Below are 288,358 nucleotides of genomic sequence, written 5' to 3'. Positions count from 1 at the left end.
CAATATAGCAATAAAGAGAGACAATCCCTGCCCACACCGGGCTTACAGTCTAGAAAGGGGTGGGGGTGGGGCTGGGGGTGGGGTTACTTTCCCAAGCGCTTCATTCAGTGCTGTGGGGCTCACAGTCTTAACCCCCATTTTACAGATGAGGGTAACTGAAGCCCAGAGAGGTGAAGTGGCTTGCCCAAGGTCACACAGCAGACAAGTGGCGGTGCCAGGATTAGAACCCAGTCCTCTGACTCCAATCAATCAATCAATCAATCGTATTTATTGAGCGCTTACTGTGTGCAGAGCACTGTACTAAGCGCTTGGGAAGTACAAGTCGGCAACACATAGAGACAGTCCCTACCCAACAGTGGGCTCACAGTCTAGAAGGGGGAGACAGAGAACAAAACCAAACATACTAACAAAATAAAATAAATAGAATAGATGTGCACAAGATAAATAAATAGAGTAATAAATCTGTACAAACATATATACATATATACAGGTGCTGTGGGGAAGGGAAGGAGGTAAGATGGGGGGATGGAGAGGGGGATGAGGGGGAGAGGAAGGAAGGGGCTCAGTCTGGGAAGGTCTCCTGGAGGAGGTGAGCTCTCAGTAGGGCCTTGACTCCATGTTCTTTCCTCTAAATCCTCTTCTGGGCTTTAGCACCTCAGCGCAAGACACAGCCCAACAGCCTAAGGAAATGATGTCGGCCGGATTTTTGCAAGAAATCGAGATTTCCAGGCAACTGGGACCATCTGGGTCTCCCCTAACCTGCCACGGGGCCCTCCTTCCCAGACTGAGCCCCTTCCTTCCTCTCCCCCTCGTCCCCCTCTCCATCCCCCCCATCGTACCTCCTTCCCTTCCCCACAGCACCTGTATATATGTATATATGTTTGTACATATTTTTTACTCTATTTATTTATTTTATTTGTACATATCTATTCTATTTATTTTATTTTGTTAGTATGTTTGGTTTTGTTCTCTGTCTCCCCCTTTTAGACTGTGAGCCCACTGTTGGGTAGGGACTGTCTCTATATGTTGCCAATTTGTACTTCCCAAGTGCTTAGTACAGTGCTCTGCACATAGTAAGCGCTCAATAAATACGATTGATGATGATGATGATGATGAGGGGGGTGGCCGCGATTCCTCCACCATCCCTTCTTTCAGTCATTCAATCTGGCACTAAATCCTGCCGGGCCCAGCCTTCACGTTGCTGTGAAATGAGGATTAAAGACGGTGGGCCCCCGGTGGGACAAGCTGATCGCCTTGTAACCTCCCCAGCGCTTGGAACAGTGCTTTGCACATGGTAAGCGCTTAATAAATGCCATTATTATTATTATTATTATTATTATTATTATTATTATTATTATCTCACAGGAGGAGGCAGACTTCAAGCCCATCAGGCCTGCAAGAGGCAGTGTGGCCGAGCCGTAAGGGGTGTGAGAATCTAATCCCGGCTCTGGCAGTTGCCCGCTGTCCGACGCGGGGCAAGTCACCGAACCTCTCGAGGGCTCTGTTTCCTCATCTGTGCAATCATCATCATCATCAATCGTATTTATTGAGCGCTTACTGTGTGCAGAGCACTGGACTAAGCGCTTGGGAAGTACAAGTTGGCAACATATAGAGACGGTCCCTACCCAACAGTGGGCTCACAGTCTAAATGGGGATGCAATACCTGGCCTCCCTCACGCTTAAACTGTGAGCCCTGTGTGGGCCGGAGCTGACAATCTTGTATCTACCCCAGCGCCTACTATTTATTTTATTTTGTTAGTATTTATTTTATTTTGTTAGTATGTTTGGTTTTGTTCTCTGTCTCCCCCTTCTAGACTGTGAGCCCGCTGTTGGGTAGGGACTGTCTCTATGTGTTGCCGACTTGGACTTCCCAAGCACTTAGTACAGTGCTCTGCACACAGTAAGCGCTCAATAAATATGATTGATTGATTGACTGATAGTACAGCACTTGGCACGTAGGAAGTGCTTCACAAATGCAGGCTTGGGAGTCAGAGGTCGAGGGCTCGAATCCCGCTCCGCCACTTGTCAGCCGTGTGACTTTGGGCAAGTCACTTAACTTCTCTGGGCCTCAGTTACCTCATCTGTAAAATGGGGATTAAGACTGTGAGTCCCACGTGGGACAACCTGATCAGCTTGTAACTCCCCCCAGCGCTTAGAACAGTGCTTTGCACATAGTAAGCGCTTAATAAATGCCATCATCATCATCATTGCTAAAATCCGTCCTTTCCTCTCCATCCAAACTGCTACTACGTTGATCATGATGATGATGATGGCATTTATTAAGCACTTACTATGTGTCAAGCACTGTTCTAAGCGCTGGGGAGGTTATAAGGTGATAAGGTTGTCCCACGGGGGGCTCGCAGTCTTAATCCCCATTTTACAGATGAAGTCACTGAGGCACAGAGCCATTAAGTGACTTGCCCAATGTCACACAGCTGACAATTGGTGGAGCCGGGATTTGAACCCATGATCTCTGACTCCAAAGCCCAGGCTCTTTCCACTGAGCCACGCTGCTTCTTGTTAATCCAAGCACTTCTCCCATCCCTCTTGGATTACTCCATCAGCCTCCTCGCTGACCTCCCAGCCTCCTGCCTCTCGCCCCTCCAGTCATTCATTCATTCATTCAATCGTATTTATTGAGAGCTTACTGTGTGCAGAGCACTGTACTAAGCGTTTGGGAAGTACAAGTTGGCACCATATAGGGACGGTCCCTTCCCAACAATGGGCTCACAGTCTAGGGGGGGAGACGGACAGCGAAACAAAACATGGGGACAGGTGTCAAGTCATCAGAATAAATAAAGTTCACACTTTGCTCTGCTGCCCGCATCATTTTTCTACAAAAACGTTCCGACCCTGTTTCCCGGCTCCTCAAGGAGCTCCAGGGGTGGCCCATCCACCTCCGCATCAAACACAAACTCGTCGCCATTGGCTTTAAAGAGTGGCCCATCACCTTGCATCCCTTACCTTTTCAATTCAATTCAATTCAATCGTATTTACTGAGCGCTTACTGTGTGCAGAGCACTGTACTAAGCGCTTGGGAAGGACAAGTTGGCAACATATGGGTTAGAGGGGTGTCGGAAGACGTATTCCCGACCAGAAAGATGGGAATAAGGGAGGACGACCATCATATGGCTCCTTTCTGTGTCATCCTGTTGACTTTATCAGAGACAGATTACTACTAGTGCACCTCCCAAGCACTTAGTACAGTGCGCTGAACACAGCAGGCATTCAATAAATGCCATTACCACTACTACCCAGTAATTGGATTCACGGATTTTCTTCCTCCAGGAGGCCTTCCCAGACTGAGCCCCTTCCCTCCTCTCCCCCTCGTCCCCCTCTCCATCCCCCCATCTTACCTCCTTCCCTTCCCCACAGCACCTGTATATATGTATATATGGTTGTACATATTTATTACTCTATTTATTTATTTATTTATCTATTTTACTTATACATTTCTATCCTATTTATTTTATTTTGTTGGTATGTTTGGTTCTGTTCTCTGTCTCCCCCTTTTAGACTGTGAGCCCACTGTTGGGTAGGGACTGTCTCTATGTGTTGCCAATTTGTACTTCCCAAGCGCTTAGTACAGTGCTCTGCACATAGTAAGCGCTCAATAAATACGATTGATTGATTGATTGATTGATTTCTTGGAAAGAAAAGACAACAGAGAGACAAGAAAATCTACGGTAGTCTATGACTGGTCCAGCCTCCCTGCTTCCCCCCCAGAATGAAGGCAAGAACCCCGACAGGCGCGAGAGAGAAGCAGCGTGGCTCCGTGGATAGAGCATGAGCTTTGGAGTCAGAGGTCACGGGTTCAAATCCAGGCTCTGCCAATTAGCTGTGTGACTTTGGGCAAGTCACTTCGCTTCTCTGTGCCAGCCTGAAATAATAATAATAAAAATAATAACAACAACAAAGCCCGCTGTTGGGTAGGGACCGTCTCTATATATTGCCAACTTGTACTTCCCAAGCGCTTAGTGCAGTGCTCTGCACACAGTAAGTGCTCAATAAATACGATTGAATGAATGAATGAATGAAACAACAACAACAATAATAGTAATAATCATGGTATGCGTTGCCGACTTGGACTTCCCAAGCGCTTGGTACAGTGCTCTGCACACAGTAAGCGCTCAATAAATACGATTGATTGATTGATATACAGGTATATATATATATGCGTTGCCGACTTGGACTTCCCAAGCGCTTGGTACAGTGCTCTGCACACAGTAAGCGCTCAATAAATACGATTGATTGATTGATATACAGGTATATATATATATATATATATATATATACCCAACCCCACAGCACTTATGAACATATCTTTAAATTACACATTATAAATTGTGTGTTTGTGTGTTCATATTAGTGTCTGTCTCCCCCTCTAGGCCGTAAGCTCCCTGAGGGCAGGGAATGTGTCTGCTTATCATTCTGTTGTACTCTCCCAAGCGCTTAGTTGAGTGCTCTGCACACACAAAGTGCTCTAGAAATAGAAATACTAATTATCTGGGAGGAGGTCACATAATAATAATAATGATGATGGCATTTGATAAGTGCTTACTATGTGCCCAGCACTGTTCTAAGCACTGGGGTAGATACAATAATAATAATAATAATGGCATTTATTAAGCACTTACTATGTGCAAAGCACTGTTCTAAGCGCTGAGAAGGTTGCAAGGTGATCAGGTTGTCCCACGGGGGCTCACAGTCTTAATCCCCATTTTACAGATGAGGGAACTGAGGCCCAGAGAAGTGAAGTGACTTGCCCAAAGTCAAACAGCTGACAGTTAGCGGAGCCGGGACTTGAACCCATGACCTCTGACTCCAAAGCCCAGGCTTTTTCCACTGAGCCACACTGCTTCTCTAAGGGAATCAGGTTGTTCTACATGGAGCTCGTGGTCTTCATCCCCATTTTACAGATGAGGTAACTGAGGCACAGGGAAGTGAGGTGACTTGCCCAAGGCCACACAGCAGACAAGTGGTGAAGCCAGGATTAGAACCCATGACCTGCTGCCTCCAAAGCCTGGGCTCTGTCCACTGCGCCATGCTGCTTCCTGGGGTAGATACAAGATAATCAGGTTGGACGCAGTCCCTGTCCCATTTAGGACTCACTAAATGCCATTATTATTACTAAAGGTGAGGGGTTAGGATTTAATCCCCATTTTACAAATGTGGAAACTGAGGCACCGAGCAGTGACTTACCCAAGGTCGCCCGACCGACAAGTGGTGCAGCCAGGACTAGAACCCAGGTCACTCGATTTCCAAAGCTCAGCTCTTTCCCCTGGAACCGACAGCAGGGCTAAATCCTATTTTTACCACTTCATATAATTAGGAAATTTTAAAAATACCAAAGGCCTTTGCCAATATTTTTCATCTTCTGAAGCCCGAGGTCCCATTGCTGCAGTGCACCTGATAGTCTGGATCTAAAAGCAGCTTTTTAATTTTTAAAAAATTAATTCAACACAAAACAGATGCCCCCCATTAAAGCGGAGAGTCGGCAAAATCTACTAGATAAATGTCCAATTCAGGGGACATTTCCTTTTTGTTACAATCGTACCTTCGTTTTATACAGCTCGAGGCGTGATGAATAGATTCTTGAAATATCTTCATGAGGTTTTCTCCTCACTCCATCCATCTTCAAGAAAATTATTCACACTTACCAGTTCCCTTTGGCACCAGAGTATTAGCAAGCAGCGTGGCTCAGCGGAAAGAGCCCGGGCTTTAGAGTCAGAGGTCATGGGTTCAAATCCCGGCTCTGCCAATTGTCAGCTGTGTGACTTTGGGCAAGTCACTTAACTGCTCCGTGCCTCAGTTACCCCATCTGTAAAATGGGGATTAAGACTGTAAGCCCCCCCCATGGGACAACCTGATCACCTTGTAACCTCCCCAGCGCTTAGAACAGTGCTCTGCACATAGTAAGCGCTTCATAAATGCCATCAATATTATTATATCAGATATCGGCAAACGACAAAGGAATGTAACGGACACAGGAAACAGGTTGTCGCTAGTTTTTTAGGCGGTAGGATTGAGCTCCCAAAATGAACGCGTGAAAATGCATCGTTCAAATTGTATCCAATTATTGCTGCGGCGGTTATTACCATAATTACCCCTTTCCTCGGAAGAGTTTAGACACCAGGGCTATTAAGAGCCCAAAACAGTATGGAAGAGAATACCATCTTTTCTTCTATTCTGGCAGAGTTGTCTGGAGACAACTGCAGAAAATCAAAGCATGATGCTAAATGCAAAACCAGATTATTTTTATACGGCAACTGACAACCCTATTCTGAATTATTTGTCAGGGAGAGGGTTATTTGCATACCATTCAAAATATCAAATACAAAGTATAAGGAGCAGACAACCTTGGTAACGAAAAAGCCCTGCTTGCATTAAATAAATGAAGCACAATAAAGTGGGGGTGAATTGTATTATGATTCCTAAATGGGGTAGAAGCTGTTTAATAATAATAATAATGATGATGGTGTTAAGCACCTACTATGTGCAAAGCACTGTTCTAAGCGCTGGGGTAGATACAAGGTAATCAGGTTGTTCCACGTGGGGCTCGCAGTCTTCATCCCCATTTTCCAGATGAGGTAACTGAGGCCCAGAGAAGTTACGTGGCTTGCCCAAGGTCACACAGCAGACAAGTGGCGGAGTCGGGATTAGAACCCACATCCTCTGACTTCCAAATTCAGGCTCTTGCAGTGCCACACTGCTTCTCTGATGGTACATGGTAGATGGACTGAGATTGTAAATGTTACCTTCCCCACAGCACCTGTATATATGTTCGTACGTATTTATTTATTTTACTTGTACATCATCATCAATCGTATTTATTGAGCGCTTACTGTGTGCAGAGCACTGTACTAAGCGCTTGGGAAGTACAAGTTGGCAACATATAGAGACGGTCCCTACCCAACAGTGGGCTCATATTTATTCTATTTATTTTATTCTGTTAATAAGTTTTGTTTTGTTCTCTGTCTCCCCCTTCTAGACCGTGAGCCCACTGTTGGGTAGGGACCATCTCTATATGTTGCCAACTTGTACTTCCTAAGCGCTTAGTACAGTGCTCTGCACACTGTAAGTGCTCAATAAATACGATTGAATGAATGAATGAATGAATTAATGAAGCCTTTTCTGATTCATGAAGTTGTTTCATGTTCTCTAGACTGTAAGCTTATTGTAGGCAGGGAATGTGTTTACCAACTCTGCTATATGGTGATAATAATAACTATGGTATTTGTTATGTGCTTACTCTGTGCCAGGCACTGTGCTAAGTGCTGGGGTGGATACACAGTCCCTGTCCCATGTGGGGCTCGCAGTGTCAATCCCCGTTTTCCAGATGAGGGAACTGAGGCCCAGAGAAGTGACTTGCCCAAGGTCACACAGCAGACAATAATAATAATAATGATGGCATTTATTAAGCACTGTTCTAAGCACTGGGGAGGTTCCAAGGAGATCAGGTTGTCCCATGGAGAGCTCAGTCTTAATCCCCATTTTACAGATGAGGGAACTGAGGCACGGAGAAGTTAAGTGACTTGCCCAAAGTCACACAGCTGACAATTGGCAGAGCTGGGATTCGAACCCATGACCTCTGCCTCCAAAGCCTGGGCTCTTTCCACTGAGCCATGCTGCTTCAGAGTCGGAATCAGACCTCAAGACCTGATTTCCGGGCCTGTGCTCTATCCCCTACGCCATGCCGTACTCTTCCAGATACTTAGTACACCACTCTGAACGTAGTAAGCACTCAATTAATGCCATTGATTGATGAATTGTTCTCTCCCAAGTGTTTAATAGTATGCTATATAGTAAATGCTCCATAAATACCAACGACCGTAAGGCTGTAATCTCATTGTGGGCAGGGACTGTCCATTATATTGTATTCTCTCGAGCGCTTAGCACAGTGCGCTCCACAAAGTGCTTAATAAATACGACTGATTGATGATAAATTGAGCATTATTAATAGAGTGATTGATGTAGAGGATTTAATTATTTGGGAGAGGTTACATAAAATTCTGAAGCCTTTTGACCAAAGAAAGTTTGGGTGTTTTGTTTGATCCATGGCTAGGAATCTTCCTGGGAGAGTCCAATCAATCAATCAATTGTATTTATTGAGCGCTTACTATGTGCACAGCACTGTACTAAGCGCTTGGGAAGTACAAATTGGCAACATATAGAGACAGTCCCTACCCAACAGTGGGCTCACAGTCTAAAAGAGGGCTTGGAGTACAAGGCGAGCCGGACAACGACATTTCCATCAAGTCATCGGTACCTCCATCTTCCGTTTTTGCGACTGGAGACATTATTGCATTTTGGGGAAATGAATTAACGCCACATCCCCCCTTCGCCAAGCATGCGGCTTCAGCTGTCTGTGGGTAGGCTAGGAATGCCCCGGCACATTCGGTGCTCAAACGTGGTCTCTTTTCATCAATCGCATTTATTGAGCGCTTACTGTGTGCAGAGCACTGTACTAAGCTTTTCGGTAGGTGGGGTCGGAATGGATCGTGTTCTCTCTCTCCAGTTGATCTGCTGACAGAGGTGCCGTCTATAACCACCTCAAAAGAATCTCTTACCATGTTTGGTTGGTTGGTGACCTGGACGCCCTTGAACCCGGACAGTTGTTTGCTTCTTCTAGACCATAAGCTCGCTGCGGGCAGGGAACGTGTCTATTACAGAGAAGCAGCCTGGCGCCAGCAAGTCCCGAGTTCTAATCCTGCCTCGGCCACTTGTCTGCTATGTGGCCTTCGGCAAGTCACTTCACTCAGTTACCTCACCTATAAAATGGGGATTGAGACTGTGAGCCCCATGTGGGACTCAAATTGTGCGATTTGCTTGCATCCATCCCAGTGCTTAGTTCATAGTAAGCATTTAAATACCATAATAATAATGATATTTTGTTGTACTCTCCCAAGCACTTAGTACAGTGTTCTGAACACAGTAAGCGCTCAATTTGATTGCTTCTAAAATACTACATCAGCAACTATAAAGTCCAATCCACACCCTCTAGACTGTACGCTTCTTGTGGACAGGGAATGTGTCTACCAATAAACAGTGTACTCTCCCAATCACTTAGCAGAGTGCTCTGCACACTGAAAATGCTCAATAAATACTGTAGTTTCTATTAATGACTGTCTCCCCCGCTAGACGGTAGGGAACGTGCCTACCAACTCGGTTATACTGTACTCTCTTCAAGCATTTAATACAGTGCCCTGCACACAGTATGCACTTCAATACCATTGATTGATTTAGGGAACGCTTGGATTACCTAATTGTAGCTGAACCCCTTAACTTCCACAGAAGGAGAAGCCTGGGACATCAAAATGCAAATTAATTTGCACAGCAGGTTTGAAAGACCGGACTCCCAAGTTATTACTTATATTTATTGTGCACATTCTCTGTGCAGAACACTGTACTATGCATTTTAGGACAGTACTTTAGACTGGAAGCTCCTTGTGGGCAGGGAGCCTGTCTACCAACGCATTACGGTGTACTCTCCTAAGTGCTTAGTACAGTGCAACGCACATAATAAGGGCCCAATGATTACCACTAACACACAGCCCCTGTATATATGTTTGTACATATTTATCACTCTATTTTATTTGTGCATATTTATTCTATTTATTTTATTTCGTTAATATGTTTTGTTTTGTCATCTGTCTCCTTCTAGACTGTGAGCCCGCTGTTGGGTAGGGACTGTCTCTATATGTTGCCAACTTGTACTTCCCAAGTGCTTAGTACAGTGCTCTGCACACAGTAAGCGCTCAATAAATACGATTGAATGAATGAATGATCCCTTGCCCAGAAGGAGGCAACAATTTTGGACAAGATCTGCAATCCACAAAAGAGTCAACCTGGCATCTTTAGTTTTCGTTTTATGAGAGAATTTGTGTGTGTGTGGCAATAAAAGTTAAAGGATTTCACTATGAAAGAGGGACAGGCCGCAAAACAATCATGGAAAAACCCTTTTATTAATGTTTGGATGTGTTTTGTATAATATTAATAGTTGTACTACTACTACTAGGAATAATGATGGTATTTGTTAAGTGCTTACTATGTGCCAAGCACTATTCTATATGTCGAGGTAGATACACGCTAATCAGGTTGTCCCACATGGGGCTCAATCTTAATCCCCATTTTCCAGATGAGGTAACTGAGGCACAGAGAAGTGAAGCAACTTGCCCAAAGTCACACAGCTGATAAGTGGCAGAGCCGGGATTAGAATCCATGTCCTCTGACTCCCAAGCACATGCTCTTTCCACTAACCCACGCTGCTTCTCCGACTATGACATGCAAAATTATTTCAACAAAAAAAAATATCACTAGAGATCTTAAAATGTCTTCAATCTATCCCAGCACAGGGTAGTGCTTAGCACAGAGTAAGCACTTAATGCCATCATCACAGATCATATAGATTTGGGACAATTGCCACCAGGTCAGTATCCTAATTTAGGAACTTACAGTTTGAAAGGTAGATTAGATCTTTAAATATTAGATTTAGTAGGTCATGGGTATTTCCAGTGACTTACGTAATGAGGCTAAATTTGGAACTGTCTGTTTAGACCAGAGGACGCGGGTAAGAAAGTGAGCGCGGAATGCGTCTACCAACTCTTCTGCGCTTAGTACAGTGCTCTGATAATGATCAATAGTAAGCGCTCAATAAATACGATTGATGATCAATGGTATTTATTGAGCACTTATTACACACAGAGCACTGTACTATGCAAAGGGGGGAGTGCTAGGAAGGGATGGGATCTCCTCTAGACCGTAAGTTCGTCCCGTAGACGGTAAACTGCTTGTGGGCAGGGCATGTCACTGTTTATTTCTGCATTGTACTTTCCCAAGCTCTTAGTACAGTGCTCTGCATACAGCAAGCGCTCAATAAATATGACTGTGTATCAGAGGTAGCTATGAAGATTATTTATTCTATTCCCTCAAGGAGGCCCAAAAACATCTGGTCACATGAACAAGACCGAGGTAGTGGTACCTTTTTGATTTCTCTGGTTGTGGGAAAGCAATCAAGACCTCGGGGAAGACAGCAAAAGCAGGTCTTGAGTGACAGAACTTGCCTAGCCCCCACTTTTCTCGAAGTAGTGTAGCTACAACAGGTCACAACAACTTTATTATTCATTATTGTTTTACAGCACAGTACAGATCTGACCGATCAAAACCAGAAGGAATCTGTCACCGAATCATTTCCCGGAAGCCAACCGGCCATCTTAAACACAAGCAATGCCTCAATATTGTGTTCTTTTTGGACAGGAATAAAGTCTAAACAGACAATACCACCTCTCGGAGGGATTACACGTTTCTCACAAGTTGATAAAAAGCTTAGGGTTTCTATTTTTCCGCCTTTGAGAACAGTGCAGCCAGCAAACATACTCACCGGACACGGCTGATTCATCATCTTTATTTCAAAATAGTATTACAAAAATGTAAAAATCCAGCTAAACCAGAAATACCGAGGCTTCCGCCGCCGCTTGGCCTTCACGATACCGATCATTCCTATGATCTTTTTTAAGCTATCTTAGAGTGACCCCCACCCCCGCCCACCCACCCACTTCCAGTCTGATTAGAGGTGCAGGTAAGTATGTCCCGAATGGCTTGGAATAAATACACCGAAAGAGAGGCAGAAGCTGAAAAGGAGAGGTGCATGCAACAGGTTTTTTTTTTTTTACCAGAAAACAAAGTCTTGGAAACCGAGAGGAGCGAAGAGGGCGGGCTGCCGCCGGCGGGATCATCCGCTTCTTCCCTTCAGTCGTCTTTGTCCAGGGCCCCGTGCTTCAGGATGCGGGTGAACTCGATGTAGTTGAAGTTGCCCTTCTTGTCGATGGGTGCTTCCCGGTACAGTTCGTCCACCTCTTCGTCCGTGAAGCGGTCTCCCATCGTGGTCAGCAGCTCCCTCAGGTAATCCTCCTGAATGCTGCCTGCAAGGCAAGGACGGCGACAGTCGGGAGTCACCGCTCGCGCGTGTCCGGCCGCGGTGACGGTCCCTACCGGCCTCGTTATCCCGGGCAGATGCGTTCCCTTGGAACCGGAATGCCGTTATAGGTCGATTCCTTCATTCAGTCGTATTTCTTGGGCGCTTACTACGTGCAAAGCACTGTAGTAATAATAATAGTATTTGTTAAGTGCTTACTATGTGGCAGGCACTGTTCTAAGCACTGGGGTAGATGCAGGGTCATTGGGTTGCCCCACGCGGGGCTCCCAGTCTTAATCCCCACTTTCCAGTTGAGGTAACAGACACAGAGAAGTGAAGCAGCGTGGCTCCGTGGAAAGAGCCCGGGCTTTGGAGTCAGAGGTCATGGGTTCGAATCCCGGCTCTGCCACATGTCTGCTGTGTGACCTTGGGCAGGTCACTTAACTTCTCTGAGCCTCAGTTCCCTCACCTGTAAAATGGGGATTAAGACTGTGAGCCCCACGTGGGACAACTTGATCACCTTGTATCCCCCCCAGCGCTTAGAACAGTGCTGTGCACATAGTAAGCGCTTAACAAATGCCATCATCATCATCAAGTGACTTGCCCGAAGTCACCCAGCTAAGTGGCGGAGCCAGAATTCGTACCCACGACCTCTGACTCCCACGTGGCTCAGTGGAAAGAGCACGGGCTTTGGAGTCAGTGGTCGTGGGTTCGAATCCAGGCTCCGCCAATTGCCAGCTGTGTGACCTTGGGCAAGTCACTTTGCTTCTCTGGGCCTCAGTTACCTCATCTGTAAAATGGGGGTTGACTCTGAGCCCCCCTGTGGGACAACCTGATCACCTTGTATCCCCCCCCCCAGAATTTAGAACAGTGCTTTGCACATAGTAAGCACTTAATAAATGCCATCATTATTATTATTATTAAGCCTGTGCTCTATCCACTAAGCCACGCTGTTTCCCTAATGTTCCCTACTGTACTATTTGCTTGAAAGAGTACAATCGAATGATAAACAGGCACATTCTGCACTATGGCTTAGTGGACGGAGCACAGGCCTGTGATTCAGGAGGTCATGGGTTCTAATCCCAGCTCTGCCATTTGTCTGTCGTGTGGCCTCGGGCGAGTCACTTCCCTTCTCTGGGCCTCAGTAACCTCATCTGGAAAATGGGGATTAAGACTGTGAGCTCCGGGTGTCCGACCTAATGAACTTTTATCTACCCCGGAGCTCGGAACAGTCTCCTCTAGACTATCAGCTCGTTGTAAACCGGGAATGTGTCTGTTTATTGTTGTACTGTACTCTCCCCAGCACTTAGTACAGCGCTCTGCACTCAGTAAGTCCTCAATAAATACACAATGAATGAATGACACATAGCATGCACTTAAACACTATTAAAATGAAAATTGAAACATCACTCATAACTAGCTTTTTCAATGGAGCAGTGTTAGAATGGGGGGGTGGGTTCAATTTCAAAAAAATTGAAGCATCAGTCAAAACTAGCTTTTTCAATGGAACAGTGTTAGAATCAATCGTATTTACTGAGCGCTTACTGTGTGCAGAGCACTGTACTAAGCGCTTGGGAAGTACAAGCTGGCAACATATACAGTCCCTACCCTACAGTGGGTTCACGGTCTAGAAGAAATGGGGCGGGGGGTCCTGAATTCCAGCTCCGCACCGTTTTTACTCAAGTCAATCAGAACGGCATGTTCGACGACAGAGGAATAGTGACTACGGTTCCTGCGTTTGGCAGTCAGCGAAGCTCCGTGAGTAGCAGTAAGAGAGCTGTGTGGGCATCCTCCCTCCTCCTTGTTAAACTTTCACAATGCCTCGGCCTCGTGGCCGGTTGCGTCCCCTTCCTACTTGTAACTCCCATCAGGGCCCTCCCTCCTCCACAGGCCCCTGGCAACCTCTTCCCCGACCCCGTGGTCAGCATCACTCAACTCAGAGTTTCAGCTGCAGCCTCCCCAGCCAAAACCAGGACAGGCACAGATTCTACTGAAATCTGAGTCAGAGGATGTGGGTTCTGATCCCCGACTCCACCGCTTGTCCGCTGTGTGACCTTGGGCAAGCGACTTAACTTCTCTGTGCCCCAGTTCCCTCATCTGTGCAACGGGGATTAAGACTGTGAGCCCCACGTGGGACAGCCTGTTTACCTTGTATCTACCCCAGAGCTTAGAACAGTAATTGGCACATAATAAGCACTTGACGAATATCATCATTATTATTACTACAAAATTAGTCAACATGTTCTCAACATGCTCACAACGTAATGGGAGAAGCACCACGGTCTAGAAAATACCGCTTAGAAAATAGTAAGTGCTTAACAAATACTATCATTATTTATTATTACTGGGGGTAGGCAATGAGGTGACAGAATTGGAACCCACTAGAAATGATTTTGGGAGAAAAGAAGGAGAAAATTCAAAGAAGAGAAGGGGCAGAACTATCCCACCGCCAAGCAGGGGGTGACCCATCCATCTTGCCATCCATGAAGATCATTTTTTTTTTTACGGTATTAGTTAACTGCTTACTATGTGCCAAGCATGGTACTACGCTCTGGGGTAGATACAAAATCCTCAGAGTCTACTTCTCATGGGGGGGTTCCCAGTCTTAACCCCAATTTTACAAATGAGGGAACTGAGGCTCAGAGAAGTGACCTGCCAAAGGCCACACAGCAGACAAGTGGCAGTGTTGGGAGCAGAACCCATGTCCGTGCTCTATCCACTAGCGCAGGTGGGCCGACTGTGAGCCCACCGTTGGGTAGGGACCGCCTCTATGTGTTGCCAACTTGTACTTCCCAAGCGCTTAGTACAGTGCTCTGCACACAGTAAGCGCTCAATAAATACGATTGATTGATTGGTAGAGGCAGACCCTTTGTGAGAAAGCCGAAATGCAACATTCGTTCATGAAAGTAAGAAGCCCTATGGCCTTCGCTCCAAGTCCCAGGTCTGGAATCTGCCTCCCACACTGTCCTCGGCGATTTACAAAATGGGGGAGGGGCCCGCTGGCGTCTGCGGTGGAAACCAAGGGCTCCGAGATCTTCTGTTCCGTGACGACAGGTGACACCCGCTGTCCCTAACAGTTGTCCCGCAGGGCATTCATTCCACTGGCTACGGGAGGGGTGAGGGCGGGCCGGGCTAAAACAGGCCAAGCTGGCCGCTGGCCGGGGGACATACCTTTCCCTTACGGACCATCGGACGGCTCATCCACAATGTGGGCAAGAGATTCTCTGCCCGCTCATGGAATGAGGGCCACCTGTCTTGGCCGGGCAGGGGGGCTCCCCTGACGCTATTATAACCTGATCCCATGATCTCTCCTCCCCCTCGTCCAATTTCAGGTCAGGACACACCTCCCTCCTCCAGGATTTGACAACTCCAGAGAACTCCCGGCTTGAGCCTTCCACAGGGCGACTTCATCTTACAAAAGGGGCTCTGTAAACCCCAGGGATCTAACGTAACCTAGGCCGGGCCTGAGGCTTTATAATGAAAGCTATCCTGGAGGAAGCGCTTACCTGTTGCTTCCTCATCAAAGCAGGCAAAAGCATTCCTGATGACGTCCTCTGGATCCGTGCCATTCAACTTCTCGCCGAACATGGTGAGGAACATTGTGAAGTTTATCGGGCCCGGCGCCTCGTTCATCATGGCGTCCAGATACTCATCGGTGGGATTCTTCCCTGAAAGAAAAGTTTTGGCATTTTTACTTCCCACATTAGAATGAACACTTCCTCCCTCCCCCAGAATACTAGTCAGTGTTCACGTGTTTGTTCTTTCACTCAGTGGCTCTTACTGAATGCTTACAGTGCGCAGAGCACCATACTCAGCAATCCCAACAGGCTCGGTGGACGTGTTCCTTACCCACAAGGAGCTTACAATCTAAGAGACAAACATGAATATAAATCAAAGATAAGTACTGAAGGACTGTGAGGTTGAGGGTGGGATGAAGAGCAAGGGCTCAAGGGAAACAGCCAAGTTCGTAGGCGACGCTGAAGGGAGAGGGAGTCGGGGAAAAGAGGGTTTAATTGGAGAAGGCCCTTGAAGGAGGTGGGATCTTAATAAGGCTTTGAAGGAGGGGAGTTTTGGTCTGTCATATCTGGAGGGGGAGGGAAATCCAGGCCAGAGGGAGGATGTGGGTAGGCTGGTATTAGAGGAGTCGAATGTGCAGGCTGGGTTGAAGTAGGATATCTAGGAGATGATTGCGGGCCCTCAGACCGATGGTAAGGAGTTTCTGTTGGAGGAGGAGGTGGACGAGTGACCACTTGCAGGTCTTGAAGAGTGGGGGAGATGTGGACTGAACTTTTTTCAGAAAAACGATCTGGGCGGGAGAGTCAATTACGAACCGGAGTGGGGAGAAACAGGAGGCAGGGAGTCAGATGCAGTGCACAAGGCAGGACATGACTTGCTCAAAGTAGCAGTTCAAACAGACAGAGGAAAGGGCGGACTTTAGTGATTCTGTGAAGGTAGATCCGGCGGGATTTGGTGACAAGGAATATATGGGAGGGATGAGAGAGATGAGTCGAGGATAGTGCCAAGGTCACAGGCTTGGGAGAGGAGGATAGTGTTGGTGTCCACAGCAATGAGAAAGACGGGGGAGGATGGGGTTTGGGTGGGTGGGAAGATAAAGAGTTCTGCTTTGGACACGTTAAGATGGAGGTGTCAGAGGCACATTCAGGTAGCGACGTCCTGAAGGGCAGGAGGGAATGCGGGACCGAACAGGGAAATTTGGGAACCATTCACCTAGAGATGGTAGTTCAAGCCACGGGTTCGGGGGACTCCTACTGTTAGAAGGTGGGAAGCAGAATCTCAGAATGAGATACCAAAAATCTAAAGCCTACAATTTTCAAGGCAGCCACTTCATCTAACATATACTGTTAAAAAATATATGGGAAATCCTGAGCCTGTTGAAACAAAATGGTATATAAATCCAAGGAATAAGTACTGTTTTACGTAGTCAAGAATTAGTGTTGACTGGGTGCTCTGGGTAAAGAACACTGTACTAAGTGTTTGGGACAAAACTGAATTAATACACATGATCCCACTTCTCAAACAGCTTATGATCTAGGCAAGGGAGATAAAAACTAAAATAAGTTACAGGTAGGAAGTAAGAGGGTGTAAGTACATATTATAGCACGGGCTTGGTCATGGGTTCAAATTCCGGCTCCACCAACTGTCAGCTGTATGACTTTGGACAAGTCACTTAACTTCTCTGTGCCTCAGTTACCTCATCTGTAAAATGGGGATTAAGACTGTGAGGCCCCCAAGGGACAACCTCATCACCTTGTAATCTCCCCAGCGCTTAGAACAGTGTTTTGCACATAGTAAGCGCTTAACAAATTTCATTATTATTATTATTATTATTTGCTAAGGGGGCTGTGATGCTAAAATGAAGCTGAAGTGCGGGGGGTGGATTTACCGGGGAGAGACTAATAGATAGCAATAATAGGGGTCTTTGTTAAGTGTTTACTGTACTAAGCGCTGGGGCAGACATAAGGCCATCATATTGGCCATAGTCCCATCCCACAAAGGGCTCACAGTCGTCCTCCTCATTTTACAGATGAAGAAACTGAGGCAGAGAGAAGTGAAGTAGCATGTCCAAGAGCATACAGCAGACAAGTGGCTGAGCCAGAATTAGAACCCAGGACCTCCTGACTCCCGGGCCCCTGGCCCATCATCCGGTAGGCCACACGGTACCCCAGACAAGAAATCAAGTGGGCAAGACCACCCTGAGATATGATTTCAGAAGGGCTTTGAAGAAGGGGAGAGCAGCGACTTGCCAGGTGGGAAAGGGGAGAGGAGGAGAATGAAAAGATTCCTGTGAGCACTCATTACCGAGGGAAGCCAGCATGTCGTGCAGATCTTCCTTGTCGATGAAGCCGTCCCTGTTCTGGTCAATCATGTTGAAGGCCTCCTTGAACTCCTGAATCTGGGACTGGTCGAACATGGCGAAGACATTGGAGGTGGCGCGCTGAGGCCGCTTCTTCGTCGTCTTCGTCTTGGCCCTTTTGCTCGACATGGTGGCGGTTGGATCCTGCAGGGGAAAAGAAGCAAAATGACTCAAGTGTATAACAACTCGTGGCAGCTGTATGTCGCCAACAATAAATAAAAAAGGCCATCATGAACATGTCAATTTACTCAAGTGGGTAACGCTGAATACTGAATTAGACTACTGAATTCTAAAAAGCGGACCAAATCATAACATTAATCACATCGTACAGAAATTTCGATACACAAAGCTAGACTGATTCTTTCCCAGTGAAAATAGAAACGAGAAATCTTTCTTCTCTCACCCAACATACAAATGACCACAATAGTTTGCGTGCTGATGCTGAGAAAGGCAGACTACGTGATTCCAAGCACCTCACGTTTCCAAATCAAACAAGACCACTTCTAGTGTAGGATGGCAGCTCAGTGGATTACTACAATAATCACCCATTTTACCAACACAGAAAACCAAGATCTCAGTTACTGATACAACACCGTACGATGGGGTCTTGAAATGTGGGTAGAGCGGTTCTGGGTGTAAGTTGATTGTGTGTTGCATAAGAGGGGAAAGCACTCCTTCCTTCCTCATTTCTCTCCCTGTATTCTGCACATATCTTTAAATTATGTCTTATAAATGATTTATTCATATTAATGTCTGCCTCCCCTTCTAGACCTTTAAGGTGGTTGTGAGCAGGGAACCCGTTGACCCAACTCTATTATACAGTACTCTTCCTAGGCACTTCATATGGTGCTCTGCACTCAGTAAGCGCTCAATAAATGCCACCAATGGGTTAACTGCTCCTCATCCTGGATTTCCAATTCTTAGCTGCCCTTTGGCCCAACAGGGAACTGCTGCTTCCTCTTCACTCCCGCACAAAGACACACAAATGGGCGGAGACGTGTCAGTAGACAGACCGATTTAAGAGGTGTGGGGTAGTGGAGATCATTCTTTACACGTATCGGACCACTACCGTATCACGCATTGGAAATATTGTAGCGTGGCTCAGTGGAAAGAGCCCAGGCTTTGGAGTCGGAGGTCACGGGTTCAAATCCCAGCTCTGCCAATTGTCAGCTGTGTGACTTTAACTTAACTTCTCTGTGCCTCACTTACCTCATCTGTAAAATGGGGATTACGACTGTGAGCCCCCGTGGGACAGCCTGATCACCCTGTAACCTCCCTAGTGCTTAGAACAGTGCTTTGCACATAGTAAGCATTTAATAAATACCATCATTATTATTATTAAATAATACCAAGACAGAAATATACAATTTGCCTGCATCGATATTCCTTGTCCTTTCTAACCTTGAAAATGAAAATACCCGGAGACCCTCAAAGATTCCATCTTAGCAGCAACCACTTTGAAACCACTTGCTAAGGTGAAAAAAAAGGAAATCATCTCGAACTCTAATGGAGTCCGTGCCGAAATCGATTCCCACGAACACTAATTCAGCCTGATGAAAACTCAGCAGCCGAGTAAACTTTAAATCTTTCGCAGTTCAAGACGCTGAATAAATCTGCCTTTGAAAAGGCGGTAGTTTTCTACAACGCTAAAGGCCCCAAGCGACAGCTCCTATAATAAACACCCCCGCACGATAAAGCACGTTACTGAACCGTACCATGTTTCAGAGTGGCGATCCGGTTGGAGAGCTCTGCAAAACCTCCAGTTAGCAAGAAAGCCACCCTGCCCCGAGTTATATGCTTCCCAACAGATCTACAAATAGGCTCCCTGATTTCACTCCCTGACCAATACAATAATTTTAAAGCTTACGTTCCACAGACCGCATTCGGTTCTGACGTGGAAAAACGCTATGCGCCGCCCTAAGAATAGATCGGTGGACTGCTTGGAATGACTGACCACCCAGGGCTCTGGGCTACAAAATACCATTCGGAAATGAACCCAATGAAAATCGAGTCCGTCTTCAAGGGAGTGCATCTTCCCCCACCTTTCCTGACCTTTGCATTTTAGCTCGGGTTCAGAAGATCGCTGAAATGATTAGCCATAATTATAATAATAAACTATACTATACAGTAATAATGATAATAATTGTCAGAAGCAGCACGGCGAAGTGGATAGGGCACGGGCCCGGGAGTAGGAAGGCCATGGGTTCTAATCCCAGCTCCGCCACTTGTCTGCTGTGACACCTTGGGCAAGTCACTTCACTTCTCTGGGCCTCCATTGCCTCACCTGCAAAATGGGGATTGATACTGTGGGTGCCACTTGAGACGGGGACTGCGTCCAACCTGATTTGCTTGTACAGTGCATGGCACATAGTAAGCGCTTAACCAACATCATTATTATTAATTAGCATAAGCAACCTCTTGACTTTTCCTTATTAACGCTGACTCCGATTCTACCTCCTCATTAAAGGATCACAGGTGTCACGGTCAGTCCACTGGCTGGATTAAATTTATTTAGAAAAGAAACCACATGGCAAATATTTTCCTTATTTTAATGGAAGTGATCAAGATGAGGACTGGATGGCTCAAGAAATTGCCAACACAAAGCACCTAGATTTTCTTTCAACTGCTCAAAATTGGGCACCACATCCTGTCTGAAAACTGAGAATTACAGCACAATTGTCTAAGACCCTACTGATATTTATACACACTCTACATTTGCCCTAAAACCCTGGCACACAGCCACAAAGTATTAAGCATATCTCAAACTACAAGTCACGCTAGTTTCCTCGGCTAACATTTCCTGAACTAAACTCGGGAGTTAAGACGCCGCAGTTGCGTGTATTATCTGTGATCAACTGTATGCTCTCTTCTGACTACCCTATTTGTAAATATTTTCTTCTCTGTCTCCCCCATTAGAGCGCAAGCTCCCTGTAAGGAATGTCTCTCAAGGCTTCTGTTGTACATTCCCAAGGGCATCGCACCCATAAATGCTCAATAAAATACCTTATTTATAAGGCAGTAATTCATGCTACGATAGCACAGTGCCACTCACCCTACTAATAATTCCAAGTTCTGATACTTCTTAGCATTACGGCTGATGAGACTCACAAAGGAAGTATTACGTTTTTACATTAAGGACCAAACAGTCGGAAAAAGCAGTGGGATAATCTCCTTGCCCCAGACTCCTCTTCCTGGATCCTCTGGCTTTTAAATCAGTCATTTTTAATGTCTTTCTTCTGGCAGGTTTGGATTATCGCCAAGTCCAGCCACCTCTTCCTGTGGGTTTTTTTTGCTGAATTTCCCTTTTCCGGTTTCTCCATCCTGTCCCCCGGCCTTAATCACTCCTCGCCTAGACTACTGACGGAGGAACTTCCTGGCTGGGCGGTCTCCCGGTTATTCCCGGACCGCTTCCCTACTTGTGGGAAGCAGGGTGGCCTGTCGGGTAGAGCCGGGCCCTGGCAGTCGGACGGACCTGGGTTCTAATCCCAGCTCCGCTGCTCGTCTGCTGTAGGACCTCGGGCAAGTCACTTCACTTCTCTGGACCTCAGTTACCTCATCTGAAAAATGGGGATCGAGACTGTGAGCCCCATTTGGGGCACGGACCGTGTCCAACCCAAAGTGTTGCCTGGCACATAATAAGCGCTTAATAAATACCACAATTATCATTACTATTCTCAAGTATACCACGAGAATACCAAGAGAAGCAGCGTGGCTCAGTGGAAAAGAGCCCGGCCTTTGGAGTCAGAGGTCATGGGTTCAAACCCCGGCTCCGCCAATTGTCAGCTGTGTGACTATGGGCAAGTCACTTGACTTCTCTGTGCCTCAGTTACCTCATCTGTAAAATGGGGATTAAGACTGTGAGCCCCACGTGGGACACCTGATCACCTTGTAACCTTCCCAGCGCTTAGAACAGTGCTTTGCACATAGTAAGCTCTTAATAAATGCCATGATTATTATTATTATTATTATTATTATTATTATGACCGAAACCCAACCCCAGTCAAGGCTCAGCTTCTTTGGATAATCTTTCTTTGGTCATTCCCAATAGAGTCACCCCATTTTTTTTCCCACCCTCTTAAACCTTTCCTTTTGCCGAGCATTTCCCAACGCATCCAAGGTAAATTTCAGTAACTTGTGCCTCAGAGAGCTGGCTTTGGGGCTCCTTTCTGACCCAAGCAGCATAGCGGAGAGGATAAAGCCAGGGTTTGGGAGTCAGAAGGTCATGGGTTCTCATCCTGGCTTTGTCGCGTGACCTGGGGCAAGCCACTTCACTTCTCTGGGCCTCAGTTACCTCATCTGAAAAATGGGGATTGAGACTGTAAGCCCTACGTGGGACAGGGACTGTGTCCAACCCGATTTGTTTGTATCCACCACAGTGCCTACTATAGTGCCAGGCATTTAGTAAGCACTCAACAAACACCATTATTATTATTGATGATGCCACAATTCCTCCTTTTTGCTTCAGAAGCCACTGAGTTCACACTCCATGTCTCTGGGCCCCCTGAGCGTGGGTGTGGACTTTGGTGTGGATTTTATTGGTCTAGGCCCTGGGCTACACCATGCACCGTGAAGGAGCGTGGCCTCATGGAAAGAACCCAGGCTTGGGAGTCAGAAGGTCAAGGGTTCTAATCCCAGCTCAGCCACTTGTCTGCTGTGTGACCCTGGGTGAGTCACTTCACTTCTCTGGGCCTCAGGTCCCTCATATCTGCAAAATGGGGATTAAGACCGTGGAACAATCTGATCACCTTGTATGCTCCCCAGCGCTTAGAACAGTGCTTTACACATAGTATGCACTTAACAAATGCCATTACTATTATTATTATGGTGAGCACTCAATAAATATGATTGATTAATTCATAAGCAGGAATTTTAACCCAGTCTGAAGTACTTTAAAGTAGCTGTTTCCCCAAATTTTCAAAAACGAATCACCTGAAATAAGAATGTGAAGAATCGAAGTTTTGCTTATTAATCTCTTTAAAGGGCAAAAAATGGCTAAGGAAAGGTATTTCCATGGGATAATCAACAGCCTGAGGTATCAGGACTGAATCTAATCCTAGCTCTGACACCTAAGAAACATACTTGAGAAGCAGCATGACATAGAAGACAGAACACCAGCCTCAGAGTCAGAAAGTCATGGGTTCGAATCCCAGCTCCGCCTCTTGCCTGCTGTGTGAGCTTGGGCAAGTCACTTTACTTCTCTGTCCCTCAGTTACCTCATCTGGAAAATGGGGATTGAAACCGTGAGCCCCAAGTGGGGCAGGGACTGTTTCCAACCCGCTTTGCTTGTATCAACCCCAGTGCTTAGTACAGTGCCTGGCACATAGTAAGTGCCTAAGAATACCATAATTATTATTATTCTACTTCACATGCCTCAGTGTCTTTGTAAGTGTTATAATATCGCAGTTCTAAGAAATAAAAGTACTGCACTGCTCAAAGTACTGCAAAACAATTAAATGCCATTCTTTTCTAGCTAATAATTTACCACCTGGGGCATTTTCAAGCAGTACAGTGTAGCGGACAGAGCCTGGGCATCAGAAGGCTGCGAGTTCTAATCCTGCCTCCGCCACTTGTCTGCTGTGTGACCTTGGGCCAGTCACTTCACTTCTCTGTAGCTCAGATCCCTCATCTGTAAAAGGGGGATTGAGACTGTGAGCCCCATGTGGGACAGGGTAATAATTAATAAATTCATTCATTCAATCGTGTTTATTGAACGCTTACTGTGTGCAGAGCACTGTACTAGGAGCTTGGAGAGTACAATTCAGCAACGAAGAGAGACAATCCCTGCCCACAACGGGCTCACAGACTAGAAGGTGGGGGACATTCATTCATTCATTCAATCGTATTTATTGAGCGTTTACTGTGTGCAGAGCACTGTACTAAGCGCTTGGGAAGTACAAGTTGGCAACATATAGAGACAGTCCCTACCCAACAGTGGGCTCACAGTCTAGAAGGGGGAGACAGAGAACAAAACAAAACATATTAACAGAATAAAATAGAATACGTACAAGTAAAATAAATACAGTAATAAATACGTACGAACACATATACATATATACAGGTGCTATGGGGAAGGGAAGGAGGTAAGGCAGGGGAATCAAAATTATGGTATTTGTTAAGCACTTAATATGTGTTGGGCACTGTACTAAGCGCTGGGGTGGATACAAGCAAATCAGGTTGGACACAGTGCCCTGTCCCTTGTGGGGCTCACAGTCTCAATCCCCATTTTATAGATCATCATCGTCAATCGTATTTATTGAGCGCTTACTATGTGCAGAGCACTGTACTAAGCGCTTGGGAAGTACAAATTGGCAACATCTAGAGACAGTCCCTACCCAACAGTGGGCTCACAGTCTAAAAGGGGGAGACAGAGAACAAAACCAAACATACTAACAAAATAAAATAGAATAGATATGTACAAATAAAATAAATAAATAAATAGAGCAATAAATATGTACAAACATATATACATATATACAGGTGCTGTGGGGAAGGGAAGGAGGTAAGATGGGGGGATGGAGAGGGGGGCGAGGGGGAGAGGAAGGAAGGGGCTCAGTCTGGGGTATAGATGAGGTAACTGAGGCCCGGAGAAGTAAAGAGGCATCAATAATCCAACTGAATCCAACCGGACTTGGTTGTATCCACCCAGGTACTTAGTACTCATTCAATCGTGTTTATTGAGCGCTTCCTGAGTGCAGAGCACTGTACTAGGCGCTTGGAAAGTACAATTTGGCAACAGATACGGTTCCTACAGTGACAGGCACACACTGAGCGCTTAACAAATCCCACAGCGATTATAATAATAATAATAATGATGGCATTTATTAAGCGCTTACTATGTGCAACGCACTGTTCTAAGCGCTGGGGAGGTTACAAGGTGATCAGATTGTCCCACGGGGGGGCTCACAGTCTTCATCCCCATTTTACAGATGAGGTAACTGAGGCCCAGAGAAGTTAAGTCACTTGCCCAGAGTCACACGGCTGACAAGTGGCGGAGCCAGGATTTGAACCCATGACCTCTGACTCCAAAGCCCATGCTCCTTTCCACTGAGCCACGCTGCCTCTCATGTTTCGGAGGTCAGGCCTGAAAATCTGCTGTCCCAACGGCGTCAGTTGGGGGTGAACAACGACACGGGGCTCCCCGAGGCCACGACGCTGCCGCAGAACCACCAAGTTTGGGCAACACCCAAAGCGCTCCCTTCCTTCCTTCCTTCTTTCCTACCACCGCCCCTCTTACTTTTCTCACTCATTCAATCGTATTTATGGAGCCCTTACTGTGTGCAGAGCACTGTACTAAGCGCTTGGGAAGGACAAAAAAATCTATTTTTCCTTTTCCCCTGTGATTCCTAGTGAAGTTTTCCGGGAAAGCCCCACCACCCCCCCCCCCCCGGGCCTGTTCCGCCCCTGCTGACAGACCACCAAGAAAACCCACCCCACTTTTTATGGAGCTAGTTTAAGCGCTTATTATCAATCAATCAATCATATTTATTGAGTGCTTACTGTGTGCAGAGCACTGTACTAAGCGCTTGGGAAGTACAAGTTGGCAACATATGGGGACGGTCCCTACCCAACAGTGGGCTCTAATCCCGCCTCCGCCACTTGTCTGCTGTGTGACTGTGGGCAAGTCACTTCACTTCTCTGTGCCTCAGTTACCTCATCTATAGAATGGGGATTAAGACTGTGAGCCCCACGTGGGATGACCTGATTTCCTTTTACCTCCCCCAGTGCTTAGAACAGTGCTTGGCACATAGTAAGTGCTTGACAAATGCTATCATCATCGCCTTGTGCCAGGCACTGTACTAAACGCGGGGCTGGATACAAGCTGGATCGGGTTGGACACAGTCCCTGCCCGTATGGGGCTCACCTCAATCCCCATTTTCCAGAGGAGGAAACTGAGGCCCAGAGAAGTGACTCGCCCAAGGTCACCCAGCAGACAAGGGGCGGTGTCGCGATTAGAACCCAGCTCCTTCTGACTCCCAAGCCTGTGCTCTATCCCCTTGAGAAGCAGCATGGCCTAGTGGCTTGGGAGTTGGGGGGGCGTGGGTTCGAATCCGGCCTTCTCCCTTTGTCCGCCGTGTGACCTTGGAGAAGTCACTTCTCCGGGCCTCAGGTCTGGAAAATGGGGGTGAAGACTGGGCGCCCCGGGTGGGCCGATGGACTGCGCCCAACCCCATCGGCTTGACTCCACCGCAGCGTTTAGAACAGTGCTCGGCACATAGTAAGCGCTGAACAGATACCGTAATGATAACAATAATATTGGCATCTGTTAACCACTTACGTGGCTCAGTGGAAAGAGCCCGGGCTTGGGAGTCAGAGGTTGTGGGTTCTAATCCCGCCTCCGCCACTTGTCAGCTGGGTGACCATGGGCAAGTCACCTCACTTCTCTGTGCCTCAGTTATCTCACCTGTAAAATGGGGATGAAGACTGTGAGCCCCCCGTGGGACAATCTGATTACCTTGTATCTCCCCCAGCACTTAAAACAGTGCTTGGCGCATAGTAAGCGCTTAACAAATACCACCATTATTATTACTATGCACCAAGCACTGTTCTAAGCACTGTGGGAGATACAAAAATGATCATTCATTCATTCATTCAATGAGAAGCAGCGTGACTCAGTGGAAAGACCACAGGCTTTGGAGTCATCATCATCAATCGTATTTATTGAGCAGAGCACTGAACTAAGCGCTTGGGAAGTACAAATTGGCAACATATAGAGACAGAGACAGAGTCAGAGTTCATGGGTTCAAATCCCTGCTCCGCCAACTGTCAGCTGTGTGACTTTGGGCAAGTCAATCAATCAATCAATCAATCGTATTTACTGAGCGCTTACTGTATGCAGAGCACTGTACTAAGCGCTTGGGAAGTACAAGGTGGCAACATATAGAGCCGGTCCCTACCCAACAGTGGGCTCAGAGTCTAGAAGGGGGAGAGAGAGAACAAAACAAAACATAACAAAATAAAATAGGATATGTACAAGTAAAATAAATAGAGTAATAAATACTTACAAATATATACATATATACAGGTGCTGTGGGGAAGGGAAGGAGGTAAGGCAGGGGGATGGAGAGGGGGAGTCACTTCACTTCTCTGGGCCTCAGTTCCCTCAGCTGTAAAATGGGGATTAAGACTGTGAGCCCCCAGTGGGACAACCTGTGATCACCTTGCAACCTCCCCAGCGCTTAGAACAGTGCTTTGCACACAGTAAGCACTTAATAAATACCATTATTATTATTACTATTATCAGCTGCGTGACTTTGGGGAAGTCACTTCACTTCTCTGGGCCACAGTTCCCTCAACTGTAAAATGAGGATTAAGACTGTGAGCCCCTCGTGGGACAAACTGATCACCTTGTAACCTCCCCAGTGCTTAGAACAGTGCTTTGCACATAGTAAGCCCTTAATAAATGCCATTATTATTATTATTATTACTATCAGCTGGGTGACTTTGGGCAAGTCACTTCACTAGGCCTCAGTTCCCTCATCTGTAAAATGGGGATTAAGACTGTGAGCCCTCCGTGGGACAACCTGATCACCTTGTAACCTCCCTAGCGTTTAGAACAGTGCCTTGCACATAGTAAGTGCTTAATAAATGCCATTATTATTATTATCAGCTAGGTGACTTTGGGCAAGACACTTCTTTCATTCACATTTATTGATCACTTACTGTGTGCAGAGCACTGTACTAAGCACTTGGGAAGTACAAATTGGCTGGGCCTCAGTTCCCTCATCTGTAAAATGGGGGTTGAGACTGTGAGCCCCCAGTGGGACAACCTGATCACCTTGTAACCTCCCTAGCGTTTAGAACAGTGCTTTGCACACAGTAAGCACTTAACAAATGCCACTATTATTAACAGCTAGGTGATTTTGAACAAGTCACTTCATTCACTCATGCATTCAATCGTATTTATTGAGCGCTTACTGTCTGCAGAGCACTGTACTAAGCGCTTGGGAAGTTGGCTGGGCCTCAGTTCCCTCATCTGTAAAATGGGGATGAAGCCTGTGAGCCCCCCGTGGGCCAACCGGCTCACCTTGTAACCTCCACAGCGTTTAGAACAGTGCTTTGCACATAGTAAGCGCTTAGCAAATGCCATTATTATCAACAGCTAGGTGACTTTGGGCAAGTCACTTCATTCACTCATGCATTCAATTGTATTTATTGAGCGCTTACTGTCTGCAGAGCACTGTACTAAGCGCTTGGGAAGTGCAAGTTGGCTGGGCCTCAGTTCCCTCATCTGTAAAATGGGGGTTGAGACTGTGAGCCCCCAGTGGGACAACCTGATCACCTTGTAACCTCCCTAGCGTTTAGAACAGTGCTTTGCACACAGTAAGCGCTTAACAAATGCCACTATTATTAACAGCTAGGTGACTTTGGGCAAGTCACTTCATTCACTCATTCATTCAATCGTATTTATTGAGCGCTCACTGTCTGCAGAGCGCTGTACTAAGCGCTTGGGAAGTGCGAGTTGGCTGGGCCCCCGTTCCCTCATCTGTAAAATGGGGATGAAGCCTGTGAGCCCCCCGTGGGCCAACCGGCTCACCTTGTAACCTCCACAGCGTTTAGAACAGTGCTTTGCACATAGTAAGCGCTTAGCAAATGCCATTATTATCAACAGCTAGGTGACTTTGGGCAAGTCACTTCATTCACTCATGCATTCAATTGTATTTATTGAGCGCTTACTGTCTGCAGAGCACTGTACTAAGCGCTTGGGAAGTGCAAGTTGGCTGGGCCTCAGTTCCCTCATCTGTAAAATGGGGGTTGAGACTGTGAGCCCCCAGTGGGACAACCTGATCACCTTGTAACCTCCCTAGCGTTTAGAACAGTGCTTTGCACACAGTAAACGCTTAACAAATGCCACTATTATTAACAGCTAGGTGACTTTGGGCAAGTCACTTCATTCACTCATTCATTCAATCGTATTTATTGAGCGCTCACTGTCTGCAGAGCGCTGTACTAAGCGCTTGGGAAGTGCGAGTTGGCTGGGCCCCAGTTCCCTCATCTCTAAAATGGGGATGAAGCCTGTGAGCCCCCCGTGGGCCAACCGGCTCACCTTGTAACCTCCCCAGCGTTTAGAACAGTGCTTTGCACATAGTAAGCGCTTAGCAAATGCCATTATTATCAACAGCTAGGTGACTTTGGGCAAGTCACTTCATTCACTCATGCATTCAATCGTATTTATTGAGCGCCTACTGTCTGCAGAGCGCTGTACTAAGCGCTTGGGCAGTGCAAGTTAGCTGGGCCTCAGTTTCCTCGTCTGTAAAATGGGGATTAAGACTGTGAACCCCCAGCGGGACAACCTGATCACCTTGTAACCTCCCTACCGTTTAGAACAGTGCTTTGCACATAGTAAGCGCTTAACAAATGCCACTATTATTAACAGCTAGGTGACTTTGGGCAAGCCACTTCATTCACTCATTCATTCAATCGTATTTATTGAGCGCTGTCTGCAGAGCACTGTGCTAAGCGCTTGGGAAGTTGGCTGGGCCCCAGTTCCCTCATCTGTAAAATGGGCATGAAGCCTGTGAGCCCCCCGTGGGCCAACCGGCTCACCTTGTAACCTCCACAGCGTTTAGAACAGTGCTTTGCACATAGTAAGCGCTGAACAAACGCCATTAATATTAACAGCTAGGTGACTTTGGACAAATCACTTCATTCACTCATGCATTCAATCGTATTTATTGAGCGCTTACTGTCTGCAGAGCACTGTACTAAGCGCTTGGGAAGTTGGCTGGGCCTCAGTTCCCTCATCTGTAAAATGGGGATTAAGACTGTGAGCCCCCAGTGGGACAACCTGATCACCTTGTAACCTCCCTAGCATTTAGAACAGTGCTTTGCACATAGTAAGCGCTTAACAAATGCCACTATTATTAACACCTAGGTGACTTTGGGCAAGCCACTTCATTCACTCATTCATTCAATCGTATTTACTGAGCGCTGTCTGCAGAGCACTGTACTAAGCGCTTGGGAAGTTGGCTGGGCCTCAGTTCCCTCATCTGTAAAATGGGGATTAAGCCTGTGAGCCCCCCGTGGGCCAACCTGCTCACCTTGTAACCTCCACAGCGTTTAGAACAGTGCTTTGCACATAGTGAGCGCTGAACAAAAGCCATTATTATTAACAGCTAGGTGACTTTGGGCAAGTCACTTCATTCATTCAATCGCATTTATTGAGCGCTCACTGTCTGCAGAGCGCTGTACTAAGCGCTTGGGAAGTTGGCTGGGCCTCAGTTCCCTCATCTGTAAAATGGGGATGAAGCCTGTGAGCCCCCCGTGGGCCAACCGGCTCACCTTGTAACCTCCACAGCGTTTAGCACAGTGCTTTGCGCAGAGTAGGCGCTTAATAAGCTTGTGTTTCCCAAGCGCTTAGTACAGTGCTCGGCAAATACGAGTGAATGAATGAATAAATGCCATTATTATGATTACTACCATTACTACGCACCAAGCACTGTTCTAAGCGCTGGGGGGAGAAATAAAAATATTCATTCAATCGTACTTATTGAGCGCCTACTGGGTGCACAACACTGGTCTAAGCGCTTAGTCATCCCTAGGCCCCTCAAGGGCGGGCCTCGCCTACCGCGGTTGTACTGGACTCCCCCGAGCGTCTAGTACAGCGCACAGGCTTTTAGACTGTGAGCCCACTGTGGGGTAAGGACTATCTCTATATGTTGCCAATTTGTACTTCCCAAGCGCTTAGCACAGTGCTCTGCACATAGCAAGCGCTCAATAAATACGATTGATTGATTGGGGGGCACTGTACTGAACGCTGAGGAGGCGTCCTGTACAGAGTCACTCACCGGCGGCCGCGGAGACGTGAGAGACGACACGCGTGAGGCGAACAACTATGCGCACGGCCCAGTGGCGCGAGACTTCCGGTCTCACCCCCCCCACCGGAAGTCCTTCTCACCAACGGCCGCCCTGGACGCGCCCACTCTCCACGAACGGGGGGGGAAAGGGACTGCGACTGACCCTTGTCAGAAAAATAGGCGGACCCAAACCGGGATTTCCAGTTACACCTACCTTTATTAATTTTAACAATTACGTAGCTGTTTAATTATCTTCTCTGTGCCGTCCTTTTCTTTCATTCTAGTGGACGCGTCCCAGGCCGCCCCCCCTTCGACGTCCGCATGATGGTACAGTCCAAGGCGGGGGCGCATTCCTGAGGGCGGGGCGGGGCCCGCTGAGGCGCTAATGGCCTTGTAAGGAAGAACGGGCGCCGGGAGGGGCACGTGACCCGCTTCTCTGGCCACGCCCCCCAAGCGCCATTACGTCATCCCCCCAGGGGCGCATGCGCGGGCTCTTCTGAGGCCTCAATCAATCCATCATATCTATTGAGCGCTTACTGTGTGCAGAGCACTGTACTAAGCGCTTGGGAAGGACAAGTTGGCAACATCTAGAGACGGTCCCTACCCAACAGTGGGCTCACAGTCTAGAATCAATCGATCAATCGTATTTATTGAGCGCTTACTGTGTGCAGAGCTCTGTACTAAGCGCTTGGGAAGTCCAAGTTGGCAACATCTAGAGACGGTCCCTACCCAACAGTGGGCTCACAGTCTAGAAACAATCAATCAATCAAGCGTATTTATTGAGCGCTTACTATGTGCAGAGCACTGTACTAAGCGCTTGGGAAGGACAAGTTGGCAACATATAGAGACAGTCCCTACCCAAGAGTGGGCTCAGTCTAGAAGGGGGAGACAGAGAACAAAACCAAACATACTCACAAAATGAAATAAATAGAATAGATATGTACAAGTAAGATAATTAAATAAATAGAGTAATAAATATGTAATAACAATAATAATAATGATGGTATTTATTAAGCGCTTACTATGTGCAAAGCACTGTTCTAAGCACTGGGGAGGTGACAAGGTGATCAGGCTGTCCCCCGGGGTCTCACGGTTTTAATCCCCATTTTACAGATGTTGGAACTGAGGCCCAGAGAAGTGAAGTGACAATAATAATAATGATTGCATTTATTAAGCGCTTACTATGTGCAAAGCACTGTTCTAAGTGCCGGGGAGGTGACAAGGTGATCAGGTTGTCCCCCAGGGGGCTCATGGTTTTAGTCCCCATTTTACAGATGAGGGAACTGAAGCCCAGAGAACTGAAGTGACTTAACAATAATAATGATAATGATGGCATTTATTAAGTGCTTACTATGTGCAAAGCACTGTTCTAAGCGCTGGGGAGGTGACAAGGTGATCAGGTTGTTCCACGGGGGCTTACAGTCTTAATCCCCATTATACAGATGAGGGAACTGAGGCACAGAGAAGTGAAGTGACTTGCCCAAAGTCACACAGCTGACAGTTGGCGGAGTCGGAATTTGAACCCATGACCTCTGACTCCAAAGCCCTTGCTCTTGCCACTGAGCCATGCTGCTTCTCTAATTCTGGTGTTTGTTAAGTGCTTGCTATACTAATAATAATGATGACATTTATTAAGTGCTTACTATGTGGAAAGCACTGTTCTAAGCGCTGGGGAGGTTACAAGGTGATCAGGTTGTCCTATGGGGGCTCACAGTCTTAATCCTCATTATACAGTTGAGGGAACTGAAGCACAGAGAATAATAATACTAATAATAATGATGGTATTAAGCGCTTACTACATGCAAAGCACTGTTCTAAGCGCTGGGGAGGTTGCAAGGTGATCAGGTTGTCCCACTGGGGGCTCACAGTCTTAATCCCCATTTTACAGCTGAGGGAACTGAGGCCCAGAGAAGTGAAGTGACTCCCCCTCTCCATCCCCCTGCCTTACCTCCTTCCCTTCCCCACAGCACCTGTATATATGTATACATTTGTACATATTTATTACTCTATTTATTTTACTTGTACATATCCTATTTTATTTTGTTATGTTTTGTTTTGTTCTCTCTCTCCCCCTTCTAGACTGTGAGCCCACTGTTGGGTAGGGACCGGCTCTATATGTTGCTTGTTTTTCAATCAATCAATCAATCGTATTTATTGAGCGCTTACTGTGTGCAGAGCACTGTACTAAGCGCTTGGGAAGTACAAGTTGGCAACATATAGAGACAGTCCCTACCCAACAGTGGGCTCACTTGTATTTGAAGATTTGTATGTAACAATAATAATAGTGATGGTATTTGCTATGTGCCAAGCACTTTACTAAGCGCTGGGGGGGATACAAGGTAATCAGGTTGTCCCACATGGGGCTCACAGTCTTAATCCCCATTTTACAGATGAGGTAACTGAGGCCCGGAGAAGTTAAGTGACTTGCCCAAAGTCTTCCAGCTGACAAGTGGCAGAGTCAGGATAAGAACTCATGACCTCTGACTCTCAAGCCCGTTCTCTTTCCACTGAACCATGCTGCTTCATCGGGTGGTTTCCCTCAGTCAATCAATAATAATAATGGTATTTGATGATGATGATGGTATTTGTTAAGCGCTTACTATGTGCCAGGCACTGTTCTAAGCGTCATCATCATCATCATCAATCGTATTTATTGAGCGCTTACTGTGTGCAGAGCACTGTACTAAGGGCTTGGGAAGTACAAGTACAAGTATATGTTGCCAATTTGTACTTCCCAAGCGCTTAGTACAGTGCTCTGCACATAGTAAGCGCTCAATAAATACGATTGATGATGATGATGATACAAGTCGGCAACATATAGAGACAGTCCCTACCCAGCAGTGGGCTCACAGTCTAAAAGGGGGAGACAGAGAACAAAACCAAACATGCTAACAAAATAAAATAAATAGAATAGATATGTACAAGTAAAATAAATAAATAAATAGAGTAATAAATATGTAGAAAACATATATACAGGTGCTGTGGGGAAGGGAAGGAGGTAAGATGGGGGGATGGAGAGGGGGACGAGGGGGAGAGGAAGGAAGGGGCTCAGTCTGGGATTGCACTGGGATTGCTACAAGGTTTTCAGGCGGGCTCGCAGTCTTAATCTCCATTGAGGTGCCAGAGGCACAGGGAAGTGAAGCGACTTGCCCAAAGTCACACAGCTGACAGGTGGCAGAGGCGGGATTAGAACCCACGTCCTCTGACTTCCAAGCCCGGGCTCTTTCCACTGAGCCATGCAACTCCTCTGCCAAGCACTGTTCTAAGCGCTGGGGGAGAGACAAGGTAAATCAGGTTGCCCCACGTGGGGCTCACAGTCTTCATCCCCATTTTACAGATGAGGTAACAGAGGCGCGGAGAAGTGAAGTGACTTGCCCAAGGTCACATAGCAGACAAATCGGGATTAGAACCCAGGTTCATTCATTCATTCATTCAATCGTATTTATTGAACGCTTACTGTGTGCAGAGCACTGTACTAAGCGCTTGGGAAGTACAAGTTGGCAACATCTATTAATCCCCATTTTACAGATGAGGGAACTGCGGCCCAGAGAAGTTAAGCGACTTGCCCAGAGTCACACAGCTGACAATTGGCAGAGACGGGATTTGAACCCGTGACCTCTGACTCCAAAGCCCGGGCTCTTTCCACTGAGCCATGCTGCTTCCCGGCCGGCTAGGTTAAGAGTGTGAACCCCATGTGGGACAGGGACTATGTTGTAACTCAATGAAAAGAGCCCAGGGTTGGGAGTCAGAGGTCACGGGTTCAAATCCAGCCTCCGCCAGTTGTCCGCTGTGTGACTTTGGGCAAGTCACAACTTCTCTGGGCCTCAGTTACTCTATTTTACTTATTACTCTATTTATTTTACTTATTACTCTATTTTACTATTACTCTGTTACTTGTACAGATTTACTGTTGTATTTATTTTATTTTGTTAATATATTTTGTTTTGTTGTCTGTCTCCCCCTCCTAGACTGTGAACACGTTGTTGGGTAGGGACCGTCTCTATATGTTGCCAACTTGTACTTCCCAAGCGCTTAGTCCAGTGCTCTGCACACAGTAAGCACTCAATAAATACGATTGAATGAATGAATGAATGAATGAATGAATAGAGAGACGGTCCGGGCTCTATCCACTAGGCCATGCTGCTTCTCAATGATAATAATAATAATAATAATAATAATAATAATAATAATAATGACATTTATTAAGCGCTTACTATGTGCAAAGCACTGTTCTAAGCGCTGGGGAGGTTACAAGTTGATCAGGTTTTCCCACGGGGGACTCACAGTCTTCATCCCCATTTTACAGATGAGGTAACTGAGGCACAGAGAAGTTAAGTGACTTGCCCAAAGTCACACAGCAGACATGTGGCGGAGCCGGGATTCGAACCCCTGACCAGAGAGAATGATCTACTCCTTCTCATCATTCTGCACTCCTCCAAACAATTCCCCTCTCCCACCTCAACAGAGACAATCTGGGATCGTCTCAGAAAGAGGAAATAATAATTATTAATGCTTTTAGTAAAGAATCATAGAAATGCCGGATGTGTGTTATGGGCAAGGAACCGTGTAAGGTCCCGAGGGATAATACCAGGTGAAAAAAGCCAGCGGGAGCATGCGACCTAATCCGCTGAAATTGAATTTTTATGTTTCAGTTGAAGACAGGGCTGTCCTTTAGCGTAATGAGGAACACGACAAAAATGAGCAAACCACAGCTTCTGTCTCAGGGGCCGTGGGTGAGGTAACACCTGTTTTTCAGATCTTGTGCAGTAAACTGAGGAAATACCTCACTACAGTGAGGGGTGGAGAAAGCAGGAAGCATTATTGGTGAATGTTGGGTGGGGATAATAATAATAATAATAATAATGATAGTATTTGTTAAGCACTTACTATGTTTATGTTCACCAATATCCATAGGATAGGTTCACCCCGCTGGGTCAAAAGGTCGATAATAGTAATAATTGTGGTATTTGTTAAGCACTTACTATGTGCTTGGCAATGCACTAAGGGCTGGGGTGGCTACCAGCACATCGGGTTGGACACGGTCCCTGTCCCACTTGGGGTTCACAGTCTCAACCCCCATTTTATAGACGTGGTAACTGAGGTCCAGAGAAGTGAAGTGACTTGCCCGAGCTCACACAGCAGGCAAGGGGCCAAGAGTGTTCTGGTGGCAAATTTATTTTAGGACTCCCTCACGGCACAGGGCGGTGACAGACTTTCCGAACATCTCCAAAAGCAGAGTTCATAACAGCTGTTCTTTTTGCTCTTCCCTCAGCCCAGGCTGACTACAGGCATTTGGAATAGATACAAGCTAATCAGGTGGAACAATTCCCTATCAGTCAGTTAATGGTATTTATTGAGCGTTTTACAGTGTGCAGAGCACTATACTACCCGAGAGAATACAACAGAATTGGTAGAGACGTTCCTTGCCCACAGGGAGCTCATATTCTAGAAGGGGAGGCAGATATTAATATAAATAAAACAAATTACAGATATTCATTCATTCATTCATTCAATCGCATTTATTGAGCGCTTACTGTGTCCGGAGCACTGTACTAAGCGCTTGGGAAGTACAAGTCGGCAACATATAGGTACAGTCTCTAACCAACAACGGGCTCACAGTCTAGAAGGGGGAGACAGACAACGAAACATTTACAGGAGCGCTCAGTAAATAGGACGATTTGACGGATTTATGAAAGCGTTCAGTAAATAGGCTGATTTTAGGGATTTACGAGACCGCTCAGTAAATGGGCTGATTTTAAAAAGTTACGAAAGTGCTCAGTCATTACGGTTTTAGGGATTTCCGAGCGCTCAGTAAGTAGGACGATTCGACAGATTGATATGGACATAAGTGCTGTAATCTCCATTTTGCAGATGAGGGAACTGAGGTACAGAGAAGCTAAGTGATTTGCCCAAGGTCACACAACAGAAGAGTGGCGGAGCCAGGATTATTATTATTATTAACATTACTATTATTGTGACTTTTTATGATTGGTTAAGCGCTTACTATGTGTCAGGCACTGTACTAAGCACTGGGGTATATTTAAGTACTCAGGTCGGACACAGTCCATGTTCCATAAGGGATTTGCAGTATTAATCCCCATTCTACAGGCGAGGAAGCAGAGACACAGAGAAGTTAAGTGTCTTGCCCAAAGTTACAAAGCAGTACAGTGGCAGAGCTGGGGTTAGAACTCAGATCCTTCTGACTCCCAAGCTTGTGCTCTATCCACTAGACTATGCTGCTTCTCTTTCTCTTCCTCCCATTCTTATAAATCAGTTAATCAATCAGTGGTATTTATTGAATGCCTCCATGCGAATAGCAGCATTGGAAGCATACGGAAGAGTACAATACTACAGAGTTAGTAGCAGACGTGTCCCCTGCCCAAAAGGACCTTACAGTTTAGAGGCGCTTACAATATATTTCTCCCATTTCTACTACTCCTACTTCTATTTCTATGACTGTTATCATTGTGATACTACTGCTATCATTATATTAGGCCCTGCTGAGAGCTCACCTCTTCCAGGAGGCCTTCCCAGACTGAGCCCCTTCCTTCCTCTCCCCCTCGTCCCCCTCTCCATCCCCCCATCTTACCTCCTTCCCTTCCCCACAGCACCTGTATATATGTATATATGTTTGTACATATTTTTTACTCTATTCATTTATTTATTTATTTTATTTGTACATATCTACTCTATTTTATTTTGTTAGTATGTCTGGTTTTGTTCTCTGTCTCCCCCTTTTAGACTGTGAGCCCACTGTTGGGCAGGGACTGTCTCTATATGTTGCCAATTTGTACTTCCCAAGTGCTTAGTACAGTGCTCTGCACATAGTAAGTGTTCAATAAATACGATTGATGATGATGTTGATGATGATCTTATTATCTTCCTCCCTTCAAGGCCCTACTGAGAGCTCACCTCCTTCAGGAGGCCTTCCCAGACTGAGCCCCTCCTTCCTCTCCCCCTCGTCCCCCTCTCCATCCCCGCCGCCTTACCTCCTTCCCTTCCCCACAGCACCTGTATATATGTATATATGTTTGTACGGATTTGTTACACTATTTATTTATTCATTTTACTTGTACATAGTCATTCTATTTATTTTATTCTGTTAATATAAATAATAATATATTTATTCTGTAAAATAATATATATTTTATTCTGTTAATATATTTTATTCTGTTAACCCTTCTAGACTGTGAGCCCACTGTTGGGTAGGGACCGTCTCTATATGCTGCCAGCTTGGACTTCCCAAGGGCTTAGTACAGTGCTCTGCACACAGTAAGCGCTCAATAAATACGATTGAATGAATGAATGAAAGGATTAGCTTTCCTGGTTCAGTAAGAACAGGCCTGTTCACCTCAGTTGCGTTGGGAAAGAAGGCAATCTTCATGGCAATGAATCAACTAATCATATTTACCGCTATCGCCACTTAACTCCATCCCGTAGTCTGGCCTCTGGCCTGGAACGCTCTTCTTCCTTATAATAATAATAATAATGGCATTTATTAAGCGCTTACTATGTGCAAAGCACTGTTCTAAGCGCTGGGGAGGTTACAAAGTGATCAGGTTGTCCCACGGGGGGCTCACAGTCTTAATCCCCATTTTACAGATGAGGTAACTGAGGCCCAGAGAAGTTAAGTGACTTGCCCAAAGTCACACAGCTGACAAGTGGCAGAGTGGGATTCGAACCTATGACCTCTGACTCCAAAGCCCGGGGTCTTTCCACTGAGCTACGCTGCTTCTCGTGCTGGGGGGGATACAAAGTGATCAGGTTGTCCCACGTAGGGCTCACAGTCTTAATCCCCATTTTACAGATGAGGTAACTGAGGCTCAGAGAAGTTACGTGACTTGCCCAAGGTCACACAACAGACATGTGGCGGAGCCAGAATTCGAACCCATGACCTCTGACTCCAAAGCCCGGGCTTATATCTGGCAGACTTTCACTCTCCCCGCCTGCAAAGCCTTATTAAGGTCGCATCTCCTTCAAGAGGTCTTCCGGGATTAAGTTTTCTTTTCCCCGGCTTCCTCTCCCTTCTGTGTCATCTACGCCCTCGGATCTGTGACTTTTGGGCATTTGGTATTCACCCCACCCTCAACTCCCAGCACTTATGTATACTGCTATGAATTTTGTATAAAATACAAATTATTATTTATATTGAAGCCTGCTTCCCCCTCTAGACTGTAAACTTCACCTCAGTTGCATTGGGAAAGAAGGCAATCTTCATGGCAATGAATCAACTAATCATATTTACCGCTCTCGCCACCTAACTCCATCCCCTAGTCCGGGCTCTGGCCTGGAACGCTCTTCTTCCTCATATCATCATCAATCGTATTTATTGAGCGCTTACTGTGTGCAGAGCACTGTACTAAGCGCTTGCTAAGGGCTAAGCTCATATCCGACAGACTTTCACTCTCCCCATCTGCAAAGCCTTATTAAGGTCGCATCTCCTTCAAGAGGTCTTCCTTTTAGACTGTGAGCCCACTGTTGGGTAGGGACTGTCTCTATATGTTGCCAATTTGTACTTCCCAAGCGCTTAGTACAGTGCTCTGCACATAGTAAGCGCTCAATAAATACGATTGATGATGATGATATCCAACAGACTTTCACTCTCCCCATCTGCAAAGCCTTATTAAGGTCACATCTCCTTCAAGAGGTCTTCCTTTTAGACTGTGAGCCCACTGTTGGGTAGGGACTGTCTCTATATGTTGCCAACTTGTACTTCCCAAGCGCTTAGTACAGTGCTCTGCACACAGTAAGCGCTCAATAAATACGATTGATTGATTGATTGATTGATAAGTTCTCTTTTCCCCGGCTTCCTCTCCCTTCTGTGTCATCTACGCCCTCGGATCTGTGACTTTTGGGCATTTGGCATTCAACCCCCCCCCCCCCCCAACTCCCAGCACTTACGTATACTGCTATGAATTTTGTATAAAATATAAATTATTATTTATATTGAAGCCTGTTTCCCCCTCTAGACTGTAAACTCATTACGGGCAGGGAATATGCCTACCAACTCTGTTGAATCGTACTCTCTCAAGGACAGTACAGTGCTCTGCACATAGTAAGCACTCAATAACGTGGCCTAGTGGATAGGGCACGTGCCTGGGAATCAGAAGGACCTGGGTTCTAATCCTGGGTCTGCTGTGTGACTTTGGGCAAGCCGCTTAACTTCTCTGGGCCTCAGTTACCTCATCTGTAAAATGGAGATTAAAACCGTGAGCCTCCCACGGGACAACCTGATTACCTTCTGTCTACCCCAGCACTTAGAACAGTGCTCGGCACATAGAAAGCGCTTAACAAATACCATCGTTATTATTAATTTTTATAAATAAAATCTAGTGATTGATATTGAGCACTTAATGTGTGCAGAGCACTATACTAAGTGCTTGGGAGAGTACAATATAACAGATTTTGTAGACTTGCTCCTTGCCCACAAGGAGCGTGCGTACCATAGTGAATACAGCCCGGGACTGGGAGTCAGAAGGTCATGGGTTCTAATCCTGCTCCACCACCTGTCTGCTGTGTGACCTTGAGCAAATCACTCTATTTCTCTGTGCCTCAGTTACCTCATCTGTAAAATGGAGATTGTGAGCCCCATTTGGTATAGGGACTGTTTCCAACCCAATTTGCTTTTATCTACCCCAGTGCTTAGTACAGTGCCTTGCACGTAGTAAGTGCTTAACAAATGCTATAATAATTATTATTAGAGGAAGAGACAGACACTAAAATAAATTATGGATATGTATTTAAGTGCTGTGGGGCTGAGGTTGGGGTGAATTAAGGGTATAAATCCAAGTACTCTTGGATATTGAGAGAAGCAGCGTGGCTAAGTGGGAAGAGCCTGGCCTTTGGAGTCAGAAGTCATGAGTTCTAATCCCAGCTCCGCCACCTGTCAGCTATGTGACTTTGGGCCAGTCAACTTCTCTGTGCCTCAGTTTCCTCCTCTGTAAAATGGGGATTAAAACAGTAACACCCACATGGGACAACCTGATGACCTTGTATCTCCCTCAGTGCTTAGAACAGTGCTTGGCACATAGTAAGCGCTTAACAAATACCATTATTATTATTATTAAGTACGTAGGTGATGCAGAAAGGAAAGGGAGTAGGGGAAATGAAAGCTTAGTCAGGGAAAGTCTATTGGAGGAGATGGGATTTTAATAAGGCTTTGATGGTGGAGAAAGTGATCCTCTGTCAGATGTGAAGAGGGATTTGTGTGCAGGGAATTTGTCTGCCAACTCTGTTGTACTGAACTCTCTCAAGTACTTACTACAGTGCTCTGCACCTTTTAGACTGTGAGCCCACTGTTGGGTAGGGACTGTCTCTATATGTTGCCAATTTGTACTTCCCAAGCGCTTAGTACATTGCTCTGCACACAGTAAGCGCTCAATAAATACGATTGATGATGATGCTCAATGTTCATTCATCCATTCAGTCATACGTATTGAGAATTTACTGCGTGAAGAGCACTGTACTAAGCGCTTGGGAAAGTATAATGGAGATGCAGCATGGCCTAGTGGATAGAGTTACTTACTATCTGTTGCACATAGCAACAGAGGAGCGGAGGGTGCGGGCTGGGCCGGAGAAGGAGAGAAGGGAGATGAGGTAGGAGGGGGCGAGGGGATGGACAGCCTTGAAGCCAAGAGTGAGGAGTTTTTGCTTGATTTGTAGGTTGACAGGCAACCACTGGAGATTTTTGAGGAGGGGAGTGACAGGCCCAGAGCATTTCTGTACAAAGATAATCCTGGCAGCAGAGTGAAGGATAGACTGAAGTGGGGAGAGACAGGACGATGGGAGAGCAGAGTGGAGGCTGATGCGGTAATATAATAATAATAATGAGAATAATACTAATAATAGTATTTGTTAAGTGCTATGTATCAAGCACTGTTCTAAGGGCTGGCGTAGATACAAACTAATTAGGTTGGACACAGTCCCTGCCCACATGGGGCTCACAGTCTTAATCCCCATTTGACAGATAAGGTAACTGAGGCCCAGAGAAGTGAAGTGACTTGCCCAAGGTCACCCAGCAGACACGTGACAGATCCGGGATTAGAACCCAGGTCCTTCTGATTCCCAGGCCCATGCTCTAGGCCATTCTGCCTGCGGCTGGGAGTCAGGACACCTATTGTGGGACCTTGGGCAAATCACTTAATCTCAGTTTCCTCATCTGTAAAATGGGGATAAAATATCTGCTCTCCCTTCACCTTAGACCGTGAGCCCTGTGTGGGACAGGGATTAGGTCCAATCTGACTACCACCATGCTTGGCATCTAATAAATGCTTAACGTTTTCATCATTATTATTATCATTCCAGTAGACAATCCCTAACTGATCTCCCATGTTCTTGGTCAGAACTCCATATTACCCACTGTAGCGCACAGGGATATATATAGCTCATTGTTTTTATTTGTGATTTCTTTGGCTCACTCGTGCTTATCCTCTGGATCTATTTTCCCATCTTTAACCTATTATATATATGGCAATAAGTGTCTGACCAGGCCTTCCTTTCCTCTTCTCCCCCTCCCTCTGCGTCACCTTGACTCACTCCCTTTATTCATTCGTTCATTCAATTGTATTTACTGAGTGCAGAGCACTGTACTAAGCACTTGGGAAGTACAAGTTGGCAACATATAGAGACGACCCCTACCCAACAGTGGGCTTACAGTCTATTCATCCCCCACACCCAGCCCCACAGCATTTATGTACATATCTGTCATTTTATTTATTTATCTTAACGTCTGTCTCTCCCTCTAGACGGTAAGCATGTTAAAGGCAGGGAATGTGTCCGCTATACAATAATAATGGTATTTGTTAAGCGCTTACTATGTGCAGAGCACTGTTCTAAGCACTGGAGAGGTTACAAGGGGAGCAGGTTGTCCCACAGGAGGTTCACAGTTTTAATCCCCATTTTACAGATGAGGTAACAGCCACAGAGAAGTGAAGTGACTTGCCCAAAGTCACCCAGCTGACAGTTGGCAGAGCTGGGATTTGAACCCATGCCTTCTGACTCCAAAGCCCGTGCTCTATCCACTGAGCCACGCTGCTTCTATTGTTATATTGTTCTATATTGTTACAGTGTGCTCTCCCAAGCAGTGAGAACAATGCTCTGCACACAGTAAGTGTTCAGTCAATATGGATGACTGAGTGATTTATTTCCCCGGTAGACTGTAAGCTCCTCAAGGACAGGGAGTCTGTGCTTTTTTTTTTTTTTTTTTTTTGTATCTGTCCCAAGCTCCTTCTTCAGTGCTTGGCATAGAACAAGCACTTAATACATAAAGGGAGCAAGTCAGGGTGACGCAGAACGGAGTGGGAGAAGAGGAAAGGAGGGCTTAGTCAGGGAAGGCCTCTGGGAGGAGATGGGCCTTCGATAAGGCTTTGAAGGTGGAGAATGGCAGGATCTGTCGAGTATGAAGAAGGGGAGTGCTCCGGGACAGAGGCAGGACACGGACGAGAGGTCCGTGGTGAGATAGACGAGGTTGAGGAACGGTGAGAAGGCTGGCATTAGAGGAGCACGGTGTTTGGGCTGGGTTGCGATAAATATAAAACACGACGCAAAGATTAGCCACGATAAAAAAAACAACAGCAGGAGGAGCTCCTTCCTTTGTTTCACATGAGTCGAAGCAGGAGAATTATGTTGTCCAAAGGTGCATAAATTGAATAATCTTACAATATTTTAAACAATCCGTTCCGTATCCGATTTAGGTCGATTTACGTAGCGTACAATAAAAGCTCGAGCAAGCCGTCTTCGTGATCCGAAATTCATTTTGGGATAAACCGGTACATTGAAAATCTTGGTTTAACAGTATTAGTTTGAAAAGGATTTACGAGTTTAGCAATATTTAATATAATAATAGTGGCATTTATTAAGCACTTACTATGTGCAAAGCACTGTTTTAAGCACTGGGAAGGTAACAAGGTGATCAGGTTGTCCCACGGGGGGCTCACAGTCTTCATCCCCATTTTCCAGGTGAGGTAACTGAGGTCCAGAGAAGTTAAGTGACTTGCCCAAAGTCACCCAGCTGACAGTTGGCGGAGCTGGGATTTGAACCCATGACCTCTGACTCCAAAGCCCGGGCTCTTTCCACTGAGATAGATACTAATAAACAGTATCAATGGTGACGCAGTTGACTGAGAAATCATGTAAAGAGCCAGGCAGCTGGGTCTTTTAAAATAATTTGATCAGTCCTTTGAAATCTTATGTCATCTATACATTTTTTATTTGTTTGGGGAATAATTTCATTCTTTAAGACTATGTAAAAGGCTGGAAATTTGTATTATGCAAAAACCTCTAGAAAGATAATAACAGTATATTATCACAGAATATCTCTACGTGGATGTCCCACTGACACTCAAAAAGTCAGAATCAGAACTTCTCATCTTCCCCCACAAACTCTGTCCTTCCGTTGACTTTCCCATCGCTGTAGGCACTTGGATTTATACCCTTTATTCACCCCCACTTCAGCCCCAGAGCACTCATGTCCATATCCGTAACTCATTTATTTATATTACTGTCTGTCTCCGCCTCTAGACCGTAAGCTCGTCGTGGGCAGGGAATGTATCTACTAATCTGGTTTTACCGTATTCTCCTAAGCACTCAGTACAGTGCTCTGGACGCAGTAAGCACCATCCTCCCTTTCTCATGAGCCCATAACCTCGGTGTTATCCTTGACTCGTGATGATGATGATGGTATTTATTTATTCATTCATTCATTCATTCATTCATTCATTCAATTGTATTTATTGAGCGCTTACTGTGTGCAGAGCACTGTATTAAGCACTTGGGAAGTACAAGTTGGCAACATATAGAGACGGTCCCTACCCAACAGTGGGCTCACAGTCTAGAAGATGCATGGTAAGCAGGTTGTCTCACGTGGAGCTCACAGTCTTAATTCCCATTTTACAGATGAGGTAACTGAGGCCCAGAGAAGTTAAGCGACTTGCCCAAAGTCACATTGCTGACAAGTGGCGGAGCCGTGACTAGAACCCGTGACCTCTGACTCCCAAGACCATGCTCAATCCACTAAGCCACGCTGCTTCTATCTCTCTCATTCCACCCACATATTCAGTCTGTCACCAAATCCTGTCGGTTTTTTCTTCGCACCGTCGCTAAAACTACCCTCTCTTCTCCATCCAAACTGCTACCACGTTAATAGTAATAATAATAATGATGATGATGATGGCATTTGTCAAGCACTTACTATGTGCAAAGCACTGTTCTAAGCACTTGGGAGGATACAAGATGATCAGGTTGTCCCACATGGGGCTCACCGTCTTAATTCCCATTTTACAGATGAGGGAACTGAGGCCCAGAGAAGTGAAGTGACTTGCCCAAAGTCACACAGCTGACAATTGGCAGAGCCGGGATTTGAACCCATGGCCTCTGACTCCCAAGCCCAGGCTCTTTCCACTGAGCCACGCTGCTTCTATCTCTCATTCCACCCACATATTCAGTCTGTCACCAAATCCTGTCGGTTCTTTCTTCACAATGTCGCTAAAACTACCCTTTCTTCTCCATCAATCAATCAATCAATCAGTCAATCAATCAATCAGTCATATTTATTGAGCGCTTACTGTGTGCAGAGCACTGTACTAAGCGCTTGAGAAGTACAAGTTGGCAACATATAGAGACAGTCCCTACCCAACAGTGGGCTCACAGTCTAGAAGGGGGAGACAGAGAACAAAACCAAACATATTAACAAAATAAAATAAATAGAATAGATATGTACAAGTAAAATAAATAAATAAATAGAGTAATAAATACGTAGAAACATATATAGATATATACAGGTGCTGTGGGGAAGGGAGGGAGGTAAGGTGGGGGGGTTTTGCTCCCACGCTAATCCAAGCACTTCTCCTCTCCCACCTTGATTACTGTATCAGCCTCCTTGCTGACCTCCCGGCCTCCTCTTTCTCCCCACTCTAGTTCATACTTCACCCTTGTGAGAAGCAGCGTGGCTCAGTGGCAAGAGCACGGGCTTTGGAGTCAGAGGTCATGGGTTCGAATCCCAACTCTGCCACATGTCTGCTGTGTGACCTTGGGCAAGTCACTTGAATTCTCAGAACCTCAGTTCCCCTATCTGTAAAATAGGGATGAAGACTGTGAGCCCCACGTGGGACACCTTGATCACCTTGTATCCCCCCCAGCGCTTAGAACAGTGCTTTGCACATAGTAAGCGCTTAACAAATACCATCATCATCATCATCATCACCCTTGGCTTGGATCGTTTTTCTACAAAAACGTTCAGTCCCTGTTTCCCTGCTCCTCAAAAACCTCCAGTGGTTGCCCACGCAGCGAAGAAGCCACACGGAGAAGCAGCGTGGCTCAGTGGAAAGAGCCCGGGCTTTGGAGTCAGAGGTCATGAGTTCAAACCTCAGCTCCGCCAACTGTCAGCTGTGTGACTATGGGCAAGTCACTTAACTTCTCTGGGTTCCTCAGTTACCTCATCTGTAAAATGGGGATGAAGACTCTGAGCCCCCCATGGGACAACCTGATCACCTTGTAACCTCCCCAGTGCTTAGAACAGTGTTTTGCCCATAGTAAGCGCTTGATAAATGCCATCATTATTATTATGACTATGGGCAAGTCACTTAACTTCTCTGTGTTCCTCAGTTCCCTCATCTGTAAAATGGGGATGAAGACTCTGAGCCCCCCGTGGGACAACCTGATCACCTTGTAACCTCCCCAGTGCTTAGAACAGTGTTTTGCCCATAGTAAGTGCTTGATAAATGCCATCATTATTATTATGACTATGGGCAAGTCACTTAACTTCTCTGTGTTCCTCAGTTACCTCATCTGTAAAATGGGGATGAAGACTCTGAGCCCCCCGTGGGACAACCTGATCACCTTGTAACCTCCCCAGCACTTAGAACAGTGTTTTGCCCATAGTAAGCGCTTAATAAATGCCATCATTATTATTATTATTATTATCCATCTCCACATCAAACAGAAACTCCTTACTGTCAGCTATAAGGCACTCAAACAGCTCACCCCCTCCTACATTATGTCACTGATTTCCTACTAAAGTCCAGCCCACACACTTTGCTCCTCTAGCACAAGTTCATTCACTGTACCTTGATCTCATCTATCTTTTTTGCTTTTTATGGTATTTGTTTAGTGTTTAGTGCTTTCAATGCAGGCATAGGTACAGGTTAATTAGGTCAGACCCAATCCCTGTCCTGCCTGGGGCTCACAGTCTAAGTAGGAGTGAGTATGATTTAATCCCCATTTTACAGATGAGAAGCCTGAGGCACATAGCAGTGTGGCTCAGTGGAACGAGCACGGGCTTTGGAGTCAGAGGTCATGGGTTCGAATCCTGGCTCTGCCACATGTCTGCTGTGTGACCTTGGGCAAGTCACTTCTCTGAGCCTCAGTTCCCTCATCTGTAAAATGGGGATTAAGACCCCTGTGGGACAACCTGATTACCTTGTAACCTCCCCAATCAATCAGTCGTACAATAAATCCCATTACAAAAAAAATGACTTGTCCAAGTTCACATAGCAGACAAGTGGCAGAGCTGGGATTGGAATCCAGCTCCTCTGAGGTCTGTGCTCTTTCCGCTAGGCCACACCGATGATGATGGCATTTGTTAAGCACTTACTATGTGCCAAACACTGTTCTACATTCTGGGGTAGATACAAGGTAATCAGGTTGTCCCTCGTGGGGCTCACAGTCTTAATCCCCATTTTACAGATGAGGGAACTGAGGTACAGAGAAATGAAGTGGCTTGCCCAAGGTCACACAGCAGACGAGTGACAGAACCGGGATTAGAACCCACTACCTCTGACTCCCAAGCCTGTGCTCTTTCCACTAGGCCATGCTGCTTCTATTTCAGTGCCATCCCCTTTCCTATATTCATTCATTCTTTCAATCATATTTATTGAGCGCTTACTGGGTGCAGAGCACTGTACTAAGCACTTGGGAAGTACATGTTGGCAACATATAGAGACGGTCCCTACCCAACAGCGGGCTCACGGTCTAGAAGGGGGAGGCAGACAACAAAACAAAACATGTGGACAAGTGTCAAGTCATCAGAACAAATAGAATTCACGCTATCCATTCAATCGTATTTATTGAGCGCTTACTGTCTGCAGAGCACTGTACTAAGCGCTTGGAAAGTACAAGTTGGCAACATATAGAGACGGTCCCTACCCAACAGTGGGCTCACAGTCTAGAAGCTATATGCTATATGCTCTTGGACCTGAAATTCCCTTCCCCTCGACATATGACAGACCACCAATTTCTCCACCTTCAAAGCCTTATTAAATCCCATCTTCTCCGAGAGCTCTTCCCGAATTAAGCCTTCTTTTCCCTGGTTCCTTCAGCCTCCTGCATCACCTATGCACTTGGATCTGTGCTCTTATGCCGTCGAGTTGTCTCCGACCCATAGCGACGCCACGGACACATTCATGCATTAATTCATTCAATCGTATTTATTTAGCGCTTACTGTGTGCAGAGCACTGTACTAAGCGCTTGGGAAGTCCAAGTTGGCAACATATAGAGACGGTCCCTACCCAACAACGGGCTCACAGTCTAGAAGGGGGAGACAGACAACAAAACCAAATGTATTAATAAAATAAAATAAATAGAATAAATATGTACAAGTAAAATAGAGTAATAAATATGTACAAACATATACATACTCATTCATTCAATTGCATTTATTGAATACGATTGAATTGAATTTATTGAGCACTTACTGTATGCAGAGCACTGTACTAAGCGCTTGGGAAGTCCAAGGTGGCAACATATAGAGACGGTCCCTACCCAACAGCGGGCTCACAGTTTAGAAGGAGGAGACAGACAACAAAACAAAGCATATAAACTAAATAAAATAAATAGAATAAATATGTACAAGTAAAATGAATAGAGTAATAAATATGTACAAACATATACATACTAATTCATTCAATCGTATTTATTGAATATGATTGAAATGAATTTATTGAGCACTACTGTGTGCAGAGCACTGTACTAAGCGCTTGGGAAGTCCAAGTTGGCAACATATAGAGACGGTCCCTACCCAACAGCGGGCTCATAGTCTAGAAGGGGGAGACAGACAACAAAATAAAACATCTAAACCAAATAAAATAAATAGAATAAATATGTACAAGTAAAATAAATAAATAGAGTAATAAATATGTACAAACATATACATATTCGTTCATTCAATCATATTTATTGAGCGCTTACTGTGTGCAGAGCCCTGTACTAAGCGCTTGGGAAGTCCAAGTTGGCACACCCCACCTCCATCTGCCATCGTTCTGGCAGTGGATCTGCAGAGTTTTCTGGGTTGAAATCCAGAAGTGGTTGACCATTGCGTTCTTCCACACAGTCAACTCGAGTCTACACCCTTGACTCTCTCCCGTGCAACTGCTGCCCAGCATGGGAGAGTTTTGACTTGTAGCAGATTGCCTGCCACTCGCCAGCCACTGGCCAAGCTAGGAATGGAATGGGTAATAATAATAATAATAATAATAATAATAATAATAATAATAATGGCATTTATTAAGTGCTTACTATGTGCAAAGCACTGTTCTAAACACTTGGGAGGTTACAAGGTGATCAGGTTGTTCCACGGGGCACTCACAGTCTTAACCCCCATTTTATAGATGAGGCCACTGAGGCCCAGAGAAGTTAAGTGACTTGCCCAAAGTCACACAGCTGACAATTGGCGGAGCCGGGATTTGAACCCATGACCTCCGACTCCAAAGCCCGGGCTCTTTCCATTGGGCCACGCTGGGTAGGCCTCTGCTTGACTCTCCCTCCGTAGCCCAGACTGGTAGAGGACTGGAAACTCTCCAGGTGTCATTCTGAGAAGGGCTGTACTCTTTAGGCAGTTGATATTCACCCCACCCTCAGCCCCACATCACTTGTGCACATATCAATCAATCAATCATATTTATTGAATGCTTACTGTGTGCAGATCACTGTACTAAGCGCTTGGGAAGTACAAGTTGGCAACATATAGAGACGGTCCCTACCCAACAACGGGCTCACAGTCTAGAAGGGGGAGACAGAGAACAAAACCAAACATATTAACAAAATAAAATAAATAGAATAGATAAGTACAAGTAAAATAAATAAATAAATAGAGTAATAAATATGTACAAACATATATACATATGTACAGGTGCTGTGGGGAGGGGAAGGAGGTAAGATGGGGAGTGGAGGGGGGAGGAGGGGGAGAAGAAGGAGGGGGCTCAGTCTGGGAAGGCCTCCTGAAGGAGGTGAGCTCTCAGTAGGGCTTTGAAGGGAGGAAGAGAGCTAGCTTGGCGGATGTCGGGATGGAGGGCATTACAGGCCAAGGGGAGGACGTGGGCCGGGGGTCGACGGCAGGACAGGCGAGAACGAGGCACGGTGAGGAGATTAGCGGCGGAGGAGTGGAGGGTGCTGGCTGGGCTGGAGAAGGAGAAAAGGGAGGTGAGGTAGGAGGGAGTGAGGTGATGGACAGCCTTGAAGCCAAGGGTGAGGAGTTTCTGCCTGATTCGCAGGTTGATTGGTAGCCACTGGACATATCCCTAATTTATTTATATTTTTAAAAATTCATTTATTCTTTTCTTTTTTAATTATATTTAAGCACTACTATATGCCAGGCACCGTACTAATTGCTAATTATCAAACAAAAACTCCGCACCACTGGCTTTAAAGCTCTCCATCCCCTCGCCCCCTCCTACCTCACCTCGCTTCTCTCCTTCTCCAATCCAGCCCACACACTCCGCTTCTCTGGTGTGGCTAACCTTCTCACTGGGCCTCCATCTCACTTGTCTTGCAGCCGACCCCTGGCCCACATCCTCCCTCTGGCCTGGAACGCCCTCCCTCCTCACATCCACCAAACAATGACTCTTCCCCCATTTCCAAGCCCATCTCCTCCAAGAGGCCTTCCCAGACTAATCCCCACTTTTCCTCACCTCCCACTCCCTTTCGCATCACTCTGACTCCCTCCCTTTGCTCTTTCCCCCCACCCTGCCCCACAGCATTTATGTATAGATCTGTCATTTTATTTATATTGATGTCTGTTTACGCGTATTGATGCCTGTCTCCCCCATTCTAGCCTGTGAGCTTGTTGTATTCGGGGATTGTCTCTCTTTATTGCTGTATTGTACTTTCCCAAACACTTAGTTCAGTGCTCTGCACACAGTAAGCGCTCTCTAGATACTATTGAGTGAATGAATGAATTGTTGGTGTAGATACAAGATAATCAGGTTGGACACAGTTCCTGTCCCACATGGGGCTGGCAGTCTTAGTCCACATTCAACCCATGAGATAACGGAAGCACAGAGGAAGTGAAATGACTTGCCCAAGGTCACACAGCAGGCTAGTGGGAGAGCCTGATTTTATTTAATAATAATGATGGCATTTGTTAAGTGCTTACTATGCACCAAGCACTGTTCTAAGCACTGGGGAAGATACAAGGTGATCAGGTTGCCCCTCGTGGGGCTCACAGTCTTAATCCCCATTTTCCAGATGAGGTAACTGAGGCACAGAGATGTTAAGTGACTTGCCCAAGGTCACACAGCTGACAATTGGTGGAACCAGGATCAGAATACAGGGCCTCTGTCTCCCAGGCCTGTGCTCTTTCCATTAAACCACACTGCTTCTTATTTCTTTATTTATTTGTATTGTGTACTTTCCACCCAATAAGTTTTCAATAAATATGACTGATTGATTTTATTTAATAATAATGATGGCATTTGTTAAGTGCTTACTATGTACCAAGCACTGTTCTAAGCACTGGGGAAGATACAAGGTGATCAGGTTGTCCCTCGTGGGGCTCACAGTATTAATCCCCATTTTCCAGATGAGGTAACTGAGGTCCAGAGACGTTAAGTGACTTGCCCAAGGTCACACGGCTGACAATTAGCGGAGCCGGGATTTGTACCCATGACCTCTGACTCCCAAGCCTGTGCTCTTTCCATTGAGCCATGCTGCTTTTCTACAGAATACTGTTTATCTGAATTTAGATTGGGTAACTAAGAAGTTATTTTAATGAAACATGTAATGATTAAAGTCGTAAGGCGCTTCATTACATTTTAAAACTGTAGTTTATCATTTTCCCCTCTCAGGGTCACACCTGGAGAGTTTGAGGTATTCTACCTGTCTCAGGTACGGGAGGGAGAGTGAAGCAGAGGCATATCCATTCCATTCAAAGCGAGTGCAAGGCAATCAGATACAGGTCAAAACTCCCCTGTGCTGGGCAGCAGCGGCACAGGAGAGAGTCGAGGGTGGAGACTCAAGTTTGCTGTGCGGAAGGAGGCAATGGTAAACCACTTCCAGATTTTTCCCAAGAAAATTCTCTGGATCCACTACCAAAATGATGGCAGATGGAGGTGGGGCATTCCGGGAGAGATGTGTCCGCGGCGTCGTTATGGGTCAGAACGACATGACCAGCATAAGACAAGAAAAGCTTATCATTTAAAGGCCAAGGTACTTCCTGAATGAATTCATTATTCTATTAATCAAGCACTTACTATGCTGTAAGCTGGTCAGTTCTTGGTCCCCTTCTGTTCTAGATCTACTCTCACTCCCTTGGTGAACTCATTCGCTCCCGTGGCTTCAACTATCATCTCTATGCTGATGACACCCAAATCTACATCTCTGCCCCTGCTCTCTCTCCCTCCCTTCAGGCTTGGATCTCCTCCTGCCTTCAGGACATCTCCATCTGGATGTCTGCCCGCCATCTAAAACTCAATATGTTCAAGAATGAATTCCTTATCTTCCCTCCCAAACCCAGCCCTCTCCCTGACTTTCCCATCACTGTAGACGGCACTACCATCCTTCCCGTCTCACAAGCCCGCAACCTTGGTGTCATCCTCGACTCCGCTCTCTCATTCACCCCTCACATCCAAGCCGTCACCAAAACCTGCCGGTCTCAGCTCCGCAACATTGCCAAGATCCGCCCTTTCCTCTCCATCCAAACCGCTACCCTGCTCGTTCAAGCTCTCATCCTATCCCGTCTGGACTACTGCATCAGCCTTCTCTCTGATCTCCCATCCTCGTGTCTCTCCCCACTTCAATCCATACTTCACGCCGCTGCCCGGATTGTCTTTGTCCAGAAACACTCTGGGCATGTTACTCCCCTCCTCAAAAATCTCCAGTGGCTACCAATCAATCTGTGCATCAGGCAGAAACTCCTCACCCTGGGCTTCAAGGCTGTCCATCCCCTCGCCCCCTCCTACCTCACCTCCCTTCCCTCCTTCTCCAGCCCAGCCCGCACCCTCCACTCCTCCGCCGCTAATCTCCTCACCGTTAGGCCTCATTCTCGCCTGTCCCGCCGTCGACCCCCGGCCCACGTCCTCCCCCGGGCCTGGAATGCCCTCCCTCTGCCCATCCGCCAAGCTAGCTCTCTTCCTCCCTTCAAGGCCCTACTGAGAGCTCAGCTCCTCCAGGAGGCCTTCCCAGACTGAGCCCCCTCCTTCCTCTCCCCCTCGTCCCCGTCTCCATCCCCCGCATCTTACCTCCTTCCCTTCCCCACAGCACCTGTATATATGTATATATGGTTGTACATATTTATTACTCTATTTATTTATTTATTTTACTTGTACATATCTATTCTATTTATTTTATTTTGTTAATATGTTTGGTTTTGTTCTCTGTCTCCCCCTTCTAGACTGTGAGCCCACTGTTGGGTAGGGACTGTCTCTATATGTTGCCAACTTGTACTTCCCAAGGGCTTAGTACAGTGCTCTGCACACAGTAAGCACTCAGTAAATACGATTGATTGATTGATTGATTGATCTCCCCTCCCCACCACCTTCTGCTCCCCACAGCACTTGTTTATCTTTGTACATATTTATTACTCTATTTTATTAATGATATTTATATATCAATCAATCAATCAATTGTATTTATTGAGCGCTTACTGTGTGCAGAGCACTGTACTAAGTGCTTGGGAAGTACAAGTTGGCAACATACAGAGACAGTCCCTACCCAACAGTGGGCTCACAGTCTAGAAGAGTGGGCTCACAGTTTATATATCTATAATTCTATTTATTTCAATGGTATTGACACCTACCTACTTGGTCTGTTTTGCTGTCTGTCTCCTCCTTCTAGACTGTGAGCCCACTGTTGGGTAGGGACTGTTTCTATATGTTGCCAAATTGTCCTTTCCAAGAACTTAGTACAGTGCTCTGCACATAGTACACACTCAATAAATATGGTTGAATGAATGAATAATAATGATGGCATTTATCAAGCGCTTACTTTGTGTAAAGCACTGTTCTAAGCGCTGGGTAGATTACAAGGTGATCAGGTTGTCCCACGGGGGGCTCACAGTCTTAATCCCCATTTTCCAGATGAGGTAACTGAGGCCCAGAGAAGTTAAGTGACTTGCCCAAAGTCACCCAGCTGACAATTGGCGGAGCCGGGGTTTGAACCCATGACCTCTGACTCCAAAGCCCGGGCTCTTTCCACTGAGCCACGCTGCTGTACTAAGCACTGAGGAGGATACAAGGTAATCAATCAATCAATCAATCGTATTTATTGAGCACTTACTGTGTGCAGAGCACTGTACTAAGCGCTTGGGAAGTACAAGTTGGAAACACATAGAGACGGTTCCTACCCAAAAGTGGCTCACAATCGGGTTGGACACGGTCCCTGTCCCATATAGGGCTCACAATCAGGTTGGACACGGTCCCTGTCCCACATAGGGCTCACAATCTCACTCCCCATTTTCCCGATAAGGGAACTGAGGCACAAACTAAGGCCCAAGGTCATGCAGCAGACAAGTGGTAGAGGTGGGATTAGAACCCATGACCTTTTGACTCCCGGGCTTGGGCTCGATCCACTATTCTGTGCTGATGTGATTTTAGGAGGGCTCCAAAGGTGTAGCTTGGACATTGACTAGCTAGTGGAAGGCAATCTGCTTCAAGTCAAAACTCCCCCATGCTGGGCCTCGGCCACATGGGAGAGAGTCAAGGGTGGAGACTAGAACTGACTGCGCGGAAGGAGGCAATGGGAAACCAATTCCATATTTTTCCCAAGAAAACTCTGTGGATCCACCACCAGAATGATTGCAGATGGAGAGCGGGGCATTCAGGGAGAGATGCATCCGTGGCATTACCATGGGTTGCAGACGATTCGACCGCATAATAATAATAATAATGATGATGGCATTTGTTAAGTGCTTACGATGTTAGCACTGTTCTAAATGCTGGACTGTGGGGCTGGGATGGGGGGATGAATAAAGGGAGCAAGTCGAGGAGACAGAGAAGGGAGTGGGAGAAGAGGAAGGGAAGGCTTAGTCAGTACATACTCTGTCAATTTAAAAATTTGAGCTCTTCATTTTCCGACAAAATGTCAACTGGTTGAACTTTGCTTTCAAACAGCTCTCTCTGGGAATTTTTTTTTTTCATTTTGGGCAAATAAAACAAATGAAAACAATCTTGGTGTTTCAATATTAAGGTTCAGTTGCTCCTGCCAATGCAGCATTTGACTTTTATTTTTTGGGCCAGGTGTGCTTTTTTCTTGATTCAGGGCAGAGCGAGCAGAGTAGTAACCCGAGATACCTTCGAGCTGTTCCCCTTGTCATTCTTTCTGTGAGGATTTTGATTTCCCTTAGCTACTTACTCCTCTGCTATAAATCTGTGTTAAACTCCACCTGACAGTCTATAAATGATATCACCAGGTGCTTTAATCCATTTTACACTCACATGGGGGCAAAGTTCATTTCTCTACTACTGTCTACAGAGGACCCTTAAAATATCCTTATTGCCAGTTTGGGTGCAGGATATATCCATGCCATTTCCTACAAAAGCTACTCCAGCATTTGCGGCTAACATTTTTGCAGGAATTCCCAGGCCTTCCCTGAACATGTGAGCCTTCCAAGATTTTTGTATTAGCTATTTAGGTAGCTTCTGGGAATTACATTATTGGAAACTAACACCCGATTATCATCCTTTTGCATTTTGAGAAGGTTTACACGTTCACAGGGGGATCAAATTTTACCGCAGAATGAAATCAGCGTGGCTTAGTGGAAAGAGCATGGGCTTTGGAGTCAGAGGTCAGGGGTTCTAATTCCGACTCCGCCACTTGTCAGCTGTGTGACTTTGGGCAAGTCACTTCACTTCTCTGTGCCTCAGTTTTCTTATCTGTAAAATGGGGATGAAGACTGTGAGCCCCCATGGGACAACCTGATTACCTTGTAATCTCCCCAGTGCTTAGAACGGTGCTTTGCACATAGTAAGCACTTAATAAATGCCATTATTATTAGTGTTGGTAGACATAATCTCTGCCCAAAAGGCGCTAACAATAAAAATGATAATAATAATAATAACAATAGTAATAATGCTATTTGTTCAGCTTTTACTACGTGGGGCAGATAACAAGGTCCCATATGGGTGTAACAATCTTAGTGGGAGAGAGAATAGGCCCTGTATCTTCATTTTGCAGATGAGGGAACTGAAGCACCACGAAGTGAAGTGACTTGCCCAAGCTCACCCAAAAGGTATGTGGCAGCACCGGGATTAAATAAGAGGGGAGATGGTCATGCCAATCAATTACAGGTAGATTTGGGGCTGCGTGTTGGGGGAATATCAAGTGCTTAAGGGGTACAGGGTCAACTGCGAAGGCTCCGCCAATTGTCAGCTGTGTGACTTTGGGCAAGTCACTTAACTTCTCTGTGCCTCAGTTCCCTCATCTGGAAAATGAGGATGAAGATTGTGAGCCCCATGTGGGACAACCTGATCACCTTGTAACCTCCCTAGTGCTTAGAACAGTGCTTTGCACATAGTAAGCGCTTAATTAATGCTATCATTATTAACTACAAAGTCGGCACAGAAGGGAAGGAGAATAGGGCAAGAGAGGGGCTAGTCAGGGAAGGCCTCTTGGAGGAGATGTGATTTTAGTAGAGCTTTAAATATGGGGAGAGGGGTAGACAGCTGGATTACTGCACACAGTCAGCGCTCAATAGATATGATTGAATGAATGAATGAATGTAGAGGCTAAGAATTCCTGTCAGAGGGAAGATATGGGCAAAGGTTCGGCGGTAAGAAAGATTAAATTGAGGTACAGTGAGTAGGTGGGTGTTAGAGGAGTGAAGTTTTTTAGACTCTGAACCCTCTCTTTTAGACTGTGAGCCCTCTGTTGGGTAGGGACTGTCTCTATATGTTGCCTACTTGTACTTCCCAAGCGCTTAGTACACTGCTCTCAATAAATACGATTGATGATGATGAAGTGAGCCGGCTGGGTTGGAGTAGGAGAGCAGCGGGTGAGATAGGAGGGGGCAAGGGAATTGATTGCTTTAAAGCCGACGGTGAGGAGTTTCTGTTTGATGCGGAGGTGGATGGGCAAACTGCTGGAGGTTTTTGACTGTCCTGTGACCTTGGGCAAATCACTTAACTTCTCTGGGTCTCAGTTTCCTCATCTGTGAAATAGGGAGTTAAATACCAGCGCTTAGAAAGTAATTGACACATAGTAAGCACTTAACAAATCTCATCGTTATTATTATTATTATTATTATTATTATTATTATTATTACCTGTTCTCCTTCCTCCCTCCTTAGACTGTTACTTCCAAGTGGAACAGGGACTGTGTCTGAACTAATTATCTTATATCTACCCTAGCACTTAATACAGAATAAGCGCTTCACAACTACCACGATTACTGTTATTGTTCTTTATTATTATTATTATTATCAAAGAAGGGGGAGTCAGGAGGCAGCTGTAGCCATTTCTCTCACTGGTCTCCCTGAATCCAGTCTCTCTCCCATGCAGTTCGTGTTTCACTCTGCTGCCTGGATCATTTTTCAAAAAATTTGTTCTGAGAATGTCTCTCCACCCTTCAAATGCCTCCAAGCATTGTCCATACATCTCCTTATCAAACAGGCCTTCTCTATCTGCCTTCTTGGCCATGGAAGTGTAGCCTAGTGGATAGAGCATGGGCCTGTGCATCTCAAGGAACTGGGTTCTAATACCAGCTCCGCTACTTATCTGCTGTGTGACCTCAGACAATTGACTTCACTTCTCTGGGCCTCAATTACCTCATCTGAAAAATGGAGATTTAAGACTGTGAGACCCATGTAAGTCCTCTAGATTGTAAGTTCGTTGTGGGTGGGGAATTTGTCTGCTATACTGTTATACTGTGCTCTCCAAAGAGCTTAGTACAGTGCTCTGAACACAGTAAGCGCTCAGTAAATACGACTGACTGACATAGGCTGTATCAGACTTGATTAGCTTTTATCAACCCCAGCCATTAGAACGGTGCCTGGCACCCAGTAGGTGCTTAACAAATACCATCATCAATCAATCAATGCATAAATAATAATAATAATAATGGTGTATGTTAAGCACTTTCTGTGTGGCAGGCGCTTAACAAATACCATTCATTCAATCGTATTTATTGAGCGCTTACTGTGTGCAGAGCACTGTACTAAGCGCTTGCATCAGTCAATCAATCCATAAATAATAATAATGATAATGATGTTTGTTAAGCACTTATTGTGTGGCAGGCACTGCATTAAGCGCTGTGGTGGTTACAAGCAAACCGGGTTGGACACCATCTCCGCCCCATGTGGGGCTCACAATCTCAATCCCCGTTTTACAGATGAGGGAACTGAGGCCCAGAGAAGTGAAGTGACTTGTCCAAGGTCACACAGCAGACAAGTGGGGCCTGGATGGTGGCTGGGATAGTCCCCTGACTTCAGGCATAACTTTTTCCCTAGCTCCACTACATGAACAAAAACTCCTTATCATTGACTTCAAGGCAGTTGGTCCGCTCTCTCCCTCCTAATTTACCTCACCGATATCCCACTACAACTTAGACCTCATACTTCCCTCAGCTAACAATAATAATTATTGTATTTGTTAAGCACTTACTAGGTGCCTGGAACTCTATTAAGTGCTGGGGTGGATACAAGCAAATCTGGTTAGACACAGTCCCTGTCCCTCGTAGGGCTCACAGTCTCAATTCCCCTTTTCGTAGATGAGGTAATTGAGGCAAAGAGAATAATAATAATAACAGTAGTATTAATAATGGCATTTGTTAAACACTTACTATGTGCCAAAGCACTGTTCTAAGTGCTGGGGTAAATACAAGGTAATCAGGTTGTCTCAAGTGGGGCTCACAGTCTTAATCCCCATTTTACAGAGGAGGGAATTGAGGCGCAGAGAAGTGAAATGACTCGCCTAAGGTCACAAGGCAGACAAGCGGAGGAGCAGGGATTAGAACCCACATCCGCTGACTCCCAAGCTTGAGTTTTTGCCACTGCGCCATGCTCCTTCTCTGTTATTTTATAAGCTCCTTGACGGCAGTAACCTTGTCTACCAACTCTGTTTTTATTGTACTTTCTCAGTTACTTAGAACAGTGCTCTGCACGCCGTAAGAGCTCAATAAATCCCATCGATTGGTTTATTTAGCACCAAAAGGATGAAGAGCCATCCAGTTTTCAGACCCCAAACGATATGTACTTTTTTTTTCAAATGGTATATGTTAAACGATTACTATGGGCCAGGCACTGCGCTAAGGAGCTTGGACACTTTAAGCCCACTGTGGGCAGGGATTGTCTCTCTTTATTGCTGAATTGTACTAGTACAGTGCTCTGCATGCAGTAAGCCCTCAATAAATCCAATTAAGTGAATGAATATTAGTCAGGTTGGACACAGTCCTTGTCTCACATGGGGCTCACAGCTTTAATCTCCATTTTACAGATGAGGTAACTGAGGCCCATGGAAGTCAAATGACTTGTCCAAGGTCACCCAGCAGATGAGTGACGGAGCTCGGTTTAGAACCCAGGTCCTTCTGAATACCAGGCCCAAGCTCTATCCACTTCTCTGTTGCAGAATCTAAAGCTGAAGAAAGGAAGATCTTCCCGCCAATAGAATTGAGACTACTTTGTATCTTTCAGAATAAAAATGAAGGTATGTTGCTTTCTAGAGTGGCGTGATTTATCTAGATTCCCTCTGTTGACTGTTGGCTTGTTATGGGAAGGGAACATATCCATTAATCCTGTTGTATTGGACTCTCCCAATTGCTTGGTACAGTGCTCTGCACATAGCAAGCACTCAACAAATACCATTGATTGATTGACTGATCTAAAATCAAAATATTCCACGGGAGACTCGGGCTTGGCTTTGGAAATATGCTTTGAATAAGCGAGACAAAAATACGGCCACTTGTTCCCAACCTAGAAAATGTAGTATTTCCACGGTTTATGATTCTCTTTTCATGGGCTTGCGTTCAACGCTCATTTTTTATTTTTGAAGTTTATTGTATTTGGGGGCATTACAAAAAACTCAACGAATCCTGCCTCTTGACCCATGACTCCATTTTGAGAGTCCGATGACAGGAATGTCAGTTTCCAGCTGTGACGGCGTTTCCTCTTATTTTCAGAACCGTGGGGGGCAAGGGGCTACGAAAGAGCGTCCTGGAGCAAAATAAAGATTTTTTTGCTCTGGTTTGCTGCGGGTCTTCAGTCGCATTACTGAACCGGCTGTTGCCATCTAAGAGTGCATGGGTGTCTCTGGCTTCCCTGCTATACCCTCCCACCCCCTCCACTCAAACTTTGCTGCTATATTTATCTGCCTTCTTGGCCATAAAAGGCCTGGATGGCAGCTAGGACATTCCCCTGAGTCCAGGCATTATTTTTGCCCTGGCCCCTGCCTCCCTCTCTCTTCTCACTGGATTGAATTTAGCCGGACTTCTCTTTCTCTCTCTCTCTCAGTACCTCAGCCTCCCCCGAGCTTTTTCGACCACCGTTTCGGGCCCAGAAGTTGCCGGTAAGTGTGCCCCGGAGAAGGGAAAACCCACTTCGGTCATTTGTGTGCTCGCCAGGGTCAGATCGGTTGTGGCGCCTCTCGGTTGTGTGCTCTTGGCATTGTGATATGGGCAGGGAGGGGGGGTGTCCAGCTGGGAAACAGGAAGGTGAATCTACGGGGAAAAATCAGAGCGCTGCAAAGGCATGACTTTTGTCATTTTATAGCAAGGCCCTTGATTTCTGGAGCTTCAGGAAGGAACAGATAATCCCTCAGTAATGATAATAATGAAAAATATGGTATTGGTTAAGTGCTTACTATGTGTCAGGCACTGTAATAATAATAATAATGGCATTTATTAAGCGCTTACTATGTGCAAAGCACTGTTCTAAGCGCTGAGCACTGTTCTAAGTGCTGGAGTGGATACAAGCAAATCGGGTTGGACACAGTCCCTGTCCCACCCAGGGCTCACAGTCTTAATCCCCATTTTTCAGGGGAGGGAACTGAGGCCCAGAGAATCAATCAATCAATCAATTGCATTTATTGAGCGCTTACTGTGTGCAGAGCACTGTACTAAGCGCTTGGGAAGTACAAGTTGGCAACATATAGAGACAGTCGTCACACAACGGACAAGTGGCGGAGCCGAGATTAGAACCCTTGACCTTCTGACTCCTAAATCCGTGCTCTATCCACTAGGCCATGCTGCTTCTCAAGAATAGATACTGAATATTGAATAGATTCAATAGACAGAGAAGTAGCGTGGCTCAGGGGAAAGAGGCCGGGCTTTGGAGTCCGAGGTCATGGGTTCAAATCCCTGCTCCGCCAATTGTCAGCTGGGTGACTTTGGGCAAGTCACTTAACTTCTCTGGGCCTCAGTTCCCTCATCTGTAAAATGGGGATTAAGACTGTGAGCCCCACATGGGACACCCTGATCACTTTGTAACCTCCCCGGTGCTTAGAACAGTGCTTTGCACACAGTAAGCGCTTAATAAATGCCATCATTGTTATTATTATTATTGTTATTTGGTAGTGTGAAAGAGACCTAAATGCACCGTCCAGTTTTGCAAGGTGGAGTTGGTAATGATTTGGTAACTGTGAGTCCAGAGGAAGGGTGGTGAAGGAGCCTGGCACAGACCCTGGTGGGGGTAAAGAAGCAGATTCAATAGATTCAATAGACAGAGAAGCAGCGTGGCTCAGTGGAAAGAGCCCGGGCTTTGGAGTCAGAGGTCATGGGTTCAAATCCCGGCTCTGCCAATTGTCAGCTGGGTGACTTTGGGCAAGTCACTTAACTTCTCTGGGCCTCGGTTCCTTCATCTGTAAAATGGGGATGAAGATTGTGAGCCCCACATGGGACAACCTGACCACTTTGTAACCTCCCCAGTGCTTAGAACAGTGCTTTGCACACAGTAAGCACTTAATAAATGCCATCATTGTTATTATTATTATTATTTGGTAGTGTGAAAGAGACCTAAATGCACCATCCAGTTTTGCAAGGTGGAGTTGGTAATGATTTGGTAACTGTGAGTCCAGAGGAAGGGTGGTGAAGGAGCCTGGCACGGACCTTCGTGGGGGTAAAGAAGCAGATTCAATAGATTCAATAGACAGAGAAGCAGCGTGGCTCAGTGGAAAGAGCCCGGGCTTTGGAGTCAGAGGTCATGGGTTCAAATCCCAGCTCTGCCAATTGTCAGCTGGGTGACTTTGGGCAAGTCACTTAACTTCTCTGTGCCTCAGTTCCTCCATCTGTAAAATGGGGATGAAGATTGTGAGCCCCACATGGGACAAACTGATCACTTTGTAACCTCCCCAGTGCTTATAACAGTGCTTTGCACATAGTAAGTGCTTAATAAATGCCATCATTGTAATTATTATTATTATTCAGTAGTGGGAAAGAGACCTAAACGCACTGTCCAGCTTTGCAAGGCGGAGTTGGTAATGATTTGGTAACTGTGAGTCCAGAGGAAAGGTGGTGAAGAAGCCTGGCACGGACCCTGGTGGGGGTAAAGAAGCAGATTCAATAGATTCAGTAGACAGAGAAGTAGTGTGTCTCAGTGGAAAGAGCCCGGGCTTTGGAGTCAGAGATCATGGGTTCAAATCCCAGCCCCACTAATTGTCAGCTGGGTGACTTTGGGCAAGTCACTTCACTTCTCTGGGCCTCAGTTCCCTCATCTGCAAAATGGGGATTATGACTGTTAGCCCCACATGGGACAACCTGATCACTTTGTAACCTCTCCAGTGCTTAGAACAGTGCTTTGCACACAGTAAGCACTTAATAAATGCCATCATTGTTATTATTATTATTATTCAGTAGTGTGAAAGAGACCTAAATGCACCGTCCAGTTTTGCAAGGTGGAGTTGGTAATGATTTGGTAACTGTGAGTCCAGAGGAAGGGTGGTGAAGGAGCCTGGCACGGACCCTGGTGGGGGTAAAGAAGCAGATTCAATAGATTCAATAGACAGAGAAGCAGCGTGACTCAGTGGAAAGAGCCTGGGCTTTGAAGCCAGAGGTCATGGGTTCAAATCCCGGCTCTGCCAATTGTCAGTTGGGTGACTTTGGGCAAGTCACTTAACTTCTCTGTGCCTCAGTTCCTTCATCTGTAAAATGGGGATGAAGATTGTGAGCCCCACATGGGACAACCTGATCACTTTGTAACCTCCCCAGCACTTAGAACAGTGCTTTGCACACAGTAAGCGCTTAATAAATGCCATCGTTGTTATTATTATTATTATTATTTGGTAGTGTGAAAGAGACCTAAGCGTACCGTCCAGTTTTACAAGGTGGAGTTGGTAATGATTTGGTAACTGTGAGTCCAGAGGAAGGGTGGTGAAGGAGCCTGGCACGGACCCTGGTGGGGGTAAAGAAGCAGATTCAATAGATTCCATAGACAGAGAAGCAGCGTGACTCAGTGGAAAGAGCCCGGGCTTTGAAGCCAGAGGTCATGGGTTCAAATCCCGGCTCTGCCAATTGTCAGCTGGGTGACTTTGGGCAAGTCACTTAACTTCTCTGTGCCTCAGTTCCTTCATCTGTAAAATGGGGATGAAGATTGTGAGCCCCACATGGGACAACTTGACCACTTTGTAACCTCCCCAGTGCTTAGAACAGTGCTTTGCACACAGTAAGTGCTTAATAAATGCCATCAATGTTATTATTATTATTATTATTATTCGGTAGTGGGAAAGAGACCTAAATGCACTGTCCAGTTTTGCAAGGAGGAGTTGGTAATGATTTGGTAACTGTGAGTCCAGAGGAAGGGTGGTGAAGGAGCCTGGCACGGACCCTGGTGGAGGTAAAGAAGCAGATTCAATAGATTCAATAGAAAGAGAAGCAGCATGACAGTGGAAAGAGCCTGGGCTTTGGAGTCAGAGGTCATGGGTTCAAATCCCGGTTCTGCCAATTGTCAGCTGGGTGACTTTGGGCAAGTCACTTCACTTCTCTGTGCCTCAGTTCTCTCATCTGTAAAATGGGGATTAAGACTGTGAGCCCCCCGTGGGACAACCTGATCACCTTGTAACCTCCGCAGCGCTTAGAACAGTGCTTTGCACATAGTAAGCGCTTAATAAATGCCGTCATTATTATTATTATTAAAGAGGGAGGTGGGGGTGATGACTGGCTGGGCTCTGCTTCAAGGGGGACGCAGATCAGCTGCCCTGCTCAGCCCCTTCCCTTTAATAATAATAGTAATAGTAAGAATAATAATTAGTGAATCAGCATTCCCCTCTCAGGGTGGCACCTGGAGAGTTTCCAGTGCTCAACTAGTCTTGACTACGGGAAGGAGAGGCAAGCAGAGGCACATCCATTCCGTCTCTAGCATGGGCAGTGGCTAGCGAGTGGCAGGCAATCTGATACTGGTCAAAACTCCCCTGTGCTGGGCAACAGCGGCCTGGAAGAGAGTCTAGGGGGGAGACTCGAGTTGACTGCATGGAAGGAAGCAATGGTCAACCCCTTCCAGATTTTTACCAAGAAAACTCTCTGGATCCACTACCAGAACAATTGCAGATGGAGAGCGGGATGCTCTGGAAGAGATAATAATAATAATAGTGATGATGGTATCTGTTAAGCTCTTACTATGTGCCAAGCACTGTTCTAAGTGCTGGGGGAAATACAAGGTGATCAGGTTGTCCCACGTGGGGCTCACAGTCTTCATCCCCGTTTTACAGACGAGGGAACTGAAGCACAGAGAAGTGAAGTGATTTGCCCGAAGTCACACAGCTGACAAGAGGCAGAGCCGGGATTTGAACCCATGACCTCTGACTCCCGTGCTCTTTCCACTGAGCCGCGCTGCTTCTCCCACATCTTCTCCAGAGATGTGTCCCTGGTGTCATTGTGGGTCAGAGACAACTCGACAGCAAGACAAGATTCAGCATGGCCTAGTGGAGAGAGAAGCAGTGTGGCTCAGCGTGTGCTGCAGTGTGCAGCAGAGTGCTTTAAAGCCACTGGTGAGGAGTTTCTGTTTGATGAGAAGGTGGATGGGCACCCACTGGAGTTTCTTGAGGAGTGCCAATTTGCACTTCCCAAGCGCTTAGTACAGTGCTCTGCACATAGTAAGCGCTCAATAAATACGATTGATTGATTGATTGATTGAGTGGGGAAACAAGGCCTGAACGTTTTTGTAGAAAAATGAACCAGGCAGCAGATCGAAGTGTGGACTGCAGTGGGGAGAGACAGGAGGCACGGAGGGCAGCAAAGAGGCTGATACTGTAATCAAAGTGGAATAATAATAATAATAATAATTTTGGTATTAGACTGTGAGCCCACTGTTGGGTTGGGACTATCTCTATGTGTTGCCAATTTGTACTTCCCAAGCGCTTAGCACAGTGCTCTGCACATAGTAAGTGCTCAATAAATATGATTGATTGATTGATTGATTGGTATTTGTTAAGCACTTACTATATGCCAAGTGCTGTTCTAAGCACTGGGGGAGATACAAGGTAATCAGGTCATCCCACATAATAATAATAATAATAATAATGGCATTTATTAAGTGCTTTCTATGTGCAAAGCACTGTTCTAAGTGCTGGGGAGGTTACAAGGTGATCAGGCTGTCCCCCGGGGGGCTCACAGGATTAAAGACTTGATCCCCACTTTACAGATGAGGTAACTGAGGCACAGAGAAGTTTAGTGACTTGCCCAAAGTCACACAGCTGGCAGAGCCGGGATTAGAATCCACGACCTCTGACTCCCAAACCCGGGTTCTTTCCACTGAGCCATGGTAGGATAGGATAAGCGATTGGATTAATGTAATAACATGGTATCATGTCCCAGAAATGCTTGAGACATGGAAGCCCCTCTTCCTTCCACATGCATTGAGTCCAGCTTCCCCTTGCTAGGTATGACCATACTCCATACAGAGACTATATAATAATAATAATAATAATAATAATAATAATAATAATGGCATTTGTTAAGTGCTTACTATGTGCCAAGCACTGTTCTAATCAATCAATCAATTGTATTTATTGAGCACTTACTGTGTGCAGAGCACTGTACTAAGCGCTTGGGAAGTACAAGTTGGCAACATATAGAGACAGTCCCTACCCAACAGTGTGCTCACAGTCTAAAAGGGGGAGACAGAGAACAAAACCAAACATACTAACAAAATAAAATAAATAGAATAGATAGGTTCAAGTAAAATAAATAAATAAATGGAGGAATAAATATGTACAGATATATATACATATATACAGGTGCTGTGGGGAAGGGAAGGAGGTAAGATGGGGGGGATGGACAGGGGGACGAGGGGGATACAAAGTTATCAAGTGTCCCACATGGGGCTCACAGTCTTCAATCCCATTTTACAGATGAAGTAACTGAGGCACAGAGAAGTTAAGTGACTTGCCCAAAGTCACCCAGCTGACAAGTGGCGGAATCAGGATTAATTTTAGAAGGAATTAAATCGAATCTATGAATCAATTAAATGAAATCTCCATCAATTTTAGAAGAAAATACTACTCTTAAAAAAGTAATGTTGGCGGCCATTGGTTTCTCATCCGTTTGCTGGATTTTTTCAGAGACCGATCGCCCCCCCAGACGCCACCCGCGGAAGAGTTAGGCGGACCCTAGCATGGCTTTGCCTTTCTACCAGAAATACTACGAGCATCACGACCGGGGATATCACAACCAAGATCTTCAGTCCACCCTGAGCCAGTATCGGCAGGAAAAGAAGGATTCAGCCATCTACACTCATGGCTCCTCGGCCTACAGCCATGCAGCGGCGACCTACCGTCAGGGCTCCTCGGCCTACGCCCTTGGCTCTTCGGCTGATTATCTGGCATCTGAAGATTATAGTAAGGCGTCTTCGGCCTACGGGCGTGGATCGACAGGCTACCGTCTTGGGTAGGTCAAAAGGGATCCTTCCATTCTTGAGAAATTCATGGTTGGGTAGGTCAAAATGGATCGCTCCGTCCTTCATCATCATCATCAATCGTATTTATTGAGCGCTTACTGCGTGCGGAGCATGGTACTAAGCACTTGGGAAGTACAAGTTGGCAACATATAGAGACAGTCCCTACCCAACAGTGGGCTCACAGTCTAGAAGGGGGAGACGGAGAACAAAACCAAACGTACTAACAAAATAAAATAAATAGAATAGATATGTACAAGTAAAATAAATAAATAGAGTAGCAAATATGTACAAACATATATACATATATGCAGGTGCTGTGGGGAAGGGAAGGAGGTAAGATGGGGGGGTGGAGAGGGGGACGAGGGGGAGAGGATGGGGCTCAGTCTGGGAAGGCCTCCTGGAGGAGGTGAGCTCTCAGTAGGGCCGTTAATCCTTGGGAAATTAACGGGGAAAGAAACACTATGGGAATAGATGTCCTGAAGTTATTGTTTGGGGTCTTCTTGTAGAAGAAGTGGTACTACTACTAGTAGTATAGTAATGGTAGTAGTGGTAGTTGTTAAGCTCTTACTGGGTGCCACACATTATAATCATCATCATCATCATCATCATCATCATCATCATCAATCGTGTTTATTGAGCGCTTACTCTGTGCAGAGCACTGTACTAAGCGCTTGGGAAGTACAAATTGGCAACACATAGAGACAGTCCCTACCCAACAGTGGGCTCACAGTCTAAAAGGGGGATAATGATGGCATTTGTTAAGCGCTTACTATGTGCAGAGCACCGTTCTAAGCGCTGAGGGGGGAACGCAGGGTGATCAAGTTGTTCCACCTGGGGCTCACAGCCTTATTCCCCATTTTACAGATGAGGTAACTGAGGCTCAGAGAAGTGAAATGACTTGCCCAGGGTCACACGGCAGACATGTGGTGGAGTTGGGATATTAAGCAATGGGAGCAAGTGGTAGGAATGAAACGTGAATCCCGACATTTAAAGAGCTCACAAATGAGGGTGGCCCCGGAGAGCGTCTTGGCCAAACTGGAAGTAACGGAGGCACTTTAGGGGAAGCAGCATGACATAGTGGGTAGAGCCCGGGACTGGGAGGCAGAAGGTCATGGGTTCTAATTCTGGCTCTGCCACTTGTCGGCCGTGTGACCTTGGGGAAGGCACTTCACTTCTCTGGGCCTCAGTTACCTCACCTGTGAAATGGGGATTGAGACAGTGAGCCCCAAGTGGGACAGGGACTGTATCCAACCTGATATGTTTGTATCCACCAAGCGCTTAGAACAATGCCTGGCACAAAGCAAGTGCTTAATAAATACTATCATTATTATTATTATTATTAGATTTATTCCCCTTGCTGAGGGTACCGAGCTAAGGTATGACCATACTCCATACAGAGACTATATAATAATAATAATAATGATAATGAGGGCATTTGTTAAGTGCTTACTATGTGCCAAGCACTGTTCTAAGCGCTGGAGGGTGGATACAAAGCTATCAAGTGTCCCACATGGGGCTCACAGTCTTCAATCCCATTTTACAGATGAAGTAACTGAGGCACAGAGAAGTTAAGTGACTTGCCCAAAGTCACCCAGCTGACAAGTGGCGGAATCAGGATTAATTTGAGAAGAAATTATTAATTGTTAAAAACAAATTAAAAACAAATTAATTGTTTTATTTGTACATATCTATTCTATTTTTTTTTATTTTGTTAGTATGTTTGGTTTTGTTCTCTGTCTCCCCCTTTTAGACTGTGAGCCCACTGTTGGGTAGGGACTGTCTCTATATGTAGCCAATTTGTACTTCCCAAGTGCTTAGTACAGTGCTCTGTACATAGTAAGCGCTCAATAAATATGATTGATGATGATGATGATGAATTAAATCAGGATATGCCATGGAATGAAATGAGGTCACAGAGAAACTTTTGTGAAAATCCACAAAATCTAGAGTAGGTCACCAGGAGGAAGGGGCAGGGGAAACCCTGAGCCATGATCCAGGGTCATTGCGTTCCTCTCCCAGGTTCCTCTAAACAATTAAATATAGTGATGATAATAATATTAATAATTGCGGTATTTGTCAAGTGCCTACTATGTGCCAGGCACTGTACTAAGCACTGAAGTGAATACAAGCAAATCGATTGGACACAGTCCCTGTCCTACATGGGGACACAGCCTTAATCCTCATTGGAGAATAATAATAATTATGGTACTTTTTAAGCACTTACTAAGTTCCAATCACTGTTCTAAGTGCTGGGTAGATACAACCTAATCAGGGTGGACACAGTCCCTGTCCCATATGGGGTTCACACTCTTAATCCCGGCTCCACCAGTCGTCAGCTGTGTGACTTTGGGCACGTCACTCAACTTCTCTGTTCATTCATTCATTCAATCATATTTATTGAGCGCTTACTGTGTGCGGAGCACTGGACTCCGCACTTGGGAAGTACAAGTTGGCAACATCTAGAGACGGTGCCTACCCAACAGCGGGCTCGCAGTCTAGAAGGGGGAGACAGACAACAAAACAAAGCATATTAACAAAATAAAATAAATAGAATATGTACAAGTAAAATGAATAGAGTAATAAATAAGTACAAACATATATATATATATATATATATATATATATATATATACAGGTATACATATAAATATATAGTACAAGTATAAATGTAAATAGAGTAATAAAGTACATATATACATATATACAGGTATACATATAAATATATAGTACAAGTATAAATGTAGAGTAATAAATAAGTACAAACATATATACATATATGCAGTATACATATAAATATATAGTACAAGTATAAATGTATATAGAGTAATAAATAAGTACAAACATATATACATATATACAGGTAACATATAAATATATAGTACAAGTATAAATGTAAATAGAGTAATAAATAAGTACAAACATATATACATATATACAAGTATGCATATAAATATATAGTACCAGTATAAATGTAAATAGAGTAATACATAAGTACAAACATATATACATATAAACAGGTATAAATATAAATATATAGTACAAGTATAAATGTAAATAGAGTAATAAATATGTACAAACATATATACATATATACAGGCATACATATAAATATATAGTGCAAGTATAAATGTAAATAGAGTAATAAATAAGTACAAACATATATACATATATACAGGTATACATATAAATATATAGTACCAGTATAAATGTAAATAGAGTAATACATAAGTACAAACATATATACATATATACAGGTATACATATAAATATATAGTACAAGTATAAATGTAAATAGAGTAATACATATGTACAAACATATCTACATATATACAAAATAAAATAAATAGAATAAATATGTACAAGTAAAATAGAGTAATAAATATATACAAACATATATACATATATACAGGTATACATATAAATATATAGTACAGGTATAAGTGTAATTCATTCTGTGCCTCAGTTACCTCATCTGTAAAATGAGGATTGACTGTGAGCCCCTGTGGGACAACCTGATCACCTTGTAATAATAATAATAAAAATAATGGCATTTATTACAGCGTGGCTCAGTGGAAAGAGCCTGGGCTTTGGAGTCAGAGGTCATGGGTTCAAATCCCAACTCCACCAACTGTCAGCTGTGTGACTTTGGGCCAGTCACTTCACTTCTCGGTGCTTCAGTTCCCTCATCTGTAAAATGGGGATTAAAACTTTGAGCCCCACGTGGGACAACCTGATCACCTTGTAACCTCTCCAGCATTTAGAACAGTGCTTTGCACATAGTAAGTGCTTAATAATAATAATAATAATAATAATATTGTTATTTATTAAGCGCTTACTATGTGCAAAGCACTGTTCTAAATGCTGGAGAGGTTACAAGGTGATCAGGTTGTCCCACGTGGGGCTCAGTCTTAATCCCCATTTTACAGATGAGGTAACGGAGGCACAGAAGAGTTAAGTGACTTGCCCAAGGTCACACAGCTGAAAATTGGTGGAGCCGGGATTTGAACCCATGACCTCTGACTCCAAAACCCCTGCTCTTTCCACTGAGCCACGCTGCTTCTCTGTAAATAAATAAATAATTATGGTATTCGTTAAGCACTTACTATATGCCAGGCACTGTACTAAGGGCTGGGGTTGATACTAGCAAATTGAGTTGGACACAGTCTACAGTTCCGCGTGGAGCTCACAATCTCGATCCCCATTTTACGGATGAGGTAACTGAGGCACAGAGAAGTAAAGTGAGTTTCCACATGGCAGACAAAGTGGCAGAGTCAGAATTAGAACCCATGACCTTCTGCTGTATCCACTAAGCCATGCTGCTCCTCCTAAATTGAGTGACTTGTCCAAGGTCACACAGCAGTCATGTAGTGGAGCCTTGATTAGAACCCAGGTCTTCTGACTCCAGGCTCATGCTCTTTCCCCTAGGCCATGTTGCTTCTACCCTTTAATAATAATAATAGTAATGATGGCATTTATTAAGCGCTTACTATGTGCAAAGCACTGTTCTAAGCGCTGGGGAGGTTACAAGGTGATCACGTTGTCCCACAGGGGGCTCACAGTCTTAATCCCCATTTTATAGATGAGGTAACTGAGGCACAGAGAAGTTAAGTGACTTGCCCAAAATCACACAGCTGACAATTGGCGGAGCCGGGATTTGAACCCATAATAATAATAATAATAATGATAGCATTTATTAAGCGCTTACTATGTGCAAAGCACTGCTCTAAGCACTGGGGAGGTTACAAGGTGATCAGTTTGTCCCACGTGTGGCTCAGTCTTAATCCCCATTTTACAGATGAGGTATCTGAGGCCCAGAGAAGTGAAGTGACTTGCCCAAAATCACACAGCTGACAATTGGCGGAGCCGGGATTTGAACCCATAATAATAATAATAATAATAATAGCATTTATTAAGCACTTACTATGTGCAAAGCACTGTTCTAAGCGCTGGGGAGGTTACAAGGTGATCAGTTTGTCCCACGTGTGGCTCAGTCTTAATCCCCATTTTACAGATGAGGTATCTGAGGCCCAGAGAAGTGAAGTGACTTGCCCAAAGTCACACAGCTGGCTATTGGCAGAGCCGGGATTTGAACCCATGACCTCTGACTCCAAAGCCTGGGCTCTTTCCACTGAGTCATGCTGCTTTAATGATTCATGAACCCTCTTCCTTACAAGTTGGAACACATTTCCCAGCGCTTAGAACCGTGCTTTGCACACAGTAAGCGCTTAATAAATGCCATTATTATTATTATTATTACTATTTCCCTATCAATTTTTGCTATGAAATGCAGTACTACACCCAAGCCCCTTCCCTACATAAATTTTCACCCCAACTGTAAACTGGGAATCAAGAAGCAGCATGGCCTAGTGGAAAGAGTCCAGGCCTGGCAGTGAGAGGATCTGGGTTCTAATCCCTGCACCGCCCCTTGTCTGCTGAGTGACCACGGACAAGTTCATTCATTCATCCATTCAATCGTATTTATTGAGCGCTTACTGCGTGCAGAGCACTGTACTAAGCGCTTGGGATGTACAAGTTGGCAACGTATAGAGACGGGCCCTACCCAACAACGGGCTCACAGTCTAGAAGGGGGAGACAGACAGCAAGACAAAACATGCGGACAGGTGTCAAGTCATCAGAATAAACAGAAATAAAGCTAGAGGCACATCATTAACAAAATAAATAAAATAGTAAATATGTACAAGTAAAATAAATAGAGTAATAAATCTGTACAAGCATATATACAGGTGCTGTGGGGAGGGGAGGGAGGTAGGGCCGGTGGGGGATGGGGAGGAGGAGAGGAAAAAGAGGGCTCAGTCTGGGAAGGCCTCCTGGAGGAGGTGAGCTCCCTCTGGGCCTCAGTTCCCTCATCTGTAAAATGGGGATTAATGAAGACTTTGAGCCCTACAAGGGACCTGGACTGTGTCCAACCTGATTACCTTGTCCCTATCCCAGGGCTTAGTGCAGTGCCTATTGTGTAGTGTAATAATAATAATAATGATGGCATTTATTAAGTGCTTACTATGTGCAAAGCAAATAATAATAATGATGGCATTTATTAAGCGCTTACTATGCGCAAAGCAAATAATAATAATGATGGCATTTATTAAGTGCTTACTATGTGCAAAGCAAATAATAATAATGATGGCATTTATTAAGCGCTTACTATGCGCAAAGCAAATAATAATAATGATGGCATTTATTAAGTGCTTACTATGCGCAAAGCACTGTTCTAAGCGCTGGGGAGGATGCAAGGTGATCGGGTTGTCCCACGGGGGGTTCACAGTCTTCACCCCCATTTTACGGATGAGGTAGCTGAGGCCCAGAGAGGCGAAGTGACTTGCCCAAAGTCACACAGCTGACAATTGGCGGAGTTGGGATTTGAACCCCATGACCTCTGACTCCAAAGCACAGGCTTTTTCCACTGAGCCACGCTGCTTCCCCAAGCGCTTAGCACAGTGCTCTGCACACAGTAAGAGCTTAATACATGCCACGGAGTGATTCTTAGGCCTGACTTCCTGTGAGAATGGGTTCCGCATGTTTATCATGGAGAAGAGTAGTAATATTACGATAATAATTGTACTTGTTAATCAATCAACCAATCAATCATATTTATTGAGCGCTTACTGTGTACAGAGCACTGTATTAAGCACTTGTGAAGTATAAGCTGGCAACATATAGAGACAGTCCCTACCCAACAGTGGGCTCACAGTCTAGAAGGGGGAGACAGAGAACAAAACCAAACATACTAACAAAATAAAATAAATGGAATAGATAGGTACAAGTAAAATAAGCCCTTACTATGTACTAAACACTGTTCTACGTTCTGGGGTAGATACAAGTTAATTCCCAGACTGAGCCCCCTTCTTCCTCTCCCCCTTCTCCCCCTCTCCATCCCCCCAGTCTTACCTCCTTCCCCTCCCCACAGCACCTGTATATATGTTTGTGCATATTTATTGCCCTATTTATTTTACTTGTACATATTTATTCTGTTTATTTTATTTTGTTAATATGTTTTGTTTTGTTGTCTGTCTCCCCCTTCTAGACTGTGAGCCCGCTGTTGGGTAGGGACCGTCTCTATATGTTGCCGACTTGGACTTCCCAAGCACTTAGTACAGTGCTCTGCACACAGTAACCGCTCAATAAATACGATTGAATGAATGAATGAATGGAACAGAGTGAGCACTTAGCAAATACCGTTTGGTTTTTTTTTGTCAGTGGCCATATAGGACAATCAAGAAAGGGCCAGCTTTGTTGGAAGAGAAGCTCTGAAAGGAGGCAAAAATGAGAGGAGTGCAGACAACAACCATGGCAGAACAACAATGATTAGCTTTGTGTTTGCACGACGAGGCTGGGACTGTGAGACTCTTACTGTCCATTTTTAGTCTCCCCGCTCATTTGTGGATGAAATTTTCAGTCAGAGGTGTCTTTTTTGAGTTCATTCATTCACTCAATCATATTTACTGAGCGCTTACTGTGTACAGAGCACTGTATTAAGCGCTTGGGAGAGTACAATATAACAATAAACAGACACGTTCCCTAACTATTGCTCTCTGAGCTCTTCCACCCTCCCAGCCCCGCAGCACTTATGTACATATCTGTCACTTCTTTATCTGTATTGCTGTCCGTCTCTCTACCTCTAGACTGAAGCTCATCATGGGCAGGGAATGTGGCTGCTTACTGTTGGATTGTACTCTCCCAAGCGCTTAGTAATTCAATCAATCAATCAATCATATTTATTGAGCACTTACTGTGTGCAGAGCACTGTACAAAGCACTTGGGAAGTACAAGCTGGCAACATATAGAGACGGTCCCTACCCAACAGTGGGCTCACAGTCTAGAAGGGGGAGACAGAGAACAAAATCAAACATACTAACAAAATAAAATAAATAGAATAGATAGGTACAAGTAAAATAAATAAATAAATAGAGTAATAAATATGTACAAACATATATACATATATACAGGTGCTGTGGGGAAGGGAAGGACACAGTATGTGTGCCAATTTGTACTTCCCAAGCGCTTAGTACAGTGCTCTGCACATAGTAAGCGCTCAATAAATACGATTGATTGATTGACACAGTAAGTGCTCAATAAATATGATGAAAGGAATGAATGAGCTTACAGTCTAGAGTTTGAAACACACCCATGCTTAATCCTCGTGAAATTTTAACATCTATCACTGTTGGGTAGGGACTGTCTGTATATGTTGCCGACTTGTACTTCCCAAGTGCTTAGTACAGTGCTCTGCACACAGTAAGTGCTCAATAAATACGATCGATGATTAAGTACTTACTATGTGCAAAGCACTGTTGTAAGCGCTGGGGAGGTTACAAGGTGATCAGGTTGTCCCATGGGGGGCTCACAGTCTTAATCCCCATTTTACAGATGAGGGAACTGAAGCCCAGAGAAGTGAAGTGACTTGCCCAAAGTCACACAGCTGACAAGTGGCGGAGCCAGGATTTGAATCCATGACCTCTGACTCCAAAGCCCGGGCTCTTTCCACATTGCCATGCTGCTTCTCTAATTGTGCTTGTGTGCTGAGCACTGTACTAAGGGTTTGGGAGAGTCCTCTATAACAGAGTTGGTAGACACATTCCCTGCCCACAGCAAGCTTGTAGTCTAGAAGGGGAGGCAGATATTAATATAAATAAATGAATTATGGGGATATGTAGAGAAGCAGCGTGGCTCAGTGGAAAGAGCCCGGGCTTTGGAGCCAGAGGTCATGGGTTCAAAGCCCGGCACCGCCACTTGTCAGCTGTATGACTTTGGGCAAGTCACTTCACTTCTCTGGGCCTCAGTTCCCTCATCTGTAAAACGGGGATGAACACTGTGAGCCCCCCGTGGGACAACCTGATCACCTTGTAATCTCCCCAGTGCTTACAACAGTGCTTGGCACATAGCGCTTAATAAATGCCATTATTATTATTATTATTATTATTATTATTATTATGTACAAAAGTGCTTTGGGGCTGAGGGGAGAGGTGAATAAAAAGTGCAAATTCCAAGTTCAAGGGCGACCCAGAAGGGAGTGGGAGAAGAAGAAATGAGGGCTTAATGGGGGGGAGGCCTCCTGGCTTTGAGCAATTAGGCTTTGAACGGGGGGAGAGTCATCGTATGTCAGATTTGAGGAGGTAGGACGTTCCAGGCCAGAGGCAGGGTGTGGGTGAGAGGTCGGCGGAGAGATAGACGAGATAGTAGAGTCAATCGCATTTATTGAGCGCTTACTGTGTGGCAAGCACTGTACTAAGCATTGGAGAAAGTACAATATAACAATAAACGGACACGATCCCTGCTCAGAAGGAGCTTACGGTCTAGAGATAGACGATATGTCAAGCACTGTTCAGACCCCTGGGGTATATTCAGGTGAGTCAGGTTGGACACAATCCCTGCCCCACATGGGGCTCACAGTCTAAGTAGGAGGAAGAATAGGCACTGAATACAGATGAGGCAACTGAGGCACAGCAAAGTTAAATCATCATCATCAATTGTATTTATTGAGCGCTTACTGTGTGCAGAGAACTGTACTAAGTGCTTGGGAAGTACAAATTGGCAACATATAGAGACAGTCCCTGCCCAACAGTGGGCTCACAGCCTAAAAGGGGGAGACAGAGAACAAAACCAAACATACTAACAAAATGAAATAAATATTTTATTTTAATTTAAATATTTAAATATTTTATTTAAATGACTTGCCCAAGGTCACCCAGCAGGCAGCTGGTGGTCAATGGCTAATTGACCAGTACAACCGGTCAGTGTAACGTGAAAACTAGCCAACTCTGAGATGAAAAATCTAGGCTGGAGAAAGAATCAATCTAGGTGAGTAGAGAAGGCTGTCAATGTTGAAGCATATCTATGCCTTTCTTGCTGAACTGCCGGCATTACAGGCTATATCCAGCGTGGTCGTTGGGTTATTTTCGTCGGCGAGTTGCTATGAGTGCTCCCGATAGGCTCGGCAGCAAAGCTGGAATGTTCCATTTGGAGCACACCTGGAACGCGTAATTGGGAGCTACTTGAATTCCAGAGGAAATGGGCTCAGGATCATTTTGCATCCTCATTTTTCAGGGGACACGACCCGCCCCTCCGATCTTCACAGCTCGCTCTCCTTAGCCCACCAGTGTGAAAGCCCAACTCCATTAGAGCAAAGAAGTTCCTTTCTCAGTTTGATTCCAATCTGTGAGTCGACAATACCACCTTTTGAGAGAAGGTGGAAAGAATTAGCCACTCTGCCGTTTCGAAAGCTCCCATGGATTAGGAAAGCAGCTGCTTTGTAACGGAGGAGAATGACGCTATTTTTAACCACTTTCCTGGCCTGGCCTGGGTCAGAGACTACATGGTTTTTCCGCAGCATGTGGCCGTTTATCATTAACATGAAAGCCAGATTCTTTTACATTCAGCATCTTTCGGATCAGCAATTTGGGGCAAACTCACATTTCCCTTTATTTAGTTAAAAAATCCATCCCCTAGCCTCCGCCGATTGTGAGTAGGGCCTGGATTTTCCAATTTCTATTACTTATTTCAGTTAAGAGATTTCAATCCTATTTGCTGCTTTAAGGTGTGCTCTCTGCGAGTGCAATTAGGCTTTATTCATTCATTCAGTCGTATTTATTGAGCACTTACTGTGTGCAGAGCACTGTACTAAGTGCTTGGGAAGTCCAAGTTGGCAACATCTAGAGACGGTCCCTACCCAACAGTGGGCTCACAGTCTAGAAGGGGGAGACAGATAACAAAACAAAACATATTAACAAAATAAAATAAATAGAATATGTACAAGTAAAATAAATAAATAAATAGAGTAATAAATACATACAAACATATATACAGGTGCTGTGGGGAAGGGAAGGAGGAAGGAGGGGGCTCAGTCTGGGAAGGCTTTATTGATCCCTACAGCTATTTTATTCAAAAGAAAGCGCTCCATAAGTAGCCTTCCATAAATAATCTTTGGAATGTAACGATCACTCAGTAATCTTTCCTGGTTTTAAAGCCCTCCATCAACTGGCCCCTCTACTTGACCTCTCTAATCTTCTACTCCAGCCCAGCCCGCACACTCTGCTCTTCCAGCGCCTGTTTACTCACTGTGTCCCGATCTCGGCTATGTCACCACTGCCGATCCATTTTCCACGTCCTCCCCCCAGCCTGGAAATCAATCAATCAATCAATCAATCAATCAATCGTATTTATTGAGCACTTACTGTGCGCAGAGCACTGTACTAAGCGCTTGGGAAGTACAAGTTGGCAACATATAGAGACAGTCCCTACTCAACAGTGGGCAACTCCTACCCCCTCCATTTATGCTGGACCACCACTCTCTCCACCTTCAAAGCATTATTAAGGTCCCATCTTCTCCAAGAGGCCTTCGCCAATTAAGTCCTCTTTTCCCTAGCTCGCTCTCTGTTAATGATGGCATTTACTAAGCGCTTACTATGTGCAAAGCACTGTTCTAAGCGCTGGGGAGGTTACAAGGTGATCAGGTTGTCCCACGTGGGGCTCACAGTCTTATTCCCCATTTTACAGATGAGGTCACTGAGGCACAGAGAAGTTAAGTGACTTGCCCAAAGTCACACACGTGACAATTGGTGAAGGCAGGATTCGAACCCATGACCTCTGACTCCAAATCCCGTGCTCTTTCCACTGAGTCACGCTGCTTCTCTGTTCTGCATCTTCAATAATAGTAATAATAATTATGGAATTTGTTAAGTGCTTACTATGTGAACTTACACTGTTCTAAGCACTGGGGGAGATACAAGGTCATTAGGTTTGTCCCACATGAGGCTCAGAGTCTTAATCCCCATTTCTTAATCCCCATTCTATAGATGAGGTAACTGAGACACACAGAGAAGTTAAGTGACTTGCCCAAAGTCACACAGCTGACAATGATAATAATAATAATAATAATAATAATAATAATAATAATAATAATGGCATTCATTAAGCACTTACTGTGTGCAAAGCACTGTTCTAAGCACTGGGGAGGTTACAAGGTGATCAGGTTGTCCCACGGGGGGCTCATAGTCTTAATCCCCATTTTACAGATGAGGTTACGGAGGCCCAGAGAAGTTAAGTGACTTGCCCAAGGTCACACAGCTGACAAGTGATGGAGCCGGGATTTGAACCCATGACTTCTGACTCCAAAGCCCAGGCTCTTTCCACTGAGCCACGCTGCTTCCCAGCCATGCTGCTTCCCAGAGAAGTTAAGTGAGTTGCCCAAAGTCACACAGCTGACAAGTTGTAGAGCCGGGATTAGAACCCACGACTTCTCACTCCCAAACCCGGGCTCTTGCCATTAAGCCATGCTGCTTCTCCATGCACCTTTTGACCATTTGGTGTTCGCTCCACTCCCACCCCACAGCACTTATGAATAGACCTTTCAATTATATATTATAAATTACTTATTTATTCATATTGATGTCCATCTCCCCAGATCATTACGGACAGGGAGGATGTCTGCTAACACTGTTGTATTCTCTCAAGTGCTTAGTACAGTGTTCTGCACACTATTACTCTATTTAATACTCTATCATCATCATCAATTGTATTTATTGCGCGCTTACTGTGTGCAGAGCTCTGTACTAAGCGCTTGGGAAGTACATGTTGGTAACATATAGAGACAGTCCCTACCCAGCAGTGGGCTCACAGTCTAAAAGGGGGAGACAGAGAACAAAACCAAACATACTAACAAAATAAAATAAATAGAATAGATATGTACATCAGTATTATTTATTTATTATTTATTTATTATAAATATTTACTTATTTATTATTACTCTATTTATTTATTTATTACTCTATTTATTTATTCATTTTACTTGTACAAATCTATTCTATTTATTTCATTTTGTTAATATGTTTTGTTTTGTTCTCTGTCTCCCCCTTCTAGACTGTGAGCCCACTGTTGGGTAGGGACCGGCTCTATATGTTGCCAACTTGTACTTCCCAAGCGCTTAGTACAGTGCTCTGCACACAGTAAGCACTCAATATATATGATTGATTGATTGATTGATTGCGCATAGTAAGAGATCAGTGAATGCAATTGACTGATTGATTGATTGACTGGGAGAGCACAGTAGAGTTAGTGGACAAGATCCTTGTCCTCTAGGGATTTTACAACCTACTGGGGGAAAATCCTAAAATAAATCACAAGTAGGAGGAAGCAACAGTGTGAAGACAGCGTGGCTTAGTGGAAAGAGCACAGGCTTGGGAGTCACAGGTCATGGGTTCTAGTCCCTGCTCTGCCATTTATCAGCTGTGTGACTTTGGGCAAGTCACTTCACTGCTCTGTGCCTCAGTTATCTCATCTGTAAAATGGGGATTAAGACTGTGAGCCCCATGTGGGACAACCTGATCACCTTGTATTTACCCCAGTGTTTAGAACAGTGTTGGGCATATAGTAAGTGCTTAACAAATACCACTGTTATTGTTATTACTTAAGTGCCACTAGGTGTTATTGATGATGATGATGCCTAGTAGCGGGTTTGGGAGTCAGAGGTCATGGGTTCTAATCCCGGCTCCGCCACTTGTCTACTGTGTGACCTTGGGCAAGTCACTTCACTTCTCAGTGCCTCAGTTACCTCACCTGTAAAATGGGGATTGAGGCTGTGAGTCCCATGAGGAGCAAACTTATTACCTTATATCTACCCCAGCACTTAAAACAGTGCTTGGCACATAGTAAACACTTAACAAACACTATAATTATTATTAAGATGATGATGATGGTATTCACTAAGAGCTTACTATGTGCCAGGCACTGTACCAAGCACTGGGGTGGATACAAGATTGTATCCTCCAAGAGGCCTTCCCAGGCTGAGCCCCCTCCTTCAATCAATCAATCAATCATATTTATTGAGCGCTTACTGTGTGCAGAGCACTGTACTAAGCGCTCCCCCCACCCTACCTCCTTCCCCTCCCCACAGCACCTGTCTATATGTTTGTACAGAATTATTACTCTATTTATTTTACTTGTACATATTTACTATTCTAATTGTTTTTTTAATGATGTGCATCTAGCTTTATTTCTATTTATTCTGATGACTTGACACCTGTCCACGTTTTGTTTTGTTGTCTGTCTCCCGCTTCTAGACTGTGAGCCCCTTGTTGGGTAGGGACTGTCTCTATATGTTGCCAACTTGTACATCCCAAGCGCTTAGTATAGTGCTCTGCACACAGTAAGCGCTCAATAAACACGATTGAATGAATGAATGAATGAAATCCTGTGTCTGGTTGGAAGCAGTCCCTGTTCCACATTGGGCTCGCTGTCTAAGTGGGATAGAAAACAGGCATGGAATCCCCATTTTACAGATGAGGAAACTGAGACCCAGAGAAATGACATGTCCAACGACACACAGCAGGAAAATAGCAGATCTGTGAACCAGAACGCATGTTCTATGATTCTCAGGTCCAGGCTTTTTCCACTAGACCACGCTTCTTTCCTAATGTTTCTGTTATATCGTTGAATTAAACTCTTCCAAGCGCTGAATAAAGTGCTCTGTACACAGTAAGTGCTAAATAAATATGACGGACTGACTGTGAGGTTGTGAGGAGGGAGTAGCAATGTGCTTAGGGTAACGCAGAAGTGCCAAGGTGGCAATAGGGGAGGACCTAGGGTGGGAAGAATAATCAGGGAAAGGGTTCTGGAGTTGATGCAGTAAGTGGGTCACTGGGAAAAGGAGCACCCCTTTCAGAAAACTTCAAAAAAATTATTTTTCTATACTCAAACCCAAGCCTCCATTTTTCTTACTTGTCTTTTTGATAATTTCAATCAATCAATCAATCAATCGTATTTATTAAGCGCTTACTGTGGGCAGAGCACTGTACTAAGTGCTTGGGAAGTACAAGTTGGCAACATATAGAGACGGTCCCTACCCAACAGTGGGCTCACAGTCTAGAAGGCTCACAGTCTAGCAGATTTGAGGAAAGAGGGTTGTCCAGGCTAGAGGCAGAACATGGGCAAGGAGTTAGTGGCCAAATAGGTGAGATGGAGGCACAGTGAGAAAGTTGGCATTAGAGAAGAGAAATGCACGGGTTGGGTTATAGTAATAATAATAATGGCATTTATTAAGCACTTACTATGTGCAAAGCACTGTTCTAAGTGCTGGGGGTTGTCCCACGGGGGGTTCACAGTCTTCATCCCCATTTTACAGATGAGGTAACTGAGGCACAGAGAAGTGAAGTGACTTGCCCAAAGTCACACAGCTGACAACTGGCGGAACCGGGATTTGAACCCATGACCACTGACTCCAAAGCCCGGGCTCTTTCCACTGAGCCATGCTGCTTCTCTAGGAGAATAGCGAGGTGAGGTAGGAGGGGGCAAAGTGATTGACTGTTTTAAAGCCAACGGTGAAGAGTTTTTGTTCGATGTGGAGGTGGGTGGGCAAACACTGAGGTTTCTTGAGGAGTGGGGAAATGTCCTGAGCACTTTGGTAGAAAAATGATACGGGCATTATGACCGGCCTCAGGTTCCAATTGTTGAGTCAGGTGATGATCTGCATTGCCTTTAAACTATTTCAGCGGTCACTAACAGAGTGTTTGAAACGCTATCTATCAGTTTCCTTTTGGCAGTGATTATTTGCCAGCCCTTGACAACCAATTTATATCCTTGTCCGCTCCCGTGAACTCCTTGTGGGGCTGATATGTCGGCTGAATGCAGGTACCGAGAGATTCAACAGGCTGGACTGTAGCCCGATCACCTGGTCACAAGGGGCAGAAAGCAAATTGTTGGGCTGCTTTACACCTGACAACTTTGTTCTTATTTATTTTTTTGGGGAATTTGTTCAGCACTTACTGCTTGCCCGGCATTGTACTAAGTGCTGGGGTAGAAACAAACTAGTCAGGTTGGACGCAGGATATGTCCCTGACGTGTGAACGAAGAGGGGAAGAAAGTCGGGCAAGGTTTACAGTAGCCGTATGAACTCAAAGGACATAATAATAATCAATCAATCAATCATATTTATTGAGTGCTTACTGTGTGCAGAGCACTGTACTAAGCACTTGGGAAGTACAAGTTGGCAACATATAGAGACGGTCCCTACCCAACCGTGGGCTCACAGTCTAGAAGGGGGAGACAGAGAACAAAACCAAACATATTAATGAAATAAAGTAAATAGAATAGATATGTACAAGTAAAATAAATAAATGAATAGAGTAATAAATATGTACAAACAGATATACATATATACAGGTGCTGTGGGGAAGGGAAGGAGGTAAGATGGGGGAATGGAGAGAGGGACAAGGGGGAGAGGGAGTATTTATTAAGCGCTTACTATGTGCAATGCACTATTCTAAGTGCTGGATAGGCTACAAGGTGATCAGATTGTCCCACAGGGGGTTCACAGTCTTAATCCCCATTTTACAGATGAGGTCACTGAGGCCCAGAGAAGTTAAGTGACTTGCCCAAAGTCACACAGCTGACAATTGGAAGAGCCAGGATTTGAACCCATGACCTCTGACTCCAAAGCCCATGCTCTTTCCACTGAGCCTCGCTGCTTCTCAACATCTATTGCCTACTGGTTAGAGCACAGGGCTGGGAGTCAGAGGCACCTGGGTTCTAATCCAGGCTCTGCCACCTTCATTCATTCATTCATTCATTCAATCGCATTTATTGAGCGCTTACTGTGTGCAGAGCACTGTACTAAGCGCTTGGGAAGTACAAGTCGGCAACAACTGGAAGACCAAGCAGCAGGCAGTTGGACCCTCGAAGGCTCAGCTGTGGACCCATTTTCAGATGCATGGGACCCCATAAAAGACTAAACCCAGGACCCTAAATTCCGTAATTCCTAATCATTTATTACTCTCCCAAGCACTTACTACAGTGCTCTCTCTGATGTGTGACCTTGGATAAGTCACCTCACTTCTTTGAGCCTCAGTTACCTCATCTGTAAAATGTAAACTGTGGACATGGCTTGTGTCCTACTTGATTAGCTTGTATCTATGCCAGCACTTAGTACAGTGCCTGGCACGTATTAAATGCTTAATAAATGTCATTAAAAAATCCCTGTCCCCTAGCTTTAATCAATCAATCAATCAATCAATCATATTTATTGAGCGCTTACTGTGTGCAGAGCACTGTACTAAGCGCTTGGGAAGTACAAGTTGGCAACATATAGAGACGGTCCCTACCCAACAGTGGGTTCACAGTCTAAAAGGGGGAGACAGAGAACAAAACCAAACATATTAACAAAATAAAATAAAATAAATAGAATAGAATAGCTTTAAGAAATACTCAGCATGGCCCCCAGTGTAACGAGCTGGAGAAATGAATGAAATTTAAAAAAAGGAAGAGCTTTTCATTTTCCTGGATTATAAGATTCTTTCCAGCATGTAAGCTACTTGCTTACATATATTAGAAGCAGCATGGCTCAGTGGAAAGAGCACGGGCTTTGGAGTCAGAGGTCATGGGTTCAAATCCCGGCTCTGCCAACTGTCAGGTGTGTGACTTTGGGCAAGTCACTTAACTTCTCTGTGCCTCAGTTACCTCATCTGTAAAATGGAGATAAAGACTGTAAGTCTTTTGTGGGACAACCTGATCACCTTGTAACCTCCCCGGTGCTTAGAACAGTGCTTTGCACATAGTAAGCGCTTAACAAATGTCATCATTATTATTATTACTTGAGGGCAGGGAATGTGTATCTTGCTTCCATTGTACGCTCCCAAATGCTTAGAACAATACTTAGCACTAGTAAATACCATTGATGGATAGCTTGGAAATCAGATTGAGCCGAAAATTGTGGAGAAATTGTGGTCTTGCCACTTGCCACTTTATGTGGGATGTTGAGAAGAAAATTGTATCAAAATCCTCTACCTACAAGAGTATATTGTTGAGTGGGGCTGGATTGCCAAAAATGTGTGCCACTGGGTGACAAAAAAAACCCCCCAAAACCCACAATCACAGGATTTCTTTTAAGGCCTCTGGGCTGTCAAAACGATGAATAGGCATAGTAGTCTGAAGAACTGAGTTCTGAGCCCAGCTCTGCTATTTGCCAGCTCTGTGGCCTTGGGAGAGTCACTTCCCTTCTCTGCGCCTCAGTTTCCTCATCTGTAAAATGGGAAGTCGCTACCTCTTCTCCCTCTCCTCTCGACTGAGAGCCCCATGTGGGACTGGACTGTGTGCAACCCGATTATTTTGTATCTACCCCAGCACTTAGTACAGTGCTGGGCCCATAGTAAGAGCGTAACAAATATAATAATAATAATAATAATAGCAATGGTGTTCGTTAAGCACTTAATCTATGGCAGGCAGTAGACTAAGAGCTGGGATAAAGACAAGGTAATTGAGTTGGACACAGTTCCTGTCCCACATAGGGGTCACAGTCTTAGTCCCCATTTTCCAGAAGAGGTAACCAAGGCTCAGAGAAGTGAAGTGAATCGCTCAAGGTCACACAGCGGACAAGTGGCAGAGCCGGAATTAGAACCCAAATCCTTCCAACTCCCAGCCCCCTGCTCCCTCCCTTAAGCCACACTGTTTCTCAACAATAATAATAATAATCGTAATAATAATGGTATCACTTGCCAAGTAAATAACGTCAGAGAAAAAGCTAGTGAAGGCAGAAAAGTTAACTTTATTTCCATTTAAAAAAACCTCTCCAGTCCTATGTAGGTGTATGAAAGCTGAACTCTTTAATCAATCAATCAATCAATCAATTGTATTTATTGAGCACTTACTGTGTGCAGAACACTGTACTAAGCACTTGGGAAGTACAAGTTGGCAACATATAGATACAGTCCCTACCCAACAGTGGGCTCACAGTCTAAAAGGGGGAGACAGAGAACAAAACCAAACAAACTAACAAAATAAAATAAATAGAATAGATATGTACAAGCAAAAGAAATAAATAAATAAATAGAGTAATAAATATGTACAAACATATATACATATATACAGGTGCTGTGGGGAAGGGAAGGAGGTAAGATGCGGGGGATGGAGAGGGGGACGAGGGGGAGACTTTAGACTCTGTTTCTCCCAACCCATTATCCTCTACTCCCACCTTTCTATATTGGGCTTTTGCAAGAAAGAAGTAAGCTAACTGAAGTCGACTTGTACTTCCCAAGCGCTTAGTACAGTGCTCTGCACACAGTAAGTGCTCAATAAATATGACTGATTGATTGATTGACTGATAGTACTACTCTTACTATAGTGTTCTGCACACAGTAAGTGCTCGATAAATACCAATGATTGAATAGGAATAGTTAGGGAAAGAATATATGTGTATATATACATATACATATGTATATATGTATATATTGATCAATCAATCAATCGCATTTATTGAGCACTTACTGTGTGCAGAGCACTGTACTAAGCACTTGGGAAGTACAAGTTGACAACATCTAGAGACAGTCCCTACCCAACAGTGGGTTCACAGTCTAAAAGGGGGAGACAGAGAACAAAACCAAACATACCAACAAAATAAAATAAATAGAATAGATATGTAGAAGCAAAATAAATAAATAAATAAATGGAATAATAAATATGTACAAACATATATACATATATACAGGTGCTGTGGGGAAGGGAAGGAGGCTAAATGTGGGGATGGAGAGGGGGACGTGGGGTGTCCCCCTCAACTAATCTATGGTATTTATTGAGCACTTACTGTGTTGACAGCATTGTGCTGATTGGGAGAGTAAGATTACAACAGAGTCGGTAGACATGTGCTGAATTCCTTCTCAAACATCCAGCCCATAAATTTCAGTTTACAGTGTCAAGAGAACAGTTCATCTCCTTTTTTAAAGTATAGGTGTCTCATCTGTATTCCTGGGTGAAATGTTTTTCCCAGTTTAGAATCTATGTGAAAACAGAAGACGTTTTAAACCTCAAAAAGCTGTTTGAAGAGACACAATAAAAAACTGAAATGATAAATTCCAGTCTCTTAAAGGTACCAGTGGCTCTATAATAATAAATAAATAAATAATCATGGTATTTGTTAAGCTTTTACTACATGCTGAGCACTGATCTAAGCACTGGGGTAGATACTAGGTCTTCAGGTTATCCCACGTGGGGCTCATCGTCTTAATCCCCATTTTACAGATAAGATCACTGAGACACAGAGAAGTTAAGTGACTTGCCCAGGGTCACACAGCAGACAAGTGGCGGAGCCGGGATTAGAACCCATGACCTCTGACTCCCAAGCCTGTGCTCTTCCCACTAAGCTACACCGCTTCTCGTTGATGACATTGCTAAACTCATTAGAATTCATGAAGGTCTGAGGAGGCTTTGGTTCTCTGAGTTCATAAGCAGCATGGCTCAGTGGAAAGAGCCCGGGCTTTGGAGTCAGAGGCCATGGGTTCAAATCCTGCCTCCTCCAATTATCAGTTGTGGGCCTTTGGGCAAGTCACTTCACTTCTTCAGGCCTCAGTTCCCTCATCTGTAAAATGGGGATTAAGACTGTGAGCCCTCTGTGGGACAACCTGATTACCTGGTACCCCCCAGTGCTTAGAACAGTGCTTTGCACATAGTAAATGCTTAATAAATGCCATCACTATTATTATTATTGTATTGTAATGTAGCCACGTGACTCTTTTTCCATAAAACAATCAGTTCTCCTTTAATGCCCTTTTATTCCTTTTTTCCCTCCTTAACAGCCATCTTCAAGTGTTCATTCTCCAATGGCTACTTCTCCATTGCTTTCCAACATGTTTATGTCTCCCCTGTTCTTAACCCCACAGCTCCTTCCCTCCTACCTTTCCTCTCCAAACTCCTCAAGCAAGGCGTCTACACCCGCTGTCTCAAGCTCCCCTCCTCCGCTTCTCTCCTTAACCCACTCCAATCTGGCTTCCACCCCCTTCTCTCCTCCGAAATTCCCCTCTCAATGGCTTCCACCCCCTTCTCTCCTCCGAAATTCCCCTCTCAAAGGTCACCAATGATCTCCTTCTTGCCTAATCCAATGGTTTCTACTCCATCCTAATCCCCCTCGACCTCTCAGTTGCCTCTGAAGCTGTCAACACCCCCTTATCCTGGAACCCTTATCCAACTTTGAATTCACTAGTTCTCCTCTATCTCTCTGGCCATTTAATCACATTCTCTTATATTGACATTTGTCTCCCTCTCTAGACTGAAAGCTCACTGTGGGCAGGGAACGTGTCTACCAACTCTGTTGTTTTGTACTCTCCAAGTGCTTAAGCACAGTGTTCTGAATACAGTAAGTGCTCAATAAATATGATTGATTAGGCACTTGATATTCATCCCATCCTAAGCCCCACGGCACTTTTGTCCATATCAGTAATTTATTGCGATGTCTGTCTCCCCCTCTAGACTGTAAACTGCTTTTGGGCAGGGAATGTGCCTAACAACTTCTGTTGTATTTTACTCTCCCAAGTGTTTAGTACAGTCCTTTGCATGCAGTAAGTGCTCAATAAGTATTGCAAATTGTCAGTGTCTTAAAATATCTGGTGCTTTAATGTTAGCACTCTAGCTCACTTGTCCCTTTTTTTGTGACACTAACCTGGGGGAGATTTTTTAAATTTTCAAATTATTGACCTTCCTCTTCAGAATTTTGAAATCCCCCTGGTTTTGGGGGAAAAAGTCCACAGAGTTGGTGATGATAATAATGTGTATTAAGCACTGATTGGTCAAGTGCTGGAGTAGTTGCAAGATAATCAGATCAGGAACAGTTCCCGTCCCATGTGGACCTCATCATCTAAGAAGGAGGGAGAACAGGCATTTTAACCCCATTTGACAGATGAGGAAATGGTCAGCAGAGAAGTTAAATGACCAGGCATTAACGTGTAGTGTACGTTAACATGTAGTGTAGTAGACGTGTAGTGGTAGAACCATGTATTCTGGCTTCCAACCTCCTTTTCTTCTCACTAAGCCAAATTCCTTCCCAATTCCATTTGGTGTTGATAAACGATCTGGTTGCATGGAATTCTGAGGTTGAGAATTCTGGAGTTTCTCATGTCATAGTGACCCAACAAAAGGCAGTTTATAAATTTTAATGTGTTTATAATTATTTAGAGTCAGGCACTTTTGAAGCTCGGCAGTGATTTAGTATTTGAATTTTTCTAAATACTGTAATGGCAACATAATGTAATTTATATAGTCTCTTGCTACCCCTCTTTACTGCAATATGAAATGAGTTATTGCCAGAAGAAATTATTCTACATTTTTTATCAGGTTACACATTGTTAAATGGGATTTAAGCATTCAAATTCATCTGCCATGATATCACGCATCCAGAACCTGGTAATGGAATGATTATAATCTGCGTTTCTCACAGTGCTGCCAGCACATTTCAATGTTGGCTTACCAGGATGAGAAAATGAGAAGGAATACAAAAGAACTAATGTCTGGAGTTTATTTGGGGGAGTCAATCGATCAATCGTATTATCGAGCACTTACTATGTGCAGAGTACTGTACTAAGCTCTTGGAAGAGTACAATACAACAGAGATGGTAAACACTCTCCCTGCCTAGGATGAGTTTACAGTCTAGAAAGACGGGAAAGAGAAGAGATTATTATGATGTCCCTGTGTTAGAAGAAAGGGGAAGAGAAAATGAAAGGAAAAAAAATGGAATGAAAATGAGAGAATGCAAATTAGACGTACAGGGGATTAGAAAGGAAATGATGAAGAATGAAGGTGGTCTGGAGAAGTGCTTAGCATTGCACTACACACCCCTCTAGGCGGTAAGCTCATTGTGGACAGGGAACGTGTCTACCAGCTCAGTTATATTGGACTCTCCCAAGCACTTAGTATGGTGTTCTGCACACAATAAGTGTTCAATAAATACTATTGACTGATTGATTGACTGAGGACACATATACTCAGAAGAGGATCCAGGGTTGTGAAAATCCAATTTGTGTAGTTGACGCAAAGTGGGGAGTTTCCTGCTATGGCTTCCTGTCTTCCCCACGGGCATGGGCACATTTCGCATAAATATGGTTGCCTTTTCCTTCTTTGAGTTTCTGGCCTTTCAGAATGGCCTTTGGCATTTCCAGTCAATTCATCCATTCATTCAATCTTATTTATTGAGCGTTTACTATGTGCAAAGCACTGTACTAAGCACTTGGAAGGATACAATACAAGAACAGACACATTTCCTGCCCACAACGACCTCAATTGGACAAGATGGTCAACCGCTAAAATCAATTAATCGATGAAAGGAATATAGTGAGTGCTTACTGTGTGCAGAGCACTGTATTAGGAACCTGGGAGTGTCCAATACAATAGAGTTAGCAGATACATAGCCCTCTGAACTGTAAGCTCATGTGGGCAGGGAACGTGTCTGTTATATTCATTCATTCATTCATTCATTCATTCATTCATTCAATCGTATTTATTTAGCGCTTACTGTGTTCCGAGCACTGTACTAAGCGCTTGGAAAGTACAAGATAGTAATTTTTAAAGACGGTCCCTACCCGACAACGGGCTCACAGTCTAGAAGGGGGAGACAGACAACAAAGGAAAACAATCATTCATTCATTCATTCAATCATATTTATTGAGCGCATATATTGTTACACTATACTCTCCCAAGCACTTAGTACAGTGCTCTGCACGCAGTAAGCGCTCAATAGATATGATACACTAACTGACTCCTCACAACAAGCTTTCCAGGAAACTGGGAAGCCCCCTGGACTTATTTAGCAGAGGCAAGCTTTTCATGGACGGGATTGTTCGTTATTTTATCCACACTCTCACTAATAATAATAATAATAACATACTAATAATATTGGTATCCGTTCAGCACTTTCTATATGCCAAGCAGAGCAATTTGTTGCCAATTTGTACTTCCCAAGTGCTTAGTACAGTGCTCTGCACACAGTAAGTGCTCAATAAATACGATTGATGATGACTAAGTGCTGGGTTAGATACAGGTTAATCAGGCCAGACGCAGTCTCTGTCCCACATGGGGTCCCAGTCTAAGCGAGAGGGAGAAAGGGGATTTTCCATTTTACAGAGGAAGAAACTGAGGTACAGTGATGTTAATAATAATAACAATAATAATAATAATAATAATGGCATTTATTAAGCACTTACTATGTGCAAAGTACTGTTCTAAGTGCTGGGGAGGTTACAAGGTGATCAGGTTGTCCCACGGGGGGCTCACAGTCTTAATCCCCATTTTACAGATGAGGTAACTGAGGCACAGAGAAGTTAAGTGACTTGCCCAAAGTCACTCAGCTGACAATTGGTGGAGCCGGGATTTGAACGCATGACCTCTGACTCCAAAGCCCGGGCTCTTTCCACTGAGCCACGCTGCTTCTCTTAAGTGACATGCCGAGGGTCTCATGGTAGGCAACTGAATAAAGTTCTCCTTAAGTAGCATTAAGGTAATGGTAAATGACTTCCGTGTCTACACCAAGAAAATTCTGTGGCTACACAGCGCTTAAAACAGTGCCAGCGCTTAGAACAGTGCTTGGTACATAGTAAGTGCTTAATAATAATAATGGCATTTATTAAGCACTTACTATGTGCAAAGCACTGTTCTAAGTGCTGGGGTGGTTACAAGGTGATCAGGTTGTCCCAAGGGGGCTCACAGTCTTAATCCCCATTTCACAGATGAGGTAACTGAGGCCCAGAGAAGTTAAATGGCTTGTCCGAAGTCACACAGATGACAAGTGGAGGAGGTGGGATTTGAACCCATGACCTCTGACTCCAAAGCCCGTGCTCTTTCCATTGAGCCACGCTGCTTCTCTCTGCTTAACAAATACTATCATTATTATACCAAAACGACTTTATGACAGAACATGGGACGTTTTCGCTATGGGTCGAAAACGACTCGAAGGCATTTGAAGAAGACAAGCATTAACTTTAAAGCCAAAGGACAGTGCACGTACACATCCAGCGCTTAGAACAGTGCTTGGCACATAGTAAGCGCTTAACAAATACCATAATCATTATTATTATTATTGTTATTATTATTCCTTCTATGTCTAAAATAGTGATAAATAATAATACCTGGGAGTCAGAAGAACTGGTTTCTAATTCTGATCCCTCCACTTGTCTGCTGGGAGACCTTGGGTAAGTCACTTAATCAATCGTATTTATTGAGTGCTTACTGTGTCCTAAGCACCCTACTGTTTGGGAGAGTATAATATAGCAGAGTTGGTGGGCATATTCCCTGCCCTCCACGAGGTTACATTCTAGAAGGAGTTATTCATTCACTCATTCAATTATATTTATTGAGCACTGTACTAAGCACTTGGGAAGTACAAGTTGGCAACATTTAGAGACGGTCCCTTCCCAACAATGGGCTCACAATCTAGAAGGGGGAGACAGACAACAAAACAAAACATGTGGACAGGTGTCAAGTTGTCAGAACAAATAGAATTAAAGCTAAATGTACATCATTAACAAAATAAATAGAATAGTAAATAATAATAATAATTATAATGGCATTTTTAAGCAGTTACTATGTGCAAAGCACTGTTCTAAGCGCTGGGGAGTTTACAAGGTGATCAGGTTGTCCCACGGGGGGCTCACAGTCTTAATCCCCATTTTACAGACGAGGTAACTGAGGCCCAGAGAAGTTAAGTGACTTGTCCAGAGTCACACAGCTGACAAGTGGTGGAGGTGGGATTTGAACCGATGACCTCTGAATCCAAAGCCCGGGCTCTTTCCACTGAGCCAAGCTGCTTCCCATAGTAAATATGTACAAGTAAAATAAATTGAGGAATAAATCTGTACAAACATATATACACGTGCTGTGGGGAGGGGAAGGAGGTAGGGTGGGGGGATGGGGCATTCAATTAACTCCTCTGTGCCTCAGTTTCCTCATCTGCAAAATGGGGATTCAACACCTGTTTTCCCTCTTAGTTAGATTGTGAGTCCCATGTGGGACCTGATGATCATGTTTCTACTCCAGTGCTTAGAACAGTGCTAGGAACATAGAAAGTGCTTAACAAATACCATTATATATATAAAAAAAGCACTTAATGTATACCACCACATCCTATGTGTTAAGCCCTGGGGTAGATAAGAATACAATCAAATACCGTCCCTGCCACCCATGAGGCTCAAAGTCTAAAATGGAGAGAAAGCAAGTATTCCCCAATTTCAGATGAGGAAACTGGAGCTCCAGACAGGTTAAGTGACTTGCCCAAGGTCATACAGAAGGCAAGTGGCAGAGCTGAGATAACAACTTGGATCTCTTCCTGTGCTCTTTCCACTAGTCCACACTGTTTCTCCGAAAAATCAACAACAAGAATGTCTTTTGTGCGGCAGCCTTGAGAGCCATGGAAGAATTGAAGTGATTACCTAGGAGTTGGTTTCCTCCCAATCTTTCTTCCAGGACTTCCATGTTTGCTTTTAATCAATCAGTCAATCATATTTATTGGGTATTTACTGTATTCAGAGCACTGTACTAAGAACTTGGGAGAGTACAATATAACAATAATTGTGGTATTAGTTAAGCACTTACTGTGTCAAACACTGTACTAAGCTCTGGGGTAGACACAAGATCATCAGGTCCCACATGGGGTGTATAGTCTAAGTATGAAGGAGAACAGGTATTAAATCCCCGTTTTGTCGATGAGGGAACTGAGGCACAGAGAAATTAATGACTTTCCCAAGGTTACCCAGCAGAGAAGTGGTTTATTACTCTATTTATTTATTTATTTATTTTACTTGTACATATCTATTCTATTTATTTTATTTTGTTAGTATGTTTGGTTTTGTTCTCTGTCTTCCCCTTATAGACTGTGAGCCCACTGTTGGGTAGGGACTGTCTCTATATGTTGCCAATTTGTACTTCCCAAGCGCTTAGTACAGTGCCCTGCACCTAGTAAGTGCTTAATAAATACGATTGATGATGATGATGATGATGGAGCCAGGATTAGAACCCAGGCCCGTGCTCTCTCCACTAGGCCATGCTTCTTCTCTATATTACAAAGGTGGTAGGAGAGTCCCTTGCCCACAAGGAGCTTACAGTCTATAGGGGAAGGCAGACATTACTATAAACAAATAAAGTATGGCTAGGTACGTAAGTGCTGGGGGGTCAGAGCCCCTGATTCCCCAGCCTGGTTGAATATATTTCCCAGACCTTTATTCGATTTGGATCCAAAATCGAACAGTTCTTTATGTTGGATCCTGTGAGTTTCTTCCTGAGGGAATCCTGGCTGGGTTTGAGTGTTTGGTTCATGTTTGGGTCTAATACAGAGGGGTTTATTTCAGACTTAGGGATTCCAGTTTAACGCTAGAAGATACATCGTACAAATTGAGTCCCAAAGCGAAGAGGGTCAAATCAAGCCTCATCTCTGGAGAGGAGAAAGAAAAGCAAGCAACTGACTTAATGGCCCCTCTCTTCACTGGGCGGTGAGTGTTCATCTTTTTCCTCTTTTTTGTTCTGCTGGGGGTAATAATAATTACGGTATTTGTTAAGCTCTTACTATGTGCCAAGCACCGGTAAGGTGGTGGGGATGTTGTCAAGGGGCTTTTTTCAACACCTCCCACTTTCCTCAACTCATTCGGATTTTCCTGGCCTTCCATGTATCTCATGCCATGATTACCAGCTGCTCTGGCAGTAGCATCTTTATAACCAAAAGGAAAAGAATAAAACCCCTGAAAAATCATTTCAAAGGAACCAGTAGTGGAGGTAAGGGTGAGGAATTTCAAAAGTTTAGCAGGTCTCCCCAGAAGGTAGTGAGACTCTCGGTTGGCTGGACGACTCTTCTACCGAGCATGAGTTACTGAGAGTGCTTTGGTTCTCCACTACAAATGTGCCTGGAGCAGTTGACTTAATAATAATAATGATAATAATAATTATGATGGTACTTGTTGAGCTCTTACTATGTGCCAAACACTGTTCTCAACACTGGGGTGGATACAGGGTAATTGGGTTGGACACTGTCCCTGTCTCACATAGGGCTCACATTCTTAATTCCCATTTTAGAGATGAGGAAATCGAGACCCAGAGAAGTGAAGTGATTTTTCTAAGGCCTCACAACAGACAAGTGGTGGAGCTGGGATTTGAACCCAGGACTTCTGACTCCCGAGCCGGGTTCTATCCACTACTCCATGATGCTTCTCAAAGCTTTGGGATACTCTCTGGTGGTGGTGGAAATAAAGTGGTTTTTTTAAATCAAACCTTCTGTGTTCTTAGCAGTAGTAATAGTTTCTACTCAATGCCAACTGTGTGCAGAGCACTCTGCTAAGCGCTGAGAATGAATACACTGATAGGAGGAAATCAGACAAAGTCCTGTCCTCTTCGGAAGCTCCCAGGTGAAAAACTTTAGCTCATTGTCTTTGGGGCTATTGATTGGAAATCTACCCTGGGATTTCCACTTTACTTACAAACTTTCCTATTGTCAAAGTTCTGTTGCTCTCTATTTTGGATTTTGGCAACGTGGAGGTCCTGTCTTGCAGAAAAATTAGAGAGGAAGACATATTAAAGGGTGCAGGTGAACTGGAAAGGTCAGAATCCCCACAACTACTTAGAACCACTCTACGTTTGGGAATCTGGAAAAACAACTTTAGGGCTGGCACTGTTTGAATAAGGGATAAAGACATTTGGCAAATATGTGAAGGAATTCAAGGCATTCTCTTGCTTTTGATAATGGGGAAAGTAAAAAAACCCCAAAGATTACTTATATTTCTTATATATAATAGAATATATATTTTTTATGTATTTCTATATATATTTCTTATATATTTGTATATATTTCTTATATGTAGGGAATTTCTTATATTCCTCCTGAAAAGATAGCAATAATAATTGTGGTAATTGCTCATTCATTCAGGTGTATTTTTTGAAGGCTTACTGTGTGCAGAACACTGTACTAAGGGCTTGGGAAAGTACAACAATGAAAAGCGACATTCTCTTCCCACAGTAAGCGTACAGTATAAGCAGGAGAGGCAGTCATGAATACAAGTAAATAAAATGACAGATATGGACATAAGTGATTTGGGGCTAGGATGGGGGAATCAATCAATCAATCGTATTTATTGAGCACTTACTCAACACTTGGGAAGTACAAGTTGGCAACATATAGAGACAGTCCCTACCCAACAGTGGGCTCACAGTCTGAAAGGGGAAGAGCAAAGGGAGCAAGACAGGGCGATGCAGAAGGGAATGAGAGATGAGGAAAAGTGGGGTTTAGTCTGGGAAGGCCTCTTGGAGGAGGTGAGACTTCAATAAGGCTTTGAAGTGGGGGAGAATAATTGTCAGATTTGAGGAGGCAGGGCATTCCAGGCCAGAGGCAGGACGCGGGCCAGGGGTCAGTGGCGAGACAGGCGAGATGGAGGCCCAGGGAGAAGGTTCGCATTAGAGGAGCAAATGTGTGGTCTGGTTGTAGAAGAAGAGAAGCGAAGTGAGGTAGGAGCAGGCAAAGTGATAGAGTGCTTTAAAGCCAATGGAGACTAGTTTTTGTTTGATGTAGAGGTGGATGGGCAATCACTCGAGTTTTTTAAGGAGAAGGGTGATGTGTCCAGAATGTTTTTGTACAAAAACGATCTGGGCAGCAGAGTGAAGCAATAGTAATAATTATGGTATTTGTTAAGCACTTACTATTCTAAGGGCTGGGGTAGATGCAGGGTAATCAGGTTGTCCCACACGGGGCTCACGCTTTTAATCCCCATTTTACAGATGAGGTAACCGAAGCACAGAGAAGTTAAGTGAATTGCCCAAAGTCACACAACAGATAAGTGGCGGAGCCGGGATGAGAATCCACGTCCTCTGACTCCCAAGCTCATGCTCTTTTCACTAAGCCACGATGCTTCTCATGGACTGGATTGTGGAGAGGAAGGAGGCTGGGAGGTCAGCAAGGAGGCTGATGCAGTAATCTAGGAGGGACAGGATAAGTGATTGTATTAATGTGGTTGTGATTTGGATGGAGAAGAAAGGGCAGGTTTTAGTGATGTTGCTGTTGTGAAGGAAGGACCGACAGGATTTAGTGATGGATTGAATACGTGGGTTGGATAAGAGAGAGGAGTTAATGATAACACCAAGGTTACGGGCTTATGAGAAAGGAAGGATGGTGATGCCCTTCTAGACTGTGAGCCCATTGTTGGGTAGGGATCGTCTCCATATGTTGCCAACTTGTACTTCCCAAGCCCTTAGTACAGTGCTCTGCATGCAGTAAGTGCTCAATAAATATCATTGAATGAATGAATGATGATGATGTCTACAGTGATGGGAAAGTCAGGGGGAGGACAAGCGTTGGGTGGGAAGATAAGGAACTCTGTTTTGTACATGTCAAGCTTGAGATGATGGGAGGACTTTCAAGTAGAGGTGTCTGGAAGGCAGGAAGAGACGGAAGCCTGGAGAGAGGGAGACAGATCAGGGCTGGAGATGTAGATTTGGGTGTCATCTGCATAGAAGTGATAGTTGAAGCCATGGGAGTAAATGAGTTCTCCAAGGGAGCGGGTGCAGATGGAGAATAGAAGGGGACCCAGAATTGAACCTTGAGGGACCCCCACAGTTACGGGGTGGGAGGTAGAGGAGGAGCCTACGAAGGAGACTGAGAATGAACGGCCAGAGAGATCAGAGGAGAACCAAGAGAAGACAAGAGTCGGTGAAACCAAGGTTAGATAACGTTTCCACGAGATGGGGGTGGTCCATAGTGTCAAAGGCAGCCGAGAGGTCGAGGAGGATTAGGATGGAGTAGAAGCTGTTAGATTTGTCAAGAAGGGGATCATTAGTGACCTCGGAGAGGGAGGTTTCTTTGGTGTGAAAGGGATGGAAGCCAGATTGGAGGGGCTCAAGGAGAGAATTGGAGGAGAGGAACTTGAGACAGCAGGTGTAGACAACTCGTTTGAGGAGTTTAGAGCGGAATGGTAGGAGGGAGATGGGGAGATAGCTGGAGGGAGCCAGAGGGTCCAGGGAGGGGTTTTTTAAGATAAGGAAGACATGGGCAAGTTTGAAAGCAGTGGGAAAAAAACCACTGGAGAGCAAATGGTTGAAGACGGCCATTAGGGAGGGGAGAAGGAAAGAGGAGAGAGTTTTGATAAGGTGAGAAGGAATGGGGTTGGGTGCTCAGGTGAAGAGGGTGGCTTTTGAGAGGAGATAGAGAAGCTCCTTTCGAGCTACTGCTGGGAAGGATGGGAGAGTTGAAGAGGGGGCCGGAAGGGGCAATTTTAGGGAGCTCACACCTGACGGTGTCAATTTTCTTAATAAAATAGGTGGGCAGCTCATTGGGGGCAAGTGAAGGGGGACGTCGGGGGACAGGGGGCCTGAGGAAAGAGTTAAATGTCTGGAACAGCTTGCGAGGGTGATGGGCATAGGGGTCACTAAAGGTAGAGAAATAGTTTTGCCAGACAGTGCCGAGGGCAGAGTTAAAGCATGCAAAGATAAACTTAGAGTGGATAAAGTTGGCCTGATATTTAGATATTTGTTAAGTATTTGTTAGATATTTGTTAAGTCCTAACTATGTGCCAAACATTGTTCTAAGCACTGGGGTAGATGTAGGGCAATCAGGTTGGACACAGTCCCTGTCCCACAGGGAGCTCACAGTCTTAATTCCCATTTTACAGAAGAGGGAACTGAGGCAGAGAGAAATTAAGGGAAGTTAGAGAAGCAGCATGGCTCAATGGAAAAAGCACGGGCTTGGGTTCCAATCCCGGCTCTGCCAATTGTCAGCTGTGTAACCTTGGGCAAGTCACTTAACTTCTGTGGGCCTCAGTTCCCTCATCTGTAAAATGGGGATGAAGACTGTGAGCCCCACGTGGGACAATCTGATCACCTTGTATCCTCCTCATCGCTTAGAATAGTGCTTGGCACATAGTAAGCGCTTAACAAATGCCATCATCATTATTATTATTATTGAATGACTTATCCAAGGTCACACAGCAGGCGGGTGTCAGAACTGGAATTAGAATTCATGTCCTCTGATTCCCAGGCCCGTGCTCCTTCTGCTAGACTATGCGGCTTCCTAAGGTCTGGGCTTAGATGGGAACAATAAGTGATGGTATTTATTAGTAATAATAATAATGATCGTATTTGTTAAGCACTTCGTATGTGCAAAGCACTGTTCTAAGTGCTGGGGGGGGATACAATGGAATCGGTGGTCATGGGTTCAAATCCCAACTCCGCCAATTGTCAGCTGTGTGACTTTGGGCAAGTCACTTCACTTCTCTGGGCCTCAGTTGCCTCATCTGTGAAATGGGGATTGACTGTGAGCCTTCCATGGGACAACCTGATCACTCTGTGGCCTCCCCAGCACTTGGAGCAGTGCTTTGCACATGGTAAGTGCTTAATAAATGCCATCATTATTATTATAATTAATTCAGCAACAGATAGGGACGGGCCCTACCCAACAGCGGGCTCACAGTCTAGAAGGGGGAGACAGACGACAAGACAAAACAAGGAGACAGGTGTCAATATCACCAGAATAGATAAATAGAATTATAGCTATGTACACATCATTAATAAAATAAATGGAGTAATAAATATGTACAAATATACACAAGTGCTGTGGAGTGGTTTGGTACCCCACTCTCCTTCTCTTCTACTCTCCCTACTTCCATAACCCTCCTAAAATCTCATCTTCCTTGTCTGAGTCCTCACTTCCTCTCCCCGCCTTTCCTATGCAGTTCGCTATACATGTCTTAAACAGTCTCACACCAGCCTCACAGCATTTATGCACATATCCTTATATTTTACTATTTCTCCTCTCCGTAATTTATTTCAATGTCTCTCTCCCTCTGTAGACTCTGCGTGCCTTGTCTACTCTGTTGCATTATACTTTTCCAAGTGCTTAGTATAGTGCTCTGCACACAGTAGGCGCTGTTTTGGGGCAGGGATCATCTCTATTTGTTGCTAAATTGTACTTTCCAAGCGCTTAGTACAGTGCTCTGCATATAGTAAGCGCTCAATAAATACGATTAAATGAATGAGGTCGTCCCATGTGGGCCTCACAGTCTTAATCCCCATTTTACAGATGAGGTAACCGAGGCACAGAGAAGTGAAGTGACTTGCCCAAAGTCACACAGCTGACAATTGGCGGAGCTGGGATTTGAACTCCTGACCTCTGACTCCAAAGCCCGTGCTCTTTCCACTGAACCACACTGCTTCTCATTATTAAGTGCTTACTTTGTGTCAAATACAGAGTTAAACACTGGAGTCAGTAGACGATATTCAGATCGGACACTGTCCCTGTGCCAAATGGGCCAGATGGGGAATGAATGATTATTAATTTCATTTTATTTTATGTAAGCAAATTATAGTCAAATAGCCAATAAATTATGTTTGGCACACACACCTCTTATCCCTTTTGCCCTCTCCTAGGAGTTTATCTCATCTCCAGTGTCTTCAGAACAAAGATTAAAACCACAAGGCAAGTAGGGAAATATGCTTTGCATTTTCTCTGAGGCTGATGTCCACTGGCATCAGGAAGCTTATAGGACTGAAAACTTTGGAGCGAGCTGGTGCTTTTTTTCCCTCAAATTACCCCTTCCCCTATTGTATGCACAGCCTCAAGAAATCTGGCAAGGAGCTGGTCAGGAATAACTCCTTGGGAAAGACGGATATGTAGTCTGGAGACCAGATTCGTGGGTTTCCTTCTTTGTTCTCAGCTCAGCCACTGATCAAAGTCTTCACTTTCTCTTAGCAAATCAGCATTAAGAAAAGTTCCCAAAGGCATCAACGGACCCCATCTTTTTTACGGTATTTGTTAACTGCTTTCTACGTGCAGGGCACCGTACTAAGCACTGGGATAGATAAAAGCTAATCAAGTTGGACACAGTCCATGTCCCCCACGGGGCTCACAGTCTCAATCCCCATTTTGCAGATGAAGGAAATGAGACCCGTAGAAGTGGAATGATTCTCCCAAGTTCACACAACCCATGAGTGGTGGGGGAGGGATTAGAGCCCAGATCCTTCTGACTCCCGAGCCCGTGCTCTATCCACTAGGCCATGCTGCTTCTTAAAAGCCCCCATGCCAAAGCTTTCTATGTATTTGTCAAAGAATTGCCCACTGCTGAAAAAATCCTTTCGGAAAAGCCCTTTTCCTATGGCTGGCAGTTCAAAATGCCACTGCAGTTATTTCAGCAGGCCAGTTTTAACTTGCAGAGGGTGGGGCTGGGCTGGATTGCTTTATGAGTTAGAGCACCAGAACTATTTGAAGTGCTCAGGAGAGGACATTTCATCAGTTATATTTATAGTTTTGTCATCTCACTGGCACGGCCTCCACGCATGTGTGCCCGGATTGTAGAAGAGGTATGTTCTCTCCCCGCTAAGAACTTACCCTTGTTTGAAGGAGATGAACCCTGATACAGTGGGCATAGGCTTGTTCTCAATTTCCCTTAAATTGTCCTGTGAAGTCATCATCATCATCATCATAACTGTGGTATTTGTTAAGAGCTTCCTAGGTGCCAGGCACTGCACTAAATACAAGATAATCAGGTTGATCACAATCCCTGTCCCACAAAGAGCTCCCAGTCTCAAACCCCGTTTTACAGATGAGGTCACTGGAGAACAGAGAAGTGAAGATTTGCCCAAATTCACACAGCAGACTGTGTGTCTCTGAACCCCAGAGAAGTTAAATGACTTGCTCAAGGTCACACAGAGGACATATGGCAGAGTCGGGATTAGAACCCAGGTCTTTCTGACACTCAGGCCCTTACTCTCTCCACTAGACCACACTGCTGCTTCTCAAGGGCTTCCTAGCCACCATTAGTATGTGTAAGCCAAAGATAATCAAGAGGATTAAACTTCCCTTCTTCCCTTGTACTGGCTAGAGTATGGGCCTGAGAGTCAGAAGGTTATGGGTTCTAATCTCTGCTCCACCACTTAACAATAATAATAATAATGATAATGGCATTTATTAAGTGCTTACTATGTGCAAAGCACTGTTCTAAGCGCTGGGGAGGTTACAAGGTGATCAGGTTGTCCCACGGGGGGCTCCCAGTCTTCATCCCCATTTTACAGATGAGGTAACTGAGGCCCAGAGAAGTCACTTGACTTGTCTGGGCCTCAGTACTCTTGTCTGCAAAATGGGGATTGAGACAGTGACCCCCAAGTGGGACAAGGACTGTGTCCAACCCGATTTGCTTGTATCTATCCCAGCGCTCAGTGCAGTACCCAGCACATAGTAATCACTTAACAAATGCCATAATTATTATTATTATTAGCTCTCTAAATCATGCCAGTTCCAAGGTGTGATGACATTTCCATGATCCCAGTCAGGGAGAGGGGAACTTGGAAGACTACAATGGAAATTGTCATCTAATAGTAGGTCTCTGCTCAAACTCATTTTGGTTCCCAGCATGAGTGAAACGTATTGGATCCAAGTTTATATCATTACTACATCTCTCCGGCTGAGAGTGGTCTAGAGGATGAAGCTCGTGCCTGGGAGTCAGAGGACCTGGGTTCTAATCTCAGCTCTGCCATATGTCTTCTGTGTGACCTTGAGCAAGTCATTTTACTTCTCTGGGGTTCAGTTACTTTGTCAGTAAAATGGGCAATAAGACTTCGAGCTCTCTGTGGGACAGAGATTGTGTCCAACCATATTATCAATCAATCAATCAATCATATTTATTGAGCACTTACTGTGTGCAGAGCACTGTACTAAGTGCTTGGGAAGTACAAGTTATCTTATACAAGTCTAAGATTATCTTGTATCTACCCCAGTGCTTAGGACAGTGCCTGACACATAGTAAGTACTTTACAAATACCATCTTTAGAAAAACGACTTCTTTCTATGTACTAGTGCTTGGGGAGGAAATTGAAGGGGAAAATGAAATAAATTGCCATTTTAATTTTCTCAGAAACAAAGTTGACAGCTCTTGCCTGTCTGAAGTTCAGAATTTACCCAACGTTCCTGGAGGATGAACAGATAATAATACTAGTAATAGTAATAATAATGATATGCACTGTCCTAAGTGCTGGGCTAGAAAAAAGACAATCATGTTCCACATGGGTCTAACAGTCTAAGTGGGAAAGAGAACAGGAATTGAACCCCCATTTGGCAGATGAGGGGACTGAAGCACAGAGAAGTTAAATGACTGACCCAAGGTCACACAGTGGGTAAGTGGTGGAGCCGGGACAAGGACCCAGGGCCTCCAGTCCTGTGCTCCCTCCACTAGGACATGCTGTGTCCAGATTTCAATGTGAGCCCGTTGTTGGGTAGGGACCGTCTCTACATGTTGCCAAATTATACTTTCCAAGTGCTTAATACAGTGCTCTGCATACAGTAAGCGCTCAATAAATATGATTGAATGAATGAATGAATGAGTAAGGAACCATGTCCACTGAATGTCCTCCTCAGATGGGGATGATGGTTCTCCCAGCGGGGTAAGAATTAACAATATCAATCATGATCACTCTGAAGAGATTCTAAATTCTGATCCCCCGAAACTTCAGTGTAACCAAGGCCAACTGTGTCCTGCATTGGTGAAATACCTACAGATTTTGCAGTAAAGAGACAAAATAATAGAGAGTGTAGTTTCTTTGAATCTTTTGAAGAACCGATCATTTTTGCCCTCAATCGTACATAAAACACAGCTTTGATTGACCTTGATTTTTCCTTTTCTTCACCTTCCTCTCCATCATAAACGGAGGCATTCTTACAGGATCCTAGTTGCCATCATGGCTGACACTGCTTAAAGTAAATACATAATTGAAGTGCCGTGCGGATAAATCTTCAATTTCAAGTTTTATCATTTGCACCAGCCAGGGAAGTATGCCAACACAACTGAAGAAGTATTAAAACTGACAATACGGGTATCTTTTACCATCTCAGAAATATATCCTGAACTTTCTAATGGCTTTAGAGTGAATTCTTTACGATCCATGCATCTGCTTTGACTATTTTCCAGTTCATTCGAAGGATGCTACCTTATCAAGCAGCCGTGTATTTGGAAGGGGGATGCTCGCTCATAAATTGTTGTTTGGTAGAACAACTCCAGCATTACGACCAGTGTAACTGGACTTTATTCTTTCTTCTAGTCAAGTAAACACCAGTGGAATTGCAGATTCAGAGGAAGAAAAGATCAAAGAAGCTGCTGCCTATATTGCCAAAAGGAACCTCTTCGCTACTACTGAAGGAACCACGGCAACCAAACAGTCGTCTTTGGCAACCAAACAGTCCTCTTTGGCAACCAAACAGTCGTCTTTGGCAACCAAACAGTCTTCTTTGGCTTCTGAGCAGGAAGAGATTTTTGAAAAGAAGTCAAGGAAAGTAGCGATTCGAGAAAAGGCTGAACGCATATCGCTGAGAAAAACAGTAAGAAAAGGCCGATCGGTGGATATGCATGCGACAGATACTGGATATAATGCCTGCCTCAGGGGAAGGGTGCATGTTAATAATAATAATAATGATGATGATGGTATTTGTAAAATGCTTACTATGTGCCAAGCACTGTTCTAAGCACTGGGGGAGATACAAGGTAATCAGGTTGTCCCAAGTGGGGCTCACAGTCTTAACCCCCATTTTACAGATGAGGTAACTGAAGCACGGAGAAGTGAAGTATTCAATGTATCTTTTAAGCACTTACTATGTGCCAGACACTGTACTAAGCACCAGGGTGGATACAAGCAGTTTGGGTTGGACACAGTCCCTGTCCCACGGGGGGCTCACAATCTCAATCCCCATTTTACAGATGAGGTAACCGAGGCTCAGAGAAGTAAAGTGACTTGCTCAAGGTCACACAACAGACAAGTGGCAGGGCCAGGATCAGAGCCAGTGACCTTCTGATTCCCAGGCCTGTGCTCTATCCATTAGGCCACGCTGCTTCGTAGCCTCTAGACTGTAAGCTCATTGTGGGCAGGGAATGTGTCTGTTTATTGGTGTATTGTCTTCTCCCCAGTGCTCAGTACAGTGCTCAGTATATGGTAAGCACTCAGTAAATATGATTGAATGAATGAATAAGTCCTGTGGGGTTGGGTGGGGAAGACCCAGGTGTTTAGGAGGTAGGGTTGGTGGTGGCGAGAGGTAATCAATCAATCAATCAATCAATCATATTTACTGAGCCAGGAAGACTTCCTGAAGGAGATGGGATTTCAGTAGGGCTTTGAGGATGGGGAGAGTGCCAATCTGTCTGAACTAATATAATAATAATAATGATGGTATCTGTTAAGCGCTTACTATGTGCCAAATGCTGTACTAATTGCTGGGGTGGATACAAGCAAATCGGGTTGCACACAGTCCCTGTCCCACTTGGGGCTCACAGTCTCAATCCCCATTTTATGGATGAGGTAATTGAGGCACAGAGAAGTGAAGTAATAATAATACTGTTAATGATGGTATTTGTTAAGCGCTTACTATGTGCCAAGCCCTGTTCCTAAGCGCTGGGGTCATCAGGTTGTCCCAAGTGGGGCTCACAGTCTTAGTCCCCATTTTACAGATGAGGTAACTGAGGCAGAGAAAAATGAAGTAGTAATAGCGATAATAATTACCTAAGCGCTGAGGTAGATGCAAGGTCATCAGGTTGTCCCACATGTTGCTCACAATCTTAGTCCCCATTTTACAGATGAGGTAACTGAGGCACAGAAAAATGAAATAATAATAGCAATAATAATAATGATGGTATTTGTTAAGCACTTACTATGTGCCAAGCACTGTTCTAAGCGCTGAGGTAGGTACAAGGTCATCTGGTTGTCCCACATGTTGCTCACAATCTTAGTCCCCATTTTACAGATGAGGTAACTGAGGCAGAGAAAAATGAAGTAATAATAGCAATAGCAATAATGATGGTATTTGTTAAGCACTTACTATGTGCCAAGCACTGTTCTAAGCGCTGAGGTAGATACAAGGTCATCAGGTTGTCCCACATGTTGCTCACAATCTTAGTCCCCATTTTACAGATGAGGTAACTGAGGCAGAGAAAAATGAAGTAATAATAGCAATAGTAATAATGATGGTATTTGTTAAGCACTTACTATGTGCCAAGCACTGTTCTAAGCGCTGAGGTAGATACAAGGTCATCAGGTTGTCCCACATGTTGCTCACAATCTTAGTCCCCATTTTCCAGATGAGGTAACTGAGGCCCAGAGAAGCGAAGTGACTTGCCCAAAGTCACACAGCTGACAAGAGGCAGAGCTGGGATTCGAACCCACGACCTCCCAAGCCCAGGCTCTTTCCACTGAGCCGCGCTGCTTTTCATGCTACTTGCCCAAGGTCACGCTGCAGACACGTGATGGAGCCGGGATTACAACCCATGGCCTTTTTACTCCCAGGCCTGGGCTCTATCCACTCATCATGTTGCTTCTCACAATCTATAGCAGGGAGGGAGTTTTCCAGGAAGGAGGGAACTAACAATGACCCAATAAATGAAAGCGAAGCCTTTTTGTATAAATTCTGATTCAGATAGCGTATTTTAGAGGATGGGCATTATGATTTGGAAATATTTTGATGATGTGTTTCAGTTAGAAGAGACCGAGACCTTCCACAGAAAACTGAACGAAGATAGTCTTCTACACGCTCCGGAATTCGTCATCAAGCCTCGTTCCCACACCGTCTGGGAGAAACAGAGTATAAAATTACACTGCACTGTAAGGGGCTGGCCAGAACCTCGTGTTACATGGTAGGTTCCTATTTTTATCAGAATTATTGCCGGGTTCTAGATACCCGGGTGCTAAATAAACTGTCCCTTCGGGGGAAATCTGTTTGGATGCTCTGTATAGAGAAGTCAAAGTCTTTCTTTTATGGTATTTGTTAAGTGCTTATAATAATAATAATAATAATAATAATAATAATAATAATAATAATAATGGCATTTGTTAAGCGCTTACTATGTGCAGAGCACTGTCCTAAGCGCCGAGGGGGAATACGAGGTGATCAAGTTGTCCCACGTGGGGCTCACAGTCTTAATCCCCATTTTACAGATGAGGTAACTGAGGCTCAGAGACGTTAAGTGCATTGCCCAAGGTCACACAGCAGACATGGGTCGGAGCGGCATTCGAACCCATGAACTCTGACTCCAAAGCCCATGCTCATCCCACTGAGCCATGCTGCTTCTCTATTATGTACCATTATTCATTATACCATCATTCATTATTATGTACCATTCATTCATTCAATCATATTTATTGATTATAAATTATAATCATTATAAATTTATAATGGTATAAATTGTACCATTATGCCATTTTATCATTATTCATTATTATGCACCATTCATTCATTCATTCAATCATATTTATTGAGCACTTACCGTGTGCAAAGCACTCTACCTGGCTCTGTACTAAGCCCTGGGAAGATAGAAGAGGATCGGTAGGACACAGTCCCTGTCCCCCATGGAGCTCACAGTCTTAATCCCCATTTTACAGATGGGGGAACTGAGGCCCAGAGAAGTGAAGTGACTAGCCCAAGGTCACAGAGCAGGCAAGTGGCAGAGCCAGGATTTTTTGACTCCCAAGCCTGAACTCTATCCACTAGGCCTTGCTGCATCTTGAGCTGTCGAAGAGAGGAATAAATTGAAACATTCTGTTGTGAAAGGAAGAGAAAATGTTTTTGCCAAAATGCAGGAGTCAGAGCGTACGCCAAATCAGTAGTACATTTCTCTTTTTCACCCTGTATTCAGTTTTGTTCCTCTCAGTTGAAAACAAACAAAAGCCAAGCCAATACAAGGAGCAAAAGAACAAAGTCAAGTTCAACCAACCCTCTTCCTGTTACCCTTGAAGACGGCCGTTTTGATGGCATGTGTAGTCAGAAACAGTGTTTTAGTGGATTTAGGTGAGAAAAGGATAACTACCCATTCCTACATAGGCATGCTACCTGAGGACTAATTGTCTAATGACAATAATAATAAGGATGGTATTTGTTAAGCACTTACTGCATGCCAAGCACTGCTCCAAGCGCTGAGATAGATGCAAGGTAATCAGGTTGTCCCACGTGGGGCTCGTGGTCGTAATCCCCATTTCACAGATGAGAGAACTGAGACACAAAGAAGTGAAGTGATTTGCCCAAAGTCACACAGCTGACAAGTGTATTACTCTATTTATTTATTACTCTATTTATTTATTTATTTTACTTGTACATATCTATTCTATTTATTTTATTTTGTTAGTATGTTTGGTTTTGTTCTCTGTCTCCCCCTTTTAGACTGTGAGCCCACTGTTGGGTAGGGACTGTCTCTATATGTTGCCAACTTGTACTTCCCAAGTGCTTAGTACAGTGCTCTGTACACAGTAAGCACTCAATAAATACGACTGATTGATTGGCAGAGCCGGGATTAGAACCCACGACCTCCGACTGCCAAGCCCGGGCTCTTTCCACTAAGCCACTCCGCTCCTCATATCCCCCATATTTTCTTATGTCCTTCAGAAAGATAAATTGACTTATGGATGCTACCCGATTTACATTCAATCTACCGGTATCTGTTTCCATAGAAGAATGTGCCACTTTTTAAAAATAATGATACATAATGATAGCATTTGTCCAGCACTTACTATGTGCAAAGCACTATTCTAAACGCTGTGGTGGATACAAGGTGATCAGATTGTCCCACGTGGGGCTCACAGTCTTCATCCCCATCTTACAGATGAGGGAACTGAGGCCCAGAGAAGTGACGTGACTTGCCCAAAGTCTCATAGCTGACAAGTGGCAAAGCTAGGAGAAGCAGCGTGGCTCAGTGGAAAGAGCACGGGCTTTGGAGTCAGAGGTCATGGGTTCGAATCCTGGCTCCCCCACATGTCTGCTGTGTGACCTTGGGCAAGTCACTTCACTTCTCTGAGCCTCAGTTACCTCATCTATAAAATGGGGATTAAGACTGTGAGCCCCACGTGGGACAACCTGATCACCTTGTATCCTCCAGTGCTTAGAACAGTGCTTTGCACATAGTAAGCGCTTAACAAATGCCATCGTTATTATTAGTAGTAGTAGTATTAGAACCCATGACCTCTGGCTCCCAAGCCCATGCTCTTTCCACTGAGCCACACTGCTTCTCTTTTTCTGAAACAGCTTTTTTGGAGAGGTCCAAACTTTTGATTGTTTTTATGATTTTTTATCTTTTAGGGCATTTATTATGCGCTGCCTACGTGCCAGGCACTATTCTAAGCACTGGGGTCGATGCAAGGTCATCAGGTTGGACCCAATCCACGTCCTACTTGGGCTCACAGTCTTAATCCCCACTTTACAGATGAGGTAACTGAGGCAGAGAGAAGTGAAGTGACTTGCCCAAGGTCACACAGCAGGTGTGACTAGAACTCAGGTCCTTCTGAGTCTCAGGCCCGGGCTCTATCCACTAGGCTTCTCCTCCTACTTCCAAAATGTAGGTGGCTGGCTTTGTTCATAGAGAATGGAGATATGTGTCTGATCGAAGGCAATGAAAAGATACTTTTTTTGATAGTTGTTGATCCAACTGGTCTGTTTTGACAACTAGTTCCACTCACCTCCAAAATTAGGAGAGGGAGGAGGAAGCCAGAAGAGTCAATCAATCAATCAATCAATCACTCGTATTTATTGAGCGCTTACTGTGTGCAGAGCACTGTACTAAGCGCTTGGGAAGTACAAGTTGGACTCTGTAGTGTCCCCCTCAGAGGGCCCAATCAGAGAGTAAAATAATGGTACTTGTTAAGCGCTTACTATGTGCTAAGCAATGTTCTGAGCACTGGGTTAGATGCAAGGGGAAGCAGCGTGGCTCAGTGGAAAGAGCACGGACTTTGGAGTCAGAGGTCATGGGTTCAAATCCCGGCTGCGCCAATTGCCAGCTGGGTGACTTTGGGCAAGCCGCTTAACTTCTCTGTGTCTCAGTTACCTCAACTGTAAAATGGGGATTAAGACTGTGAGCCCCCCGTGGGACAACCTGATCACCCTGTAACCTCCCCAGAGCTTAGAACAGTGCTTTGTACATAGTAAGCGCTTAATAAATGCTACTATTATTATTATTATTTATTACAAGGTAGTCATGTTGAGCCCCCTCCTTCCTCTCCCCCTCCTCCCCCTCTCCATCCCCGCACCTTACCTCCTTCCCTTCCCCACAGCACCTGTATATATGTGTATATGTTTGTACGTATTTATTACTCTATTTATTTATTTTACTTGTTCATAGTTATTCTACTTATTTCATTTTGTTAATATGTTTTGTTTTGCTCTCTGTCTCCCCCTTCTAGACTGTGAACCCACTGTTGGGTAGGGACCATCTCTATATGTAGCCAACTTGTACTTCCCAAGTGCTTAGTACAGTGCTCTGCACACGGTAAGCGCTCAATAAATATGATTGAATGAATGAATGACACAGTCCCTGTCCCACAGAGGGCTCGCACGGTGACTTTGGGCAAGTCACTTAGCTTTTCTGTGCCTTATTTACCTCATCTGTAAAATGCGGATTAAGACTTTGAGCCCCACGTGGGACCACCTGATTACCTTGTATCTACCACCGTGCTTGGCACATAGTAAGCGCTGAACAAATGCCATTATTGTTATTATTATTATTAGTCCCCATTTTCCAGATGAGGTAACTAAGGCCCGGAGAAGTGCCCGAGGTCACCCTGCAGACAGGTGGTGGAGCTGGGATTAGAACCCATGACCTTCCGACTCTTTGGCCCGGGCTCTAGCCACTAGGCCAGGCTGCTTCTCTGAGAGTACTGTTGGGGAGGAATTAGAGGAGCCAGGTTGGTGGGAAGAAGGAGGAGCTTTGGCCATCTCTGAGGTGAGACGAGGGAACTATACACCCGGAAGACCCCGGAAAAGCACCCGCTGTGGACCCCGTTCACGGGGCACGGGGCATGAACAGAGAACTCCCTGCAAGTTCAGAGTCCAGGGAAGGACTGAGCCAGCCTCCTGCCCCTGAGGAGAAGAAGAAGAGGAACGTGAGCTCTGGGAAGTTCAGGGAAATCACAGAACGTCCTTGGGGGAAAGTAGTAGATTCAGGGAATGACAGTTTGAACTAGAAGTGCTTTCTTTCGTTTCCTTGTTAAGAACATATTAAATATGGTTGAGATCTCAGATCGGGGTGTCTGCCCAAGTAGAGGCTGGGGAAGAAGCTTTGGGTGCCGGGGAGATTGGAACTGGGGAGCTGCGTGAGTGGGCCTTGTCTTTGGGCTAGTCTCCATTCTTTCATGCATTCAGTTGTATTTATTGAGCACTTACTGTGTGTAGAGCACTGTACTAAGAGCTTGGAAAGTACAATTTGGCAATAGAGACGATCTATATCTGTAGGCTGGAAACTCCCTGTGGACAGGGATGGCATCGTCCAACTCTGTTTTATTGTACTCTCCCAAGGGTTTAGGGCAGAGTACACAGTAAGAGCTCAATAAATATGATTGAATGAATGAATGAGTACTCTGCACACGGTAAGCGCTCAATGATTACCATAGATTATTGATAAAGGCGGGATGGTACTTTCATTCATTCATTCATTCATTCAATCATATTTATTGAGTGCTTACTGTGTGCAGAGCACTGTACTAAGCACTTGAGAAGTACAAGTCGGCAACATATAGAGACGGTCCCTACCCAACAATGGGCTCACAGTCTATAAGGGGGAGACAGACAACAAAACAAAACATGTAGACAGGTGTCAAAATCGTCAGAACAAATAGAATTAAAGCTATATGCATATCACCAAAATAAATAGAATAGTAAATATGTACAAGTAAAATAAATAGAGTAATAAATCTGTACAAACATATATATAGGTGCTGAGGAGAGGGGAAGGAGGTAGAGTGGGGGGGATGGAGGGGGAGAGGAAAAAGGGGGCTCAGTCTGGGAAAGCCTCTTGGAGGAGGTGAGCTCTCAGTAGGGCTTTGAAGGGACGAAGCTTGGTGGATGTGTGGAGGGAGGGCATTCCAGGCCAGGGGAAGGACGTGGGCCAGGGGTCGATGGTGGGATGGGTGAGAACGAAGTACAGTGAGGAGGTTAGCGGTGGCAGAGGAGCGGAGGGTGCGGGCTGGGCTGGAGAAGGAGAGAAGGGAGGTGAGGTAGGAGGGAGCGAGGTGATGGATGGAGAGCCTTGAAGCCAAGGGTGAGGAGTTTTTGCTTGATGCATAGATTGACAGGCAGTCATGGGAGATTTTTGAGGAGGGGAGTAACATGTCCAGAGCATTTCTGTACAAAGATAATCCGGGCAGCAGAGTGAAGTATAGACTGAAGTGGGGAGAGACAGGAGGATGGGAGATCAGAGAGGAGGCTGATGCAGTAATCCAGTCGGGATAGGATGAAAGATTGAACCAGCAAGGGAGCGGTTTGGTTGGAGAAGAAAGGGCAGATCTTGGCCATGCTGTGGAGGTGAGACCGGCAGGTTTTGGTGACAGATTGGATGTGTGGGGTGAACAAGAGAGCAGAGTCGAGGATGACACTAAGGTTGCGGGCTTGTGAGACGGGAAGGATGGTACTTTCCATCACACAGAGATACTCCCTACCCAACAACGGGCTCCAGTCACCTCTAAAACTTCGGGGAGATACCTGAACTGTAAAATGTGGGCAGTGATAATAATAATAAAAATTATTATTATAGTATTTGTTAAGTGCTTACTCTGTGCCAAGCACTTTTCTAAGCTAGGGTAGATACAAGGAAATCAGGTTGTCCCACCTGGGGCTCATAGTCTTAATGCCTATTTTAGAAGTGAGGTAACTGAGGCCCAGGGAAGTGAAGTGACTTGCCCAAGGTCACACACGAGGCAGGTGGTAGGGGTGCAGGAACTTGGGGAGCAGTGTGCGGGACACCCTCAAAACCTGCTTTAGAAGAATGGGAGACCTGAAGACTTAAGCTCCTTGTGGGCAGGGAATGTCTCCCACCTCTGTTCTGTTGTAGTCTCCAAAGCGCTTAGTACAGTGCTCTGCACACTGTAAGTGCTCAATAAAGACCATTGATTGATTAATAGACTGATTTAGTCAAAATAAAATAGAATTTTATTTTGTTGGTATGTTTGGTTCTGTTCTCTGTCTCCCCCTTTTAGACTGTGAGCCCACTGTTGGGTAGGGACTGTCTCTATGTGATGCCAATTTGTACTTCCCAAGCGCTTAGTACAGTGCTCTGCACATAGTAAGCGCTCAATAAATACGATTGATTGATTGATTGATTGATTGATTGATTTAGGATCCAGCAGAGATTGACCAGGGTCTGGACGCTTCTAAAGTGACGCCAAGATCTCTGCGTCATGGCCTAGTGGAGAAAGCACTGGCTTGGAAGTCAGAAGGTCAGGGTTTTAAATCCTGGCTCTGCCACCTGTCTGCTGTGTGACCTTGGGCAAGTCACTTCACTTCTCTGGGCCTCAGTTACCTTATCTGGAAAATGGGTATTAAGAGTGCGCGCCCCCTGTGGGACAGGGACTGGGTCCAACCTGACTATCTTATATCTACCCCAGCGCTTAGAACAGCGCTTGGCACATAGTAAGCGCTTTAACAAGTACCAAAAGTATTATTTAGAGCTGAAAACCTCCAGTAATGTCACACCCATACTGGTGAGGAAGCATCGGCTAGTGGATAGAGCACTGGCCCGAGAGTCAGAAGGTCATGGGTTCTAATCCTAATTCTAATTATTATTTTTTACAGTATTTGTTAAGGGCTTTCTATTCATTCATTCATTCAATCGTATGTCTTGAGCACTTACTGTGTGCAGAGCACTGTACTAAGCGCTTGGGAAGTACAAATTGGCAACATATAGAGACGGTCCCTACCCAACAATCAATCAATCAATCAATTGTATTTATTGAGCGCTTACTGTGTGCAGAGCACTGTACTAAGCACTTGGGAAGTACAAGTTGGCAACATATAGAGACAGTCCCTACCCAACCATCAATCAATCAATCAATTGTATTTATTGAGCACTTACTGTGTGCAGAGCACTGTACTAAGCGCTTGGGAAGTACAAGTTGGCAACATATAGAGACGGTCCCTGCCCAACAGCGGGCTCACAGTCTAGAAGGGGGAGACAGACAACAAAACAAAACATATTAGCAAATAAAATAAAATAGAACAGTAAATAGTAAATATGTACCAATATGTACATATTCCTTCTATGTGCCAGGGGCTGTACTAAGTGCTGGGGTAGGTACAATGCGATCAAGTTGGACACAGTTCCTGTCCCACATTGGGCTCACAGTTTTAATCTGCATTTTATAGATGAGGTAACTGAGGAACAGAGAAGTAAAGTGACTTTCCCAGGGTCACACAGCCAACGAGTGGCAGAGCCAGGATTAGAGCCCAAGTGTTCTGATTTCCAAGCCCGGGCTCTTTCCACTTGGCTACGCTGCTTCTCAAACTTTCTGCCTGAAAAGTTTAACTGAAAAAAAAATCTCAGTTGTTTTGCCGTTTCTTAAAAGAACCATCTTGCACTTCCCGAGCACTTAATACAGTGCTCTGCACACAGTAAGTGCTCAATAAATGTGATTGAATGAATGAATGAATGAACATTTTCTGATGGGAAATTGATAGGCCATTGTCAGAAAGTACACATTGGATTAAGTATTAGTGTGCTGAATTATGGCTATTTGCAGTTTATGTCTTTATGCCTAAGGCTGCAGTTGTAAAAATTCCAAATGTGTATTTCATAGATTTTTTAAAATTAATAACTATAAGCCATAATCACTGTCAGCCTTCCACACCACCAAGGTAAAGAATAAATAACACAATTTGGCTCTAGGGAGAGCGTTCTGTTCCATTACAGTATCTGCTTTTCTATCCTGCAGAGCTCAAAAATGTCAATAAATGGGATTCCCAAATCATTCATTCAATCGTATTTATTGAGCACTTACTGTGTGCAGAGCACTGTACTAAGCGCTTGAGAAGTACAAGTTGGCAACATATAGAAACGGTCCCTACCCAACAGCGGGCTCACAGTCTAGAAGGGGAAGACAGACAACAAAACAAATTAACAAAATAAAATAAATAGAATAGTAAATATGTACAAGTAAAATAAATAGAGTAATAAATCTGTACAAACATATATACAGGTGCTGTGGGGAGGGGAAGGAGGTAAGGTGGGGGGGGGGATGGGGAGGGGGAGGAGGGGGACCCTGGAGAAGCAGCGTGGCTACAGAAGCAGCGTGGTTCAGTGGAAAGAGCTTGGTCTTTGGACTCAGAGGTCATGGGTTCAAATCCTGGCTCCGCCAATTGTCAGGTTTGTGACTTTGGGCAAGCTTCTCTGTGCCTCAGTTACCTCATCTGTAAAATGGAGATTAAGACTGTGAGCCCCTAGTGGGACAACCTGATCCCCTTGTTACCTCCCCAGCACTTAGGACAGTGCTTTGTACATAGTAAGTGCTTAATAAATGCCATTATTATTATTATTATTACTGATTAAGAATGCGGCACATATTTGAAAGCACTTTGAAAATTTACCTTAGGGAAAATAGATCTAGGAGAAGGGTATGTGTTCCACATAGTTCTTTCTTTTTCTGCAGTTGTTTCTTGGAGCTGGTGATGATTTAACTGTCCAAAGGGATCTTGGGTCTTAGCTATTTATTCATTCAATCCATTCATTCAATCGTATTTATTGAGCACTTACTGTGTGCAGAGCACTGTACTAAGAGCTTGGGAAGTACAAGTTGGCAACATATAGAGATGGTCCCGTGAGACCCACGGGATGGGACGGGAATTTGAAGGAGCATAGAAGGAGCATGGCCTCTATATGGCAACATATAGGGACGGTCCCTACCCAACAGCGGGCTCACTGTCTAGAAGGGGGAGACAGACAACAAAACAAAACATATCAACAAAATAAAACGAATAGAATAAATATGTACAAATAAAATAAATAAATAAACAAAATAAATAAATAAATAGAGTAATAAATAATAATAATAATAATAATGGCATTTATTAAGCGCTTACTATGTGCAAGGCACTGTTCTAAGCGCTGGGGGTATACAAGGTGATCAGGTTGTCCCACGTGGGGCTCCCAGTCTTCATCCCCATTTTCCAGATGAGGGAACTGAGGCCTAGAGAAGAGAAGTGACTTGCCCAAAGTCACACAGCTGACAAGTGGCAGAGCCAGGATTCGAACCCACGACCTCTGACTCCAAAGCCCGGGCTCTTTCCACTGAGCCATGCTGCTTCTCAATAAATACATACATAATAAATATATACATACAATATATACATAAATATATATATATAAATAAATATATACATACATAAATAAATACATACAAACATATAATAATAATAATAATGGCATTTATTAAGCATATATACATATATACAAGTGCTGTGGGGAGGGGAAGGAGGTAATCGGTCGCCTAATCCTGTCAGTTCTACCTTTGCAACATTTCTAGAATCTGCCCATCCCTCTCCATCCGAACGGCCACCATACTGACCCAAGCTCATTTATCTACTCTGACAGTTATTCCTCAAGTAGGATATTCTTCTTTTCGCAACATCCTCACTCCATGTGAAGTGGGTAGGGGCCAGTGAGATGTCAAAATTGGAGAATGGTTCCTCAGTAGTAGCAAGGCATAGTGCCTAGAGCATGTGCCTTGGAGTCTGAAGGTCCTGGGTTCTAATCCTGCCTCCACCACTTGTCTGTGTGGCCTTGGGCAAGTCACTTCATTTCTCCGTCCCTCAGTTCCCTTAACTGTAAAATGGGGATTGAGAGTGTGAGCCCTATGGGGGACTGGGACCGTGTCCAACCCGATTTCCTCTTTTTCATTCATTTAATAGTATTTATTGAGCACTTACTGTATGCAGAGCACTGTACTAAGCGCTATAATTTGGCAACAGATAGAGACAATCCCTACCCAACAACGGGCTCACAGTCTAGATCCACCCCAGTGCTGGGCACGTAGTAAGCACTTAACAAATACCAAAATTATTGTTATTATTAGTTCCCTTAACTGCAAAATGGGGATTCACAACCTGTGCTCCCTCCTACTTAGAATATGAGCCCCACGTGGCACCTGATCAATCAATCAGTTGTATTTATTGAATGCCTGCTATGTGCAGAACACTATACTAAACGCTTGGGAGAGTACAATGCAACAGAATTAGCAAACTTTTTTCCCAGCCCATAAGGAGATCACAGTCTGGAGGGGGAGACAGATGTTAATATGACTATCTTGTATCTATCCAAGCACTTGGTACAGTGTTTGGCACATAATAAGGAGAAGCAGAGTGGCCTAATGGATAGAGCATGAACTGGGGAGTCAGAAGGACCTGGGTTCTAATCCCGGCTCTGCCACTTCTCTGCTGGATGACCTTGAGTGAGTCACTTCACTTCTCTGGGCCTCAGTTCCCTCACCTGTAAAATGGGGATTGAGACTATGAGCCCCACGTGGAACAAGGACTGTGTCCAACTCAATATACTTGTCTCCACCCCAGTGCTTAGTACAGTGCCTGGCACACAGTAAGCGCTTAAAAAATACCGCAATTATTATTATTATCATCTGAGCCTAAGTTACCTCATCTGTAAAATGGGGACTAAGTTTATGAGCCCTATGTGGGACAGGGACTGTGTCCAATCTGATTAGCTTTTATCTGCCCCAGCACTTAGTACAGTGCCTGGCACATAGTAAGCGCTTAACAAATGCCATAAAGAAAAGTAAGTGCGAAAAAAGCACCACCATTATTATTATCATTATGTTGTGTGAGGATGGGGAGGATAAATCTTATGATGCCTCAGGCCCACTGCCCCTCAAGTTTTATTTATTCATCTATTATTTATTTATTTACTTATTTATATTAATGTCTGTCTCCCCCTCTAGACTGTGAGCTCGTTTTGGGCAGGAATGTCTCTATTTGTTGTAATACTGTACTCTCCCAAGCGCTTAGTATAGTGCTTTAGGGCTCAGGAAATACGAATGAATGAATAAGAGTAGACATTTTCTCCTTCAGCTCCCTCCAACAGAAAGAGGGAAGGTTGACCCCCTTTTCACCTATCTACACCACAATTCATTTTGGTACAATCCCTTAAGTAACACAAATTTAAGTTGTCTGCAGATCCGGGTGCGTGGAAATTGAAGAGAAAACAAGAAATCCAAGGGGCTATTGTTTGCCAGGCCTTCCCCCTGTGAAAAATGTGAACTCATTAGAAAATTAAAACAGGATTCAAACGGGAGTTAATTGATTTTCCCTGGCACATGAAGCAAGGCATTTACAAAGCAAACAGCCTTGAAATAATGCTCTAACCCCTTTGGAAAAAAACCCTGCTCTCCTCTGAGGTCTTGAAAATCCCAGCAGAGAGGCCTAGAACCCAGAAGGCCTCATTAGCGACATGTTAACAAGATGGACTTTTTATCCTTTCTACACTCCTAGTCCCAAACCCAAGGCTGCCGGGGCTGCTTGGCATCTGACAACGGGTCAGTATCAGGTTCTGCAGCTCTTCCACCATCCCAGATTGGTCGCGGTGTTTCATTCAATTGTATTTATTGAGCACTTACTACGTGCAGAGCACTGTACTAAGCACTTGGGAGAGTACAATAGCACAATCAACAGTCACATTCATTCATTCAATTCATTCGACCGTATTTATTGAGTGCTTACTAAGCGCTTGGGAAGTACAAGTTGGCAACATATAGAGACGGTCCCTATCCAACGGGAGTAGGAGAGACAGACATCAATATAAAGAAATAAAATGAGAGATATGGACTTAAGTGCTGTAGGGCTGGGAGAGGAGAAGAGCAAAGGGAGTAAGTCAGGGCGATGCAGAGGGAAGTGGGAGACGAGGAAAAGTGGGGCTTAGTCTGGGAAGGCCTCTTGGAGGAGATGGGCCTTCTGTAAGGCTTTGAATAGGGGGAGAGTGATTGTCTGACGGATTGGAGGAGGGAGGGCGTCCAGTCTACAGGCAGGATGTGGGCCAGGGGTCGGTGGAGAGACAGGTGAGATGGAGGCCCAGTGAGAAGGGTAGCAGCACCAGAGAAGCAGAGTGTGTGGGCTGCGTTGGAAAAGGGAGGTGAGGTAGGAGGGGGCAAGGTGATGGACAGCTTTAAAGTCTATGGTGGTGGCAACAATGGCACACACAGAAGCAGGACTCTGCCCACCTCCACGGGTTCAATCAATCAATCAATCAATCGTATTTATTGAGCGCTTACTGTGTGCAGAGCACTGTACAAAGAGCTTGGGTAAGTCCAAGTTGGCAGCATATAGAGACGGTCCCTACCCAACAGTGGGCTCACAGTCTAGAAGGGGGAGACAGACAACAAAACCAAACATATGAACAAAATAAAATAAATAGAATAGATATGTACAAGTAAAATAAATAAATAGAGTAATAAATGTGTACAAACATATATACATATATACAGGTGCTGTGGGGAAGGGAAGGAGGTAAGATGGGGGGATGGAGAAGGGGACGAGGGGGAGAGGAAGGAGGGGGCTCAGTCTGGGAAGACAGTTCACCCACTGTCCCGGACTGGATGGGGTGATGGCAGCAATTTTTTTTTATTGGTATCTCTTAATAATAATAATGATAATAATAATTTTGGTATTTGTTAAGTGCTTACTATGTGCAAAGCACTGTTCTTAAGTGCTGGGGAGGTTACAAGGTGATCAGATTGTCCCACGGGGGACTCACAGCCTTAATCCCCATTTTACAGATGAGGTAACTGAGGCACGAAGAAGTTAAGTGACTTGCCCAAAGTCACACAGCACAATTGGCGGAGCCGGGATGTGAACCCATGACCTCTGCCCCCCAAGCCTGTGCTCTTTCCACTGAGCCATGCTGCCTCTCTTAAGCACTTACTATATGCCAGGCACTGTAATCACTGGCGTTGATATAAGATAATGAAGAATCTCCCCTTTTAGACTGTGAGCCCACTGTTGGGTAGGGACTGTCTCTATATGTTGCCATCTTGTACTTTCCAAGTGCTTAGTACAGTGCTCTGCACACAGTAAGTGCTCAATAAATACGATTGATTGATTGATTGATTGATTGATTTAGGTTGGATGCAGTCCCTGTCCTACATGGGGCTCACATTCCTAATCCCCATTTTACAGATGAGGGAATTGAGGCACAGAGAAGAGAAGTGGCTTGCCCAAAGTCACACAGCAGACAAGCGTGTGCACGCAAGGATTTGTGGATAGAGCCCGGGCCTGGGAATCAGAAAGTCATGGGTTCTACTCCCAGCTCTGCCACTTGTCTGCTGGATGACCTTGAGTGAGTCACTTCACTTCTCTGGGCCTCAGTTCCATCATCTGTAAAATGGAGATTGAGACTGTGAGCCCCATGGGGGACAGGCACTGTGTCCAACCTGATTTGCTTGTATCCACCCCAGCACTTAGTACAGTGCCTGGCACATAGTAAGTGCTTAAAAAATACCATCATTATTATCATTAAGAAGCAGCATGGCCTAGTGGCAAGAGAAAGGGCTTGGAAGTCAGAGGACATGGGTTCTAATCCTGCTTCTGCCATTTGTCTGCTATGTGACCTTGGGCAAGTCACTTAATTTCTCTGAGCTTCAGTTACCTCATCTGTAAAATGGGGATTATGACTGTGAGCCCCATGTGGGACTGAATTCAATGTACATCTATTATCTTTATCCCAGCTTTTAGCACAGTGCTTGATGCATAGTCAATGCTTAACAAATCCTATTATTCATTCATTCATTCAATCATATTGATTGAGCACTTACAGTGTGCAGAGCACTGTACTAAGCGCTTGAGAAACTATTAGAATTATTGTTATTATTATTTCCCCACAGGAAAGAGCCTGTGCTCTTTCCACTAGACCACACTGCTTCTCAGCTGCTTTGTCCCAAAATCCCTATATTGATGTTCATTTCTGTAATTTATTTAATAATAATAATAGTAATGAAGGTATTTGTTAAGTGCTTACTATGTGCCAAGCACTGTTCTAAGCACTGGGGTAGGTACAAGGTAATCAGGTTGTCCCATACGGGGCTCACAGTCTTAATCCCCATTTTACAGATGAGGTAACTGAGGGCCAGAGAAGTTAAGTGACTTGCCTAAGGTCACACAGCAGTCAAGTGGCAGAGCCGGAATTAGAATCCATGACCTCTGACTCCCAAGCCCCGGCTTTTTCCATTAAGCCATGCTGCTTCTTATATTTGTCTATATTTATATTTATTTATATTAATGTCCGTCTCCCCCTGTAAGCTCACTGTGGGCAGGAAATGTGCCTGTTTATCATTCCGTTGTATTCATTCATTCATTCAATCATATTTATTGAGCACTTACTGTGTGCAGAGCACTGTACTAAGCTTTTGGAAAAGACAAATCAGCAACATATAGAGACGGTTCCTACCCAACAATGGGCTCACAGTCTAGAAATTGTACTTTCCCAAGCCCTCTGCACACAGTAAGTGCTCAATAAATACGGCTGACTAACTTACTGACTCCACCCTGGCCTTCCCTTCTCCCTACTGCTGTTTTTCCCGGATAGAATATGACTCCAAATTTTTCCCTGAAATCAGCAGTCTTTTAAGGATCCTAAAAATTGTTATGGGTAGGAAGCAGCTGTTTTTCTGTCAATAACCTGGGGCTGGATTATCTTACTGAAACAAACTCCAGAGGTTGGAAAGCTATGAAAAAGCAATTTGCAACTTTCTTCCTGGCCCGATGGTATTTAAGAGGCATAAATGTAGCTACAGAGTTGTTTGGGGTGGGGCATAGGAAGTTTATGGCCAGTCAAATAATATTTATTAAGTGCTCTATGTGCATGGCATTGTGCCAGGCACGCTATAAAGGGTCATACAAAATGGCACAAGTCTCTAGTCTCCACAAACGTGCAATCAAGGCAAAAACAACAGAGATTCCGACACGTCAGGGAGGGGTTTGAGCCAAAGCAAGCGGGAAGAAGAAAGGAAGAAAAGAAGAAAGGAAGGAAGGAAGAATGAAAGGAAGGAAAGGTGGAAGGGGAAGGAGGAGGGAGAGAGGGAGGAAGGGAGGGAAAGAGAAAGAAAGAAAAAAGAAAGAGAGAAAAAAGAAAGAAAGATTTGTTACTTGTAATATTGTTCAATTCCAAGACTTAATTGGGTCTCTGGGCTTGTAGCCTAGAAAAGGCTTTAGAGGAACCTGAAAATCTTGGCACCTCTTTGGATGTTGAGCTATGAAATCCTAGGGGGACCGAACAGGCATCTCTGAGGCCATTTCAGTAGGGTTGTGGGTCTCCTCAATTCAGAGAAGCAGCGTAGCTTAGTGGAAAGAGCCCAGGCTTGGGAGACAGAGGACGAGGGTTTTAATTCTAGCTCCGCCACTTGTCTGCTGTGTGACCTCAGGCAAGTCACTTAACTTCTCTGGACCTCAGTTCTCTCATCTGTAAAATGGGGACTAAAAGTGTGAGCCCCACATAGGACAACCTGATTACCCTGTGTCCACCCCAGCACTCAGAACAGTGCTTGGCACATAGTAAGTGCTTAACAAATACCACTGTCATTATCATTATTACCCCAGTGCTTAGTTCAACCATTAAGTGCCAAATTCTACCTTTTTAGGAGACATTTCCCCCTGATAATTAGCTGTAAAATTCAATTACAGTCATTTGCTGGAACAAGAAGGCAGACATTGTCCTTTGCCTTAATTAGAAACGGCAATCAATCTGGGTGATGGAATTTAACATCAGGATTAATTTAACCCAGGATTAGAGGTGGCCTTATTCGGTTTTTCTTGCTGTTGGACAAAATGAATACAGAACGCCTTTGACAAGGCATTTTGTTTAATGGATCTCCTCGGCACCTGAGAGCTTCCAGTTAGTTTTTGTTATTAGAGTCAGCCACACATCCAGGCAGCCGTGGTTCAAACGTGTCTCTCCGTGCAGAGAGAAATAGAACCCTCAGGAGTTCTCACCATGGGAATTCGGGAATTCTCATTTGGTCTACTGCCGGCTCATTAATCGACATAGTTCCACACGTCCTGGTCGGAATGGGTTCGGAAAATATAAGACAACCGAGACGTGAAGGGAGGGCTTAAGAAAAGATCCTTTGCTGGTGTGAGGCTGACACTCTTAGCCGATGACTCAGCTGGCTTGGAATTTCATTTTCCAGAAGTTCCAACCGGAGAGCCTCCCTCGGCCTATTCGTGGAGGCCGCCGTTGACGAGCAATTTCCTTCTCATCATCATCATCATCAATCGTATTTATTGAGCGCTTACTATGTGCAGAGCACTGTACTAAGTGCTTGGGAAGTACAAATTGGCAGCATATAGAGACAGTCCCTACCCAACAGTGGGCTCACAGTCTAAAAGGGGAAGACAGAGAACAAAACCAAACATGCTAACAAAATAAAATAAATAGAAAAGATGTGTAGAAGTAAAATAAATAAATAAATAAATAGAGTAATAAATATGTACAAACATATATACATATATACAGGTGCTGTGGGGAAGGGAAGGAGGTAAGAAGGAGGGGATGGAGAGGGGGACGAGGGGGAGAGGAAGGAAGGGGCTCAGTCCTTCTGTTTTTCACTGGTCTGATCCTAAAGAGAAGGATCCAGTCCCAGAAAAAACATGGACATCCCATTTAGTAGAAGAGAAACCCTTCCCGATATAGACAAATCATGGAGCAATCAATGAATTGAATGTCCTGCAGCCCGGCCACGGGTGGGAAAGACTCTTCGACTTCATTCCAGACTGGTTTTTTTTAAAATATGAAAACCTCCTTTCTTGCTAGCGGACATCCCCAAAGGAAATGACAAGGACAATATCCATGATAGCTTTTACCCACTTTATAGCTAACGTGTTGAATATGTGCCTAGTGGATAGAGCACAGGCTTGGGTGTCAGAAGGACTTGGGTTCTAATTCCGGCTCTGCCGCTTATCTGCTGTGTGAGTTTGGGCAAGTTACTTAGCGTGAGTCCTGTCTAACTTCCTGGTTGCGGTAGCCTCCTCCCTCTGTCCAGTGTCTCTTTTGCCCAACTGTCTCTATATGTTGCCACCTTGTCCTTCCCAAGCGCTTAGTACAGTGCTGTGCGCACAGTAAGCGCTCAATAAATACGACTGAATGAATGAATATATCTTTGTACGTAGTCTTGATCCCCATTTTACAGATGAGGGAGCTGAGGCACAGAGAAGTGACTTGCCCAAAGTCACACAGCTAAGTGGCGGGGCTGGGATTCGAACCCATGACCTCTTGACTCCGAGGCCCGTGTTCATTCCGCTGAGCCACGCTGCTTCAGCTGGGTGACTTTGGGCAAGTCACTTCCCTTCTCTAGGCCTCAGTGACCTCATCTGTCAAATGGGGATGGAGACTGTGAGCCCCCCGTGGGACAACCTGTGTGGCTCAGTGGAAAGAGCCCGGGCTTCGGAGTCAGGGGTCATGGGTTCGAATCCTGGCTCCACCGCTTGTCAGCTGGGTGACTTTGGGCAAGTCACTTCACTTCCCTGTGCCTCAGTGACCTCATCTGTACAGTGGGGATGAAGACTGTGAGCCCCACGTGGGACAACCTGATCACCTTGTAACCTCCCCAGCGCTTAGAACAGTGCTTTGCACATACTAAGCGCTTAATAAGTGCCATTATTATTATTATTATTATTATTATTATTATTATTATTATTATTATTATTCTCTGAGCCTTAGTTACCTCATCTGGAAAATGGGGATTGAGACTGTGAGCCCCATGGGGGACAGGGATTGTGTCCAACCTGATTTGCTTATATCCACCCCAGAGCTTAGTACTGTGCCTGGCACATAGTAAGTCCTTAACAAATGCCACGATTATTAATTGTTGAGAAGCAGCATGGCCTAGTAGATAGAGAATGGCCCTGGGAGTCAGAAGGACCTGGGTTCTAATCCCGTGTCTGCTATTTATCTTCTTTGGGACCTTGGGAAAGTCACTTCACTTCTGGGCCTCAGTTACGTCATTTGTAAAATGGGAATTAAGACTGTGAGCTCTATTTGGGACAGGGAATGCGTCCAACACAATTAGCTTGTGTCTACCCCAGCGCATTGTACAGTGCCTGGAATATACTGAGCACTGAAAAAACTCCACAGTTATTACTATCTTGACTGGCAAGATGGTCCCAGTTGTGAAGTAAGGCTGTAAAGTAAACTTTTGGGTAGGGACCGTCTCTATATGTTGCCAACTTGTACTTCCCAAGCACTTAGTACAGTGCTCTGCACACAGTAAGCGCTCAATAAATACGATTGAATGAATGAATGAATGAGCAATGTAACCCCACATAAGAAGCTCTAATAATAATGATAATTATGGTACTTGTTAAGCACTTACTGTGTGCCAAGCACTGTTCTATGCACTGGGGTGGGTACAAGTAATCAGGTTGGACACAGTCCCTATCCCACATGGGGCTCCCAGTCTCCATCCCCATTTTACAGATGAGGTAACTGAGGTACAGAGAAGTGAAGTGACTTGCCCGAGGTCGCATAGCAGAACAGGATTAGGACCCATAGTCTTCTGATTCCCAGGCCAATGCTCTATCCACTGCGCCATGCTGCTTCACTAAAATCCTTTCTATAGTGGGAAATTCCCCAAAACCAACAAAAGGAAACAGGGCAATCTGTTGCTATTTGGGACAGCGGCTGTGTTGATAGCCAGTTGATGGAGTCCAACATGTACCATCTTCTAGACTGTGAGCTCACTGTTGGGTAGGGACTGTCTCTATATGTTGCCAACCTGTACTTCCCAAGTGCTTAGTACAGTGCTCTGCATACAGTAAGCGCTAAATAAATACGATTGAATGAATGAATGAATGAACTACCAGTGCTTAATAAGACGCTTGTTAAATAGTAAGGGTTTACCAAATACAACAGAAAAAAAAATAACTAGATTGGACCCAGTCAATCAATCAATCAATCGTATTTATTGAGTGCTTACTGTGTGCAGAGCACTGTACTAAGCGCTTGGGAAGTACAAGTTGGCAACATATAGAGACAGTCCCTACTCAACAGTGGGCTCCCAGTCTGGAAAGTCCTTGCTGTCCTCAGGGTTCACGGTCTAAAGGAGAAGGAGAACAGTATCTTATTTCCATCTTGACAAAGGAAGAAATCGAGGCACGGAGAAGTTAGGTAACTTTTTCCACGTCACAAGTGGCCGAGCCGGGCAGGATTAGAACTCAGGACTCCTGTTTTCCCAAGCCTGTGCTCTTTCCATTCGATGCCTGCTTCCCAACTGATCCCATCACAGATCATGGGCACAAGCCCAGGGGTCACCTTGAGTTTGCAGGCCTCCTTTCTCAGGGCCCAGGAAAACTCAGCCCCTTCAAGTAATAAGCAGCGTGGGGGAAGCAGTGTGGCTCAGTGGAAAGAGCCGGAGCTTGGGAGTCAGAGGTCATGGGCTCCCATCCCGGCTCCGCCACTTCTTGACTGTGTGACATTAACTTCTCTGGGCCTCAGTTACCTCATCTGGAGCTCCCTCCCCATCGTGCCCTACCTCCTTCCCCTCCCCGCAGCACTTGTATAGATTGGTACGTATTTATTACTCTATTTATTTTACTTGCCCATATTTACTACTCTATTTTATTAATGATTTGCATAGAGGCAGCGAAGCAGCGTGGCTCAGTGGAAAGAGCCCGGGCTTTGGAGTCAGAGGTCATGGGTTCAAATCCCAGTTCCGCCAATTGTCAGCTGTGTGACTTTGGGCAAGTCACTTCACTTCCCTGGGCCTCAGTTCCCTCATCTGTAAAATGGGGATGAAGACTGTGAGCCCCCCGTGGGACAACCTGATCACCTTGTAACCTCCCTGGTGCTTTAGACAGTGAGCCCACTCTTTTAGACTGTGAACCCACTGTTGTGTAGGGACTGTCTCTGTATGTTGCCAACTTGTACTTACCAAGCGCTTAGTACAGTGCTCTGCACACAGTAAGCGCTCAATAAATACGATTGATTAATTAGAACAGTGCTTTGCACATCGTAAGCGCTTAATAAATACCATCATTATTATTATTATATAGCTATAATTCTATTTATTCTGACGGGTTTGACACCTGTCTACATGTTTTATTTTGTTGTCTGTCTCCCCCTTCTAGACTGTGAGCCTGTTGTTAGGTAGGGACCGTCTCTATGTGTTGCTGACTTGTACTTCCCAAGTGCTTAGTACAGTGTTCTGCACTCAGTAAGCGCTCAATAAATACGATTGAATGAATGAATGAAAAAATGGGGATTAAGATTGTGAGCTCTACGCGGGACAACCTGATGACCTTGTATCCCCCCATCGCTTAGAACAGTGCTTTGCACATACTACGCACTTAACAAATACCATTATTATTATTACTATTATTATTATTATGATCACTAGGGTATTTGTTAAGCACTTACTGTGAGCCAAGCACTGTTCTAAGCACTAGGTAGATACAATTTAATCTGGTTAGACACAGTCCCTGGCCCAAATGGGGCTCACAGTCTTAATCCCCATTTTATGGATGAGGTCACTGAGGCCCAGAGAAGTGAAGTGACTTCATCATCATCATCAATTGCATTTATTGAGCACTTACTGTGTGCAGAGCACTGTACTAAGTGCTTGGGAAGTACAAGTTGGCAACATATAGAGACAGTCCCTACCCAACAGTGGGCTCACAGTCTAAAAGGGGACTTGCCCAAGGTCACACAGCAGACAAGTGGTGGAGCCAGGATTGGAATCCACAACCTTCTGAATCCCAGGTCCGGGCTCTATCCACTACTCGTATCTGCCCCAGAACTTAGAATTGTGCTTGGCTCATAGTAAATGCTTACTAAGTTCCAAAATTATTATCTATCATTTTTAAATTACCTCCAAAAAGCTGTACATTAAGGCCCTCCAAGACTGAGTTGACCACACCATCCAATGGCTCCCAACATCCCCCGGCAGGTCCACACAATAGCTTGGGAGCTTCCCACACCAGGAAATTTGCTTACCTCTCCAGAAGACAGGCCCTCCAGGTTTAAATGCTTTAATTGCCCCCTTTCTCTCCACAGGTGGTGTGATAATCCTATGAATTATAGGGCCTCTTCTTCCCCCCTGCAAGTTCAAAATCCTGGGCCTCTCCCACACAGTCTCCTTGGTTTTTCCCAACTTCTGGAATAAGGGATAAGGGCACTAAGCCAGCCATTTATCCACTGAGGTTCTGAGAGTGTTAGATCTTTTATTTATTCATTCATTCAATTCATTTAATCATATTTATTGAGCACTTATGATGTGCTCAATAATTGATTGATTGACTGATTGATTGATTGATTTTACCTGTACATATCTATTCTATTTATTTTATTTTGTTAGTATGTTTGGTTTTGTTCTCTGTCTCCCCCTTTCAGAGTGTGAGCCCACTGTTCGGTAGGGACTGTCTCTATATGTTGCCAACTTGTAGTTCCCAAGCGCTTAGTACAGTGCTCTGCACACAGTAAGCGCTCAATAAATACGATTGATTGATTGATGTGCGGAGCACTGTACTAAACATTGGAGAGTACAATACAACAATAAAAGGACACATTCCCTGCCCACAACAAGCTTACAGTCTAGAGGGGGAGACTGACATCAGTTTATGGTGAAACAGCCCACATCGTGTTGTGCAAAAGATTAAAGAAATCAAGCGACGTAAGCGATATAGCCAAAGAGCCAGTAGATATTGAGTGCCTACTATGTGCCAAGCGCTGTACTAGGCTCTGGGGTAGATACAAGTTAATCAGTTTGGACACAGTCCCTGTTCCACATGGGGCTCATAGTTTCAATCCCCATTTTCCAGACGAGGTGACTGAGGCCCAGAGAAGTGAAGTGACTTGCCTGAGGTCACACAGAAGACAAGTAGCCGAGCCAGGATTAGAACTCAGGCCCAGGCTGTATCTACTAGGCCACACTACATCTCATTTGCGAGAATCCAATCCCCTCCAGAGTCTCTGTAGCAGTGGATTCCCTGTAATAATAATAATAATGATGGTATTCGTTAAACACTAATGTGCCAAGCACTGTTCTAAGCGCTAACAGCCAACCCACTTCCAATTCCTCTTATTCATGCTAGTCAGTGCATCACTAATCAGTCAATTGTATTCATTCATTCAATTGCATTTATTGAGCACTTACTATGTACAGAGCACTGTACTAAGCGCTTGGGAGAGCATAACATAACATACGTTGCCAACTTGTACTTCCCAAGCGCTTAGTCCAGTGCTCTGCACACCGCAAGCGCTCAATAAATACGATTGAATGAATGAATGAATGAACAGACACATTCCCTGCCCACATGAATTGCCTACTTTACTTTATGAAATACATAGCACCACTGTATTAACTTACTCTAAAATCATCAGGGTATCATAATTATAGGTGATATATTGAATCACAAAATCATTCATACTTACTGAGCAGCTGAGAGGAGGACACTGTACTAAGCACTTGGAAAAGTATAACAGAGAAGCAGCATCTTCGATTGGAAAGAGCATGGCCTGGAAGTTAGAAGATCAAGCGTTCTAATCCCGGTTCCATCACTTGTCTCTTGTGTGACTTTGGGCAAGTCGCTTAAATTCTCTGTGCCTCAGTTATCCCATCTATAAAATGGGGATTAAGACTTTGAGCCTCACGTGGGACATGAACTGTGTCCAATCTCACTATCCTGTGTCTACCCCAGCGCCTAGTATAGTGCCCGGAACACGGTAAGCACTTAACAAATACTATTAAAAAAAAAGGTGTTGGAAGAAAGAAGGAGTTTACCGTTTAGAGGAGGAGGCAGACATTAAAATACGTTATGGATAGGTACAAAAGTGCTACGGGGCTCAGTGTGGAGTGAATATCAATCAGTCGTATTTATTGAGAGCTTACTATGTGCAGAGCATTCATTCATTCATTCAATCGTATTTATTGAGCACTTACTGTGTGCAGAGCACTGTACTATGTGCTTGGGAAGTACAAGTCATCAACAGGCAGAGACGGTCCCTTACCCAACAACAGGCTTACAGGCTAGAAGGGGGAAACAGACAACAAAACAAAACACAGAGCACTGTACTAAGCACTTGGAAGAGTATAATAAAACAGAATTAGCAGATAACAAGCTTATAGTCTCAAGGGCTTAAGGGTCGGTATTGTAACAATAATAATAATAATTGTGGTATTTTTTAAGCGCTTACTTTGTGCCCAGCACTGTACTAGTCTGTCAATCCATCAATCGTATGTATTGAGCCAATGGAGAAGCAGAGTGCCTCAGTGGCAAGACCTCGGGCTTGGGAGTCAGAGGTCACGGGTTTGAATAATAATAATCATAATAATGGCATTTATTAAGAGCTTACTATGTGCAAAGCTCCCTTCAAAGCCCTACTGAGAGCTCACCTCCTCCAGGAGGCCTTCCCAGACTGAGCCCCCTCCTTCCTCTCCCCCTCCCCATCCCCCCGCCTTACCTCCTTCCCCTCCCCACAGCACCTGTATATATGTGTGTACATATTTATTACTCTATTTTACTTGTATATATTTATTCTATTTGTTTTATTTTGTTTTGTTGCCTGTCTCCCCCTTCTAGACTGTGAGCCTGCTGTTGGGTAGGGACCGTCTCTATATGTTGCCAACCTGTACTTCCCAAGCGCTTAGTACAGTGCTCTGCACACAGTAAGCTCTTAATAAATACGATTTAATGAATGAATGAATGAACATGTATTTTACTTGTACATATTTATTCTATTTATTTTATTTTGTTAATATGTTTTGTTTTGTTGTCTGAGTCCCCCTTCTAGACCGTGAGCCCGCTGTTGGGTAGGGACCGTCTCTATATGTTGCCAACTTGTACTTCCCAATGCTTAGTACAGTGCTCTGCACACAGTAAGCTCTCAATAAATACGATTGATGATGATGATGATGATAAATACGATTGAATGAATGAATGAATGAATTGAGCACTTACAGTGTGCAGAGCACTGTACTAAATGCTTGGGAGAGTTCAATAGGACAATATAACAGACACATTTCCTGCCCACGAACATACAATCTAGAGGCAGAGAGACAGACATTAATAGAAATAAATAAATGACAGATATGGAAGTAAGTGCTGTGCGGCTGGAAGGGGAGATGAATAAAGGAAGAAACTCAAGGCAAGGCAGAAAAGAGTGGGGGAAGAGGAAAGGAGGGCTAAGTCAGGGAAGGCCTCTTGGAGGAGATAGGCCTTCAAATAAGGCTTTGAAGCGGGTGAGAGTCATTGTCCAAGCACTGAAGTAGACACAAGATAATCACTTCCCGGATGGGGCTCACCGTCTACTTAGGAAGAAACATCCAGTTGTGTTTTCCCCTTGTGTTTACCGCATTCTCTTTCCCTTGTCTCATAGGTATAAAAACCAAGTGCCCATCAATGTTCACACTCACCCCGGAAAGTATGTCATCGAAAGTCGATACGGAATGCACACCCTGGAGATTAACGCGTAAGGGCCTATTGACTTCGACATTAGTTGATTGCCGGCTGCTTGAGAAGGTTACTGTTGTTCCAGAGTGGTGAAATGAGTCCCGAAAGAAGAGTCTTGCTCAAAGACCGACTGGGGAGGGGCTGCTATTGTCTGTCTTTGGTGGTGGTGGTGGTGGCGGGGTGTCTCAGTTTAACTTCCGTGGGTTGGAATCGTTCAATGAATTGTTCAATTGGATTTATTAAGTGCTTACTGGGTGCAGAACACTGTACTAAGTGCTTGGGAGAGTATAATAGATCTGTAATTTTAATTATTTAATAATAATAATAATAATAATGGTATTTGTTAAGCGCTTACTATGTGCCAGGCACTGTACTAAGTGCTGGGGTGGATACAAGCAAATCGAGTTGGACACAGTCCCTTTCCCAAGTGAGGCTCACATTCTCAATCCCCATTTTACAAATGAGGTATCTGAGGCCCAGAGAAGTTAAGTGACTTGCCCAAGGTCACACAGCAGATGAGTGGCGGAGCCGGGATTAGAACCCATGACTTTGGACTCCCAGGCCCGTGCTCTATCCATTATACCCTACTGCCCGTTTACTTGTATTATTGTCGGTCTCCCCGCCCCCAGACTGTAAGCTCCTTGTAGGCAGGAATTGTTTTTCTTTATTGCTGTGCTGTACTTCCCCAAATACTTAATACAGTGCTCTGCACACACCAAGCTCTCAATTAATACGATTGAATGAGTATAATACAACAGAGTTGCTAAACACATTCCCTGCCCACAAGGAGCTTAATTACACCCTGGCTAATTTTGACAGTTTCCTTTTTGTCCTTCCCACTTACGCAGAAGCATAATAAAAACCATTCAGAAATTCAGATTCCCCATACATCAGCTTCTGATCCTTGATCACCTGCATCAGTGGTATTTATTGAGCACTTACTAAAATTATGGTACTTGTTAAGTGCTTACTATGTGCCAAGCACTGTTCTAAGTGCTGGGGTAGATGCAAGTTAATCAGGTTGGACACAATCCCTGTTCATATGAGCTCTCCTCCCTCCTCTCAAGTGCTACTCCAGCCACCTGTGCTTCTGACCCCATTCCCTCTCATCTGATGAAATGCCTCGCCCCTTCCTTGCTCCCCTCCTTAACTTCCATCTTCAACCGCTCACACTCCACTGGTTCCTTCCCCTCTGCCTTCAAACATGCCTATGTCTCCCCATCCTAAAAAAAAACACCTCTTGACCCCACCTCCCCTTCTAGTTGCCACCCTATCTCCCCCCTACCATTCCTTTCCAAACTCCTTGAATGAGTCGTCTACACCCGCTGCCTTGAATTCCTCAATGCCAACTCTCTCCTCGTCCCCCTCCAATCTGGCTTCCGTCCCCTACATTCCTCCGAAAGTGCCCTCTCAAAGGTCCCCAATGACCTCCTTCTTGCCAAATCCAACAGCTCCTACTCTATCCTAATCCTCCTTGACCTCTCAGCTGCCTTCGACACTGTGGACCACCCCCTTCTCAACACATGATCCAACCTTGGCTTCACATACTCCGTCCTCTCCTGGTTCTCCTCTTATCTCTCCGGCTGTTCATTCTCAGTCTCCTTTGTGGGCTCCTCCTCCCCCTCCCATCCTCTTACTGTAGGGGTTCCTCAAGGGTCAGTTCTTGGTCCCCTTCTGTTCTCTATCTACACTCACTCCCTTGGTGAACTCATTCGCTCCCACGGCTTCAACTATCATCTCTACGCTGATGACACCCAAAGCTACATCTCTGCCCCTGCTTTCTCTCCCTCCCTTCAGGCTCGGGTCTCCTCCTGCCTTCAGGACATCTCCATCTGGTTGTCTGCCCACCATCTAAAACTCAATATGTCCAAAAGTGAACTCCTTATCTTCCCTCCCAAACCCTGCCCTCTCCCTGACTTTCCTGTCACTGTAGATGGCACTACCATCCTTCCTGTCTCACAAGCCCACAACCTTGGTATCATCCTCAACTCCACTCTCTCATTCACCCCTCACATCCAATCCATCACCAAAACCTGCCAGTCTCACCTCCGCAACATCGCCAAGATCCGCCCTTTCCTCTCCATCCAAACTGTTACCTTGCTGGTTCAATCTCTCATCCTATGCTGACTGGATTACTGCATCAGCCTCCTCTCTGATCTCCCATCCTCCTGTTTCTCCCCACTTCAGTCTATACTTCATGCTGCTGCCCGGATTATTTTTGTGCAGAAACACTCTGGGCATGTTACTCCCCTCCTCAAAAATCTCCAGTGGCTGTCAGTCAAACTGCGCATCAAGCAAAAACTCCTCACTCTCAGCTTCAAGACTCTCCATCACCTTGCCCCCTCCTACCTCATCTCCCTTCTCTCCTTCTACAGCCCAGCTCACACCCTCCACTCCTCTGCCACCCTAACCTCCTCACTGTACCTTGTTCTCATCTGTTCCGCCATCAACCCCCAGTACACGTCCTCCCCCTGGCCTGGAATGCCCTCCCTCGGCACATCCGCCAAGCTAGCTCTCTTCCTCCCTTCAAAGCCCTACTGAGAGCTCACCTCCTCCAGGAGGCCTTCCCAGACTGAGCCCCCTTTTTCCTCTCCTCCTCCCCATCCCCCCAACCCTACCTCCTTCCCCTCCCCACAGCATCTGTATATATGTTTGTACAGATTTATTACTCTATTTTACTTGTACATATTTACTATTCTATTTATGTTGTTAGTGATGTGCATCTAGCTTTATTTCTATTTATTCTGCTGACTTGACACCTGTCCACATGTTTTGTTTTGTTGTCTGTCTCCCCCTTCTAGACTGTGAGCCCGTTGTTGGGTAGGGACCGTCTCTATACGTTGTCAACTTGTACTTCCCAAGTGCTTAGTACAGTGCTCTGCACACAGTAAGTGCTCAATAAATACAATTGAATGAATGAATGAATGAATGTTCCCACATGGGGCTCACAGTCTTAATCCCCATTTTACAGGTGAGGTAACTGAGGCCCAGGGAAGTGAAGTGAGTTGCCCAATTTCATACAGCAGAAAAGTGGCAGAGCTCTACCCACTAGACCACCCTGCTTCTCAATCCATTTCTGAAAGGGATAAAGAATGGTCCATGGGCATTGTGAATTACAGTAACAGGAATTTGTGATCTGTTTAACGTCACCACAGTTGCTCATGTGCCCAAACCAGAAAAGGCCATGCTTATAATCATAATAATAGTAATAATAATAACTGTGGTATTTCTTAAGCACCTACTATGTGCCAGGCACTGTACTAAGCACTGGGGTGGATTCAAGCCAGTTAGGTCAGACACAGCCCCTGTCCCACATGGGGCTCACACTCTTAATCCCCATTTTACATATGAGATAACTGAGGCACAGAGAAGTGAAGTGACTTACCCAAAGTCACCCAGCAGACAAATGGGGGAGCCGTGATTAGAACCTAGGTCCTTCTGACTCCTAGATCTGTGTTCTTATCCACTAGCTTCCGTTGTGTAAATTAATAATGATGGTATTTGTCAAGTGCTTACTATGGGTGAAGCACTGTTCTAAGTGCTGTGGGGGAATACAAGGTGATCAGGTTGTCCCATGTAGGGCTCACAGTCTTCATCCCCATTTTCCAGATGGGGTAACTGAGGCACAGAGAAGCTAAGTGACTTGCCCCAAATCACACAGCAGACAAATGGCAGAGGAGGGATTAGAACTCACAACCTCTGAGTCCCAAGACCAGGCTCTATCCACTGAGCAACGCTGTGACATTACTCATCATCATCATCAATCGTATTTATTGAGCGCTAACTATGTGCAGAGCACTGTACTAAGCGCTTGGGAAGTACAAATTGAAAACATTTCCTTGGTAAAACAACTTAAGCACTTAGTACACTGCTCTGAAGAAAAAAAGTGCTTAATACATAGCATAGATTGGTTTATTTTCATGGGTTATTATAAGTTCTTGTAGGTTCAGCTGACAGTCACACAGCAATGTAGTACATAATCAAGAGTTTTTATTGAGCACTCCTGTGTGGAGAGCACTGGTCAATCTCTTGGGAGAATACATCTGTTCTGTGACCTTGGGCAAGTCATTTTGCTTCTCAGTTCCTCATTTACCGCATCTGTAAAATGGGGATTGAGACTGTGAGCCCCGATTTGCTTGAAGAGCCCGGGCTTTGGAGTCAGAGGTCAAGGGTTCAAATCCCAGCTCTGCCAATTGTCAGCTGGGTGACTTTGGGCAAGTCACTCAACTTCTCTGTGCCTCAGTTCCCTCATCTGTAAAATGGGGATTAAGACTGTGAGCCCCCCTTGGGACAACCTGGTCACCTTGTAACCTCACCAGCGCTTAGAACAGTGCTTTGCACATAGTAAGCGCTTAATAAATTGCATCATTATTATTATTATTACGGTGCTTGGCATAGTAAGCGGTTAAGAAATACCAGTTATTGCAACATTTAGAAGAGAGCATTTTAGCCTTCAAGAAGCTTAAAATGTAGCAAAGCACTTACGATCTAGGGAAGTAGCCAACTTCCTCAGTCCACAGCTGGTTGATTAGCCCATTTGTCCACTTTATGTAATAATAATAATAATAATAGCATTTATTAAGCACTTATTATGTGCAAAGCACTGGGAAGGTTACAAGGTGATCAGGTTGTCCCACGGGGGGCTCACAGTCTTAATCCCCATTTTACCAATGAGGTAACTGAGGCATAGAGAAGTTAAATGACTTGCCTAAAGTCACACAGTTGACAAGTGGCGGAGCCGGGATTTGAACCCATGACCTCTGACTCCAGAGCCTGTGCTCTTTCCACTGAGCCAAGTTGCTTCTCACGCTTATGTGTAGTATTGGCAAAGGAATTTAGCCATTTATATAACAATATAAAAAGTAAAGAAGCAGCATGGACTAGTGGATTGAGCACAGGCCCAGGAGTCAGATGGACCTGGGTTCCAATCCCAGTTCTGCCACCTGTTTGCCGTGTGGCCTTGGACAAGTCACTTCCCTTCTCCATGCCTCAGTTACCTCATCTGTAAAATGGGGATTGAGACTGTGAGCCCCATGTTGGGCAGAGACAGGTATCTACCCCAGCACTTAGTACAGTGCCTTGCACATGGTAAATGCTTAACAAATACCATTATTATTGAGTATCATTATAATAATCATTATAATGTAATTATAATAAGCAATTGTCATTGTAAGGGAAGCAACATGACGCAGTGGATAGAGCCCCAGCCTCGGAAGCAGAAGGTCATGGTTCTAGTCCCGGCTCTGCCACTTGTCTGCTTTGTGACCTTAGGCAAGTCACTTCACTTCTCTGTGCCTCAGTTACCTCATCTGTAAAATGGGGAATAAGACCGTGAGACCAAGTGGGACAGGGACTGTGTCCAACCCTATTTGCTTGTATCTACCCCAGCGCTTAATAGTGTGCCTGGTACATAGTAAGCACTTAAGAAATGCCATTATTATTATTATTATCATTATCTCATCCATTAATGCGCTGAATCAGAGAAAATAATCTAAAGAACGGCCCCAAAGTGGTAAATGATAGACACACCGCTTTCCTGTGTTCCAAAGAGTCCTTTGATCATTGAGAGGCAGCGTGGCTCATTGGAAAGAGCCCGGGCTTTGGAGTCAGAGGTCATGGGTTCAAATCCTGGCTCTGCCACTTCTCAGCTGTGTGACTTTGGGCATGTCACTTAATTCTGTGCCTCAGTTACCTCATCTGTAAAATGGGGATTAAGACTGTGAACCCCCTGTGGGACAACCTGATCACCTTGTAACCTCCCCAGAGCTTAGAACCGTGCTTTGCACATAGTAAGTGCTTAATAAATGACATCATTATTATTATTATTAAGTCACTTAACTTCTTTGTGCCTCAGTTACCTCATATGTAAAATGGGGATTAAGACTGTGAGCCCCCCGTGGGACAACCTGATCACCTTGTAACCACCCCAGCACTTAGAACAGTGCTTTGCACATAGTAAGTGCTTAATAAATACCATCATTATTATTATTGTCACAACTTCTTTGTGCCTCAGTTACCTCATCTGTAAAATGGGGATTAAGACTGTGAACCCCCTGTGGGACAACCTGATCACCTTGTAACCTCCCCAGCACTTAGAACAGTGCTTTGCACATAGTAAGTGCTTAATAAATGCCATTATTATTATTATTATTATTGAGCTACTAATTAAAAAGGCAGAATTGATCATAGCTAATCATTTCCATAACATTCTTTCAGATGCGATTTTGACGACACGGCTCAATACCGCGCTTCGGCCATGAATGTTAAAGGAGAGCTTTCTGCTTACGCTTCAGTTGTGGTAAAGAGTAGGTTTGCAAAATTTATTTTCTTCGCGGTGCGGATTAGCGTTCCGTTCAAGCGGCGAAGGGAATCCACGAGGTTCTCACCGGTCTCAACTTTTTCTCTTTTCTTGTCTAGGATATAAGGGAGAGTTTGACGAAACTTATTTCCATGCTGGATACTCCAAGAGACCCTTCAGCTGTAAGTTCAGCGATAATAACAACAATGTAATGATATTTGCTTAGTACAGTCATTCATTCATTCATTTACTGAGCACTTACTGTATCATATTTATTGAGCACTAAGAGCTGGGGAGAGGACAATTCAACAATACACAGACAGAGTCCCTGCCCACAACGAGCTCGCAGTCTAGAGTCGGAGGAGACAGACATCAATATAAATAAATAAAATGACAGATACATACATAAGTGTACGTATATATATGTACTGTATATATGTTTGTACATATTTATTACTCTATTTATTTATTTATTTATTTAACCTGTACATATCTATTCTATTTATTTTATTTTGTTAGTATGTTTGGTTTTGTTCTCTGTCTCCCCCTTTTAGACTGTGAGCCCACTGTTGGGTAGGGACTGTCTCTATATGTTGCCAACTTGTAGTTCCCAAGCGCTTAGTACAGTGCTCTGCACACAGTAAGCGCTCAATAAATGCGATTGATTGATTGATTGATTGATTGATTGATTGATAAGTGGTGTGGGGCTGGGAGGGGGGAAGAGCAAAGGGAGCAAGGCAGGGGGAGGCAGAAGGGAGTGGGAGATGAGGAAAAGTGGGGCTTAGTAAGGGAAGGCTGCTTGGAGGAGAAGCAGCGTGGCTCAGTGGAAAGAGCCTGGGCTTTGGAGTCCGAGGTCATGGGTTCGAATCCCTGCTCCACCACATGTCTGCTGTGTGACCTTGGGCAAGTCACTTCACTTCTCTGAGCCTCAGTTACCTCATCTGTAAAATGGGGATTGAGACTGTGAGCCCCACGTGGGGCAACCTGATCACCTTGTATCCTCCCCAGTGCTTAGAACAGTGATTTGCATATAGTAAGCGCTTAACAAATGCCATTATTATACTATTATTAGTATTATTATATTATAGGCCTTCAATAAGACTTTGAAGGAGGGGAATGTAATTGTGGGATTTGAGAAGGGAGGGCATTCCTGCCAGAGGCAGGACGAGAGTCTTCACCCAGATAGAGCTCAATAGGTAACATTGAATGACTGATTACCGTCTTTAGACTGTAAGCTCATCGTGGGCAGGGAATGTGTCTCATTATTGTTCTATTATACTTTCTCAAGCACTTAGCACAGTGCTCTGCACACAGTAAGCACTCAATAAATACAACTGAATGACTGAATAAGGTGGGGAGACCTTTTTCAGAGAACAAGAAGAAAGAGAGAAAAAGGAATAATCCCTCACTCCTTCCTGTCTCTCAGCAATCTCTGTGTCCTCCTCTTTCCTCTATTCTTTTGCTATTTAACAACAGGGAAAGCCCACATAATCACTGATAATAGATTAATAATAATGGTGCAATTTGTCAAGCACTTTCTATGTGCCAAGAACTGTACTAAGCACTAGGGTAGATACAGGTTTCTCAGGCCTCACACAGTTCCTGATCCTGTTTCTGCTAGAAAAGCAGCATGGCTTAGTGGAAAGAGCACGGGCCTGGGAGACAGATGTCCTGGGTTCTAATCCTGACTCTGCCACTTGTCTGCTGTGTGATTATGGGCAAGTCACTTACTTCTCTGTGCTTCAGTTCCCTCATCTGTAAAAATGGAGATTAAATCCTACTCCTTCCTACCTAGACTGTGAGCCCCATATGAGACAGGGACTGTGTCCAAACTGATAACCTTGTAGGTAGCCCAGCGCTTAGAACAGTGCTTTGCACATAGTAAGTGCTTAACAAATATTATTATTATTATTATTAGAATAGTTTTGTTTTGTTGTCTGTCTCCCCCTTCTAGACTGTGAGCCCATTGTTGGGTAGGGATCATCTCTATATGTTGCTGATTTGTACTTCCCAAGTGCTTAGTACAGTGCTCTGCACACAGTAAGTGCTCAATAAATACGTTTGAATGAATGAATGAATGAACAGTGTTTGACAGAAGGTATACGCTTAATGAAAACTATAATCAGTATTGTGGGGCTCAGAGTCTAAAGAGCACGCAGAACAGGAATATAATTTCCACTTTATAGACGAACAAGCCGAGGCACAAAGAAGTGAAGTGACTTGTCTAAGAATAGAAGCAGGGGTCCCGGGGTGGGTGAAAATGGAAGCGGTTTGGTAAAGCCCAACAGTCTTCTTACCCTCTAGACTGTCATTTATTTCTTTATATTCATGTCTGTCTCCCCCTCTAGACTGTAAGCTCATTGTGGGCAGGGAATGTGTCCCGTTATTGTTATATTGTACTCTCTCAAGTGCTTAGTACAGTGCTCTGCGAGCAGTAAGCACTTAATAAATATGATTATCACAATGCCTAGAGAAGCAGCGTGGCTTAGTGGTAAGAGCCCAGGCTTGAGAGTCAGAGATTGTGGGTTCTAATCCCAACTCCACCACTTGTCAGCTGTGTGACTTTGGGCAAGTCACTGAACTTCTCTGGGCCTCAGTCACCTCATCTGTAAAATAAGGATCGAGACTGTGAGTCCCTTGTGGGACGGGAAACTTGTCCAACCTGATTAGCTTGTTGCTACCCTATTGCATAGAACAGTGCTTGGCACAATAGTGAGCGCTTGACAATTACCATAATTAGCCTCTCAGCCCATGAGGCCCTCTCCCACCTCACCCTGATAAAGAGTCACTTTGTCTGTAGGTTACTTGTGGATAGGGATCACGTCTACCTATTCATTAAGCGCAGAATAAAGCCCTTTGACTGACTGACTGAATGAAAGATAAAATCATAAATCATCATCATCATCATCATCAATCGTATTTATTGAGTGCTTACTATGTGCAGAGCACTGTACTAAGCGCTTGGGAAGTACAAATTGGCAACATATAGAGACAGTCCCTACCCAACAGTGGGCTCACAGTCTAAAAGGGGGAGACAGAGAACAAAACCAAACATACTAACAAAATAAAATAAATAGAATAGATATGTACAAGTGAAATAAATAAATAAATAAATAGAATAATAAATATGTACAAACGTGTATATTTATATTTATTGGTACATATTTATATTTGTATATAAATATGTACAAATAGGAGAAGAAAGTAAATTCTATTCCACTGGGAGGTTGGGAGTCAGGTCAGTCAGCCAGTTGTATTTATTGGGCCCTTACTGTGTGCAGAGCACTGTCCTTGGCACTTGAGAGAGTACAATACAATAATAAACAGACTCATTCCCTGCCCACAATGCGCTTACAGTCTAGAGGGGGAGACAGACATGAATATAAAGAAATAAATGACAGCTATGGACATAAGTGCTGTGGGGCTGGGATGGGGGGGATGAATAAAGGGAGCGAGTCAGACTGATGCTGAAGGGAGGGGGAGAAGAGGAAAGGAGGACTTAGTCAGGGAAGGCCTCTTGGAAGAGATGGGCCATCGTCTGTTCTGATATGAGGAACGCGGGTGTTCCAGGACAGAGGCAGGATGTGGGAGAAGGGTCAGAGATGAGATAGATGAAATCGAGATACAGTGAAAAGTTTAGCATTAGCAAAGTGTATGGGCTGGATTGTAGTAAGAGAATAGCAGGGTGAGCTAGGAGGGGGCAAGATAGAAGGGAGGTCTTCCTTAATTGTCCCTGTTGAAGCCTCTTTCCATTCCTGCCAATTATAATGTATTTTCCACAACTTCTGTCAAGGGACTGTCTCTATATGTTGCCAACTTGTACTTCCCAAGCGCTTAGTCCAGTGCTCTGCACACAGTAAGCGCTCAATAAATACGATTGAATGAATGAATGATCCACTGTATGTAGGGGTGGTGTTTGTTAATAATTGTATTTGTTAAGGGCTTACTCTGTACCAAGCTCTGTACTAAGCTCTGGGGTACTTAGGCCGGACACAGTAGCCTCTCCCAAATTGGTCTTCCAGCCTAAGTAAGAGGGCGAATGGGTGTGACCTTGGGCAAGTCACTTAACTTCTCTGAGCCTCAGTTACCTCATATGTAAAACGGGGATTAAGACTGTGAGCCCTACGTGGGACAACTTGATCATTTTGTATCCCCCCCCAGCGCTTAGAACAGTGCTTTGCACATAATAAGCGCTTAACAAATGCCATCATTATTATTATTGAATCCCCATTTTACAGATGAGGAACCTGAGGCACAGAGAAGTGAAGTGACCAGCCCAGCATCGCACAGCAGAGCAGGATTAGAACCCAGGTCCTCTGACTCTCAAGCCCATGTTCCCTTCACTAGAGAATTGGAGAGAGCAATGAGGTTGGGAATCAGAGTCCCCATTTGTTGATTTCCAATCCTTAGATTTGAATCACCCTTTTCTAAATTATTACACATTTCTCTGTCTCCGTAAAACAAGAAAATCAAGTTTCCCCCACTTTTCTCTTTCTTTTCTTCCAGATGGGTTGGGTCCACTTGGAAAGTTTAAGATCCACTTTGACGACAAGTTTGAGGTATCTTTTGGTAGAGAAGGAGAGACGATGAGTCTTGGGTGCCAAGTCGTGGTCACCCCAGAAATTAAGGATTATCAACCGGAGATCCAGTGGTACAGAAACGGTAGGTACTTAGCCAATCAATCAATCCATCGTATTTATTGAGCACTTACTCTAGGCAGAACACTGTATTCAATCATATTTATTGAGCATTTATTGTGTGCAGAGCACTGTACTAACTGCTTGGGAGAGTACAATATAATAATAGTAATAGTAATAATGGTATTTATAAAGCGCTTACTATATGCCAGGCACTGAGCTAAACACTGGGGTAGATAAAAGATAATTGGGTTGGACATGGGGCTCACACTCTTAATCCCCATGTTGCAGATGAGGTAACTGAGGCCCAGAAAAGTGAAGCGACTTGCCCAAGGTCACACTGTGGGGCTTAATAATAATAATAATAATAATGGTATTTATTAAGCGCTTACTATGTGCAAAGCACTGTTCTAAGCGCTGGGGAGGTTACAAGGTGATCAGGTTGTCCCACGTGGGGCTCACAGTCTTAATTCCCATTTTACAGATGAGTTAACTGGGGCCCAGAGAAGTGAAGTGACTTGCCCAAAGTCACACAGCTGACAATTGGCGGAGCTGAGATTTGAACCCATGACTTCTGACTCCAAAGCCCGGGCTCTTTCCACTGAGCCATGCTGCTTGGAGGGGGGATGAACAATCAATCAGTCAGTGGTATTTATTGAGCACTGATTGTAAACAGAGCGCTTCCCCTTCTAGACTGTGAGCCCGCTGTTGGGTAGGGACCGTTTCTATATGTTGCCAACTTGGACTTCCCAAGCGCTTAGTACAGTGCTCTGCACACAGTTAGCGCTCAATAAATACGATTGAATGAATGGGAGAGTGCATTATAAAAGAGTTGGTAGACATGTTCCCTGCCCACAGTGAGCTTATAAAAACAGACCCTGCCAAGCCAGGGAAGGAAGGATAAATGTGGTTCTTGGAATTGCAGATATTTTAAATATCCATCTATCAATGTTAGGGCAGTTGAATTTGAGGATTTCCTGATCTGCTTCCATCAAGTCTCCATAAGCGGATTGGTGTCTAAACTTGAACAATGGTCTTTTGCGATTTAAAGACGTCACTAGGAATGTGGGGGAGAAGAATTTGTTGGCGAAAAAAAGTTGCGTATCCTCTTGTGCTCTTCAGCGATGTAATTTGATTTGATATTCATTCAATCATATTTATTGAGCACTTACTGTGTGCAGAGCACTGTACTAAGCGCTTGGGAAGTACAAGTTGGCAACATATAGAGACGGTCCCTACCCAACAGCGGGCTCACAGTCTAGATATGCTCCTATTCCTCGAGTCCTTAGCTATCAGACACAAGAGCCCAATTCATAAATCCTCAAACCACAGGGTGTGAGACTTTGGAATAAATTAATTAATCATGGTGTAATTTACATATATTAGAGGGAGAACAGAGGTATTGTGTTCTTCAAGGGCATTAAAGGGTCTTTATTGTGGTGTTGGCAAAATTCCTTCTGACTACATTCGGGTTCCTTCAATTCAGTCATATTTATTGAGCATTTACTGTGTGCAGAGCAGTGTACTAATCAATCAATCAATCGTATTTATTGAGCGCTTACGGTGTGCAGAGCACTGTACTAAGCGCTTGGGAAGTACAAGTTGGCAATATATAGAGACAGTCCCTACCCAAGAGTAAAATGGAACAATAAATAGACATATTCCCTGCCCACAACGAGCTTTAGTGACCTATAAAGCCAGCAACAAAGAACAAGTTACAGCCCATGTTACACTTTGGAAAAACAAAGAAAAATCATTTTTCTATTAGGGTTCCCCACAGCTAGGCCTCTGAATCCCACTATATTCATTCAATCATATTTACTGAGCGCTTACTGTGTGCAGAGCACTGTACTAAGCGCTTGGGAAGTACAAGTCCCCCCCACCTTCCCCTCCCCACCTTACCACCTTTCCCCTCCCCACAGCACCTGTATATATGTATATATGTTTGTACGCATTTATTACTCTATTTATTTATTCATTTATTTTATTTGTACATATTTATTCTATTTATTTTATTTTGTTAATATGTTTTGTTTTGTTCTCTGTCTCCCCCTTCTAGACTGTGAGCCCACTGTTGGGTAGGGACCGTCTCTATATGTCGCCAACTTGTACTTCCCAAGCGCTTAGTACAGTGCTCTGCACACAGTAAGTGCTCAATAAATACCACTGAATGAATGAATGAACAAGTTGGCAACATATAGAGACGGTCCCTACCCAACAGTGGGCTCACAGTCTAGAAGATTGGTATAGTTTGGTATAGAATACACTGTATTCTTAATGTGTTCTTTCACTGCTGGTGTCATAATGTCTGAGTGCTGGAAAAAGCAACACTTTCACTCTTTCAAATCTTTATCTAATAAATGATGAAAAGGTCTGGTCCCGACACATCAAAATGGTCACTTAGAGAGCTAATTTCACTGAAGGAAAGGCTGTTCTACGAAGTAGGAATTATATCCTTGGTTAGAGCTTCATTCACTGAAGTTTTACCTTTTAAAAAAGACAGCCAGCACCATGGAGGTAAAGCTTGGTGGCAGTAACCCAGCTGAGAGAACGTAGTAATATCAATCAATCGATCGATCAATCACACTTACTGAGCACTTACTGTGTGTAGAGCAATCAGTCGATCGTATTTACTGAGCGCTTACTGTGTTAGAGCACTGTACTAAGTGCTTGGGAGAGTACAGTTTAACAACATCACAGACACATTCCCTGCCCCCAAACAAGCTAACAGCTAGAGGGGGAGATAGACATTAATAGAAATAAATAAAATTTCAGATACGTACATAAGTGCTGTGGAGCTGGGAGGTGGGGATAATAATAATAATGATGGTATTTGTTAAGCGCTTACTATGTGCAAAGCACTGTTCTAAGCGCTGGGGGGATACAAGGTGATCAGGTTGCCCCCCATGGGGCTCACAGTCTTAATCCCCATTTTACAGATCAGGTAACTGAGGCCCAGAGAAGTGAAGTGACTTGCCCAAAGTCACACAGCTGATAATTGGCGGAGCCAGAATTTGAACCCATGACCTCTGACTCCAAAGCCCGTGCTCTTTCCACTGAGCCACGCTGCTTCTCTGGGAGCAAGTCAGGGTGACACAGAAGGGAGTGGGAGAAGAGGAAAGGAGGACTCAGTCAGGGAAGGCCTCTTGGAGGAGATGTGTCTTTAATAACACAGTGTCTGGTCCTGGGTTTGAATCCCGGCTCTGCCAATTATCAGCTGTGTGACTTTGGGCAAGTCACTTCACTTCTCTGGGCCTCAGTTACCTCATCTGTAAAATGGGGATTAAGATTGTGAGCCCCCTGTGGGACAACCTGATCACCTTGTAACCTCCCCAGCGCTTAGAACAGTGCTTTGCACATAGTAAGCGCTTAATAAATGCCATCATTATTATTATTATTAATAAGGCTTTGAAGCCGGGGAGAGTAATTGTCTGTCAGCTGTGAGCACTGTATTAAGCGCTTGGGAGAGTACAATATAATAGATTTGATGGATACATTCTCTGCCCACAGTGAGGTTACAGTTTAGAGGGGGAGACAGACATTAATAGAAATAAATCTCAATTTGTTGCCGAACCGTACTTTCCAAGTACTTAGTACTGTGCTGCGCACATAGTAACAGCTCAACAAATACAAATGAATGAATAAATTACAGATATGGACATAAATGTTGAGGGTGGGTGAATAAAGGATGCAAATCCAAGTGCAGGGGCAAAACAGAAGGGAGTGGGAGAAGAGGAAATGAGGGCTTAGTCAGGGAAGACCTCTTGGAGGAGATGTGCTTTTAATAAGGTTTTGAAGGTGGGGAAAGCGATCGTCTGTTGGGTGTGAAGGGGGAAGGCATCCCAGGCCAGAGACAGGATGTGGTCAAGGGGTCGGCGAAGAGATGGAAGAGTTCAAGGAACAGGGAGTAGGTCGGTAGTAGAGAAGCGTGGGGATTGGTGGTAACGGATTTGAGACTTTTAGACTGTGAGCCCACTGTTGGGTAGGGACTGTCGCTATATGTTGCCAATTTGTACTTCCCAAGCGCTTAGTACAGTGCTCTGCACATAGTAAGCGCTCAATAAATACGATTGATGATGATGATTTGAGGTAGGAGGGGGCACGCTGTTTGAGAGCTTGAAAGCCGATGGAAAGGAGTTTCTATTCGACACAGAGTTGGATGGGCAACCCCTGGAGGTTCCTGTGGAGTGGGGAAACAAGGATTGAATATTTTTCTTCGAAAAATAATCCAGGCAGCAGAGTGAAGTGTGGACTGGAGTGGGGAGAGACAGGAGGCAGGGAGGTCAGCAAGGAGGCTGATGTAGAAATTGAGGCAGGATAGGATAAATGCTTGGATTATAGGGGTAGCAGCGTGGGAGGATTAATGGTTAGTTATGGTATTTGCCTATCAACATGTTAAGTTCTGGTGTAGCTACGTTACAATATGGTGGGGGAGGAAAAGAAGTTGGGGTCTCCATCTTTGTGCTATTCTTATTGTTCTTCAAATCTTTCTGTCAGTCATATTTATTGAGCTCTTACTGTGTGCACGGCACTGTACTAAGCACTTGGGAGACCGTGATAAAACAATATAACAGACACATTCCCAGCCCACAACGAGCTTACAGTCTAGAGGGGGAAACACAAACTATATGCTTTTTCCAGTAAGCTCTCAATAAATATATGCATTTATTGAGTGCTCACTGTGTGCAGAGCACTGTACTAAACACTTGGGAGAGTACAATATAACAATATTACAGACCCATTTCCCACTTCAAAGCCCTTCTGAAGGCTCACCTCCTCCAGGAGGCCATTCCAGACTAATCCCCCCCTTTCCTCTGCTTTCCCTCTCCTCCCGCCCGATCACCCCAACTTACTCCCTTTGCTCTCCCCCTGCACAGCACTTGTATATATATATATATATATATATATATATATATATAATTCTATTTATTCTATTTATTTATATCATTTATTTATCTATTTATCTATTTAGAATCTATTTTATTCTATTTATTTATATATTATATATATATATATATAATTCTATCTATTGATATTGATGCTATTGATGCCTGTTTACTTGTTTTGGTGCCTGTCTCCCCCCTTCTAATCAATCAATCAATCGATCGTATTTATTGAGCGCTTACTATGTGCAGACCACTGTACTAAGTGCTTGGGAAGTACAAGTTGGCAACATGTAGAGACGGTCCCTACCCAACAGTGGGCTCACAGTCTAGACTGTGAGTCCACTGTGAGCAGGGATTGTCTCTATTTGCTGGTGAATTGTACTTTCCAAGCGGTTTGTACAGTGCTGCTGAATAAATACGATTGAATGAATGAATGAATGCCCACAACAAACTTACAGTCTAAAGGGGAAAATGCAAGTTATGTATTTTCTCCAGAGAGGGTCATACACTCCTCATGGGAAGGATTTAGCCAGGTGAATTCCGAAGCTGGCTGAAATTCCTGAAAGACCCCTTTGGTGACAGCATTCATTCATTCATTGTCGTATTTATTGAGCGCTTACTGTGTTCAAAGAACTGTACTAAGCGCTTGGGAAGTACAAGTTGGCAACATATAGAGACGGTCCCTACCTAACAACGGGCTCACAGTCTAGAAGGGGGAGACAGACAATGAAACAAAACATGTGGACAGGTGTCGTCACCAATCAATCAATCAATCGTATTTATTGAGCGCTTACTGTGTGCACTGCACTGTACTAAGCGCTCGGGAAGTACAAGTTGTCACCAGAAAAAATAAAAATAAAGCTAGATCATGATGATGAAAGAAAGAAACCCGCCACTCATCGTCTTTTTTCTTTCCGGATTCTAGGAATGCTCGTCTCACCGTCCAAATGGGTCCAGACTCTTTGGAGTGGGGACCGAGCCTCGCTGACCTTTTCTCATCTGAACAAAGAGGACGAGGGTCTGTACACGCTGAGGGTGCAGATAGGAGAGTACTACGAGCAGTACAGCGCCTACGTCTTTGTGCGAGGTAAAGTTAAGCGTGTGGATACACTCACCCAGAAACACCTGTGCAAAGGAGCCTCAATTTGCGGATCTCCCAAACCCCGGGAGGATGGCGTCGAACAGCCTCTAAAGGGGTCTACCGTCGGGAATGGTTTTGTTTTGTTGTCTGTCTCCCCCTTCTAGACTGTGAGCCCGTTGTTGGGTAGGGACCATCTCTCTATGTTGCCGACTTGTACTTCCCAAGCGCCTAGTACAGTGCTCTGCACACAGTAAATGCTCAATAAATATGATTGAATGAATGAATGGCGATAATGATAATAATAATGATGGTGATGGTATTTGTTAAGCGCTTACTATGTGCGAGGCACTGTACTAAGCGCTGGGGTGGATATAAGCAAACCGGGTTGGTCCCATGTTGGGCTCATGGTCTCAATCCCCATTTTCCAGAGGAGGGAACTGAGGCCCAGAGAAGCGAAGTGACTTCCCCAAGGTCACATAGCAGACAAGTGGCAGAGCGGGGATTATTATTATTATTGTATTTGTTAAGCGCTTACTATGTGCCAAGCACTGTTCTAATAATAATAATAATGGCATTTGTTAAGCGCTTACTATGTGCAAAGCACTGTTCTAAGTGCGGGGGGGATACAAGGTGATCATGTTGTCCCACAAAGCGCTGGGGTAGATAAAAGGTAATCAGGTTGACCCACGTGGGGCTCACAGTCTTCATCCTCATTTTTCAGATGAGGTAACTGAGGCACAGAGAAGTGAAGTAGCTTGCCCAAAGTCACACATCAGACAAGTGGCGGAGGCAGGATTAGAACCCACATCCTCTAACTCCCAAGCCTATGCTCTTTCCACAAAGCCACACCTCTTCTTTAATTAGCCGTGACATCCCAGGCTCGTCCTCTGTCCACTATACCATACTGCTCTGGGGTTCAGTCCTGAGGCTTTGAGACCAAGGAGCCGCACGGGGGGATCGATTGGGTTTATTCATTCACTCAATCGTATTTATTGAGCGCTTACTGTGTGCAGAGCACTGTACTAAGCACTTGGGACAGGAAAATTATAACAATAAACATTTCCTGCCCACAGCAAGCTTACAGTCCATAGGGAGAGCGAGAGAGGGAGATTGTAGTGACAGAGGGTTTGCACAGCATCCTCTGCACTCTCTCCTCCCTGCCAATCCCGATCCCACCGAGGCACAGAGTGCGATTAGTAAGTAGACAGACGGGAATGCCGTCGGTTGTGTAGGGCATGAAGGATTTTGGGTGTTTTAGTCCAAGACCCATTCTCAGTCACAGTGAGAGCAATTTAGTGTCTTTATTGTTCTGTAGCACCAGGGCCTGAAGGGCAGGTTGCTTTGGTAGCAGCTGTGATCTTTATTGGCTGCTTCGACCAATTATTTTTTCAGGATGGACGCCTTAAAGTATTGCCAGAAAACTTCACCTTCACGTGAGTGAAGTGTCCGTGAGGCACAACTTCAACGGATAGGACCAGGACTGATAATGATAATAATAATAATGATGATAGCATTTGTTAAGCGCTTTCTATGTGCCAAGCACTGTTCTAAGCGCTGGGGGGGGATACAAAGTGATCAGGTTGTCCTACGTGGGGCTCACAGTCTTCATCCCTATTTTACAGATGAGGTAACTGAGGCAGAGAGAAGTGAAGCAAAAAGTCGCACAGCTAAGTGGTGGAGCCAGGATTAGAACCTATGACCGCTGGCTCCCAAGCCCGTGCTTTTTCCACTGAGCCACGCTGCTTCTCTTCACTGATCCCCAGGTCTCCTGATTTCCAGAGCAGGGTTTTTTTTCCCTGCAATCAATCAATCACATTCTTTAATAATAATAATGAAAATTATGGAATTTGTTAAGCGTTTACTATGATGAGCACAGCACTGTTCTTAGCACTGTATTACATACAATTTAATCAAGGTTGGACACAGTCCCTGTCCCACATGGGGCCTACCTTCTTATCCCCATTTTACAGATGAAGTAACTGTGGCTCAGAGAAGTGAAGTGACTTGCCCAAGGTCACACAGGAGACATGTGGCAGAGCCGGGATTAGAACTCAGATCCTTCTGACTCCCAAATCCAGGCTCTATCCACTATGTACCACTGTGAGCATTTACTAAGCAGCATGGAGTAGTGGATAGAGCAGATCTGAGTGTCAAAAGGTCCTGGGTTCTAATCCCTGCTCCACCACTTGTGTGCTATGTGATCTTGGGCAAGTCACTTCACTTCTCCGTGTCTCAGTTGCCTCATCTGTAAAACAGTGATTGAGACTCACATCTCCTCCTGCCTTCAGGACATCTCTACTTGGATGTCCTCCCGCCACCTCAAATTCAACATGCCCAAGACACAGCTCCTTATCTTCCCTCCCAAACCCTGTCCTCTCCGGAACTTTCCCATCACTGTAGATAGCACAACCATCCTTCCCGTCTCACCTGCCTGTAACCTTGGTGTCATCCTTCACTCCTCTCCCTCATTTAACCGACAATCCGTCGCCAGATCCTGTCAGTCTCACCTTCACAACATTACCAAGATCCACTCTTTCCTTTCCATACAAACTGCTTCCAAATTAGCACAATCACTCATCCTAGCCCAACTGAATTACAGCATCAGCTCCCTTTCTGACCGTCCAAACTCCTGCCTCTTCCCACTAAAGTCCATACTTCACTCTGCTGCCCATATTATCTTTCAACAGGAATGTTCAGGGCATGTCACACCAATCGTCAAAAATCTCCAGTGGTTGTCTATCCACCTCCATATCAAACAAAAACTCCTCACTATTGGCTTCAAAGCTCTCCATCCCTTCACCCCCTCTTATCTCACCTCTCTTCACTCCTTCTCTAGCCCAGCCCGCACACTCCGCTCCTCTGGTGCTAACCTTCTCTCTGGGCCTCCATCTCTCCTGTCTTATTGTGATTAAATACGATTGATTGATTGATTGATTGATTGATTGATTGACGAGCCCTGGCCCATGTCCTACCTCTGTCCTGGAACACCTTCCCTCCTCAGATCTGCCAAACAATCACAGTACCCCTCTTCAAAACCCTACTGAAGGTGCACCTCCTCCAAGGGACTTTCCCAGACTAATCCCCGCTTTTCCTCAGCTCCCCCTCCCTTCCACCTCACCACGACTCACTCTCTTTGGTCTTTCCCCCCTCCCCTCCCCACAGCACTTATTTATAAAAGTAGATATCTATAATTCTATTTATTTATATTGATGCCTTTTTACTTGTATTGATGTCTGTCTGCCCCCACCTCTAGACTATGAGCCCGTTGTGGCAGGGACTGTCTCTCTTTATTGCTATATTGTACTTTCCAAGTGCTTAGTACAGTGCTCAGCACACAGTAAGAGCTCAGTAAATATGATTGAATGAATGAATGAGTGACTGTGAACGCCACATAGGACAGGGACTGTTTCCAACCAGATTTGATTGTATCCACTCCAGTGCTTAGTAAAGTGCGTGGCACTTAGTAAGTGCTTAACAAATACCACAATTATCATTATTATTATTACTATGTGCAGAGCACTGTACAATACCCCAGATTTAGTGGACACAGTTCCCTGCCCAAGAACTTATGCAAGAAGGCTTTTTATGACTTTTAAAGAGCCCTTTAAGAATGCTGTTGGATGAAGCCTAACAGCATGGCTCAGTGGAAAGAGCACAGGCTTTGGAGTCAGAGGTCATGCGTTCAAATCCTGAATCTGCCACGTGTCTGCTCTATGACCTTGGGCAAGTCACTTAACTTGTCTGAGCCTCAGTTACCTCATCTGTAAAATGAGGATTAAGACTGTGAGCCCCACGTGGAACAACCTGATCACCTTGTATCCCCCAGGGTTTAGAACAGTGCTTTGCACATAGTAGGTGCTTAACAAATGCTATTATTATTATTATTATTATATTAAAGAACAAATGGCTAGAGGCAGCTCTTTAGTGATGAAGGGCACGAAGCTCTTGAATAACACTGCCCCAGAGGCAGAAGATTGATCTCCAATTCCAACAAGTTAGCCTTCCATTCTGTCTGTGCTGGACCTAGGCTAGCTTTTTGCTATTTAGGCCTGTGGGAAATTGCTGAACTATGAGAAGGATGAAGAAAATCTGTTTCGAAAAGCTGCAGTGAATGCACAATCATCTATGTCCCAAAGTTGGTAGCTTCTAAGGCCCCACCTCCCAGCCTGAAGCAATTTAGAGGTCTTGTTCTTTTGATATGTAGGTGTCATCTCTGAGGCAGGAACTCATCCGGATCATGCTAAAAGCTTCCTCTGCCCATTTTTACCTCATTCCAGAAATATGCTCATGGATGGGTCTTGCTCTATGGAACCATGTTTGGAGCTTTTATATTTGTTTTTCATGAATAAGCGACCAATTTGGAATTCTTCCAGGGACCTATTTAATAATAAATAAAATAAAGTAATAAAATTACTTCAGCTATTTCTAGCTGAAGTAATTTTAGAAGGCCTCTCTCTGCCTAATCATCAGAATAGACACACTGGTTCATTCAATCGTATTTATTGAGCACTTTCTGTGTGCAGAGCACTGTACTAAGCTCTTGGGAGAATCCAGTATAACGATAAACAGACACATTCCCTGTCCACAACAAGCTTACAGTCTAGAGGTTCTTTGTGCCCCAAAAGGAAGAGGATTAAAATTGGACAAGGAACCAGACTAACAACTCTCCCAAGCTCTTAGTACAGTGCTCTGCACACGGTAAGTGCTCAATAAATACTATTGATTGATGAGATGGCTAGAGTCACTGAGTCACTGCCTTGGGGACACTCAAGTGCACTTATTGCAATTGCAGCCTGTGTGATGGAAAGTACCATTCCTCCTTGATCAATACTCTACGGTAATCATCCATTCATTCAATCGTATTTATTGAGCTCTTACTATGTACAGAGCAGTGTTCACTGCCCTAAACCCTTGGGAGAGTACAATAAAACAGAGTTGGGAGATGCCATCCCTGTCCACAGGGAGCTATCGGTCTACAGATAAAGATTGTCTCTCTTTATTGCTGAATTGTACTTTCCAAGCACTTAGTAGAGTGCTCTGCACACAGTAAGTGTGAGCTCAATAAATATGATTGAATTGAATGAATGAATGAATACAGGTTCCAACTGAGAAAATCACCTGATAATCAATCATATTTTCTGAGCGCTTACTGTGTGCAGAGCACTGTACTAAATCCTTGGGAAAGAACCACTGAACAGACCAGGTAGACACATTCCCGGCCCACCAGTAGTTTAAAGTTTAGAGAAGTCGAAAGTCATCTCTTTCGCAGTGTGGTGGTGGACAGAACCAGAAGGTGGACAGTGACAGAGTCAGAAGGTCATGCGCTCTAATCCCCGCTCCACCACTTGTTTGCTGTGTGGCCTTGGGCCAGTCACTTCACTTCTCTGGGCCTCAGTTACCTCATCTGTAAAATGGGGATTAAGACTGTGAGCCTCATGGGGGACAGGGGAGTTTGCTTGTATCCACCCCACTGCTTAGTATAGTCCCTGGCACATAATAAGCACTTAAAAGATATCTTCCCCAAGGGGCCGATGGTTTGGACCGAGCATTGAGAAAACTTTACTCTTAAACATGTCGAAGGGATACTTAATATACTAATTCACCGTGGGAAGCAGCATGGATAGAACACAGGCCTGGGAATCAGAAGGTCATGGGTTTTAATCCCGGCCCCGCCATTTGTCTTCTGTGGGACTTTGGGTAAGTCACTTCACTTCTCTGGGCCTCAGTTTCCTCATCTGCATAATAATAATAATAATAATGGTATTTGTTAGGTGCTTACTATGTGCCGAGCACTGTTCTAAGCAATGGGGTATATACAAGGTTATCAGGTTGCTCCCTGTTGGGCTCTCAGTCTTAATCTCCATTTTACAGATGAGGGAACTGGAGAACAGAGAAGTTAAGTGACTTGCCCAAGGTCACACAGCAGACAAGTGGCGGAGCCGGGATTAGAACCTATGACCTCTGCCTCCCAAGCCCAGGCTGAGGATTGAGACTGTGAACCCCACATGGGCTAGGGATTGTGTCCAACCTAATTTGCCTATATCCACCCCAGCACTTAGTACAGTGCCTAACACATAGTAAGCACTTGACAAAATACCATAGTTATTAATTCCCCACCCCCAGCTAATTATGCTGAATTTTCCAATGCTTCCTTAATACGCGGATTTGATATCTCTAATGCTGTTGCCTCAGTAATAGCACGTGACACAGAGACAGTTCAATTCCACTCTATTAGCGGCATTCAGACCTCCTGCCCTCTAGACTGTATGCTGACTGTGGGCAGGGAAGGTGTCTACCAACACTGATGTATTGTACTTTCCCAAGCGTTTAGTACAGTGCTCTGCACACAGTAAGCGTTCAATCAATATGATTGATGGATTGATTCGTGCTTCCAAATGTTTAAACCACCTTAGCCATCTGCTTCTCACATGAAAACTGGAGAAATATTGCTATAAATGTCTATTCCCAGCACAATTCATGGCACGCCAATAAACTTGAGGATCAGAACGATATCTATCTATCTATCTATCTATCTATCTATCTATCTATCTATCTAATCTATCTATCTATCTATCTACAGATCTATCTATAGATCTATCTATCTATCTATATCTATCTATCTATCTATCTATAGATCTATCTATAGATAGATAGATCTATAGATAGATAGATAGATAGATCGCTTAAACCCTTTCTCAGCTCCTCAGAATACTGATGTACTGAGTTTAGTAAAAGAAAATACTTGATTGGCTAAGATGGTCATTTTTTTCCCTTGAGATTGTATCTCTTTCAAGTCTCAGCTCCTCTCCCTTCAAGTTAGTAACTGACAAAGCAATTGGAGAGATGCCCAGAGAAATTATGGAAGTGATTTGTTAATTCCCAGAGAAACAAGGCACGCTTTATCAGAAATGTTTCCCTTAAAGCTTTGGGAGGGTCACCAAGTGTTTGTTTTCATTCCTTATCTCCCCTTCTGAAAACAAATTTTCTCCTGCCCCTTGGTCTAGGCAGAATGTAATAACAATAATTATGGTCTTTATAAAGCACTTACTATGTCCCAAGCACTGTCTTAAGCACTGAAGTAGTTACAAGACAACCAGGTCAGACACAGTCCCTATCCCACATGGGGCGCTCACAGTCTAAATCCCCATTTTACAGTTGGGAGAACTGAGGCACAGAGAAATTAAGTGACTTACCCAAGGTCACACAGCAGACATGTGGTGGAGCTGAGATTAGAACCCACATCCTCTGACTTTCAGGCCTGTGCTCTCTCCACTAGACCACGCTGCTTCTCTAGGCATTGGGATAATCAGGTTAAACACAGTTCCTGTCCCATATGGACCCCGTAGCCTAAGTAGGAGGGAGCAGGATTTCATCCCCATTTTACAGATGAGGAAACTGAGAGGTGAAAGTGACAGAGGGATTAGAACCCAAGTCCTTGTGACTCCCAAACCTGTGATCTTTCCACTAGGCCATGCTGCTCCTTCCTTTGTGGAGTCAGAATATGTCCAAATTCACTCTTCTGCCATAGGGTCTGGTTTCATAGGCAGTGGCAACTCTCTCCGTGGACAAGCTGAATTCTGCAAACCATGAGATAAGGAAAGCTCAGATAAAACTTTCGCAGCAAAATTCCTTCCTAATCAGGCAACGGCCGTAGGACTCAAAGGAATGTTATTTTTATTTTGCAGAATGGAAGTGTGTAACTAGTACCCTAGTTTAGAAGTACAGTTGCCGAATTGTGGTTCCCAAGTGCTTAGTAGAGTGCTCTGCACACAGTAAGCACTCGATAAATACAATTGAATGAATGAATGAATAGCTTCCCAAGTGCTTAGTACAGTGCTCTGCACACAGTAAGCGCTCGATAAATACGATTAAATGAATGAATGAATTAATTAAATCGTATTTATCAAGTGCTTACAGTGTGCAGAGCACTGTACTAAGCGCTTGGGAAGTACAAGTTGGCAACATATAGAGACAGTCCCTACCCAACAACGGGCTTACAGTCTAGAAGGGGGAGAAAGACAACAAAACATGTGGACACGTGTCATATATACCCCCCCCCCGCCCCCAAATTAAGATGAGGATTTTTTAAAAAAGATGGCATGGTTTTGAGTGCACAGCACAGACATTTCAATAAATTTGTGGATGGATTAGGAAATGAGCCTGAATGGAAAAAAAATGAAAAATTCTGAAGTTTCTGAAGGGATTTGACTGAACCTCTGTCCCCAACTTCACAGATGCCAAGGCGGATGTGGCAGGAGCCCCAGCTTCCCCGTTGGATGTGGTGTGCTTGGAGGGCAACAAAGACTACATCATCGTTTCCTGGAAACAACCAGCTGTGGATGGAGGCAGCCCAATTCTCGGTTATTTCATCGACAAGTCAGTGTTCGGCTCATGCCCAGCTAAGGGACTCTTGATTGTTATTTTTTTTTATGGTATTTGTTAAACACTTATTGTGTGCCAGGAACTGTTCTAAGCTCTGGAATAGATACAAAGTAACTAAAGCCTGGAGAAATGATTTGCCCAAGGTCACACGGCAGACCAGTGGCGGAGCGGGGATTAAAACCTAGGTCGTGTCGTCCTGACTTCTAGGCTTGTGCTCTATCCACTAGGCCATGCTGCCTTTCTCCGAATGTCATTTGATGAAAGTGGAATATTTTCCCCTTGGGACTTTTCTTCATAATGATAAAAGTATTCTTTAAGTACTTATTATGTGCCAAGCACTGAGTGCTGGGGTAGATACAAGATCATCAGGCCCCACATAATAATAATAATAATAATGACGGTATTTGTTAAGCACTTATTATGTGCCAGGCACCTTACTAAGTGCTGGGGTGGATACAAGCAAATCGAGTTGGACGCAGTCTCAATCCCCATTTTACAGATGAGGTCACTGAGGCCCAGAGAAGTGCGGTGACTTGCCCAAGATCACACAGCAGACGAGTGGCAGAGCCATGACCTTTTGACTCCAGACCCGTGTTCTATCTACTATGCCATGCTGCTTCTCCATGGAGCTCACAATCCAAGTAGGAGGGAGAACACGTACTGAATCCCCCTTCTGCAGATGAGGGAACTGAGGCACAGAGAAGCAAAGTGAATTGCCCAAGGTCACACAGCAGACAAGTGACGGAGTGGGATTAGAACCCAAGTCCTGGGATTCCCGGGGCCGTGCTCTTTCCATTAGTCCACGCAGCTTCTCCCGTGTAAACTGAACATTGCCAGCTCCAAAGGCAGCCTCAGCGTGACCAGTAATTCAGTCTGCTCCTGCATCATCTTGGACATATGAAGCCTGTGAATTTGGAAACCCACTTTTGAAAAAAAATTTCTAACATTTCATAATAATAATATAATTGGGTTCTAATCCCAGAGAGCACTGATTCTAGACTGTGAGCCCGCTGTTGGGTAGGGACCATCTCTATATGTTGCCAACTTGTACTTCCCAAGCGCTTAGTACAGTGCTCTGCACACAGTAAGCGCTCAATAAATACGATTGAATGAATGAATGAATGATTCTTTTGAAATGTGATGCCGGAGAAGGCTTTTGCAAATACCATGGACTGCCCGAAAAACAAACAAATGGGTTATGGAGCAAATTTATCCACAGTGGTCTTTGGAAGGCCAAAATGACTCGACTTAGATTAGCATATTTTGGACATACAATCTGGAGGACTGATGCTCTGTAGAAGACACTAATGCTAGGAAAAGTCCAGGAACAATGTGGAAGAGGCAGCCCAGCAGCTAGATGATCAGAGACCATAACAATGACAATGGAAGAACCGTTAGAAAGGTTACAGATGATGGCAGAGGACAGGGTGTTCTGGAGAAAATATATCCATAGAGTCACCGTGAATAGGAAACAACTCAGTGGCACTTGATAACAATAATAAATCCCAGTTCTGCCACTTGTCTGCTGTGTGACCTTGGGTAAGTCACTTCACTTCTCTGGGCCTCAGTTTCCTCATCTGTAAAATAATAATAATGATGATGATGGTATTTGTTAAGTGTTTACTATGTGCCAAGCACTGTTCTAAGCACTTGGGGGAGGGGGGGATACCAGGTAATCAGATTGTCCCACATGGGGCTCACAGTCTTAATCCCCACTTTACAGATGAGGGAACTGAGGCACAGAGAAGTTAAGTGACTTGCCCAAAGTCACACAGCTGACAATTGGCAGAGATGGGATTTGAACCCATGACCACTGACTCCCTAACCCGTGCTCTTTCCACTGCAATGCAGGGTATCCATTTGATAAGAAAAGTTGACATTTCCATTTGATTCATCTTAAGCAGTTTCAGGTTATTGAATCTGATTAATGTAGACAGTCATTCTAAGTCAGACCCAGGGGAAAAGAAAAAAACAATATTTTTTTCTTTTCAGAAATGCAAAGAGGAGAAAGGGAAAGGGGGTTTGGGGACCTAAAGTATTCAGATAGTTGCCTCATTCTCCATTACTGTGGCTTTTAAATCTTAGAGTCTGGAGCCACTAGTGGGAGTGGTGAATGGCAGGCCATTGAATATATACTGAGGATCATCAAGGTTGTTATTTATTGCAGTGCTTATGCATAGTAAGTGCTCAATAAATTGAAGCAGTGTGGTTTAGTGGACAAGGCTTGGAACAGTGAAAAGGAACTGGGTTCTAATCCCTGTTCCGCCACTTGTCTTCTTGGGGAGTGAGCTTGGGTGAGTCACTTAACTTCTCTGTGCCTCAGTTCCCTCAACTGTATAAGAGGGATTAAGACTGTGAGCCCCATGTGGGGACTGTGTCCAACCCATTTTGCTCGTATCCACCCCAGTGCTTAGTACAGTGCCTAGCACAGAGTAAGCGTTTAACAAATACCAGTTCTTCTTCTTCTTTTTGTGGTATTTGTTAAGCACTTACCTCATTCCAGGCACTGTACTAAGCTCTGGGGTAGAGAGACAAGGGTGGACATAGTCCACGTCCCACATGGGGCTCAGCGTCTTAATCCCCATTTTACAGGTGAGGTAACTGAGCCCCAGAGAATTGAAGTGACACACCCACAGCCAAACAGCAGATAAGTTGTGTATGTCAGTGGTATGAGCCCTCTGTTGGGTAGGGACTGTCTTTATATGTTGCCAACTTGTACTTCCCAAGTGCTTAGTACAGTGTTCTGCACACAGTAAGCGCTCAATAAATATAATTGATTGATTAATAAGTGGTGGAGCAGGAATTAGAACACAGGTCCTTCTGACTCCCAGGCTTGTGTTCTTTCCACTGGGCCACAGTCTTTTCTTTTTCCTGTTATCACAATTATCATCATCATGTCACCTGAGTGTTTGATGCTATGTAATGGCCATTCGTTGTACACGCTAATGAAAATCCTCAAGCTTTTTTCCTCAGCTTGTCTGAAAAGAAGTGGGGCAGCTGGGAGGAATTGAGTGTCACCATTTACTTAATAGTAAAAATAATAATAATAATGGGATTTGTTAAGCACTTACTATGTGCAAAGCACTATTCCAAACATTGGGGAGGTTACAAGGTGATCAGCTTGTCCCACGGGGGGCTCCCAGTTTTAATCCCCATTTTACACATTAGGGATCTGAGGCACAGAGAGGTTAAGTGACTTGCCCAAAGTCACACAGCTGACAGTTGGCAGTGCCAGGATTTGAACCGATGACCTCTGACTCCAAAGCCCAGGCTCTTTCCACTGAGCCACGATGACTTAAACCGAATGTACCCACACCTATCTGATCAGATGGATTTCTATGTGTGTTGACAGTGCTATATGAAGCTACACTGTAAACTAAACTCTGAGCTCATTATGGGCAGAGAACTTGTCTGCTAATTCTGGAATAGTCTCTCAAGCGCTCTGCATTCATTTATTCAAGGATATTTATTGCACACTTACTGTGCGCAAAGCACTGTACTAAGAACTTGGAAAGTACAATTAGGCAACAGATAGAGACAATCCCTACCCAACAACGGGCTCACAGTCTAGAAGGGGGAGACAGACAACAAAACAAAACAAGTAGACAGGTATCAATAGCATCAAAATAGATAAATTGAATTATAGATATATGCACATCATTAATAAAATAAATAGAATAATAAATATGTACAAGTATACACAAGTGCCGTGGGGCAGGGAAGAGGATAGAGCAGAGGGAGGGAGTAGGGGCGATGGGGAGGGGAAGAGGAGCAGAGGAAAAGGGGGGCTCAGTTTGGGAAGACCTCCTGGAGGAGGTGAGCTCTCGTAGGGCTTTGAAGCGGGGAAGAGAGCTAGTTTGGCGGATGTGAGGAGGGAGGGCATTCCAGGCTGCACATCATAATCGCTCAATAAATATCTTTGACTTATTGTTTGAAGTTCCTGGGCTGGTCACTGAGATTAAACCAGCGAACGCACACAGCTGCTTAGAACTAGGTTTGAGCTAGGAATGACCATTGCCATCGTCTCTAATACTTTGATCTCATTCCCCTTAGGTGTGAGGTGGGCACTTCTACTTGGTCTCAGTGCAACGATACTCCAGTTAAGTTCGCTCGTTTCCCAGTCACTGGATTAATCGAGGGACGCTCTTACATATTCCGAGTCCGCGCCGTGAACGAGACGGGAATAAGCAGACCCTCTCGGGTCTCCGAGCCCATGGCTGCCCTAGATCCTGCCGATAGATCCAGATTGAAAAGTAAGCGGGGGTTTAACATCTTTCTGCAGATTAAATTTGTCAGCGCTTGGGTTGGTGCATTGGGGAATTTCTCAACACTTCCACTAGAAGGTCAGCAGACACATGATTTATTACCAACTCTGCCCCTCACCCCCACATTTTTTTAAAAATATCATTGCTTTCCATTGCAAAATCTGTCCTTGAAGTTATGTCTAGCTTTCATTCTTTTAATTTTTGCTTTGTTAATTTGGATGCCAAGCTCCGTGCTCACTGCAGAAGGAACAGGAAGAAAAGAGGCAGGAGAGTGCTTTGTTCACTCTACTAGCATGTTCCAAGAATGATTTCATTCTTTTCAGTACCTAAAAGTGACCTTAAATCTATTTAAAGTCAAAGTAGTCTGGATAGTTACATCTTGGAGGGTTTGATACTCCACCTGAAGCTTCGATATTCAGAGTCAAAAATGTTTCATTTATAGCCCCAAAACCCAGTTTGGACTCCAAAAGTAGGATAGAGGACCTAAAGTCGTAAAACAAGCTTCAGTGCAGAAACTATTACAGAGAACCAATGTACTTTTTAAAAAAATCAATCAGTAGTATTTACTGAGTGCTTACTGTGTGCAGAAAAATGCACTGAGACTTTGTACCCTGAACGTCAGTCGTACGAGACTTTGTACCCTGAACGTCAGTCGTACGTTTCCTTCGACAGTTTGTGCATTGATTCTGCAGTTAGGGTTGCCGGAGAGGACTTATCCACGGGAAAGTTGCTCGGGTCCGTTCAAATCTCTAGTCAGAATTTCCATCCTTAACGAACTATCTCTCCCTCCTCACTAATTCCTCTCCCCAATTCCTCACTAATAGGGTTCCCATTCCTTTACCAGTCTCAGCTTCTAAAATCTCCAAAAGGCCTGTTCTACCTTTCCCCCGAAACACGAGCATGAAAAGGATTTAGAAAAGAGTGTTTCTAAATAAACATATGCTCCATGGGATCACATAAATGCATCCATCGACACAATTCGTTTTCATTTACCTATGTCCCCTGGCATGCATTGCTTTCCTTTGTAGACGAAGTTCTAAGAATTTCTTAATAGATACATTTGCTCCAAGTTCTATTGCAGGAATAGCTTTTTACTCATTCCCATTCATTCATTCATTCATTCATTCAATTGTATTTATTGAGTGCCTACTGTGTGCAGAGCACTGCACTAAGTGCTTCGGAAGTACGAGTTGGAGACATATAGAGACGGTCCCTACCCAACAAAGGGCTCACAGTTTAGAAGGGGGAGACAGACAACAAAACAAAACATGTGGACAGGTGTCAAGTCGTCAGAATAAATAGAATTAAAGCTAAATGCACATTATTAACAAAATAAATAGAATAGTAAATATGTACAAGTAAAATAAATAGAGTAATAAATCCGTGCATACATATAAGCAGGTGCTGTAGGGAGGGGAAGGAGGTAGGGCGGAGGGTGGGGAGGAGGAGAGGAAAAAGGGGGCTCAGTCTGGGAAGGCCTCCTGGAGGCAGTGAGCCTCATTCTCTCTCACCCTCACTTGACTTTATTTTGAACAGAAAAATGTAATTAATTTTAATTATTGTACTCATTAAAATGCTTACTGTGAGCCAGGCAATGTACTAAGTGCTAGGGTAGATACAAGGCAATCAGGCTGAATACCATCTCTGTCCCACTTGGATCTTAAAGTCTAATCAACCAATCAATCTGTAAGCTCACTGTGGGCAGGGAATGTATCTGCTAATTCTGTTAGATTGTACTCACCTGAGCATTTAGTACAGTGCTGTGCCCATAGTAAGAGCTCAATAAATACCATTGATGGATTGATTGAGCTCTTACTGTGTGCAGAGCCTCATACTAAGTGCTTGGGAAAGTACAAATAGGCAGGTGTAGGTTTGAATCCCCACTTTACAAATGTGGAATCTGAGGCACAGAGCACTGAAGGGACTTGCTCAAGGTCATACAGCAGGTCTGTGGCAGAGTCAGTATTAGAACCCAGGTCCTCTGACTCCCAGCCCCATTCTCTTTCCAGTAGACCACTCTGCCACACTTATTCTGGGAGGAATCTGATCCCGTTAAAATCAACATTTGTAAAGGCCAGGCTATAATTCAATCAGTTCAATTCAGTTGTATTTATTGAGTGCTTAGCAAATTCAGTTGTATTTATTGAGTGCAAAGCCCTGTACTAAGTGCTTGGGAGAGTACAATATCACAATAGACATATTCCTGCCCACAGTGAGCTCACAGTTTAGAGGAGGAGACCGACATTAATATCAATAAATAGATAAATTATAGATATATACATATGTGCTGTGGGGATGGGAGGGAGGATGAATGAAGGAGCAAGTAGAGTGGCGCAGAAGGGAGTGGGAGAAGAGGAGGGGAGAGTTTGGTCAGCAAAGGCTATAACACCTTAGCGTGTGTGTGTGTAGAGAAAAATTAGGGGCATTAGTTGGGGTTCGATACTTCCTCTAAGTCCTTGAACAAACTCCTTTTGTCTTCCTCCAGGTCGTCCTTCTGCTCCTTGGACCGGTCAGATCGTTGTTACGGAAGAGGAGCCATCAGGTATAGCCTGCAGCTTCCAAACACATAGACAGGGGAACATATTCACCCCCTCTAGACTGTAAACTCATCGTGGGCAGGGAATGTGTCTGTTTCTTGTTCTCTTGTACTCTACCAAGTGCTCAGTACAGTGCTCAGTGCACAGTAAATGCCCAATAAATGTAATTGACTGACTGACTGCAACTACATTATTTGCTGCAAAGAGTCTTTTAGGGTTTGTGTATCAATCCATCGTTTTCATTGAACATTTACTGTGTGCAGAGCACTGTAAAATAAGTGCTTAGTACACTGCCCGGTACAGAAGAGAAGCAGTGTGGCTCAATGGAAAGAGCACGGGCTTGGGAGTCAGAGGTCATGGGTTCAAATCCCTGCTCTGCCAATTGTCAGCTGAATGATTTTGGGCAAGTCATTTAACTTCTCTGTGCCTCAGTTACCTCATCTGGAAAATGGGGATTAAGACTGTGAGCCCCATGTGGGACACCGTGATCACCTTGTATCCTCCCCAGCACTTAGAACAATGCTTTGCACATAATAAGCACTTAACAAATGCCATAATTATTATTATAAACACTTGGGAGAGGACAGTTAACAATGTAACAGGCTTGGTAGACACGTTCCCTGACCACAAGGAGCTACAGACTGTCAATTATCATTCAATCAATCAATAGTATTTTTTAAGTGCTTACTTTGTGCAGAGCCTTAAGAAGCACTTCGGAGAGTATAATAAGATGAGCAGACATGATGCCCATCCTCAAAGAGCTTACAATCTGGTAGGATTGTTTTTTGTTGTTGTTGTTGGGTTTTTATGGTATCTATGAAGTGATTACCAAGAACTGGGGTAGATACAGGGTAATCGGGTTGGACACAGTCCATGTCCCACGGGGGGCTCACAGTCTTAATCCCCTTTTTACAGATAAGGTAACTGTGGCCCAGAGAAGTGAAATGACTTGCCCAAGGCCACAGCAGACAAGTGGTGGATTCGAGGTTAGAACCCAGGGTCACTTTAGAGACTTCAGAGGAAGTCAAACTGATTATTCAATTGTATTTATTGAGCACTTACTTTGTGCAGGGCACTGTACTAAGCTTGATACAATCACTCATCCTATCCCACCTGGTTTACCGTATGATAATAATAATAATCAATCAATCAATCAATCGTATTTATTACTGTGTTCAGAGCACTGTACTAATCAATCAATCAATCAATCGTATTTATTGAGTGCTTACTTTGTGCAGAGCACTGTACTAAGTGCTTGGGAAGTACAAGTTGGCAACATATAGAGATGGTCCCTACCCAACAGTGGGCTCACAGTCTAGAATAATAATAATGATAGCATTTATTAAACACTTACTATGTGCAAAGCACTGTTCTAAGCGCTAGGGAGGTTACAAGGTGATCAGGTTGTCCCCCGGGGGGCTCACAGTATCAGCCTCCTTGCTGACCTTCCAGTCTCCTGTCTTTTCCCACTCCAGGCCGTGCTTCACTCTGCTGCCCAGATCATTTTTCTACAAAAATGTTCAGGACACATCATTCTGCTCCTCAAAAAACTCCAGTGGTTGCCCACCCACCTCCGTATCATGTAAAAACTTCTCACCACTGGCTTTGAAGCAGTCCACCACCTTGTCCCCTCCTACCTCACCTGCTAGTCTCATCTACAACCCAGCCTTCACACTTTGCTCCTCTGGTGCCATTAACCTTCTCACTCTGCTTCCATCTTTCCTGTCTTGCCACTGACCCCTAGCCCACATCCTACCTCTGGTCTAGACCGCCTTCCCTCCTATAATCCAACAAACACCCACAACCCTCCAATTTAAAGCCTTACTGAAGGCCCATCTCCTCCAAGGGGCCTTCCTAGACTAAGCCCCACTTTTCCTCATCTCCTCCTCCCTTCTGCGTTGCCCTGACTTGTTCCCTTTGCTCTTCCTGCCCCAAAGCACTTTTGTACATATCTGTAATTGTTATTTATTTGTACTGATGTCTGTCTCCCCCACCAGACTGTAAATCCATTGTGAGCAGAGATTGTCTCTCTTTATAGCTGTATTGTACTTTCCAAGCGCTTAGTACAGTGCTCTGCACACAGTAAGCGCTCAATAAGTACAACTGAATGAGTGAACAATATAACAGACACATTTCCTGCCCACAACGGGCCTACAGTCTACAGGGGGAAGCTAAATGTAGAACTGTGCTCAGATGACACGCAAATTCGTGAAGCATTCCATATTTTTCTGATGACTTGGCACCTGTCCACGTGTTTTGTTTTGTTGTCTGTCTCCCCCTTCTAGACTGTGAGCCCGTTGTTTTGCAGGGACCACCAACTTGTACTTCCCAAGCGCTTAGTACAGTGCTGTGCACACAGTAAGTGCTCAATAAATATGATTGAATGAATGAATGAATACTTTAAAGTGCTGTTAACAGTTCTAGGATATCAGATCCCCAAATCCTTCTAACCCATCTGAAGAAAGATCAGTGATGAGGCAACCATCCTCCAAAGTTAACCTAATTTTAAGGGCAATGAGATTGCAAGAAATTAGTCAAAAACCAAAGAAAGTCAGGCTGTAGACAGTTGAGAAAAATGGAAAACAGGATTCTCGTTTCTTTAGGTTACCGATTTTCGCAGTCTGGGGCTGTCTGAGGGCAAACGCAACTGTGGAAGTGTAACTGGTGCTCTTTAAGAATCAAAGAGAAGGATTGTCTGGGCTGTTCTGCTGAAGTCCAGCCCAGAGGCAAAGGAATAGAGTAGTTAACCTTCTGAGGTTTCTTTCATCACCAGGTTCCCATCATTTCACACACTGAAAGATTCTTAGCTTGTTTAAGCCTGCTGGGTATGACTGAACAAGTCTCGGAATGGTTTTCATTTTACTTAGTTTAAGCCTCTGCATTTTAAAGGAAGGTAGAAAAGCCCAAGCAATGGCTCATCAATCAATCAGTGGTATTTGCAGAGCGCTTACTATGTGCAGTGCACTGTTCTAAGCTCTTGGGAGAGTACAATATAATGGAGTTGGTAGGCACTTTTCATGCCGACAACAAGCTTATGGTCTAGAGGTGGAGACAGGCATTAAAATAAATTACAGATATCAATCAGTGGTATTTATTGAGTGCTTACCGTGTGTAGAGTACTGTACTAAGTGCTTGGAAGAGTATAGCTTGCAGAAGCAGCGTGGCTCAGTGGAAAGAGCCCGGGCTTTGGAGTCAGAGGTCATGGGTTCGAATCCCGGCTCCACCACATGTCTGCTGTGTGACCTTGAGCAAGTCACTTCACTTCTTTGAGCCTCAGTTACCTCATCTGTAAAATGGGGATGATGACTGTGAGCCCCACGTGGGACAACCTGGTCACCTTGTAACCTCCCCAGCGCTTAGAACAGTGCTGTGCACATAGTAAGTGCTTAATAAATGACATTACAAATGCCATTATATAATATCATGGAGTTGGTAGACATGCTTCCTGCCCACGATGAGTTTACAGTCTAGTCTGCAGTTCATGTTTGTGCTTCTGCTGGGTAATAATAATGATGGTATTTATTAAGCGCTTACTATGTGCAAAGCACTGTTCTAAGCGCTGGGGAGGTTACAAGGTGATCAGGTTGTCCCACGGGGGGCTCACAGTCTAAATCCCCATTTTACAGATGAGGGAACTGAGGCACAGAGTAGTGAAGTGACACACAGCTGACAAGGGGCAGAGCAGGGATTTGAACCCATTACCTCTGACTCCAAAGCCCGTGCTCTTTCCACTGAGCCACGCTGCTTCTCTAAGATAGAGATCTTAGGGGTTGATAATAATAGTAATAATAATAATTGTGGTATTTTTTATGTGCTTACAATGGGTCAGGCACTGTACAAGCAAATTGAATTGGACATAGTCCCTGTCCCATATGGGGCTCACAATCTTAATCCCCATTTTACAGATAAGGCCCAGAGAAGTTAACTGGCTTGCCCAAGGTCACACAGCAGACAAGTTGGGGAGTCAGAATTAGAACCTAGGTCCTTCTGATTCCCAGGCCCGGGCTCTTTCCACTAGGCCCTGCTGCTTAGAACAGTGCTTTGCACATAGTAAGTGCTTAACAAATGCCATTATTATTATTATTATTCTCACGCACACTATGTTAAAAATCAGAAAGGAGGCTTAAGGGAAGCGTAGCGATTTGTGTGGTTTTATACTAGACAGTCTGGTTTTTATACGACCTGACTCCTATTGCTACTAGTTTGGCACCAGACCCCACTGTGGCCAGCATTTCGATTTTAAATGGTATTTGTTAAGTGCTTACTATGTGCCAAGCATTGTTCTAAGCAGTGGGATAGATACATGTTAATCGGGTTGGACACAGTCCCCATGCCACATTGGGCTCACATTCATTCATTCATTCATTCAGTCGTATTTATTGAGCGCTTACTATGTGCAGAGCACTGTACTAAGCGCTTGGGAAGTACAAATCGGCAACATATAGAGACAGACCCTACCCAACAACGGGCTCACAGTCTAGAATTGAAACCCACAAATGGACTTGGGCACTGGAATTAATTTTTAAATCAAAGACTTATATTTCTATGAAATGACATAATGTAAAAATGATGATGACGATGGTATTTGTTTAGCACTTACTATGTGCCAAGCACTGTTCTAAGCGCTGAGGTAGATATAATAGTAATAATAATAATAATGATGAAATTTACTAAGCACTTACTATGTGCAAAGCACTGTTCTAAGCGCTGGGGAGGTTGCAAGGTGATGAAGTTGTCCCACGGGGGGCTCACAGTCTTACTCCCCATTTTCATTCATTCATTCATTCATTCATTCATTCAGTTGCATTCATTGAGCTCTCACCGTGTGCAGAGCACTGCACTAAGTGCTTGGGAAGTCCAGATGAGGGAACTGAGGCCCAGAGAAGTGAAGTGACCTGCCCAAAGTCACTCAGCAGATAAGTGGCGAAGTGGTATTAGAACCCATGACCATTCTTAAATTCCCATTTTACAGAGGAGGTAACTGAGGCCCAGAGAAGTGAAGTGACTTTCTTTCATTCAATTGTATTTATTGAGCGCTTACTGTGTGCAAAACACTATACTAAGCGCTTGGGAGAGTACACTATAACAACAAGCAGACACATTCCTGCCCACAACAAGCTCACAGCCTAGAGGAGGAAATAGACATTAATATGAGTAAATAAATAGATAAATATGCATTTATACTCAGATTTAATAAATACTTTATACTTAATAAGTATATATTTATTCTTGCCCAAGATCACACGGCAGACAAGTGTTGGAACCACAATTTGAACCCAGGTCTTTCGGTCTCCCAGGCCTACGCTCTCTCCACTAGGCCACGTCATTTCCCCACTCCTCAAAAACCGCCAGTGGTTGCTTTTCCACTTCGGCATCGAACAGAAACAGAACAGAACAGAAACGGAAACTTCTTATCACAGCTTCTTATCACTGCTTCCCCACAGCACCTGTATATATGTATATATGTTTGTACATATTTATTACTCTCTTTATTTATTTTACTTGTACATATCTATTCTATTTATTTTATTTTGTTAGTATGTTTGGTTTTGTTCTCTGTCTCCCCCTTCTAGACTGTGAGCCCACTGTTGGGTAGGGACTGTCTTTATATGTTGCCAACTTGGACTTCCCAAGTGCTTAGTACAGTGCTCTGCACACAGTAAGCTCTCAATAAATACGATTGATTGATTGATTGATTATCATGGGTTTTAAATAACTCAGTCACCTTGCCCCCTCCCAACTTACCTCACTACTCTTCTACTACAACCCAGCCCCTCCACTTCTTCATATCCTACAGACAATTACTCACCTGTCTCCAAAGCCTTACTGAAGGACCATCTCCTCCAAGAGGCCTTCTCTGATTAAGCCCTCTTTTCCTTTTCCCCCACTCCCTTCTGGTCACCCTGACTTGCTCCCTTTATTCATTCATTCATCCAATCGTATTTATTGATTCATCCCCCAGCCCAGCCTCTCAAGCACATATGTACACATCCATAATGTATTTATTTATATTAATGTCTGTTTCCCCCTTTAGACTGTAAGCTCGTTGTGGGCAGGAGATGTGTGCTATATTGTTATATTGTACTCTCCCAAGCGCTTAGTGCTCTGCACACAGTAAATACTCAATAAATACAATTGATCAATCAGGTAACAGAGGCACAGAGAAGTTTAAAGACCTGCCCAAGGTCATGTAGCAGGTGAAGGGATTAGATCACAGGTCCTTCTGACTCCAAGGCCTGTGCTCTTTCCACTAGACCGCACTGCGTCTCTTCTTACTATTGGAAGGGAAGATGTTCAAGTACCTTATATCATTTTTTGCCCGATGTGGGCAAGGATTGTCTCTCTTCATTGCTGTATTGTGCTTTTCAAGCGCTTAGTACAGTGCTCTGCACACAGTAGCGCTCAATAAATGCGATTAAATGAATGAAGGAGTTTTTATTTTTCAGGAAAAAATGACCACTCCTAAGTAAGGCCCTTAACAATTGCCACTGTAGGACTGTTGAAAATTTCACATTTGGGAGGGATGAGAAAGGAGGGAAGGCCCTTTTTTCCTTTTCTCCCACTCCCTTCTATGTCACCCCAACTTGTTCCTTTTATCCATCCCCCCTCCCAGCCCCACAGCACTTGTGTCCACATCCATAATGTATTCATTTCTATTAATGCCTCTCTCCCCGTCTAGACTGTAAGCTGGTTGTGGGTAGGGAATGTGTCTGTTTACCAATGTACTGTGCTCTCCCAAGCTCTTAGTACAGTGCTTTGCAAACAGTACCCAATAAACTCGATTGAATGAAAGAATAATAATAATAATGATGACATTTGTTAAGCGCTTACTATGTGCAAAGCACTGTTCTAAGCTCTGGGGAGGTTACAAGGTGATCAGGTTGTCCCACGGGGGCTCACAGTCTTAATCCCCATTTTACAGGTGAGGAAACTGAGGCGCAGAGAAGTTAAGTGACTTGCCCAAAGTCACACAGCGGACAATTGGCGGAGTGGGGATTTGAACCCTCGACTTCTGATTCCATCATCATCGTCATCATCAATCGTATTTATTGAGCGCTTACTGTGTGCAGAGCACTGTACTAAGTGCTTGGGAAGTACAAATTGGCAACATATAGAGACAGCCCCTACCCAACAGTGGGCTCACAGTCTAAAAGGGGGAGACAGAGAACAAAACCAAACATACTAACAAAATAAAATAAATAGAATAGATATGTACAAGTAAAATAAATAAATAAATAAATAGAGTAATAAATAAATAAATAGGGGCTCTTTCCACTGAGCCAACGAATGAATGAATTATGGGGAATGATTAATTTCCCGCTGGTTTTGTCAAGTGGGATGGCCTGGTGGCATTTGGAGAATTTGTCATCTGGGGGCTCTGGGTATAAAGGATTCAATGCCTCTAATTCATTCATTCATTCATTCAGTCGTGTTTATTAACCGCTTACTGTGTGCAGAGCACTGTACTAAGCGCTTGGGAAGTACAAGTTGGCAACATGTAGAGACAGTCCCTACCCAACAACGGGCTCACAGTCTAGAAGGGGGAGACAAACAACCAAACAAAACATTTGTTAACTGGTTATTATGTGAAAGACAGTCAATTCCTTTTCCCTGCCCTGCCATGTTCCACAGAGGGAGTCGTGCCTGGACCACCTACGGACGTCTCAGTGACCGAAGCCACCAGAGACTACGTGGTGCTGAGCTGGAAGCCCCCCAGCCAACGGGGACACGAGGGCATTATGTACTTTGTGGAAAAGGTAAAAACCCAGCCTCGAGAGTTTCCTGAAACCTAGGCCCTAAAGGCTCTTCCTGGGCCTGGGATGGGGTGGAGAGTTGGGGGTTGGCGGGTGTTGGAGGTGGAGGGAACTCTAACCTAGAAGTTGCCAGGCTTAATAATAACAATAATGATGGCATTTATTAAGCGCTTACTATGTGCACAGCACTGTTCAGGAGGCTTCATCTGCCTCCTGAGTTTTTCAGGATCCTCATCCTTGGCTTTGGGTGTTTTAGCGTTCGTCAGCCAGACCCATTTGATACCGGGGGCCTGGATCATGGAGGAGCCAGAAAAGGGATAACTTTTGGGAAATGATAATGACATTTCAGTACTAGTAGTAGCAGTATTAGTAGAAGGAAGCTGTGTGACGTAGTGGAAAGAGCACGAGCCTGGGAATCAGAGGATCTGAGTAAATAATAATAATAATAATAGTGGTATTTACTAAGCGCTTACTATGTGCCAGGTACTCTACTAAGTGCTGGGGTGGATACAGGTAAATTGGGTTGGACACAGTCTCACAGTGATGCTCACTGAATCTCCATTTTACAAATGAGGTAACTGAGGCCCAGAAAAGTGAAGGGACTTGCTCAAGGTCACACAGCAGACAAGTGGCAGAGCTGGGATTGGAACCTATGACCTTCTATCTGGCCTGGACTCTATCCACTATGCCATGCTGAGTCTAATCCTGCTCTGCCACTTGTCTGCTGTGTGATCTTGGGCAAGGCACTTAACTTCTCTGGGCCTCACCTATCTCATCTGTAAAATAGGGATTAAGACTGTGAGACCTATGCAGGGACTGTGTCCAACCCGATTATCTTGTATCCACTTCTTTACTTCTCTGTACCTCAGTTACCTCATCTGTAAAATGGGGATCATCATCATCATCATCAATCGTATTTATTGAGCGCTTACTATGTTCAGAGCACTGTACTAAGTGCTTGGGAAGTACAAATTGGCAACATATACAGACAGTCCCTACTCAACAGTGGGCTCACAGTCTAAAAGGGGAAGACAGAGAACAAAACCAAACATACTAACAAAATAAAATAAATAGAATAGATATGTACAAGTAGGGACAGGGACTCTGTCCAACCCCATTTCCCTGTATCCACACCAGCGCTTAATACAGTGCCTGGCACAAAGTAAGTGCTTAACAAATAATTATTATTACAGTACCTGCAACACAGTAAGTGCTTAACAAATACCATGATAAAAAAGGAGTACTATTTATTAAGAGCTTAGTGTGTGCAGAACACTATATTAAGTTCTGGGAGAAAATACAGAGGTGGAAATTAGACACGGTCCCTTTCCCTTTTAGTGGTAAGAGTATTAATTAAGTACCTACCTTATTTAAAGCACTGTACTAAGTGATGGGGAAAAAGGAGGAGAAATGAACACAATCGCTGGTCCCTAAGATATGCATTATCTAGGTGTTTAGGGGGACAGGGGCCTAGTGACAGGTATATAAGAAAAGGCAGAACAAAAAATAGAGCAAAGGTGACAGTAAATATGACAACTGTGGCTAGAGGAGCAGGCTTTTTAGCTGCTTGTAGTTCAGCCCAAGAGTAATAAAAGTCACAGCCGCAGCTATGGCCGTGGCTTTCTCGGTGCTTAGCACGCAGCGCTTCCTGGACTGGAGCAGGGGCTGAGGGGAATCCAAATTGTGTGGGCTGGGGTGATGGTAAGTAACTTCTTTCTCACACACACAGTCTTTTAGACTGTGAGCCCACTGTTGGGTAGGGACTGTCTCTATATGTTGCCAATCTGTACTTCCCAAGCGCTTAGTACAGTGCTCTGCACATAGTAAGCGCTCAATAAATATGATTGATGATGATGATTATGTAAGTGAACCAGTTTTAGGTGTTACCCTGCTGCTGAATTTTGAATTGGTCCTGTCTGGAGCAAGGGCTGGTGGGTCTCCGGATGGATCCCACCTCCCCCACATGTCTGCTGTGTGATCTTGGGCAAGTCACTTCACTTCTCTGTGCCTCAGTTCCCTCATCTGTAAAATGGGGATTAAGACTGTGGGCTCCACATGGGACAACCTCATCTCCTTGTGTTCCCCCCAGTGCTTAGAACAGTGCTTTGCACATAGTAAGTGCTTAACAAATGCCATTATTATTATTATTATTATTGGCAGGTTGGCCAGTTTTAGTAGCCCAGGCCATCATCAATCGTATTTATTGAGCGCTTACTATGTGCAGAGCACTGTACTAAGGCCAGGTATTAGGAGACAGACTGTGGGCTCACCCTGCTGCTGGTCAGAAGCAGCGTGGCTTAGTGGAAAGGACCCAGGTTTGGGAGTCAGAGGTCATGGGTTCTAATCCCGGCTCCGCCACTTGTCTGTTGTGTGGCTCTGAGTAAGTCACTTAACTTCTCTGTGCCTCAGTTACCTCATCTGCAAAAATGGGGATTAAGACTGTGAGCCCCAAGTGGAACATCCTGATTACCTTGTACCTGCCCCAGCACTTAGGATGGTGCTTGGCACATCATCATCATCATCAATCGTATTTATTGAGTGCTTACTGTGTGCAGAGCACTGTACTAAGTGCTTGGGAAGTACAAGTTGGCAACATATAGAGACAGTCCCTACCCAGCAGTGGGCTCACAGTCTAAAAGGGGGAGACAGAGAACAAAACCAAACGTACTAACAAAATAAAATAAATAGAATAGGTATGTACAAGTAAAATAAATAAATAAATAAATAAATAGAGTAATAAATATGTACAAACATATATACATATATACAGGTGCTGTGGGGAAGGGAAGGAGGTAAGATGGCACATAGTAAGTGCTTAACAAATACCATCATTATTACTATTATTACTTGAGTCATTCCCACCTGGAGTAAGTTAAGGGCTGATGGGAATCCAGATGGATTGGCAGGTTGGCCAGTTTAAGTAGAATTGGCTCAGGTGTTAGGAGACTGGCTGTGGGCTCTCCTGGACAGGAGCAGATGGGAGTCCAGATGACATGGGAGGAGCCCCAATAGCCCAGAGGTGGGTTTACCCTGTCACAACCAGTGTTTTAATTTGAAAATCACCTGGGAATAGATTTCATGGCCTGGAAGCTACTGCCGGATATTGAGAGAAGCAGCCGGGCCTAGCGGTAAGAACACGGCTCTGGGAGACAGGGGACGTGGGATTCTAAACCCAGCTCGACCACGCGCCTGCTGTGTGACTCCGGGGAAGTCACTTCACTTCTCTGTGCCCCATCTGTAAAATGGGGATTAACAGTTTTAGACTGTAAGCCCATGTGGGACTGCGTCTGACCTCATGAACTTGCAGCTGTCCCAGCTCTTAGAACAGTGCTTGGCCCACAGGAAGAGCTTAACAGGTACTGTAATTATAATTGTTAATTATTATCCTCAAAGCAGGTAGGAGCTGGAGGGAAACACCTTCCTGTGTCCTTGTACCTGGTTAGAGGCTTTGGGAAAATCCACAGGAACTCTGTGATTCCCCACTGTGTATACTCTCCCATTGCCTAGTAGAGTGCTCTGTACATAGTAAGTGCTTAATTAATTCTATGACTACAAGTTTCCTCCTCATAGCTCTCCTATCTGGACATTTCCTGTTTGCTTGCTTAATTCCTACTAAAGCTGCATCATTCATTCAGTTGTATTGACTGAGCACTTACTGTATGCAGAGCACCATACTAAGCACTTGGGAAAGTACATTTCAACAATAAACAGATGCATTGCCTGCCCACAGTGAGCTTACAGTCAAGGGGAGAAGCAGCGTGGCTCAGTGGAAAGAGCCCGGGCTTTGGAGTCAGAGGTCATGGGTTCAAACCTCGGCTCTGCCAACTGTCAGCTGTGTGACTTTGGACAAGTCACTTAACTTCTCTGAACCAGTTACCTCATCTGTAAAATGGGGATTAAGACTGTGAGCCCCACATGGGACAACCTGATCACCTTGTAACCTCCCCAGCGCTTAGAACAGTGCTTTGCACATAGTAAGCACTTAATCAATGCCATTATTATTAAGGGGATGGGGAGATAGACATTAATATGAATAAATTACAGATATGTACCTAAGTGCCGTGGGGCTGGGGGGAGGGAGGGATGAACAAAAGGAGCATGTCAGAGTGATGCAGAAAGGAGTGGGAGAAGAGGAAAGGAGGGCTTAATCAGGGAAGGCCTCTTGGAGGAGATGTGCCTTCAATAAGTCTTCAAAGAGAGGGAGAGTAATTTTCTGTCAGATTCGAGGAGGGAGGGAGTTCCAGGCCAGAGGCAGGATGTGGGCCAAAATGACCAGATGGAAAGAATAACCTGCAAATTGAGCTTTACACAGACCTCATTTTCACTCTCCCTACATGTTCTAGACTGCAGCTTCTAAAAATATCACGGCAGTGGCTTTCTATATTTTTGGCACCCTAGGATACAATGACTAGAGGCAGTGCTCACAGCTATTGCTGTGTGGGGTTGATAAACGCCCCCTTCTAATCTTTTGGAGGGCCTTCACGCATTAGCGGAGATGTGACAACAATTATATTGTCTCCTCTCTAAAAGCAGCCATAATAGCTGTGGATGTTGGTTTGTTCCCAAGATTTTTAAGTGTGTTCTATTTTATGGATCTGATCTGGTAACCTCCTTTTGACTAAACATAGCCGAGTGCATGATAAGAACAGTGGGAATATTCCAGAAACATTTTCAGGACAGAAAGGCTGAGGCAAATGTGAGATAGCATTTGTGAGCCTCAGATGATTTCTGCGGAAGCACTGCAAATTTATTGATCTTTCTTTTTTTAATAATAATTGGTATCAAGCACTTAGTGTATGCCACTCTACCAAGCACTGGGGTGGATACGAGCAAATCGGGTTGGACACAGTCCCTGTCCCACATGGGGCTCACAGTCTCAATCCCCATTTTACAGATGAGGGAACTGAGGCACGGAGAAGTAAAGTGACTTGCCCAAGGTCACACAGCAGAAAAGTGGCAGAGCCGGGATTAGAGCCCACAACCTTCTGACTCCCAGGCTTGTGTTCTAACCACTGGGCCATGAAGGTTGAATTTACTCTTTTGTCCTCAAAATGGTTTGGTCTTGAAAAATCCTTTAAAGAGCTGTGCTACTTTTTTCTTATTTCTTCATTACAAAACAAAGCATTCTGTTAAAGTTTGTTACTCTGGATTACAGCATTCATTCATTCATTTAATCATATTTATTGAGTGCTTACTGTGTGCAGAGCACTAAGCGCTTGGGAAAGTACAGTACAACAATAAACAGTGACATTCCCTGCCCACAGTGAGCTTACAGTTTTGGGGGGGGGGGCTGGCGAGGAGACAGAATCAATACAAATAAATACAATTACAGATATGTACATAAGTGTACATAAGCATATGCAAGTTCTGTGGAGCTGGGAAGGGGGAAGAGCAAAGGGAGCAAGTCAGGGCAATGCAGAAGGGAGTGGGAGATGAGGAAAAGTGGGGCTTAGTCTGGGAAGACCTCTTGGAGGAGATGGGCCTCTGTCAGATTAGAGGAGGGAGGACTTTCCAGGCCAGAGGCAGGACATGGAAGATTAGCACTAGAAAATAGTGAAGTGTGCGGGCTGAATTGTAGAAGGCGAGAAGCAAGGTGAGGTAAGAGGGGGCAAGGTGATGAAGAGCTTTAAAGCCAATGGTGAGAAGCTTTTGTTTGTTGCAGAGGTGGATGGACAACCACTGGAGTTTTTTGAGGAGCAGGGTGACATGTCCTGAATGATCTGGGCAGCAGAGTGAAGTATGGATTGGAGTGGGGAGAGACATGAGGCTGGGAGGTCAGCAAGGAGGTTGATACAGTATCCAGATGGGATAGGATGAGTGATTGGATTCACATGGCAGCAGTATGGATGGAGAGGAAAGGGAGGATTTAAGTGATGGTGTGAAGGTGGGGCCAACGGGATATAGTAACCGCTTGAATATGTAGGTTGAATGACAGAAAGGAGTCAAGGAAAACACCAAGGTTACAGGCTTGTGAGATAGGAAGGATGGTTGTGCCATTTAGAGTGATAGAGAGAGTCAAAGCCAGAACCACAAACTATGGTCTCAGAACTAAATGTTAGTGGTATCTGTTAAGCACTTACTATGTACCAGTCACTTGACTAAGTGCCAGGGAAGATACAAGCTAAGCAGGTTGGACACAGTCCATGCCCCATGAAGGGATAACAGTCTTAATCCTTATTTTACAGACGAGGGTAGTGGTGGCACAGAGCAGTGAAGTGACTTGCCTAAGGTCAAACAGTAGACCTATGACAGAGCCAGGAATTAGAACCCAAGTCCACTGACCCCCAGGCCCACAGTCTTTCCACTGGTCCACGTTGCTTCTCAACTGATTTCAAACAAGATTTTTTTTCCCCCTCTGCCCTAGGAGCAGAGGAAGGGGATGCCTGCTGGAATTTACTTTTATAAGTTAAAATGATCTTTCCCAGCTTTTTCCTGGGACCATTTCTTTGGCCTTTCAATAATATTTTGGTTTGAATAATAATATCTTGGTTTTTTGTCTAGCCCTTTTATTTTTCCAATCATTTGTATTTCCTGAATCCTTACATTTTCTCATCATTTGCCTCGTTTTCGCCTTCCCACGTCCCTGAGAGATAGGGGGAGGCGGGCATTGTTACCCACATTTTACAGATGAGAATGTTGAAGTTCAGAGAGGGTAATTGAGTTGTCTGCCCACAATAAAATTCATCATCCTCCACCTCTCTTCCTTCAGCGGGATCTAGTGAATAGAACACAGGCCTAGGAGTCAGAAGGTAATGAGTTCTATTCTCGGCTCTACCACTTGACTGCAGGGTGACCTTGGGCAAGTCACTTCACTTCTCTGTGCCTCAGTTACCTCATCTGCAAAATGGGGATTGAGACTGTGAACCCCACATGGGACAGGGACCGTGTTCAACTCGATTTACTTGTATCCATCTCAGCGTTTTGGACAGAGCCTGGCACACAGTAAGGGTTTAACGAATACCACCATCATCATCATCATCTCGTGTCCCTCACCAAAGAGTTAACTAAAAGGTTGGTGATCCGTGGAAATGTGTGGTGAGGCAGAAGCCGGCTGGCTGTCTCCGATTTTTGGTTTCTACTACTCTAAACGCTGCACGTTGATCCATTGCAGTGTGACGCTGACACCGAAAACTGGCAGAGAGTGAACACAGATATCCCCATAAAATCTCCCCGCTTAGCTCTGTTTGATTTGGCTGAAGGAAAATCTTACCGTTTCCGAGTTCGCTGTTCCAATTCAGCGGGAGTTGGTGAGCCTTCAGAGGCAACAGAAGTCACCGTCGTGGGCGACAAACTGGGTAAGAATTTAGTCAGACGCCTTGACTCTTAGTCAAGCGCTTAGTCCAGTGCTCTGCACACAGTAAGCGCTCAATAAATACGATTGATTGATTGTTCGTCTCGTTTCCAGTTCTCCCATTTTCCTTGAACTCTGTCTTTCTCTATACAAGGGCGTAGTTCATGCTACAGGTCACAGGCTCTCGCCTTCCTTGTGAGAAGCACATAAACCGTTCACAAAAATATAGGGTCCTTCGCCTTCCTATTATACTGCTTTCTCCCAGGGGTCTGGAAGATTAACTGGACCTTTCCAAGAGTTTAACACACTTCCAGGAAGTCATTTAGACCTGTGGAGGATCTGACTCATTGTTAGCAATAACAGTGGAAACAATCTCTTTTTATTAATTAAGTTGAAAAACCTCATTTGAGGTGAAACTGTTTTCTGAGCCCTTCACTGGTGTTATCATACTTGAATGTCCCTAATCCCAATGCTTTTAACCAAATTTCTGTTTCCGTTTTTTTTCTTGGGGATAACCAGGCTGATTCCTGGGCCCTATGTGGCTTCAAAAAACAATTTATGGGAAAAAAATCCCATGCATTTTCTATAATATTCTCTTATCCCACGCATCTACTCGCTGTTTGATTTGTCCAATGTGACCTGCGCTCTCTGCCTTTAGTGGGAATGATTTTCCTTGCTTAGAGACACTCATTTTTTCAAGATAGCAATATATACATGGAAAGAATATTTGTAAAACCATACAAATTAATAAATTATTATTAACAAATTGGCAAATTATAATTATTATTAATTATTATTAAATAATAAACAACATTCCAGGAATACATTAAAAGGCCCCTAATGCAAAAACTGGATTCTTGATGGAAGAACTTAAAAACAGTCATGTGGATTTGCTTTGCATTACTGTCATTGCTGCTGCTTATTGAAGTCAATGACACCTTTGGAAAAAAAAAATATTTTTAGCCAATTTGAAGTAGGGAAAAGCAGCACCTTTCTCTCACTGATTCATTCAGCGTTTCATTCATTCAGCTGAATCTATGCACAACCACAGGGGGATTCTATACTTTCACATAGCTCAAACCTGTTGTCCCTGCTCCTGCTTAAAATTCAATTGCTTTGCTTATGAAAGGCAAACATTGATCTTGAACACAAATCTGTTTTTCCCTTCTCAGATATACCCAAAGCCCCTGGCCGATTAATTCCAAGCCGGAATACAGATACCTCAGTGGTTATTTCTTGGGAAGAATCCAAAGACGCTAAAGAGCTGGCTGGCTACTACATAGAATCAAGTATCGTTGGATCGGGCCAGTGGGAGCCTTGTAACAACAACCCTGTGAAAGGCCCAAGGTAACAGACGTGAAAGACGAGGTGGGGGAGAGGATGTATTGGATACCACACCTCTCATTCATTCACTTGCATTTATTGAACGCTTACTGTGTGCAGAGCACTGTACCAAGCGCTTGGGATGGTACAATACAACAGTTATCAGACACATTCCCCACCCACACGATCTTACAGTCTCGGAGGGGGAGACAGACATTAATATAAAGAAATAAATGACGGCTATATACATAAGTGCTGTGGGACTAGGAAGGGGGGAAGAACAAAGAGAACAAGTCAGGGCGATGCAGAAGCGAGTGGGAGAAAGGAGCCCCTCTTGGGTTTCGGCCTGATCTCAGATGAGACCGAGCTAAGGAACAGCCGGCGTGGCTTAATGGATAGAGCTCGGGCCTAGGAGCCAGACGGACCTGGGTTCTAATTCTGCTCTGCCACTTGTCTGCCATGTGACTTTGGAAGTCACTTCACTCCTCTGGGCCTCAGTTTCCTCATCTAGAAAATGGGGATTAAGACTGTGAGCCCCATGTGGGGCAGTGACTGAGTCCAACCTGATGACCTTGTCTCTACCCCAGCACTTAGAACAGTGCTCGCCACAAAATAGGAACTTATTATTATTAATATTATCCCACATGATTGAGAGTCTCTATGTGTCTGATGGAACAACGAATCTAGCTTATCCATGGACAGTAGCAATCATTCTACCAGACTATCAGTTAATTGGATTATTGAGCACCTAGATAAGCAGTGTGGCCTAGTGGATAGAGCAAAGGCCCGGGAGTCAGAAGGATCTGGATTCTAGATCCGGCTCCACCACTTGAGTGCCGTCTAACCTTGGGCAAGTCACTCCACTTCTCTGGGCCTCAGTTATCTTATCTGCAAATGGGGAGGCCCCCTGTGGGACATGAACCATGTCCAACCTGATTAGCTTGTATCTGCCCCAGGGCTTAGGAATAATAGTATTTAGTAATAGTAAAAGTTACCTCTCAGGGTCGCACCTGAAGAGTTTCAAGTCCTCTACCAGTCTCGACTAGGGGAAAGAGAGTCAAGCAGAGGCAAATCCATTCCCTTCCTAGCTTGGAAAGTGGCTAGTGAGTGGAAGGCAATCTGCTACAAGTCAAAACTCACCTCTGCTGGGCAGCAGCAACACGAGAGAGAGTAAAGGGTGGATACTCATGTTTACTGTGCAGAAATAGGCAATGGTAAATCGCTTTCATATTTTCACCAAGAAAACTCTCTGGATCCACTACCAGAATGATTACAGATGGAGGTGGGACGCTCTGGGAGACATGTGTCCATGGCGTCACTATCGGTTGGACACGACTCAAAAGCATAAGATGACAAGTCGTATTTATTAAGCACTTACTGCGTGCAGAATGCTATACTTAGTGCTGAGAGAGAATTAGACATGGTTCCTGTCCCTTATGGGGCTCACAATCTTAGTAAGTGCCTAGCACATAGTAAGCACTTAACAAATACCATTTTAAAAAAAACTACAGTGGAAAGGACACTACTAAACACTTGGGAGAGTACTGTTATGTCAGAGGCATCACCTCTGACCTCAAAGAGCTTACTGTCTAATTAATTCATTCATTCATTCAATCATATTTATTGAGCACTTACTGTGTGCAGAGCACTGTACTAAGCGCTTGGGAAGTACAAGTTGGCAACATATAGAGACAGTCCCTACTCAACAATGGGTTCACAGTCTAGAAGGGGGAGACAGATGACAAAACAAAGCATGTGGACAGGTGTCAAGTCATCAGAATAAATAGAAGTAAAGCTAGATTCATTCATTCATTCATTCAATCGCATTTATTGAGCGCATACTGTGTGCAGAGCACTGTACTAAGCGCTTGGGAAGTACAAGTTGGCAACATATAGAGACAGTCCCTACTCAACAATGGGCTCACAGTCTAGAAGGGGGAGACAGACGACAAAACAAAACATGTGGACAGGTGTCAAGTCATCAGAATAAACAGAAGTAAAGCTAGATGCCCATCATTAACAAAATAAATAGAATAGCAAATATGTACAAGTAAAATAAATAGAGAAATAAATCTGTACAAACATATATGCATATGTCTAATAACAAAGACTAAACACAAACCAGTCACAAAACACTAGGGCCATTTTTGGCTAAAGTATGGAAGGATAAATAGATGAATAAGTGTAAACTAATGGAAGTCGAGAATATGCACGACTGCTTAAGGCAAATGAGTATAAGCACAAATGGCAGCTGTTGAATGAATCAATCGATCAATCAGTGGTATTTATGGAGCACTTTCTGTCTGCAAAGCACCGTACTAAGCGTTTGGGGAAGTACAGAACTACAGTGTTGGTAGACACAATCCCTGCCCACGAGAAGCTTACAGCCCTCAAGGGGAGCAGACATTAAAATGGATTAGGGGAAATAGTAGGAGCAGACATTAAAATAGATTAGGGGAAATAGTAGCTTATAAGAATATTTACAAGGGTACTGTGGGACTGGGCTGAGTTTCAAAGTGTTTAAGGGGTCCATGGCCAAGTGCATAGTTGATGCAGAGGGGAGGGCGGATAAGAGAAATAAAGGGCTTCATCAAGGAAGGCCTCCTGAAGGAGGTAAGCAGTATGGCTTACTGGAAAGAGCATGGGCTTTGGAGTCAGAGTCATGGGTTCTAATCCTGGCTTCGCCACTTGTCAGCTGTGTGACTCTGGGCAAGTAACTTCACTTCTCTGGGCCTCAGTTACCTCACCCGTAAAATAGGGATTAAGACTGTGAGCCCCCCGTGGGACAACCTGATTGCCTTGTATCTACCCCAGTGCTTTGAATAGTGCTTGGCACATAATAAGCGCTTAACAAATACCATAATTATAATTATTTTTATTCTTAGTAGATGTGATTTTTGGAGAGTTTTGAAGGTGGGTAGGGTGGTGGACTGTTGAATAATAATAATTATAATGATGGCATTTATTAAGTGCTTACTATGTGCAAAGCACTGTTCTAAGTGCAGGGGAGGTTACAAGGTGATCAGGTTGTCCCACATGGGGCTCACAGTCTTCATCCCCATTTTGCAGATGAGGTAACTGAGGCACAGAGAAGTTAGGTGACTTGCCCAAAGTCACACAGCTGAAAAGCGGCGGAGCCAGGATTTGAACCCATACCCTATGACTTCAAAGCCTGTGCTCTTTCCACTGAGCCGCGCTGCTTCTCCATTGGAATTGGAATTGGAAGGGGAAAGTCTCAGGCCTGTGAGAGAATGTGGGTAAGGGGTCAGTGGCAGGATAGATGAAACCGCAGGACGGGTAGTAGGTGGGTGTAAAAGAGGTAGAGTTATATATTTATTTATTTATTCATCGCCCCCAGCCCCACAGCACACATGTATATATAATAATAATGATAATAATAATGACATTTGTTAAGCACTTCATCATCATCATCAATTGTATTTATTGAGCGCTTACTATGTGCAGAGCACTGTACTAAGCGCTTGGGAAGTACAAATTGGCAATATATAGAGACAGTCCCTACCCAACAGTGGGCTCACAGTCTAAAAGGGGGAGACAGAGAACAAAACCAAACATACTAACAAAATAAAATAAATAGAATAGATATGTACAAGTAAAATAAATAAATAAATAGAGTAATAAATATGTACAAACATATATACATATATACAGGTGCTGTGGGGAAGGGAAGGAGGTAAGATGGGGGGGATGAAGAGGGGGACGAGGGGGAGAGGAAGGAAGGGGCTCAGTCTGGGAAGGCCTCCTGGAGGAGGTGAGCTCTCAGCAGGGCCTTGAAGGGAGGAAGAGAGCTAGCTTGGCGGATGGGCAGAGGGAGGACATTCCAGGCCCGAGGGATGATGTGGGCCAGGGGTCGATGGCGGGACAGGCGAGAACGAGGTACGGTGAGGAGATTAGCGGCGGAGGAGCGGAGGGTGCAGGCTGGGCTGGAGAAGGAGAGAAGGGAGGTGAGGTAGGAGGGGGCGAGGGGATGGACAGCCTTGAAGCCCAGGGTGAGGAGTTTCTGCCTGATGCGCAGATTGATTGGTAGCCACTGGAGATTTTTGAGTAGGGGAGTAATATGCCCAGAGTGTTTCTGGACAAAGATAATCTGGGCAGCAGCATGAAGCATTTACTATGTGCCAGACACTGTACTAAGCTCTGGGGTGGTTAGGGTAATCAGTTTGTACCCAGTCTGTGTCCCACATGGGGGTCCTAATTTTGATCCCCATTTTAAAGAGGCTCAAAGAAGTGCAGTGACTTGCCAAGGTCACATAGCAGATATGTGGCAGAGCTGGGATTAGAATCCACGTCCTCTGGCTCCTGGGCCCATGCTCTACCCACTAAGAATAATAATAATAATAATGGCATTTATTAAGCACTTACTATGTGCAAAGCACTGTTCTAAGCACTGGGGAGGTTACAAGGTGATCAGGTTGTCCCACGGGGGGCTCACAGTCTTAATCCCCATTTTATGGATGAGGGAACTGAAGCACAGAGAAGTTAAGTGACTTGCCCAAAGTCACACAGCTGACAATTGGCGGACCCAGGATTTGAACTCATGACCTCTGACTCCAAAGCCCAGGCTCTTTCCACTGAGCCACGCTGCTTCTGTAATTTATTTATATTAATGTTTAGACTTTACGCTCATCGTGGGCAGAGAATGTGTCTGTTATATTGCTATATTGTACTCTCCCAAGTGCTTAGTACAGTGCCCAACACACAGTAAGTGCTCAATAAATGTCATCGATTGACTCAGTGAACGGGTTGGATCACGGTAAGTGATCAGCGAGGTGAAGTAGGATGGAGAGAGGGACCTATGGTGCGTAATCTGGAGAAGATGGGATTTCAGGCGGACTTGGAAGGTGGGGAGAGTTGTGCTTAGGTGGATTTGGAAGGGGGTGATGTCAGGAAGGGAAAAAGGCGTGAGCAATTATAATAATAATAATGGTTTTCGTTAAGCACTTACTATGTGCCAAGCACTGTTCTAAGCGCTGGGTAGATACAAGGTGCAGCAAGGGGTTAGAGGCCAGAGAGTGAAGAATGAAGCCCAATGAGAAGGCTAGCTTGGTAGGATGAAGAGGGAGGCACATTTATATAAGTACATAAATTTCCACTCCCCTCTAACCTTTGAACCCAGGAGCTCTGAAAGCCACATTGAGAGGGATGAGGACCATAGATTATGGCCTGTCAATCAATCAATGCTATTTACTGAGCACTTATTACGTGCAGAAGAAGTTGAAGAAGAAGAATTGTGGTATTTGTTAAGCGTTTACTCTGTGCCAGCCACTGTACTAAGCACTTGGGTGGAAACAGACTGAGTCCCCTCCTCATCCCCCCCGCCCTACCTCCTTCCCCTCCCCACAGCACCTGTATATATGTTTGTACAGATTTATTCCTCTATTTATTTTACTTGTACATATTTACTATTCTATTTATTTTGTTAATGATGTGCATCTGGCTTTGCTTCTATTTATCCTGATGACTTGACACCTGTCCACATGTTTTGTTTTTTTTGTCTGTCTCCCCCTTCTAGGCTGTGAGCCCGTTGTTGGGTAGGGACCGTCTCTATATGTTGTCAACTTGTACTTCCCAAGCGCTTAGTACAGTGCTCTGCACACAGTAAGTGCTCAACAAATATGACAATGAATGAATGATACAAGAAAATCGGGTTGGACGCAGCCCCTGTCCTACATGGGGCTCACAGCCTGAATCCTCATTTTACCGATAAAGTAACGGAGGCCCAGAAAAGGGAAGTGACTTGCTCAAGATCTCATGGCAGATTTGCAATTGATGCCTGTCCACTCACTTTCTCTTGTTTTGTTGTCTGTCACCCCTTTCTAGACTGTGAGCCCGTTGGGTAGCGATTGTCTCTATCTGTTGCTGAATTGTATTTTTCAAGTGCTTAGTACAGTGCTCTGCACAAAGTAAGCGCTCAATAAATATAATTGAATGAATGAAAGTGGCAGAGTCAGGATTAGAACCCAGGTCCTTCTGCTTCCCAGGTCTGTGCACTAGGCCACGATGCTTCTGTGTGCAGAACTTACTGAGCCCCATTTTGTCTATCTCTCCGCCGACCCCTATCCCACATTCTTCCTCTAGCTTGGAAATCCCTCCCCCGGACCAAGCCCTATTTGCCTCAGTTCCCTCTCCCGTCCATATCATCCGCGCACTTGGACTTTTGAGATGAGCCCCACAGCATCATCATCATCATCAATCATATTTATTGAGCGCTTACTATGTGCAGAGCACTGTACTAAGCGCTTGGGAAGTACAAATTGGCAATATATAGAGACAGTCCCTACCCAACAGTGGGCTCACAGTCTACGTACGTACATATATGTAAATTACATATTATAAATTATTTATCTTAATATCTGTCTCCCCCTCAAGTCTGTAAACTCGCTGTAGGCAGAGAATGTGTCTACCAACTCTGTAGTATCGTAGTTTCCCAAGTGCTTAGTACAGTGCTCTGCACACAGTAAGTGCTCAGTAAATACGTCTGATGACTGCTGCTACTGATGAGAACACTGTACTAAGCGCTTATGCCTAGTTGAAGTGGATAATCAGGGAGAAAGTCAACAGAACCCTCATACAGTTTGGAGGGCTTTGGAGTCAGAGGTCGCAGGTTCAAATCCCGGCTCTGCCAATTGCCAGCTATTTCTTCTATTTATTTTATTTTGTTAGTATGTTTGGTTTTGTTCTCTGTCTCCCCCTTTTAGACTGTGAGCCCACTGTTGGGTAGGGACTGTCTCTATATGTTGCCAACTTGTACTTCCCAAGCGCTTAGTACAGTGCTCTGCACACAGTAAGCACTCAATAAATACGATTGATGATGATGATGATGTGTGACTTTGGGCAAGTCACTTAACTTCTCTGTGCCTCAGTTCCCTCATCTGTAAAATGGGGATTAAGACTGTGAGCCCTCTGTGGGACAACCTGATCACCTTGTAACCTTCCCAGCGCTTAGAACAGGGCTTTGTACATAGTAAGCGCTTAATAAATGCCATCATTATTGTACCGTTCCCAAGAGTGTCTCTGCCACAGGTACAGACTCAGAGGCAAGTTCATTATCATTTTTAAAACAATTATTGGCCTTGATTGGATTCAGTAGGCCCCATCATGCGTGAATATGTAAGTAGAGGCACATTGCAGAATATTATAATCAAAGACAAACTGGAGAAAGTGGGGACTTTATGAAGAAATCGTATGAGATCATATGACGATGATCCCTCTCCCTCTTGTGTCACCTAGATTGTGAGCCTGTTGTTGGGTAGGGATTGTCTCTATTAGTTGCTGAATTGTACTTTCCAAGCACTTAGTACAGTGCTCTGCACATAGTAAACATTGAATATGATTGAATGAATGAGTGAATGAATGAATGAGTACAGAAGCAGTGAGGTTTAGTGGAAAGAGCCCGGGCTTGGGAGTCAGAGGTCGTGGGTTCTAGTCCCAGCCCTGCCACTTGTCATTGTGTGACCTTGGGCAAGTCACTTCACTTCTCTATGCCTCAGTTACCTCATCTGTCTATTGGTGATTGAGACTGTGAGCCCCATGTGGGACAACTTGATTACCTTGTATCTACCCCAGCATTTAGAAAAGTGCTTGGCACATAAAAAGCACTTAACAAATACCATTATTATTATTATTACTTGGATCTGTTCTCCTTAAAAACTTGATATTCACCCCACACCCAGCCCCACAGTACTTAGGTACATATCCTTATACCCTGCAATTTCCTCTCTTTATAATTTCTTTTAATGTCTGCCTCTTTAGACCATAAGCACCTTGCGAGGCAGGGATCTTAATAACAATAATAATAATAATAATGGCATTTGTTAAATGCTTACTATGTGCAAAGCACTGTTCTAAGCGCTGGCGGGGGATACAAGGTGATCAGGTTGTCCCACGTGGGGCTCACAGTCTTCAGCCCCATTTTACAGATGAGGGAACTGAGGCCCAGAGAAGTGAAGTGACTTGTCCAAAGTCACACAGCTGACAAGTGGCAGAGCTGGGATACGAACCCATGACCTCTGGCTCCCAAGCCCAGGCTCTTTCCACTGAGCCACGCTGCTTCTCTGATCTTTACCAACTCTATTCTATCATCCTTTCCCAAGTGTATAGCCTAGTGCCAAGCCCGCTATTAGGTAGCGATTGTCTCTGTTGCTGAATTGTACTTTCTAAGTGCTTAGTACAGTGCTCTGCACAGAGTAAGTGCTCCATAAATATGGTTGAATGAATGAATGAATGCAGTTAGCGCTCAGTAAATACCACTGACTGATTCTCCCCCTTGAAAGATTGAATGACTGATTTCTCAAGTGCCTGCAATAAATATTTGACACTGCTGATATCCCCATTAGTAATATGTCATTAGCAGCCAGCTGTTTTGCCTGCAATTTTATGGACCATAATGTCAGTGGAAAATGCTAGAGTAATTCTTGATGCAGCTGTTCATAGTTATATTAGAGTGCAAGATATTATACGTGTAAAATTGTCCATTGACCTATTGCTCATTACCAATGTTCTAATGTAAATGTCGGAGCAACAATCAATCAATCAATCAATCGTATTTATTGAGTGCTTACTGTGTGCAGAGCACTGTACTAAGTGCTTGGGAAGTACAAGTTGGCAACACATAGAGACAGTCCCTACCCAACAGTGGGCTCACAGTCTAAAAATAGACTAAAAATAGCAACAGATATAATCGTGACATATCGGCATTTCTAAAGCACTAAATTGAAGCAATAATTCTGAAATCCGTATTTTGTCATCATTTTTTCAGCCCTTAGTAGGACTTTCCCAGAGCATGACTATTGGCTGCAAGCCCAGCAACTGATTGTACTGTTAATTTATAGTAGCCAAATGGCTTTAGATTCAATCTGGTGATGCAGGTAACCAAGAAAAGGGAGCCAAATGAGAGTAGAAACAGTGATTTGAAACAGAAAATGTCCAGTTGTTTCTTCCAAGAAATATTTTCCCTGATTTCTTGTTACTGAATGTACTTTGCCCCTCTCAGGGTGGCACCTGGAGAGTTTCCGATACTTTACCAGTCTCGACTATGGGAGGGAGAGTCAAGCAGAGGCCTACCCATTCCATCCCTAGCTTGGCCAGTGACTAGCGAGAGGAAGGCAATCTGCGATGAGTCAAAACTCCTCTATGCTGGGCAGCACCAGCATGGGAGAGGGTGGAGGAAGGAGACTCGAGTTGACTGCGTGGAAGGAGGCAATGGTCAACTATTTCCAGATTTTTAGCAAGAAAACTCCCTGGTTCCACCACCGGAATGATTGCAGATGGAGAGTGGGGCGTCCTGGGAGAGATGTGTCTGTGGCGTCGCTATGGGTCGTAGACGACTCGACAGCACAAGACATGTACTTTGAGTTTCAGGGACTTTTGTTTAATGGGATCAAACAGAATCCCATTTAGACTACAACATGTAGGTCAGGGCAAGAGTCAATCAATCAATCAATAGTACTTATTGAGTGCTTGCTGAGTGCAGAGCACTGTACTAAGAGCTTGGGAGAGTACGATATAACACGTGAGCCCACTGTTGGGTAGGGACCATCTCTATATGTTGCCAACTTGTACTTCCCAAGCACTTAGTACAGTGCTCTGCATACAGTAAGCGCTCAATAAATACAATTGAATGATATAACAGAGTTGCTAGACACATTCCCTGCCCAAAATTAGCTGCAGTTCATTTCTCTATATGAATACAGGTCTTTAATGAAGCCAGCTCTTCACATCCAGCATAGGAAACAACCTGTCTGCCTTCCCTACCTTGAATATAAACCTTTTTTAAATTGTTTAAATCATTTCTTCCCTGTAGCTAAAAGCACTAGGCTAGATCAATCAATCAATCAATCAATCAATCAATCAATTGTATTTATTGAGCACTTACTGTGTGCAGAGTACTGTACTAAGCGCTTGGGAAGTACAAGTTGGCAACATATAGAGACAGTCCCTACCCAACAGTGGGCTCACAGTCTAGAAGATGTCCTTGCTGCTTGGAATTTTTTCCTACAGGATTTTTTTTTTCAAAGGACTTCACTCTTCTTTTCTCCTTAGGTTTACTTGTCACGGACTCCTCACCGGCCAAAATTACATTTTCCGAATCAGAGCGGTAAATGCGGCTGGACTGAGTGAATATTCACAGGACTCAGAAGCTATCCAAGTTAAGGCTGCCATCGGTAAGGTTTCTGATGACCTAAAAGTAATGCCAAAAAAAATTCATTTTTTGTCCTTGATAGGATTGTTTTACTTTTCCAAGAAATGATGTTTGAAGTTTCTAATGTTGTCGTACGGTCCCTTGACAGATCATGGTCTTTTCTAGGTGATTCCTAACACTCCACGACTCTCATTTCACAGTTCCTCAGTCTATTTCAGTGCATCCTTAGGTTTCTCATCCTCACCACCCAAGCCTCTTCAGGTGTTTCTCATGAACCCCCGTCTGACAATCCATTCTAACATCTTATTCATCCTGGGATGTGGAAGACCAGTCAGATTTTATGACCGGGTAACCCGCCCTGCTTTGCCTCAAGGCCATCTCATCAGCCCCAGGGCCTGAACCGTTTTCTAATTCATTAACAGTCCCCATGTGCTTTGCTGCAGCTCTCCTAAAACTCAGTGTTACATGTAGTTGCTGAATCATTCCTGTTTTGTCACTTCCTTTTTGGATAATAAAATGACTAAAAACTTATCTGACGGTAACGGATGTCATGTTTTTGATGTCCTAATCTGATCTGCATGAACGTGATATACCTCTCAACCTCTGGTCAAATAGGTGAGGAATCCAGGCAGTTCAGCAGGACTGGAAAACAGGTCATCATCATCATCAATCGTATTTATTGAGCGCTTACTGTGTACACTGTACTAAGCGCTTGGGAAATACAAGTTGGCAACATATAGAGACAGTCCCTACCCAACAGTGGGCTCACAGTCTAAAAGACTGGTCATCTGAAGATATGTCGTGGTATAAAATAAAACTAAAGCTAAAAGGAAAAAATGACTAGCTTTCATTAACTTCTGTTTAATTTTGCCCAGTCTCCATATATCAATTCTGACTCTGCCACTTGCCTACTGAGTGACCTCAGGCTAGACACTTAACCTCTCTGGGCCTCATCTGTGAAAATGGCGTAAGTATATCTATTCTCCTGGCCCTTTAAACTATGACCCTAAATGAGACAGTGACTACGTCCTAACTGCTTATTTTCTACCTACCCAGAATTTAGTACAGGACTTGGCATATAGTAAGCACTTAACGAACACCACAATTGTTATTATTATTATTATTGTTATCAACATCATCATTATTATTATTGTAGTCATTCATTTATTCAATCATATTTATTGATAGCTTATTGTGTGCAAAGCACTATACTAAGCACTTGGAAAGTACAATTCGGCAACAAATAGAGACAATCCCTACCCAACAGTGGGTTCACAGTCCTCTCTACTCAGTTGCTTTCCATAACTGAAATTTATTTTATTGTCTTTCACTCATTTGATCGTAATAATAATAATAATAATAGCATTTGTTAAATGCTTACTATGTGCAAAGCACTGTTCTAAGCTCTGGGGAGGTTACAAGATCATCAGGTTGTCCCACGGGGGGGCTCACAGTCTTAATCCCCATTTTACAGATGAGGTAACTGAGGTCCAGAGAAGTTAAGTGACTTGCCCAAAGTCACACAGCTGACAGTTGGCAGAGCCGGGATTTGAACCCATGACCTCTGACTCCAAAGACTGGGCTTTTTCCCACTGAGCCACGCTGCTTCGTACTCATTCAGTTGTATTTATTGAGTGCTTACTGTGTGCAGAGCACCATACTAAGCTCTTGGAAGAGTACAATACAACAATAAATAGACATATTCCCTGCCCACAATGACCTTATAGTCTAGCGGAGTGATGGAGAAAGACATGAATACAAATAAATAAATGTCAGATCCGGACACAAGTGCTGTGGGGATGGGCAGAGGGAAGAACAAAGGGAGCAAGTCAGGGCAACTCAGGATGGAATGGGAGAAGAGGAAAGGGGTCCCTCTGCCCCTGCTCTGTGGGTAGGGATTGTGCCCTCCTAGTTTATTGTACTGTCCCAAGTGCTTAGTACAGTGTGCTGCACACAACAAGCAATCGGTCACTATATGTTGCCATCTTGTACTTCCCAAGCGCTTAGTACAGTGCTCTGCACACAGTAAGCGCTCAATAAATACAATTGATTGATTGATTGATAGACATCATCAATTAAGGTTGAGAGGTATATACTTCTATTTCTCGCTAACGTAAATGTGTCAGAAAGTCGAGATTATTCACGTCGTCATGCTTTTATGTTCATTTCTTCATTTCATTGGCTAATGGAGAAGTTGGAACCGTCTCTGCAAAATGTGTAGGCGATTCGCTTTACAGATCTCTTACTAAGACAACAGAATTCTGTTTTCTGCGAAACTAAGATTGCTCACGTATCGGCGCTCTAGACGTTCCCATCTTGTCCCGTGCAGTAGCGGCAGCATCGTGTTGTATAACCGTTCAAAGTGTCTCTGTTGTTCTCTGGCCGTTATAGGGGGAGGAGTGTCTCAAGGTGTGTGGCCTGAACTCAGTGGTAAAGCTGCTGGACTAATAGACTACAAGGGAGGCATGCATGAAGCCCCCCGGAGAATCAATAAGAAAGACGCTTTGGTCGATAGCAGTGTTACGTCTAACAAGCGCACGTTGCCCGGTAGCTCTGATAAACCGTGTGGTAAAGTGAGTGAAACGGGTAAGGATGAATCTCCCGCTCCACCGAAGAAGGACGCTGCTCTAGGGCTGGTGGAAAGCAGTAAAGTAAGTGAGAAGGTTAAGAAACAGCCCCCGCCGACATCATCACCGTCTCGGAAAGTGGCCGGCGAAGGGACATGTAAGTCTGATCCTGAGCCCCCCTTGACTCTGAAAGACGAGGAGAAGAAGAAGGATCTAGGTGAGAGCTGAGAAAGTCAATCCGTTTCATCAGTTTCCATCGCTGTATCCACCTCTCACCGTCCAAGCCACAAATTCCCACAAATTTTCATTTCTGCTTTTCTGTCCTTTTTCACCTAGGTCACTGGGCACACCGATAATGTAGTTCATCTCCGTGACATCCGAGAGACATTTCATCCATTTTCTGTATATTGACGCATTCGTTTTTACATTCTTTTTACTAACATTGCACTGATGTCTTTTTGTGTCTCCAAGTGAACGTTATCTCTAAATATCTTTAGTGAATTTTTTTTTGGGGGGAGGGGGAGAGTCTTATAAAGCGTTTGAGTTTTTAAAGCAAGAAGGATGTTTTAATTATTCCTGGCCTGGTTGGAGGCTTATTAATGCTTCTTTAAATGGCAATTTTGGATAATTTTCCCATGAGGTTAGGTATGTGATAGCACCAGGGTTCGATCAAAATCCTAATTTTCTAATGTGACTTTTGGTTTGGAGTTTGGTCCCTATGTAGGTTTAATTGCTAATGAACGTTGCATTCGTTCTTTGAGCTATGGAGAAGTGTCAAATATTACAACAGAATATTCGTATTCATATTCAATCGTATTTATTGAGTGCTTACTGTGTGCAGAGCACTGTACTAAGCACTTGGGAAGTACAAGTTGGCAAACAGAATACTCTGGCTGTCAACATCTGAGCATCTAATTGCCCAGAAAAACACGATCAGAAAAATGAGATGTGTCGAATACCACATCGGAATAAACTGGCTGTCAACATTTGAGCAACCAATTGCTGTAAAAGCTCTAATCAGAAAAATTAGTAAATCAAAAATAATCATAACAAAAGTGCTTTCTTAGTAGGGAGAAATGAGGCATTTTCATAGCCTCTAATTTATACAGTCATTATTAGGTTAAAACATTTCCATGGACCATCAAATCTCTGAAGATTTTATAAAAAACTAGGACTTTTGACACTTGTGCCCCTCTAAATTCTGCAGAAAGGTATTCTTCCTGTTATTATTCTTATTATAGAGTAATAACAGCAATAATGATAATAATAGTATCTGTTAAGACTTACTACGGGCCGACCGTTTACTAAGCACTAGGTAGATACAAGATAAATAGGGCAGACACATTCCCTGTCCCACATTGAGCTCACACTCATAATCAGAGGGAGAACTGGCATTGAATCCCCATTTTGCAGATGAGGAGACTGAGGCCCAGAGATTAAGTGACTCGCCCAAGGTCACACAGCAGGCAAGTGGCAGAGCAGGGATTAGAACTCAGCTCCTCTGACTCCCAAGCCTGTACTCTTTCCACTAGTCCCCACAGCTTCTCTCGCTGTGTTACATTGCTGCCATGATCCAAAATTCATTATTCCGAGCTTGAATGAGAAGTTCGAAGGCTTGAAAATTCTCTAAATCCAGACTTCACAGGGAGTCTGGACAGGGTGACCTTCTGAGGAGGAAAGAGAGAGTTCAACTTTAAAATAGAAAAATATCATAAGAAAATCCGAGTGGACTGTTGGGCTGGACTTCTTGTGTGTTTTATCCGTTTGATTCCCAACCCTTTATGAAGGGAAAATAGAATTATCGAAGCCATTATTCAACAAGGATTCAGAATCAGGCATCCTTTGCTTCTGGAGCCCCATACCACTAATGTCCAGATCTGTAATTTATTTATATTAATGCCTGCTTTCCCCTCTAGACTGTAAGCTCGCTGTGAGTCAGGAACATATCTATCAACTCTGATATTGGACTCTCCCAAGCAATTAGCACAGGGCTCTGCACAAAGTGAGCACTCACTAAATCTGATGGCTGATCGATTGATTAATAGAGAGACTACCAAGGCAATTATCACAACTGTTTCAAAAGGTGAATTCGGGTGAAGGGTCAAATAATAATAATAATGATGATGGCATTTATTAAGCGCTTACTATGTTGAAAGCACTGTTCTAAGCGCTGGGGAGGTTACAAGGTGATCGGGTTGTCCCACACGGGGCTCACAGTCTCCATCCCCATTTTACAGACAAGGTAACTGAGGCACAGAGAAGTTAAGTGACTTGCCCAAAGTCACACAGCTGACAACTGGTGGAGCCGGGATTTGAATCCATGACCTCTGACTCCAAAGCCCGGAATCTTTTCTACTGAGCCACACTGCTTCTCTAATGATGATAGTCATTAGAGAATATTTGAAACACAAAACAAATGAAAGTAGAACAAGGTGGGGGGTTTCATCTCTGTTCTTACTGGGGAGCCTAAAAATGATATGGGAAACTGGAGAAAATAGTCTGAGGGAAGAACTCACTGTTTCAAATATTTCATTCATTCACTCATTCGTATTTATTAAGCGCTTACTGTGTGCAGAGCACTGTACTCAGTGGTTGGGGAAATACAACAACAATAAACTGGGACAATCCCTGCCCACAAGGAGCTCGTAGTCTGGGGGGGCGGGGAGACAGACAGCAATACAAATAAATAAAATGACAGCCATATACATGAGTGCTGAGAGGCTGGGTGGGGAGGAAGAGCCAAGGGAGTGAGTCAGGGCGATGCAGAAGGGAGTTGGAGATAAGATCAATCAATCTTATTTATTTATTTATTATTATTTATTATTATTATTTATTATTATTTATTTGTTGCCAGCTTGTACTTCCCAAGCACTTAGTACAGTGCTCTGCACACAGTAAGTGCTCAATAAATTTGATTGATTGATTGATTTACTGTGTGCAGACTGCTTGAACTAATCAATCAATCAATCAATCAATTGTATTTATTGAGCGCATACTATGTGCAGAGCACTGTACTAAGCGGAGAGTGCAATATAACAGAGAACGAGAGAAGCAGCGTGGCTTAGTGGAAAGAGCACGGGCTTGGGAGTCAGAGGTCAGTTGTGTGACTTTGGACAAGTCACTTAACTTCTCTGTGCCTCGGTTACCTCATCTGTCAAATGGGGATTAAGACTCTGAGCCCCACGTGGGACAACCTGATAACCTCGTATCTATCCCAGTGCTTAGAACAGTGCCTGGCATATAGTAAGTGCTTAACAAATACCATCATCATCGTTTAGTAGACATGTTCCCTGTCCGGAGGAGGAGTTTACAGTCTATCAAAAGTGTGGCTGTCCTCGTTTTCACGGAAAAAGTAAAAAAGTTTCTCCTTGGTAACTATAGTCACAACACACAACCACAGTGCGAGACATCAGACTATAAGTCATAGTTCAAAGCATTCATTCATTCATTCATTCAATCGTATTTATTGAGCGCTTACTGTGTGCAGAGCACTGTACTAAACGCTTGGAGAGTACAAGTTGGCAACATATAGAGATGGTCCCTACCCAACAGCAGGCTCACAGTCTAGAAGGGGGACTTAATAATAATAATAGCATCAGAGAAGCAGCAAGGCCTAGTAGATAGAGCACGGCCCTGAGAGTCAGAAGGATCTGGGTTCTAATCCCCTCTCTGCCACTTGTCTGCTGTGTGATCTTGGGCAGGCACTCCACTTCTCTGGGCTTCAGTGACCCCATCTGTGAATTGGGAATTAAGACCGGAGCACCATGTCCAACCTGATTATCATTTATCTACCACCCCAGCGCAGCGTGGCTCAGTGAAAAGAGCCCGGGCTTTGGAGTCAGACGTCATGGGTTCAAATCCCAGCTCCACCACTTGTCAGCTGTGTGACTTTGGGCAAGTCATTTAATCAATCAATCAATCAATCGTATTTATTGAGCGCTTACTGTGTGCACAGCACTGTACTAAGCGCTTGGGAAGTACAAGTTGGCAACATATAGAGACAGTCCCTACCCCACCGGGGGCTCACAGTCTAAAAGGGGGAGACAGAGAACAAAACCAAACATACTAACAAAATAAAATAAATAGAATAGAATAGAATAAATAGAATAGATATGTACAGGCAAAATAAATAAATAAATAAATAGAGTAATAAATATGTACAAACATATATACATATATACACGTATATAGGCTTAACTTCTCTGGGCCTCAGTTACCTCACCTGTAAAATGAGGATTAAGACTGTGAGCCCTCTGTGGGACAACCTGATCACCTTGTAACCTCCCCAGCGCTTAGAACAGTGCTTTGCACATAGTAAGCGCTTAATAAATACCATTATTATTATTACTATTACTACAGGGCCTGATACATAGTCAGTACTTAACAAATACCAAAAAAAAAAAGGCCATACACTCTAACATTCTTAGGTTTGATGACTGGATCCATTCAGCCCAGAATTCCATCACTCAGAGTGGCAATCCAACGTTTGGAGAAAGAGAGGCCTGTTCCTGCCCATCCGTCTGTTTCCTGGATATGCAGTCTGCCAAAAAATCACTGCGCCGCATCAGTTTGTACTTCATCTTGGGATCTGCGTAGCCCTCGTGAACTGTACCAACGAAGCCAATCCCCGTAGATCGATAGATTTGGTTGCCGCCCACTCACGCTAATCATTTGTGTCGCCCCAGCTGTTCCCTCTCCACCCTACGATATCACCTGTGTCGAGAGTTTTCGGGATTCGATGGTCCTCGGCTGGAAGCAGCCTGAAAAGCCCGGCGGGGCCGAGATCACCGGCTATTACGTCAACTTCCGCGAGGTCATCGACGGAGTGCCGGGAAAATGGAAAGAGGTGAACGTTAAAGCTGTCAGTGAACAGGTCTACAAGGTGAGAGTTCGTTTTCGCCTGATCTAGACTGGGGTCCGTTAAACGAATTAGCTTAGTTTAAAGGCTCAGGTCATCTCCCAAATAATAACTGATTCAATTATATTTGATTAATATTTAATAATAAAGCTAGTGATGGGATTTGTTAAGTGCCTACTCTATGTTTAGCGTGGGACACAGTCCCTGTCCCACATGGGGCTCACATGTTTGTACTCTCCCAAATGCTTAGTACAGTGTACGGCACACAGTGAGCGCTCAATAAATACAATTCATTGATTCATGAATCCCCATTTTGCAGATGAGGTAAGTGAGGCCCAGGGAAGTGAAGTGACTTGACCAAGGTCACACAGCAGACACGTGGCAGAGCCGAGATTAGAACCCAGGTCCTTCTGACTCCCAGTGATTGTACTGCGATGCTGTGATTGTACCGCAGATGAATCCAGTTCGATGCACGTATTCATTCATTCAGTCATATTTATTGAGCACTTACTGTGTGCAGAACACTGTACTAAGCGCTTGGGACGTACCAATTGGCAACATATACTCGGGACAGTGGCGTTTGCATGTAGTTTTTGACTCCCGCCTACTCCTCGGAAAAGTAATCAGGTGGTCCGCATCTCCAAGGTGAATTGCATTCCACCTAGCAGGGTCATGACGTTCGGAGATGTGTAATGTGCAGTTCTCAATGGGAATTTCCCCATTCCTCCCATTTAGGGCTTGGACACGTTCCTAATTGGGAAAGGGAAGTTTCTCATTCACTTCAGGAAGGCATTAACCCTTTTGGGCCCTTCAGTTGGGTTATGTGGTTTCCAGGGTTATAAATAATGTATTTGCAATTAGCCAATCAGTGGTATTAATAATAATAATAATAATAATGGTATTTGTTAAGCACTTAGTATGTGCAAAGCACTGTTCTAAGCTCTGGGGGGATACAAGGTGATCAGGTTGTCCCACTTGGGGCTCACAGTCTTAATCCCCATTTTACAGATGAGGTAACTGAGGCACAGAGAAGTTAAGTGGCCACTTAGCACTTCCTGTGTGCCAAGACCTGTAGTAGCAGCATGAAGCAGCATGGCCTAGTGTCAAGAGTGTGGGTTTGGGATTCAGAGGACGTGGATTCCAATCCCGGCTCCACCACTTGTCTGCCATGTGACCTTGGACAAGTCACTTCACTTCTCTGTGCCTCAGTTACTTCATCTTTAAATTAGCGATTAAAACTGTGAGCCCCACTTGGGACAACCTGATTACCTTGTAACTACCTCAGTGCATAGGACAGTGCTTGGCACATAGTAAGCACTTAATCAATCAATCAATCATATTTATTGAGCACTTACTGTGTGCAGAGCACTGTACTAAGCGCTTGACAAATACCATCATTGTTATTATTATTATTATTATTATTATTATTATTATTATTATTATCATCAGGCACCTGGGAGAGAATAATATTGGAGAATTCATAGATATGGTCCTGGCCCACAAGGAGCTTACAGTCTAGAGGGGGATGCAGGAGATAAAATCAATTACCCAATTAGTGGATTGAATTGATGCATTTTCCAAAAGGATGCTCAGCCCTCCCTACCAATCAATCAGTTGTGTTTATTGAGTACTTTCATTCATTCAATCGTATTTATTGAGTGCTTACTGTGTGCAGAGCACTGTACTAAGCACTTGGGAAGTACAAGTTGGCCACATATAAAGACGGTCCCTACCCAACAGTGGGCTCACAGTCTAGAAGGGGGAGACAGAACAAAACAAAACATATTAACAAAATAAAATAAATAGAATAAATACATACAAATAAAATAGAGTAATAAATACGTACAAACATATATACATATATACAGGTGCTGTGAGGAGGGGAAGGAGGTAAGGCGGGGGGGGATGGGGAAGGGGAGGAGGAGGAGAGGAAGGAGGGGGCTCAGTCTGGGAAGGCCTCCTGGAGGAGGTGAGCTCTCAGTAGGGCCTGAGAGCCTTACTTACTATGTGCAGACCACTGTACTAAGCACTTGGAAGAGTACAATACAACACAATTTGCAGACGAGTCCCCTGCCCATGATGAGCAAACAGTCTAGAGGGGGAGACAGAGATTAATGTGAATAAATAGTGAATAATTGAATTAATCTAGTTCTTCTTGTGCAGGTGATAGAGCACACAGGTTTACCTTTTTAGGTTGATGGTTTAAAGGATAATTTACATTTACCTGCCTCTAGAATAGGTTTTCTTGGTTTGTGGTTCACTTTTGTTTCCCAGCAATGTTTCCATTGACAAACTTCATAAATTATGAATTCCTCCATGAGCAGGGTCTGTGACTAATTCCCACGTGTATACTGTTTCCCAGTTATTAGTACAATAATCTGCGTACAATAATAGCTTAATACGTATTACTACTACTACTATTACTACTACTAGTACTACCATTTCATAACATAGAAATAAGTCAAATGTCAACTTTTGTATTGATAAAGAAAGTCATAAAATTTATTACTTAGTTATTTTGGTCTTTATTGGAAAGAGCCCAGGCCTGGAAATCAGAGGATCAGGATTCTTAATCTGGCTCCTCCACTGGCCTGCTGCAAACTTGGACAATCGATCTATCACATTTGTTGAGCACTTCCTATGTGCAGAACACTGTACTAAGCGCTTGGTTCAGTGGAAAGAACACGGGCTTTGGAATAAGAGGTCACGGGTTCAACTCCCGGCTCCGCCACTTGTCAGCTGTGTGACTTTGGGCAAGTCACTTCACTTCTCTGTGCCTCAGTTACCTCATCTGTAAAATGGGGATTAAGACTGTGAGCCCTCCGTGGGACAACCTGATCACCTTGTAACCTCCCCAGTGCTTAGAGCAGTGCCTTGCACATAGTAAGCGCTTAATAAATAAATTATTATTATTATTAGAACAGCAGCATGGCTTAGAGAAGCAGCATGGCTTAGTGGAAAGAGCATGGGCTCGAGAGTCAGAAGTCATGGGTTCTAATCCCAGTTCCACCACTTGTCAGCTGTGTGACTTTGGGCAAGTCACTTCACTTCTCTGTGCCTTAGTTACCTCATCTGTAAAATGGGGATTAAGACTGTGAGCCCCATGTGGGACAACCTGATTACCTTGTATCTACCCCAGAGTTTAGAACATAGTAAGCTCTTAACAAATACCATTATTATTCTGTCATAATAATGATAGCATTTATTAAGCACTTACTATGTGCAAAGCACTGTTCTAAGCGCTGGGGAGGTTACAAGGTGATCAGGTTGTCCCATGGGGGCCTCACAGTCTTAATCCCCATTTTACAGATGAGGGAACTGAGGCACAGAGAAGTTAAGTGACTTGCCCAAAGTCACACAGCTGACAGTTGGCGGAGCTGGGATTTGAACCCATGACCTCTGACTCCAAAGCCCAGGCTCTTTCCATTGAGCCACGGTGCTTTGAGCACTTACTGTGTGCAGAGCACTGTACTAAGTGCTAGGGAAGTACAAGTTAGCAACATATAGAGACGGTCCCTACCCGACAGCGGGTTCACAGTCTGGAAGGGGGAGACAGACAACAAAACAAAACATATTAACAAAATAAAATAAATAGAATAAATATGTACAAGTAAAATAGAGTAATAAATATGTACAAACATATATACTATTATTATTATTGCAATATAACAGACACCTTCTCTGCCGACAATGAGTTTACAGTCTTGCAGACAAGTCACTTTACTTCTCTGTGCCTTAGTTACCTCATCTGTAAAATGGGGATTAAGACTGTGAGCCCCATGTGGGAAAACCTGATTACCTTGTATTTACCCCAGAGCTTAGAACATAGTAAGCTCTTAACTGGGGTAGACACAAGATAACCAAGTTGTCCCACATGGGGCTCACAGTCTTAACCCCCATTTTACAGATGAGGTAACTGAAGCACAGAGAAGTTAAGTGATTTGCCCAAAGTCACACAGCTGATAAGTGGCAGAGCCGGGCTTAGAACCCACGATCTCTTACTCCCAAGCCCCTGATCTTTACACTAAACCAAGCTGCCTCTTCCAACCTGGCTCCTCTACATGTCTGCTGTGTGACCTGGGGAAAGTCACTTCACTTTTCTGTGCCTCAGTTCCCTCATCTGTAAAATGAGGATTAAGACTGCTAACCCCATGTGGGATAGGGACTGTGTCCAACCTGATTATTTGGTATCTACCCCAGCGCTTAGAACAGTTCTTGGTACACAGCAAGCACTTAACAAGTCTTGCTCGTCTTATGCGGTCTAGTCATCTCAGACCCATAGCGACGCCATGGACACAGCTCCCCAAGAAAGCCCCACCTCCATCTGCAATTGCAGTGGATCCAGAGAGTTTTCTGGGTAAAAATCCAGAAGTGGTTGCCCATCGCCTCCTTCCACACAGTCAACTTGAGTCTCCGCCCTCGACTCCCGTGCCGCTGCTGCCCAGCACAGTTGAGTTTTGACTTGTAGCAGATTGCCTGCCACTCACTAGCCACTGGCCAAGCTACGGATGGAATGGGTAGGCCTCAGCTTCACTTTCCCTCCTGTAGTCAAGATGGGTGCGACCCTGAGAGGGGAGCTTAACAAGCACTCCAGTGGCTACCGGTCAACCTACGCATCAAGCAAAAACTCCTCAGTCTCGGCTTCAAGGCTGTCCATCCCCTCGCCCCCTCCTACCTCACCTCCCTTCTCTCCTTCTCCAGCCCAGCCCGCACCCTCCACTCCTCTGCCACCGCTAACCTCCTCACTGGGCCTCTTTCTTGCCCGTCCCGCCATCGACCCCCGGCCCACGTCCTCCCCCGGGCCTGGAATGCCCTCCCTCCGCACATCCGCCAAGCTAGCTCTCTTCCTCCCTTCAAAGCCCTACTGAGAGCTCACCTCCTCCAGGAGGCCTTCCCAGACTGAGCCCCCTTTTTCCTCTCCTCCTTCCCATCCCCCCCACCCTACCTCCTTCCCCTCCCCACAGCACCTGTATATAGGTTTGTACAGATTTATTACTCTATTTATTTTACTTGTACATATTTACTATTCTATTTATTTTGTTAATGATGTGCATCTAGCTTACTTCTATTTATTCTGATGACACCTGTCCACATGTTTTGTTCTGTTGTCTGTCTCCCCCTTCTAGACTGTGAGCCTGTTGTTGGGTAGGGACCATCTTTATAAGCTGCCAACTTGTACTTCCCAAGCACTTCGTACAGTGCTCTGCACAAAGTAAGCGCTCAATAAATACGAATGAATGAATGAATAATAATGATAACAATATCCTTTTCTCACCTTTGCAGATTAGCAATCTGAAGGAAAATATGGTCTACCAGTTCCAAGTGGCAGGTGTTAACATCGCTGGCCTGGGAGCCTTTTCTGCAGTCAGCGAGTCATTCAAGTGTGAACAATGGACCATTTCTGTACCAGGTAATGAATAATAATAATAATAATAATAATGGCATTTATTAAGCGCTTACTATGTGCCGAGCACTGTTCTAAGCACTGGGGGGATACAAGGTAATCAGGTAATGTAGGCAGGACTGACAAGGATATGTCTCTCACTGCGGCCCCGCTCAGCCCCATCCAACAGGACCTTGGCCTCCAGCCGAGAGGATACTGGGGACTGGGAAAACAGCATGGCTTAGTGGATAGACCATGGTCCTTGGAGTCAGAATAATAATAATAATAATGATGGTATTTGTTAAGTGCTTACTATGTGCAAAGCACTGTTCTAAGCGCTGGGGAGGTTACAAGGTGATCAGGTTGTCCCCCGGGGAGCTCACAGTTTTAATCCCCATTTTACAGATATGGTCACTGAGGCACAGAGAAGTTAAGTGACTTGTCCAAAGTCACACAGCTGACAGTTGGTGGAGCCGGGATTTGAACCCATGACCTCTGACTCCAAAGCCCGGGCTCTTTCCACTGAGCCATGCTGCTTCTCCAACCCAGAAGGTCATGGGTTATAATTCCCACTCCAACACTTGTCTGCTGTGTGATCTTGGGCAAGTCACTTCACTTCCCTGGGCCTCAGTTCCCTCATCTGTACGATGGGGATAAGAAGGTAGGCCCCATGTGGGACAGGGACTCTGTCCAACCTGATTAATTTGTATCTAATCCAGTGATAAGAACAGTGTTGGGCTCATAGTAAACACTTAACAAGTTCCATAATTATACCGTGAGCCCCATATGGGACAGGGACTAGTGTCCAACGTGATTTACTTGTATGTATTTCAGCGTTTAATACAGTGCCTGACACCTATTAAGCATTTAACAAATACTACAATCATCATTATTGCCCAGTGCAAAGCATCGATAGAAGCAACTTGGCCTAGTGGAAAAAGCATGGAAGTTGGAGGACCTGTGTTCTAATTCTAGCCCTGCCACTTGTCTGCAGTGTGACCTTGGCCAAGTCACTTAACTTCTCTGTTTCTCAATTCCCTCATCCGTAAAACAGGTATTGATACTGTGAGCCTCAAATGGAACATAATAATTGTAATGATGGTATTTGTTAAGTGCTTACTATGTGCAAAGCACTGTTCTAAGTGCTGGGGGGGATACAAGGTGATCAGGTTGTCCCACGTAGGGCTCACAGTCTTAATCCCCATTTTACAGATGAGGGAACTGAGGCACAGAGAAGTTAAGTGACTTGCCCAAAGTCACACAGCTGACAGTTGGCAGAGTCGGGATTTGAACCCACTACCTCTGACTCCAAAGCCCGGGCTCTTTCCACTGAGCCACGCTGCTTCAACATGGACTGTGTCTGACCTGGTTAGCTTGTATCTACCCCAGGGCTTAGTGCAGCACCTGGCATATAGGAAGCAATTAACAAAAACCATTAAAAACTAAACAACTCTAGGGGTCAGAAAGATGTAGGCTCTGAATATGGGACACAGGGAGATTCCACTAATGATGCAGTTGCCAGGCTTGGGAAAATGGTGATGCTATCAAGAATGATGGGGTAGGTAGGAGGGGGAGAGGATTTGGGGGGAAAGATGACATTTCTGTCTGTCTACATTTATGGAAACACTCCATCACTTTGTACCTTCCTACCTCACCTTGCTTCTCTCCTACAACCCAGCCCGTAATAATAATAATAATAATAATAATAATAATAATAATAATAATAATAATGGCATTTATTAAGCACTTACTATGTGCAAAGCACATAGTACACTTCGCTCCTCTGGCGCCAACCTTCTTACTGTGCCCCAATCTCACCTGTCCCGCTGCCGACCCCTGGCCCACGTCCTGCCTCTGTCCCGGTATGCCCTCCCTCCCCAAATAATAATAATGATGGTTTTTGTTCAGCGCTTCCTATGTGCAAAGCACTGTTCTAGGCGATACAGGGGGATACAGGGTGATCAGGTTGTCCCACGGGGGACTCACAATCTTAATCCCCATCTTGCAGATGAGGGAACTGAGGCCCAGAGAAGTGAAGTGACTTGCCCAAAGTCACACAGCTGACAAGTAGCGGAGCCGGGATTTGAACCCATGACCTCTGACTCCAAAGCCCGGGCTCTTTCCACTGAGCCACGCTGTGATTTGACAGACAATGACTCTCCCCGCCTTCAAAGCCTTACTGGAGGCCCATCTCCTCCAAGAGGCCTTCCCAAACTAAGCCCCGCTTTTCCTCATCTCCCACTCCCTTCTGCGTCACCCTGACTTGCTCCCTTCACTCTCCCAGTCCCACAGTACCTACGCACATATTTGTCATTTTATTTCTTTGAATTGATGTCTGTCTTCCCCATCGAGACTGTGAGCTTGTTGTGGGCAGGGAATGTCACTGCTCATTCTTGTATTGTACCTTCCCAAGCCCTTAGTACACACAAGGAAAGGACACATCAGGAGCCTGAAGGAGGATGAAAGGTGTGAAAGACCTTCAGCTCGTAAACATTCATTCAATCATATTTATTGAGCGTTTACTGTGTGCAGAGCACTGTACTAATCAATCAATCAATTGTATTTATTGAGCGCTTACTGTTCGCAGAGCACTGAGCACTTGGGAAGTACAAGTTGGCAACATATAGAGACGGTCCCTACCCAACAACAGGCTCACAGTCTAGAAGAGGGAGACAGACAACAAAACAACACATGTGGGCATTCATTCATTCATTCAATCGTATTTATTGAGTGCTTACTGTGTGTAGAGCACAGTACTAATCAATCAATCAATCATATTTATTGAGCGCTTACTGTTCGCAGAGCACTCAGCACTTGGGACATACAAGTTGGCAACATATAGAGACGGTCCCTATCCAACAACAGGCTCACAGTCTAGAAGGGGGAGACAGACAACAAAACAACACATGTGGGCATTCATTCATTCATTCAATCATATTTATTGAGCACTTACTGTGTGCAGAGCACTGGACTAAGCGCTTGGGAAGTACAAGTTGGCAACATATAGAGACGGTCCCTACCCAACAGTGGGCTCACAGTCTAGAAGGCAGGTGTCAAGTCATCAGAATAAATAGAAATAAAGCTAGGTGCACATCATTAACAAAACAATCATCACCTCCATACAGTGTAAAGCATAATTAGAAGCAAAGAGCCTGAGAGTCAGAGGACCTGAGTTCTGATTCCGACTCCACCACTCGTCTTGTCTGCTTGTGTGACCTTGAACAGATCACTTCCCTGAGCCTCAGTTTCCTCATTTGTACAATGAGTGAACTGTACAATGAGCGTGTACAGTACGCTTACTGTACACAGTAAGCGCTTAAGAAATCCGATCGAATGAAAGGATGGAATTCTTTGCTTTCCACCTCCAGGTCCTCCTCATGACCTGAAGTACAGTGAAGTCCGGAAAGACTCCATCGTTCTCCAGTGGAAGTCACCCGTTCACTCGGGCCGCAGCCCTGTGACTGGTTTCTATGTCGACGTGAAGGAGGCAAAAGCTAACGAGGACAAATGGCGAGGAGTCAACGAGAAGCCCATTAAGCACAAATATCTCAAGGTAAAAGCAGCAACAAAAAAATCAGTGCCAATGCCTAAAGCCAAAAACGTGTGGGAGCATCGCCAACAGGGATCCGTGGAAAGCCAGCCAAAAAAAAAAAAATAAGAGAAATGCAACAAAATCCTTTGGTTTTAACAGTTCCTTTTACTCCTCACAGTCTTTTCGTTTAGAGCGTCTCTCAAAGAGCATTTACTAAATGATCAAACAAGCTGGAAGACAATGTACCTTGTACTAATGATGTGCGTATATCTATAAATCTATTTATATTGTTGCTAGTGATGCCAGTCTATTGTTTTGTTTTGTTGTCTGTCTCCCCCCTTCTAATAATAATAATAATAATGATAGCATTTATTAAGCACTTGCTAGGTGCAAAGCACTGTTCTAATCACTGGGGAGGCTACAGGGTGATCAGGTTGTCCCAAGGGGGGCTCCCGGTCTTCATCCCCATTTTACAGATGAGGTAACTGAGGCACAGAGAAGTTAAGTGACATGCCCAAAGTCACACAGCTGACAATTGGCAGAGCTGGGATTTGAACCCATGACCTCTGACTCCAAAGCCCCTGCTCTTTCCACGCTGCTTCACAGTCTTCTAGACTGTGAGCCCGTTACTGGGTAGGGATTGTCTCTGTTGCCGAATTGTACTTTCCAAACACTTAGTACAGTGCTCTGCACACAGTAAGCGCTCAATAAATACGATTGAATAAATGAATGAATTTCAATAATGTTTTGTAATTCATTCATTCAATCGTATTTATTGAGCGCTTACTGTGTGTAGAGCACTGGACTAATAATAATGGTATTTGTTAAGCACTTACTATGTGCAAAGCACTGTTTAAGCACTGGGGGATACAAGGTAATCAGGTTGTCCCACGTGGGGCTCACAGTCTTAATCCCCGTTTTATAGATGAGGGAACTGAGGCCCAGAGAAGTTAAGTGACTTGCCCAAAATCACACAGCCGACAATTTGTGGAGTCAGGATTTGAACCCTTGACCTCTGACTCCAAAGCCCAGGCTCTTTCCACTGAGCCATGCTGCTTCTTCTGCTTCTGCTTCATGTGCCCACAAACGTTTCTGAAAGGACAGATAAATAATATCCAGTTGCTAACAACCACTTTTGTATTGGTTGTTAGTATGTTTGGTTTTGTTCTCTGTCTCCCCCTTTTAGACTGTGAGCCCACTGTTGGGTAGGGACTGTCTCTATATGTTGCCAACTTGTACTTCCCAAGCGCTTAGTACAGTGCTCTGCACACAGTAAGCACTCAATAAATACGATTGATTGATTGATTGATTGTCTGGCTTCTTAGGGTGCTTTAGGACAGAGAATCATTATGGAAGTCAGGACACAGCAGGAAATGGCAGGGAGTGACTTAAACAGCAAGCTAACAATCACAGACCGTGCAAGATACTCAGGTTAAATGCCGATAAGTGTTTGATACCACTGGAGGAATGGAAAGGAAGCTCTTACTTAGACTGCAAGCCCCATGTGGGGAGGAACTGTATCATCAATCATATTTATTGAGCGCTTACTATGTGCAGAGCACTGTACTAAGTGCTGTATCCAACCTAGTTATCTTTACCCCAGCGCTTGGTACAGTGCTTGGCACACAATAAGCATTTCAGAAGCACCATACAAAACAAAATTTTAAAATGAGCTTCTTCTAAGGGGAAAGGAATAGAATCCCCACTCTCTCAATCCATTGGATGTGCGGCACACAGCTTAGTAATAATAATACTACCAATTATGGTATTTGTTAGGCACTTATTATGTGTCAAGCACTGTGCTAAGCTCAGGGCTAGATTGATAAAGTTGTGCCCAGTCTCTATCCCCCATGGGGCTCCCGACTAAGTGGGATTTTATCCCCATTTCACAGATCGGGTAACTGAGACAAAATTAAAGTGACTTGCCCTAGGTTATCCAGCAGGCACGTGGCAGGGCTGGGATTAAAATTAGGTCACAATAACAGCATGGCCTAGTGACTAGAGCATGGGCCTGGAAGCTAAAAAGACCTGGATTCTATTCACTTCTCTGCCACTATCTGTGGTGTGACCTTGAACAAGTCACTTAACTTCTCTGTTCCTCCGTTACCTCATCTGTAAAATGGGGATTATGCCTGTAAACCCCCTGTGGGACAGGGGCTGTGTCCAACCCAATATGCTTCTATCCCTCCCAGGGTTTAGCACCGTGCCTGATGAACATATTTTCCAACGGAAAAATAAAACCAAAGAGGCAGATTTTGGTCTAGGCACTTGGGAGCATATAATAGAAAAGTGAACATGTGAGCCTCACATGGGACAACCTGATCACCTTGTATCTACCCCAGAGCTTAGAACAGTGCTTGGCACATAGTAAGCATGTAACAAATACTATTATTATTATTATTATTATTATTATTATTATTATTATTATTATTATTATTATTATGAACAGACACATTCCCTGCCCGCAGTGAGCTTCGGTGAAAAGTATCATTGGTCCAAGTGCTCAGAGTTTGGAGCAGTGTTTTTGTTGTTGCTGTTGCCATTTTATGGTATTGGTGAAGTACTTACTATGTGTCAAACACTGTTCTAAGCGCTGGAGAAGATACAAGTTAATCGGTTCAGACATAGTCCCTGTCCCACATGGGACTAGATATCACAGTCTAGATCATCAATCGTATTTATTGAGCGCTTACTATGTGCAGAGCACTGTACTAAGCGCTTGAGAAGTACAAATTGGCAACATATAGAGACAGTCCCTACCCAACAGTGGGCTCACAGTCTAAAAGATAGGAGGGAGAACAGGTATTGAATCCCCATTTTACAGAGGAGGTAACTAAGGTACAGAGAGTTTAAAGTGACTTGCCCAAGGTCACACAGAGGCAAGTGGCAGAGCCGGGATTAAAACCAGGTCCTTTTAACTTCCAGGCCCATGCTCTAGTCACTAGGCCATGCTGTTATCGTGACTTAATTCGAATCCCAGCCCTGCCACTTGCCTGCTGGATAACCTAGGGCAAGTCATTTTAATTTTGTGTGTCTCAGTTGCCCGATCTGTGAAATGGGGATAAAATCCTACTTAGTTGGGAGCCCCATGAGGGATAGAGACTGGGCACAACTTTATTAACTTATATCCAGGAGGCCTTCCCAGACTGAGCCCCTTCCTTCCTCTCTCCCTCTCCATCCCCCCCATCTTACCTCCTTCCCTTCCCCACAGCACCTGTATATATGTATATATGTTTGTACATATTTATTACTCTATTTATTTATTTATTTTACTTGTACATATCTATTCTATTTATTTTATTTTGTTAGTATGTTTGGTTTTGTTCTCTGTCTCCCCCTTTTAGACTGTGAGCCCACTGTTGGGTAGGGACTGTCTCTATATGTTGCCAATTTGTACTTCCCAAGCGCTTAGTACAGTGCTCTGCACACAGTAAGCGCTCAATAAATACGATTGATGATGATGCTCTATCCACTGAGCTCTACTGCCTTTCCTTCTCCACCTTCTCCGGGGGAAGGTCGGAGTTAAGAATTAGTCTGTCCATTCAACAGGGAGAAACTCCAAGAACTTGGTGGAAAGAGCACAGGTTTGGGAGTCAGAGGTCATGGGTTCTAATCCCGCCTCTGCCACTTATCCGCTGTGTGACTTTGGCAAGTCACTTAACTTCTCTGTGCCTCAGTTACCTCATCTGCAAAATAGGGATTGAGACTGTGAGCCCCACGTGGGACAACCTGATTACCCTGTATCTACCTCAGTGCTTAGAACAGTGCTTGGCACATAATAAGCAGCGTGGCTCAGTGGAAAGAGCACGGGCTTTGAAGTCAGAGGTCATGGGTTCAAATCCCGGCTCCGCCAATTGTCAGCTATGTGACTTTGGGCAAGTCACTTAACTTCTCTGGGCCTCAGTTACCTCATCTGCAAAATGGGGATTAAGACTGTGAGCAGCCCCCCGTGGGACAACCTGATCACCTTGTAACCTCCCCAGTGCTCAGAACAGTGCTTTGCACATAGTAAGCGCTTAATAAATGCCATTATTATTAGTAGTAAGTGCTCAACAAATACCATTATTACTATTATAGCGTTTGGGCAATATATTGGAAGAGAATTAGGAGGAAAATCCAGGTCTTCTAGAATTTTACTCTTGTCTTTAATCCATTGTTTTGGTAGAGGAGGCCCGGGGGTTTCCCTACTGCCTGTCCTTTTCACCTGACCTTTCTCCTGGGTAGGGACCGTCACTATCTGTTGCCAACTTGTACTTCCCAAGCGTTTAGTACAGTGCTCTGCACACAGTAAGCGCTCAATAAATACGATGGAATGAATGATTGAACTGGTGTGAGCCCTCAAAGATGAATGCTAGACTGTAAGCTTGTTATGGGATAGGAATATGTCTGTTTATTGTTGTAATGTACTCTCCCAAGGACTTAGTAGAGTGCTCTGCCCACAATAAGTGCTCAGTGAATGCAAACTGAATGAATCAATGAATGAATGAAGGATGCTACCCCATCTTCCTCTTCACCCTCACCCTGGTTCTCATCCTTTGAAGCAGCGTGGCTCAGTGGAAAGAGCCCGGGCTATGGAGTCAGAGGTCAAGGGTTCAAATCCCGGCTCTGCCAACTGTCAGCTGTGTGACTTTGGGCAAGTCACTTCACTTCTCTGAGCCTCAGTTACCTCATCTGGAAAATGGGGATTAAGACTGTGAGCCCCCCCGTGGGACAACCTGAACACCTTGTAACCTCTCCAGCGTTTAGAACAGTGCTTTGCACATAGTAAGCGCTTAACAAATACCATCATTACAATTATCATGTTCCATTTGAGGCTCACAGTCTTAATCCCCATTTTACAGATGAGGGAACTGAGACACAGAGAAGTGAAGGGACTTGGCCAAGGTCACACTGCAGACAAGTGGCAGAGCTGGAATTAGAACACAGGTCCTCCAACTTCCATGCTTTTTCCACTAGGCCACGTTGTTTCTATCGATGCTTTGCACTGGGCAATAATGATAATTGTAGTATTTGTTAAATGCTTACTAGGTGTCAGGCACTGTACTAAGCACATCTACATAACATATAAGTGAGTGGTGTGCAGCTGAGACTCCATCTGTGAGTCAGATTTCTGTAACCCAGCCAAGAAAGCAGCATGGCTCAGTGGAAAGAGCACGGGCTTTGGAGTCAGAGGTCATGGGTTCAAATCCCGGCTCTGCCAATTGTCAGCTGTGTGACTTTGGGCAAGTCACTTCACTTCTCTGGGCCTCAGTTACCTCATCTGGAAAATGGGGATTAAGACTGTGAGCCCCCTGTGGGACAACCTGATCACCTTGTAACCTCTCCAGTGCTTAGAACAGTGCTTTGCACATAGTTAATAAATGCTATCATTATTATTATTATTATCCTTGCCATTCACACGCTTAAAAGGTGAGGAACCCTGGTGTGGTGGAGCAGAGACCGAGCCTAGAAGTCAGAAGGTCATGGGTTCTAATCCCAGCTCCGGCACTTGTCTGCTGTGTGAGCTTGGGCAAGTCACTTCACTTCTCTGGGCCTCAGTTCCCTTATCTGTAAAATGGGGATTGAGGCTGTGAGCCCCACATGGGACGGGGACTGTGTGCAAAACCGATTTGCTTGTAGCCACCCCAGCACTTAGTACAGTGCCTGGCACATAGTAAGTTTTTAACAAATACCATTATTATTATAATTATTATCATTAAACCATGACCCTTAACAGTGTCTGGCACATAGTAAGTGCTCAACAAATACCATTATTATTATTATTATTATTAACTCATGACCTAATCATGGCTCTATCCTCCTTGGGTATGGTCACTTCCAAGTGGGACCCGAAGATTTATCCTCTGGCCAAAAATCTAGGGAGGAACTGCCCGTAGCATACATCCAACCATTCTGGATTCATGTCCCATCTCACCACCAGATTTTCCTTCCCTCTGCACCACTAGACCCTTGAGTCCACACCCAAGTATTCAGCAAATAAGAGTAACACTTTTCCTATTTCTTATCCCCTGAATGACTGTTTCTCCTCTTCCCGCCCCAGGCACCCTAAATAAGCTTCTTTGAATGTCTTCCAATCCAGGATATATAATAATAATAATTGTGGCATTTTTCAAGCACTTAGCATGTGCCAAGAACTGTTCTATGCCCTGGGGTAGATACAAGATATTAGGGTTGAACACAGTCCCTGTCCCACATAGGGCTCACAGTCTTAATCCCCAATTTACAGATGAGGGAATTGAGGCCCAGAGGAGTGAAGTGACTTGTCCAAGGTCACAGAGCAGATGAGTGTCAAAGCCTGGATTAGAACCCCGGTCCTTCTGTCTCCCAGGCCTGGGCTCTATCCACTAGACCACCTAGTAGGTCATTTCTTCTGACCCAGATTGGCAGCATCAATGAATAGTTTTGATGTTGTACACGTGAGTGCAATAGCACCATGTAGAGGGAGATCAATCAATCAATCATATTTATTGAGCGCTTACTGTGTGCAGAGCACTGTAGTAAGCGCTTGGGAAGTACAAGCTGGCAACATATAGAGACAGTCCCTACCCAACAGTGGGCTCACAGTCTAGTAGGGGGAGACAGAGAACAAAACCAAACATACTAATAAAATAAATAGAATAGATAGGTACAAGTAAAATAGAGTAATAAATATGTACAAACATATATGTACAAACATATATACGTATATATATATGTATATATATATATATATATATATATATGGACAACATATGGAGATGTTGTTGATTGCATAGAGATTTCAGCCAAGAATGGATCTGGACTTCCTTAATAATAAAAATAATAATGATGGCATTTATTAAGTGCTTACTATGTGCAAAGCACTGTTCTAAGCGCTGGGGAGATTACAAGATGATCAGGTTGTCCCACGGGGGGCTCACAGTCTTCCTCCCCATTTTACAGATGAGGTAACTGAGGCCCAGAGAAGTGAAGTGACTTGCCCAAAGTCACACAGCTGACAATTGGCAGAGCCGGGATTTGAACTCAGGATCTCTGACTCCAAAGCCCGGGCTCTTTCCACTGAGCCACGCTGCTTCCTTGGCTGGGTTACAGAAATCTGACTCACAGACGGAGTCTCAGCCGCACACCACTCACTTATCATCATCAATCGTATTTATTGAGCGCTTACTATGTGCAGACCACTGTACTAAGCGCTTGGGAAGTACAAATTGGCAACATATAGAGACAGTCCCTACCCAACAGTGGGCTCACAGTCTAAAAGTCTTATATGTTATGTAGATGTGTCACGAGGCATGTGGTCTATTTTTCATCATATCAAGGAAAGAGATCAGCTCCCTTTGGTTAAGCAGTCTCACTGCACATAGTAAATCCAGATTTTCTTGTCTCGGACTCTAAGAACATTATTACTGTAGCTCGAGTTTTTGATAGTAACAAGGAAAGCGTTCAACTCCTTTTAACTATTGTGCTTGCTTGTGCAAAAGAAATCCAGATTTTCTTGCCTTCTTAGAACTACAATAGGCCAAGTCTAAGTATTTGTCCTGCACCTAGATTCAAGCTCCTTCATCCATTCGAAATAGACTCTAGTAAAATCCATGTAACACTAAACTATGTTGGATGGCTAACACTATATACAGTTTGAATGATGGGACTACACAGCAATTTCAAAATTTCTTTAAATTTGTGACTGTTGGGTAGGGACTGTCTCTATATGTTGCCAATTTGTACTTCCCAAGCGCTTAGTACAGTGCTCTGCACACAGTAAGCACTCAATAAATACGATTGATGATGATGATGATGATGACTATGGGTTTTAAAAGGACCCTTGAAGAGTTCCATTTCAGATCAAGTTTTGTTCCCCAGTTCTTTGCTGGGGAACATAACAGTGTCTGACACATCTATTTATTTTACTTGTACATATTTACTATTCTATTTCTTTTGTTAATGATGTGCATACAGCTATAATTCTATTTGTTCTGACGATTTTGACACCCGTCTACATGTTTTGTTTTGTTGTCTTTCCCCCATTTCTAGACTGTGAGCCCGTTGTTGGGTAGGGACCGTCTCTATACGTCACCAACTTGTACTTCCAAGCGCTTAATACAGTGCTCTGCACACAGTAAGCACTCAATAAATACAATTAGTGGAAAGAGCCTGGGCTTGGGAGTCAGAGGGAGTGGGTTCTAATCCCGGCTCCGCTACTTGTCTGCTGTGTGACTTTGGGCAAGTCACTTCACTTCTCTGGGCCTCAGTTACCTCATCTGTAAAATGGGGATGAGGACTGTGAGCCCATCATGGGACAACCTGATCACCTTGTATCTACCCCAGCACTTAGAACAGTGCTTGGCACGTAGTAAGCGCTTAACAAATACCAACATTATAATTATAATTATAATTATAATTATTATTATTATTAATGAATGAATATTGTAGATGCTTAACAAATACCATTATTAAGCATACATTAAAGGAGACTACTTTTTTTCCCCACTGGTATTTGTTAGGCGCTTACTATTTGCCAGGCAGTGTACTAACTGTTGGGGCAGAGCCGAGCTAGTCAGGTTGGACACAGTCCACGTCCCACATGGGGCACACTGTCTTAATCCCCATTGAACAGATGAGGTAACTGAGGCCCAGAAAAGTGAAGTGACTTGTCCAAGGTCACACAGCAGACAAGTGGTGGAACTGGAATTAGAACCCAGGTCCTCTGACTCCCAAGCTCTTTCTACTAGGCTGCCCTGCTTCACTTGAACATCCTTGCTTTAAGCTTGCTGTTCTTGCCAATAATTTTTTTGGATGTTTTTGATCACACGTCACGCCTTGAGAAGAAGGATATTGGGTGCTGGATCCATTATTTCCCTCCCATCCCCACAGCACATAGATACATATCTGTATATATACCTGTCATTTATTTATTTATCCATTTATTTATAATAATAATAATTAATAATAATAATAATAATGGTATTTGTTAAATGCTGAACTATGTGCCAGGCACTTTACTAAGTGCTGGGGTGGATACAAGCAAATCGTGTTGGACAAAGTCTCTGTCCCATGCGGGGCTCACAGTCTCAATCCCCATTTTACAGATGAGGTAACTGAGACCCAGAGAAGTGAAGTGATTTGCCCCAGGTCACACAGCAGACAAGTGGTGGAGCCGGGATTAGAACCCATGACCTTCTGACTCTCAGGCCTGTGTTCTATTCACTATGCCAAGCTCCTTGTCGTTTCTGTTAATGTCTGTCTCCCACTCTAGACTGTGAGCTCACTGTGGGCAGGGAATGTGTCTGTTTGTTATATTTTACTCTCCCAAGCGCTTAGTACAGTGCTTTGCACACAGTAAGTGCTCAATAAATATGATTGACTGACTGACTGAATGGATGAATGAATCCATTCTGACTGGCAGGGCTGGGCTCTATCCACTAGGCCAGGCCTAGAGAAGCAGCGTGGCTCAGTGGTAAGAGCACGGGCTTTGGAGCCAGAGGTCATGGGTTCGAATCCCAGCTCTGCCACGTCTGCTGTGTGACCTTGGGCAAGTCACTTAACTTCTCTAAGCCTCAGTTACCTCATCTGTAAAATGGAGATTGACTGTGAGCCCCACGTGGGACAACCTGATCGCTTTGTATTCCCCCAGCACTTAGAACAGTGCTTTGCACATAGTAAGTGCTTAACAAATGCCATTATCATCATCATCAAGGAGCTTGGGAGCTTGGGAGCCAGAGGTCATGGGTTCTAATCCCGCCTCCGCCACTTGTCAGCTGGGTGACTTTGGGCAAGTCACTTAACTTCTCTGGGCCTCAGTTACTTCAGCTGTAAAATGGGGATTAAAACTGTGGCCCCTCGTGGGACAACCTGATCACCTTGTATTCCCCCCACCCACAGCGCTTAGAACAGTGCTTTGCACATTCATTCATTCATTCAGTCATTTATTGAGCGCTTACTGTGTGCGGAGCACTGTACTAAGCGCTTGGGAAGTACAAATTGGCAACACACAGAGACGGTCCCTACCCAACAGTGGGCTCACAGTCTAGAAGGGGGAGACAGACAACGGAACAAAACATATTAACAAAATAAAATAAATAGAATAAATCTGTACAAGTAAAATAAATAAATAAATAGAGTAATAAATCTGTACAAACATATACAGGTGTGTGGGGAGGGGAAGGAGGTAAGGTGGGGGGGATGGCGAGGGGGAGGAGGGGGAGAGGAAGGAGGGGGCTCAGTCTGAGGCAAGCCCTTATTGTGTGTCAAGCACTGTTCCAAGGATTGGGGTAGATATAAAATAGAAAAACAGTGTTGCTTAGGGATAGAAAGGATGATAATAATTATAGATAGCTCACCTTACCTCCTTCCCTTCCCCACAGCACCTGTATATATGTATATATGTTTGTACATATTTATTACTCTATTTATTTATTTTACTTGTACGCATCTATTCTATTCATTTTATTTTGTTAGTATGTTTGGTTTTGTTCTCTGTCTCCCCCTTTTAGACTGTGAGCCCACTGTTGGGTAGGGACTGTCTCTATATGTTGCCAACTTGTACTTCCCAAGCGCTTAGTACAGTGCTCTGCACACAGCGCTCAATAAATACGATTGATTGATTGACTGATTGATTGATTGATTCCAGGGCCAGAGAGTCAGGGGGACCTGGGTTCCAACTCCAATTCCACCACTCGTCTACTGTGACTATGGGCCTGTCACTTCACTGTGTCTCGGTCATCTCATCTGTAAAATGGGGATAAGTCCGTGAGCCCCATGTGGGATACGGACCGTGTCCAACCTGATGAGCTTGTACTCATTCATTCATTCATTCAATTGCATTTATTGAGCACTTACCGTGTGCAGAGCACTGTACAAAGCGCTTGGGAAGTACCTACCTGAGACTCAGAACAGCTCCCGGCACATAGTAAGCGCCTAACAAATACCACTTTTAAAATAATAATAATAATGATGGCATTTGTTAAGCGCTTACTACGTGCAAAGCACTGCTCTAAGCGCTGGGGGGAGACAGGTTGATCACGATGTCCCCCGCGGGGCTCAGAGTCCTCATCCCCATTTTACAGATGAGGGAACCGAGGCTCAGAGAAGTTAAGTGACTTGCCCAAGGTCACACAGCAGACATGGGGGAGAGCCGGGATTAAGCGCTTAACAAATCATCATCAATCGCATTTATTGAGCGCTTACTGTGTGCAGAGCACTGTACTAAGTGCTTGGGAAGTACAAACTGGCAACATATAGAGACAGTCCCTACCCAACAGTGGGCTCACAGTCTAAAAGGGGGAATGCCATTATTATTATTATTATTATTTATGCCAGTCAGCTTCCCACAAGTAGGGAAAAATTCCCGGAATTACTGGGAGACGGATCAGGCAGGAAGCTGCTTCACCAGGTATCTAGGTATCTATCTTTTAGACTGTGAGCCCACTGTGGGGTAGGGACTGTCTCTATGTGTTGCCAATTTGTACTTCCCAAGTGCTTAGTACAGTGCTCTGCACATAGTAAGCGCTCAATAAATATAATTGATTTATCTAGGTGAGGAGTGATTGAAGTCCTGGCGTGCTCCATTCACGAGGCCACATTGCTTCCCGATTATGAAACGCCTAGGCCTTGGGTCTGGCTGTCAGGAGGAACAAACATTTTCACGGAAGTTAAAATCTGAGTCACGCTTCCAAATTTTTAGTTTAACATTCACTGAATCTTCAGTAGATTATAAACTCTTCAGTTGATTGTAAGATCCTCAGTAGATTTGAAGCTATAGAATTAGATTATATTCATTCATTCAATCATATTTATTCTAAAAATCATATTTTTCGACTGTGAGCCCACTGTTGGGTAGGGACTGTCTCTATAATAATAATAATGGCATTTATTAAGCGCTTACTATGTGCAGAGCACTGTTCTAAGCGCTGGGGAATTTACAAGGTGATCAGGTTGTCCCACGTGGGACTCACAGTCTTCATCCTCATTTTACAGATGAGGGAACTGAGGCCCAGAGAAGTTAAGTGACTTGCCCAAAGTCACACAGTTGACAAGTGGTGGAGCCGGGATTTGAACCCATGACCCCTGACTCCAAAGCCCGGGCTTTTTCCACTGAGCCACGCTGCTTCTCTAAGACTGTGAGCTCACTGTTGGGTAGGGACTGTCTCTATATGTTGCCAACTTGTACTTCCCAAGCGCTTAGTACAGTGCTCTGCACACAGTAAGCGCTCAATAAATATGATTGATTGATTGATTGAGCGTTTACTGTGTGCAGAGCACTGTACTAAGCGCTTGGGAGAGTACAGTACAACAATAAACAGACACATTCCCCACCCACAAAGAGCTTGGGCAGCGTTCGTGTCTACCGACTTCAACGTGCTCCCCCACGTGCTTAGTAAAGTGCTCAACAAAAGTAAGTACTAATGGGCCTGGAATTCAGAAGGTCATGGGTTCTAATCCCGCTCCGCCACTTGTCTGCTGTGTGACCTTGGGCCAGTCTCTTCACTTCTCTGGGCCTCAGTTCCCTCATCTATATAAAACGGGGATTGAGATTGTGAGCCCCCCACGTGGGACAGGGACTGTGTCCCACCCGATTAGCTTGTATCCACCCCAGCACTTAGTACAGTGCCCGGCGCAGAGTAAGCACTTAACGAATACCATAATTATCATTATCATTAAAAAACTGATTGATCGATGTCTACAATTAGTAGAGAAGCAGAGTGGCTCAGCGGAAGGAGCCCGGGCTTTGGAGTCAGAGGTCATGGGTTCGAATCCCAGCTCCACCACAAGTCTGCTGTGTGACTTTGGGCAAGTCACTTAACTTCTCTGAGCCTCAGTTACCTCATCTGTGAAAATGGGGATTAAGACTGTAAGCCCCACGTGGGACAACTTGATCACATTGCATCCCCCCAGCGCTTAGAACAGTGCTTTGCACATAGTAAGCACTTAACAAATGCCATCATTATTATTATTATTATTATTACGATATCCATCATCTTTTCCAGGTGCGAGGCCTGCAAGAGGGAGTGAGTTATGTGTTCCGGGTGCGAGCCACCAACCAAGTAGGAGTTGGAAAACCGTCGGACATCGTCGGCCCCGTGGTGGCCGAAACTCGACCAGGTTTGCTCGGTGGTTTGGTCTCTGCCGATTCATTTTGAAAACTCAGGCACACTAGATTATATTATTATAATCTAGCTATCTAGATTATTATTATAATCTAGCTATCTTACATAGCTAGCTAGCTATGTAAGGTCATTCAGAGAAGCAGTGTGGCTCAGTGGAAAGGGCACGGGCTTTGGAGTCAGAGGTCATGGGTTCAAATCCCGGCTCCAACACTAGTCAGCTGGGTGACTTTGGGCAAATCACTTCACTTCTCTGGGCCTCAGTTACCTCATCTGTAAAATGGGGATGAAGACTGTGAGCCCCCTGTGGGACAACCTGATCGTCTTGTAACCTCCCCAGCGCTTAGAACAGTGCTTTGCACATAGTAAGCGCTTAGTAAATGCCATTATTATTCTTATGAGAAGCAGTGTGGCTCAGTGGAAAGAGCCTGGGCTTGCTCTCTTCCTCCCTTCAAGGCCCTGCTGAGAGCTCACCTCCTTCAGGAGGCCTTCCCAGACTGAGCCCCTTCCTTCCTCTCCCCCTCGTACCCCTCTCCATCCCCCCCATCTTTCCTCCTTCCCTTCCCCATAGCACCTGCATATATGTATATATGTTTGTACATATTTATTACTCTATTTATTTATTTATTTATTTATTTATTTTACTTGTACATATCTATTCTATTTATTTTATTTTGTTAGTATGTTTGGTTTTGTTCTCTGTCTCCCCCTTTTAGACTGTGAGCCCAATGTTGGGTAGGGATTGTCTCTATATGTTGCCAATTTGTACTTCCCAAGCGCTTAGTACAGTGCTCTGCACATAGTAAGCGCTCAATAAATATGATTGATTGATTGATTGGAGTCAGAGGTCGTGGGTTTAAATCCCGGCTCCGCCACTTGTCAGCTGTGTGACTTTGGGCAGGTCACTTCACTTCTCTAGGCCTCAGGTCCTTCATTTGTAAAATGGGGATGAAGACTGTGAGCCCCTCGTGGGACAACCTGCTTACCTTGTATCTACCCCGGCGCTTAGAACAGTGCTTTGCACATAGTAAGCGCTTAACAAATACCATCATTATTATTATATTATTATTCAGGGCTGTCGTCAGTTGAGCTTCCTGGAATAACAAACACATTTGATTGGGGAAACGGCAGAAATGTGGACACGGGCCAGGTTTTTGAGGTTTTGGCTTGGAGCGCTTGTCTACCCTGAGCCAAACGCCCTGAAAAACAGCCTTCGCTTCATCTCACGGGGTGTCGGGCCATTGGCCGGGGCTCTGGTTGGACACAAGCCTTCATATGATATTTGTGGGCCATTTTCAGAGCACGCGATAGCGGCCAGGATAATCACCCTGGTCCAAACAGCTCCTGGGTTGAGACAAATATACCTAACAGGTTAACACAGCAGTCGGCCCATGAGGATGACAATCAATCAATCAATTGTATTTATTGAGCGCTTACTGTGAGATGGTCTCCTTTCTCAAGGTCACGGGGAGCCCTGGGCTAGATCATGAGACCATGAGGAGATGCCCTCTTTTAGACTGCGAGCCCACTGTTGGGTAGGGACTGTCTCTATATGTTGCCAATTTGTACTTCCCAAGCGCTTAGTACAGTGCTCTGCACATAGTAAGCGCTCAATAAATACCATTGATGATGTTGATGCCCTGGCACTCTGCAAATTCTACTCTTGAAGCCAATGGGGTTTAATAATAATAATAATGGCATTTATTAAGCGCTTACTATGTGCAAAGCACTGTCCTAAGCGCTGGGGAGGTTACAAGGTGATCAGGTTGTCCCACGTGGGGCTCACAGTCTTAATCCCCATTTTACAGATGAGGGAACTGAGGCACAGAGAAATTAAGTGACTTGCCCAAAGTCACACAGCTGACAATTGGCAGAGCCGGGATTCGAACCCATGACCTCTGACTCCAAAGCCCGGGCTCTTCCCGCTGAACCACGCTGCTCCCCAAGACAAGTGCTGTTTAATCAAAAGCACGGGGAAATGAGAGTCAGGAGACCTGGGTTCTGGTTCTGGCTCTACCACTTGCCTGTTGGGTGATCTTAGGAAAGTCACTTAACCGCTCTATAATAATAATAATAATAATAATAATAATAATAATAATGGCATTTATTAAGCGCTTACTATGTGCAAAGCACTGTTCTAAGCGCCAGAGAGGTTACAAGGTGATGAGGTTGTCCCATGGAGGGGTCACAGTCTTAATCCCCATTTTACAGATGAGGTAACTGAGGCCCAGAACTTCCTTGTCTGTAAAAGGGGGAGACATTACCTGTTCTCCCTCCCATTTAGACTGTGATCCTCATGGAGAAAAGAGACTCCATCTGATCTTGCACTTGGATTTGCTCCCTTTATTCACCCCTTTCCCAGCCCCACAGCACTTACATACCTATCAGTAACATTTCTTTATAGTAATGTCTGTCTCCCCTTTAGATTGTAAGCTCATTGTCGACAGAGAATGTGTCCACCAACTCTGTTATACTGTACGCTCCCAAGTGCTTTGTAATAATGATAACAATAATAATGGTATTTGTTAAGCGCTTACTACGTGCCAAGCACTATTCTAAGCGCTGGTAGATACAAGGTAATCAGGTTGACCCATGTGGGGCTCGCAGTCTTAATCCCCGTTTCACAGATGAGGTAACTGAGGCACGGAGAAGTTAAATGACTTGCCCAAAGTCACACAGCAGACAAGTGGCAGAGCCAGGATTAGACCACCATCCTCTGACTCCCAAGTCCCACTTGCCACTAGGCCATGCTGCTTCTCACTGCTCTGCACACAGTAATGGTTTAATAAATACCACTGATTGATTGATTCATCTGATTAAAATATACCTACATCAATCATTCATTCAATCATATTTATTGAGCGCTTACTGTGTGCAGAGCACTGTATTAAGCACTTGGGAAGTACAAGTTGGCAACATATAGAGACGGTCCCTACCCAACAGCGGGCTCATAGTCCTCCTCTTCCCCCTCCCCACCTTCTCTTCTTTTCCTCCTCCTCCTCTTCTTCTTCCACCTCTTCCCCCTTCTCCACCTCCTCCTCTTCTTCCTTTTCCTCCTCCTTCTCTTCTTCCTCCCCTTCTCATCCTCCTCCTCTTCTTTTTCTTCCTTTTCCCCCTTCTCCTCCTTCTTCCTCCTCTTTCTTCTCTTCTACCTCTTCCTCCCCTTCTCATCCTCCTTTTCTTCTTCCTCTTCCTCCCCCTCTCATCCTCCTTCTCTTCTTTTTCCTCTTCCTCCCCTTCTCCTCCTTCTCTTCTTCCTCCTCCTTCTCTTCTTCCTCCTCCTTCTCTTCTTCCTTCTCTTCCCCTTCTCCTCTTTCTCTTCTTCCTCCTCCTTCCATCAGCACTTACATCAGCATCTCATCAGCATCCTTACATCAGCACTTAATACAGTGCTTGGCCCATAGTAAAGGCTTAGTAGATACCATTATCATTATTATTGCTTACTTCTGAAAATTGTAATCAGATAAATGTGTGATCAAATGGCCCCCTGGGTGCTCCTCTTGATCTAAATTATAATAATAACAATTGTTATTATTATTTTATTAATAGTATCTATGAAGCACTTACTAAACGCCAGGCACTGTGCTAAGCACTGGGTTAGATACAAACAAATGGGGCTGGACACAGTCCCTTCTCATTTGGGGCTCTCAGTCTTAATCCCCATTTTCCAGATGAGGGGACTGAGACCCAGAGAAGTGAAGCAACTTGCCCAAGGTCGCACAGCAGACAAGTGGCAGAGCCGGGATTAGAACCCATGATCTTTTGACTCCTGGGCCCGTGTTCTACCCACTAGGCCATGCTGCTTGGGTTTGGGTTAACTCGGAGGGTCTCTAACCATTGTCTCCATAGAGCACATGTGGGTATCTCAACCTTGAAAGTACCTGGACCCCACTGCCAGCTGTCTCCAGGGCATATATCATCTGTTTCTGGCAGAAATAATAATAATAATAATAATAATAATAATAATAATAATGGCATTTTTAAGCACTTACTATGTGCCAAGTATTGTTCTAAGTGCTGGGGTAGATACAAGCTTCTCAGGTTGTCCCACGTGGGGCTCACAGCCTTAATCCCCACTTTACAGATGAGGTAACTGAGGCACAGAGAAGTGAAGTGACTTGCCCAAAGTCACACAGCTGACAGTTGGTGGAGCCAGGATTTGAACCCATGACCTCTGACTCCAAAGCCTGTGCTCTTTCCACTGAGCCACGCTGCTTCTCATCAGTTGATTTCTCACACATAGGAATCTGTTTATTTTGATTTAGAATCATTGAGAGAAATGCTTTGGTGAGAATTGAGAAGCAGGGTGGCCTAATGGATAGAGCACAGTCCTGGGAGTCAGAAGGACCTGAGTTCTAATCCCAGCTCTGCCACATGTCTACTGTGTGACCTTGAGCAAGTCACTTCACTTCTCCGTGTTTCAGGTCCCTCATCTGTAAAATGGGGATTAAGGGTGTGAGCCCCATGTGGGACAGGGACTGTGTCCAACCTAATTCATCATCATCAATCGTATTTATTGAGCACTTACTGTGTGCAGAGCACTGTACTAAGCGCTTGGGAAGTACAAATTGGCAACATATAGAGACAGTCCCTACCCAACAGCGGGCTCACAGTCTAAAAGAACCTAGTTAACTTATATCTACCCCAGGGCTTAGAACAGCATCTGCCACATAGAAAGCACTTAACAAATACCCTTAAAAAAAATCTGGAGTGGTTATCTAAATCAATGGCTTCTTTGGTGAACTTCTGTTTAGATTTCAGACTGAAAACATAAGTTGATCCGGTACTAGCAAACTCCAAAAACATCCTACAAGTTACCTAAAGTGTGGTGCTAATTCCTACCGAAATTGAACCTTCCCTGCCCCGGAGGGTAGCATTATACATTACATATCTTGTAGGTCAGCTTTAGTATAAGCAGCCAGATTTAGTCATTAATTAGTGTAAATCAGGTTAATGGCTAAGAAGCTGAATCTTGGGCCACAAACATCCTGTCCTAGAAAGGAACAGTTACAAGACTGCATAATGTCTGAGCCCGGTATTATTATTTTTTTGTGGTATGTGTTAAGCGTTTACTATGTGCCAGACACTGTACTAAGTACTGGAGTAAAATTTAAAATCAATCAATCAATCAATCAATCGTATTTATTGAGCGCTTACTGTGTGCAGAGTACTGTACTAAGCACTTGGGGAGTACAAGTTGGCAACATATAGAGACAGTCCCTACCCAACAGTGGGCTCACAGTCTAAATGGGGGAGACAGAGAACAAAACCAAACATACTAACAAAATAAAATAAATAGAATAGATATGTACAGGTAAAATAAATAAATGAATAGAGTAATAAATCTGTACAAACATATATACATATATACAGGTGCTGTGGGGAAGGGAAGGAGGTAAGATGGGGGGATGGAGAGGGGGACGACGGGGAGAGGAAGGAAGGGGCTCAGTCTGGGAAGGCCTCCTGGAGGAGGTGAGCTCTCAGTAGGGCCTTGAAGGGAGGAAGAGAGAAGCGCTTATTACATGCCAGGCACTGGTGTAGATACAAGATAATCAGGTTGGATACAGTCCCTGTCCCGCTTAGGGCTCACTGTCTTCATCCCTATTTTACAGATGTGGGAACCAAGTTTACTGGGTTAAACACAGTCTCTGTCCCACATAGCTTACAAAGACACAGAGGAAGTGAAGTGACTTGCCCAAGGACACACAGCAGACAAGTGGCAGAGCCAGGATTAGAACCCAGGTCCTTCTGATTCCCAGACCCATGCTCTATCCACTTGGGCATAGTGCTTCTCAATTTTATTTGTGTCTTTTGCGTATTCTTTTTTGTTGTAATTTAATATGAACGACAAAAGGGCTTACGATGCATATTGACCAGGCCTCTGCCCTCCGGGAGTTTGTGATTCTTGACAGCTGGAGACCCCCAGAGCACAAGGACTGATTTATATATATCAACCACGCAAATGCCACACAAATGAATGCTGGCCATTTTCAGAGCCAGTTTTTACTCCGAGAGCTTTATTTGTGTATTTCCTATTTTTCTGAATTTATTTTCTCTCCATTGGCCGTTTTCTTCCCGTCTCGGTTTGGATGACATGAATAACTTTCGGGTGGGAAAATGCTAGGTTCACTGTGGATAGGCATTTTAGACTGTGAGCCCACTGTTGGGTAGGGACTGTCTCTATATGTTGCCAACTTGCACTTCCCAGGCGCTTAGTACAGTGCTCTGCACACAGTAAGCGCTCAATAAATACGATTGATTGATAGGCAGCGTTTCTTCCCACTGTTTTATAGAACTCTCCCAAGTGCTTAGTATGGTGCTCTGCACACAGAAAGCACCCAGTAAATATGATTGACTGATTGATAGGTTCAGGGGAGTATAGAATTCATTTATGGAAGACCAGCAATCCCAAGGGAAATTTATTGCCCAAAATATAAGGGATAGCCAGTAAAACACAGCCTATCCTTTTTTCTTTTTACTCGTCACTGGGGGCTTAGAGAGAAAGGTATGCAGTTGAAACAATAATTAATTATGGTATTTGTAACAAGGAGAAGCAGCATGGTGCGGTGGATAGAGCATGGGCATGGCAGTAAGACGGTCATAGGTTCCAAACCCAGCTCCGCCACTTGTCTGCTGTGTGACCTAGGGCAAGTCACTTCACTTCTCTGTGCCTCATCTGTAAAATGGGGCTTGAGACTCTAAGCCCTACGTGGGACAGGGACTGTGTTCAACCTGATTAACTTGTATCTACCCCAGTGCTTAGTACAGTGCCTGGTACATAGTGAGCACTTTTTAAAATTGCATTTATTCATTCATTCATTCATTCAATCGTATTTATTGAGCACTTACTGTGTGCAGAGCACTGTACTAAGCGCTTGGGAAGTACAAGTAGGCAACATATAGAGACGGTCCCTACCCAACTAAGCACTTACTATGTGCAAAGCACTGTTCTAAGCACTGGGGAGGTTACAAGGTGATCGGGTTGTCCCACGGGGGGCTCACAGCCTTAATCCCCAGTTTACAGATGAGGTAACTGAGGCCCAGAGAAGTTAAATTACTTGCCCAAAGTCACACAACTGACAATTGGTGGAGCCGGGATTTGAACCCATGACCTCTGACTCCAAAGCCCGTGCTCTTTCCAGTGAGCCACACTGCTTCCCTTAACAAGTGATATTTCAAAAAAAAAGAAAAAGAAAAGAAAAGATAGCAAGAGCAAGAATCAGGAGAATATCTTGACAAATATAATAATACTGATAATAATAACAATAATAATAATAATGATGGAGCTTTACAGTCTAGAGGGGGAGACAGACATTAAAACAAATTGCAGATAGGGGAAACAGTCGATTATAAGGATCGATAAGGCCATAGGTTCAAATCCCCACTCTGCCACTTGACATCTGTGTGAAGATGTGAGCCCACGGTTGGGTAGGGACCGTCTCTATATGTTGCCAACTTGTACTTCCCAAGCGCTTAGTACAGTGCTCTTGCATACAGTAAGCGCTCAATAAATACGATTGAATGAATGAATGAATGAATGTGAACTTGAGTAAGTCACTTCACTTCTCTGTGTCTCGGTTCCCTTATCTGTAAAATGGGGATTGAGACGGTGAGCCCCACCTGGGACAGGGATTGGGTCCAACCTGAATTGCTTTTATCCATCCGAGGGCTTACTACAGTGCCTGGCCTATAGTAAGTGCTTAACAAATACCACAATTATTATTATTATTATTGATAATTGATAATTGATTATTGGAGTGAATATCAAGGTTCTTAATGGGTACACAGCCAAGTGTATAGTTGATGCAGAGGGGAGGGGAGATAGAGGAAATGCAGGCTTAATTGGAGAAGGTATCACTGGCAGATTTGTTATTCCCCATCTTTCTTCCCCCCAAAGCAGGACAAAGGTTATTTCTGGTGAGTCAAGCACTGCCTTGGCAGAGATGATGTCCATATAATTCAGGAATGCCTTGAAAATGTTATTCATCCAGTGCCTGTCACCGTACTAGGCATAATAATAATAATAAGGATGGTATTTGTTAAGCATTTACTACATGCCAGGCACTGTCCCAAGCACTGGGGTGGATACAAGCAAATCGAGTTGGACACAGTCCCTGTCATTCATTAATTCATTCAGTTGTATTTATTGAGCGCTTACTGTGTGCAGAACACTGAACTAAGCACTTGGGAAAGTACAATACAGCATAAAGAGAGATAATTCCTGCCCACAACGAGCTCACAGTCTGTCCCCTGTGGGGCCCACAGTCTCTATCCCCATTTTACAGATGAGGTAACTGAAGCCCAGAGAAGTGAAGTGACTTGCCCAAAGTCAGACAGCAGACACATGGTGGAGAAAGGATTAGAATGATATCTATGCATACTCTGCACACAGTAAGCGCTCAATAAATACGATTGATTGATTGATGATATATCTGGACAATTATTCTGATTTTTATGGTGTTTGTTAAGCATTTATTTCCTGTCAAGCACTGTTCTCAACAATGGTGTAGTTAATCAGCTCAGACACAGTCTCTGTTCCACATGAGCCTAGGAGTCAGATGGACCTGAGTTCTAATTCCGACTCTGCAGTTTGTCTGCCTTGGGCAAGTCACTTCACTTCTCTAGGTATCAGTTGCCTCATCTGTAAAATGGGGATTGAGACTGTGAGCCCCAGGTGGGACAGGGACTGCGTACAACCCGATTTCCTTGTATCCATCCCAGCGCTGAGTAGAGTGCCTGGCACATAGAAAATGCTTAATAAATACCATTAGTAGTAGTAGTAGTAGTAGTGTAGTAGTAGTAGTGTAGTAGTAGTAGTAGTAGTAGTAGTAGTAGTAGTAGTAGTAGTAGTAGTAGTAGTAGTAGTAGTATCATCGTTGTTTTTGGCCTCCCAGTCAAAATAGGAGGGAGAACAGGCACTGAATCCCCATTTTACAGATGAGGAAACAGGGGCACAGAGAGGCAAAGTGATCTGTCCAAGGTTACATTGCAGGAAAATGGCAGAGCCGGGATTAGAACCCAGATCCTTGGACTTCCAGGCCCAAATTCTTTCTACTAGGCCATGCTACTCCTCAACACAGTTCTTGCCTGGCAGAAAGTTGCTTGACTGTTTCTTGTTGTTTTTTTTTATCTTTCAGGAACCAAAGAGATGGTAGTAAATGTAGATGATGACGGAATTATTTCTCTGAATTTTGAATGTGACCAGATGGCTGCGGACTCTCAGTTCACTTGGTCCAAGGATTATGTTTCAGTTGAAGACTCGCCTCGATTAAATGTAGAAACTAAAGGCAACAAGTAAGTTTTATTTCACCTCTACTTATAGATTTTACAATTCAGGGGTTTCCCTTACGGAAGCCTGTGATTCATTTTTTTTTCAAATTACATTTGTTAAGCGCTTACTACGTGCCAGGCACTGTAATTAAGTGCTGGGATAGATGATAATAAGCGCTTAGTACAGTGCTCTGCACATAGTAAGCGCTCAATAAATAGGATTGATGATAATGAGCGTGGCTTAGTGGAAAGAAAACGGGCTTGGGAGTCAGAGTTCGTGGGTTCGAATCCCGGCTCCGCCACTTGTCAGCTGTGTGATGTTGGAATACTGGAAAAGTCAGCTATATTGAAGCAGTTTGGCTTAGTGGAAAGAGCATGAGTCATGAGTCTGGAACTCAGAAATCCTCAATCAATAAAAATGATAATAATAATAATAATGGTGTTATTAAGCACTTACTATGTGCCAGGCACTGTTCTAAGCACTGTTCATTCATTCAATCGTATTTATTGAGCGCTTACTGTGTGCAGAGCACTGTACTAAGCTCTTGGGAAGTACAAGTTGGCAACATATAGAGACGGTCCCTACCCAACAGCGGGCTCACAGTCTAGAACTGTTCATACTGATCTTAGCGATTACATGGTAATCAGGTTGTCTTATGTCCTATGCTGAGAAGCAGCGTGACTCAGTGGAAAAAGCACGGGCTTTGGAGTCAGAGGTCATGGGTTCGAATCCCGGCTCTGCCACATGTCTGCTGTGTGACCTTGGGCAAGTCACAACTTCTCGGAGCCTCAGTTACCTCATCTGTAAAACGGGGATGATGACTGGGAGCCCCACGCGGGACAACCTGATCACCTTGTATCCCCCCTGTACTTAGAACAGTGCTTTGCACATAGTAAGCGCTTAACAAATGCCATCATTATTATTATTATGTGGGGCTCACAGGCTTAATCTCCATTTTACAGTTGAGGTAACTGAGTCACAGAGAAGTGAAGTGGCTTGCCCAAGGTCACTCAGTCTACAAGTGGCGGAGCTGGAATTAGAGCCCACGACCTCTGACTCCCAAGCTCGTGCTCTTTCCACTAAGCCACACTGCTTAATAATGTTGCTCAGTAAATCAGCTGTATTGATTAAGCACTGGATGTAGAGTACTGGATGCAGAGCAATCAATCAATCAATCGTATTTATTGAGCGCTTACTGTGTGCAGAGCACTGTACTAAGCGCTTTTCGATGCACTGTTAGAAGCACTTGGGAGAGTAGAAGAGAAGCAGCGTGGCTTAGTAGAGAAGCTGCACGGACTTGGGAGTCAGAGGACGTGGGTTCTAATCCCACCTCCGCCACTTGTCTGCTGTGCGACTCTGGGCAAGTCACTTCACTTCTCTGGGCCTCAGTTACCTCATCTGGAAAATGGGGATTAAGACTGTGAGCTCCACATGGGACAACGTGATTACCCTGTATCTACCCTAGTGCTTAGAACAGTGCTTGGCACATAGTAAGTGCTTAACAAATACCACAATTATTATTATTATTATTAATGTTAGACTTGATAGATACGTTCCCTGCCCACAGTGATTCTAATCCCGGCTCCGCCACCTGCTTGCTGTGTGACCTCGGGCAGGTCACTTCACTTCTCTGTGCCTCAGTTTCCTCATCTATAAAATAGAGATTCCATGCCTGTTCTCCCTTCTACTTTGGCTATGAGTCCCATGTGGGACTTGATTAACTTGTGCATAGACCAGTACTTAGAACAATTCATGACACATAGTCAGCACTTAACAGGTACCATAATTATTCTATTGTTTTGTTAATCCCCACGAAAAATTGCTCAGCAGCCACTTTAAATAATGCAGTCTGTTCAGTTCTACAAGAAGTAACTTGCTCCTATTTCCTTTGCGAACCCAATGCTTTGCCCTGAAGGACTAAATCAACATTTAAAGACTTGGGGGAAGAAGATTTGGGCATTTATTCCTGTGATGTCACAAACTCTGATGGAATTGCTTCCAGCTATGTTATAGATGAGGAGGGTAAGTTTAAACTCTGATTAACTTGGAAATCTATTAATGGGCCTCTTTTTCTTAATTGCTGGTCTATTATATTCAAGACCCACTAAGTCCATGAACTAGGTTGAACTCTATCGGCTCTTTTCTTTTATTTTCTTTCAGAGTTGAAACGCTTACTTGCCCTCAGCCAGGAACACAAATTCCCAAGTAAGTGTCAGAGAAGTGTTTGTGGGTGGGAGTCGCGGGGCAGGTCTCACAATAACAGTTAATAATTCTGATACTTGTTAAGCGTTTACTACGTGCCAAGCACTGGAATAAATACAAGTTAATCAAGTTAGGCACGGTCCCTGTCCCACATGAGCCTCACACTCTCAATCTCCCTTTTACAAATGAGGGAACTGAGGGACAGAGAAGTGAAGTGACTTACCCAAGGTCACAGAACAGATAAGTGGCGGAGACAGGATTTGAACCCAGGTTCTTCAGATTCCCAGGCTCCTGCTGTATCCACTAAGCCATGCTGCTTCTCAGGATGTGATGCGATGGTGGCATTGGATGGGATGGCTCCGTAACTTGGATTGGAACATATCTGGGAGCCGGGGATTTGCTTTCTATTATTTGATGGGAACTCTTGATACAAAAAGAACTGTAGAGAATCAATCACATTTATTGAGCACTTACTGTATGCAGAGCAATAATAATAATAACTGAGATATCTGTTAAGCGCTCACTATGTGCCAGGCACTGTGATAAGCACTGGGGTGAAAACCAGCAAATTGGGTTGGACAAATGAGAAGCGGTATGGTGTAGTGGATAGAGCACAGGCTTGGAAGTCAGGTCATGGGTTCGAATTCCGCCTCTGCCACATGTCTGCCGTGTGGCCTTGGGCAACTCACTTAACTTCTCTGTGCCTCATTAACCACATCTGTAAAATGGGGATTGAGACTGTGAGCCGCACATGGGAACTCGTTTTCAATCCGTCATCAAATCCTGTCAGTCCCACCATCACGACATCGCTAAAACCCGCCCTTTCCTCTCCATCAAAACTGCTGCCACATTAATACAATCACTCATCCTATCCTGCTTAGATTACTGCATCAACCTCCTTGCTGATCTCCCAGCCTCCTGCCTCTCCTCACTCCAGTCCATACTTCACTCTGCCACCCGGATCATCTTTCTATAAAAACATTCAGAACATGTCACCCCCTCCTCAAAAATCTCCAGTGGTTGCCTATCCACCTCTGTATCAAACAAAAACTCCTCACCATTGGCTTTAAAACAGTCCCTCACCTTGCCCCCTCCTACTTCACCTCACTTTTCTCCTTCTACAAACCAGCCCGCATACTTTGCTCCTCTGGTCCCGCTAACCTTCTCTCTTTGCCTCGATTTCGCCTCTCTCTCTACCGAACCCTGGCCCATGTCCTACTACCAGCCTGAACGTCCTCCCTCCTCAAATCCACCAGACAATTACTCTCCCCCTCCCTCAAAGCCCTACTAAAGGCTCATCTCCTCCAAGAGGCCTTCCCAGACTAAGCTTCACCTTTCCTCATCTCCCCCTCCATTCTGCATCACCCTGACTGACTCCCTTTTCTCCCAGCCCCACAGCACTTATGTACATAGCTGTCATTTAATTTATTTAGATTGATGCCTTTCTCCCCCACTCTAGACCATAAACTCATTGGAGGCAGGGAACGTGACTGTTTATTGTTGTGTCCAAGTGCTTTGTACAGTGCTCTGTGCACAGTAAGCGCTCAATAAATACGAGTGAGTGAATGAATGAATGAATACAATGCTTTGCACACAGTCAGCGCTTAATAAATAGGACTGAATGACTGACAGGGAGCTTACAATCTAGAGGGCCATGTCCCAGACATTGAAAAGTACAAAGGGTAAGAGCATTCTTGTGGAGAAGCAGGACTCTAGATGGTGAGCCCACTGTTGGGTAGGGACCGTCTCTATATGTTGCCAACTGGTACTTCCCAAGCGCTTAGTACAGTGCTCTGCACACAGTAAGCGCTCAATAAATATGATTGATTGATTGATTGATATGATGGAACACAGAGAGATGAGCTATATCAGAGAGGCAACTCTTAGATTCCCTAATTGCCTAATGACGTTCTAACCAAAACACCCAGTGAAAACACGTGGATTGGCCTATCTGAGTTCATGGAAGAAGCCAAAGCAAGATAAGGAGTGTCTGGCAAATAGCAAGATGGTTTTTTTCCATTCAACACATTTTATACAACTGACTCACCACCGCCATGATTTCTCTCGTAGCCGTGGCACTTAAATCCGAGCTAGCCGTGGAAATCTTGGAGAAGGGACAAGTCCGCTTCTGGCTGCAGGCTGAAAAACTGTCTCCCAATGCCAAAGCTGTTTACGTATTTAATGACAAGGAGATATTCGATGGGCCGGTAGGTTCATAATTTTTCTTTCCTATGCATGGGCTTTAAAATATTTGGGAATTAGTTGCATCGCCTGTGACAAAGTCATAGAGGAAGCATTCCCTATCACTCACTGTTGGCAAGGAGAAGTAGCGTGGCCTAGTGGAAAAAGCCCAGGCCTGAGAGTCAGAAGATTTGGTTTCTACTCCCAACTCTGCCAGCTGTCTGCTGTGTGACCTTGGGCAACTCACTTCATGTCTCTGTGCCTCAGTTACCTCATCTGTAAAATAGGGATTAAATCCTCCTCCCTCAAATTTAGACTGGGAGCCCCATGAGGGACAGGGACTGTGTCTGACCTAATTGTCTTGTATCTTCCCTGGATCCTATTACAGTTTCGGACACATAGTGAGTGTTTAACAAAATACTATTAAAAATAAGAAGGGAGTGGTAGGTAATAATACTAATGGTGTTTTTAAGCACTTACTATATGCTAAGCACTGTACTAAGCACTGGGGTGGATCCAAGCAAATTGGGTTGGACACAGTCCCTGTCCCTTATGGGGCTCACAGTCTCAATCCCAATTTTACAGATGAGGGAACTGAGGCCCAGAGAAGCAAAGTGACTTGCCCAATATCACACAGCAGACAAGTGGCAGAGCTGGGATTGGAGGTCTGATGAAAGGTGACAAAATTGAGCAGAGGAAAGGAAAATTTGGTCTCTTTAGGAGAAGTTAAAGGCTATAGGAAGATTTAGCCTAAAGAAGAGGAGTTGAGTGTGACTTGTTCTCTGTTTTCAAGTATAGGAAGTCCTTTCATGGGGCAGACCTTGAAAACGAACTGTTTTCTATGTTCCCTGTGGACCTAAAGCTATCTCTTTAGAGAAGAGAAGCAGCATGGCTCAGTGGAAAGAGCCTGGGCTTTGGAGTCAGAGGTCATGGGTTCAAATTCCGGCTCCGCCAATTGTCAGCTGTGTGACTTTGGGCAAGCCACTTAACTCCTCTGTGTCTCAGTTACCTCATCTGTAAAATGGGGATTAAGACTGTGAGCCCCCCTTGGGGCAACTTGATCACCTTGTAGCCTCCCCAGTGCTTAGAACAGTGCTTTGCACATAGTAAGCACTTAATAAATGCCATCATCATCATTATCATCTCTTTGTTCAGATGATTAGTCACTCTGTGGCTGAAAGCAGAGAACTGGACAGATGAGTGCTCTTTGTGGGCAGGGAATGTGTCTGTTTATTGTTCTATTGTACTCTCCCAAGCGCTTAGTATAGTGCTATGCACACAGAATAAATATGATGGAGTGGATGAACTCTAAAAGTCACATCTAACTCTGAAATTCTGTAATTGAGGGTCAGAAGCCTGACAGTCAGTCTGCCATTCAATCCTATTTCTTGACTGCTTACTGTGTGCAGAGTACTGGACTAAGCACTTGGGAAAGTACAATACCACAATAAATGGACACATTCCCTGCCCACAACGCCATTACACTCTAGAGGAGGGGAGACAGACATTAATATAAATAAATAAATGACGGATATGGACGTAAGTGGTGTGGGGCTGCGAGGGGGGATGAATAAAGGGAACAAGTCAGGGTGGCGCAGGAGGGAGTGGGAGAAGAGGAAAGGAGGGAAGACTTCTTGGAGGAGATGGGCCTTCAATAAGGCTTTGAAGCGGGGAGGAGTCATTGCACCATTAAGAAATTTCAAGTTGGGAGCTGGCTATGTAGATTTCACAGAAGCAAGAAAATGGAAAATGTCCACTTTTTAATGCTCATCACAGTCTTTCTAATGTTCATAATTACTGAGAGCAACCCTGTGTGCTGAGCTCCCTGTTGAAATAAAAGTCATTTTAAAATGGGGCTTTTTATGGTATTTGTTTAGCGCTTACTATATGTACTGTACTAAGCGCTGAGGTAGATACATGCTAATCAGGTTAGACAAAGTCCCTGTCCCACATAAGGCTCACAATCTTAATCTTCATTTTACAGAGGCTCAGAGAAGCTAAGTGACATACCCAAAATCACAGAGCAGACAAGTGGTAGATCAGGGATTAGAACTCAGGTCCTTCTGACTCCCAGGATCTTGCTCTTTCCACTATACTGTGCTGCTTCTCATCCACTGCTGAAGACTTGGTTTTCCCCATCACAACTATTTCATTGGTTGGGAGCATCGGAATGTAACCACACTGATTTGTTCATTCGTGCCAGGATAATTCCCTTTCCATATTGGCAACGAAAGCAGTCAACTGAATAGTGCACTATTAAATTTCATTAAATCACTTTACCATGACCCATTCAACGAACATTCACCATTTATTTGTTTAAAAATCTTGCGTAAAGCAAATAGTGCAGTATGGCCTTACTCTGCATCATCTTTCCCAGGATTTGACTTTTAGAAAACTTCAGCCCCTCGGAAATATATTATGGTCTGTTAGATTCATAACTCTGTCTGCATTCAGCAATTTTGTGTTCCATTATTATGACAGATGCCTGACATCTTTAACTTTTTTTAATGGTTTTTCGCTAAGTGCTTGCTATGTGCCAGGCACTGTACTAAGCACTGGGCTAGGTATGAGCTATTTGTGTTAATAATAATAATAATGATGGTATTTGTTAAGCGCTTACTATGTGCAAAGCACTGTTCTAAGCACTGGGGGGATACAAGGTGATCAGGTTGTCCCACGGGGGGCTCACAGTCTTAATCCCCATTTTACAGATGAGGGAACTGAGGCCCAGAGAAGTTAAGTGTCTTGCCCAAAGTCACACAGCTGACAATTGGCGGAGCTGGGATTTGAACTCATGACCTCTGACTCCAAAGCCCGGACTCTTTCCACTGAGCCACGCTGCTTTTTTAAGCAGGTTGTATCCGTGGGTTGGGTACAGTTCCTAACTCACGTGGGGCTCACAGTCATAATCCCCTTTCACATATGAGGTAACAGCACAGAGAAGTGAAACGACTTGCCTAAGGTCACACAGCAGACAAAATGGCAGAGCTGGGATTAGAATCCAGGTCCTTCTGACTCCCAGTGCAGTGCTGTGTCCACTAGGCCAGGCTGATTCTCGTCTTCTCATCTTCCCTTCTTCTTTGACGGCCAAGCCTCCTTATCCAAGAAGGGACGGCCAATATGTGGATTATCCAGTCTGCTGAGTCTTTTGCTTCTCCTTCCTGATATCTGACTTCCAATCTTTTTCCTGAACATTAGCTCCTCTACAAGAGTGCAGGCTGAGGGGCAGTCAGAGATTAAATTTAAACCGGACATTATGACTCTATGTCTTTCAGTTAAATTGTTCAGTGGTGAAGGAGGTTGAACCTGGGAAGCAGTGTGGTCTGGTGGAAAGAGCATAACCCAGAGAGTCAGAGGACCTGAATTCTAATCCCAGCTCTGCCGCTGGCCTGCTGGGTGACCTTGGGCAAGTCCCCTAACTTCTCTGTGCTTCCGTTTCCTCACCTGTAAAATGGGAATTAAATCCTATTCCCTCTTAGACTGTGAGCCTCATATTCACTCATTCATTCACTCATTCAATCATATTTATTGAGCAAGTACTGTGTGCAGAGCACTGTACTAAGTGCTTGGATGGGACGGGGACTGTGTCCAATCTGATTATTGTGTAGCTACCCCAGTGCTTAGCTCAGTGCTTGACACAAATGAAACGCTTAATGAATATAATAATAATAATAATAAATGGAGATCATCAATTGTATTTATTGAGCGCTTACTATGTGCAGAGCACTGTACTAAGCGCTTGGGAAGTACAAATTGAGATAATAATAATAAAATAATGGTATTTGTTAAGCACTTACTGTGCTAAGCACTGTTCTATAAGTGCTAAGCACTGTTCTAAGTGCTGGGGGAGATACAAGGTAATCAGGTCGCCCCACGTGGGGCTCACAGTCTTACTCCCCATTTTACAGATGTGGTAACTGAGGCACAGAGAAGTTAAGTCACTTGCCCAAAATCACACAGCGAGCAAGTAGGGTTAATCTGTGAATATCAAATTTTCAGGGTCCCTTTTTTCAGCGCCCTCGACCAGAGATGACTATGATGTGACACTGTTTATTGGGAAGCCATGGCCCATAACTACCCCATCAAATCAATAACCACAAAAAACCAACAATTTTTTCCTAACAAAGCCATAATTGAAAGCAGCACATCTGTCAGAAATCTCAGCACAACAGCGGGTTGAGAGGGAAATTCAGGAAAGAGGGGCCACTGCTCTAAAGTCTCCTCTGATTTCTTGTTTTCTCTCCTCCCTCTCTGCAGAAATATAAGATGCACATGGACCGAAACACGGGCCTCGTTGAAATGATCATGGAGAAGCTTGGAGATGGCGATGAAGGCACGTTTACGTTCCAGCTCCAGGATGGGAAAGCAACTAACCAATCCACCCTGGTCCTCATTGGAGATGGTAAGTGTCTTCTGGATCGATCGGGAACTTTGTCTAAGTTTTCCCTACAGCAAAAACTCCCTGGATCCGCTGCAGGAATAATCGCAGTTGGAGAGTGGGGCGTTCTGGGAGAGACGTGTCCAGAGAGTCGCTGCCTATAGGGAAGCAGTGTGGCGCAGTGGAAAGAGCCCGGGCTTTGGAGTCAGAGGTCATGGGTTCAAATCTCAGCTCCACCACTTGTCAGCTGTGTGACTTTGGGCAAGTCACTTAACTTCTCTGGGCCTCAGTTCCCTCATCTGTAAAATGGGGATTAATAATAATAATAATAATAATGGCATTTGTTAAGCGCTATGTGCAGAGCACTGTTCCAAGTACTGGAGAGGATACAAGGTGATCAGATTGTCCTGCATGAGGCTCAAAGTCTTCATTCCCGTTTTACAGATGAGGTAACTTAGGCACAGAGAAGTTAAGTGACTTGCCCAAAGTCACACAGCTGACAAGTGGCAGAGCAGGGATTTGAACCCATGACCTCTGACTCCAAAGCCCGGGCTCTTTCCACTGAGCCACGCTGCTTCTCCTAAGAAGATTAAGACTGTGAGCCCCGTGAGGGACAACCTGATCACCTTGTAACTACCCCAGCGCTTAGAACATTGCTTTGCACATAGTAAGCGCTTAATAAATGCCATTATTATTATTATTATAGCATAAGACAAGACACTACCGGAACGATTGCCGATGGAGATTGGGGCGTTCTGGGAGAGCTGTAGCTGTGGAGTCGCTATGGGTCAAAGACGAATTGACAGCATAAAAGAGACAATGGAAACTTACCTTGAGGCACTGGCTGCAGTCTAATAAGGGGCAGTTCTTGGAAATCAATCTATCAATCAATCAATCAATCGTATTTATTGAGCGCTTACTGTGTGCAGAGCACTGTACTAAGCGCTTGGGAAGTACAAGTTGGCAACATATAGAGGCAGTCCCTACCCAACAGTGGGCTCACAGTCTAAAAGGGGGGAGACAGAGAACAAAACCAAACACACTAACAAAATAGAATAAATAGAATAGATATGTACAAGTAAAATAAATAAATAAATAAATAGAGTAATAAATCTGTACAAACATATATACATATATACAGGAAGGGAAGGAGGTAAGATGGGGGGATAGAGGGGGAGTGAGGGGGAGAGGAAGGAAGCTGCGTGACTCAGTGGAAAGAGCACAGCTTTGGAGTCAGAGGTCTTGGGTTCAAATCCCGGCTCTGCCAGCTGTGTGACTTTGGGCAAGTCACTTAACTTCTCTGTGCCTCAGTTCCCTCATCTGTAAAATGGAGATTAAAACTGTGAGCCCCCCTATGGGAAAACCTGATCACTTTGTAACCTCCCCAGCGCTTAGAACAGTGCTTTGCACATAATAAGCGCTTACCAAATGCCATCATTATTATTATTAAGGCCTGCTGCGTGACCTTGGGCAAGTCACTTCACTTTTCTGGACCTCGGTTTTCTCATATAATAATTATGGCATTTGTTAAGCGCTTACTACGTGCCAAGCACTGTTCTTGGCACACTTAATTCACAAGGTAATCAGGTTGTCCCACGGCAGGGCTCACAGTCTTAATCCCCATTTTACTGATGAGGTAATTGAGGCCCAGAGAAGTTGAGTGACTTGCCCAAGGGCACACAGCAGACAGGTGGCGGAGCCAGGATTAGAACCCAAGACCTCTGAATCTCAAGCCCGGGCTCTTTCCACTAAGCCACGCTGCTTCTCCTATGTAAAATGAGGATTCAGTACCTCTTCAATCAATCGATCGTTTATTCAATCAGTGGTATTTATTAGGCACTTACTATGTGCAGACATTGTACTAAGCGCTTGGGAGAGCACAACAGAATTAGCAGATGTGTTCCCCTCCCACAAGGAGCTCACATTCCAGAGGTTGTTCTCCCTCCCATTTAGGCTGTGAACCTCACATGGGATGGAGACTTTGTCCAGTGTGATGATCTCGGGGATGATCTTGGGGAGCAGCGTGGCTCAGTGGAAAGAGCCCGGGCTTTGGAGTCAGAGGTCACGGGTTCAAATCCCGACTCTGCTACCTGTCAGCTGTGTGACTTTGGGCAAGTCACTTCACTTCCCTGTGCCTCAGTTCCCTCATCTGTAAAATGGGGATGAAGACTGTGAGCCCCCTGTGGGACAAACTGATCACCTTGTAACCTCCCCAGTGCTTAGAACAGTGCTTTGCACATAGTAAGCGCTTAATAAATGCCATTATTATTATTATTATTATCTCAAATCTCCCCCAGTACTTAGCATGGTACTTGACACCGTAAGAACTTAACAAATACCATCATTGTTGGTTATTGGATTGGGATCAGATAATGAGAGATCTTGAATTTGTAAATACAGGTGGAATTGGGTGTAAAATAAAACACATACTTTTTTTTAAAAAATGGCATTTTTTAAGCGCTTCTATGTACCAGGCACTGTACTAAGCTCTGGGGGTACTTACAAGCTAATCAGATTGGACACAACCATGTCCCGCATGGGGGTCAGGGTTTTAACCTCCATCCTACAGATAAGATAACTGAGGCATTCATTCATTCATTCAATCATATTTATTGAGCACTTACTGTGTGCAGAGCACCGTACTAAGCGCTTGGGAAGTACAAGTTGGCAACATGGAGAAGTTAAGTGACTTGTCCAAGGTCACACAGTATGATGACCTTAAAACATCAATATTTTATTATTGATATGCCTTTATGTTGCTATTTGACCATCGCATTTTTTATGACAGATTTTAATACATTTATATTGCTTTCACCCATGTGGGGGGGCTTCAGAGGCTGCCTTAACGTACCTGACATTATTTCCTTTGAAATCCACACTTTGTTTCGCGCTCAACACTCTCTTTTCCTGGGGCCAATTAAGAGCACTAATTGATTGAGTCCTCACACTTGGACATAAATGTGAGGTGACCATGAAAAGAACATATCCCACCCTCCACATCCAGCACGAGTTGGTGATGTCAATTCCTCCCATGGGGCATCGAGCCAAGGTCACTTGGAGCTGTTTGAGGGGATTTGGGTAGCCGGGCAACTTGTTTGTGGCCACTTTACTGGACTCTCCTGAGACATATTTCCTCCAAGAGCCTCATACTGGCCAGTCATTTGCCACCTGAAGCAGGCGAAAGAAGAATAAGAAAGTAGTCAGAGAGCAGCTACCTCATTCTCCACAGTTCTTGCAGGGAGAAACTGGGAACTGTCGGCAATTCCAGTGGGGGAGTCATTCAGCCCTGACAATGGGTGGTTTGAAATGGCAACATTGGGATACAGATGTTTACAGATGTATTCAGCGCTTAGAACAGTGCCTTGCACATAGTAAGCGCTTAATAAATGCCATCATTATTATTATTAGCCATCCTAGAGTGCCAGTTCACTGTCTCTGTTTTTCTTTTCCAGTATACAAGAAGCTTCAGAAAGAAGCTGATTTCCAGAGGCAAGAATGGATGCGGAAACAAGGTAATGAGACTGGATGAGCCAAGTCAAATGACTCTAGATTTTGCCGGTGAATCCCGAAGTACGTTAAATGTGAAACTTTCCATAGGAAAGTTGAACCTGATTTGGGAATTCTGCTACTCCATGGACATGACGTGGCCTACTTGAATGGTGGCCATCTCCCACATCCTCCCTCTGGCCATGGAACTCCCACTCCCTTCATATCCGACAGACTACCATTCTCCCCACCCTCAAAACCTTTCTAAAATCACACCTCCTCCAAAAGGCCTTCCTTGACCAAAGCCTCATTTCCCCTCCCCTCCCTCCCCTCTGAGACTCCTGTAAGCTCGTTGTGGGCAGGGAAAATGTCTGTTATAATGTACCCTCACAGCGGTTAGTACAGTGCTCTGCACACAGTAAGCGCTCAATAAATATGATTGACTGACTGACTTACTGAGCTTGGCCCGTGTACCCTTTAAGCACTCTGATACCCACTCCAGACCCACAGCACTTAGGTATATAACCTTACACTCTACCGTTTCTCTTACGTGTTATTTATTTTCATTTATCTTCCCTTTGTAAACTGTTAGCTCTTTGTGGGCAGGGATCGTGTCTACCATTTCTGTTGTATTGGACTCTCCCAAGCGCTTAGTACAGTGCTCTGCACACAGTAAGCGCTCAATAAATACGATTGATGAAGCACTAATTACAGTGCTCCGCAGACAGAAAAGTTTATTAAATATGCTCGACTGATCCTAAACTCTAGGAATAGTTACAAGAGAATGGGAAGACATAGCCACTGAAAAAATCTCTCTCCAATTGGCAGTCTCTGCGATTTTAACTACCCTGAACTTCCTCCTTTATAAAAATAATAATGACAATAATGATATTTGTTAAGCACTTACTATGTGCCAAGCACTGTTCTAAGCGCTGGGGGGGGGGCATACAAGGTAATCAAGTTGTCCCACATGGGGCTCACAACCTTAATCCCCATTTTACAGATGAGGAAACTGAAGCACAGAGAAGTTAAGTGACATGCCCAAAGTCACACAGCTGACAAATGGCAGACGGGTTTAGAACTCATGACCTCTGATTCCCAAGCCCGTGATCTTTCCACTGAGCCATGCTGCTTCTCTATTCATCTCTCCTCCAGCCCTATAGCACTTACATACGTATCGGTCATTTTATTTATTTATATTAGTGTCTGTCTCCCTCTCTAGACTGTAAGCTCGCTGTGGTCAGGGAATGTGTTATATTGTACTCTCCCAAGCTCTGAGTGCAGTGCTCTGCACACAGAAAGAGCTCAGTAAATATGACTGACTGACCGACTTTTGCTGAAGGGAGAGAGTAAGGATCGGTGTAAACAAAGCTCAGACCATCTTCTTGCCATCCAAAGTTCTCAGTACTCATTCAATTTCAATATAGTCTCTTTAAAAACCTGATTTTAAATGAAAATGCTTCAAGTTAACAATCAGGTGAAATTCGATTTTGCATCTATTGTCACTCCTGATCTGATTCTTTTTAAAAACTCATTTCCTAGGACCGCATTTTGCTGAGTATCTGAGCTGGGAAGTAACAGGGGAATGTAACGTATTACTGAAATGCAAGGTAAGAAAGAGCTGAATTTTTAAACTTGGTGCTGTGACAACAGAACAGAGAGAAAATGGAGGCGCTTAATACCTTTCACGTCGCATGACTCTGACATCCTATACATCAAAGACCTCTTTTTTATGGTATCTGCTAAGCGCTTACGGTATCCCAGCAACTGTTCTAAGCACTGAGGTAGATACAAGATAGTCAGGTTGGACACAATCAATTTCCCTCAGGTTGTCTCACGTGGGGCTCACAGTCTTAATCCCCATTTTACAGATGAAGTAACTGAGGCACAGAAAATTTAAGTGATTGGCCCAAGGTCACAGAGCGGACGAGTGGTGGAGCCGGGATTAGAACTCAGGTCATTCATTCATTCGTTCACTTGCATTTATTGAGCGCTGACTGTGTGCAGAGCACTGTACTAAGCGCTTGGGAAGTACAAGTTGGCAACATATAGAGACGGTCCCTACCCAACAGTGGGCTCACAGTCTAGAAGGGGGGGACAGAGAACAAAACAAAACATATTAACAGAATAAAATAAATAGAATAAATATGCACAAGTAAAATAAATAAATATTTATAAATATTTAAATAATATTAAATATTAAATAATATTAAATATATAAACAAATATAAATTTAAATATATTTTAGTATAAAATACATATTTTAAAAACAATTAATAGCACAATGTAATAATATATAGTTATAATATATTAATAATCACATAATTACTATAATCAATTATATAGTAATTAATAATATTCTACATTGATATATTAATATACTTCTATTGATGAATATAATATAAACATGAAATAATTACACATAAATAAAAATATGGTTTAATATTAAATATGAATTTATTTAATATTTAATAATATAAATAAATATTATTTATTTATAAATCAGGTCCTTCTGATGCCCAGGCCTGGGCTCTAGCCACTAGGCCACCCTGTGTCTCATCACTGAGGATGGGAGCAACTTGGTCTTCAGATGAGATCACTAGAGGATACGGGTGCTATAAGTAGCAGCCACAGGGTCAAAACTTCGCAGCTAGTGAGAAACAGTGGTGCCTAGTAGTTAGAACACAGGCCTCAGAGTCAGAGGACATGGGTTCTAATCCTGCCTCTGCCATTTATCTGCTGTGTGACCTTGGGCAACTCACTGCACTTCTCTGTGCCTCAGTTCCCACATCTTAAACGGGGATTAAGACGGTGCACCCGATGTGGGACAGGGACTGTGTCCAACCTGATTACCTTGTATCTACCACAGTGCTTAGAAAAGTACTCAGCACATAGTAAGCACTTAACAAATACCGCAATTGTCATCGTCACTGGGGCCCTATTAATGGTTGGGAGAGCTAAAAAGCAGGCCTGAGGATCAACATAGGTATCTGTTATGTTGTCCTCTCCCAAGCACTTAGCTCAGTGCTCTGCACATAGTACACACTCAATAAATACAGTTGATTGATTATTTGATTGAATTAATTCACTTGATTCACAAAGGAATTAAAGGGCCCAGTATGCATATTTTTTGTCCTTAAAATACAGCTTAACCCAAGTTCCTGAAGCCCTCCCTAAAACCGTGACGGTAAGAACCATGTAACAGACCAAAAGTAATTCTGTTGTATTAATAATGATAATGATGGTATTTTTAAGCGCTTACTATGTGCCACGCACTGTTCTAATTGCTGGGGTAGATACAAGGTAATCGGGCTGTCCCACGTGGGGCTCACAGTCTTATTCCCCATTTTACGGATGAGGTCACTGAGGCACAGAGAAGTTAAGTGACTTGCCCAAAGTCACACAGCTGACAAGTGGCGGAGTTGGGATTAGAACCTGTGACCTCTAACTCCCAAGCCTGTGTTTTTTCCTCTAAACCATGCTAATCTGCACACAGTAAGCACTCAAGCACAGTAAGCACACCACTGATAGATTGATTGAAACGATGTTGTTTTGTCTTCCAGGTGGCTAATATTAAAAAAGAAACACATATCGTTTGGTACAAAGATGACCGGGAGATTATGGTAGATGAAAAACACGACTTTAAGGATGGAATATGTACCCTTCTGATAACCGAGGTAAGGGAATCATCACTCCCAATCCTGTCGGTACATGAGACAGGGTTTGTTCTTGTATTGAACTCTCCCAAGCACTTAGTACAGTGCCTTGCACACAGTAAGCACTCAATAAATACAGTTGAATGAATGACTGAAAAAGAATCAGATAGCACACCGTGTTCTGATTTGACACTGCTCAGCCTGAGGTGATTTGTTTTTTAATGGTATTTCTTCAGTGCTTACTAGGTGCCAGGCACTACACTAAGCGCTGGGGTAGATACAAGTTAATCAGGTTGGACACAGTCCCTGTCCCACATTAGGGCTCGAAATCTTAATCCCCATTTTACAGATGAGGTAACAGAGGCCCAGAGCAGTTAAACGACTTGCCCAAGGTCACACAGCAGACCAATGGAGGAGCTGGGATTAGAACCCAAGTCCATCCGACTCCCAGGCTTGGGCTCTGTCCACTAGGCCAAGATGCTTGTTGTAGCTTTTGTAGATTGTGTCTTTTACCTTTGGATGCACAGACTGGCAGCTTCTCTACTGACTGGAAGACTGTGGCCAGGGAATGTGTCTGTTTAATGTTGTTCTGTCCTCTCCCAAGTGCTTAGAACAGTTCCCTGCACCCAATTAGTGCTAAATAAATCGGATAATGAATGAATAAATGCTTTCCTTCAACCCTCCCATCAACAGATCACTGGCCACAACCCCTTTCTGTGCTGTGTTTTGCCTTCCTGAAGAAGGCGACGTCCCCCCGCGTAATGGGAGATAATCAGCTGATTCATTTTATCAATTTTTTTCAATCAATCGTATTGGTTGAGTGCTTACTATATGCAGAGCAGTGTATTAAGTGCTTGGGAGAGTACAGTATAATCAAATAAGGTTGTATTGATTATTGTATTGATCATTGATTGTATTATAATAATAATAATAAATATTATTAGAGGTATTTATCCACATCCTATGTCCCAAACAGTGGACTGAGTGCTGGAAGAGATGCAAGATAATCAGCTCAGACTCAGTCCCTGGCCCATGTGGAGCTCACAGTGTAAGAGGAAGGCCGACCAGGCACCTTTATCTCCATTTTGCAGAGGAGGAAACTGAGGCACAGAGAAGTTAAATGACTTAGCCAAGGCCACAAAGCAGCCAAGTGGCGGAGCTGGGATTAAAACCCAGGTCTCCTGCTTCCCAGCCCAACGGGGTGACCCAACGGGGTGACCAACCTCACAGCCAGAAGAGAAATGGGCAGCTCAGCTCTGTGCTCTTTTCTTTTTTCAATTTCTACCTCCTTGTCAATTTCATCCATCTCCAGGCTGGGGATACTGCCACAGTTGGCTTTACAAAGTATCCCTTTCTTTACTGTTCTTTGTTGAGGAGTTCTGTTCATTTTTTTTTTCAGTTTTCCAAGAAAGACTCGGGTGTTTATGAAGTGATCCTGAAAGATGACCGAGGAAAGGACACCAGCGTTCTGAAGCTTGTGGATGAAGGTCATAACTCATAACTTCTTTGGTTCAGTCAAAATCGAAATGGTCCCTATCCTTATCCCCTGATTTCTCTCAGTTGAAAGTCTGACGGAGGGAACGAAGGTTTTATCAGCCAGTACTATACCTTCACAGATAATATAAAAAAAATCAGAATCTGTTAATGAAGCTGCATGTGGTCACAGAAAAATCAGAGGCTGCTTTAAAATGGGGGTTTTACCCCTCACATATTTCTAATTTAATTTTTAAAATGTGCCCAAGTCTAAAATCGTTAAGGAAGATATACTGAGGATAAATTACAGTCCACAATCGAATGTGGAACGAGTGAGCCGATATGAAAAATATGCCAGGCGTTTGTCACCTGGAGACGGCAAACGACTTTAAATTATCCATGTAACTGGGGACAAGAATGAGAGTAGGCATCAAAATCCAAATATCATCCCAAAGCCTCCAATAATTTGAAACTCTATCCTGATCCAATCTTTTACATAAACCATCAACAAGGAACAGTATTGATTAGTTTGAGTTTTCACCTCCATTCGTTTCCCTTAATTCCTCGGCAATCTTCCCATCTCTCATTCCTAGAATTTAAATCCCGGTCCTACTATGAGGAATATTTCAGATCATTTAATCAGGCAGGAGAGTGCACGAGGGAAAAAAAAAGAAATCAGAATGTAACTCTCAGCCTTTCTGAAATTTTAAAATTAAAAATATCACCTCGAACGTTGTTTTTCCGCCAAGGTAGAGTGCAGACAATCCCTTTAGCTAGCAGATGAGTAGGTGTCTTTAATGTCGATTGAAATTTCAATCATTTTCTGAGCTTGGCTGAAACTCGGTCCATGATTCTGTTTCCCCAGCTTTTAAGGACCTGATGGCAGAAGTATGTAAAACAATTGGTAAGTGTTTTAATACTCTCACGAGATGAACGATTGATTGTTCTGCTTGATGAAGGGGGCTTACCTGGCGTTAAATATTCGTTTTCCGCCCATAGCTCTATCCGCTTCGGAACTGAAAATCCAGAGCACTGCAGAGGGTATCCGGTTATACTCTCTCGTCAACTATTATCTGGATGATCTCAGAGTGACTTGGACCCACAAGTAAGTAAATCACCCATGGGCCACCTCAAATCATCTTCCGTTTGCTTGATTATTGGATTGGATGTGATTGGATTGGAACATTCCAGATCGGTGAGGGAAGGGGAAAATACCAGCCTTCATCCAGGAAAGAGGGAGCAGCGTGGCCTAGTGAATAGCGCACAGGCCTGGGAGCCTGAGGACCTGGATTCTGCCTCTTGTTTGTTGTGTGAGACCTTGGTCAAGTCACTTTACTTTTCCTCAGCCTCAGTTACCTCATCTGTAAAATGGGGATTAATACGTTTAGACGGTGAGTCCCATGTGGGACAGGGACTGTGTCTGACCTCATTAGTTTATATCTACCATAATCAATCAATCAATCAATCGTATTTATTGAGTGCTTACTGTGTGCACAGCACTGTACTAAGCGCTTGGGAAGTACAAGTTGGCAACATATAGAGACAGTCCCTACCCAACAGTGGGCTCACAGTCTAAAAGGGGGAGATGGAGAACAAAACCAAACATACTAACAAAATAAAATAAATAGAATAGATATGTACAAGTAAAATAAATAAATAAATAGAGTAATAAATATGTGCAAACATATATACATATATACAGGTGCTGTGGGGAAGGAGGTAAGATGGGGGGATGGAGAGGGGGACGAGGGGGAGAGTGCTTAGCACAGTACCTGGCACATAATAATAATAATAATACTAATAATAATGGCATTTATTAGGCACTTACTATGTGCAAAGCACCATTCTAAGCGCTGGGCGGGGGGGGTTACAAGGTGAACAAGTTGTCCCACGGGGGGCTCACAGTCTTAATCCCCATTTTACAGATGAAGTAACTGAGGCACAGAGAAGGTAAGTGGCTTGCCCAAAGTCACACAGCTGACAATTGGCAGAGCCGGGATTTGAACCCATGACCTCTGACTCCAAAGCCCATGCTCTTTAATAATAATAATAATAATGGTATTTATATCTCTGGGCCTCAGTTCCCTCATCTGTAAAATGGGGATTAAGACTGTGAGCCCCCCGTGGGACAACCTGATCACCTTGTAACCTCCCCAGCGCTTAGAACAGTGCTTTGCACATAGTAAGCGCTTAATAAATGTCATTATTATTATTATTATTATTAAGCACTTACTATGTGCAGAGCACTGTTCTAAGCACTGGCAATCAGGTTGTCCCACAGGGGGCTCACAGCCTTAATCCCCATTTTACAGATGAGGTCACTGAGGCACAGAGAAGTTAAGTGACTTGCCCAAAGTCACATAACTGACAACTGGCAGAGCTGGGATTTGAACCCATGACCTTTGACTCCAAAGCCCATGCTCTTTCCATTGAGCCACGCTACTTCTTTAGTAAGGGCTTAACAAATACCATTTTTTTGAAAAAAGCATGGGCCTGGGAACCGGAGGATTTGGTTTCTAATCCCACCTCCACCACCTGCGTGCTTTTTGACCATGGGCAAGACACTTAACTTCTTTGCGCTTGTTTCCTCAACTGAAAAATAGGGATTCAACACCTGTTCTTCATCCTACTTAGACTCTGTTCGACTTGACTGACCTGTATCTTCCCAAGCGCTCGGAACAGTGCTTGGCACATAGTAAGCACTTAACAAATATCATGGGTTCTAATCCCAACTTTACCACTTGTCTGCTGTGTGACGTTGGGCAAATCCCTTCACTTCTCTGGGCCTCAGTTCCCTCATCTGTAAAATGGGGATTGAGACTGTGAGCCCCACTGGATACAGGGACTGTGCCCAACCCGATTTACTTGTATCCACCCCAGCGTTTAGTACAGTGCCTGGCACATAGTAAGTGCTTAACAAATGCCATTATCATTAATAATTATTCTTAGTTAATAATAATAATAATGGCATTTATTAAGCACTTACTATGTGCAAAGCACTGTTCTAAATTCTGGAGAGGTTGCAGGGTGATCAGGTTGTCCCACGGAGGGCTCACAGTCTTAATCCCCATTTTTACAGATGAAGTAACTGAGGCACAGAGAAGTTAAGTGGCTTGCCCCAAGTCACACAGCTGACAATTGGTGCAGCCGGAATCCAAAGCCCATGCTCTTTCCACTGAGCCACGCTGCTTTGCATAATAATATTATCATAATGAATTATGATTCATAATAATAATGAATAATAAGGCACCTCATGGTTCCCTTGGGATTTTGAACCCCAACCCGATTTACTTGTATCCACCCCAGCGTTTAGTACAGTGCCTGGCACATAGTAAGTGCTTAACAAATACCATTATTATTAATAATTATTCTTAGTTAATAATAATAATAATAATGGCATTTATTAAGCACTTACTATGTGCAAAGCACTGTTCTAAGTTCTGGAGAGGTTACAGGGTGATCAGGTTGTCCCACGGAGGGCTCACAGTCTTAATCCCCATTTTTACAGATGAAGTAACTGAGGCACAGAGAAGTTAAGTGGCTTGCCCCAAGTCACACAGCTGACAACTGGTACAGCCGGAATCCAAAGCCCATGCTCTTTCCACTGAGCCACGCTGCTTCGCATAATAATATTATCATAATGAATTATGATTCATAATAACTATGAATAATAATGTCATAAAAAGAGGCACCTCATGGTTCCCTTGGGATTTTGAACCCCAACCCGATTTACTTGTATCCACCCCAGCGTTTAGTACAGTGCCTGGCACATAGTAAGTGCTTAACAAATACCATTATTATTAATAATTATTCTTAGTTAATAATAATAATAATAATGGCATTTATTAAGCACTTACTATGTGCAAAGCACTGTTCTAAGTTCTGGAGAGGTTACAGGGTGATCAGGTTGTCCCACGGAGGGCTCACAGTCTTAATCCCCATTTTTACAGATGAGGTAACTGAGGCACAGAAAAGTTAAGTGGCTTGCCCCAAGTCACACAGCTGACAACTGGTACAGCCGGAATCCAAAGCCCATGCTCTTTCCACTGAGCCACGCTGCTTCGCATAATAATATTATCATAATGAATTATGATTCATAATAACTATGAATAATAATGTCATAAAAAGAGGCACCTCATGGTTCCCTTGGGATTTTGAACCCGGAGGCCCATGAGCAATGGTGATTCATGAATAACAATGGTATTTATTGCACTGGGGTAGGTGCAAAATTATCAGATTGAAGACAGGCCCTGCCCACACAGGTTTCATGTCTAAGGGTGAAGGAGAACAGGTATTGACTCCTCATTTTATAGATGAGAAAACCGAGTCACACAAAATAATAAAAATAATAATGATAATATTTGTTCAGCATTATTACATACCAAGCACTGCACTAAGCGCTGGGGTGGATACAGGATAAACAGGTCCCACATGGGGCTCACAGTCTAAGAAGGAGGGAGAACAGGGATTGAATCCCCATTTTACAGATGAGGCACAGAGAAGTGAAGGAACTTGCCCAAGGTCACACAGCAGGTGTGTGGTGGAACCTGGATTAGAATCCAGGGCCTTTGGCTCCCAGGTGCGTGTTCTTTCCACTAGGCCACCCTGCCTCTCAGAGAAGTGAAGTGACCTTTCCAACCAGCAAGTGGCTGTGCCGGGATTCTTCTGCCTTCACTCTTGCGTATTTGTACTTCCCAAGCGCTTAGTACAGTGCTCTGCACATAGTAAGCGCTCAATAAATACGATTGGTTGATTGATTGATTGCACTCTTTTTTTTTTAATGTCATTTGTTAAGTGCTTACTATGTGCTAGGCACTGTACTAAGCACTGGGGTAGATACAAGTTAATCAGGTTGGACACAGTCCCTATCCCACATGGGGCTCCCAATCTTAATCTTAGAGAAACAGCATGGCTCAGTGGAAAGAGCCCGGGCTTGAGAGTCAGAGGTCATGGGTTCTAATCCCGACTCCCCCATATGTCTGCTGTGTGACGTTGGGCAGGTCACTTAACTTCTCTGAGCCTCGGTTTCCTCATCTGTAAAATGGGGATGAAGACTGTGAGCCCTACGTGGGACAACATGATCGCCTTGTATCCTTCCCAGTGCTTAGAATAGTGCTTTGCACATAGTAAGCACTTAACAAATGCCATTATTATTATTATTATTATTATTATTATTAATCTTCAGTTTCCAGATGAGGTAACTGAGAAGAAGTGAAGTGACTTGCCCAAGGCCACACAGCAGACGGTGGCAGAGCAGGGACTAGAACCCAGGTCCTTCTGACTCCACTAGGCCACACTGCTTTTCTCCTTAACCACACTGCTTCCCTGGGGCATTCTCTATGGCTTCTCCATCCTTGTGAGAAGCAGCGTGACTTAATGGATAGACCGCAAGCCTGGAAATAATAATAATAATGATGGCATTTATTAAGCACTTACTATGTGCAAAGCACTGTTCTAAGCACTGGAAGGGTTACAAGGTGATCAGGTTGTCCCACGGGGGGCTCACAGCCTTAATCCCCATTTTACAGATGAGGTAACTGAGGCCCAGAGAAGTTAAGCAATTTGCCCAAAGTCACATAGCTGGCAATTGGCAGAGCCGGGATTTGAACCCATGACCTCTGACTCCAAAGCCCGTGTTCTTTTCCACTGAGCCACGCTGCTTCTCTAGGAAATCACAAGAACCTGAGTTCTAATCCCAGCTCCGCCATTTGCCTGCTGTTTGAATTTGGGCAAATCATTTCCCAACAACTCTCTCCTCGACCCCCTCCAGTCTGGCTTCCGTCCCCTTCATTCCACGGAAACTGCGCTCTCAAAGGTCACCAATGACCTCCTGCTTGCCAAATCCAACGGCTCATACTCTGTCTTAATCCTCCTCGACCTCTCAGCTGCCTTTGACACTGTGGACCACCCCCTTCTCCTCAACACGTTATCTGACCTTGGCTTCACTGACTCCGTCCTCTCCTGGTTCTCCTCTTATCTCTCCAGTCGTTCTTTCTCAGTCTCTTTTGCAGGCTCCTCCTCCCCCTCCCATCCTCTTACTGTGGGGGTTCCCCAAGGTTCAGTGCTTGGTCCCCTTCTGTTCTCAATCTACACTCACTCCCTTGGTGGCCTCATTCGCTCCCACGGCTTCAACTATCATCTCTACGCTGATGACACCCAGATCTACATCTCTGCCCCTGCTCTCTCCCCCTCCCTCCAGGCTCGCATCTCCTCCTGCCTTCAGGACATCTCCATCTGGATGTCCGCCCGCCACCTAAAGCTCAACATGTCGAAGACTGAGCTCCTTGTCTTCCCTCCCAAACCTTGTCCTCTCCCTAACTTTCCCATCTCTGTTGACGGCACTACCATCCTTCCCGTCTCACAAGCCCGCAACCTCGGTGTCATCCTCGACTCCGCTCTCTCATTCACCCCTCACATCCAAGCCGTCACCAAAACCTGCCGGTCTCAGCTCCGCAACATTGCCAAGATCCGCCCTTTCCTCTCCATCCAAACCGCTACCCTGCTCATTCAAGCTCTCATCCTATCCCGTCTGGACTACTGCACTAGCCTTCTCTCTGATCTCCCATCCTCGTGTCTCTCTCCACTTCAATCCATACTTCATGCTGCTGCCCGGATTATCTTTGTCCAGAAACGCTCTGGACATATCACTCCCCTCCTCAAAAACCTCCAATGGCTACCGATCAATCTGCGCATCAGGCAGAAACTCCTCACCCTGGGCTTCAAGGCTCTCCATCACCTCGCCCCCTCCTACCTCACCTCCCTTCTCTCCTTCTACTGCCCAGCCCGCACCCTCCGCTCCTCCACCGCTAATCTCCTCACTGTACCTCGCTCTCGCCTGTCCCGCCATCGACCCCCGGCCCACGTCCTCCCCCGGGCCTGGAATGCCCTCCCTCTGCCCCTCCGCCAAGCTAGCTCTCTTCCTCCCTTCAAGGCCCTGCTGAGAGCTCACCTCCTCCAGGAGGCCTTCCCAGACTGAGCCCCTTCTTTCCTCTCCCCTCGTCCCCCTCTCCATCCCCCCGTCTTACCTCCTTCCCTTCCCCACAGCACCTGTAAATATGTATATATGGTTGTACATATTTATTACTCTATTTATTTATTTATTTATTTATTTTACTTGTACATTTCTATCCTACTTATTTTATTTTGTTGGTATGTTTGGTTCTGTTCTCTGTCTCCCCCTTTTAGACTGTGAGCCCACTGTTGGGTAGGGACTGTCTCTATGTGATGCCAATTTGTACTTCCCAAGCGCTTAGTACAGTGCTCTGCACATAGTAAGCGCTCAATAAATACGATTGATTGATTGATTGATTGATTTCCTCTGTGCCTCACTGACTTCCTCTGCAAAGGGGGATTAAGACTGTGAGCCGATGATCTTGTATCTATTCCAGAGCTTAGTACAGTGCCTGGCACATAGTAAGACTTAACAAAGATCACTGTTACTATTATTGATGCTTTAAATTCCTGCCTCGGGGGCTGAAATTATAGATTATCATTTAGGGCCCAGAATCCTTCAAAACTGGGGAAAACCACAGGTCTTCACCTGTTCCCCACCCCAGGTTTGTAACTAAATGGTATCTTGGGTTGTCCTAGGCCTCAATGCTCAATCCCATCCAATCAATCAATCGTATTTATTGAGCGCTTACTGTGTGCAGAGCACTGTACTAAGCGCTTGGGAAGTACAAGTTGGCAACATATAGAGACAGTCCCTACCCAACAGTGGGCTCACAGTCTAAGTGGGCTCACAGTGGGCTCACAGCTCACATCAATCAATCAATCAATCAATCGTATTTATTGAGCGCTTACGGTGTGCAGAGCACTGTACTAAGCGCTTGGGAAGTACAAGTTGGCAACATATAGAGACAGTCCCTACCCAACAGTGGGCTCACAGTCTAAAAGAGGGAGACAGAGAACAACACAACTGCTGATATGTCACTGTTGTGTTGTGTTGGTATGGGGTGGGAGCCTTCCCAGACTGAACCCCCTTTTTCCTCTCCTCCTCTCCATCCGCCCCCGGCCCTACCTCTTTCCCCTCCCCACAGCACTTGTATATATTTGTACAGATTTATTACTCTATTTTACTTGTACATATTTACTATTCTATTCATTTTTGTTAATGATGTACATGTAGCCTTAATTCTATTTGTTCTGATGATTATGACACCAGTCTACATGGTTTCTTTTGTTGTCTGTCTCCCCCTTCTAGACTGTGAGCCCGTTGTTGGGTAGGGACTGTCTCTATATGGCCGACTTGTATTTCCCAAGCGCTTAGTACAGTGCCCTGCACACAGTAAGCGCTCGATAAATGCGATTGAATGAATGAATGAATGAACCCCTAACTTCTAGAAGCTGCATGTGTTCTGAGAGGCAGTGTGGCATAGTGAATAGAGCACGGGCTTCGGAGTCAGAGGTCGTGGGTTCTAATCCCGGCTCTGCCACTTGTCCGCTAGTGTGACCTTGGACAAATCACTTCACTACTCTGTACCTCAGTGACCTCATCTGTAAAATGGGGATTGAGACGGAGAGCCCCACGTGGAATGGTGAAAGTGTCCTATTCCATTTGGTTGTATCCACCGCAGCACTGAGTACAGTGCCTGCCACATAGTAAGCACTTAACAAATACAATTATCGTTATTATTGTTAATACCAGGGAAGGTCCAACTTGTACTTCCCAAGCACTTAGTACAGTGCTCTGCACACAGTAAGCGCTCAATAAATATGACTGAATGAATAAATGAATGAATGAATGGTGCTGTAAGGGGAACAAAAAGCAAATTATGGAGTCCTGAAAGTTTGTAAAAATCTGGACCTTGAAACATTTCATAACCAGAGTTGGCTCCATTCGTTCATTCAGTCGCATTTATTGAGCGCTTACTGTGTGCAGAGCACTGTACTAAGCACTTGGGAAGTACAAGTTGGCAACATATAGAGACGGTCCCTATCCAACAATGGGCTCACGGTCTAGAAGGGGGAGACAGACAACATGTGGACAAGTGTCAAGTCATCAAAATGAATAAAAGTAAAGCTAGATGCACATCATTAACAAAATAAATAGAATAGTAAATATGTACAAGTAAAATAAATAGAGTAATAAATCTGTACAAACTTATATACAGGTGCTGTGGGGAAGGGAAGGAGGTAGGGCTGGGGGGCTCTACGTACTATTATTGTATCTTCCCTTGAAGCTTCTGCACAGTTTGATCAAAAGAGAGACAGAGAGAGAGGCAGAGACAGAGAGACAGAGACATTTTCCCCATATCATTTCCTGGTTTGTAAAAAATGGAGAGCAGACTGATTCTGGGACAAAAAATGTGTACTGGTTCTTTTCGGTATTCATTCTAACTCTTTCTCTGAGGCTTCTTTAAGGGCTAGAAATTGTATGGTAGCATAGATCAAAGCTCTAAGAAACTTCTGGGATCTTGAACATTCTAAGGTTTTAGTTTTAAGAGATGTGTCAGGCGAGGAAAGAAACTGAATGGACGAATAAATTGGTCAAAAACCCTCTGTCCAATCTAGAACGGCTCTCCTACCCTGCGACTCAGAAAACCGGAATGGGAACTTTTTTTTTAGTAAAATGATAATAACGATGGCATTTTTCTAAGCACTTACTTTGTGCCAGGCACTGTACTAAGCCCTGGGGTGGATACAAACAAATCGGGTTGGACACAGCCCCTGTCCCATGTGGGCTCACGATCTCAATTCCCATTTTACAGATGAGGTTACTGAGGCCCAGAGAAGTGATGCGGCTTGCTTAAGGTCACCCAGCAGACAAGTGGCAGAGCTGGAATTAGAAACCATGACCTTCTGAGTCCCAGGCCTGCGCTCTAACCATTAGGCCATGTACGCACACAATTTTTAAGCACAAGCTTAAGACCACAGCTAGTTAGCAGTCTTTCATGTTGCCAACTTGTACTTCCCAAGCGCTTAGTACAGTGCTCTGCACACAGTAAGCGCTCAGTAAATACGATTGATTGATTTCATGACCTTATTTAGCAGTGTACCTCCCTTGGCAAACTCGGAAATTAGGGTCTTCAAGTAGCTGGGGCTCTATTTTTAAAACGTTGGAGTATAGGCAAATCAAAATGGCTTCCGCTGCCAAAATTTTTCCCTTCGTTCACTCCAGTCCCAGAGAACAGATCTTCCTTGCCACCCACAGATTTTCCAGTTTGGGAGTCACCTGTAATAATTTGCTTTACCAATACGGCTACTAGGATAACACATTTTGAGTAACCATGGTTTTAATGGGAGTCAGAGGACCTGGATTCGAATCCCAGCCCTGCCACTTGTCTGCGGGGTGATCTTGGGCGAGTCACTTCACTTCCCTAGGCCTCAGTTATCTCATCGACAAAATGGGGATTCAATAACTTTTCTCCCTCCTACTTAGACTATGAGCCCCGTGTGGAACCTATTTATTTTATTTCATTAGTATGTTTGGTTTTGTTCTCTGCCTCCCCCTTTTAGACTGTGAGCCCACTATTGGGTAGGGACTGTCTCTATATGTTGCCAACTTGTACTTCCCAAGCGCTTAGTACAGTGCTCTGCACACAGTAAGCACTCAATAAATACGATTGATGATGATGATGATGATGATTATCTTATATCTACCCCAGCATTAAGTACAGTGCTTGATGCATAGTAAGAGTTTAACACATACCACTATTATTACTATTATCATTATTATTATTTTAATTATGGCTTAGTGGAACGGGCGTGGACTTGGGAGTCAGAGGACGTGAGCTCTGCCTCTTGTCTGCTGTGTGACTTGGGCATGCCACTTAACTTCTCTGTGCCTCAGTTACCTCATCTGTAAAATGGGGATCAAGACTGTGAACCCCACGGGGGACAACCTGATTACCTTGTATCTACCCCAGTGCTTAGAACGGTGCTTGGCATATAGTAAGCACTCAATAAATACCACAATTATTATTATTATTCCGGAGTCACTGTTCACACAAGTCGTTGCAATTTCCAGTTGTCCTCAGTTTCTCTCCCCACTCCTGGCACACTTCGTCATTGCTTTTGTATCTAGAGTTCATTTCCGTCTCACTACACAATGAGTTTATTGTAACAGTGAATGTTAAATAGTTACTGTATCCAGCACTTACGGTAACAGTTACTGTAACTTATGTAACAGACATAACAGAGACGTGACTGTTAATATTCTTGTAACAGCATTACAGCAGGCCATCAGCACTTCATTATATTAAAGATGATTAAGAAGGCTTTTCTCTGAGTTTTCCATTGCTATGATATTTATCATTTAAAGCGCCGTCTTAGGCTGCTTCTTTGTGTGAGCCGCCCTCTAGACTGTGAGCTCGTGTGGGCAGGGAATGAGACTGTTATTCTTATATTCTACTCTCGCAAGCGCTGAGTACAGTGTTTGCACTCAGTAAACGCTCAATAAACACGATTGGATGGATGAATGGGGATTCAATACCTTTTCTCCCTCTTACTTAGGCTATGTGGCTTACTTAGACTATGCGTGGCTCGGTGGAAAGAGCCCGGGCTTTGGAGTCAGAGGTCACGGGTTCAAATCCCGGCTCTGCCAACTGTCAGCTGTGTGACTTTGGGCAAGTCACTTCACTTCTCTGGGCCTCAGTTACCTCATCTGTAAAATGGGGATGAAGATTGTGAGTCCCCTGTGGGACAACCTGATGATCTTGTATCCCCCCCAGTGCTTAGAACAGTGCTTTGCACATAGTAAGCGCTTGATAAATGCCATCACTATGAATGAATGAATGTCGTAAATATATTTGAACTTCCTCCACTGAGACTTAACCTACGACTCTCTTTACTCCAATTTGTCCCATAAGCAGTGTGCCCTAGTGGATAGAGCCTGGGCCCGGGAGTCAGAAGGACCTGGGTTCCAATCCTGGCTCCGTCACTCATCTACTGTGTGGCCTTGGGCAACTCACTTCACTTCTCCGTGCCGCAGTCCCCTCATCTGGAAAATGGGGATGAAGACTGTGAGCCCCATGTGCGACATGGACTGTGTCCAATCTAATTATCGTTTATAGTAATAATAATGATGGCATTTGTTAAGTGCTTACTATGTGCAAAGCACTGTTCTAAGCTCTGGGGGGATACAAGGTGATCACGTTCTCCCAAGTGGGGCTCACAGTCTTTATCCCCATTTTCCAGATGAGGTAACTGAGGCTCAGAGAAGTGAAGTGACTTGCCCAAGGTCACACAGCAGACAGGGGAAGCAGCATAGCTCAGTGGAAAGAGCCCGGGCTTTGGAGTCAGAGGTCAGGGGTTCAAATCCCGGCTCCGCCAGTTGTCAGCTGTGTGACTTTGGGCAAGTCACTTAACTTCTCTGTGCCTCAGTTACCTCATCTGTAAAATGGGGATTAAGACTGTGAGCCCCCCATGGGACAACCTGATCACCTCGTAACCTCCCCAGCGCTTAGAACAGTGCTTTGCACATAGTAAACACTTAATAAATGCCATCATTATTATTATGTGGGGGAGCTGGGGTTAGAACCCATGACCTCTGACTCTCAAGCCCAGGCTCTTTCCACTGAGCCACGCTGCTTCTCTACCCGAGCACTTAGTACAGTGTCTGGCGCATAGTAAATGCTTAACAAATACCATAAAAGAAAATCTGTTGCATCAGGAGTGAACGATGGAAAACTACCGGCCTCCAAGAGAAGCCAAGTCGATGTTGGGGTCGAGCAGTGAGTAATCAGGACGCTTTCTTTCTGCCAACAGTGGGAACAGCATTAAGAGCACGGACCGAATTAAGAACGGGGTCACTGGCGAGCAGATCTGGCTCCAGATCAACGAACCTACTCCAAACGACAAAGGGAAATATGTGATGGAGCTCTTTGACGGCAAAACTGGCCATCAGAAGACAGTAGAACTTTCTGGACGAGGTAAAAAACCGACATGCAGCTTCCCACTGCATTTTTTAATGGTATTTCTCATTAATCATAAAAATAATTATAATAATAATGGTATTTGTTAAGCGCTTACTATGTGCCAAGCACTGTTATGGAGCTCTTTGACGGCAAAACTAGCCATCAGAAGACAGTAGAACTTTCTGGACGAGGTAAAAAACCGACATGCAGCTTCCCACTGCATTTTTTAATGGTATTTCTCATTAATCATAAAAATAATTATAATAATAATGGTATTTGTTAAGCGCTTACTATGTGCCAAGCACTGTGATGGAGCTCTTTGACGGCAAAACTGGCCATCAGAAGACAGTAGAACTTTCTGGACGAGGTAAAAAACTGACATGCAGCTTCCCACTGCATTTTTTAATGGTATTTCTTATTAATCATAAAAATAATTATAATAATAATGGTATTTGTTAAGCGCTTACTATGTGCCAAGCACTGTTATGGAGCTCTTTGACGGCAAAACTGGCCATCAGAAGACAGTAGAACTTTCTGGACGAGGTAAAAAACCGACATGCAGCTTCCCACTGCATTTTTTAATGGTATTTCTCATTAATCATAAAAATAATTATAATAATAATGGTATTTGTTAAGCGCTTACTATGTGCCAAGCACTGTTATGGAGCTCTTTGACGGCAAAACTGGCCATCAGAAGACAGTAGAACTTTCTGGACGAGGTAAAAAACCGACATGCAGCTTCCCACTGCATTTTTTAATGGTATTTCTCATTAATCATAAAAATAATTATAATAATAATGGTATTTGTTAAGCGCTTACTATGTGCCAAGCACTGTGATGGAGCTCTTTGACGGCAAAACTGGCCATCAGAAGACAGTAGAACGTTCTGGACGAGGTAAAAAACCGACATGCAGCTTCCCACTGCATTTTTTAATGGTATTTCTTATTAATCATAAAAATAATTATAATAATAATGGCATTTGTTAAGCGCTTACTATGTGCCAAGCACTGTTATGGAGCTCTTTGACGGCAAAACTGGCCATCAGAAGACAGTAGAACTTTCTGGACGAGGTAAAAAACCGACATGCAGCTTCCCACTGCATTTTTTAATGGTATTTCTCATTAATCATAAAAATAATTATAATAATAATGGTATTTGTTAAGCGCTTACTATGTGCCAAGCACTGTTATGGAGCTCTTTGACGGCAAAACTGGCCATCAGAAGACAGTAGAACTTTCTGGACGAGGTAAAAAAACCGACATGCAGCTTCCCACTGCATTTTTTAATGGTATTTCTCATTAATCATAAAAATAATTATAATAATAATGGTATTTGTTAAGCGCTTACTATGTGCCAAGCACTGTGATGGAGCTCTTTGACGGCAAAACTGGCCATCAGAAGACAGTAGAACTTTCTGGACGAGGTAAAAAACCGACATGCAGCTTCCCACTGCATTTTTTAATGGTATTTCTTATTAATCATAAAAATAATTATAATAATAATGGTATTTGTTAAGCACTTACTATGTGCCAAGCACTGTTATGGAGCTCTTTGACGGCAAAACTGGCCATCAGAAGACAGTAGAACTTTCTGGACGAGGTAAAAAACCGACATGCAGCTTCCCACTGCATTTTTTAATGGTATTTCTTATCAATCATAAAAATAATTATAATAATAATGGTATTTGTTAAGCGCTTACTATGTGCCAAGCACTGTTCTAAGTGCTGGGGCAGATGCGAGGTAATCAAGTTGTCCCACGTGGGGCTCACAGTCTTCATCCCCATTTTCCAGATGAGGGAACTGAGGCACAGAGGAGTTAAGTGACTTGCCCAGAGTCACACAGCTGATAAGTGGCAGAGCCGGGATTAGAACCCATGACCTCTGACTCCCAAGCCCGGGCCACTAAGCCAGGTTGTGATTACTTTGTGCCAAGCACTGTACCGATTGCTAGGGGAGATACAAGATCATCAGGTTGGACGCAGTCCAAGTCCAATGTGGGACGCACAAGCAGCATAGCGTTGTGGAGAGAGCCCAGGCCTGGAGTCAAAATGTCATGGGTTCTAGTTCCACCTCTGCCACTTGTCTGCTGTGTGACCTTGGGCAAATCACTTCTCTTCTCTGTGCCTTAGTTACCTCAGCTGTAAAATTGGGATTGAAATTGTGGGTCCCATGTGGGACAGGGACTATGTCCAACCCATAGAAGCAGCGTAGCTCACTGGAAAGCTCTCTGCACATAGTGCAGTGCTCTGCACATAGTAAGCGCTCAATAAATACGATTGATGATGGAAAGAGCCCGGGCTTTGGAGTCAGAGTTCATGGGTTCAAATCCCGGCTCTGCCAGTTGTCAGCTGTGTGATTTTGGGCAAGTCACTTCACTTCTCTGTGCCTCAGTTACATCATCTGTAAAATGGGGATGAAGACTGTGAGCCCCCCGTGGGACAACCTGATCGCCTTGTAATCTCCCCAGCACTTAGAACAGTGCATTGCACATAGTAAGCGCTTAATAAATGCCATCATCATCATCATCAACCCAATTTGCTTATATCCTCCCCAGCGGTTAGTACAGTGAGCGTTTCACAAATACCACAATTATTATTCATCCCCATTTTGAAGATAAGGGAACTGAGGCACAGAGAATTTAGGTGATTTGCTCGTGGTCTCATAGCAGACCAGGGGCAGGCTGGGATGAATAATCAAAACTGTGGCATTTGTTAAGTGTTTACAATGTGCCAAGCACTGTTCTAAGCACTGAAGTAGATACAATGTAATCAGGTTGGACACGGTCCTGGTCCCACATAAGGGTCACAGTCTTAATCCCCATTTTGCCGATGAGGTAACTGAGGACCAGAGAATCAATCAATCAATCAATCAATCAATCAGCTGTATTTATTGAGCGCTTACTGTGTGCAGAGCACTGTACTAAGCGCTTGGGAGCTACAAGTTGGCAACATATAGAGACAGTCCCTACCCAACAGTGGGCTCACAGTCTAAAAGGGGGAGACAGAGAACAAAACCAAACATACTAACAAAATAAAATAAATAGAATAGATATGTACAAGTAAAATAAATAAATAAATAAATAAATAAATAGAGTAATAAATATGTACAAACATATATACATATATGCAGGTGCTGTGGGGAAGGGAAGGAGGTAAGTTGGGGGAGATGGAGAGGGGGACGAAGGGGAGAGGAAGGAAGGGGCTCAGTCTGGGAAGGCCTCCTGGAGGAGGTGAGCTCTCAGTAGGGCCTTGAAGGGAGGAAGAGAAGTGACGTGACTTGCCCAAGGTCACCCAGCAGACGTGTGGCAGAGCCGGGATTGGAATCCATATTCTCTGACTTTCAGGCCCAAGGCTCTATCCACTAAACTGGTTGCTTCTCTGATAGATTAGTCAGTCAGTCAGTGGTATTTATTGAGCACTTACTGTTGTCAGAGCACTGTACTAAGCGCTTGGGAGAATACAATATAACAGACACACTCTGTGCTCACAATCAAGGTTACAGTCTAAAGGAGGAGACAGACATTGATATAAATAAAGAAATTACTTCTAGGCTTGGACTCTTTCCCCTAAGCCACACTGCTTCCCACTCACTGAAGGGGAAATTATGTAGCCAGATTGATGGATCTCGGTGGCCTCAAATAGAACCTTTTATGAAGTATGGTGAGTTGGAAGAACCAGGGTGCTCTCTCTTTCCTAGAGGGAGTTGGTTGTTCCTGCTTTAACAGGATTCCCTTGGCTCGGTTTTGCCTGGAGCGATCCTATCAGATTGGACAATAGGATTGTTTGCGTTGAAAATCCACGTGAGGGTATTCCTTGGCATCAAGTCAAGGATCTCATCTGACCAGTTCTGGGCTTCACTGAATGGACTAGCTTTAACAGCCTCCACAAGGAGGATGGCAGTCGTCAATCAATCAGTGTATTTATTGAGCGCTGTGTGGCTCAGTGGAATGTGAGCCCACTGTTGGGTAGGGACTGTCTCTATATGTTGCCAACTTGTACTTCCCAAGCGCTTAGTACAGTGCTCTGCACACAGTAAGCGCTCAATAAATACGATTGATGATGATGATGAGCCCGGGCTTTGGAGTCAGAGGTCATGGGCTCGAATCCCAGCTCCGCCACTTGTCAGCTGTGTGACTTTGGGCAAGTCACTTCACTTCTCTGTGCCCCAGTTACCTCATCTGGAAAATGGGGGTTAAGACTGTGAGCCCCCCGTGGGACAACCTGATCACCTTGTAACCTCCCCAGCGCTTAGAACAGTGCTTTGCACATAGTAAGCACTTAATAAATGCCATCATCATTATTATTATTACTGTGTGCAGAGCAGCGTGGCATAGTGGATAGAGCCCAGGCCTGGGCGTCAGAAGGTCATGGGTTCTAATTCTGGGTCCGCCACTTGTCTGCTGTGTGACCAGAAGTCACTTCACTTCTCTGGGCCTCAGTTACCTCATCTGTAAAATGGGGATTGAGACTGGGAGCCCCATGTGGGACAGGGACTGTGTCCTGCCCGTTTTGCTTGTATCTACTCCAGCGCTTAGTACAGTGCCTGGCACATAGTAAGCACTTAATAAATGCCATTATTATTATTGGGTAAACTATAACAAATGAACAGAACAGAGGGTCCTTTTCAGTCGGACATTTGGTAGAAGCACCGAAGGAGAGGGTGATGTGAAATTCACAGAGAGGGAGATGGCTCTGATCTGGTAAGAGTCTAAATCTATCAGTCAATCAATCAATCGTATTTATTGAGCACTTACTGTGTGCAGAGCACTGTACTAAGCGCTTGGGAAGTACAAGTTGGCAACATATAGAGACAGTCCCTACCCAACAGTGGGCTCACAGTCCATCCATCAGTGGCATTTATGGAGTGCTTATATTAAGATCTGTCTTCCCCTCTAGGCTGTGGGATCGTTGTGGGCCAGGGATCATCATCATCATCATCAATCGTATTTATTGAGCGCTTACTATGTGCAGAGCACTGTACTAAGCGCTTGGGAAGTACAAATTGGCAACATATAGAGACAGTCCCTACCCAACAGTGGGCTCACAGTCTAAAAGGGGGAGACAGAGACCAAACATACTAACAAAATAAAATAAATAGAATAGATATGTACAAATAAATTAAATAAATAAATAAATAAATAGAGTCAAAAAATATGTACAAACATATATACATATATACAGGTGCTGTGGGGAAGGGAGGGAGGTAAGATGGGGGGATGGAGAGGGGGACGAGGGGGAGAGGAAGGAAGGGGCTCAGTCTGGGAAGGCCTCCTGGAGGAGGTGAGCTCTCAGCAGGGCCTTGAAGGGAGGAAGAGATGTGTCTGCCTACTTTATTTTATCATCATCATCATCATCAATCGTATTTATTGAGCGCTTACTATGTGCAGAGTACTGTACTAAGCGCTTGGGAAGTACAAATTGGCAACATATAGAGACAGTCCCTACCCAACAGTGGGCTCACAGTCTAAAAGGGGGAGACAGAGAACAAAACCAAACATACTAACAAAATAAAATAAATAGAATAGATATGTACAAATAAAATAAATGGTTGTTAAGCAATTATTATGTACTGGGCACTATTCTAATCGCTGGTGTAGTTACAAGTTAATCAGGTCAGATACAGTCCCTGTCCCAAACGGGGTTCACAATCTTAGTCCCCATTTTACAGATGAGGGAACTGAGGGCCAGAGAAGTGAAGCAACCTGCCCATGGTCACACAGCAGACAAGTGGCAGAGCCTGGATTGGAACACAGGTCCTTCTGACTTCAAGACCCATCCACTAGGGCACACGGCTTCTCTGTTGTATTGTTCTCTCCCAACCACTTAGTACAGTGCTCTGCATATAGTAAGTGCTCAATAAATGCAATCAGTGTATACATATATACAGGTGTATATATGTATATGTGTTTGTACATATTTATTACTCTATTTATTTATTTTATTTGTACATATCTATTCTATTTATTTTATTTTGTTAGTATGTTCGGTTTTGTTCTCTGTCTCCCCCTTTCAGACTGTGAGCCCACTGTTGGGTAGGGACTGTCTCTATATGTTGCCAATTTGTACTTCCCAAGTGCTTAGTACAGTGCTCTGCACATAGTAAGCGCTCAATAAATACGATTGATGATGATGATGATTGCGGAGCACAATACTAAGCACTTGGGAGAGTACAGCATGAGTTGGCACAATCTTTGCCCTCACAGAGCAGGGAAGATAGACACAAAAATAAATTACAAGTAGCAACCGAGTAGAAAGATAAGGACGTGATGGGGTGGAGTTTCTAAGAATAGAGTGGGTGAGAATTCAAGTGCATAGAGGACGCAGTGGGGAAGGAAATAGGGTGAGAAGATGACAGGTTAATCAGGAAAGACTTCTGGGGGAGATGGGATTTTAAAAGGACTTTGAAGATGATGAGAATAGTGGTCTGCCACATGTGAAGGGAACAACCAGTCAATTAGTCAGTGGTATTGATTGAGAGCTTACTATATGCAGAGCACTGTACTAAGCACCTGGGAGAATACAATGGAAAAAAATCTCTAAAAGTCACATTATTAGAAAGTACTGGAAAGGAACAAAAAATCTTTTTGTCCCTCCCTGCAGTCAAGACTTTTTTGCTTTTTACACAACATTTTTTATCTGTAAACCTCAGAGAAAATCTGTTTTCTTCCCCCCTGAGTATAATTCTTATACTCCAGGAGGCCTTCGCAGACTGAGCCCCTTCCTTCCTCTCCCCCTCGTCCCCCTCTCCATCCCCCCATCTTACCTCCTTCCCTTCCCCACAGCACCTGTATATATGTATATATGGTTGTACATATTTATTACTCTATTTATTTATTTATTTATTTATCTTACTTGTACATTTCTATCCTATTTATTTTATTTTGTTGGTACGTTTGGTTCTGTTCTCTGTCTCCCCCTTTTAGACTGTGAGCCCACTGTTGGGTAGGGACTGTCTCTATGTGTTGCCAATTTGTACTTCCCAAGCGCTTAGTACAGTGCTCTGCACATAGTAAGCGCTCAATAAATACGATTGATTGATTGATTGATTGATTGATACTCAAGCTTTCCGAGTTGAGTCTCTGTTGAATGGATCATGCTTCAGGGCACACCCAAAACTGTGTAAAATGTTGTCTGTGAGAAAATTTTAACATCTTCTTTCCTTTTTGTTTAAAGCCTATGACGAAGCCTTTGCCGAATTCCAGAGATTAAAGTAAGTTCTTTACCTAGCGAGTGTCACTCGAATATGATAATTGGGCTGGAACTAAGAGTTTTTATTCCCTTGCTTTTAGCATTAAAGAGCTTTAATTTTAGTAAGCAGGAGTTGGAATTCTAATCTTCCCTTATGCAGCCAGATTTTGCTGAGGAGATTAAGGTGAACCGCTTAAAGACAGCCACTTATGAACTTAAAACTCCTTTTTTCTTTCTGTTTCCTCCTACTATAGGGAAGCTTCCGTTGCCGAGAAAAGTAAGTCAACCACTTTCTCATGGTTTCATTAATAGTTCAGAAAGTAACTTTCATTTTCACCTCATGACTGTAGAATGGGAAGGTGTGATGGACCTTGGGAAGAGAGTGGCTTATGCAATCACTTGTATTTTAAAACCCCTCTCGACCAAAGCCTGTATTCTATTTGTTCAATTGTATTTATTGAGTACTTACTGTGTGCGAAGCACTGTATTAAGCGTTTGGGAAAGTACACTACAACACTAAACAGTGACATTCCCTGCCCACAGTGGGTTCACGGTCTAGAGAAGCAGCAGGGCTCAGTGGAAAAGAACACGGGCTTTGGAGTCAGAGGTCATGAGTTCAAATCCCGACTCCACCACTTGTCAGCTGTGTGACTGGGCAAGTCACTTAACTTCTCTGTGCCTCGGTTACCTCATCTGTAAAATGGGGATTAAGACTGTGAGTACCCTGTGGGACAACCTGATCACCTTGTAACCTCCCCAGTGCTTAGAACAGTGCTTTGCACATAGCACTTAATAAATGTCATTATTATTTTTATCATTATTATTAGAGATTAGTGATGCTTCAAAACCAAAATTGATGAAGCATCAGTGTACTAAGCCTCTAGACTCAGGAGTCAAAAACCTTCACACTCCAGATGGCTTTGTGGAAAGAAATCCCACATGGTAATTTTTGACTGAGGAAAAATTAGCCTAGCCTTACGGAGCAATTCAAATTCCGAAGTGATTTGTCCTTGGCCTTTATATGGAGGTTATTCTTTGATTTTGCTGGTTTTTATCTGCTGCTAAATGTCGTTGGTCTGACTTGAAGCCCCACAGTGCAAGTTGAGGTAGTAGTAATGTGCTATTTATTAAGCTCTTACTCTGTGTCAAGCGTTGTTCTAAGCGCTGGGGTACATATAAGCTAATCAGATTGGACACAGTCCCTGTCCCTCACAGTCTTAAACCCCATTTTACAGATGAGGGAACTGAGGCCCAGAGAAGTTAAGTGACTTGCCCAAGATTACAAAGCAGAAAAGTGGCAGAGTCAGGATTTGAACCCAGATCGATCTGACTCCAAGGCCTGTGCTCGCTAGCCTCTTTGTCAGGGGCTTGAGACAACATTGGGGGGGAATCTTAGTTCATTTGATCATATTTATTAAGCGCTTACTGTGTGCAGAGCACTGTACTAAGCGCTAGTTCAGTCGGTTTGGGGGGCTTCCCGGGCAGGTTCTTCAGAGCTGTCCTGGACCCCCCAAGAATCAGCTTGGGTTGGGTCCTCCAGTGTCCATAGGATCCCAAACACCTGGCAGGTTGAGGGTGTTGGAAGTAATAATGATGGTATTCGTTAAGCGCTTCCTGTGTGCCAAGCACTGTTCTAAGCACTGGTTCTGTGCATTTTTATGGTATTTGTTAAGTGCTTGCTTTGTGTCAAGCACCGCATGAACCTCTGAGGTAGAGGCAAGTCATCATCAATCGTATTTATTGAGCGCTTACTATGTGCAGAGCACTGTACTAAGCACTTAAGTCAATCAGGTTGGACGCAATCCCGGTCTCACATGGCGTTCACAGATGAAATATTGTAGGTGGCTCGCTAGAGAGCAAATAGGTCGCTATTCTGCTGATCAGTCAGTCAATCAGTGGCATTTTTTGAGTGCCGACTGTGTGCGGAGCACTGAACTAAACTCTGGGAAAGTCAATCAATTAATCAATCGTATTTATTGAGCGCTTACTGTGTGCAGAGCACTGGACTAAGTGCTTGGGAAGTACAAGTTGGCAACATATAGAGACAGTCCCTACCCAACAGTGGGCTCACAGTCTAGAAGGGGGAGACAGACAACAAAACAAAACATATTAACAAAATAAAATAAATAATAGATATGTACAAGTAAAATAAAATAATAAACAAATAAATAGAGTAATAAGTATGTACAAACATATGTACATATATACAGGTGCTGTGGGGAAGGGAAGGAGGTAAAACGGGGGGATGGAGAGGGAGAGAGGGGGAGAGGAAGGAGGGGGCTCAGTCTGGGAAGGCCTCCTGGAGGAGCTGAGCTCTCAGTAGGGCCTTGAAGGGAGGAAGAGAGCTAGCTTGGCGGGTGGGCAGAGGGAGGGCATTCCAGGCCCCGGGGAGGACGTGGGCCGGGGGTCGACGGCGGGACAGGCAAGAACGAGGGATGGTGAGGAGATTAGCAGCGGAGGAGCGGAGGGTGCGGGCTGGGCTGGAGAAGGAGAGAAGGGAGGTGACGTAGGAGGGGGCGAGGTGATGGACAGCCTTGAAGCCCAGGGTGAGGAGTTTCTGCCTGATGCGCAGATTGATTGGTAGCCACTGGAGATTTTTGAGGAGAGGAGTAACAGGCCCAGAGCGTTTCTGGACAAAGACAATCCAGGCAGCAGCATGAAGTATGGATTGAAGTGGGGAGAAACACGAGGATGGGAGATCAGAGAGAAGGCTGATGCAGTAGTCCAGACGGGATAGGATGAGAGCTTGAACGAGCAGGGTAGCGGTTTGGATGGAGAGGAAAGGGCGGATCTTGGCAATGTTGCGGAGCTGAGACCGGCAGGTTTTGGTGAGGGCTTGGATGTGAGGGGTGAATGAGAGAGTGGAGTCAAGGATGACTCCAAGGTTGCGGGCTTGTGAGACGGGAAGGATGGTAGTGCCGTCAACAGAGATGGGAAAGTCAGGGAGAGGGCAGGGTTTGGGAGGGAAGACAAGGAGTTCAGTCGTGGACATGTTGAGTTTTAAATGGCGGGCAGACATCCAGATGGAGATGTCCTGAAGGGAGGAGGAGATGCGAGCCTGGAGAGAGGGGGAGAGAGCAGGGGTGGAGATGTAGATTTGGGTGTCATCAGTGTAGAGATGATAGTAGAAGCCGTGGGAGCGAATGAGGTCACCAAGGGAGTGCGTGTAGATCGAGAACAGAAGGGGACCAAGAACTGAACCTTGGGGAACCCCCACAGTAAGGGAATGGGAGGGGGAGCACAATGTAATAGTAGAGTTGGTAGACACATTCCCTAACCTCAACGAGCTTCCATTGTAGAGGGCAGAATAAATGGAAGCTTCCAAAGGTATAACACAGGTTGTAGGAGGAAGGGTCCTTCCCTGCCCCCTCAGTCCCTCCCACCATAACCCACCTCCTTATCTTCCCTCCCAAACTCTGCCCTCTCCCTGACTTTCCCGTCACTGTAGATGGCACTACCATCCTTCCCGTCTCACAAGCCTGGAAACTTGGTGTCATCCTCGACTCCGCTCTCTTGTTCACCCCACACATCCAATCTGTCACCAAAACCTGCCGGTCTCACCTCCACAACATCGCCAAAATCCACCCTTTCCTCTCCATCCAAACCGCTACCTTGCTGGTTCAATCTCTCATCCTATCCCGACTGGATTACTGCATCGGCCTACTCTCTGATCTCCCATCCTCCTGTCTCTCCCCACTTCAGTCTATACTTCACCCTGGTGCCCGGATTATCTCTGTACAGAAACGCTCTGGGCATATTACTTCCCTCCTCAAAAATCTCCAGTGGCTGCCTGTCAACCTATGAATCAAGCAAAAACTCCTCACTCTCAGCTTCAAGGCTCTCCATCACCTCACCCCCTCCTACCTCACCTCCCTTCTCTCCTTCTACAGCCAAGCCCACACCTTCCGCTCCTCTGCCACCACTAACCTCCTCACTGTACCTCGTCTCGCCCTTCCGACCGTCGACCCCCGGCCCACGTCCTTCCCCTGGCCTGGAATGTCCTCCCTCCGCACATCTGCCAAGCTAGCTCTCTTCCTCCCTTCAAAGCCCTACTGAGAGCTCACCTCCTCCAGGAGGCCTTCCCAGATGGAGCCCCCTTTTTCCTCTCCTCCTCCCCATCCCCCCAGCCCCACCTCCTTCCCCTCACCACGGCACTTGTACATATTTGTACAGATTTATTACTCTATTTTACTTGTGCATATTTACTATTCTGTTTATTTTGGTAATGGCTGCACACTCGGCCGGTCTTGCCCCCCAGCACCAATAAAGGTGAATAATGATCACCAGAGAAGCAGCGTGGATCAGTGGAAAGAGCCTGGGCTTTGGAGTCAGAGGTCATGGGTTCAAATCCCAGCTCCTCCACTAGTCAGCTGTGTGACTTTGGGCAAGTCACTTCACTTCTCTGTGCCTCCGTTACCTCATCTGTAAAATGGGGATTAAGACTGTGAGCCCCCCGTGGGACAACCGGATCACTTTGTAACCTCCCCAGTGCTTAGAACAGTGCTTTGCACATAGTGAGCACTTAATAAATGCCATTATTATTATTAATGATGTGCATATATCTATAATTCTATTTGTTCTGATGATTTGACACCTGTCTACATGTTTTGTTTTGTGGTCTGTCTCCCCCTTCTAGACTGTGAGCCCGTTGTTGGGTAGGGACCGTCTCTCTTTGTTGCCGACTTGTTCTTCCCAAGCACTTAGTACAGTGCTCTGCACACAGTGAGCACTCAATAAAGATGATTGAATGAATGAAAGGATCCAACAATCTTTGAACTCAGGAAGTCAAGAATGGGGCAGATCAATCTAGATTCATTCATTCAGTCAATTGTATTTCCTGAGCACTTACTGTGTGCAGAGAACCGTACTCAGTGCTTGAGAGAGTACAGTACAACAGTAAACAGACACATTCGCTGCCCATAATGAGCTTACAGTCTAGGTGCCACCGTGGGGAACTTTAGCCACTCAGAAGCCATTTCAACCCAGAGCCAGAAGTTCAGAAGATGTGGAGGTGGTCAGTGATCAGAAACCAGTGAGGTCCTGTGGTTCTCTAAGATTGTGAGCTATGTGTCAGTTTGTACTCTGGGGTGAGGTCCAGGAAGCCAAAACAGGACATGACATGATGGCCTTCCTCATTTTACCATCGAAGACAATTGATAAAAACCATGTTAAGGGACCAATCCATCCATCCATCAATCAATGGTATTTATTGAGAGCTTACCGTGTGCAGAGCACTGTACTAAGCCCTTGGAATAGTACAATACAACAGAGTCACTAAGCATGTCGCCTGTTCACAACTAGCTTACAGTCTAGAGGAAGAGACAGACATTAATATAAATAAATAGATAAAGGAGATGGACATAAGTGCTGTGGGGAAGAGGGAGGGGTGAATAATGGGTGTAAATCAGAGTGCAAAGGTGACAGAGAAGGGAATGGGAGAAGAAGAAAGGAGGGTTTAGGCAGGGAAGGCCTCTTGGAGGAGACGGGCCTTCAGTAAGGCTTTGAAAGGGAAGAGAGTGATCTTCTGTCAGAAATGAGGCGGGAGGGCATTCCAGGACAGAGGGAGGATGTGGGCAAGAGATAGGCAGCGGGCTAGACGAGATGGAGGTTCAGTGAGTAGTTTAGCATTAGAGGAGCAAAGTGTACAGGCTGGGTTTTAGTGGGAGAGTGGCGAGGTGAGGTAGGAGGGGACAAGGTGACTGAATGCCTTAAGCCAATGGTGAAGTTTCTGACCAAGAGGGAGGCAGAGAAACTCACTCAGAAAAGGAGATGGTGGAGATGACTTTCGGACTCTGATGCCAATATTTATGTTTGCAGATCGTGCTCGGGTCATGGGAGGTTTACCTGATGTCGTGACCATCCAGGAAGGCAAGGTAAAGTATAAGATTCTCTTGACCCAGATATTGAAACCGTGTCTCTTCCCGATTTATCATGTTCCCCTCTCTTCCTTCAGAGTAATAAGAATAATCATTCTGGGATTTGTTAAGTGCTTACTGTATGACAAGCCCTGTCCTTGGCCCCAGGGGAGAGGCCAGATAATCAAAGTGAACACAGGCCCTGTCCCCCACATCTAAGGGGGAGGGTGAAGCGATATCCATTCCCCATTTTACAGATGAGGACACTGTGGTCCAGGGAAATGACTCACCCAAGGTCACATCGCAGGCAAGTGCCAGAGCTGGGCTTAGAACACAGGGGCTCTTGGCTCCCAGGCCTGTGCGCTTTCCCAATTCCTCCATTTTATAGGTCTGCCTACAGTGACGTGCTTTTCCTTTAGATAGTTCATGGGAGTTTTGCAGACTATGGTTTCTTAAATATTTGGGGATTTGGGTTTTTTTTTCCTATTTTTACTTATCGAGATAAACAGAATCTAAAAGACAGGTTCAAAATCAAACAGTAGCAGTGTGGCTCAGTGGAAGGAGCACAGGCTTGGGAGTCAGAGGTCATGGGTTCTAATCCCAACTCTGCCACGTCAGCTGGGTGACCTTGGGCAAGTCACTTAACATCTCTGAGCCTCAGTTACGTCATCTTTAAAATGGGGATAAAGACTGTGAGCCCCGTGTGGGATAACCTGATCACCTTGTATCCCCCCAGTGCTTAGAACAGTGCTTTGCACGTAGTAAGCGCTTAACAAATGCCTTCATTATTAACCAGCCTCCTAGTATGGCTTATATTTTTCTTCCTGAGAGTTTAAAAAATCCAGGAGGGCGTGTTATCAGGTAAAGAAGGGAGAAAAAAATCTGTGGTATTTTGACTTGGGCTCACCAAGCATCTCTTGTCATCATTACAACTGGGTTACAGGTCATTAAAATGTGATTCTCTATTATTTCTCACGTGCTCTGTATATGTTTCCTAGCTCAGTCAAGTGTAATTTCAGACTGATGCTAGCCCGAGCTGTAGAATGGGATGGTAAATATGAAGCAAACTAAATTTTAGTACAAAATGTTGGACCTTGACAGTTAGAATGGATCGGTAAATATGAAGCAAACTAAATTTTAGTACAAAATGTCGGACCTTGACAATTAGAATGGATCGGTAAATATGAAGCAAACTAAATTTTAATACAAAATGTCGGACCTTGACAATGTGGAGCTGAGAACAGATGTTTGTCTGGAAGAAATAATTGGCAGGTGCTGTATTAAGTGACCTCTTGAAGTCTCTTCTGACTCCATGGTGCTTCTCTAAGAACAGCAATAATGGAACCAATCTATAACCTAGGAGAAGCAGTGTGGCCCAGCAGAAAGAGCAGGGCCTGGGAGTTGGAGGCCCTGGGTTCTAATCCCGGCTCTGCCACTTATCCACTGTGTGACCCTGGGCAAGTCACTTCCCTTCTCTGGGCCTCAATTTCCTCATCAGTAAAATGGGGATTAAATCCTACTCCTTCCTTACTAGACGGAGAGCCCCATGCAGGATGAGGACTGTGTCCAACCTGGATAAACTGAGTCCAACCCAATTATCTTGTATCTACCCCAGCACAGTGAGCCCGTATATATGTATATATGTTTGTACATATTTATTACTCTATTTATTTATTTATTTTAATTGTACATATCTATTCTATTTATTTTATTTTGTTAGTATGTTTGGTTTTGTTCTCTGTCTCCCCCTTTTAGACTGTGAGCCCACTGTTGGGTAGCGACTGTCTCTATATGTTGCCAACTTGTACTTCCCAAGCGCTTAGTACAGTGCTCTGCACACAGTAAGCGCTCAATAAATACGATTGATGATGATGATGATGATGACCATCTCTATATGTTGCCAACTTGTACTTCCTAAGAGCTTAGTACAGTGCTCTGCACACAGTAAGTGCTCAATAAATATGATTGAATGAAAGAATGAATAGATGAGGGAACTGAGGCCCTGAGAAGGTGAAGTAACTTGCCCAAGGTCACACAGCAGACAAATGGCAGAACTGTTATTAGAACCCAGGTCCTCTGACTCCCAGTCCCGTGCTCTATTCATTAGACCACTCTGCTTCCCCAAGTCTGTTGTGTTATTTGAAGTAGCCAGTAATAATAATAATAATAACTGTGGTATTTGTTAAGTACTAAGCACTGTTCTAAAAGCTAGGGTAGATACAAGATAATCGGGTTGGACTCAGTCCCTGTCCCACAAAAGAGCTCACAATCTTAATTCCCATTTTATAGATGAGGAAACTGAGGCACAGACAAGTTCTGTGACTTGCCCAAGGTCACACAGCAGACAAGCGACTGAGTCGGAATTAGAACTCACATCCTTCTGACTCCCGGGCCCATGCTCTATCTACTAAGCCATGTTGTTTCTCAATATTACTCTGAGATATTGCTGTGGTGCTTCATAATAGAACTGAGATCTTTCACTGGCAACAGAAATTTCACGTTCCACCAAGAGATTAGTAGGAGGTTATAAGGTTGAGACCCTTCCTTCCTCTCCCCCTCATCCCCCTCTCCATCCCGCCCATCTTACCTCCTTCCCTTCCCCACAGCACCTCTATATATGTATATATGTTTGTACATATTTATTACTCCATTTATTTATTTATTTTACTTGTACATATCTATTCTATTTATTTCATTTTGTTAGTATGTTTGGTTTTGTTCTCTGTCTCCCCCTTTTAGACTGTGAGCCCACTGTGGGGTTGGGACTGTCTCTATATGTTGCCAATCTGTACTTCCCAAGCGCTTAGTACAGTGCTCTGCACACAGTAAGCGCTCAATAAATACGATTGATGATGATGATGATGATAAAAGCGAGGCTGGAGAGAGACGGGGGATTGCATTAAACATATCTTCAAATGCAAGGGTCCTCAAGCAATCAATCAATCAATCGTATTTTTTGAGCGCTTACTGTGTGCAGAGCACTGTACTAAGCGCTTCATGCTCAGGCATGAAGGAATTGTCAGGGTCTCCGGTTTTAGTGGAAGCTGAATTTCAGAGACCAGACCTTCCACTTGGTATGCAATAAAAGGTAACGATGATGGTTTTTGTTAAGCAATTACTATGTGTCAAACACTGCTCTAAGCACTGAGGTAGATACAAGCTAATCTGGTTGGACACAGTCCTTGTCCCCTATGGGGCTCACATTCTTAACCCCCATTTTACAGATGAGGGAACTGAGGCACAGAGAAGTGAAGTGACCTGTCCAAGGTCACACAGCAGATAAGTGGTGGATTAGAATTTACGTCCTTCTGACTCCTAGGCCTGTGCATGGGGGCTCCTGTGCCTCAGTTCCCTCACACCCCAAGACCCAGATTTGATCCAGAATCCAGGGGCAGGTTTCCAGATCTATCAACATGTCTCTGCTACTTTCCCACCATGTGCCCTTGGGCAAGTCACTTCACTTCTCTTTGCCTCAGTTCATTCATTCAATCATATTTATTGAGCACTTACTGTGTGCAGAGCACTGTACTAAGCGCTTGGAAAGTATAAGTTGGCAACATATAGAGACAGTCCCTACCCAACAATGGGCTCATAGTCTAGAAGGGCTCAGTTATTTCACCTGTGAAACGGGGATTAAGACTGTGAGCCCCATGGAGACATCAGCTGTGGGTCCAATCAATCAACCAATCAATCAATCAATCAATCGTATTTATTGAGCACTTACTGTGTGCAGAGCACTGTACTAAGCGCTTGGGATGTACAAGCTGGCAACATATAGAGACAGTCCCTACCCAACAGTGGGCTCACAGTCTAGAAGGGGGAGACAGAGAACAAAACCAAACATACTAACAAAGTAAAATAAATAGAATAGATAGGTACAAGTAAAATAAATAAATTCCATCCAATTTGACTGTACCCATCCCAGTGCTTAGTAAGGTGCCTGGCACATAGTAAGCGCTTAACAAACACCCCCATAACATAGGAGGTGAGCACATTTCATGCACAGAGTGATTTACTGGCAAACAATAATTGGTCTAAAGAATTAAGGGCATCCTTTCAACCCATGATTATAGAGGGGTAAAGGAAAACTTTGGAATAGTCCTTTACTTAAACTCTGATAACTGTTGGTGGTTTCCTCCGGTCTCCCCATTTCCCTATCTTTTCTGCAGTCCCTTAACCTTACGTGCAATCTCTGGGGGGAACCCGTACCTGAAATTTCCTGGTTGAAGAATGAAAAAGTACTGACCTCAGATGAGCACTGTAACCTGAAATTCGAGTCCGGGAAGACGGCTTACTTCGCCATCACTGCCATCAGTGCCGCCGACTCCGGGAAATACAGCCTGGTGGTGAAAAACAAATACGGTACCGAAACAAGTGATTTCACCGTGAGCGTCTTCATCCCCGAAGAGGAGGAACGCAAGGCGGCCTTTGAGCAGAGCAGGGGAGATAAGGAGAGGGCGAAGTGAATCTCAGATGGGGAAAGAGAGGCGTAGGGGGGAGGTAAAATGACCCGTAGTTTCCACGTGTAGAAGGTTTGAGCTGTTTATAAGAACGACCGTTTAGTCCTCTCTCACTTGGTGTCTGTTCGAGCCGTCCTTCCTTCCACCAAAACAGGCCTCGCACTTGCAAAGGACAGGGACGACGATCACTGCATGGTTTCATTCTTTGCACATGTGCCCTGGGTAAAGGAAACACCACCGGAAACCCAGTGAACAGAGAATGGTTTCCAAGAACGGCTCAGATTGAAGGTGGTGAAAGACGGAAGGGTGGAAAAACAAGGTTTCTGTGGGCGGGGAGCCGTTTAGATTTACTAGCTAGTTCTCTTAAGTTGCGAGATTCAGTACTGCAGAATGGTTTTGTTAGTGCAAGTGAGATGTTAACCCCACCCTTGGGTACTCGGTGTTGAATGGTGAATCTGTTACTGTGCCATCTTGTCTGTTCCGTGGAAACGTTAACAAATAAATGGTACATCTTTCTCCGAAACCTCCAACATGTCTCCCTCTCATTGATGTCTTGCTTATTTGTTTTGGTAACCATGCCAACGCTCTCCTCGCGTGGCGTTTTGGATAGTGCAACAGCCTGGAAGCCAGAAGGACCTGGGTTCTAATCCCAGCTCTGCCACTTGGCTGCTGTGTGACCTTGGGCAAGTCACTTAACTTCCCTGTGCCTCAGTTAGCTCATCTGTAAAATGGGGAATAAGACTGTGAGCCCCACGTGGGACATGGTCTGTGTCCATCCTGATTATCTTGTATCTACCCCAGCGGTCCGGGGGAAGGGGCTCTGGTGAAGCAGCGTGGCTCAGTGGCAAGAGCCCAGACTCGGGAGTCAGAGGTCATGAGTTCGAATCCTGGATCCACCATTTGTCAGCTGCGTGACTTTGGGCAAGTCACTTAACTTCTCTAAGCCTCATTTTCTTCATCCGTAAAATGGGGATAAAGTTGTGAGCCCCACGGGGGACAACCTGACTACCTTGTATCTCCCCCAGCGCTTAGAACAGTACTCGGCACACAGTAAGCACTTAACAAATACCATTATTATTCCAGTGCTTAGAACAGTGCTCTGCACATAGTAAGCGCTTAATAAATGCCATTATTATTATTATTACAGTGCCTGGCACATAATAAGCACTTAACAAATACCATTAAAAAAATCTCTCACTTCAGGGGACATCCTAGTAAGTTCAGTTAAATTGAAACTTCCATGATTTTCAGGGCATTTCATTCTCTATCTGATTCTCTACCTATTCCTGCTGATGGTAGCATTTGTCATCCAAATGAAAACTCATAGAAAATTTGCATTTAAAAGTAAAACGAATTTTCAGTTGAGGCGAAATGGCGTTGAAGCCCTATCCGTTTATTCCGCAAATGAATAAGGAAATTGTTTGAGGAGATTGGGATAATGGATATTCATTTATTAAGAGGTGTTAATGACATCACTGACTTTTAGATTTCCTCTTGGTCTTCAGCAAAAATAAGAAAACAATAGAACGCCAACCGCAAAACTTCAGTTCAGATAATATCCATCAATCAATCATATTAATCAAGTGCTTACTGTGTACAGAGCACTGTACTAAGTGCTTGGGAGAGTACAACATGACAATGTAACAGACACATTCCCTGCCCACAATGAACTTACAGTCTAGAGGAGATGACAGACATTGATACAAATAAATTCCAGATCTATACATAAGTACTGTGGGGCTTGCGGGTGAGGGTGATGAGTACAGGGAGCAAATCAGAGTGACCCAGAAGGGAGTAATAGTAACACAAATAGTACTGAGAAGCAGCGTGGCCCAGTGGAAAGATCATGGGCTCTGGAGTCAGAGGTCATGGGTTCAAATCCCAGCTCCACCACTTGTCAGCTGTGCGACTTTGGGCAAGTCACTTCACTTCTTTGGGCCTCAGTTACCTCATCTGTCAAATGGGGATTAAGACTGTGAGCCCCCCGTGGGACAACCTGATCACCTTGGAACCTCCCCAGTGCTTAGAACAGTGCTTTGCACATAGTAAGTGCTTAATAAATGCCATTATTATTATTATTATTATTGATTAAGCACTTTATGCAGAGCACCCTAATAAGCACTGGGAAAGAGTATACAAGTGGGAATTACACACAGTCCTTGTCCCTTGAGAGTCTCACAATCTATGAATAAAGGTCGGGGGAGGACTTCCTTCCTTCATTCAATCAATCGTATATATTGAGACTTTGCCATGCGCCAAACACTATACTAAGCTCTTGGGAGAGTACAATATAACAACAAACAGACTTCAGACAGACACAACAGGCACAATGAAACAATAAAATATTAAACAAGCATTAGAGACAAGGATACATACACAGTATGCAAAATGAAATCCAAAATCAATAGGGAATTATAGCTAGAGAAGCAGAATTCCGTTTCAGAATCCATGGCATAACTGGAGCCACAGCAATTGCTACCACCAACCAATCAATCAATCAATCAATCAATCGTATTTATTGAGCGCTTACTGTGTGCAGAGCACTGTACTAAGCGCTTGGGAAGTGAAGTTGGCAACATATAGAGATGGTCCCTGCCCAACAGTGGGCTCACAGTCTAGAAGGGGGAGACAGAGAACAAAACAAAACATATTAACAAAATAAAATAAATACAATAGATACTTACAAGTAAAATAAATAAATAAATAAATAGAGTAATAAATATATACAAACATATACACATATATGCAGGTGCTGTGGGGAAGGGAAGGAGGTAAGGCAGCGGGCATGGAGAGGGGGAGGAGGGGGAGAGGAAGGAGGGGGAACCACCAGCCTTCCTGAGGTTTTAAGAGAAGCAGCAGGGCTTAATGGAAAGAGCCCAGGCTTGGGAGTCAGAGGTCGTGGGCTCTAACCCCACCTCAGCTACTTGTCAGCTGTGTGACTTTGGGCAAGTCACTTAACTTCTCTGTGCCTCAGTTTCCTCATCTGTAAAATGGGGAAGAAGACAGTGAGCCCCACCTCATTACCTTGTATCTAGCCCAGAGCTTAGAACAGGTGTGGCATATAGTAAGTGCTTAACAAATACCAACATTATTACTTATTATCATTAATCCACCCATATATTCACTCGGTCACCAAATCCTGCCAGTTCTGCCTTCACAACATTGCTAAATTCCATCCTTTCCGCTCCATCCAGAGTGCTACCACGTTACTCCAAGCACTTATCCTAACCCGCCTTGATTACAGTATCTGTCTCCTTGCTGACCTTCCGGCTTCCTGTCTCTTCCCATTCCAATCCATACTTCATTCTCCTGCATGTATCATTTTCAACATCGTTCAGCTCATGTATCCCCTCTTCTCAAGAACCTTCAGTAGCTGAGCATCCACTTCTGTGTCAAACAGAAACTCCTCACCATCAGCTTTAAAGCACTCAATCAGCTCGCCACTTGCCTGTGGTGTGACCTGGGACAAGTCACTAAACTTCTCGGTGCCTCAGTTAACTCACCCGTAAAATGGGGATGAAGACTGTGATCCCCATGTGGAACATGTGTTCATTCATTCATTCATTCAATCATATTTATTGAGCACTTACTGTGTGCAGAGCACTGTCCTAAGCACTTGGGAAGTACAAGTTGGCAACATCTAGAGACAGTCCCTACCCAACAGTGGGCTCACAGTCTAGAAGGGGGAGACAGCCAACAAAACAAAACATATTAACAAAATAAAATAGAATAAATATGTACAAGTAAAATAAATAAATATTTATTGAGCGCTTACTGTGTGCAGAGCACTGTACTAAGCGCTTGGGAAGTACAAGTTGTCCAATTAGCTTGTATCTACCTCAGGGCTTAATACAATGCCTAGCACATAGTAAGCACTTAACAAATACCAAACCCATATTTATATATTTCTATATATCAACAGCTACCTGCCTTTACACCCACCCAGCCCAGCTTTCTCCTGGGTTCACACCAACCCAGCCTGTTTTCTCCTGATCACTGGCCTCTTCACTCTCAGGAACTCAAGGTCAATTCAATTACCTACTGAGAGTTCGCCTCCTCCAGGAGGCCTTCCCAGACTGAGCCCCTTCCTTCCTCTCCCCCTTCTCCCCCTCCCCATCCCCTTGCCTCCTTCCCCTCCCCACAGCACCTGTATATATGTCTGCACATGTTTATTACTCTATTTATTTTACTTGTACATATTTATTCTGTTTATTTTATTTTGTTGATATGTTTTGTTTTGTTGTCTGTCTGCCCCTTCTTGACTGTGAGCCCGCTGTTGGGCAGGGACTGTCTCTGTATGTTGCCAACTTGTACTTCCCAAGTGCTTAGTACAGTGCTCTGCATACAGTAAACGCTCAATAAATACGATTGAATGAATGAATGAATGAACTATCTCCTCAGGTTTCTCCTAAACACTCGCCTCTTCACTCTCAAGGTCCCAAAGACAATCCAACCATCTCCTCAGGGTGTCACATGATTAAGCAGCTATTGCGGTCTTTTACCTCAACTACAATGCTTAAACTTCACCCACTCCACCATGACGCTTCAATCTCCCCCCTCCAATCGGGCCATCCCAGTCCTCCTCATCATCATCAATCATCAATCGTATTTATTGAGCGCTTACTGTGTGCAGAGCACTGCACTAAGCGCTTGGGAAGTACAAGTTGGCAACAAATAGAGACAGTCCCTACCCAACAGTGGGCTCACAGTCTAAAAGGGGGAGACAGAGAACAAAACCAAACATCCTCCCCCCATTCCTGTCCTCCTGTCCCAGCGTCACCCCTTGTGACCCTCCCCCTGCGCCGGCAATTGCTACCACCAACTCACTCCCACCCCTCACACCATCCCCTTCCCCTGAATTCCGCCGCAGCCTCAACCAAGTGCGGCCTGTGGAAGCCCTGCTCCATCTTGGGGAAGCTTCCCTTCAACCCTGACCTGTCCCTGACTCAGTCAACGCTCCTCCTCCTCGCCATCTCTGAAATCCTGCTCTTCCCAGATGGCAGGGTCTCCCCGGCTGCTGCTCTCTCCAGAGGGAAACTCATCTTCTCCCACTCTCCCAGACTCACGGGAAAGGAGTGGATCTTGGCTTCCTTCTCACACCCCGAAGTCGCTTTCGCACCATTTCACCTCCCCTGTCCCTTTCTTTCTCTTCCTTCCTAGAATCTACCTCTACCACCCATTTCAGATTCTAGCAACAGTCATCTACCACCCCTAGGTCCCAAATCAGTAGCAGCGTGGCTCAGTGGAAAGAGCCCGGGCTTTGGAGTCAGAGGTCATGGGTTCGAATCCCAACTCTGCCAATTGTCAGCTGTGCTACTTTGGGCAAGTCACTTAACTTCTCTGGGCCTCACTTACCTCATCTGTAAAATGGGGATTAAGATTGTGAGCCCCCCGTGGGACAACCTGATCACCGTGTAACCTCCCCAGCACTTAGAACAGTGCTTTGCACATAGTAAGCACTTAATAAATGCCATTAAAACAAATGCTTTAACCATTTTGATCCCTTTCTTACATTCCTTCTTCTCTCCCACTCCCTTCTGTATTACCCTGACTTGCTCCCTTTATTCATTCCCCCCAACCAGCCCTACAGCATTTATGTACATAACTGCAATTTATTTATTTATGTTAATGTCTGTCTTCACCTCTAGACTGTCAGCTCGTCGTGGGCAGGGAATTTGTCTGTTTATTGTCTTATTGTACTCTTCCAAGCTCTTAGCACAGTGCACTGCACACAGTAAGTGCTCAATAAATACAAATGAATGAATGAATGAATCTTCCCTAACAATAATAAAATTCATTATGGTACTTGTTAAGCACTTACTATATGACAAACACTGTTCTAAGTGCAGGGTTAGATACAGGTTAATCAGGTAGACACAGTCCCTGTCCCAGAAGAGGCTCACACTCTTAACCCCCATTTTACAGATGAGGGAGCTGAGGCCCAGATAAATTAAATGACTTGCCCAAGGTCACATAGCAGACGTGGCAGATCTGGGATTAAAACCCATGACCTTCAGACTCAGGCCCGTGCTCTGTCCAATAAGCCACACTGCTTCTTAAATACTAATTTCCCTAACTACTCCACCTTTGAGGAAATTATTTAACAAATGTCTAGACCTCTCTCTTACCCAATAAAACCTGATGTCACTGGGCTGGAAATGAAAATTTATTATAATATGCAAAACAAAGTGAGCCCAAATTTTTGCATAGCCTGTGCTACTCTTTGATTTACTAGCTAATGGAAAGTAAAAAAAAAGCTTTAGGAGTTAAAAATAAAGATGCTTTATGGGACCTCTCCCTGCTTCCCATTTATGTGAAAATCACAGTAACATGAGTGCTGTTGGTCTTTTCTGCACAGGAAATGATTCAGATCTTCAGAACAAATGACAAAGATGCCATTCAAGAAGGATAAATGGAGGAAACTCTCTTTCCAGTAGACTAGTTTTTTTTTTAACATCCTCTATTTTGGTTTCATTTTCTTAATAATCCTTAGTCATAGAAATGATTTGGGATTTCCTGTAAAAAAAAGCCATTCAAACCCACCCTTTCCTCGACTCTTTGCTCCCATATTCTCCTGAATTTCACCTCATAATGGTGGAATGGCTTGTGTAGAGTGAGTCTTCCAGACAAAAATCCCCTGTTATATCTTGAGGGGGTCATCTCAAGGCTCCGTCTGGGTCCCCTTCTATTCTCCGTCTACACCCACTCATTAGAGAACTCATTTGCTCTATGTGGATGATTCCCAAATCTACTTCTTCAGTCCTGACCTCTCTCCTTCTCCACCATCTTGTATTTCTTCTTGCCTTCAGGACATCTGTACTAGGATGTCCCACTCACACCTCAAACTTAATATATCCAAAACAGAATTCCTCGTATTCCCACCCAAAACCTGTCCTCCCCCATGTCTTTCCCATGATCGTAGACAGTTCTACCATCCAGTTCTACCATAGAGAAGCAGCGTGGCTCAATGGATAAGAGCAAGGGCTTTGGAGTCAGAGGTCAGGGGTTCAAATCCCAGCTCTGCCAATTGTCAGCTGTGTGACTTTGGGCAAGTCACTTAACTTCTCTGGGCCTCAGTTCCCTCATCTGTAAAATGGGGATTAAGACTGTGAGCCCCCCGTGGGACAACCTGATCACCTTGTAACCTCCCCGGTGCTTAGAACAGTGCTTTGCACATAGTAAGCGCTTAATAAATGTCATTATTATTATTATTATTATCCAGCCTGCCTCACTAGCCCATAACTATGGCAAAGTCCTCTACTCATCCCTCTTATTCTACCCACATAGTAATAGTAATAACAATAATAATGATGGTATTTTTAAGCGCTTACTATATTCTAAGTGCTGGGTGGATACAAGGTAATCAGGTTGTCCCACATGAAGCTCACAGTCTTAATCACCATTTTACAGATGAGCTAACTGAGGCACAGGGAGGTTAAGTGACTTGCCCAAGGTCATACAGCAGACTCGCGGTGGAGCCGGGATTAGAACCCATGTCCTCTGAGTCCCAGGCCCGTGCTCTTTCCACTAAGCCACGCTGCTTCTCAATCTGTCAATAGTCAATCTGTCACCAAATCCTGTCGGGCTTACCTTCACAACATCACTAAATTCCACCCTTTCCTCTCCATTCATTCATTTATTCAATCGTATTTATTGAGCGTTTACTGCGTGCAGAGCACTGTACTAAGCACTTGGGAAATACATGTCGGCAGCATCAAGAGACGGTCCCTACCCAACAACGGGCTCACAGTCTAGAAGGGGGGAGACAGACAACAAAACAAAACGTGGACAGGTGTCAAGTCATCAGAATTAATAGAAATAAAGCTAGATGCACATCATTAAAATAAATAGAATAGTAAATATGTACAAGTAAAATAAATAGAGTAATAAATCTGTACAAATATATACAAGTACTGTGGGGAGGGGAAGGAGGTAGGGCGGGAGGGATGGGGAGGAGGAGAGGAAAAAGGGGGCTCAGTTTGGGAAGGCCTCCTGGAGGAGGTGAGCTCTCCAACCAACCACCTTCCATCATCATCATCAATCGTATTTATTGAGCGCTTACTGTGTGCAGAGTACTGTACTAAGCGCTTGGGAAGTGTAAGTTGGCAACATGCTGATCCAAGCACTCATCCTGTCCTGCCTTGACCAGCAGCAGCAGAAGCAGCATGGCCTAATGGCTAGAGCACGGGCCTGGAGGTCGGAAGGTGATGGGTTCTATTTCTGGATCCTCCACTTGTCTGCTGTGTGACCTTGGGCAAATCAATTCCCTTCTCTGGGCCTCACTTACCTCATCTGTAAAATGGAGATTGAGACTGTGAGCCCCACGTGGGACAGGGACTGCATGTTACCTGATTTGCTTGTAACCACCCCGGCCTGGCACATAGTAAGCGCTTAGCAAATACCATAATAATTATTATTATTACTGTTGCAGCTGCCTCCTCGTTAACCTCCCAGCCTCCTGTCTCTCCCCGCTCCGGTTCACATTTCACTCTGCTGCATGGATGATTGTTGTCAAAAACATTCAGTCCATGTCTCCCCACTCCTCAAGACCCTACGGTAACTGGGAAGCAGCATGGCTTAGTGGAAAGCACACGGGTCTGGGCGTCGGAGGATGGGGGGTTTTAATCCCGGCTCCGCCACTTCTCTGCTGTGTGACCGTGGGCAAGCTACTTCACTTCTCTGTCCTCAGTTACCTCATCTGTAAAATGGGAATTAAGACGGTGAGCCCCATGTTGGACAACCTGATGACCTTTATCTGCTCCAGCCCTTAGAACAGTGCTTGGCATATAGTAAGTGCTTAACAAATACCATAATTATTATTATTATTATTATTATAGCCCATCCACCTCTGCATCAAATGGTAACTCCTCACCATTGGCTTTAAAGCACTCAATCCCCTCACCCCCTCCTACTTTACCTCTTTAATCTCCAATTCCAGCCCAGTACACACACTCTATTCCTCTAGCCCCAGCTTATTCACTGTGCCCGACTTCATCTATCTCACAGCCGACCCCTTTCCCTCCCCCTTCCCCTAGCTTTCCACTTCTTTCTCCTCAACATAGACCAGATCACCCCTCTCTCCACCTTCAAAGCAATATTAAGGTCATATCTCTTCCAAGAAGCCCTCCCTGATAAAACCTTCTTTTCCCAATGTCTTCTCCCCTCTGTGTTGCCTATGCACTTGGATTTGTGACCATTGGACATTTGATATTAGTCCCTTTCTCAGCCCCACAGCATTCATGTACTTATCTTTCAGTTAGGTATTATAAATTATTTATTGACATTAATGTCTGCCTCCCCCTCTGGACTGTAAGTTCGTTATGGGTGGGGAATGTGTCAAACAACTCTGTTGTACTGTACTCTTCCCAAGTGCTTAGCATAGAGTAAGTGCTTGGTAAATAGCGTTGATGATGATGATATGCCTTTAAATGCGTGGGCAATTTATGTTGAATTCATTGAGCTTGAGGAAAGCCAATGTGGACTCTGATTGATCACTGTCAGTCTCCAGGAGTTTCTTATGACCGTGGGACAACCTCATCACCTTGTAACCTCCCCAGCGCTTAGAACAGTGCCCTGCACATAGTAAGCGCTTAATAAATGCCATCATTATTATTATTATTATCATGGGTTCAAATCCTGGCTCTGCCTATTGTCAGCCGTGTGACTTTGGGCAAGTCACTTCACTTCTCCGTGCCTCAGTTCCCTCATCTGTAAAATGGGGGTTAAGACTGCAAGCCCCCTGTGAGACAACCTCATCACCTTGTAACCTCCCCAGTGCTTAGAACAGTGCTCTGCACATAGTAAATGCTTAATAAATGCCATCATTATTATTATTATTATTATAGGGGCCTCCTCCCCACCCTCCCTGCCCCCAGAGCTGGGGGTGTTTCCCTGGTTCACCAGGAAGGGAAAGGCCCTGGGACAAGAAGAACCCCATTCTTTTATTAAAATAAAACCCCATTATTTTACTTGTACCTATCTATTCTATTTATTTTATTTTGTTAGTATGTTTGGTTTTGTTCTCCGTCTCCCCCTTTTAGACTGTGAGCCCACTGTTGGGTAGGGACCGTCTCTATATGTTGCCAACTTGGACTTCCCAAGTGCTTAGTACAGTGCTCTGCACACAGTAAGCGCTCAACAAATACGATTGATTGATTGATTGATTGATTATACTTGGATTTTTCACTGACTGGATTATAGTAATAATAATAATAATTAATTATTATTATGGCATTTGTTAAGTGCTTATTTTGTGCCAAGCACTATTATATAAGTGCTGGGGGTTAGATACAAGGTAATCAGGTTGGACACAGTCTCTGCCCCGCATGGGGCTCACGGTCTTAATCCCTATTTTAAAGACGAGGTAACTGAGGCACAGTGAAGTGAAGTGACTTGCCCAAGGTCACAGAGCAGACAAGTGGCAGAGCCAGGATTAGACCAAACCGCTACCACGTTAGTACAATCACTCATCCTATCCCTACTGGATTACTGCATCAGCCTCCTTTCTGATCTCCCAACCTCCTGCCTCTCCCCACTTCAGTCCATACTTCACTCTGCTGCCCAGATTATCTTTCTATAGGAAGTTTCAGGGCATGTCATCCCCCTCCTCAAAAACCTTCAGGGGTTGCCTATCAACCTCCATCTGTATCAAGCAAAAACTCCTGACAGTTGGCTTCAAAGCTGTCCATCCCCTTGCCCCTTCTTACCTCACCTCCCTTCTCTCCTTCTCCAGCCCAGCCCACACACTCCGCTCCACTGGCGCCGCTAACCTTCTCACTGGGCCTCCATCTCACTTGTCTCGCTGCCAACCGCTGGACCACATCCTACCTTTGGCCTGGAATGCCCTCCCTCCTCAAATCCAGCAGACAATCACACTTCCCCCCTTCAAAGCCCTAATGAAGGCTCACCTCCTCCAAGAGGCCTTCCCAGACTAAACCCCCCTTTTCCTCAGCTAACCCTCCCCTTTGAGTCACCCCGACTCACTCCCTTTCCTCTACCCCCTCACCCTGTCCCACAGCACTTGGGTATTTATGTACATATCCATAATTCTATGTATTTATATTGATGCCTGTTTACTTGTTTTGCTGTCTTTCTCCCCCCTTCTAGACTGTACGCCCAGTGTGGGCAAGGATTGTCTCTCTTTATAGCTGAACTGTACTTTCCAAGTGCTTAGTTCAGTGCTCTGCACCAGTAAGCGCTCAATAAATACGATTGAACAAATCAATCAATCAATCAATTATATTTATTGAGCGCTTACTGTGTGCAGAGCACTATACTAAGCACTTGGGAAGTACAAGTTGGCAACATATAGAGACAGTCCCTACCCAACAGTGGGCTCATAGTCTAGAAGGGGGAGACAGAGAACAAAACCAAACATTTAAACAAAATAGAATAAATAGAATAGATATGTACAAGTAAAATAAATAAATAAATAGAGTAATGAATATGTACAACCATATATATATATATATATATATATATATATACATATATATATATATATATCCTCTAACTCCCAAACCCATGCTCTTGCAATTAGGCCACACTGTTGTCTTGTTGCTCAGCACACTTTAAGCGCTCAATTTTCTTAATAATAATAATGAAGTCAATATCTTCTATTTTGGAAAATCAGGGACAAAGAGGTCACACTTAGACTATCCCAGGAGAGGATCCGCTCAGAGGTACCATTTTGTTTAGGTATTTCAGGAGAGAGAAGTCCCAGTTTAAATATTAAAATCAGAGGGTCTTTTCCTTAGGAGGAGGGCTCTGAGGTTCAATACTAGTACTGCTATTAATAGTAATAATGATACTTTTTCAGTGCTTACTATGTTCCAAGCCCTGTGCTAGGCACTGGAGTAGATATAGTACATTCCGATTCATTCATTCATTCAATCGTATTTATTGAGCGCTTACTGTGTGCAGAGCACTGTACTAAGCGCTTGGGAGGTACAAGTTGGCAACATATAGAGGCGGTCCCTACCCAACAACGGGCTCACAGTGTAGAAGGGGGAGACAGACAACAAAACAAAACATGTGCATCATTAACAAAATAAATAGAATAGTAAATATGTACAAGTAAAATAGAGTAACAAATCTGTAAAGTCATATATACAGGTGCTGTGGGGAGGGGAAGGAGGTAGGACTGAGTCGGGGGGGATGGGGAGGAGGAGAGGAAAAGGGGGCTCATTCAGGGAAGGCCTCCTAGTCTGGGAAGACCTCCTGTCTGTCCTGTCTGGGAAGGCCTCAGTTGTCAACTTGTACTTCCCAAGCCCTTAGTACAGTGCTCTGCACAAAGTAAGCTCTCAATAAATACAATTGAATGAATGAATGAATGAAAGATCAGACACAGTCACTGTTCCCCATGAGGTGTACAGTCTAAGTGGGAGGGAGAACAGATATTTAAATCTTATTTTCCAGGTGAGGAAACTGAGTCAAAGATAAATTAAGGGACTTGCGCAAGGTCACACTGCTGAAAAGTGTTGGAGTGGGATTCGAATCCAGGCTGCCAGATAACGGCAGCAATATGGCCTAGTGGAAAGAATACAGACCAGGGAGTTAGAAAGACCTGGGTTCTAATCACGGATCTGCCACTTGTCTGCTGTGTGACCTTGGAAAAGTCACAACTTCTCTGGGCCTCAGTTACCTCATCTGCAAAATGGGGATTATGACTGTGAGCCTCATGTGGGACACAAACTATGTTCAACCTGATTACCTTGTATCTATCCCAGTGCTTAGTACAGTGCTTGGCACATAGTAAACACTTACTAAATATGATTTTTTTAAA

General features: G+C 44.4%; 2 protein-coding genes across 2 annotated transcripts; one reads left to right on the top strand and one right to left on the bottom strand.

Moving 5' to 3' along the window:
• Positions 1-11,093: 11,093 nt before the first annotated feature.
• LOC119928620 (myosin regulatory light polypeptide 9) lies at positions 11,094-30,662 on the bottom strand. The gene is made up of 4 exons (XM_038747036.1): positions 30,575-30,662; positions 17,735-17,933; positions 15,421-15,582; positions 11,094-11,921 (listed from the first exon to the last, which is right to left on the bottom strand). Exons 2-4 carry the CDS (start codon positions 17,916-17,918, stop codon positions 11,749-11,751), a joined length of 519 nt encoding a protein of 172 aa, XP_038602964.1. The 5' UTR covers positions 17,919-17,933; positions 30,575-30,662; the 3' UTR covers positions 11,094-11,748.
• Positions 30,663-60,178: 29,516 nt separating this feature from the next.
• Positions 60,179-276,104, top strand: MYOM1 (myomesin 1). Its single transcript, XM_038746922.1, has 38 exons — positions 60,179-60,283; positions 66,266-66,590; positions 93,700-93,840; positions 103,409-103,685; positions 105,827-105,984; positions 130,459-130,551; positions 136,749-136,837; positions 136,950-137,012; positions 141,337-141,492; positions 147,279-147,440; positions 155,669-155,810; positions 159,870-160,069; positions 162,567-162,623; positions 170,251-170,375; positions 177,484-177,667; positions 178,836-179,010; positions 189,049-189,170; positions 191,540-191,932; positions 196,401-196,597; positions 201,857-201,983; positions 205,325-205,509; positions 218,451-218,565; positions 227,705-227,861; positions 229,754-229,860; positions 229,999-230,043; positions 232,111-232,247; positions 236,479-236,623; positions 240,052-240,111; positions 241,628-241,695; positions 243,649-243,762; positions 245,141-245,228; positions 246,080-246,118; positions 246,214-246,319; positions 257,923-258,086; positions 265,245-265,281; positions 265,514-265,536; positions 271,077-271,132; positions 275,284-276,104. Exons 2-38 carry the CDS (start codon positions 66,319-66,321, stop codon positions 275,578-275,580), a joined length of 5,076 nt encoding a protein of 1,691 aa, XP_038602850.1. The 5' UTR covers positions 60,179-60,283; positions 66,266-66,318; the 3' UTR covers positions 275,581-276,104.
• Positions 276,105-288,358: the final 12,254 nt, after the last annotated feature.

Source organism: Tachyglossus aculeatus, chromosome 5 (assembly GCF_015852505.1).
Source record: "Tachyglossus aculeatus isolate mTacAcu1 chromosome 5, mTacAcu1.pri, whole genome shotgun sequence".
Lineage (NCBI taxonomy): Eukaryota > Metazoa > Chordata > Mammalia > Monotremata > Tachyglossidae > Tachyglossus > Tachyglossus aculeatus.
The sequence above is the reverse complement of the archived record's forward strand: the minus strand, read 5'-3'. Positions and strand labels throughout refer to the sequence as shown.

Excerpts from the sequence above, each read along its gene's own strand:
- LOC119928620 (XM_038747036.1), bottom strand. The coding sequence starts at position 17,918 with ATGTCGAGCAAAAGGGCCAAGACGAAGACGACGAAGAAGCGGCCTCAG. Across the intron at positions 15,583-17,734 it reads CGACATGCTGGCTTCCCTCG|GGAAGAATCCCACCGATGAG; the intron begins GTAATGAGTGCT and ends CTTTTCTTTCAG. Across the intron at positions 11,922-15,420 it reads CTTTGATGAGGAAGCAACAG|GCAGCATTCAGGAGGATTAC; the intron begins GTAAGCGCTTCC and ends CTTGCCTTGCAG.
- MYOM1 (XM_038746922.1), top strand. The coding sequence starts at position 66,319 with ATGGCTTTGCCTTTCTACCAGAAATACTACGAGCATCACGACCGGGGA. Across the intron at positions 227,862-229,753 it reads GTAGAAACTAAAGGCAACAA|GACTAAATCAACATTTAAAG; the intron begins GTAAGTTTTATT and ends TTTGCCCTGAAG. Across the intron at positions 246,119-246,213 it reads AGAAGTATGTAAAACAATTG|CTCTATCCGCTTCGGAACTG; the intron begins GTAAGTGTTTTA and ends TTCCGCCCATAG.